At 43.9% G+C, this 251866-nt stretch overlaps 4 protein-coding genes and 1 long non-coding RNA gene across 23 annotated transcripts in view; 1 reads left to right on the forward strand and 4 right to left on the reverse strand.

The window, feature by feature from the left end:
* LOC106561621 (spermatid perinuclear RNA-binding protein) overlaps nt 1-24392 on the forward strand; it is a 123390-nt gene extending 98998 nt beyond the window's left edge. For 9 of the 12 annotated variants that reach the window (XM_014125805.2, XM_014125775.2, XM_045688338.1 and 6 more), the window contains 8 exons: nt 4192-4381; nt 5717-5925; nt 6988-7134; nt 7360-7494; nt 8859-9008; nt 9230-9371; nt 9536-9583; nt 16165-24392. In XM_014125805.2, coding sequence (XP_013981280.2) covers nt 4192-4381; nt 5717-5925; nt 6988-7134; nt 7360-7494; nt 8859-9008; nt 9230-9371; nt 9536-9583; nt 16165-16259 — 1116 coding nt within the window. In that variant the 3' untranslated portion in view covers nt 16260-24392. Of the gene's footprint in view, nt 1-4191; nt 4382-5716; nt 5926-6987; nt 7135-7359; nt 7495-8858; nt 9009-9229; nt 9372-9535; nt 9584-12193; nt 13336-16164 lie in introns of those variants that run through there. The other 3 variants (XM_014125757.2, XM_014125763.2, XM_014125765.2) reach the window with 3 other exon arrangements.
* A 3685-nt stretch (nt 24393-28077) lies between these two features.
* On the reverse strand, nt 28078-174918 carry rabgap1 (RAB GTPase activating protein 1). Of its 5 annotated transcripts, none has more exons than XM_014125812.2 (26): nt 174775-174918; nt 143696-143903; nt 141696-141725; nt 140451-140727; nt 139999-140212; nt 138263-138437; nt 132113-132270; nt 129969-130079; nt 129266-129435; nt 128618-128787; nt 127099-127258; nt 126023-126116; nt 117570-117720; nt 73327-73440; nt 72305-72379; nt 70817-70942; nt 70365-70508; nt 66220-66261; nt 65812-65940; nt 44734-44826; nt 44038-44148; nt 43741-43845; nt 43000-43083; nt 35495-35566; nt 30539-30736; nt 28078-30266 (listed from the first exon to the last, which is right to left on the reverse strand). In XM_014125812.2, the coding sequence occupies exons 2-26, from the start codon at nt 143849-143851 to the stop codon at nt 30144-30146; spliced, it is 3282 nt and encodes a 1093-aa protein (XP_013981287.1). In that variant the 5' UTR covers nt 143852-143903; nt 174775-174918; the 3' UTR covers nt 28078-30143. The 5 variants fall into 5 exon arrangements, with proteins under 5 accessions (XP_013981287.1, XP_045544304.1, XP_013981291.1 ...); XM_045688348.1 differs by lacking the exon at nt 174775-174918 and adding an exon at nt 144383-144402; XM_014125816.2 differs by lacking the exon at nt 141696-141725.
* On the reverse strand, nt 77113-83368 carry LOC106561678 (probable G-protein coupled receptor 21). Its single transcript, XM_045688356.1, has one exon. It carries the CDS (start codon nt 82371-82373, stop codon nt 81282-81284), a length of 1092 nt encoding a protein of 363 aa, XP_045544312.1. The 5' UTR covers nt 82374-83368; the 3' UTR covers nt 77113-81281.
* A 14592-nt stretch (nt 174919-189510) lies between the features above and the next one.
* On the reverse strand, nt 189511-212830 carry rc3h2 (ring finger and CCCH-type domains 2). 4 transcript variants are annotated; one of them, XM_014125889.2, is made up of 19 exons: nt 212406-212830; nt 206015-206337; nt 205523-205640; nt 204118-204351; nt 203505-203680; nt 201663-201863; nt 201176-201308; nt 200738-200856; nt 200419-200531; nt 199813-200091; nt 199324-199544; nt 198590-198996; nt 198070-198207; nt 197404-197562; nt 195454-195670; nt 194738-194822; nt 193862-194060; nt 193358-193482; nt 189511-193030 (listed from the first exon to the last, which is right to left on the reverse strand). In XM_014125889.2, exons 2-19 carry the CDS (start codon nt 206243-206245, stop codon nt 192892-192894), a joined length of 3294 nt encoding a protein of 1097 aa, XP_013981364.1. In that variant the 5' UTR covers nt 206246-206337; nt 212406-212830; the 3' UTR covers nt 189511-192891. The 4 variants fall into 4 exon arrangements, with proteins under 4 accessions (XP_013981364.1, XP_013981352.1, XP_013981362.1 ...); XM_014125877.2 differs by having other exon boundaries at nt 199813-200097; XM_014125887.2 differs by lacking the exon at nt 212406-212830 and adding an exon at nt 208500-208745 and having other exon boundaries at nt 199813-200097.
* A 13679-nt stretch (nt 212831-226509) lies between these two features.
* LOC106562809 (uncharacterized) lies at nt 226510-230892 on the reverse strand. Its single transcript, XR_001319106.2, has 3 exons — nt 230512-230892; nt 228838-229132; nt 226510-228723 (listed from the first exon to the last, which is right to left on the reverse strand). It is a non-coding gene; the product is annotated as an uncharacterized lncRNA (long non-coding RNA).
* Nucleotides 230893-251866: the final 20974 nt, after the last annotated feature.

The following is a 251866-nucleotide window of genomic DNA, read 5'->3' on the forward strand; positions in this document are numbered from 1 at the left end:
TATTTTTTTAGCAAGCTAGCTTCATACTTTCTTCTGACATGCCGAAAATGCAGCCTTTTTTAAATTTAATTTGACACTTCGCGGCCACCAGAGTTTGACATGTGACTACAGTTTGCATTGAATTCTGGGTCATATCAACTCCACAAGTGACCAAAGTTGTTCACTCGCTCCCTCGAGCTAAATCGAGGGCAGAGGGGGAAACGTTAGTAAATTGGACCTCCACTAAAGATGGCAATCAAACTGCATCCGGTTTCGATGGCGATTCCCCTGAGGGAAAGTGACTAGGGAAACGGCTGAGGGGCTAAAAATAACGTGTTTGGACTGCAGCCCATGTTAGCTACCTGAAGTAGCTAAGAGAAAACATTCAATGTAGCCTAAGATTATAGGGTCCCCTAGGGAACACTTGTCAACAATTTGGTTCCTACCCTGTCACAATAACTCCTTCCTGGCATTTTCATTCATTGTCATGTCAAACAACACTGTATTTGAAAGTGCCCACTATTATATTCTAACTATAGAATTAGATTAATCATTCAATTTCCATGATTCCAACAGTTCACGCAAGTGTTTTTCTCTAAATCGCAAGTCAAATCGCAATTGCAACATTTGGTTAAAAATAAGGCCTAGATTGTTTTCCTATATCGTGTAGCCCTATGTGGCAGTGTGGAAATGATCTCAAATGAGTGCAGCAAATGCAGAAATTGATGAAAATGCTGAAAAATATTTTTGGTTGAAGTTGAAATGAACAGTATAAAACAATCAGAATGGAGAAAAACTCATTGAAATCACTTGGCATGTATGTGTTGCCACACACTACTCATGAAGCAAATGTAGAACTTCTATTATTAAAAAACATAAAATACCGTTAAATACCGTCATACCGTCATTTTGTTTTATTAAATACTGCGATATGATATTTTGGCCATATCACCCAGCCCTACAACAAAATCTCTTTCATAGTTAGTTTTGCATACTAAGTCTTGCATAGTTCGTTTTGTTTCTGTATGTTGCATTGAAAGTGACTAATATTTTGTTGATTCGATCACAATTCCCACAGTGAAGGGAAACGTTGATAGTGTTAACTAACGGGGAAAACTCTGTGAAAGTTCAATCTTGTGCTTCTCTGCTCAGGCTAATATTTCTTCTGCGCAGCAGTTTAGAGGGAACATTAGTACTGGGTAGTCTCAGAGCAGAACTCCATACGGTCCATGGTGTGAGTGTTTAGTGTGATCAGCCGGGGGCTCCAGCCAGTCTTATCTCATCTATAGCCTGGAGATTACACTCCTGTCAGACAGGGGAAACCCTCTTTAAGATGCTCTTCTCTGCGCTTCACACACACACACACACACACACACACACACACACACACACACACACACCCCCCCTCATCAATCCAACACCTTGGGCCCCCACCGAAGAGCTGCACCTTGATGATGAGCGTGGGAAACCACTGCCATGGCGACCCATGAATCCTGCCTCAGTACCCCTGGGACGGGTGTGTGTGTGTGTGTGTGTGTGTTGAAATGTTTTTACTGTTCGAGTACTCACAAATGTTTTTTTTCTTGAGTACTTGAGTACAAAACATATACTGAACAAAATAGAAATGCAACACAACTGATTGGCTCAAACGCATTAAGAGGGAAAGAAATTCCACAAATGTACTTTTAACAAGGCACACGTGTTCATTTAAATGCATTCTAGGTGACTACCTCTTGAAGCTGGTTGAGAGAATGCCAAGAGTGTGCAATGCTGTCATCAAGGCAAAGGGTGTCTACTTTGTTTAACACTTTTTTGGTTCCTACATGATTCCATATGTGATTTTATAGTTTTAATGTCTTCACTGTTATTCTACAATGTAGAAAATAGTAAAAAGAAAGAAAAACCCTTGAATGAGAAGGTGTGTCCAACCTTTTGACTGATACTGTGTGTGTATATATATATATATATATTTATATATTTGTTATTTTAATGTGAAAAAAATGTGCTTTTCTTTCAAAAACAAGGACATTTCTAAGTGACCCCAAACGTTTGAACGGTAGTGTACCTTATTTACATAATTATTCAGACCCTTTGCTGTGAGACTCGAAATTGAGCTCAGGTGCAATGATCATCCTTGAGATGTTTCTACAACTTGGAGTTCACCTCTGGTAATTTCAATTGATTGGACAGGATTTGGAAAGGCACACACACCTGTCTATATAAGGTCCCACAGTTGACAGTGCACGAGGTCGAAGGAATCCGTAGAGCTCCGAAACCTGGCACCATCCCTACAGTGAAGCATGGTGGTGGCAAATTCATACAACCAGTAAGCCTAGGCTACATCAAAAAACTTTAAAAGGCAATGAGGCTGATGCAACAGATCAAAATGTTGATAAACTATTATTTCTTCACATTATAAGCACAGCAATGTGCTTCAATAGGCCAGTTGAGAAATAAAAATGGTAGCTATTTTTAATCGTGGCCTTTAAAACCGTTTTTAACATACAACTGCATTTTGTTTGTGGAGCTGTTGTCACAGCGGTCGATGAAAGGGTACCAAGGCGCAGCGTGTAGAGTGCTCATTCTTACTTTATTTGATGAGAACACTTAAACAAAATAACAAAATGACAGCCAACAGTTCCGTAAGGTACTCAGACAAAACGGAAAACAACTACCCACAAACCCCAAAGGAAAACAGGCTGCCTAAGTATGGCTTCCAATCAGAGATAACAAAAGACACCTGCCTCTGATTGGAAACCATACCCGGCCAAAACATGAAAAACAAAATAGAAACAGAAAACCCAAAATACATACAAAACAAACCCCCCCGCCACGCCCTGACCATACTACTATGGCAAATGACCTCTTTCACTGTTCAGGACGTGACAGCTGTATTTCCATCAATTAATTGGCAAAAAAGCATTATTTTGCAATGGGATTTTTACTTTTTTTTTAAAGCGAATTGACTGGCGGGAATTTTACTCATCAGCTTTAAAAAAAAAATGTATCGGGAAAAAAACAGCTATTACCTGCTAACAGAAACCCTGGTGTGTGTGTGTGTGTGTGCTCCACTAAGCCGGGTTAGGAATAGAGCGGGGCTGCATGTCTGAGTGGATCGTCCTGCCCTCTCCTTTGTAGGAAGGTGAAATGGCAATGGAATGTCAATGTGGCTAATTGTATTGTAGTAGATACATGGCTAGATAGGAGAGAGATAGAGAGAGGCTCTGGGAATGAGATGAAGCAACGCTGCATATGAATATCTGAGCATTTCCTGAGCGCCTCTGATATATTTGCATTCGGAAATTGACTGTGGAGTTTCATGTGTTATTGTCACATTCACAAGTACAGTGAAATGCCTTTCTTGCAAGCTCCTTCCCAAAAATACAGTAATCAATATCAGAAGTTCTATATAAAAAAAAAGTAAAGTAGGAAAACCAGTGCTGCTTCTACTTTAATTTATCTCAGTGAGGGATAGTTGGTGCCAGCCTGTCAATCACAATACAGGCCTATCTCTGTCCATACATAGTCATACTGTACATAGTGATCCATGAAGGCCCAGTGCCTTCTCTATGCCACTCATCTTAGCCAAAGAAAAGTGCAGCTCTAATCATCCGCTTGTATTGTTTACCTGGGATTAGTACTGGAGCCACTGTTGCTAAGCAACATCTGTGACTCTTGGGTGAGTGTGATGGAAGATGTTGCTGAATAGGCTCTTGAACATAAAAACAAACAAAAGTAAAACCAGTTGATTCCTGTAAATGGGATCAATGAACCACAGAGATTAGATCTGTTTGTTTTGTTAGTTGTTTCTCTTTCTGTTTTCTGTTTTTCTCCTCTCATTGTTAATCACTGGACTGTAGAGGGGCTTAGACAGATGAGCCGAGACAAGGCTCAAACCCCCCATCGCCGGGGGGGGGGGATTGTGTGATCCGGAGTCAGCGGCTCTGCCACTAGACCAGACTCCATCGTGTATCTGTCCCTTTCCGTCCACACCTGTGTGTCTTTCTGTCTCTTCCTCTCCTCTTTCTCTCCTCACCTGTCTGTGTGCTTGGTTAGTTGTCTCTTTCTGTTTTCATCTGTCCTGTCTGTCCCTTTCCGTCCACACCTGTCTGCCATTTCTGTCTCTTCCTCTCCTCTTTTCCTCCGCTGTCTGTCGTGCCTGGGTTTCTTTCTCTCCTCAACCTCTCTGCTGTGTGTGTCTCTCTGTTCCAGCACGCCCTGAGACTGATGGCGTTCGGTCACATCTACAAGGTGCTGGAGATGGACCCTCTCCCCTCTAGTAAACCCTCCCAGAAGTACCCATGGTCAGACAAGGAGGGCTCAGGGCTGAAGAGGCCCTACGAGGATGGGCCCACGGACGACAAAGACCTCATCAAGAAGATGAAGAGGAACCTGAGGAAAGGTCAGCCCCGCCTCCCTGACACCTAACCTCTTAACCCTGCTCTGTTATGTGACCTGGGAGAAGTTCCCTCCCTGGGTCATGTGATGAGATAAAAAGTAACAATAAGAAATAAACGTAATTGTCCACGGAAATATGACTTGGACATATAGGGCCAGTAGTTTCTCTAGTTTGTTACTTGTAACATAGCTCGTTTTTTTTGTTTTTACTGGTCAGCTCACTTGGTCAGCAGAACCCTCTGGCCCTTTATAAGTCAAGTCTATCAAAGCTTCATGGGCCTGATGATAACAGCTGTCTAGACTTTCTAGAAGGCCAGACACATTCTCTTATAGAGGAAATGCTTGAGTCCTGGAGAGAATGAGGCACTCATTTCCTTCTGTTCTGACCAACACCATATGACTGGACTGCAGGGGTTCTCTCTCTGTCTATAAAAGACATGACACCTACATCAAACCCTCCTTTCCTAGCCTGACCCAGGATCTGTTTGTCCTGTAAAGCCAACTCCTATGGTCATTGTCATTACCAAACATTTCCATAGGTGTTGGCTACACAGCACAAACAGATCTGGGAACAGGCTGTCGTTTCCCTACCTCTATCTCTAGTTCTCTCCTCCTTCCTCTCTCAAGGCAGATACACACAACACAACCCACTGGGAAATCAATGTTATTGATTTCTAATGTTTCTCAAAGCCATCCAGCTGTTCCCTTTCCTGTCCTCCCCATTAGAGGAAAAGTAATTGGTTAGAAAGAAGCAGATTTAGCAATTTGTTTTTTAAGGAGGAATCCGGAATAGAATAATGCACATAGCCTGAACGTGAAGCTGTTGCATGAGGAGGCTACAGCTAGCTAGCGTAGCTCCTCAGAACGGTTTTTGTTTTTTCAAGGAAATAGTTGGTGGTTGGAGTGCTACTTAGGCTCCGCAGTTAGAATCGGGCAGAAAGGAAGCTCTTTGGAAGCAAGGGTGCCGTTTGTACAACTCAAACACACAATCGAAATCTTCAAGGCATCTCTTCACATATTCTGTCAAAAAGTCTTCATTATAACACCATGCAGCGGTCTAAGGCACTGCATCTCAGTGCTAGAGGTGTCACTACAGACCCTGGTTCGAACCCGGGCTGTATCACAACCGGCCGTGATCGGGAGTCCCATAGGGCGGCGCTCAATTGGCTCAGCGTCGGGTTAGGAGAGGGTTTGGCCCGGGGTAGGCCGTCATTGTAAATAAGAATTTGTTCTTAACTGACTTTCCTATTTAAATAAAGGTTAAAAAAAATATCCATTGATTTGACCACTGTTATTTTGTTAACCCTCTCTCCGGTATCTCTATCTCTTTCCTCCCTAGTCCTCGACAGCAAAGCAATAGACACCAACCAACCAATGAATGCTCTGATGCGTCTGAATCAGATACGTCCAGGTCTGCAGTACAAGCTGCTGTCCCAGTCCGGCCCGGTCCACGCTCCTGTCTTCACCATGTCTGTAGACCTAGACAGCACCGTCTACGAAGCCTCAGGCTCCTCCAAGAAGACCGCCAAGCTGCATGTCGCTGTCAAGGTAACAGAGTTTGACCAATATTGGCCTGGTCAATGAGAGAAGGGGTGGATAAATGTTGGGAAGGTGTGAAAATAGTCGTTTGGGGTTAGGAAAGGGCAAGTACCCCTGGAGAGAGTTCTACAACTTACTGTAAAATGTGTGAAAATGGTGCTGGTAGTGTTACAGTAGCAACAGCACGGGGGCATTAGTGTTTGTAAACAGGGTCAGAGTCTAGACAGACATAATATTATTGTCAGCTAGAGTAGTCCAGACAGGGAGCTGTTATTTTGTGCTAGAGGAGTGAGTGATTCATGAGTAGAGCAGTGAGGAGAGGAGAGAGTGCTTGTGAGTGAGAGTGAGTGATTCGGACAGAGCTGTTGTGCGATGAGTAGAGCAGTGAGGAGAGGAGAGAGTGCTTGTGAGTGAGAGGAGTGAGAGGAGTGAGGACAGAGCGTGAGGACATGCAGTCAGTCAGTGTTGTGTTTTCGGGCTCCAGCTGCGGTCAGACTGGGATGCCCTGTCCCCTGCCCCCCCTCCTGGCTGCTGTGGAGCGCCCAAATCTGGGTAATCCCAAAGTCGTTGTTAACAAAGAGGCTCTCCCAAGCATAGAGCTGGGATTGTCCTCTAACCTCCTCAGATTGCCATAAAAGGCCCCGATGCTGCTCTGCTTTGGTGCCCCGGGGATGCGCGTACATGTGTGTGTACTTGCATGTGCGTGTTTGTGTGTGTGTGTGTAAGCACTAGCACCAATTTGGGTCAGACACAAAGAAAGCTCCTGTTCCGTCCACACAGAGAAAGGTACCGGTCCACTTACTACAGAGCCCCAAAGGTTCTGTGTGCTGCCGGTGAATTAGCCGCGAGGGAACCAGGTTCATTATAATACAGGAAACAGAAGAAGTGTGTTGGAGTTCAAACTCAGTCACTCAGAACCGGTCCAGAACCCCAAAACCCACAGTAGTGCCGTTAGGAAATGCCGCTGACAGACGCTACCTTTGAACAGGCATTAGAATGGAGGAAGAAATCAGAAATGGTTTGATATTGGATTTGTGTCTCTCCCTCTCTTCTCTCCTCGCCTCTCTCTAGGTTCTGCAGGCGATGGGTTACCCCACAGGGTTCGATGCGGACCTGGACTGCAGTGCAGACGAGAAGTCGGACGGAGAGGGGAAGAGCGAATCATCTACACACTCAAGCAATAACACAGCACACTCAGACAACTCAAATACACTGGAGGTGCAGTACAGACCCACGCGCGCACTCATGAACACACAAACAAACCAGGGTTGGAGTCAGTTCTGAATTGAGTTGCGAATTAGTATTTTATTTCAATTCTTGAATTGGCATTTCATTTGAGTTGTCCACACCACACACGAAGCAGAATTTGAATTGAATTTAAATGAAAGGAAGTTTCATTCAATGATCTGTAATCTGATTTCTGTTCTGCTCCCGTGTTTTCAGGTCCGAACTCAGGGTCCTATTCTGACGGCCAGTGGTAAGAACCCCGTCATGGAGCTGAATGAGAAGCGCAGGGGTCTGAAGTATGAGCTCATATCAGAGAGCGGGGGCAGCCACGACAAACGCTTCGTCATGGAGGTGAGGCCTACACCATGCATATCTCCATTGGAACAGTAGATTAGGCGCGCACACACACACACACACACACACACACACACACACACACACACACACACACACACACACACACACACACACACACACACACACACACACACTGACTCGCAATGGACTTCGATGCAACTCAATGGACCAAGGTTGGTGCACACTGACTGGAAAGCTCATCTGACACACTACATCACTCCATCAGTCTCCCCCAGAACAGTACCGTGTCGTCCTATTCGTTCATCCCACCAGGGCCGTTGGCCGTGTCGTCCTATCCGTTCATCCCACCAGGGCCGTTGGCCGTGTCGTCCTATCCATTCATCCCACCAGGGCCGTTGGCCGTGTCGTCCTATCCATTCATCCCACCAGGGCCGTTGGCCGTGTCGTCCTATCCATTCATCCCACCAGGGCCGTTGGCCGTGTCGTCCTATCCATTCATCCCACCAGGGCCGTTGGCCGTGTCGTCCTATCCATTCATCCCACCAGGGCCGTTGGCCGTGTTGTTTTCTGTCACGCCTCAGCCACTCACTGATAGATTCACATCGATGTGAGCAGGTCAAGTCTGTCACACTTGACATGTAGTGGTGGGTCGGAGCTATTCATGTGTTGCACGTTTCGTGACAATATTGTTTTTGAATGTTGGTTTTAGGACTGATGCCCAGCTGAACATTCTACTCAATGCAGTCTCAATGGGTGCTGATGAAGATTTTGTCTAAAGTGTATTTCTGTGGCTTGAAAACACGATGACACATCAAAAGGAGGAAAATCATTAGTAGGACAAGCTTTTGTCATCATTGTGATATCTCTAGATTGACTTTCACTGTAACTTTAGCTAGCTAGCTAAGATTGAGGGGAGAGCACCAAAAAATTTTTATAGCTAGCATTACTAGCTATTTTTGACAAACTTTGCTAGCTCTTGGCAACATTGCCTCTCTAAAGTAAACTTGACGACATTCTAACGATGACAAAGTTGTTCTGTACTAATTATTTGTCTACTTTGCCAATGTCATCGTATTTCCCGTATTTCCCTGTAGTGGAAATCGGACTAAAAAGTCATTAGCCCCCGTTCAGAAATATCTGGCATTAACCATCAGTCAGATATCAATATGCTGCGCTGTCTGTAGAACGGTGATAGTAATGGCAACGATGCGATCGAGTGACGGATGTGCAACCCATGAATAAGATCCTCTGGCTGGTCGGCAGTATGAATATAATACCTCCAGACATACAGGATATCCTTATCAAGCCACTCAACAGATATCAATGCATTCTTACTTAAGTGTGTGTGTGTGTGTGTGTGTGTGTGTGTGTGTGTGTGTGTGTGTGTCTCTCTCCAGGTGGAGGTGGATAGTCAGAAGTTCCGCGGGGCGGGGCCTAATAAGAAGGTAGCGAAGGCTTCGGCTGCGTTGGCTGCTCTAGAGAAACTCTTCTCTGGTCCCAACGCCGCTGCCAACAACAAGAAGAAGAAGATCATCCCACAACATGCCGTGTGTTACCAATACTGTCTCCTCTGATCAGCTATCAGTACATTCTGTTGCCCGGGAGTCTGAGTCTTCTGTTAGCAATATCAATCCTCTTTTAGAAGAAAGTCTGATCAATTATCAGGACTTCCTCTCGTCCTTTCACAACCTGATACAGAGTCTCATCAACTATCCGCACCGCCTGTTTGATCAGTCGTCAATACTCTACTGTCTCTGTGTCTGTGTAGACTAAAGGAGCCCTAGCTGCAGCAGCTGCAGCCTCAGCAGTAGCAGCCCAGGTGGCCAGAGGGAGAGGTAGAGCGGCAGCCCTAACCAGAGGAGCCTTCGTCAGCGCTGCCGCACCAGGATACACACAGATACCAGGTACATGTAAGTATGTAAAAGTGTGGGGGTGTTTTGTGTGCCTGTCCTGTCCGTTTCCCTGACAAAACTCTAGTCGTTTATAGGTTGAGTGCATGCATGCATTTATATTAGCAGTATGTCCAGTTACCCAACGATCCTAACAGTCCACGTGGCTTTAACATGTCTGACAGGCTTCGGGACTCCATATGGATACAGCGCTGCAGCCGCCCCAGCCTACGGTAAGTCATCGCTCTCTCAGAGGATAAAGAGTTAACACCTGCCCTACCTTACTATTCCTCCCTGCTGTTGGAGAGGCCCTTCTGGAAAACGATAGTGCCATTGAATCAGAGTTACACGTAGTGGTCGAAATTGAAACGTAAGAAATTGGTTCAATCTAAAAAGCTAAAGAAAGTCAAACTGGAACGGATCATAACCTTTTGGTTCTTACTGTGGTTGGAGCAAGCCTTGCTGAGCTTCTTCGCCCGCCTGAGTGTCCAGACTGCTGCTCGTTCTGCCCGCCCCTCCGTCAGTCTGTCTATCCGTCAGTCTGCCTGCTCCCCCTTCCTGACTCTCTGGACATCTCTCTCCTCTCCTTATTGTAGCCATGCTATATCTCTTCCCACAGCTACGCTAACAGATACGCCATTCAAAGCAGCCCAGGCAGGCAGGGACCAATGCCGCCAACACACACAGGGACAGGCTATATGGGTTATACACACACACACACACACACACACACACACACACACACACACACACACACACACACACACACACACACACACACACACACACACACACACTCTCACCACCTTCCAGCCCAAACTATTTCAGACCCCTACTATATCTTTCTAAACATGCAGCTAAACATTCACAGTGTGACTGTTTAATTCAGTGAGAACATAGCGTGGCTTCCCCACTTTTCCTCTGGCTAGACTGGCAGGTCGGTCGTCTGTGGCCTTCTCAGTCTCTGCCAGACAGCAGGTAGAGTTGTCTTAGAGCTCTGGAAGGTTTGAGATTCTACCATAGTCTACATAACTAGATCAAATTCAGGATGCTCTGCTCTGCTCTCGCACAATCAGCGTAACTCAATACAGCACCGAGCGCTTTGAGGTCAGCAACACTCAAGATGCTCAATCACACAACCACTTTGTCTTACAGATTTATACACTCACAAATCCAAGCATAAATACGCACTCAAAAAACGTACGATCTTGTTTGCAAATGTATACACACTCAGTCTCTCTCTGCCTCTCTCTATTGCTCTTGCTCTTGCTCTTTTCCTTCCTTCCTTCCTTCCTTCCTTCCTTCCTTCCTTCCTTCCTTCCTTCCTTCCTTCCTTCCTTCCTTCCTTCCTTCCTTCCTTCCTTCCTTCCTTCCTTCCTTCCTTCCTCTCTCTTTCTCTCTCTCTCTCCATCTCTTCATCACACACACCCTAAACTGAAAACAGACTGGTCCTTGTGCGTTGTGTGGCATTGGGAGCCCATTCTCTCCATCACAGAGAGAGTAGCCTGTTTCTGGGGGCTTTGAACGAGTCTTATGTGCAGGGGGAGACTGTTCTGGCTACAGGGCTGGGCAGGCACAACACGTTCTAGAAGTAGACCCCAGAGAGCCTAGCACTGGGACCTGTATTCTCCAAGAGTCTCAGAGTAGGATACAGGATCAGTTTGACTAAGACTATATGGACAGGAGGCACCTGATCCTAGATCAGTACTCCTACTCTGAGATGCTTTTTGAATACGGACCTTGGTGTTGAGTGCTGTAGCCTGGTCCCAGATCTTTTTGTGCTGTCTTGCCACCTCCTGTGGTCTTTGTGACAATAGGAGTTGGCAAGACAACACGATCAGATCTGGTCCCAGGCTAGTAGTGTTGTTTGCTTAGCTAACCCCAGTGGCCCTGCCTGGGTCTCTGCCTGGTACATAAAGAGTGTTGCTTTTAGTGCCTACCACCCAGTCATGTCATGTGGCACTATCATGGTATTTGGCTGTTGTGAGATCAGATTACATGTCGTGTCCAGTCCCCTCCAGTGCTTCTGAGATGATGTTGCATGCTGGTTAATCCTCCTCAACTACAGTCATCTCTCTCTTTATCTATCGTTCTGTCTGACGCTCACTGCTGTGTGGCGCTCAGCCTCCTGTTGCTGCTTTGGGATTTCTGTATGGGTTCAAGACCGTGAGAAACACACGAAACAACACACACACTCAAGGACACACCACTATGACCTCTTGTCTATCTATGATCGCAGCCACAAACCACACAAACCTCAGCCCAGACCACAAGAATATCCACTCCATTATACAGTACCTGTAAACAATTAGACAAAGAAACAAACCAGCCAACCAACCATAGCCTTGCATTGTACACCACCATTGACTTTGGCCTTCCTTCCTTCCTTCCTTCCTTCCTTCCTTCCTTCCTTCCTTCCTTCCTTCCTTCCTTCCTTCCTTCCTTCCTTCCTTCCTTCCTTCCTTCCTTCCTTCCTTCCTTCCTTCCTTCCTTCCTTCCTTCCTTCCTTCCTTCCTTCCCTCACTCACTCACTCACTCACTCACTTCGTCTTTAACAATCGTCCCTCTCTCTGGGTTCTACTGTAGCTCTGCACACAGGGACTATCTAGGCCTAGACTATAGAACTAGAATGAATGGAACAAACCCTCTGTTCTCACAATAGCATTTGGACTGATGAACTCATTGGTGCACACAAAATGTCTAACCTGGAATTCTAATCATTCTAGTTCTGTGGCCTAGACTCTAGGCACAGTAGAAGATCATGACACAGGACAGAAGCGTGCATTTTTGTTTTGCCCTGTCGTGGACTCATGTGGAGTGCTCTTTTCATGTCTCCTCTCTAGGTTTCTCCCCCAAGAGAATGCTTCTGTTGCCTGTCATGAAAATGCCTGCCTACCCCATCCCCCACTACTCCTTCTTTTAGCACAGGGACACCAAAACACCCCACCTTATTTTTTTAGAAGGGAATCTGAGTCTTTTTGTTTTTTTTCAACATATCGAGGGGGGAACTGAACTAAAGGACTTCAGCATGATTTGTCATTTAATATTTCTTTTTTACTGTTTCCAACTTTTACTGATTAAAAAAACCTGCAGGTTTAAGTTCTTAAAAAAAAGGAAAAACTTGAAGGATTTGTACTGTGAATTGTTGCATCATTCTTTTGAGTCTAAATTACAGTACAGTGCTTTCGGAAAGTATTCAGATCCCTTGACTTTTTCCGCACTTTGTTACGTTACAGCCTTATTCTAAAATTGATTAAATATTTTTTTCCCTCTCATCAATCTACAATAAAAAGCGAAAACAGGCCAGTCATTTCTTTTGCAAATCTTTTACAAAAATAAAACAGAAATACCTTATTTACATACGTTTTCAGACCCTTTGCTATGAGACTCGAAATGGAGCTCAGATGCATCGTGTTTCCATTCATAATCCTTGAGATGTTTCTACAACTTGATTGGAGTACAACTGTGGTAAATTCAATTGATTGGACATGATTTGGAAAGGCACACACCTGTCTATATAAAGTCTCTCAGTTGACAGTGCATGTCAGTGCAAAAACCAAGCCATGAGGTCGAAGGAATTCTCTATAGAGCTCTGAGACAGGATTGTGTTGAGGCACAGATCTGGGGAAGGGGTACCAAAACATTTATGCAGCATTGAAGGGCCCCAAGAAACAGTGGCCTCCATCATTCTTAAATGTAAGAAGTTTGAAACCACCAAGACTCTTCCTGAGCAATCGAAATGGAGGTGGAAGAACCCAATGGTCACTCTGACAGAGCTCTAGAGTTCCTCTATGGAGACAACCATCTCTGCAGCACTCCACAAATCAGGCCTTTATGGTAGAGTGGCCAGACATAAGCCACTCCTCTGTAAAAGGCATGTGACAGCCCGCTTGGAGTTTGCCAAAAGGCACCTAAAGACTCTCAGACCATCGGAAACAAGATTCTCTGGTCTAATGAAACCAAGATTGAACTCTTTTCCCTGAATGCCAATCGTCACGTCTGGAGGAAACCTGGCACCATCCCAACGGTGAAGCATGGTGGTGGTAGCATCATGCTGTGGGGATGTTTTTCAGCGACAGGGACTGGGAGACTAGGTGGGATCGAGGGAAAGATGAACAGAGCAAAGTACAGAGAGATCCTTGATGAAAACCTGCTCCAGAGCGCTCGGGACCTCAGACTGGGGCGAAGGTTCACCTTCCAACAGGACAACAACCCTAAGCACACAGCCAAGATAACGCAGGAGTGGCTTCGACGCAAGTCTCTGAATGTCCTTGAGTGGCCCAGCCAGAGCCCGGACTTGAACCCGATCGAACATCTCTGGAGAGACCTGAAAATAGCTATGCGTGTCCACTCCCCATCCAACCTGACAGAGCTTGAGAGGATCTGCAGAAAAGAATGGGAGTAACTCCCCAAATTCAGGTGTGCCAAGCTTGTAGCGTAATACCCAAGAAGACTCGAGGCTGTAAATGTCTGCCAAAGCTGCTTCAACAAAATACTGAGTAAAGGGTCTTATGTAAATGTCAAGTTGTAGGAACATCTCAAGGATGATCAATGGAAACAGGATGCACCTGAGCTCAATTTCGAGTCTCATAGCAAACGGTCTGAATAATTACTTAAGTAATGTATTTTTGTTCTTTATTTTTAATACATTTGCAAAAAATTCTAAAAACCTGTTTTTGCTTTGTCATCATGCTGTATTGTGTGTAGATTGATGAGGGGGAAAAAAATCTATTTTTTGAATAAGCCTGTAACGTAAACGAAATGTGGAAAAAGTCAAGGGGGTCTGAATACTTTCCGAATGCACTGTATATCAGCCTTTTTTTGTTATTTGTTGTTCTTGTTCTTCTGTAGGAAGGATTTAGGCCCTGCAATTTGACATAGACAACACATTCTCTGTAAACCTGAGCTGTGTGAAGGATGTATAGGAATAATAATGAAACTATTTGTGGACAAATAAAACCTTTATCTTCTACAACAAGCTGAGCACTGCCTGGTGTCGTAACTGAAACGAGGTACAGTAACAGTACAGTATAGTCTAATGACCCTACTGCACTGTAGCACCCTCTGTTTGGCTTACATAGCGGCTAGAGAAGCTATTTGAAGCTATTTCCTGATGTGAACAGGAAGTTGCATGGCCTTGACAGGAAACGGGAAATGCTGTTGTTATGAATAGGAAGTAGAGTGTAGTGTAGGGGAACATGGTGGTGGTGTACCAGAGGCTATACAGTAATAGTCCAGTTTGCAGAGCTAGTACAGTAGCAATAGCAGTAAATAACATTCATATTAGATGTTCTAATAAATAGAAGCTCAAACCCACTGCTGTCACTTCATTCCATTTCAATTCAGTCAATTCAGGGAAAATGTTCATTTCATTTCAGTTTAAGTCCTGAACTTGCTGAATTGAAATGGAATTGACCTCGACCCTGGTCATGCTTGCAGCGATGTCCTGATGGTATCACTTGTCTTGTCCTGCGTATATATGCACATGTACTGCACCCTGAGTCTGACCCCTCACAACCCTCACTCACTCACTCATTGCACATTTGGTTCCCGACCCCAACCCGTGACCTCCATCCACAGTTCGCACAGCAATCTGATATGGCTGCTTAGTTGGCTGGTTCCCCCCCCCCCGAGTTCTATCGAATACACCTACAGCACAGAACACATGGAAACACAGAAACACAGCTACACTCTGGAGAATCGAAAGCAGCAACAAGGGACCCTATCCAACCCATGGAGATTGTCTACCTAATTTTCCTGGTTCATTTCTGTGGTTGTTTGGTTTTATGTTATTATTGGTTTTACTGGTGAGTGTGTCAGTGTGACTCAGCAGTCCACTCAGTCCTCTCCCATGGGGCCAGCACAAAGCACAAGCTACCTCTGTCACAACGCTGCCATGGCATGATTACCTTACCTTCCTGCTCTATTTAGCCTGATGGCTCACTGCACAACTGTCCACATACTGTTCTGTACGAACAGTGAGGTCCAAGTTGGAATTCAGTGACCATATTATTATTCTCTTTCATCTATATTTTTTACCCTAAAAGATATTTTCTGTTAAACCATAAAAGTTCTATTATATTTACTCCTAAACATATCTTATATGGAGATATCTGGGTCAATCAGAGGTGGTTGTGTGTCTGTGCTGGCCCGTGGCTGGGAGGACGTGGTCACCATCGCCATCGAGAGAAAAGCCCCCTGGGATACCGTACACTTAGGACAGCCGTCTCCATGGTTACCGCTATGAGGCGCAGCCATAGGCCAGAGGTCCCAGTGTCCTGTCCCATGGTTGGTTGAGCAGGGGAGACCTACCTCGGTGATAGCCAGGGGAAGCCCATAATGTGCCTGATCCCAAACCCTCTCCCTCCCTTCCGATCCCATGGGCTCTCCCTCTCTCTTCGCGATGGCATTGTACTATACTCTCTCCAAAATCACAACATTTGATTTGATTTGTCAGAGTTATGTACTAACCACGTTTGTGTCTTAAAAAAAAAAAACTTTAAAGTTTATACGTCTTATCACATATCTCTGCTGTCGTATCTGAAATAAATGAGCTTCAAAGTTTTATTTTTTATTTTCAATAGTTTCCTTATCCTTTAAAGTTTTGGTTGGATTGATTTTGTCGGAAAGTGGTAACCATTGCAACTTAAGTTGTTGATGTCTTTATTAACCTGATCCGCCGCAGTGCAATGAAAACCCCACGTACAGTACAGCCAGACAGAGCAGAGATAGCAACCTATGGAGAGAGGAAGTCATGCTGCCTCCTACAGGGTCCCACAGTAATTATCTCTCTCTGCTCTTCTCCTCACTGTAGGTGGTCTTTTCATTGACAATCCTTTTTACCAGCCTCGGACCATCGCACCATTTATTATTCATTTGGGTCCTCAAGATCTCTTCTCTGACTTCTAGAACCATCAGGTTGTGTGGCTTCTAAACTGTCGTACCTACAGTCCCGCTAAGGAGCTTGACCTTTGACCCAGCAGGCTGTCTGTCCGTCTCCCACCGTACGGTACAGAGCCAGCGAGCGGTCAAACCGAACTCCTCTCACTCTGTTCTGTCTCCTTACTACCCAAATCAAAGGAAACAAACCTAAAAAAAAAAGCAATACTTGATTTGACTTTTTTGACTCTCAGCTGCATCAAAACTGAAGGCTGAGTACCTTGGTCTTTTGGTCTCTTTCTTATATAGCAATACTACACCTGAACTTTTTGGCTTCAAGCTTACTTGAGATGATGACGTGAATGTTCAATTGAGTCTTACCCAAACACAGCATTGCAATATGTCATTTCAATTGTATATTCACTGTGTGTATGTGTGGCTATACCATGGAATATATGCATATATGTGTATGGTATGTGTTTCTAGAAATATATATTACATGTGCTGAAACTATTTAGGATGTACGTGTGTGTAAATATGATATACTTATTGTTGGTATAAATTATTTTAGAATTACAAAGTGAAATGTAATTATAATCCCACAATATAGCTTTCTTCTTCTTCCAGTTTTATATACACTAAGCAATTTACTCTACTCTAGTGCTAGGACAATGCAATATGAAACTTGTTTCTTAATTAACCTGTGCTAATAGACTAGTGTAGTGATGCTTCCTTTTCTTTTACCCCGATGTCTTCTCATCTGAGCCTTTCTGGACATGCTCAAGTCTCTCTGGTCTACGGCTCGCTAGCACAGCCCTGGTCAGTCGAGATTCGCTCGCTCACTCAACCTAGCAACCCTACCGCCCTCTCTGACACACACACACACACACACACACACTTCCTATGTGACAGCACACATTACTTTCCTGTTGACTTCCGGTCAGAAAGCACACTTCTCTACTCAGTGGAACATTTCTCATTGCTCCACTGCTAACAGGCGTACACCAGTGGGGGTTGCTGGGGGGGCATAATAATGGCTGGAACGGCGCGAACGGAATGGCGTCAAACACATGGAAACCATGTGTTCGATGTATTTGATACCGATTCCTCTCCAGTCCTTACCCCAAGCCCATCCTCCCCAATTAAGGGGCCACCAACCTCCTGTGGCGTACACCCTGTACTGTACTGCTGTATCGGTACTCTACGTGCATACACGCTATTTTTATAATAACCTGGGGGTCTGTTGGACAACTAGAGTATTCGAACACTGAAACCTCCTCACAGGACTACATTACTCAGAGGACCAGCCACAGTCCTCTCTCTCTCTCTGGCCTACAGCATAACGTGGGACCAAAAGCACAGTTCACAGGTTTGTTAGCTTGTAGAGGTGGTGGGTGGCCCTGTGACTGCACCACCACCTGTTCGCCCCCCCCCCCCCATGCACACATCTGTCGCCCCTCCGTCGCTCCACTGCTGCACGAAGGGCTTAGTTCACAATCCCGTTTGCACAACTGTTGTACAATGTGCAGGCAAACTCATGAAAATTGTATTTTGTATCACAACCAATGTGTCAAATATATTATGCATCAGTTGCACAAACCGAGCGTGAACTAAGTAAAAGCATGCTACTCGGACAGTCCAACACACAGGGCTTACTGCTGCATCTGTCAACACAGTCACAGACCAACCAGCCTCATCACCATGGAACAGTCCAACACACAGGGCTTACTGCTGCATCTGTCAACACAGTCGCAGACCAACCAGCCTCATCACCATGGAACAGTCCAACACACAGGGCTTACTGCTGCATCTGTCAACACAGTCGCAGACCAACCAGCCTCATCACCATGGAACACTCATGAATAGCTACATCTAATTAAATGGATAGTCCAACATTATACACATTATAGCTCTACTGTAGAAAGACAGACAGGACCCAGTCGTTTCATAACCCCCACTTTACCCTCTCTAGTATACCTATTTATATACGATATAGTATAATATACTACATATAGCATACAGTATGCTATATCTAACTGATAAGGTGAAACCATAGTAAGCTGTAGTTGGTATTATATGAGTTTGTGTGTGGTTAAATTAGTGTATGGTGGTAAAGTAAACTACAGTGCCTAGCAAGATTACCAACCCAGCATCAAGGCCATTTTATCTGGTCTTGAATAAGTGGACATCCAATATCAGGATGAGTCACTACAACCGTCCTGTATCCAGATGGATGGATCACAAAGTACAGGATAAGATAAGGTTAATGAATGTTTTTTTTTTAAAGCTTATTTATATGAAAGCTGCTAAGAATGTTAAATCAACCCCAAAATCAACATTTTGCTAGTACATTCTGCAATATCACTTTTGTGTTTTTCAAATAGATGCGCTAGGCTGATACAAACATATCCATAACTTCGTGATCTGACAACTGGCACAATACACATCCAAAAAGGGAATGATCATATTTGAATGTCCCAAAAGATTGAAGCATAGCTTTAATAGCACTGATTGGGTGGGTCAAATCTTTTCACCAACATACGGTATTGTATGTATTTATGTATGTAGCTTCAGTTGGTGAGAGCTTCTGATGTTTTGTCCTCATCACTTTTTGGGATGTTTAACACGACAGCCTTTTTTTTTTTAAACAACTGCAGTCAGAAGGAAACGGCTGAAATATTACAGGAAGTACATGAAATGCTTTGATTCTTCTTTATCTTCATGGTAGTTTGATCTTCAGTGTTTTTGTCATTTTAAATGTTGTTCTTTCTATTTCATTTTTTAAATAATGGGGGAACGCTATTGAGCCTCAGTGTAACTTTCAAGACGAATAACTTATAGGATTTAAATCCTGGTGGGGCCATACTTGTGAACTTTTTCTCAGTCTCAAAATGCACATCAGCCAATTAAAATGCTTGAGGTACACTGACTATACCAAACCTTAGGAACACCTTCCTAATATTGAGTTGCACGACTTCAGTTCGTCAGGACATGGATTCTATAAGGTGTCGAAATTGTTCCACAAGGATGCTGGCCTATGTTAACTCCAATGTTTCCCACAGTTGTGTCAGGTTGGCTGGATGTCCTTTGGGTGGTGGACGATTCTTGATACACACGGGAAACTGCTGAGCGTGAAAAACCCAGCAGTGTTGCAGTTCTTGACACAAACCGGTGCGTCTGGTACCTACAACTATACCCCATTCAAAGGCACTTAAATATTTAGTCTTGCCCATTCACCCTCTGAATGGCACACATACACAATCAATGACTCATTTGTCTCGAGGCTTAAAAATCATTTTTTAACCTGTCTCCTCCCCTTCACCTACACTGCTTGAAGTGGATTTAACAAGTGACATCAATAAGGGATCACAGTTTTCACCTGGATTCACCTGGTCAGTCTGTCATGGAAAGAGCAGGTGTTCTTAATGTTTTGTACACTTGTGTAGTTGTAAGTGATCAAACACTACACATTAGCTGTTCCCATAACATAACCTGGCACATTTAGCCCTATTCTAACCTTCATGTGACAGTGATTACTTCCTGTAACAAATTCTGCGTCATACTATCAAAGCTCTTAGACTTAATATCCACCAACCAATGGCATTTCTTAAAATGTGTCAATTTGGCCACCAGAAGGATATTTTCAACCTCCAAATTCAAGGTTTACTTTTGTTCTGCTTGGTGTGTCTCAAGTGTAGAGCGCCAATTGCATGATGCACCCTTGACTAGGCTACTAGCGTTAGACAAACAGTCCAAAGAGCTGTTGGACTTGTCAAATAGCTGTCGACGACGACTAATGTGAGATTCAAACCCTTGCCACAATCTGCAACATTTACAAGGAGTTGTGGAGTCTACACAGAGAGCTATCTGACCAGTCACTCAAAACACACATTATCTTAGTTGCTTTGATTATCACAACATGCCGTTTTACTTCCGTTAAGGACGCTTTCGTGAACAAGTGTTGGATCACGTCCAACCACGTCAACGATTTTAACTGGCTGATACGGAATTTGAACCGGTGTTATGATACTGATGCTTTGTCGCCACAGACGGTTTGTTTCCGTTTACATTTACATTTTACATTTAAGTCATTTAGCAGACGCTCTTATCCAGAGCGACTTACAAATTGGTGCATTCACCTTATAATATCCAGTGGAACAACCACTTTACAATAGTGCATCTAAATCTTTTAAGGGGGGGGTAGAAGGATTACTTTATCCTATCCCAGGTATTCCTTAAAGAGGTGGGGTTTCAGGTGTCTCCGGAAGGTGGTGATTGACTCCGCTGTCCTGGCGTCGTGAGGGAGCTTGTTCCACCATTGGGGTGCCAGAGCAGCGAACAGTTTTGACTGGGCTGAGCGGGAACTGTGCTTCCTCAGAGGTAGGGAGGCGAGCAGGCCAGAGGTGGATGAACGCAGTGCCCTTGTTTGGGTGTAGGGCCTGATCAGAGCCTGAAAAGAGAAAGGTCTAGATGGAGTAGACCTAGAGTGGTCGAGTCGGGGACAACCGTTGTTGACAACTGTAGCATTGTAGTTAAACCTAACTCTTTTCTTAACTTCATTCTCCTAGCCTGCTGCGTTAGTTATCCTAAAAAAACAAATCATCAGTATCACCAGATGGGACATAATGACGGCTAGCTGTGCAGGTTAGCAGAGGATTAAGTCTGCCAGGTTATCTGATAAGAACAGCTAAAGTTTAGCGTTTGATCAGTTGGCTGATGTGCAGTTTGAGATGGAGAAAAAGTTTAAACTTTTAAAACTTTTTCTGATGTTCGCAAGTATGGCCCCGGTAAGTCTAACTGATATCATGGGTAAGCTGTTGTTGAGAGTTATACACATTTGAAGTAGAGAACATTTAAAAGTCTGAACATCAAATAAAATATAAAACTTAACTAAACTATCTCCACATATTTGTTACTGTGGTTTATAATCTAGTTGTCAAACACACAATTCCCTTACAGATCTGAAGTGTTCAGGTGTACCAGTATTTGAAATCTTCCTGTGGTGGTATATCTTCTCCTGTAACTAGACCTAAAGACCTTTCTCTTCAGGAAGTCTTTCTGTTGATAATTGTGCTCCTTGGGTGTCCTTGTAGCATCAGCTGTGTTCTTTGTCTAGTTGTGTCTATTTTTACTTTTTGTTATTATTATTATAATGAAAAGCGCTTTACAAATGTAATTTGTTATTAATGAATCACTCCGATTGATTACATGATAGACAATCACTCCTATTGATTAGTCTTCTGGTACAAGTCTCTCATTGAGAATGTGTATAACAATAACCCACGCAGAGTAACACTCAAACCAAAGTCACTCCTATTGATTAGTCTTCTGGTACAAGTCTCTCATTGAGAATGTGTATAACAATAACCCACGCAGAGTAACACTCAAACCAAAGTCACTCCTATTGATTAGTCTTCTGGTACAAGTCTCTCATTGAGAATGTGTATAACAATAACCCATGCAGAGTAACACTCAAACCAAAGCTTCACATGGAAATGAAAAACCCCGCAGGGATAGTCCATCCCAGAACCAATGGGATATTCCAATTGGTGTTCTTGGATGAGAGGGTTTAGTCCCATGACTGCGTGAACACCATATGGTACAAGCATCACTTGTGGTGGTGCTGCCAGGCTGGGCTGGCTTGGAGAGGCTCCCCTATCCCATCGCTCGGAGCAGCCAGCCAGCAAGCAGCAGAGCTGAGAGTCTTAATTGAAGTAGAATCTTTTTTTTTGTATCTCAGTCTTTGTTTTCTTACCTTTTTGAGAATTAATGTGTTTGTCTTCTGAATTCAAATTCAGGCTTTACAGACGGAAAGCCTGTGGCCTGTGGCAAAAAAACTACCCCTTCAATACAACATGCTCTCTCCGAGGGCTGTGTGTTGTGTTGAGACATGCTAAGGCCAGATGGCTCACATAAATAATAGGCTACTGGACATCATCCTTCACTGAGCGTTGGTTGGCTTTTAATTTCCCCCTGGATTCTTCCCAGGCTAATGATCCATGCCTCTGCTCCCTAAGGTGGGCCAGAGTGTAGAACACCTCACTGCTTATCAGGAGCATACACTGGGTTCAAATACTATTTGACCTAATTTCAAATACTTAAACTGAGCTTAATTATTCTATTGCTCCCGGCAAGCTCAATCGCAAAAGTGCAAACCCAGCCCATCTGGCACTCCAGACAGGCTAAAGCAAACATTACAAATATTTAAAAGATTTCAAATAGTATTTGAACCCATGTCTGGCTGGTAGTGTAGTGGAGAGAGCAGATTGCCTCACTTAGTGCTTCTCAATGGGCAGATTGCTGTATTTCCTATAATATATTAGATCTCGGCGATGAGAAGACCAGGCAGAATATATAATAGATTGAAATATATTGCCATAATGACGATGCCTTTGAGTTAGGACATTAAGGAAAATGGTTAAGTGGCTTGGTTGTTGATGAATAACGATTGTGTTCTTTTGAATTATATATTGTTTGATTTGTGTGATGGATTGTGGTAATATAACCTCGTCCCTACCGACTTCCCCTGAACTGTCCCTGATAGGTCCTCCTCCTTGACATAGGAAATGGGATACAACAAGCACAAAACCACATTAGCAATATTCCACCGAATCCTACTCAGGGCCCCCCGGACAAACACACACACACACACGCCGGAGTTATTCCAGCCCACCTCAAAATACCCATCCTCATCATCGTTGTCACGCACACCCACAGTACAGTAATAAAACACAAGGTAAGACGGGGGTTCCTATGGGGCTCTACCACCCCAGCTCAACGATTGTATTTAGTGCAAGCCACAAGCTTTTACTGAAGATATACTACAGGAACGGAGCCATTTGTTACAGAGGAATGACTTCCACCCCCCATAACCATGTACCTTGGTGCTTAACAATGGGCTGTAGCTGTGTATATAGTTATTTTAAGTTGTTTACTTATTTTATACGTGGAAACTTCTACAGCTCTAATGTTTTACTGAGAGAGAGAAGGGGACTTGTGTGAGAGACTGGGGACTCGATTAAATCCCTATCGCTGAAGTTCAGCGCTATAGCGCGATTGACATATTAACGGGAACGTTCCCATGTTCGTGGAGACTGCATGCACCGCTGCATATGCCGCCTCAATCGGAAATTACCTTTACATTTTGATCTCGCTATAGCGCTGAACTTGTATGATACGGATCGACTCGAGCTCTGAACAATTTGAAAACTGGGAATTCAATTTGCGAGCCTACAGCAGCTCTGGAATAGGAGTCCGATCTGGTTACGCCCAGCGAGAGCGAGGTTCGCGAAATTTTATCACTGAACTGAACGTTTTCTTCGCCTGTCTGTGCTCTAAGTAGCTGCAGCACATAGTTCAGGGTTAAGTCGGTCACAGTATGGGAGATTGTCTGTCACAAGTGGAATGCCGATCACTTGTTACAAGCTCGCTCTCGAGGATCTCGGCCCATCAATGTTGTCCAATATCCTGACTGTCGATCGAAGCTTTTTGGTTTTGAATGTACACCGTTGTTATTGAGTAGAATGTATATCCATAGCAGAGCTACAGTACTTGCATTTTTGTAGAGACACATATATAAACAGAATATATATGATAAACATGTATACATCTATAAATCTTTTTTAAACTACTTGTGTGAGTCATTTGGGCACTTCCTGCCTGGTTTGTGTTTACATTTTTATTTATTATTCTCTTATTTATAACGTTTTTTGAGCTTGGCGTCTTCTGAGTGATGGACTCCTCCCCTCATCTTTCTGTAAATAGAATCTTCCATTTAAGTTGTATTATTTTGACTACGGAGTTATATTTGTGCCAGTAAAATCAAGTAAAGGTTTTAGCATTTTATTGGCACAAAAGTAACTCCATAGAAAGCAGTCCAACTTGTCGGGAGTTGTGCCTCTCGCACATTTTACGATCATGTGGCATAAAAATAAATGATCAATTTGAATTATAAAGTTACTATCAACAAGGTAATCTAATGCGAAGTAATGATTGTGCACAAACCTCTGAGCGAGCGGCGCTTCATTCGAAATGACAGCAGTAGATGTTTTTCTAGCTGTGGTATTAAATTATTAGTAGCAAAATCACCATGGTGATATGTACTTTGTCACTGTATTTGCCATAATTTATGCTTGACAAAATAATAAAAAGTACTGAATCTTCTTTAAAGCGTCAATCTCCTTTTCTGTTACCATGAAGTAAATGCAGACAAAAAAAAATGTATTTGCTGTGTGGTGTAGTATTTTAATATCCTTGTCTCTTTTCCCTCAGAAGCAGAGATGTATTTTTTTCCAGCTAATTTGATGGAAGTCATGATAGTGGGGACTGAAAAGTATATTATAAGAGGGTATAAAAGTCTGTATATAAGGCTGAGTAGAAAGGAGGGCTAGCTGGGCTTTTTAATCAGAAGTAGAGATTTAATATCTTACAGCTAGTTCGATGCAAGTCACGATTAAAGAGTCCAAAGAAACGGCTGAAGAATAGACTTGGGCTCGCTTGTCTTTTCTCTCAGACGGAGAGATTGAATCTCGTCTCAGAGTTAGTTTGACACAAGTAATAATAGTGGGGACTGAAGAAAAAGTGTGATGTACACAGAGTGTACAAAACATTAAGAACATCTGCTCTTTCCATGACAAACTGCCAGGTAGGTGAAAGCTATGATCCCTTATTGATGTCACTTGTTAAATCCACTTCAATCAGTGTAGATGAAGGGGAGGAGACAGGTTAAAGAAGGATTTTTAAGGCTTGACACAATTGAACGGGGTATGGTAGTCGGTGCCGTGCGCATTGGTTTGAGTGTGTCAATAACTGCAAAGCTGCTGGGCTTTTCCACACTCAACAGTTTCCTATGTGTTTCAAGAATGGTCCACTATCCAAAGCACATCCAGCCAACTTGACACAGCTGTGGGAAGCATTGGAGTCAACATGGGCCAGCACGTCCCTGTGGAACTCTTTCGACACCTTGTAGAGTCCAAGCGCAGACGAATTGAGGCTGTTCTGAGGGCAAAAGGGGCTACAAATCAATATTAAGGTGCTCCTAATGTTTTGTACACCCGGTGTCTATAAGCTCCAGGGGTAGTTTAGCAAAACATCTTCAATTAAAAGACAAACGCCGCACACTGCTTCTCATGCCAGCAGGTGATTTCATTATAACAACATTTCTCCGAGTATGATAGTGGGGACCAATTTAAAAGGTTGAATAATAAACTAGGGGGTAATTGAGCAAAACAGCTGTCAATCATGTGCAGAGCAGCATAGCTGCTGATTGAGTCAACTGTATTGGCTGACATCTCTAATATCTCCCATATTCAACATTAATGGAGACTGTAAACGATTACATGAACTGGGTTCAAATGCTATTTGAAACCTTTCAAATGCGTTTAGTGTTTGCTTTAGTCTGCTTAAGAGTGCCAGACATGCAGGTGTTTGTACTCTTCTGACTATTTGATTAGTTCCATTGAACCAGGCATGATTAATCAAGCCCAGCTAAAGTATTTGAACTGATTTCAAATTGGTGTGCTGTCCATGTTGAAATGAGTTTGTTAGCTGCTGCACTGTGGAGGCAGGAGACCATCAAAATACCTATACCTCCCTCTCCAGTATGGATGTACTGTGGGAGACCAGAGCCAAGTTGTTTAATAGAGACACCGTCTCTCCATCTGGGAAAGTAATCAGGATTAGTGGGAGGGCCTCGGTAGCAGCGCACACACACAGCAGCTCCATGATTGGGCCCAGGATGCTCCTATTTTAGACTGGAGACGACCAACTGGGCAGTGACACCTCTCCCTGTGTCAGTGGAGTGGGTGGATGGGTCTGCAACGAAGGGTGGGGATGAAGGGAGAGTGGGGGGTCACTCTGAGGCCAAACCTGTGTGAACCCGTCTGGGCGTCCTGGTCCCCCTCGACTCCTAAATCACAGAGCGATGCTGCCTCAGTGCCTGCCTGCAACTTAACCCCATAAACATTCCGCCCATACTCTGCTCTCTGCTGCCAGGTGGTAGGCTATATTTTTTGTAAGGTAAGTAGGGATTGGGGGAAAGGAGGGGGGTGTCTGTTTGATTGCATAATGCTGACGCTCGTTACTCCCTGCCGGTAACAGGTTTCCCACGCCTCACCACAAGCAGACACCTCAGCTCGGTGATAACTTTATGGGGGCCCCAAAGTTATAAACACTTAAATGATATAAAAAAGCTGTCACAATCCATACACGCTGTATATTTAAAATCAGGGACAACTGAGGGGTGTAAATGTTGCATGTTTAAAAATAGCGCCTTCATTACTGAAGACAAAATAACACAAAGAAAACAATCCAATGTCTTCTGGGACTAGAAAAAGAAACTGCAATTAGGGGATTTCTACTGCCAGCACTGCCTAGGAGTTAGGCAGCTTATCAGGGTTATGAGTTTACTGACAACGGAGACTGTTTTTAGAACAACAGAACCCAATTACGCAGAATAACATAAAAATAGCGGGAGCTTCTCATATTACAATCGTCTGAGATTCCCTCCCCCCAAAACAAAGATTTTCTCAGGAGATTATTTTATATTAAGGTTGAGAATGTTTTGTTTAATTTGACAGAGAAATATAAATCGCCTTTTGATACAGTGTGCTTTGTAATATTATTCGGTTATTCAATACATGAGACGACGAGAGCCTCAAAAGGCATTTGTGGGTAAACAGGCAGGCAGAGGAACACATCCTTTTCACACTCCTCCCAAACCCCACTGTCACCACACCTGTGCAGTTAGATCACAGAGAAAGAAACCCCATCACTGCACAATATCATTACAGAGGGGCTACTCCTACCTGGTTACCATGGTACCTGTCTATCGCTCTAGTCCAGAGGTGTCAAACATACGGCCCACTACGGGGTCCAATCCGGCCTGCTGTGATTTGAGAAGAACAAAAACAACTCAATATACTTTAAAAAGACTAAAACCAAATCGAAACTGTGTAGAAATGATAATGGACTTACATTCCTAAAGTTTCTTGACTGTGTCCAGCTGCTAATGATCACCGAAATGAAAGCTAGACAGTCAGGAAGCACCGGAGAATTCCAAGAGCTATGGATAGAGGACCATTTTTTGCAACATTTTGACAGCGAGGAAATATGACATATTTCCAGTGCAGCTCTCCGGACCTCGTTGATGACTGAATGCTAAATGGGGCTAAATGAGTTTGACAACCCTGCTCTCGTCCCTTCACGGTCTTTTCTCCCAAGCGGAATAAAAAGAGGTGGGATGGAAGGATGAAGAGCGGGAGGGATAAGTGCCACTGGGCCCCTGAGCAATGGCCCTTATTAATCACCAGAGAGAGACGAGGGAGAGAGAGAGAGAGCGGGTTATTTTAAATGTTTTTATTTAACCTTTAACTATATAAAGAAGAGGGAGAGAGAAGGATCCTTCTGAAAAGAGGACAAGAGAGACCTGGACGTATTAAAGGGGTTTCAAGGTATTTTCAGTGGAGCAGGAGAGTAGGGGGCTGCATCCCAAATGGCACCCTATTCCCCTTATAGGGCACTACTTTTGACCAGAGTGGGCCCTGGTCAAAAACAGTGAACTGTATAGGGAATAGGGTGCCATTTGGGACCCAGCCCCAGGAGTTGTCCCAGGCAGACAGACAGGTGAGACATCAGATCGCTCTGCTTCGTCATGACCAGAGGTAACATGGCAACGGGAATCTGATACTCATTCTATTGATCATTGAGCAGGATAGAGACCCTATAATGACTTGAATTATATTCAGCCAACATGCAGGGAGAAGAAGAGGAGAAACAGTCAGGGCTATAAAGTGTATGACCCATCCATACATTCGGAGGAGCATAAAAATGAAACGAACAACAAACAGGCCTGTGTTCATAGCTTTATATTGAAATGCAGAATAATGCAAGCTACACCAGTACAATGTTCCACACGTTCAGTAATGTTGGATGAAAGAAGGTACATTTTGGCATGTTATGGATGAGACAGAAGTTTTGCCTGACATTTAAAGCGAAGGGAGCTTTGAGCAAAAAAACAAACATTATGATCTTCATTAATCTGTAACACAGTCTGTAATTATTGTAGGCAACATGATTAATTAGTACAGTTACAGCGGAGAGTAGAAGTACAAAAGAATAAACAAAAAGTCATCATCAGAATGCTTTTTATGTACAACCCAGTGCCTTACGGAGCCTCTTTGTTCTCAGTACATTGCACAGACCTTACTTCTTCCACTGACATCAACACAGACTTAAGCACACTTAGCCGGATCCCATACGTTATAAATATGAATATTAAGGTGCAAAGACCGTTCCTCCCACCACAAACCCACACACAGACTGTCAGTAGAGAGTAGGACCTTCCCCAATATGGACACAGAGCTCTACCAGGGAGCGTTCAGATAATATATTTCTATGTAGAGCAAACATGTAAAACAAGGAATCATGTCTGCTCTGTTCATGACATCCCGCAACGTGCCCCAGAACGCCAGCTTGACCTCCAACGACCCCTGACCTTTGATGAGCCCCAACAGTTATGTCTCTGTCTGACTCAGTCTCCCACATAAGAGTGCACACATAAGCACACAGCCTGTGACAGACGACCAGGTGACATGCATGTGCCATTTGGCCATTTCTCTCCCTTTCAGGAGTGTAGGTAGGTAGGTGGCTGGCTGTGATGTGTGTATGTCTACATTGGGAGAGTGGAGTCAGAGTGTGCATAGGTAGGTGCCTGTAACGTCTGTGTGTGTTTATGTCTATGTCGGGAGAGTGGGGTCACTGACTAGGTCTGGGGGGGTGTCATGGAGCTAAAATAACACGGCATAAAACATAACCTCGACCGATGAGGTCATGAGGGGTCATCTAGGAACCCCAGAGGAGCAGCTGGTCTCAAGAGTGGAGGAGTGATGAGCTGCGTCCAACATGTGCCATTTCAGACACAGCCGTGGAGGGAGGACTGTATGGGGTGGGGTCTGAGCCAAGGGAGGGCCACACCCATATCTCTGTATCTGCAGCTCCAGCCTCGGAGCTCCCATGCTTTGAGCCCAGCCTGTCCCGGCCCAGAAAGCGCATTGTGAGGACTGCGTCAGGACCACCAGGACATCGCCCACTAGTGGCCTCCGTCTGCTACTGCACCACCGACTGGACAGACCCAGGCTGTTGCTAATATATCTACTGTTATGCTGTACATTATGTTCACCTTAACCCTTCACATCAAGGCTTCGTCAATAAGATCGTCTTCCTCCTCATATAGCTCCAACCTCGGCACACTATACGGCACCCTACTTTTCATACACTAAACTCACACTCCGAGCTTCACAGGTTCACCACACACTCAAAACCATCGTCAGTCATACAAACATGCACACACTCACATTCGGCTTAAATGTTCACCCACACTAACACACGCATACATATACTCTGGTGTGCTCAGTCTTCACGGATACACATCTATACATAAGCATGTTCATAATCATACATATATAGAAAAGAAAGGTATCGTAGAACGGAAATGAGAAAAAGGAAGAGGGTGTTGGTTAGCACTCGTAGTACTTAGATTACAGTTGGAGTTGTTTGTGCAAGCAGTCTAGAGAGGTCAGTAAAATGGATTGTATTTCCCAGGTCTGGATTGGAAGGACAGTTCAGGTAGCTCTCTAGAAATCTCCTTCCTTACCTGTTAAATATCAGTAGTATAAAGACTAACGTTGAAACCTCTCTTTTCTTTTTTTTAATTAAGTACATTGTTTCGTTTGGGGCAGTGGTACCTTTGAGCTTTAGTCCTTTTTTTAAAACCCCCGTCGTGTCACGGCGAGGTTTGGTTTGCTCCAGTCCAGTGAGTGGGGTGGTACCTCTGACTAGGAGAAGGAGGGAGGAGGCCGGGAGGGGGACAGGGGGAGGTTCGGGAGCAGGACTGTGGTCGAGGAGGAGTGTCTCAAGTTAGGTGGTCTCCTTGCCCTGTGCTCCCGTCGCGGTCTTGATGGAGGTTAAGGTTCTGTTGAACCAGGTCTTCTTAGCAGCCTGGACCTCGTTGAGAGCCAGACCCAGGGTGTGCTCCAAGTCCTGCGGGGGGGGGGGGGGGGGGGGGAGAAAACATAAAGGAAAGAGGTTAGGCAATGGGCTGGAGCTGCAGGGCTAGCCTGGTGTAAGGAAACAGGAGATTAAAACTAGAATGAATGAAAACGTATATTGCCTCAAATTGAAATCATGAATTGTTAGGATTTAAATGAACTGATCGAGGATCTCAGCTGAGTTTAGTCTATGTGGGTAGCTACAGTGTGGATGACTACAATTTAAGCAGAAGTTTTGGGGTCATATTGAAGTGAGCCTAGTACCTGTATCTTGCACTCCGCCTCCACCAGCTGTAGTTTGGTCTGGGCCAGTTCCAGCTCCATCTCTCTGAGCTGGTTCTTCAGAGCCTCCTTCTCCTCGTCCGTCTCCTCCTCACTGCCCTCCTTCATCTTCCTCACTGCCTTCAGACGACCCTCCTTGCTGAACAGGATGGAGCACTTTTCACAGCCTTCGACTTTCAGCTGTAGGGGAGAGACCACATAGAGCGGGTCACGGGTTAAAACATGGCTACATCACAGAGGCAAGTCACTTCCCCCAGCCTTCTACCTTCACCTGTACAGGAGAGAGACCAGGACACCGGTTATACCAGGCAGGCACAGCTTACACCACTAGACTTCTAATCCTATCCCTTCAGACAAACCTCTTTGTTCAACAAGATACTGCACTTCTCCCAGCCTTTTACCTTCAACTGGAGTGAGAGAGACCCAGACACAGGTTAAACCAGGTCACATGTTATACCACAACAATACACCACGCAAATCGCAGCATCTAAGAGCAGGCACAGTTTACAAAACTACATCACTGGGGCTACCTCACTTTCCAGCTAGCTCACACAGGTATCTCCCTCCCATTCCACCTGTCATTTTCCCCCAGTGTGTGGTGTGTTGTCTGAGTAAGTACAGGCAGCTGCAACAGTAATGAGCAATGTGGCTGTGAGGAAGGTAGCAGATTGATAAGAGGTGGCAGGCTGAGGGTCTCTCTGAGGGTCTCTCCTTTACGGGAGATATAGTCCTCAGCCGTTTCAAGAGCCCTCTCATCCTCCTCCTCACCCCACCTCCATCACCTCGCCTAGTCTGGAAATGAGAAGCTGTATACCAACTCCATGATCATCCAATATCACAATCCAGAGTCCTAAGGTACAGGGAGACAGAGAAGTGGGCTATTCTGTCTGTGTTATCAAAAGGGAATTGAACCCAGTCCCTTTGAAATACACGCATATACAGTACCAGTCAAAAGTTGGGACACACCGACTCATTCAAGGGTTTTCTTTATTTTTACTATTTTCTACATTGTAGAATAATAGTGAAGACATCAAAACTGTGAAATAACACATATGGAATCAAGTATTAAACAAAAAAAGTGTTAAACAAATCAAAATATATTTTATATTCGAGATTCTTCAAAGTAGCCTTTTATTTTTAATTTAATTTTTATTTAACCAGGCAAGTCATTTAGGAATAAATGATTATTTACAATGACGGCCTACACCGGCCAAACCCGGACGACGCTGGGCCAATTGTGCGTGGCCCTATGGGACCCCCAATCACGGCCGGTTGTGATACAGCCTGGATTCAAAACCAGGGTGTCTGTAGCGACGCCTCTTGCACTAAGATGCAGTGCCTTAGGCTGCTGCGCCACTCGGGAGCCTTGATGACAGCTTTGCACACTCTTGGCATTCTCTCAACCAGCTTCATGAGGTATCCTCCTGGAATGCATTTCAATTAACAGGTGTGCCTTGTTAAAAGTTCATTTGTGGAATTTCTTTCCTTCTTAATGTGTTTGAGCCAATCAGTTGTGTTGTGACAAGGTAGGGGTGGTATACAGAAGATAGCCCTATTTGGTAAAAGACCAAGTCCATAATATGGCAAGAACTGCTCAAATAAGCAGAGAGAAACAACAGTCCATTACTTTAAGACATGAAGGTCAGTCAAACCCGGAAAATTTCAAGAACTTTGAAAGTTTCTTCAAGTGCAATCGCAAAAACCAAGCACTATGATGAAACTGGCTCTCATGAGGACCACCACAGGAAAGGAAGACCCAGAGTTACCTCTGCAGCAGAGGATAAGTTCATTAGTTAACTGCACCTCAGATTGCAGCCCAAATAAATGTATCACAGAGTTCAAGTAACAGACACATCTCAACATCAGCTGTTCAGAGGAGACTGCATGAATCAGGCCTTCATGGATGAATTGCTGCAAAGAAACCACTACTAAATCAAATCTTATTGGTCACATACACATATCTAGCAGATGTTATTGCGGGTGTAGTGAAATGCTTGTGTTCCTAGCTCCAACAGTTCAGTAGTATCTAACAATTCACAACAACACACACAAATCTAAAGTAAAAGAATGGAATTAAGAAATATATAAATATTTGGACGAGCAATGTCGAAGTGGCATTGGCTAAAATACAGTAGAATAGAATACAGTATATACATATGAAATGAGTAAAGCAGTACAGTATGTAAACATTATTAAAGTGACTAGTGTTCCATTATTAAAGTGACCAGTGATTCCATGTCTATGTAAATAGGGCAGCAGCCTCTAAGGTGCAGGGTTGAGTAACCGGGTGGTAGCTGGCTAGTGATGGCTATTTAACAGTCTGATGGCCTTGAGATAGAAGCTGTTTTTCAGTCTCTCGGTTCCAGCTTTGATGCACCTGTACTGACCTCGCCTTCTGGATGATAGTGGGGTGACAGGCCATGGCTCGGGTGGATGACGTTCTTTTCGTGAGGGCCTTAGGGGCCAAGCTGAATTTCTTCAGCCTCCTGAAGTTGAAGAGGCGCTGCTGCGCCTTCTTCACCACACTGTCTGTGTGGGTGGACCATTTCAGATTTTCAGTGATGTGTACGCCGAGGAACTTGAAGCTTTTCACCTTCTCTACTACGGTCCCGTCGATGTGTATAGGGGCGTACTCTCTCTGCTGTCTCCTGAAGTCCAACGATCAACTCCTTTTTTTGTTGACGTTGAGGGAGAGGCTATTGTGAAGTGAGTGCTACGGGGCGATAGTCAATGAGTTCAGTTACCTTTGCTTTCATGGGTACAGGAGCAATGGTGGACATCTTGAAGTAAGTGGGGACAGCAGACTGGGATAGGGAGAGATTGAATATGTCCGTAAACATTCCAGCCAGATGGTCTGCGCATGCTCTGAGGACGCAGCTAGGGATGCCGTCTGGGCCGGCAGCCTTGCGAGGGTTAACACGTCGGCCACGGAGAACGAGAGCCCACAGTCCTTGGGAGCGGGCCGCATCGGTGACACTGTGTTATGCTCAAAGCGGACGAAAAAGGTGTTTAGCTTGTCCGGAAGCAAGACGTCGGTGTTCGTGATGTGGCTGGTTTTCCCTTTGCAATCCGTGATTGTCTGTAGATCCTGCCACATACGTCTCATGTCTGAGCCGCTGAATTGCGACTTCACTTTGTCTCTGTACCTGACGTTTTGCCTGTTTGATTGCCTTATGGAGGGATTAACTATACTGTTTGTATTCAACCATATTCCCAGTCACCTTGCTATGGTTAAATGCGGTGGTTCGCACTTTCATTTTTGCACAAATGCTGTCTATCAATGGTTTCTGGTTTGGATAGGTTTTAATAGTCACAGTGGGAACAACATCCCCTATACACTTCCTGGTGAACTCAGTCACTGTGTCCGTGTATATATCAATGTTATTCTCAGAGGCTACCCGGAACATATCCCAGTCCGGGTGATCAAAACAATCTTGAAGCATGGATTCCAATTGGTCAGACAGGCGTTGAATAGGCCTTAGCACAAGTACTTCCTGTTTCAGTTTCTGCCTATAGGAAGGGAGGAGCAAAATGGAGTGGTGATCTGATTTGCCGAAGGGAGGGCGGGGGAGGGCCTTGTAGGCATTCCGGAAGGGGGAGTAGCAGTGATCAAGTGTTTTTTGCAGCACAAGTACTACAGTTAATGTGTTGATCGAACTTTGGTAACGTTTTCCTCAAATTTGCTTTGTTAAAATCCCCAGCTACAATAAATGCGGCCTCAGGATATGTGGTTTCCAGTTTGCACAAAATCCAGTGTAGCTCCTTGAGGGCCGTTGTGGTATCGGCTTGAGAGGGAATATACACGGCTGTGACTACAACCGAAGAGAATTCTCTTGGGAGGTAATATGGTCGGCATTTGATTGTGAGGTATTCCAGGTCGGGTGGACAAAAGGACTTGAGTTTATTTACGTTATCACAATCACACCATGAGTATTTAATAATGAAACATACACCACCGCCTTTCCTCTTCCCGGAGAGTTCTTTATTCTTCTCTGCGCGATGTACTGAGAACCCAGCTGGCTATATGGACGGAGACAGTATATCCGGAGAGAGCCATGATTCTGTGAAACAGAGTATGTTACAGTCCCTGATGTCTCTCTGGAAGGAGATCCTCATCCTGAGCACTTCCACTTTATTGTCCAGAGACTGAATATTAGCGAGTAATATACTCGGAAGTGGTGGATGGTGTGCACGCCTCCTGAGTCGGACTAGAAGTCCACTCCGAATACCTCTTCTCCGGCGGTGGCGTCTTGGAGCAGCCTCTGGGATAAGTTCAATTGCCCTGGGGGGTACGAACAAAGGATCCAATTTGGGAAAGTCATATTCCTGGTCGTAATGCTGGTGAGTTACCGCCGCTCTGATATACAAAAGTTATTTCCGGCTGTATGTAATAACACAAAAAAAAGCATTCCACGTGAAGCTGGTTGACAGAGTGCCAAGAGTGTGCAAAGCTGTCATCAAGGCAAAGGGTGGCTACTTTGAAGAATCTAAAATCTAAAATAATCTTGATTTGTTTAACACTTTTTTGGTTACTACATGATTCCATATGTGTTATTTCATAGTTTTGATGTCTTCACTATTATTCTATAATGTAGAAAATAGTGAAATAAAGAAAAACCCTTGAATGAGTAGGTGTGTCCAAACTTTTGACTGGTACTATATATACATATACAGGTTTTGGAGAGGTGCGGGGGCTGTCATACATGGTCTCTCTTGTAAAATACATTTTATCTCAATGAGACTAACCTGTATACATAAAGACAGAATAAATTTAGCAGCTAATGTTAACTTGCTAAGCGGAAGGAAAATAAATGAAAAATGAGAACTACACACTCGCACAGCCACACAAAGAAAGCGTGCACATTTGAAAACAGCACTATGTCACGTGATTGAGCAGTCTGTCATGTGATTGTGCGATGTCCTGTGACATGGTCTCACCCGGATCTTCTCCAGCTCTCCCTTGTTGGCTGTCTGCTGTTTCTCCAGACGCTCACTGAGCTGGGAGCAGATCTACAGGGGTCAACAAAGAGGTCAAAGGTCAAGAGGTTAGAACACAGGGTGAATCTCAAACACCTTTCCATGAATCCTCCCTCATCTGTATGTGAGTGTAATCCCAGGAAGGCTGTGGCTCTATCCTCTTACAGTTAAGTGTATTAACTCGACTCAACTACACAACACAACTCCTGTCATTAGAGGATTACCTAACCATCCGGCCAGCCCTACTCTGCACCGGGGGAGTATTCGCTTGGCACCACACGGAAGAAAACTGACTGAAGCAGGGAGGGACTACCTGAACTTGTCTAATAAGAAACAACTCATTGTCCATTGGAAAATGTCTGGCTACGGTGTGCCCTTATGAATACAACCCACCCCATGCGTCCACCTTACCGCAGGGAGGTGGACGCAGTGAGATCGATGGGAAATGAACCATCCTAACTGGAACATTTGATCAATCTGATCACCCTTTCACCCAAGAAATCCCATCTATCCCACTCCGCCCTTCCTGTCACCGTGGCAACACTACACACATCTTAATTTAGAGAAAGCCTGATTCATCGCCACGACTATGGTTAAAATAGGTTGCCGGAGCGATTAGGCAACACTAAAAACAGAAATTCATTACCATGCATAAGCTGCTGTAATTAACAAACAATGTGTTATTAATGATCCCAATCAGAGAGACTAGAGACAGAGACGCGGTGTCTCAGTCACTTATAGTTTAGTGGTTATTTGGAGGGCAGGGTTTTTAGCTCTGGGATTATTAAGGCTTTGTTGTGGGCAGGTTATAAATGGTTTAGATCATTAAGGCAAGACCCTTGCCTACGCCAGACAGACTAGCTAACTACCCTGCCAACTAGGGTTTTTCAGGCTTTGGTCCAGCTCAGTACGGACACACCCAATGCAACGTATGAAGGGCTTCAATTATGGAATCAGGTGTGTTAGTACTGGGCTAGAACAAAAGCCTGCACATCTTCCCCTGCTCTACTTGTTCCCAACCTGCTAGAGCACAATTGTTTTGTTACAGTCTAATGCTGTGTAAAATGCTTAAGTTGAATAATACCACAGTTGTCCAGTACCCTCTTTACATACAGCACGGATGAAGTGATATATTACTGGCTCTTTATTTGTAGGGCACTAAAAACCTAGCCAGGGGGAAATGTAGCTTCCTCTGTTCAGGCTTTAAAGATCTTATCACTCCTCTATCATAGGCTGTGAGAACTGTTCTTGTTTGTACAATTCTTCTAAGAAAGTGGAGCCAATTACCTCGTCTCTTTTGTAAGCGTACCTCCCCCTACGAGAGGTAAACAGCTCTTTGTGAAGAATAAGTATATAAAGACTGTGTGACTTGTAAATAATCCAGCTCCTCCCTGGTATATCCGGAGAGTTAAATTCCTTGCAATTGCTTGAATAAACATTTCAAAACTGGAAAATGAGCTCTGCCTGATCCTTGGAACGAGTTTTTCCTCAACACACCTGTCTGTCTCAGTCTGTCAGCCTGCTATTCCTGATGTGTGTGATCTCCAGCCTGCTGCTGGTCCCAGATCAGTTCACAGGAACCTACTACCACACTCTACCATACATCACACTGTTAGGAGGCCTATTAAAAACAGCCTCAGCACCGCAATGGGGACCAGAGAGAAACTATTTTTAAAGAACCACATCTCCTCACCGTTTTTCTGCTTTCTGATCCAAAGAGATGCTTTCAACTGGCACATCGCAGCCAGCGGAGCTGCTACTGTCAATTTGATCATTTTCTGTCATTTTCTATTTCCTAGTCATATTTTTAGATTCCTGTCAAAAGGTAGCTACATCTGCTTTTAAAATAGTGAGACTATTTCTGTTGGACCTCAGTACCTTTTATGCCCTCAATGTTGTGTAATCTAGCTTTGGTTATGTCAACTGAAGTTTGTGTTGAGGAATTAAACACATGGATAGGATGAGTTTTACTCAACGATTTATATATCAACTAGAGGACTGTGTTGAAGCCACCGTGCAGCCATTTTGGCACTCCCCTCCATCATTGTAAAACATATTTTGGAAGGTATAGAAATGCATTTATTAATGTCTATATTAGTTTTTGCCACATGTATTCTATTACATATACCTTACATACTTTTAAATTATATTATGTGAGCTAAGCATAAACATTTAAAATGTATAAACATTTTCCTTAAATAGTATCAGCAATTCAAGGTTTACATACAGTGGGGAGAACAAGTATTTGATACACTGCCAATTTTGCAGGTTTTCCTACTTACAAAGCATGTAGAGGTCTGTAATTTTTATCATAGGTACACTTCAACTGTGAGAGACGGAATCTAAAACAAAAATCCAGAAAATCACATTGTATGATTTTTAAGTAATTCATTTGCATTTTATTGCATGACATAAGTATTTGATCACCTACCAACCAGTAAGAATTCCGGCTCTCACAGACCTGTTAGTTTTTCTTTAAGAAGCCCTCCTGTTCTCCACTCATTACCTGTATTAACTGCACCTGTTTGAACTCGTTACCTGTATAAAAGACACCTGTCCACACACTCAATCAAACAGACTCCAACCTCTCCACAATGGCCAAGACCAGAGAGCTGTGTAAGGACATCAGGGATAAAATTGTAGACCTGCACAAGGCTGGGATGGGCTACAGGACAATAGGCAAGCAGCTTGGTGAGAAGGCAACAACTATTGGTGCAATTATTAGAAAATGGAAGAAGTTCAAGATGACGGTCAATCACCCTCGGTCTGGGGCTCTCAAGCATCTCAAGGTCCTGGAGTGGCCTAGCCAGTCTCCAGACCTGAACCCAATAGAAAATCTTTGGAGGGAGCTGAAAGTCCATATTGCCCAGCGACAGCCCCGAAACCTGAAGGATCTGGAGACGGTCTGTATGGAGGAGTGAGCCAAAATCCCTGCTGCAGTGTGTACAAACCTGGTCAAGAACTACAGGAAACGAATGATCTCTGTAATTGCAAACAAAGGTTTCTGTACCAAATATTAAGTTCTGCTTTTCTGATGTATCAAATACTTATGTCATGCAATAAAATGCAAATGAATTACTTAAAAATCATACAATGTGATTTTGTAGATTTTTGTTTTAGATTCTGTCTCACAGTTGAAGTGTACCTATGATAAAAAATTACAGACCTCTACATGCTTTGTAAGTAGGAAAACCTGCAAAATCAGCAGTGTATCAAATACTTGTTCTCCCCACTGTAGGTCTTCTGACTAAGATGAAGATCAGATCAAATTCTATGACTAATTTATGCAGAAATCCAATTAATTCCAAAGGGTTGACATATTTTTTCTTGCCACTGGTTTTACTGATTACAAAATAAACTGTGGATAAGTGGATAACAGAAGGGGACTGCTCAACTCAGTCTAGGTCCACCAAATGTTTTCAATCAGAGCATCTAGATAAGAGATCAACCTGCCAACCAGTGTGAGAGAGTGCAGTACCTTGGCTAGCATCAAGGCAAACCTGAAGAAAAAAAATCCTCGGAATTGTTGGACACACATTTGTTAACATCCCTGTTAGTGAGCATTTCTCTTTTGCCAAGATAATCCATCCTCCTTACATGTGTGGCATATCAATAAGCTGATTAAACCACATAATCATTACACAGATGTACCTTGTGCTGGGGACAATAAAAAAGCCACTCTAAAATGTGCAGTTTTGTCACACAACACAATGCCACAAATGTTTTAATTTTGTATTTTATTTATCTGTTATTTTACCAGGTAAGTTGACTAAGAACACATTCTCATTTACAGCAACGACCTGGGGAATAGTTACAGGGGAGAGGAGGGGGATGAATGAGCCAATTGTAAACTGGGGATTATTAGGTGACCGTGATGGTTTGAGGGCCAGATTGGGAATTTAGCCAGGACATCAGGGTTAACACCCCTACTCTTACGATAAGTGCCATGGGATCTTTAATGACCTCAGAGTCAGGACACCCGTTTAACGTCCCATCCGAAAGACGGCACTCTACACAGGGCAGCAATCACTGCCCTGGGGCATTGGGATATTTTTTTAGACCAGAGGAAAGAGTGCCTCCTACTGGCCCTCCAACACCAAATGTCTCAAGTTTTGTGGGACCGTGAAATTTGCATGCTGACTGCCAGAATGTCCACCAGAGGTGTTGCCAGAAAATTGAATTTGAATTTCTTTACCATAAGCCACCTCCAACATCGCTTTAGAGAATTTGGCAGTACGGCCAACCGGCTTCACAACCGCAGACCTCGTGTATGGCATTGTGTTGGTGAGCGGTTTGCTGATGTCAACGTTGTGAACAGAGTGCCCCATGGTGATGTGTAAGACAGCGTGTTCACACAGCCATTGAAGAAGAGTGGGATAACAATCCACTGGCAACAATCAACAGCCTGATCAACTCTATGGGAAGGAGATGTGTCGTGCAGCTTGAGTCAAATGGTGGTTACACCAGATACTGACTGGTTTTCTGATCCACTCTCATACCTTTTTTTAAGGAATCTGTGACCAACAGATGCATATGTGCATTCCCAGTCATGTAAAATCTATAGATTAGGGCCTAATTTCTTTATTTAAATTGACTGATTTCCTTATATGAACTGTAACTTAGTAAAATTGTTGAAATTGTTGCGATTATATTTTTGTTCAATATATATATATATATTAATAGTGTGTTATATTGTATTGATGTATTAATGTTTGTTTTCTGCCCAGATGAAAATTTGCTATCTAGTTAAATCAGGTGCAATGGCATGTTTTAAATGGTCCCTGACAAATAAAGTAATAAATAGGATGTTGCCATCAGAGGAGAGAATACAGAATGCGGAGAATACAGAATGGGGAGAATAAAACCTGCGTATTTCTGTCAGGATCTAGGATCAATGGAGACACAAGTTTTTAAATCCTGTATCTCTTGACACATTCATGAAAATAGTCATGGCCTCTAAACCGTCAAGCTGCATACTGGACCCCATATTCCAACTAAACTACGGAAAGACCTACTTCCTGTGCTTGGCCCTCCCATGTTGAACATAATAAACGGCTCCCTATCCACCGGATGAGTACCAAACTCACTAAAAGGTGGTAGTAATAAAGCCTCTCTTGAAAAAGCCAAACCTTGACCCGTAGAATTTTAAAAACTAAAATCGGCCAATATTGAATCTCCCATTCCTCTCAAGAATTTTAGAAAAAGCTGTTGCGCAGCAACTCACTGCCTTCCTGAAGAGAAATAATGTATACGAAATGCTTCAGTCTGGTTTTAGACCCCATCATAGCACTGAGACTGCCCTCGTGATGTGGAAAATGAACTTTTAATGGCGTCAGACCAAGGCTCTGCATCTGTCCTCGTGCTCCTAGACCTTAATGCTGCTTTTGACGCCATCGATCACCACATTATTTTGGAGAGATTAGAAACCCTAATTGGTCTACACGGACAAGTTCTTATCTGTTGGGAAGATATCAGTTCGTCTCTGTGGATAGTTTGTCCTCTGACAAATCAATTGTACGTTTCGGTGTTCGTCAAGTTTCTGTTTTAGGACCACTATTGTTTTCACTATATATTCTACCTCATGGTGATGTCTTTCAGAAACACAATGTCAACTTTCAATGCTATGGGGACGACACACAACTACACATGTCGATGAAACATGTTGAAGCACCAAAATTGCCTACCCTGGAAAGCCTGTGTTTCAGACATAAGGAAGTGGATGGCGGCAAATGTTTTACTTTTAAACTCGGACAAAACAGAGATGCTAGTTCTAGGTCCCAAGAAACGAATTCATCTGACAATTAATCTTGATGGTTGTAGAGTCGTCTCAAATAAAACTGTGAAAGATCTCGGCGTTGCTCTGGACCCTGATCTCTCTTTTGACAAACATATCAATAATATTTCAAGGACAGCTTTTTCCCATCTTCGTAACATTGTAAAAATATGAAACTTTTCAAAAATGATGCAGAGAAGCTAATCCATGATTTTGTCACTTCTAGATTAGACCACTGCAATGCTGTACTCTCCAGCTACCCGGATAAAGCACTAAAAAAACTTCAGTTAGTGCTAAACACAGCTGCTAGAGTCTTGACTAGAACCAAAACAATTTATCATATGTGCTAGCCTCTCTACACTGGCTTCCTGTTAAGGCTAGGCCTGATTACTGCTAACCTAGAAAGCATTACATGGGCTTGCTCCTACACATCTCTCCGATGTGGTCCTGCCGTACATATCTACACATACGCTACAGTCACAAGACGCAGGCCTCCTTATTGTCCCTGGAATTTCTAAGCAAACACCTGATGGCAGGGCTTTCTCCTATAGAGCTCCATTTTTATGGAATGGTCTGCCTATCCATGTAAAAGATGCAGACTCGGTCTCGACCTTTAAGTCTTTACTGATGACACATCTCTTCAGTAGGTCCTTTGATTGAGTGTAGTCTGGCCCAGGGGTGCAAAGGTGAATGGCAAGGCACTGGAATGACAGATCGATAAACCGCCCTTGCTGTCTCTGCCTGGCCGGCTCCCCTCTCTCCACTGGGATTCTCTGCCTCTGACCCTATTACGGGTGCTGAGTCAATGGCTTACTAGTGCTCTTCCATGCCGTCCCTAGGAGGGGTGCATCACGTGACCTTCCTGTCCGGTTTTGTGCCCCCTCGGGCTCGTACGGTGGAGATCTTCGTGGGCTATTCTCAGCCTTGTCTCAGGATAGTAAGTTGGTGGTCTGTTGATATCCCTCTAGTGGTGTGGGGGGCTGTGCTTTGGCAAAGCGGGTGCGGTTATATCCTGCCTGGTTGGCCCTATCCGGGGGTATCGAATGGGGCCACAGTGTCCCCTGACCCACCCGTCTCAGCCTCCAGTATCTATGGTGCAATAGTCTATGTGCCGGGGGATAGGGTCAGTCTGTTATATCTGGTGTAATTGTCCTGTCTTATCTGGTGTCCTGTGTGAATTTAAGTACGCTCTCTCTAATATTCACTCTCTCCCTCCCCTCCCGGAGGACCTGAGCCCGAAGATCATGCCTCAGGACTACCTGGCCTGATGACTCCTGGCTGTCCCCAGTCCACCTGGTCGTGCTGCTGCTCCAGTTTCAACTGCTCTGCCTGCGGCTATGGAACTCTGACCTGTTCACCGGACGAACTACCTTGTTCCAGACCTGCTGTTTTCGACTCTCTCTCTCTACCGCACCTGCTGTCTCGACCTCTGAATGCTTGGCTACTCCTGAGGTACTGACCCGTTGCACCCTCTACAACCACTGTGATTATTATTTGACCCTGCTGGTCATCTATGAACATCTTGAAGAACGATCTGGCCTTATTGGCCATGTAACACCAGGCTGGGTTTCTGCATAGCACTTTGGGACATCTGCTGATGTAAAAACGGCTTTATAAATACATTTGAATGAAATTTGATTAAATACATCATGGGGGGAATACAGAATGGAGAGAATACAATAGTCAACCGTACCTGTTTGTACTCTCCTATGATGGAACCGTTCTTCTTTATCTCAGACTCTGATTTGTCCAGCTCCCGTCTACACATCTCTTTCAGCTGTAGACAGACAGGCACAACGCACGTCAACGTGATTTCACATGCATAATGAATAACTTCACCTCTAACCTAAAATATAAGGAGTTCATCTCAGTCAGGACAGGAGTCAACTGTCCCTGGGCCTGTAAAGTGCGTACAGTAGTGACACACTCAAGGAGTAGTACACACACACACACACACACACGCTCAAGGAGTAGGAAAGATGTAGTCATCAAGAGGACAACAGCTAAGGACAGTAGCAACGGCAGATGCCCCCTGAGACCGTTGTACACGTAAGTGAGAAATACAGTAGGCCCTGTGCTAGACGATAAGTCATGTCCTTGGAACACAGACCACGGCCACATTACATGGGGGAGCCCACCATCCCACTGTCTTAAAGAGATGGACAAAAAGAGAGAAATAATACTGCTTTCCCACCAAGGTGCATGAACAGAAAAGCAATTTGATGATGGAAAAAATATTCAGCAACAATCCGGAGGACGATGGTAGTTTACTTCAAAATAATGAGTTATCGATCAATCCAACACATTCAATTCCATTGTCAGTGAACTTCTATTGTCCTTCCAAGACAGCAATATTATTTTCAGACAGAGACAGCCAGCCAGATGAACAGACAAACGGACGAAGAGACAAAGAGAGCCAGCCAGCCAGACAGACCTGCGCAGACTCCTCCTCTAGTCGCCTCTTCTCGTCCTCCGAATCCACCAGTTTCTGTTTGGTCATCAACAGCTCCTTGTTCAGAGCGTCTGCTTTCTCCTCAGCCTGAGGGACAGTTGCACACATGGATACAGTGACAAGGTCAACTGACAATAGCTAATACCAAATGACAACAACAAACCTATCAGAGTAAAAATGGACTTGACAGCTAAATGGGTTTTGGACACACACATGCACGCCCACATTTACATACTCGCACAAGTCTAAGAAAGGGAATTCTGGGACGACGTGTCTTACGTTGTCCAGGTCTTTGCGCAGGAGGATCTTGCTGCTGACCAGTTCATGGGCCAAGTCATCATTCTCCTGCTCCAGACGCATGTTAGCCTCCTGGAGACGACGGTTCTCCCTCTACAGGATCGAAGGAAAGGACAGAGGAGGAGAGGAGGAGTGAGTGGGTGAGGGAGAGAGTGAGATAAGGAGAAAGGAAAGAGGAGTGCGTGAGTGGAAAGAGTAGAGAATAGTGAGAGAGAGAGAGAGAGAGAGAGAGAGAGAGAGAGAGAGAGAGAAGCCTGTTGCCGGGCTGCACTATTGAATATCCTCCGATCTTCTTCCTGTTTCTCTCAACTCGTGACATATATAATGTTTAACTATGCTTGTAAATAACAACCTTTGAGAATAAGCCTTGATTAAAAATTGACCTGGCCGCAGTACACAAATTCCCCTCCAGACATTCCTGGCATTACAACTACGTAATGGATAATGAGGCTGTGCACAAGTAGATGTTTGTGTGCGCAGTCCACTTAAGAGACTAACTCAACTCCTTCACTCCAATGTTGTGTGACTCTACTGATAGCTACTTTGATGAAAAATGTACTTTCTGTGCCTGTGATATGTGGCTGTCCCACCCAGCGATCTTCAGATGAATGCACTAACTGTAACTCGCTCTGGATAAGAGCGTCTGCTAAATGACTCAAATGGAAACATGTATAGTACCTCGTATCTCTCAATGGGAGCTTCCTGCTGCTCCTGCTGCTCTCTCATGGTGTGGTACTCCTTCTCATACTTCTTCAGCTTCTTCTGACTGATCTGTAGAGACAGGGACAGGCAGACGCACTGTTACTGGACAACATCTACAGTAGGTCTACAGTACACAACAAGGAGGTAAGGGTGAGGGCATTGGGAGTGTTGCGAGGTCTCCCCATAGCCTGTTGTGTATTCCATTTGCACAACAGCATGTGAAATTTATTGTTAATCAGTGTTGCTTCCTAAGTGGACAGTTTGATAACACAGAAGTGTGATTGACCTGGAGTTACATTGTGTTGTTTAAGTGTTCCCTTTATTTTTTTGAGCAGTGTAGTTGATTTGATTAAAGCACACAAGATGTGTCTATAATATGGAAAAATACATGTCAAAAAAGGACCAAAGAGAGAACAGATGACTCTCTGTCGATAATAACTAAATAGGAATTTACTGATAAAACAAACCTGCATATTTGTCAAGAACGACTTACTCGTTGGTTATGCTGCATGTACAGCACTTCAATAATAACCATGAACAACCTGTCTGTGTGATTATCAACAGCTCTTTCAAAGCCCTGCCTTTCACTTCCCTCCACTGCTGCCCTTGTACAAAGAGCAGCAGTTTCTCAAAGCACACTCAGCATGTTGCAATCAGCATGTAGGGGCATAAATCTTGTATGCTCTTTCTCCAGCAGGCAGCTCGTTGTAAATGAGGTCTATTTAGCCGGCTGCGGTTTCTTCCGGCTACGACCCACAGTACAGAACCGGGTCTGTTGTGGAGGAGCAGGTCCATAATGGTCCCAGTGATGACTGCAGATTCAGCTATTCAGGATAAACTGGCTTCACTACACTACTGACACACCTGCTATGTTTTGAGGGCTTAGTAACTACTGGTTACGTTCTAGAACAGCACGGCCTACATGAGTTTGAATGCTAGCCTTTTGTATATTAAAGTGAGAGTGAGTGAGTGTGTGAGTGAGAGAGAGAGCGTACATGCATACGTTGCACAGTGAGGTTGAGCCAGACCAGACACAGTGTGAGAAAGTTAGAGTGTTGAGGGCAGGAAGTGCCCTATCTAGTCAGAGCCCCAATCTGTCCGAGTCTGACAGCTGTTGTCAGAGCAACCATCCGAGCAGAAGAGAAACACTGGATCGTTGTACTGACAACACATCTCTGCTGACTGAACAACAAAGGAACAGAACTGTACTCACCGGGGTCACTGACACACCCTATGACATGATGAGAGTATTGTCACTTACTCGATTCGACACAGCAGCCCCAGAAATGTCCATTAGGCTATTTTTACAGAATTGTGCAGATAAAATAACTGCGTGCACACGAGGGTGTCCGTCAGTTTCTTTGCGCATGTGATCATTATACAAAGCTTGACGGAAATTAGCATACTGTACCACATACACATGAACAACTTAAAGGGCCAAACAGCAGTTGAAACAACAGTGTAGTCCCCGTCACTGTTTTGGTAAAAACGCAGAGGGATTGGGCTGGAGATAAGCAATCACTCTCAAATTCATAGACAAAGCTATGAATGCAGGGACTGACCAAAATTATAGTTTTAACCATGTTTTGAGGCTATACGGTGTTTGTTTATGTTTGCTTTGTTCACAAACACTGGAGTAAAACAATCTTATATTATGTGTTCCGATGGGCTACGTCAGTTAAACTAAGCTCATGATGCATTTACAGGTTATATTCTTCAATAATCATTAATTTATAAGTCCAAAAATGGATGTAACAACCGCTGATTGCCCCTTTAAAAGGCCAAAAAATGTCAACCTACGCAGTCAGTGAGTGAGAAAGCATTATGACCCCGGTGTGCCCTCTCTCCTCCGCTGTGTGTGTGTGTGCATGTTTGAGGCTGTGTGTGTGTGTGTGTGTGTGTGTTTCACTGTGTATGCACTATGCAAAGTATGTGTGTGGGTGTGTACTGCCTGTAAACAGTGGCTGTGCTAAATACTGAGTGTGGTCACTATAGTAATAGGCCTCTCCCTCTTACTCAAGCCACAGCAGATCACTGGAAGAAAACAGCTGGTTTAGCTTGAGCTATGCAAACTCCCTCAAGCCTAAAGAATGGAATAATAGCACAGTCATATCTGTCTACCTGCTTCTGTAAAGTGGTTTGTACAGAGAAAAGTGTTGGGCAGAGCAGGGTGGTTTAGGCTGGTAGAGTGGGAGAGGAGAGGTCCCTGATCATGCCACCAGGCTCTGGGCTGAACTCTGACAGAATTTGTGACACCCTGAGGGAGGGTGTGAGGGAGGGTGGGTGGGTCTGGCTGTCTCTCTCACCAGGAGGACCTTGCCTGCTCCTTTTAGCCCTTAAGATCCTAATCCTGCTCTACGACTAACTTTCAGATGACCAGCCCTGGGTGACCAGACCTGTCAAAAAGGTCAGAGGTCATAGAGTGCATGACCTTAAGCCTGACCCCATGCCCTACCTTATAAAATATGTGACAAGAGAGGTTGACCTGTTCTAAAGCCTGTCTGAATCAGCGTACAAGGACGCAGGTAATCTCCGACTTAGTGTACTGTAGGTGTTACGTAATGCAGTTTAGGATAAGCCAACCACTTTTGAGAAAAATGTTTTTAGATACAAATACATATGTAAAGGGATCAAAATCAATCTTCTTAAGCATAGACCAGAGTTACCTTCTAGGTCAGGACAGAGCACAGGTATGTCGTTTAGGATTAGCCGATACTTCTGATAATTATTTCTGATGTTTTTAGATGCAGTCCGTTTCCAAATATTTCAATACATATCCATATAGGATGTAAAATACTTGTGACTTTCTTAAGTCAGGAGAGAGCTCAGGCCATAAGGTTATGAAGGTGTTCTGTAGCTGTCAGTTTCTATTACAGCTCAACACTGCCTCTGACTGGTTATTTGAAATGCCAGAGGAGGTGTGGTATATTGTTCTTAAACACTACGCAATGCGGAGTGTCTAGACACAGCCCTTAGCCATTGTATATTGGACATAAACCACAAAGCCCAGAGGTGCCTTATTGCTATTATAAACTGGTTACCAACGCAAACGATTGGTTAAAACCGCATTCCAGCCGGTGTCTATTCCACGTTTCCGCCAGCTAAATCTATGACGTTAAAATGGCTATTTACTCTGCTTCATCTGACGGTGCAATCCACTGTCTCATCAGCCCAGCCAGGCAATTTATAAACTTGATCTCCACTATAAAAAGCATTTAGACATTATCTCCCCCATTCTTTCAGACTAATATTTAGTTTTCAACAGCAGAGATTTGTATAAACCTAGATGTCTGTCTCCATTGGTTCAATATTCAGATTCGATCTCCAGCTGTCCCATAGTAATGAACGTGTCGGAATGAGACAGACAGACAGGCAGTTTCACTCAGCCAGGCGAAATCATGAATCAGCATCATTTATAATGATATATACAAAGAACTATCAATAGAAAACAGGTCAAATGAAAGGAAATGCAGCTAGTTCAGTTCGAAGTGATTGTGTTGGCCGTGTTGTTGGCTAGCTCTTCTGAAGAACAGCGTCCTGACGAGAGAGCACATTTTCTACCCCAGGCGAAATCGTGCGTCATTAGCTCATTGTTATGGATGTATTCAAATAAATGTCACTAGAAAACACCTTAAACAAACGCAAATGCAGCTACTCTGCTGTTATTCTGGCTACAATGTTTGACGTGATCTGTGATGTGCTGTGGCTTTTGTAAGAGGGAGAGAGATCTAATACTATAGTGACGTCATTTCCGGTCACAACTTGTGGACTGGTTTACGTGCTGCTGTGCAGTTTGTTGCTAATGTTACTTTGCTACCTGCCAACTTTACGGTTTTTACTTTTTAATTACCGTTTTATATTTAAATGTTTTCCCTGACTCTACTTTTTTCATTCAACTTTTTCTCCCCGGACGCTTTATCTGGACGTGGTTCTATAGGATCCTCCACCAGCCGAAGCTAAGTAGTAACATTAACATTATGCCTTCTAATTCGCTGTACTCATAATATACAAGAGAACGATCGCCTTATGGTGAGGATATCCGTGCTGCAAGCCCAGCTTCAGACGCAATTGTTAGGCAAGGGTAATTTAAGTGTAGGAAAGAATGAAACAGCGTCTGTGCCACCAATAAGTACAGATAGTAGTATAAATCCCCTTGCACAGTCCCCGCAGCCGGACAATTTTCTCATGGCTTCTGGAAGAAATTCTGTAGGAATGCTCAACCGGTGTCGCTCATTCAGCCGACAGAAACTTTCAACCGGTACTCCCCATTAAGCAACGAGTCAGAGTCAGAGCTTTCTCTGGTCTCTCCTCCACCCGTTACCGGGTCTGAGACGCCGAAGCCTCCCACCATTGGCTCTGACAAATTGAAAACCCTAGTCATTGGCGACTCTATTACCCGCAGTATTAGACTTAAAAAGAATCATCCAGCGATCATACACTGTTTACCAGGGAGCAGGACTACCAACGTTAAGGCTAATCTGAAGATGGTGCTGGCTAAGGCTAATACTGGCGAGTGTAGAGAGTAAAGGGATATTGTTATCCACGTCGGCACCAATGATGTTAGGACGAAACAGTCAGAGGTCACCAAGTGCAACATAGCTTCAGCGTGTAAATCAGCTAGAAAGATGTGTCGGCATCGAGTAATTGTCTCTGGCCCCCTCCCAGTTAGGGATAGTGATGAGCTCTACAGCAGAGTCTCAAAACTCAATCGCTGGTTGAGTTGTGATAAATTGGCCCTCTTTCTGGGACTCACCCACAAACAGGACCAAGCCTGTCCTGCTGAGGATTGACAGACTCAATCCTAGCTGGAGGGGTGCTCTCATCTTATTTATGAACATAGACAGGGCTCTAATTGCTCTAGCTACACAATGAGATAGGGTGCAGGCCAGGCAGCGGGCTGTTAGCAAGCCTGCCAGCTTAGTGGAGTCTGCCACTAGCACAGTCAGTATAGTCAGCTTAGCTATCCCCATTGAGACCGTGTCTATACCTCGATCTAGGTTGAGCAAAACTAAACATGGAGGTGTTTGCCTTAGCAATCTCACTAGAATAAAGACCACCTCCATTCCTGCCATTATTGAAAGAGATTGTGATATCTCACATCTCAAAATGGGGCTACTTAATGTTAGATCCCTCACTTCCAAGGCAGTTATAGTCAACTATTCACTGATCATAATCTTGATGTGATTGGCCAGACTGAAACATGGCTTAAGCCTGATGAATTTACTGTGTTAAATGAAGCCTCTCCTCCTGGTTACACTAGTGACCATATCCCCCAGGCATCCCGCAAAGGCGGAGGTGTTGCTAACATTTATGATACCAAATTTCAATTTACAAAAGAAAGTAATGACTGCGTTTTCGTCTTTTGAGCATCTAGTCATGAAATCTATGCAGCCTACTCAATCACTTTTTACAGAATGCTGTATACGACCTCCTGGGCCATATACAGCATTTCTCACTGAGTTCCCTGAATTCCTATCGGACCAGGGAAAAAAACCCTGGATCATTGTTATTCTAACTTCCGCGACGCATATAAGGCCCTCCCCCACCCTCCCTTCGGAAAAGATGACCACGACTCCATTTTGTTGCTCCCAGCCTATAGACAGAAACTAAAACAGGAAGCTCCCGCCCCCAGGTCTGTTCAACGCTGGTCCGACCAATCGGATTCCACGCTTCAAGATTGCTTCGATCACGTGGACTGGGATATGTTCCGCATTGCGTCGAACAACAACATTGACGAATACGCTGATTCGGTGTGCGAGTTCATTAACAAGTGCATCGGTGATGTTGTACCCACAGCGTCTATTAAAACATTCCCCAACCAGAAACCGTGGATTGATGGCAGCATTCACGCAAAACTGAACGCGCGAACCACTGCTTTTAATCAGGGCAAGGTGACTGGAAACATGACCGAATACAAACAGTGTAGCTCTTCCCTCCGCAAGGCAATCAAACAAGCTAAGCGTCAGTATAAAGACAAAGTGGAGTCGCAATTCAACGGCTCAGACACGAGAGGTATGTGGCAGGGTCTACAGTCAATCACGGACTACAAAAGAAAAACCAGCCCCGTCGCGGATCACGATGCCTTGCTCCCAGACAGACCGAACAACTTTTTTGCTCGCTTTGAGGACAATACAGTGCCACTGACACGGCCCGCTACCAAAACCTGCGGGCTCTCCTTCACTGTAGCCAACATGATTAAAACATTTAAACGTGTTAACCCTCGCAAGGCTGCAGGCCCAGACGGCATCCCCGGCCGCGCATTCAGAGCATGCGCAGACCAGCTGGCTGGTGTGTTTACAGACATATTCAATCAATCCTTATCCCAGTCTGCTGTCCCCACATGCTTCAAGAGGGCCACCATTGTTCCTGTTCCCAAGAAAGCTAAGCTAACTGAGCTAAATGACTACCGCCCTGTAGCACTCACTTCCGTCATCATGAAGTGCTTTGAGAGACTAGTCAAGGACCATATCACCTCCACCCTACCTGACACCCTAGACCCACTCCAATTTGCTTACCGCCACAATAGGTCTACAGATGACGCAATCACCATCACACTGCCCTAACCCATCTGGACAACAGGAATACCTATGTAAGAATGCTGTTCATCGATTACAGCTCAGCATTTAACACCATAGTACCCTCCAAACTTGTCATTAAGCTCGAGACACTGGGTCTCGACCCCGCCCTGTGCAACTGGGTCCTGGACTTCCTTACGGGCCGCCCCAAGGTGGTGAGGGTAGGTAACAACATCTCCACCCCGCTGATCCTCAACACTGGGTCCCCACAAGGGTGCATTCTCAGCCCTCTACTGTACTCCCTGTTCACCCATGACTGCGTGGCCATGCACGCCTCCAACTCAATCATCAAGTTTGCAGACGACACTACAGTGGTAGGCTTGATTACCAACAACTACGAGACGGCCTACAGGGAGGAGGTGAGGGCCCTCGAAGTGTGGTGTCAGGAAAATAACCTCGCACTCAATGTCGACAAAACAAAAGAGATGATCGTGGACTTCAGGAAACAGCAGAGGGAGCAGCCCCCTATCTACATTGACGGGACAGTAGTGGAGAGGATGGAGAGTTTTAAGTTCCTCGGCGTACACATCACGGACAAACTGAAATGGTCCACCCACACAGACAGTGTGGTGAAGAAGGCGCAGCAGCGCCTCTTCTAGAGGTCGACCGATTAATCGGAATGGCCGATTAATTAGGGCCGATTTCAAGTTTTCATAACAATCGGTATTTTTGGCCACCGATTTGGCCGATTTCTTCTTTTTTTTTACCTTTATTTAACTAGGCAAGTCAGTTAAGAACACTTTCTTATTTTCAATGATGGCCTAGGAACGGTGGGTTAACTGCCTTGTTCAGGGGCAGAACGACAGATTTTTACCTTGTCAGCTCGGGGATTCAATCTTGCAACCTTACGGTTAACTAGTCCAACGCTCTAACCACCTGCTTTACATTGCACTCCACGAGGAGCCTGCCTGTTACGCGAATGCAGTAAGAAGCCAAGGTAAGTTGCTAGCTAGCATTAAACTTATCTTATAAAAAACAATCAATCATAATCACTAGTTAACTACACATGGTTGATGATATTACTAGTCTATCTAGCCTGTCCTGCGTTGCATATAATCGCTTAGGTACACGTTGCACCAACCATAAACATCAATGCCTTTCTTAAAATCAATACACAAGTATATATTTTTAAACCTACATATTTAGTTAATATTGCCTGCTAACATGAATTTCTTTTAACTAGGGAAAATGTGTCACTTCTCTTGCAAATAGAGTCAGGGTATATGCAGCAGTTTGGGCCGCCTGGCTCGTTGCGAACTGTGAAGACTATTTCTTCCTAACAAAGACAGCCGACTTCGCCAAATGGGCGATGATTTAACAAAAGCGCATTTGCGAAAAAAGCACAATCGTTGCACGACTGTACCTAACCATAAACATCAATGCCTTTCTTAAAGTCAATACACAGAAGTATATATTTTTAAACCTGCATATTTAGCTAAAAAAAATCCACGTTAGCAGGCAATATTAACCAGGTGAAATTGTGTAATTTTGCATTCATTGGACGCAGAGTCAGGGTATATGCAACAGTTTGGGCCGCCTGGCTCGTTGCGAACTAATTTGCCAGAATTTTACGTAATTATGACATAACACTGAAGGTTGTGCAATGTAACAGGAATATTTAGACTTAGGGATGCCACCCGTTAGATAAAATACGGAACGGCTCCGTATTTCACTGAAAGGAAAAACGTTTTGTTTTCGAGATGATAGTTTCCGGATTCGACCATATTAATGACCTAAGGCTCGTATTTCTGTGTGTTATTATGTTATAATTAAGTCTATGATTTGATAGAGCAGTCTGACTGAGCGATGGTAGGCAGCAGCAGGCTCATAAGCATTCATTCAAACAGCACTTTCGTGCGTTTGCCAGCAGCCCTTCGCAATGCATTGTGCTGTTTATGACTTCAAGCCTGTCAACTCCCAAGATTAGGCTGGTGTAACCGATGTGAAATGGCTAGCTAGTTAGCCGGGTGCGCGCTAATAGAGTTTCAAACGTCACTCGCTCTGAGACTTGGAATAGTTGTTCCCCTTGCTCTGCATGGGTAACGCTGCTTCGAGGATGGCTGTTGTCGATGTGTTCCTGGTTCGAGCCCAGGTAGGAGCAAGGAGAGGGTCGGAAGCTATACTGTTACACTGGCAATACTAAAGTGCCTATAAGAACATTCAATAGCCAAAGGTATATCAAATACAAATCGTATAGAGAGAAATAGTCCTATAATTCCTATAATAACTACAACCTAAAACTTCTTACCTGGGAATATTGAAGACTCATGTTAAAAGGAACCACCAGCTTTCATATGTTCCCATGTTCTGAGCAAGGCACTTAAACGTTAGCTTTCTTACATGGCACATATTGCACTTTTACTTTCTTCTCCAACACTTTGTTTTGCATTATTTAAACCAAATTGAACATGTTTCATTATTTATTTGAGGCTAAATTGATTTTATTGATGTATTATATTAAGTTAAAATAAGTGTTCATTCAGTATTGTTGTAATTGTCATTATTACAAATAAATATATATATTTTTTTTTTTTGATTAAATCGGCCGATTAATCGGTAGCGGCTTTTTGGGGGCCTCCAATAATCGGCATCGGCGTTGAAAAATCATAATCGGTCGACCTCTAGCCTCTTCAACCTCAGGAGGCTGAAGAAATTCGGCTTGTCACCAAAAACACTCAAACTTTTACAGATGCACAATCGAGAGCATCCTGTCGGGCTGTATCACCGCCTGGTACGGCAGCTGCTCCGCCCATAACCGGAAGGCTCTCCAGACTCAACTCCACCCACTGACAACTCCACCCACTTTAATAATGGTAAAATTGATGTAATCAATTTATCACTAGCCACTTTATATTATATAATGTTTACTTACCCTACATTACTCATCTCTGATGTATATACTGTACGCTATACCATCTACTGCATCTTGCCATCTGATGTAATTAAATGTATCACTAGCCACTTTAAACAATGTCACTTCATATAATGTGTTCATACCCTGCATTGCTCATCTCATATGTATATACTGTACTCTATACCATCTACTGCATCTTGCCTATGCCGTTCGGCCATCACTCATTTATATATTTTTATGTACATATTCGTATTCATTCCTTTACACTTGTGTGTGTATAAGGTAGTTGTTGTGAAATTGTTAGGTTATATTACTTGTTAGATATTACTGCATGGTCGGAACTAGAAGCACAAGCATTTCAGTACACTTGCATTAACACCTGCTAACCATGTGTATGTGACAAATACATTTGATTTGATTTGACCTTGTAGTCATGGCAGATAATATTCACATTTTTGGTGACATTAATATTCACATGGAAAAGTCCACAGACCCACTCTAAAAGGCTTTTGGAGCCATCATCGACTCAGTGGGATTTGTCCAACATGTCTCCGGACCTCTAAACCTTCAAGCTGCATACTGGACCCTATTCCAACTAAACTACTGAAAGAGCTGCTTTCTGTGCTTGGCCCTCACATGTTGAACATAATAAACGGCTCTCTATCCACCGGATGTGTACCAAACTCACTAAAAGTGGCAGTAATAAAGCCTCTCTTGAAAAAGCCAAACCTTGACCAAGAAAATATAAAAAACTATAGGCCAATTCGGAATCTCCCATTCCTTTGAATTTTTTTTCAAAAAAGCTGTTGCGCAGCAACTCACTGCCTTCCTGAAGACAAACAATGTATATGAAATGCTTCAGTCTGGTTTTAGACCCCACCATAGCACTGAGACTGCACTCGTGAAGGTGGTAAAACATTTTAATGAGGTCAGACCAAGGCTCTGCATCTGTCCTCGTGTTCCTAGACCTTAGTGCTGCTTTTGATACCATCGATCACCACTTTCTTTTGGAGAGATTGGAAACCCAAATTGGTCAACACGGACAAGTTCTGGCCTGGTTTAGATCTTATCTGTCGGAAAGATATCATTTTGTCTCTGTGAATGGTTTGTCCTCTGACAAATCAATTGTACATTTCGGTGTTCCTCAAGGTTCCGTTTTAGAACCACTATTGTTTTCACTATATATTTTACCTCTTAGTGATGTCATTCGGAAACATAATAACTTTCACTGCTATGCAGACGATACACAGCTGTACATTTCGATGAAACATGGTGAAGCCCCATAATGGCCCTCCCTGGAAGCCTGTGTTTCAGACATAAGGAAGTGGATGGCGGCAGATTTTTACTTTTAAACTCAGACAAAACTGAGATGCTAGTTCTAGGTCCCAAGAAACAAAGAGATCTTCTGTTGGATCTCACCATTAATATTGATCGTTGTACAGTCGTCTCAAATAAAACTGAAGGACCTCGGCGTTACTCTGGACCCTGATCTCTCTTTTGACAAACATATCAAGACTGTTTCAAGGACAGCTTTTTACACCATCTACGTAACATTGCAAAAATTATGCAGAAAAATGTATCCATGCTTTTGTCACTTCTAGATTAGACTACTGCAATGCTCTACTTTCCGGCTACCCAGAAAAGCACTAAAACTTCAGTTAGTGCTTAACACGTCTGCTAGAATCTTGACTAGAACCGCCAAATGTGATCATATTACTCCAGTGCTAGCCTCGGCTGCTGGCTTCCTGTTAAGGCTAGGGCTGATTTCAAGGTTTTACTACTAACCTACAAAGCATTACATGGGCTTGCTCCTACCTATCTTTCCAATTTGGTCCTGCCGTACATATCTACACATATGCTATGGTCACAAGACGCAGGCCTCCTTATTGTCCCTGGAATCTCTAAGCAAACACCTGACGGCTGGGCTTTCTCCTATAGAGCTCAATTTTTATGGAATGGTCTGCCTATCCATGTGAGAGACGCAGACTCGGTCTCGACCTTTAAGTCTTTACTGAAGACTCATCTCTTCAGTAGGTCCTATGCTTGAGTGTAGAAAGGCACTGGAGCAACAAATCGCCCTTGCTGTCTCTGCCTGACTGGCTCCCCTCTCTCCACTGGGATTCTCTCCCTCTAACCCTATTACGGGGGCTGAGTCACTGGCTTACTGGTGCTCTTCCGTGCCGTCCCTAGGACGGGTGTGTCACTTGAGTGGATTGAGTCACTGACGTGATCTTCCTGTCCGGGTTGGCGCCCCCCTTGAGTTCGTGCCGTGGGGGAGATCTTCGTAGGCTATACTCGGCCTTGCCTCAGAGTAAGGTTGAAGATATCCCTCTCGTGGTGTGGGGGCTGTGCTTTGGCAAAGTGGGTGGGGTTATATCCTGCCATGTAGGCCCTGTTCGGGGGTATCATCTGTTATATCTGGAGTATTTCTCCTGTCTTATCCGGTGTCCTGGTGAATTTAAGTATGCTCCCTCTAATTCTCTCTTTCGCTTGGAGGACCTGAGCCCTAGGACCATGCATCAGGACTACCTGGCCTGATGACTCCTCACTGTCCCCAGTCCACCTGGTCGTGCTGATGCTCCAGATTCAACGGTTCTGCCTGCAGCTATGGAACCCTGACTTGTTCACTGAACGTTCTACCTTGTCCCGGACCTGCTGTTTTCAACTCTCTCGCTCTCTCTCTCTCTACCGCACCTGCTGTCTCTAACTCTGAATGATCGGCTATGAAAAGCCAACTGACATTTACTCTTGAGGTGCTGACCTGTTGCACCCTCTACAACAACTGTGCTTATTATTATTTGACACTGCTGATCATCTATGAACGTTTGAACATCTTGGCCATGTACTGTTATAATCTCCACCCAGCACAGCCAGAAGAGGACTGGCCACCCCTCAGAGCCTGGTTCCTCTCTAGGTTTCTTCCTCGGTTCCTGCCTTTCTAGGGAGTTTTTCCTAGCCACAGTGCTTCTACATCTGTATTGCTTTCTTTTTGGGGTTTTAGGCTGGGTTTCTGTATAGCACTTTGTGACATCGACTGATGTAAAAAGGGCTTTATAAATACATTTGATTGATTGACTTAAGTTAGCCGTACATGGCCAGCTAGCAAGCAAAGGATAAGAAAGTTGCCAGCCAGTATGGCAATGGAACATTTAGAACGAATGACTGGGTCGCGTCCATTGATACAGAACAAAAAGACTGAACGACTCGGTCTCTGGCAAACAAACCGATAGAACGAACGACCAGCCGGCTTGGGTTGCAACCATAGATTTGAGTCGGGGCTATATCTTGTGGAAGGATGAAATAGTATGAATAAATGTATCAAAATAAAGTTCATAAAAATATGTAAATCATTATTTGAATATGTTGGTAAGCCGGTGTATAAAAGTGATAATGCCCTTGAAACCGGTGTTTGGAAGATATACTGCTCAAAAAAATAAAGGGAACACTTAAACAACACATCCTAGATCTGAATGAATGAAATAATCTTATTAAATACTTTTTTCTTTACATAGTTGAATGTGCTGACAACAAAATCACACAAAAATAATCAATGGAAATCCAATTTATCAACCCATGGAGGTCAGGATTTGGAGTCACACTCAAAATAAAAGTGGAAAACCACACTACAGGCTGATCCAACTTTGATGTAATGTCCTTAAAACAAGTCAAAATGAGGCTCAGTAGTGTGTGTGGCCTCCACGTGCCTGTATGAACTCCCTACAATGCCTGGGCATGCTCCTGATGAGGTGGCGGATGGTCTCCTGAGGGATCTCCTCCCAGACCTGGACTAAAGCATCCGCCAACTCCTGGACAATCTGTGGTGCAACGTGGCGTTGGTGGATGGAGCGAGACATGATGTCCCAGATGTGCTCAATTGGATTCAGGTCTGGGGAACAGGTGAGCCAGTCCATAGCATCAATGCCTTCCTCTTGCAGGAACTGCTGACACACTCCAGCCACATGAGGTCTAGCATTGTCTTGTATTAGGAGGAACCCAGGGCCAACTGCACCAGCATATGGTCTCACAAGGGGTCTGCGGATCTCATCTCGAAACCTGATGGCAGTCAAGCTACCTCTGGCGAGCACATGGAGGGCTATGCGGCCCCCCAAAGAAATGCCACCCCACACCATGACTGACCCACCGCCAAACCGGTCATGCTGGAGGATGTTGCAGGCAGCAGAACGTTCTCCACGGCGTCTCCAGACTCTGTCACGTCTGTCACGTGCTCAGTGTGAACCTGCTTTCATCTGTGAAGAGCACAGGGCGCCAGTGGCGAATTTGCCAATCTTGGTGTTCTCTGGCAAATGCCAAACGTCCTGCACGGTGTTGGGCTGTAAGCACAACCCCTACCTGTGGATGTCGGGCCCTCATACCACCCTCATGGAGTCCGTTTGAGCAGACACATGCACATTTGTGGCCTGCTGGAGGTAATTTTGCAGGGCTCTGGCAGTGCTTCTCCTGCTCCTCCTTGCACAAAGGCGGAGGTAGCGGTCCTGCTGCTGGGTTGTTGCCCTCCTACGGCCTCCTCCACATCTCCTGATGTACTGGCCTGTCTCCTGGTAGCGCCTCCATGCTCTGGACACTACACTGACAGACACAGCAAACCTTCTTGCCACAGCTCGCATTGATGTGCCATCCTGGATGAGCTGCACTACCTGAACCACTTGTGTGGGTTGTAGACTCCGTCTCATGCTACCACTAGAGTGAAAGCACCGCCAGCATTCAAAAGTGACCAAAACATCAGCCAGGAAGCATAGGAACTGAGAAGTGGTCTGTGGTCCCCACCTGCAGAACCACTCCTTTATTGGGGGTGTCTTGCTAATTGCCTATAATTTCCACCTGTTGTCTATTCCATTTGCACAACAGCATGTGAAATTTATTGTCAATCAGTGTTGCTTCCTAAGTGGACAGTTTGATTTCACAGAAGTGTGATTGACTTGGAGTTACATTGTGTTGTTTAAGTGTTCCCTTTATTTTTTTGAGCAGTGTATATACACAGTACCAGTCAAAAGTTTGGACACACCTACTCATTCAAGGGTTTTTCTTTATTTTTAATATTCTCTACATTGTAGAATAGTAGTGAAGACATCAACATTATGAAATAACACACATGGAATCATTTAGTAAGAAAAAAAAGTTACATATTTTTTGTTTGACATTCTTCTTCTTCAGCTCTTTGCCTTGATGACAGCTTTGCACACTCTTGGCATTCTCTCAATCAGCTTCACCTGGAATGCTTTTCCAACAGTCTTGAAGAAGTTCCTACATATGCTGAGCACTTGTTGGCTGCTTTTCCTTCACTCTGCGGTCCAACTCATCCCAAACCATCTCAATTGGGTTGAAGACTGGTGATTGTGGAGGCCAGGTCAACTGATGCAGCACTCCATCACTCTCCTTCTTGGTCAAATTGCCCTTACACAGCCTGGAGGTGTGTTGGGTCATTGTCCTGTTGAAAAACAAATGATAGTCCCACTAAGACCAAACCAGATGGGATGGCGTATCGCTGCAGAATGCTGAAGTAGCCATGCTGGTTAAGTGTGCCTTGAATTCTAAATAAATCACAGTGTCACCCACAAAGCACCCCCACACCATATCACACTTCCTCCCCCATACTTCACGGTGTGAACCACACATTCGGAGATCATCCGTTCACTTACTCTGCGTCTCACAAAGACATGGCGGTTGGAACCAAAAATCTCACATTTGGACTCATCAGACCAAAGGACAGATTTCCACCGGTCTAATGTCCATTGCTCATGTTTCTTGGCCAAAACAAGTCTCTTCATCTTATTGGTGTCCTTTAGTAGTGATTTCTTTGCAGTAAATCGACCATGAAGGCCTGATTCACGCAGTCTCTGAACAGTTGATGTTGAGATGTGTCTGTTACTTGAACTCTGTGAAGCATTTATTTGGGCTGCAATCTGAGGTGCAGTTAACTCTAATGAACTTATCCTCTGCAGCAGAAGTAACTCTGGGTCTTCCTTTCGTGTGGCGGTCTTCATGAGAGCCAGTTTCATCATCGTGCTTGATGGTTTTTGCGACTGCACTTGAAGAAACTTTTTAAAGTTCTTGACATTTTCAGGATTGAATGACCTTGATGTCTTAAAGTAATGACGGACTGTCGTTTCTCTTCGCTTATTTGAGCTGTTCTTGCCATAATGTGGACTTGGTGTTTTACCAAATAGGGCCATCTTCTGTATACCACCCCTACCTTGTCACAACACAATTGATTGGCTCAAACGGATTAATGTAAGAAATTCCACAAATTAACTTTTAACAAGGCACACGTGTTAATTGAAATGCATTTCAGGTGACTACTTCATGAAGCTGGTTGACAGAATGGCAAGTGTGCAAAGCTGTCATCAAGGCAAAGGGTAGCTACTTTGAAGAATCTAAAATATATTTAGATTTGTTTAACACTTTTTTGGTTACTACTTGATGTATTATTTCATAATTTTGATATATTCACTATTATTCTACTATGTAGAAAATAATAAAAAATTAAGAAAAACCCCTTGAATGAGCAGGTGTGTCAAAGCTTTTGTCTGGTACTGTATTCCACGGCTTTCAGCCAATCATCATTCAGGGCTCGAACCACCCAGTTTATAATTTGATTTTCATTATAACAAGCTAATAGGAGGACTGATGGTTTGGTTAGCTAAGCTAGAAAGTATGTTTGTCTGGTTACCAAGGCAACTACTGTAGCTATCTAGCTAGTAAACCTGCTAGCTACTTCAGTGGATGTTATCACATTTCTACCGCAAATTAATACATTTCTAGCGGCAAATTTGTGAAATTATCGCCGGGATAATCAGGATAATGTTAAGCTGATGGATGAAACGTCCAGGAAGCCTACTGTGTGACTGTGATTCAGCACTGTGTTGGGGATAATCAACTTAGTGCTACTACGCTATGCATAGCGGCGCACACCTTCCACGGCGTGCATTATTTTCCATAGAACGCATAGTCCCTCGTTGCTGATCCCTTACATAGTGCTGAATCACAGTCATGCAGTACTGTAGGCTTCCTGGTCCTTCCATTCATCAGCTTAAAATGATCTTTATTGGAGTATAACAAATGCTCCATTACAATAAAGCCCCAATTTAATAGAGGTAATCAATAACTTGCCAGTAGAAAGGAAAGCCACGTTTGCATCCTGTTAACTTCATACAGCTTTTCTTTAGCTTGTGAAGGAGACTAAATTGCATCTGAACTCTCTTACGGTTTAGGTGATTCTACTACATTAATCTGCCTCCCTTATCAACACACAAACTGAAGACAAAACAAAGCAACAGCAAACATCAAACTACCACTTGCACTAATAAAATCCTGTGATTTTGTATAGTGTTTATAAACAGTGTAATTGTGGGCATTTTACAGTGACTATTGCCTACCGTTTATGCATTCTAATGCCGACGCGCTTCCTGTGGTCACTTTTTTTTTTTTTTAAATGTTCATGACAAACACTCAAAAGAATGTAAAACGTTGCCAATTACGCAAAATTGCTGGGATCCAGCTCTTTTCAATAATTGCCACCAAAACGTTAGTATTTTCCCGATATTTAATTTAGGAATGTTGCACCGTGCAGCAACCAGCTGAGTGACGAGTTGTGAGTTCTTGCCACCGACAGTTGACATTCAGCTGATAAACGACATAGGCCTAGCTCATGAACAGCTTCGGGAATTAGTCCAATTTTTAAACAATTATAGACTATAGGCCTAGACTACTGAAAAGCGTTATTAAAATATTCAAGTGACTTGTGAAGGCTAAATAATGTTAATATGTCTTGACAAGCAAGAATTGATGGGCTTCTCGCCTCGGCTGAGACGTGTCTGGTGTGAGTATCCAGGACATAGCCTACTCAGGCGAGGCTCACTCGAGAACATTCTTGCCTCCGCTTGGAAACAGCTGGTTGATAACATGTGTGAAGCGTCAGACGTCGGGATGATTGTGAAGGATTAAATAAATACAAGTATATCTTTTTTGTACTGGGCCAAGCGGCCATATGAAAGCTTGATTAACTGTCCCGGTGAGCTCAGCAGATGTTGCCTGGCCAGCGGGCATCTCTGAATGTCGAGTCAATATGGCGACCGGGAGTATTAGGTCGAAAAGAAAACGCGAAAGCGAATCAGCTAATTGGACAGATTTGCTGCCACTCAAGACCGGTTTGCGTGGCTGATTGGGCTGCACACGAGTCGATAAACCTGTGTTGGGCCGAAAATCTCCCCCCTGGCAGAACCCCCCCCCCTTCTAATTTCCTTAATTTTGTGACTAGAGTTAAATACTTTCTGTGGCCCACATCAGAGTCAAATACTTTCTATAGAACAAATTTCACATCAGGATAGACAACCGAAATTAATCATTAATGTATGCGTGTTATATTAAATATAGAGGAGGGAGTCAAATGTTGGCAAGCAATAAACATTTCAGAACAACTATAGCTGAATTATTATCCTTACACTTTCAAAAATGCTAGTCGAATAAGACATGGGAGAGATGACGAATTTTGGCAAAGAGATTTATTTCTAGACTAATACAAAATACAGTAGCGGATTTAGGTACGGGCGAAAGGGGCAGCATCTTGCCGCCCCCGGGTGCGGACGCTGAAGTTGGGGTTCGCCCAGGGTGCCATACAAGTTAGAACCGCCACATACACTTGAAACAAATAGCCAAACTGAAAACTGCAGACAAAAATGCTTTCTGCTACTAAGATCAGTGAAATGTAGGCTAGACTGACAACGGAGTGAATAGCAGAAATCTCAACTGGCAAACAAGTCGCAGCAATGAAAAATATGAGGGGAGGGGGGAGATTTTCGGCACACCGGCAACCAGTGCACCGCTGTTGTTTCGACGTGCCTGCTGGCAACTGAGATGTAGCCGGCGGTAGCTCATTTTTTCCCTTCCTCCCATGATTTTATTTCAAGTAGTATAGCAGCCAGCCTACACAATAAAACTAATATTTCTAACCATATAGATGTCACCTTGATACAAACCGCCTACTCAATGGGGAGAGTACGAATGGCAACAACACCGGGAGACATTGCCTTGCGCTCCCGCTTGCTGAAGAACTACATTTACATTACATTTTAGTCATTTAGCAGACGCTCTTATCCAGAGCGACTTACACAACGGCGTGGGAAGTATAGCTACCTAGTAGTCAATATCAGGGTGACAGTCAAAGTAATCAAACGCATATAACGTATTATGTAACAGTACACACATCATGGTAGCTCAAATGTACGGTAGTCGCGTGGTAAGAAACGGAAGAAAAAAAACACAGCTCCAAAACCTTCTAACCTATCCACCTCATTTTCGAACTGGACGTTCTACAGTCCTACACCTGTCAATCAACTGATCAACGCATCCTATAAATTAATAAGGTGGTAACACGAGACCATTCATGAGGTCTCTAAAGCACTGGTTCAGACCATTCAGTGCTTTCAGGGTGTGTTCATTGTCATAGTGACAACTGCAAACAATACTTCAATGTACATGTAGGCCTAATGAAAAAGAATATAGTAACTTGTATTTAAATGTAGCAATTCAACAACAACCACCGTTTAGCCTGTGCATATCTTACAGCATGTCATTGCCTAATTGCTCAAGTGGTTTCCAAGTGATTTCCATGTTTCTTATGGTTTTAAATGACTTTTTCATTGTGCTCATCTCTGTATGTCCTGTGCAACTATTTGCAATGCATCGGTAACAATGTTATCATAATCGGCCAAAAGCGATCACACCAATGCACTTTCTCTCCTTAACTTTCACCGGCATTAATTTGCTATGCTGTAGGCCTGTTTAACATTCAGCGATTAGCAAGAGCAAGTCTGCTTCTTTCACCAAATAGGCTAGTAGGCCTAGAATATAACATGATCAAAATAAATGTCCTATAGCTTTTGTAGCCTATAGCTTTTCCTGGTATTACACAAGAAGAGGAACGGCCAACTGCGGAGAGCCTTGCATAGCCTATAGCCTGTTGCGCACGGGAACAGCTGGAAAAGAGGCTAGTGATGTGTAGCTGAAGTAAGAACCTAAATATTCGCTAGATATTGGGCCATTCATTTGCTAAATATTAGGGCTATAGGCTAAATATTTACTTGTCAAAGTGCAAGAAAATAAGTTAAAGAGATTATGAAATGGCAGATCTGTGGTGCGTTCCTCCAGGCTGGCACTCTGTGGTCCCCGGGCACGCTCCGCTATTGATTAGGCCTAGGCCTGCATTTTTAGACAAGAACATTATTATACCTGGGCTCCAACAACACAGTGCAATGAGGAATGTATTATTGTTATCAAGTGAATACACAATTATTGTCCATAGGTTGTAAAATGCAGTAATGTGCTTCTACACCGGCATTGCTTGCTGTTTGGGGTTTTAGGCTGGGTTTCTGTACAGCACTTTGAGATATCAGCTGATGTAAGAAGGGCTATATAAATACATTTGATTTGATGTAGGCTCATTTGAATAACCGCTCACATGTCCTGTTTTGTTCAATGCTGAAACAACGGTTTTGAGAGGCCAACAGTGCAGAGGTCAGGTACATAATTGCAAAACAGACCAATGAAGACAGACAGGCTCGAGATATAGCCTAAATTAGAAGGTTATGCATATTAGCCCATAATTCATAAGCTCAATGTTAGGCTTAATACTGCAGTGAATATATCCAGTCAATTTACGCAGCATAAAATGAAACAGTTGATTAGATAACGAAATCATAAGTAGCTTACACTGTGCTCTCCTGAGGCTGTGCTGAGTGGGCTTCCTCCTAGTCCCCGGGTACGCAGCTCGAAAAGTCACCCTATTGATTACGTTTTTTAGGGACAACAAATGTATCCTACCTAGGCTTCAACAACACAATGTAATGAAGAATGTAATTACTGTTTTCAAGTGAGTACAAAACTCTTGTCTAGGCTGAAAACTGCAGAGTATAACCACTCAAAAAGCCTGTGCATATTCATTTAGAAATAACTGCATCTGATTTGGAAACCATTTGGATCAATTATGCTTTTGTCTCTCGGCAATTTAGCCTAAAAGGTCAAGGCACATTAGCAGGATAGTAATATGGTGTATTTTGTCATGATGTATAAGTTAACAGAAACATGCTAATGCAGGGATTTCTAGTGGCGCGCATATGAATGATGATAATGAGCGAGCATAGAGGAAGTTGTATGCCGTTTCCGCGTTTGGCTTCAGTGTTTTGAAAGCGTTCGAAAGTGAGGTGGATGGCAGAGCATATTCGACATACCCACTCCTTCTCACACATCTACTCGCCCATATTTAAGTCACCATATAGGGATGCAGCTACGCCCTTCTCGTCTCTAGCTAATCCACTCGCTGTACTCCATGTCATGTGTCAGACAAAAAACTCCACCTGCTGGAGAAGACAGATTTTGGGCAGAGTTATCCCTCTCGAGTTTTCACTCTCCCTCTCTTCCTCTCTGGTGTGACTCACAAATTTCGATTTCATCATGGGGGACAATTAAGTGACTGAATTAACCATAGGAAATTCAAACTAAGGAGAAAACGACATGGTGGAGTTAGCCAGGGTAACTTCAACACGGCGGAATTAGTGTCCATGGACAGCTAGTTTGGATACGCAGGATTTTAGGCAGTGAATAATGCAGTACCTTCATGCTGCAGGCCAGTTCCATAAGTTTCTTAGCGTTCTCCTCTGAGCGGTAGCGTTTGGGAACCGGGACTCGGAAGAACTTGAGCGCCCCCTCAAAGTCAGTCGCCAGCAGGTCTTCTCTCGAAGTCTGGAAGAGGAGAGGAGGGACACGGTGAGACAGAGAGAGACTTTTCCAGCCTTGGGCCCAGACAAGAACCCCCTCACAGGAAAACCCTCTATAACATTACTGCTGCCAAGAGCTCAGTAGGAACGGTGTGAGAAGAACGGTGTGTGTTTGTATGTGATTAGAATGAAATCGAAGCCTTGGCTCCATGTCGAAGCTTGCGGTGCGCCGCTGTGGTAACACGGCCTCGTGACTGGCGGTTTGTGTGCGTGTGTGTATGTTTCCACAGAGGCCGCAACTCACCTTCAGGAGAGCCAGAGCCACATTGAAGATCACACTGATGCCCTGAGCGAGACAGAAGAGAAAATAAAGACTGAGTTACTGAACAGAGTAGAAGTAAGCGGGGAGAGGAAAGGCACGTGGGAGACTAGAAAGAAACAGAGGGAGAGAGTTGGTAGAGAGACAGAAAGTAGAGGAAGGTGAGAGTAGAAAGATAGTGGGAGAGGGTTAGGGGTAGACAGAGAAAGGGGGATTGAGTCCAGAAAGAGAGAAAGGAAGTGGGGGTAGAAAGACAGAATTAGAAGGGTAAATGGAGGAAGAGGGCCAGATGGGACAAGTACAGTACAATACCTCACAGAGTAGCAGGTCTATGTGGAACATGCAGGGTTAGGAAGAGGGGTTAGGGAGAGGGGTGAGGGTTAGGGTTAGGGAGGGGGATGAGGGTTAGAGGTTAGGGAGAGGGGTCAGGGAGAGGGTTGAGGGAGAGAGGTGAGGGTGAGGGTTAGGGGTCAGGGTGGGGGTTAGGGAGAGGGTTGAGGGAGAGAGGTGAGAGTTAGGGAGAGAGGTGAGGGTTAGGGAGGGGGTTAGGGGTCAGGGTGGGTGTTAGGGAGAGGGGTGAGGGTTAGAGGTTAGGGAGAGGGGTCAGGGAGAGTGTTGAGGGAGAGAGGTGAGGGGTGAGGGTTAGGGTTAGGGAGGGGGATGAGAGTTAGAGGTTAGGGAGAGGGGTCAGGGGTCAGGGTGGGTGTTAGGGAGAGGGGTGAGGGTTAGAGGCCAGAATTAGGGAGAGGGTTGAGGGAGAGAGGTGAGGTTTAGAGAGAGGAGTGACGGTTAGGGAGAGGGGTGAGGGTTAGGGAGAGATGTGAGGGTTAGGGAGAGATGTGAGGTTTAGGGAGGGGGGTAGGGTCAGGGGTCAGGGTTAGGGAGAGGGTTAGGGAGAGGCCCGAGGGTTAGTGAGAGGGGTGAGGGTTAGGGAGGGGGGTAGGGTCAGGGGTCAGGGTTAGTGAGAGGGGCGAGGGTTAGGGAGAGATGTGAGGGTTAGAGGTCAGGGTTAGGGAGAGGGTTAGGGGTAAGGTTACGGGAGATCCGTGAGGGTTAGGGAGAGGGGCGAGGGTTAGTGAGAGAGGTGAGGGTTAGGGAGGGGTGAGGGTTAGGGGTCAGGGTGGGGGTTAGGGAGAGGTTTGAGGGGGAGAGGTGAGGGTTAGGGAGAGGCATGAGGGTTAGGGAGAGAGGTGAGGGTTATGGAAGGGGGTGAGGGTTAGGGAAGGGGGTGAGGGTTATGGAGAGGGGTGAGGGTTATGGAGAGGGGTTAGGGAGAAGGGTGAGGGTTATGGAAGGGGGTGAGGGTTATGGAAGGGGTGAGGGTTATGGAGAGGGGTTAGGGAGAAGGGTGAAGGTTATGGAGAGGGGTGAGGGTTATGGAGAGGGGTTAGGGAGAAGGGTGAGGGTTATGGAGAGGGGTGAGGGTTAGGGAGAGGGGTGAGGGTTAGGGAGAGAGGTGATGGTTAGGGAGGGAGGTGATGGTTAGGGAGAGGGGTGAGAGAGGGGTTAGGGAGAGGGGTTAAGGAGAAAGGTGAGGGTTAGGGAGAGGGGCTAGGGAGAGAGGTAAGGGGTTAGGGAGAGAGGTGAGGGGTTAGGGAGAGAGGTGAGGGGTTAGGGAGAGAGGTGAGGGGTTAGGGAGAGAGGTGAGGGGTTAGGGAGAGAGGTGAGGAGTTAGGGGTTCGGAAGAGGGGTTAGGGAGAGAGGTTAGGGAGAGGGGTTAAGGAGAAGGGAGAGGGGTTAGGGAGAGAGGTGAGGGGTTAGGGAGAGAGGTGAGGGGTTAGGGAGAGAGGTGAGGGAGAGGGGTTAAGGAGAAGGGAGAGGGGTTAGGGAGAGAGGTGAGGGGTTAGGGAGAGAGGTGAGGGGTTAGGGAGAGAGGTGAGGAGTTAGGGGTTCGGAAGAGGGGTTAGGGAGAGAGGTTAGGGAGAGGGGTTAGGGAGAGAGGTAAGGGGTTAGGGAGAGAGGTGAGGAGTTAGGGGTTCGGAAGAGGGGTTAGGGAGAGAGGTTAGGGAGAGGGGTTAAGGAGAGAGGTAAGGGGTTAGGGAGAGAGGTGAGGGGTTAGGGAGAGAGGTGAGGGGTTAGGGGTTCGGAAGAGGGGTTAGGGTTAGGGAGAGAGGTGAGGGGTTAGGGAGAGAGGTGAAGGGTTAGGGAGAGAGGTGAGGGGTTAGGGAGAGAGGTGAGGGGTTAGGGAGAGAGGTGAGGGTTAGGGAGAGAGGTGAGAGGTTAGGGAGAGAGGTGAGGGTTAGGGAGAGAGGTGAGGGGTTAGGGAGAGAGGTGAGGGTTAGGGCTTCGGAAGAGGGGTTAGGGAGAGAGGTAAGGGGTTAGGGAGAGAGGTGAGGGGTTAGGGCTTCGGAAGAGGGGTTAGGGAGAGAGGTGAGGGGTTAGGGAGAGAGGTGAGGGTTAGGGGTTCGGAAGAGGGGTTAGGGAGAGAGGTTAGGGAGAGGGGTTAAGGAGAAGGGAGAGGGGTTAGGGAGAGAGGTAAGGGGTTAGGGAGAGAGGTGAGGGGTTAGGGAGAGAGGTGAGGGGTTAGGGAGAGAGGTGAGGGGTTAGGGAGAGAGGTGAGGGGTTAGGGAGAGAGGTGAGGGTTAGGGAGAGAGGTGAGAGGTTAGGGAGAGAGGTGAGGGTTAGGGAGAGAGGTGAGGGGTTAGGGAGAGAGGTGAGGGTTAGGGCTTCGGAAGAGGGGTTAGGGAGAGAGGTAAGGGGTTAGGGAGAGAGGTGAGGGTTAGGGGTTCGGAAGAGGGGTTAGGGAGAGAGGTTAGGGAGAGGGGTTAGGGTTAGGGAGAGAGGTGAGGGTTAGGGAGAGAGGTGAGGGTTAGGGGTTAGGGAGAGAGGTTAGGGGTTAGGGAGAGAGGTGAGGGGTTAGGGAGAGAGGTTAGGGAGAGAGGTTAGGGAGAGAGATGAGGGTTAGAGGTTAGGGAGAGAGATGAGGGTTAGGGGTTAGGGAGAGAGGTTAGGGAGAGAGATTAGGGAGAGGGTTGGGGGGGGGTGAGGGTTTGTAGTTGTATTTATTATGGATCCCCATTAGTTCCAGCCAAGGCAGCAGCTACTCTTCCTGGGATCCAGCAAAATGAAGGCAGTTTATACAATTTAAAAACATAACAATACATTAACAGATTTCACAACACACTGTGTACCCTCAGGCCCCTACTCCACCACTACCACATATCTACAGTACTAAATCCATGTGTATGTGTGTGTATAGTGCGCATGTTATCGTGTGTGTATGCATGTGTCTGTGCCTTTGTGTTGCTTCACAGTCCTTGCTTTTCCATCTAGTATATTTTTATCCGTTCTTCCATTAAAGAACACCCTCTGTGTTCTGTTAGACAGGTAACTCTTTATCCACAATACAGCAGGGGGTGTAAAGCCATAACACATACGTTTTTCCAGCAGCAGACTATGATTAACAATGTCAAAAGCCGCACTGAAGTCTAACAAAGCAGCCCCCACAATCTTTTCATCATCAATTTCTCTAAGCCAATCATCAGTCATTTGTGTAAGTGCTGTGCTTGTTGAATGTTCTTCCCTATAAGCATGCTGAACGTTTGTCGTCAATTTGTTTACTGTAAAATAGCATTGTATCTGGTCAAACACAATTCTTTCAAAAAGTTTACTAAGGGTTGGTAACAGGCTGATTGGTCAGCTATTTGAGCCAGTAAAAGGGGACTTTACTTTTCTTGTGTAGCGGAATGACTTTTCCTTCCCCAGGTCTGAGGGCACACACTCTCTAGTAGGCTTAAATTGAAGATGTGGCAATATCATCCCTATTACCCTCAGAAATTGTCCATCCAAGTTGTCAGACCCCGGTGGCTTGTCATTGATTGACAACAATCATTTTAGGGCGGGGGGGTGTTAGGGAGGTGGTTGAGGGTTATGGAGGGGGGGGTTAGGGGGAGAGGTGAGTGTTAGGGAGAGGGGTGAGGGTTAGGGGTGAGGGAGAGGAGTGAGGGTGATGAAGAAGAGTGAGGGTTAGGGAGAGAGGGGTGAGGGTTAGGGAGAGGGGTTAGGGAGAGGGGAATGAGGGTTAGGGAGGAGAGGGGCTAGGGCTGAGGTTTATGGATGGGGGTTAGGGAGGGGAGCAAGGGTTAGGGAGAGAGTTGAGTGTATCGGGCTAGAGGGAGATAGATAGATACCTCACAGAGAAGCAGGTCTATGATGTGGAACACCATGTAGAGGGGGAACTTGGCTGTGAAGAGCGTGAGGAACCACTGAGAGGCGTACATATGAGCCTCCAGACCCACGTTCAAGAAGTGGTTATACAAGTCTGGGATGTACTCCTATTAGAGACAGAGAAAGAAAGAAACCGTTACCCAAAAGTAAGCATCAACAGCAGAAGTGTACACAGAGAGAGGGAGACAGCAGAACAATTCCTACAGTAACAGTAGGTAGAGAAACACACAGAGAGTATCACACATTTCTTACATTTAGTCACTTATCCAGAGCGACTTACAGTATTGAGTGGATAAATGTTTTACTTTAGCCCGTACTGGTCCCCCGTGGGAATCGAACCCACAACTCGCCATTCTCCACCAACTGAGCAACACGGGACCAGCATGCACGCACGCACGCACGCACGTCATCTCACCTGCATGAGTCGCTCCAGCTGGAAGAACTTGCAGTGTAGATCCTCAAAGTTCTGCTTGAAGAGCTCCCTGAGTCCATAGTCAAACATGATCTTGACCAGGACACTAAAGGCCTGCTCCTCAGGCATCTAGACAGGGGTACAGAGAGAGAGAGAACATACATCAGAAATCACAAGCACACACTGTACGGGACCCACTGGTTGATGCTTATTTATAAAACCCTCTTAGGCCTCACTCCCCCCTATTTTGGGTTCCCGAGTGGCGCAGCGGTCTAACGCACTGCATCTCAGTGTTAGAGGCGTCACTACAGACCCTGGTTCGATTCCAGGCTGTATCACAACCGGCCGTGATTGGGAGTCCCATAGGGCGGCCGTCATTGTAAATAAGAAGGTGTTCTTAACTGACTTGCCTAGTTAAAAAAAGTTGTAAAAAATCGGAGATAACTAGAGTACGTACTGTAGCCCTCATCCTCCACATACAAAACCCGTTCTGCCAGTCACATTCTGTTAAAGGTCCCCAAAGCGCACACATACCTGGGTTGCTCCTCTTTTCAGTTCGCTCCAGCTAGCGACTGGAACGAGCTGCAACAAACACTCAAACTGGACAGTTCTCAATCTCTTCATTCAAAGACTCAATCATGGACACTCTTACTGACAGTTGTGGCTGCTTCGCGTGATGTATTGTTGTCTCTACCTTCTTGCTGCTGTTGTCTGTGCCCAATGATGTGTGTACCCTGTGCTGCTGCCATGTTGTGTTGCTGCCATGTTGTTGTCATGTGTTGCTGCCATGCTGTGCTGTCATGTGTTGCTGCCATGCTGTGTTGTCATGTGTTGCTGCCATTCTATGTTGTCGTCTGAGGTCTCTCTTTATGTAGTGTTGGGGTGTCTCTTCTTGTGATGTCTGTTTTGTCCTATATAAAAAAATATATATATCCCCCGTCCATGCAGGAGGCCTTTTGCCTTTTGGTAGGCCGTCATTGTGAGTAAGAATTTGTTCTTAACTGACTTGCCTAGTTAAATAAAGGTTAAATAAAATAAACACTGGGCTGGGACATATCTGCATCAATGTTTACTGTCCTACACATCTATCTAAATGGAACAGTACTTAAACAATGCATCAGATCTGATTTCATATATCAAAAACCTTTCGTTTAGGTTAAAAAGGAGAAGCATCTCTTGATGTCTGACTTGTTCACCATAGACCATCTAGGTACTAAGCCTGAAAGTTAATGTATCCCTGAAATAATAACAGAACAGTGCAGTTCACTGTCTATCCACTAGGTGTCAGTGTTTTAAATCAGAGAGAGCTATGGCACTGTGATGGCTGAGAGGGAGGGATGAGACACCTGCCCTGAACCTCCTCCAGCCTAGAGCACTCCATCACAGAACTGAGACTGTGAGGAGAGAGGGAAGGAGAGAGAGAGAGCGAACGAGAGACAGAGAGCGTGTCAAGATCAGCTCCCAGCTCTGCTGTTGTCATGTGTAACTCACGTGCAGGAGCAGCACAGCAGCCAGGAAAGACTGTCCCTGGCAGTAGCCAATCTCCTCATCATACACCGAGTAGGCCTGGGGAGGAGAGAGGAACAAACGCGCAACGTTAGAGACAGGAACCAGAGACGAGATGTTAGTGCCATTGTAAAGTACATTCTCTGTATTATAATAAAATAATAATAACATGGTAATTTATCAGTTGCTTTTATCCAAAGCCGCACGTCGTACAGAACCGTCAACATTGACAGTGACATATTAAGATGCAGAAATAAAAACCCACTGAGCCATTGGATCCACTTCAACTCTCCGGAGAATTACCATTGGTCGTGACGGATGACATAATAAACTCCCTGAACTCTAAATGGAGATCGAGAGAGAGGGAGGTCTGAGCAGTAGCCTTCTAAGCTACTCTGTAAACCCTGTTATAATGATGAGCTGTCTGGCTGAAACAGTCAATGCTGAAACACAGTGGTACAACGGATATGGATCAAACGTACAGGGAGAACAGACACACACACACACACACACACACACACACACTTTCTAACAGTCACAGAGAAGTGAGAGTGAACCCAGTCAACCATACAGAAACACTGCTGCTTGGTCAATGTTCAATGATGGATCGAGACCACCTGGCCAGTAGAGAAGACTCGAACCAAAACATTGACTCAGTTTAATCATTTTGGGAACCGGGGCCTCAGTTGATCACTTTGAAATTGTTAGCCCCATTGACCCACTTCCGTAATTAGTATCTGAATCAAAAACCTAACTTTTCCCGTCAATAATAATACAGTCTCGATGGTGCTTACTGCTCAGCCAAGCATTGGCGGTAAGCTATAGGTATTTTGGCTCCAGTTTTAGTTTTTCTTCGCTTCTTATTCCAACCAATCTTTGAGCAGTTGTGGGACAGTCCCTCCTAGTAATGTGTTGTAATGGAATTTTTACGATTCTGAAGCGCGACCATTTTCCCCTTGGGGATAATTCATCTTTCTTCTTCTCCTACTGCTCCCTCCTCTCCTCACCTTGCAGATCTTGTAGAGTGAGTCTTGGCCGTCTCCTCCAGTGTCCTTGAAATAGTCGTGAGCTGGAAAAGTCCTGTTAATGTCTCTGGTTATGGCACTGTCCTGGGGAGACTCCTGGGAGGGTCAGACAAGAGAAAAAGGAGAAAAAGAGGGAACGAGAGAAAGGAAACGGTCAGTGAAGTCCATAAAGTTACATTTAGATTGGCTGTTCCACTGGAGTTTGAACTTCCCCAATTAACCACTGACTCTGTACATAAAGTCCAGTAAGCGCCTAAGGAATCCAACCAGCTGAAGAGTAAGGAAGCAAACAGTACAAAATCCTCCACATCACAATACCAGACCAGTCAACAGACCTTTCTGCTCTGGCTCCACCAGGGGACAGTGTTCTATAGTAAATGCAGCCTCTCAGTCGGTCTCTCTGGGAGAGGAGAGGGGGGATGGGAGGGGAGAGGCAGAGGCAGAGGGGAGAGGAAAGGCCCCTGAACACAGCATACACTGGAGCCCGGAATAAAGGGGCCTGGATCCCTTGATAAAGATGAGCAAAAAATACTATAAAATAAATAACACAAATACTGAGCTATATTGAACGCAACAAAAAAAAACTAACAAAAAAATGCGATATATTTTATACTAATACAATTGCTCAGAGAAAGAGATTTTGCTTAACAAATAATAAAAAAGGGATAAAGATCAAAATAATAGGATTCCCTATTTTCAATCAATACTCCAGCACCCCCCTTTGACAAGATAACTCCACTGAGCCTTTGTCTCAAATGTTTTATTAGATTGAAGAACACATTAGGAGGGATCTTAGACCATTCCTCCATACAGAATCTTTCCAGATCCTTCATATCCTTCGTCCGCTCTTACGGACTGCCCTCTTCAATTCAAACCACAGGTTTTCAAATGGGGTTCAAGTACAAAGACTTGATTTTGTGGTCAATTAATTATTTCTTGGAAGATTTTGATGTGTGCTTGGGGTTGTCTTGCTGGGAGATTCACTTGCAGCCAAGTTTCGCCCAATGGTCTCCCAGCCCGCTTTTGATGTTTCATCGCCCCCTATCGTGTTCAGTTAAGAGGTAACATGAGAAGGAATCACAAAGTACCTAATATGTATTCTGTACCATTGACTGGCACGCTCAGCCTGTCTCTCGGGGTCTCTCCAGTGACTAACGTGCTGTCTCGAGGACAGTGCATTGTTTTTTTTGTGCAGGAAGGTTTGGCTGCCGCAGTGGCACAAAGAGCTAAATAACTTTTAAGAACAGTGTTGCTCCCGGACAAATCTATTTACAGAGGAAAAGTGAATGCAAATAACTTTATTGAAAGTATGTTTGATAGAAATACTATGATGTGAAGAAGAAGGGAAAAAAAGAGATGAAATGACACAGACAGGGGTGTGAATGGATCCCATCCTCTCAGCTCAGCTCTGGTTACCAGCCGTCCTCCATGTTACTGTGCTCGCCATACAGTAACACATGTACTACACGTCAGATGGCAAACGGTCTTATTACGACAGCCAGAGTGGAACCAAGGCGGCATTGAAACGTTTCCCCCGGGGATCCCTATTCTGACGCGGCGCCACACGCAATGGAATTACTGTAATTACAGTACACACACGTATGCACAGGAGTACACGCCACACACGGACGCACGCACACAAACGGACAGACACACAGACAGACAACTCCGCAGCGCCCTTTTCAAATATGAATTACCCTCGGGTTCCATTATTGATGCTCTGTTTATCTGGAACAGAACAGCATTTAAATAATGCACATAGTCACAGTTACTGGCATCCACACACAGCTACACAGTCTCAGTCAGTCACTGAGCTGAGCCAGTTAGCCAGTGACTTAGGGGCAGATTCAGCACTAGATTTCTGGACCAGTATGGCGGACAGTATTTACACAATAACGGTGAGAGTCACTGGCACAGAGGAAATGATTCAGCACTAGCTTCAGTACCAGGTACCAGTTACCAGCACCAGTACTACGGCTGGATGTCTGGTCACCAACAGACCAATTTTAGTTATCGTCCTGAAGTGTGGCAGTGTGCGCCCTCGTTTACTCCTCTTCAAGGATTTAAAAGCATCGGTATAAGAAATGTGGTACACCAGGGGTCTCCAACCTTTTCTAGCATGAGAGCTACTTTTAAATGATGAAAAATGTTGTGAGCTACTGTTTTTTTAACCTTTCAAATAGACACTATGTATTTCCCCAAATTCAGTTTTCTTGATAATTTTTTCCCGTTTTTATTTTTTTCTACCGAATTACAATTATTCATAGAGAAACAATGACATTTGATGTTCTGAGTCCATGTCAATGCTGAAATCACATCAGAAGACCTTTTTTTTTTTAGGACATTTTGTTGTTGTTGGTCTAACTAGTCATCGCAGACATAGCCCTAGGAAGTAGGGCTGCTGATAAATATCTCTATTTTTTTTACATATATAATCTCCCCCCCTCATAAAATCAGCGAATTATGCCTTTATTACTCATGTACACCAACTTTGCAACAACTGGACCCAACCGACCAACTCCCTCTCTCCTTCCATCCTAATCTCCATCAAGCTTTCTGTTCCTACTTCCATAGAGGAAGACTGAAACCAAAAGAAAGCAAGCAGGAGAAGAATGGACGGAAGAAAAGAAGAATAAACAAAGACCTAAGTGGTGGACGGACCTCTCCTCTCCTTCCAGCCATTGCGCCACACCCTAGGGGTAGTAGGGGGTGGCTAACACCTGTGTCCCAAATGGCACCCTATTCCCTATATTGGGCACTACTTTTGACCAGAGCCCTATGGGGTCAAAAGGAGTGCACTATATAAGGATATAGGGATGTAGCGCTGGACTGAGGCCTGTGAGCCATTGGTCTCCATCACTGATAAGGATCCATGTTTATGTTCTGAAGGGTTCTCTCGGGCTCCGAGATACTTTAAAAAGCCCAGTGACATTACACCAATTAGCCCCTGTCCATCTAGAGCCTTCGCGTGAGTGGGGAGAGAAAAAAAACAGTGTTTGGTGATGCTCGTTGTTAGTGATGGAGAGAGAGACGGTGTGTGTGTGTGTGTGTGTGTGTGTGTGTGTGTGTGTGTGTGTGTGTGTGTGTGTGTGTGTGTGTGTGTGTGACTTCTGCAGGAAGCACTTTAACCTGTTCCTCCATTGTTTACAGCTCAGGTTTATTCTGACCCAACACAATGGCATTTTGTTTTTCTTACTTAGGGCTGATTATGAGACCTGGAGTGGGGCGATGAAAGCCCTACTCCAGGAAGTATGGTGGGAGTGAGAGAAAGGCCCTGTGTGGGGGAGCAACCTGCCCTCCCACATACAGCCACCCTCAGCCCTGAATACAGAGCCAGGCTGGGCAGAGGTGTCTGTATAGGGTGTGGCAATGTTCCTTTCCTCTGTACGGCCGGCTAGCTCCTCTGGCTCCAGCTAACAGGCTAGCCAACAGGCTAGCAGTCTATCGGCTCCAGGCAGGGAGCTAAGAATAACCCACATATGGAAGAAGTTCTTCTTCAGATGAACTTTGCCTGATTTCACAAATAATGTACAGGACCTGAAAGACTGAAGATGTGGTGAAAGCTGATCCCTGGTACTCCATTTGTGGTAACGATAAGTCGATAGCATACACAAACATGTGTCCATCATGTGCAGGTATGCATTTGTGGTAACACTGACACACACACACGCCCATATAGTGTACAAGCACATCTCAGTGAGCCCACAAGCACGCACACATCCACGTTTTCTCAAAGCACAAAGCAAGAATAACAAGCAGGAAGTGTGATTCCTTTAGATAAGATCACATTTATTTGCTCAGTGCAGAATAATACACCAGAATAGAAATATCTCCAGACAACTCTACAACATGACATCATTACAAGGCTCACGGCACTGAGTTAGTTAACTAGCCTTAAATAACACGGAGAACATGATTATGTTTAAGCCTCAACAACATTCAGTTTACCCAGCATTTGCGATGAATAATCTAAACATTGAATAGAATTCAACCAATGTTAAACATTACATTTGAAAAAAGTCAAATTTTCAACCATGTTTTGGGACATTTCCAGCCAAACGGCCTTCTTGTTAATGTGTCCATTCTCCTCTTAATCTGATAAAGAGCTGAGCCACTTAAAACAGTCGGGTCATGAGCTAGCCATTAAGAGAGCCTGGCCTGACAATTTAGAGCATTAAGAAAATACATATGAGAAAATTCAATAAGGACATGTTGGATAACAGAAGGGAAAACAGTGTGTGTGTGTGTGTGTGTGTGTGCACCCTGTGTGCGTGGGTGTGTTGTCCTCTAGTAAAGCTTGGGCCACAAAACTGTCACAGATTTGGCATGGACGTTTCCAGCATCATATCAGGTCTCACAACGTCCTAATATGGCACTGTCGAGAGCAGGTCATCGTGGGAGTTTGGGTCCCCGGGATCACTAGCCCTAGCACTTTGATGTTTTCCCACAGGAAAAAGAAAAGGACTTGCCGTGGTTCTTTGGCATTGAAATGTCCCAAAAATGTACATCAGCAAAATAGCAAAGCAAGAAACCTTTCCCCCAGTTATGCCCCTTTCTAAAGTACCGTCAACTGACTGCTGGATTGAATGGATTGAACTAACTGACACCTAGATGGAGATACTGTCAAATGTTGAACTCATATCTTCCTCAAAAGAAGAACACCTGAATTCTCTTTAAAATACACAACAATATTAGTAAATCTATTAACCTGAAAGCATGGAAAATGGTATATAAATGTTAAGGAATTGTTTAAGAAGTAGAAATCCACCTCATCGGAATACTAAGTGGTCAGTATCTGAAGAAATAAGAGCCTGTTTGAAAGTACAATAGTAGGAAACCCAATCAATATTTGGCATACTTCCGTGGGCAAATATTTGTTTTGAGAGAACTGAGCTGCCTGTCAGTATCCAACACACACAAAAAAAGACCCAAACATTTACAAAAAAACCTATGCATTCGCACATCAAACATAGTAGCATACAAAGCACCCACACACACACACATCCATCCCCAAAGGGCAGAAGAGTCACGGAGAAAGTCATGTGAAAGTAATAAAGTGGTGAACAACGTGTGATGACTCTGGCAGAAACACTATTATTACCAGAATATCACTAACAGTCCAGGAACATCACATGGTCAATAGAGAGAAACAGATCTATTGTTTCACTAACCGGTGGTAAAATGTTGAGAAAAAAAATGATTTAAAAAAAAAATGCATTGATTGTGTGTGTGTGTGATAGGCCTACGTGTTGTCATTCTTCAATAAAACAGACAAAATGGAGGAACAATGAACGTATTGCACTGTGCCCTTTGACTGAGCGAAGACAGTCTCCAAAAGTGTTTGTCGTTTGACAATATTTGAATTGTGAGCTTTCTTATTCAAATCACCTAATCAAATATATACAGTAGGCAAAACATGCATAAGACTATGTACAAATTTGAAATGTAACATGGACCTTTAGCCTACATAAAGATGAACAGCACTGTATTCATTGCAGAGGCAGCCTAACAATACAGTAGTCCAACTCAATGTCTGTCCATACCGTCATCACTGCAAAATTCCTAACATGAAAACTTCCATTTAAAAAAGATCACCCTAAATGACACGTTATTTCTCTCTACATCTCTCATTCCGTCTCGTTCTTTTTGAAATATATAACATCTAAAACACACATTCAACTTTGGTCAACTAAGAAAATAAAGCTACTAATTATATTGTATATTTGCTCCCAAATGGAGGAGTAGGCTACCATAAAAAGAGAGAGAAAAGTTTCAAGAGGCCAAAGCCTGTGAAAGGTCTAATAAATATCTAGTAACATTGGACCAAAAACAGTTGAACATTGAGATCTTCATTTCTATCTGTTTCATTGTACTGTATAGTAATGCAGCCCTACAGGTTCTTGTGTTACAGGTTACATCCCGAATGGCACCCTATTCCCTATCTAGTACACTACTTTTGACCAGAACCCTATTGGTCCTGGTCAAAAGTAGTGCTCTAGTACACTACTTTTGACCAGAGCCCTATTGGTCCTGGTCAAAAGTAGTGCACTATATAGTGAATAGGGAGCCAATTGGGATGTAACCTGTAACACAAGTACCTGTAGGGCTGCATTACTATACAGACAATACTTTACGACACTTGGCCAGGGACAGATGTTCCTCAGCTAACAGCAGCTCACAGCTTTCTCAACATTCACTGTTATTAACCCATGGCCAAACTATAACGGCGTCACGTCACCGTTAACGCGAGTCGCAATTTAACAACTCACGATGATCTATGAGACATGCTATACAACATGAAAAAGCAGCACGTCCGCGAAGCGGGGATCGCTTGAGTCTATTTTCCACGACAGGGAGAGCATTGCAGACGTCGATGCACAGAAACAAGCAGATACGATCAAAGATAAATTCACAAATAATAACAAAAAATTCATCGTGGACACATTAAAGGGTTTGCTATCGTATTTTAGGCTGGTATTAATTTTTTTTTACTTCCAACTTGACGCAATTGTTGTCGCCTAACCACCAAAGTAAATGATTCTCATCATTCTCCTTTGTTGTTATGGCGCAACAAGCAACCTGGCCTCAGAGAAAGACGTGTAATACTGTACGTCCCCGAAGATATATTCGTCTGCTATTGTACGACGAATAATACTATAGACCATATCCTATAATCATATGATATTGTAAAACCGCAATTGCATTCATAATGTAACGTAATATATCATACTAAAAGAAGTGTCACAGATTTATGTACAGAATAATACGAATTGCCCTGAGACCACGTTGCGTAATCAGATAATTGGAATTGAAAATTTGACATCGGAAATAAAAATCAGAGGTGGATGTTCACTCAGTCATCAGAAAAATCTTAGATAATTAAGACAGTAAAGGTCACTAATCAGGCCAACTGTATTGGCTTGTTAACACCGGATGCAACAGACAAAGGGGCAACGCTTTGGAGATGATAAACTACTCTGAAACTTAAACAATCAACTTTCAAATCAATCTTCTGCTTTGACACAGCGACCACATTCTCCTCATAAGTGAACTGGAACGTACTGTCTGCAATGTACTTTGGTTAGAGTCAGACAGGCTCTGATGATAAGGAAGCTTGTTGAAACAAAAGTCCTGGTGTTTAAACCTCTAAACAAAATGGTCCTCTCTTTCTTTGCCCGTACCTCTGCTTCAGAACAGCCCAGATATAAATTAATTATGAAGTACTTGCTTCTCTTCAGTCTGAGCTTGCTGCACCCTTCAGAGCACAATATTGTAAATATTCTGTTTCCGTGTTTAAATAAAAACCACAAGGGAAAACATTTAAATAAGTTATTGAAAGCTCCTCTTAGCTCAGTATTAAAGTGTTTTTCAGTTTTTTAAATTATGTGAGTACTTTGTTGCATTTAATACACTGTAGTCATCGCACAAATACACATTGTTTCACAAACTGCTAGGAAGATACACAGTCTCAAACATATTTTTCCCATAAGAACTTGTGTTCTTACAGTTTGTGTTTTTGGCAAGTACTGTCAGAAGGGAGGTGTTCAATCAATTAACACTCCATCAACGTCAAAACGCTGAAACAACGTAGCCATAGCTCTGTCATCCGTAACTGGAGTCAAAGGTTAGGGTACTGTAATTCCACATCCTTATTCTGACTCTCACTCCCCCTCCATGTTCTACCTCTCTCATGGCAGAGGCTGGGCTGTACTTCCCATGCGGGGCTCAAAGCGCTCAGGTCCTGGAGCCGATCCTGTCAGAGCCAGCTGTGGCCAGGAACGCAACCATCCAACAAACATCCAACTGTCTGGAAACAACCATAGCAACACACTTCCTGTGAAGCCTGTTCCCCTTAGCTCAGCATCAACATGGGACACACTTAGTGCTTTAGCAACACAACACACTGACTCAACCGTCACACGGGTCTCTGGGAGGTCCTACACATGGCATGTGGAGCGTGTGCAGACTGGCCCCTGTCCGTGCCCCGGCCCAGGGCCAAAAGGATTCTTACTGTCCACACGCTGCACGCAGAATGAACATAGACGTTTTAAACCCTTCCGGAAGGCACTGTTGGTTAGACTATAGATCAGACAGTTACAGAAGCTGTTGCTGATAGCCAGCCAGGTGGTGAGGAATGAGGCGACTGGGTGACGGTAGATTCCAGCGCTCTCCAACAGGAAGTACAGGATGTAGGGAAGCCAGAGGAGATAGAAAACGCTGGTGATGCGAAATAGCACCATGGCGTAGCGTTTGTCCGTGCACGCCGGCGCGTGCTGCGGCTGGCCGTCCTGTCCCAGAGAGCTCTCCTGTGGGCTGAAGCGGGCGCGGCGCTCGCTGATCTCCTTCGTGTGTTGCCGGCAGATACGGAAGATGTTGGCGTAGGTGAAGCAGACCGTCATGGCGGCCGGCACGTAGAGCAGCGCCACGATGAACGACGTGAAGAGCGGCTTTGTCCCCCACTCCATGGCACACCACTCCACCACGTCGCCGTGGTAGCCAGGCTTCCCCCAGCCGAAGAAGGAGGGCAGGAAGACGAGGGCGGAGTAGAGCCAGATGAGGAGGATGCACACGCGGATCCGGCACGGTGTCACCAGTGTAGCATACGACAGCGGACGCGTTATCGCCATGTAGCGGTCCACGCTAACGCACGCCAGTGACGCCATGGAAACGCTCTTCAACACGGAAACCATGTAACCAAACACCTTACAGGTGAGCTCTTCATCCAGGCCTTTCAGGTGGTGGAGGAGGGAGAGGGAAGGGATGAGGCAGCTGACCCCAACTAACAAGTCTGCGTAGGCCATGGTCTGGATGAAGGCGCTGGTGGTGTGGTGGTGGAGCAGTGGAGCACAGTGGAAGACAAATATCACCACCAGGTTGCCAGAGATGATGAGAACTGTGAGGAGCAAGATGATGGCCACCTCTAAAAGACAGGTGTTGAAGATCTGGGAGTAGCCCATGTCTAGGAGGCAGAACGGAGAGCCGCTCTGGTTCAGGAGCTCAAGGTCCAGCAGGTCCAAGGAAGAGTTCATCTTGCAGCCAGTGAGCCTTCTGAAAGCCCCTGGTCTGAAACCAGATCCAGAGACAGAGGACTGGAACTTGGCTGGGGATGGTCAATGGCTGGTCCAAGTCCTAGCTCAGCAGCAGACCAGGTTGGTGCCCCAAAGAGAGGAGCTGTGTTCCCTCTGCCATGTCAGCAGCAATGTGAGGACTAACCCTTGCCCACGATCAGGGACTAGGGAGTCTCCCAGGGCACCCCTCACTGCACAGACACAGAGGAGTCACACAGAGAAGGACACAGATAGCAGAGGACAAATACTCTGGCAGGCTCTCATCCTACTTCTCGTTCTCTCCTCAGAAAAGACAGCCAACACATGCAGCGCTGTGTGCCTGCTGCATGAAGAGCAGGGGGAAAATATATATAAAAAGGTCAAACAAGTTTCATCATCTTTGCTTACTATAATACCGGTTTGTCTCATAGAAACGCAGTCACATGTTCCCCAATATCTCAGGAGAATGTTGTGTCCTCTCCTTCAGTCTTTTCCTCCAAACACGGACAGCTCAGACGAATAGTGTCCAAAGAGTCGAAACCACCCGCTCTGCTAATGTCCTCAGGAACTTCAGCATAAACGAGAAAAGCAAGGAAATTCACATCCACTCTTCTCACTCAGGCTCTCCCGGTCTCTCTCACGCCGGGAACAGAGAGTATAAATGTTAAATGTAAATGATTGAGGATGAAGGAGTAGCCTCAAGCAGGTGATTGGCATTTTAAACAGAGTCCAGGTCTCCTCAGAGAGGCAGCAGCAGCATATGGTGGAAATGAGAGAGCAGGAGCAGGCATACCGATGCAGAAACCCAGTCTCTCTATCTCGAGTGGAGTTGATTCAGCCTTGTTTCTCTCGCTCTGTCTCTCTCTCCTTTGCTCTCTATCTCGCGGTCTCTGTCTCCGTGAGTGAGTGAGTGAGAGACCGTCTCCTTCTCTCTGACTCCGTCTCACTCCGCCCATCCCCGTCTCACTCACTCCGTCCGTCCGTCCCACTCCGCCCGTCCCCGTCTCGCTCGCTCCGTCTCGCTCGCTCGCTCCGTCTCGCTCGCTCGCTTTCTCTCTCTCGCATCTCACTCGTTCGCTCACTCTCTCGGTCTCACTCTCTCGGTCTCGCTCGCTCACTCTCTCCGTCTCACTCTCTCGGTCTCGCTCGCTCACTCTCTCCGTCTCACTCTCTCGGTCTCGCTCGCTCACTCTCTCCGTCTCACTCTCTCGGTCTCGCTCGCTCACTCTCTCCGTCTCACTCTCTCGGTCTCGCTCGCTCACTCTCTCGGTCTCGCTCGCTCACTCTCTCGGTCTCGCTCCGTCTCACTCTCTCGGTCTCACTCGCTCACTCGCTCCGTCTCACTCTCTCGGTCTCACTCGCTCACTCGCTCCGTCTCACTCTCTCGGTCTCACTCGCTCTCTCGCTCCCTCGGTCTCACTCTCTCGGTCTCACTCGCTCACTCGCTCCCTCGGTCTCACTCTCTCGGTCTCACTCGCTCCGTCTCACTCTCTCGGTCTCACTCGCTCACTCGCTCCGTCTCACTCTCTCGGTCTCACTCGCTCACTCGCTCCGTCTCACTCTCTCGGTCTCACTCGCTCACTCGCTCCGTCTCACTCTCTCGGTCTCACTCGCTCACTCGCTCCGTCTCACTCTCTCGGTCTCACTCGCTCACTCGCTCCCTCGGTCTCACTCTCTCGGTCTCACTCGCTCACTCGCTCCCTCGGTCTCACTCTCTCGGTCTCACTCGCTCCGTCTCACTCTCTCGGTCTCACTCGCTCACTCGCTCCGTCTCACTCTCTCGGTCTCACTCGCTCACTCGCTCCGTCTCACTCTCTCGGTCTCACTCGCTCACTCGCTCCGTCTCACTCTCTCGGTCTCACTCGCTCACTCGCTCCCTCGGTCTCACTCTCTCGGTCTCACTCGCTCACTCGCTCCCTCGGTCTCACTCTCTCGGTCTCACTCGCTCCGTCTCACTCTCTCGGTCTCACTCGCTCACTCGCTCCGTCTCACTCTCTCGGTCTCACTCGCTCACTCGCTCAGTCTCACTCTCTCAGTCTCACTCGCTCAGTCTCACTCTCTCAGTCTCACTCGCTCAGTCTCACTCTCTCAGTCTCACTCGCTCAGTCTCACTCGCTCAGTCTCACTCGCTCAGTCTCACTCGCTCAGTCTCACTCGCTCAGTCTCACTCTCTCAGTCTCACTCTCTCAGTCTCACTCTCTCAGTCTCACTCGCTCAGTCTCACTCGCTCAGTCTCACTCGCTCAGTCTCACTCGCTCAGTCTCACTCTCTCAGTCTCACTCTCTCAGTCTCACTCGCTCAGTCTCACTCGCTCAGTCTCACTCGCTCAGTCTCACTCGCTCAGTCTCACTCTCTCAGTCTCACTCGCTCAGTCTCACTCTCTCAGTCTCACTCGCTCAGTCTCACTCTCTCAGTCTCACTCGCTCAGTCTCACTCGCTCAGTCTCACTCTCTCAGTCTCACTAGCTCACTCGCTCAGTCTCTCTCGGTCGGTCGGTCGCTCTCTCTCTCTCTCTGGGGCTCGCTCTCTCTCTCTCTCTGGGGCTCGCTCTCTCTCTCTGGGGCTCGCTCTCTCTCTCTCTCTGGGGCTCGCTCTCTCTCTCTCTCTGGGGCTCTCTCTCTCTCTCTGGGGCTCTCTCTCTCTCTCTGGGGCTCTCTCTCTCTCTCTGGGGCTCTCTCTCTCTCTCTGGCTCTCTCTCTCTCTCTCTCTCTCTCTCTCTCTCTCTCTCTCTCTCTCTCTCTCTCTCTCTCTCTCTCTCTCTCTCTCTCTGCAGCAGGCAGGGCAGAGCCAGTCCTCCCCCTGTTCTAACGCCAGCCAGTAAGCAGCTGCAGGAGCGCAAGTCTCCCTTGTCCCTCCCATGACAGGCTGGCTGGCTGCACAGAGCATACCCCGACCACCACTCCACTATCTCACTCCCACGCACACTCTCGCTCTCTTTCCTTGAACTCACACACCTCTCTCTCATATACACACACATATCATTATTTAACACTCACTTATCCCTACAGACCTAGTAAGTGCATTATGCTCATACCAGTCTGTGTTAAAAATGCCGAAAACGCCAATTTCTCTCTCTATTTTTTTCAGACACATTCAGGCTGTATACCAAAAGTATGTGGACACCTGCTCGTCAAACTTCTCATTACAAAATCATGGGCAGTAATATGGAGTTGGTCCTCCTTTGCTGCTATAACAGCCTCCACTCTTCTGGGAAGGCTTTTCACTAGATGTTGGAACATTGCTGCAGGGACTTGCTTCCATTCAGCCACAAGAGCATTAGTGAGGTCTGGCACTGATGTTGGGAGATTAGGCCTGGCTCGCAGTCGGCATTCCAATTCATCCCAAAGGTGTTCAATGGGGTTGAGGTCAGGGCTGTGTGCAGGCCAGTCAAGTTCTTCCACACCAATCTAGACAAACCATTTCTGTATGGACCTCGCTTTTTTCACGGGGGCATTGTCATGATGAAACAGGAAAAGGCTTTCCCCAAACTCTTGCCACAAACTTGGAAGCACGGAATTGTCTAGAACATCATTGTATGCTGTAGCGTTAAGATCTACCCTCAATGGAACTAAGGGGACTAGCCTGAACCATTAAAAACAGCCCCAGACCATTATTCCTCCTTCACCAAACTTTACAGTTGGCACTATGCATTGGGGCAGGTAGCGTTCTCCTGGCATCCGCAAACCCAGATTCGTCTGTTGGACTGCCAGATGGTGAAGCATGATTTATCACTCCAGAGAACGCGTTTCCACTGTTCCAGAGTCCATTGGTGGCGAGCTTCACACCACAAGGCTTGAGTACAGCTGCTCGGGCATGGAAACCCATTTCATGAAGCTCCCGACAAACAGTTATTGTGCTGACATTGCTTCCAGAGGCAGTTTGGCAGCTCTAGCAGGGCTGAAACTTGATGAACTACTTTGTTGGAAAGGTGGCATCCTATGACGGTGCCATGTCGAAAGTCACTGAATTTGTTCTTAACTGACTTGCCTAGTTAAATAAAGGTAAAATAAAACTGAGCTTTTCAGTAAGGCCATTCTACTGCCAATGTTTGTCACATGGCTGTGTGCTCGATTTTATACAACTGTCAACAACGGGTGTGGCTGAAATAGCCAAATTCACTAATCTGAAGTGTCCACATACTTTTGTATATATAATGTACAGTTGAAGTCGGAAGTTTACATACACTTAGGTTGGAGTCATTAAAACTCATTTTTCATCCACTCCACAAATTTCTTGTTAACAAACTATAGTTTTGGCAAGTCGGTTAGAACATCTACTTTGTGCATGACAAAAGTAATTTTTCCAACAATTGTTTACAGACAGATCATTTCATTTATAATTCACTGCATCACAATTCCAGTGGGTCAGAAGTTTACATACCCTTAGTTGACTGTGCCTTTAAACAGCTTGGAAAATTCAAGAAAATTATGTCATGGCTTTACAAGCTTCTGATAAGAATTAGGCTATCATTTGAGTCAATTGGAGGTGTACCTTCAAACTCAGTGCCTCTTTGCTTGACATCATGAAAAATCAAAAGAAATCAGCCAAGACCTCAGAAAGAAAATTGGAGACCTCCACAAGTCTGGTTCATCCTTGGGAGCAATTTCCAAAAGCCTGAAGGTACCACATTCATCTGTACAAACAATAGTACGCAAGTATAACACCATGGGACCACGCAGCAGTCATACCGCTCAGGAAGGAGATGCGTTCTGTCTCCTAGAGATGAACGTACTTTGGTGTGAAAAGTGAAATTAAAACCCAGAAAAACAGCAAAGGACCTTGTGAAGATGCTGGGGGAAACAGGGACAAAAGTATCTATATCCACAGTAAAACGAGTCATATCGACATAACCTGAAAGGCCGCTCAGTAAGGAAGAAGCCATTGCTCCAAAACCGCCATAAAAAAGCCAGACTATGGTTTGCAACTGCACATGGGGACAAAGATCGTACTTTTTAGAGAAATGTCCTCTGGTCTGATGAAACAAAAATAGAACTGTTTGGCCATAATGACCATCGTTATGTTTGGAGGAAAAAGGGGGAGGCTTGCAAGCCGAAGAACACCATCCCAACTGTGAAGCACGGGGGTGGCAGCATCATGTTGTGGGGGTGCTTTGCAGCAGGAGGGACTGGTGCACTGCACAAAATAGATGGCACGTGAGGATGGAAAATGATGTGGATATATTGAAGCAACATCTCAAGACACCAGTCAGGAAGTTAAAGCTTGGTCGCAAATGGGTCTTCCAAATGGACAATGACCCCAAGCATACTTCCAAAATTGTGGCAAAATGGCTTAAGGACAACAAAGCCAAGGTATTGGAGTGGCCATCACAAAGCCCTGACCTCAATCCTATAGAAAATGTGTGGGCAGAACTGAAAAAGTGTGTGCGAGCAAGGAGGCCTACCAACCTGACTCAGTTACACCAGCTCTGTCAGGAAGAATGGGCCAAAATTCACCCAACTTATTGTGGGAAGCTTGAGGAAGGCTACCCGAAATGTTTGACCCAAGTTAAACAATTTAAAGGCAATGCCAAATACTAATTGAGTGTATGTAAACTTCTGACCCACTGGGAATGTGATGAAAGAAATAAAATCTGAACTAAATCATTCTCTCTACTATTATTCTGACATTTCACATTCTTAAAATAAAGTGGTGATCCTAACTGAACTAAGACAGGGAATTCTTACTAGGATTAAATGTCAGGAATTGTGAAAAACTGAGTTTAAATGTATTTGGCTAAGGTGTATGTAAACTTCCGACTTCAACTGTATATACCCAAATTTGACTTCTATAGGGTTTTGATAAGATATGTTGCTGTCTAGAGCCCTAGAGATTTTAATATTGGGTTATTTGTGCACTCCTATAACGCTAGTAGTGTAAACCAAAAAAAGTACAATGCCCTCACTCTTCCTCTCTTAAATGCCAGGGTAAGAGTTTCAGTTTCTTTTTTATTCAATAAATTAAGTTTACGGAAATTCTGATCGCAATTGTGCCTCATTGTTTTACCCACTTTGTTCCTCACTAGCACAACACTTAGATTCACATATTCACATTATTAGCATAGAGTTGAACTGACATCAGTGGATGTTATCTGTGCCTTGCGTCCTCTGGTCCGACTGAGTTGTTGCTGCACCAAATAAATACTCGTGGTTTTTGGAGCCTGGCCATCTGTACTGTTCTACTCATTTCCTTCCCAGCAGCCATGACAGGGCATTGCTATCACAAACTGTGGGAGATTCGGACTTCTGATCGGAGATCATAACGAGCCAAGACAAGAACAGGGCATTGGGAGGACACTGTATTTTTGTCCATCTTGTAAAGGAAATTTGTCTTCTCTAAACTTCAACCCCAGACACCACAGAAACACTCAAATGACACATTTTTTTCAGTCATTGAATGTCTTCCAGGTAAAGGGAAGGCTAGCACCTCCGTCTAACATGAAGCATGAATGTGAATAAAACAATAGCACTTTGGCAGATAAGACCATACTTCCACAGTTACATGATTAAGAATGGCTTTTATAATTTGTATAAAATATAGCTAATGTCCCTCAGGGCACTCACTGTGCAAGATGAGTTTACATTTTCGCATTCCTCCTCAAGGCCCTTCATTGTAGTGAGTGTGTGTGTGTGTGTGTCTGTGCAGCTTACATGCGTGTGCGTCGTCTCTTATGCACCTGCTCCTCATTAGGCTGCCAGATCACCAGATGCTGTTCCTTCATTTAGCTTCTTCTCTGAGGACTGCAGTGTGTCTGAACTGAAGACGCTCAGCACGCTCTGTTTTGCTCCCTGCTTTCACTGTCTGGCTAAAGTAAAGACTTCAATCCTCGCATGAAAACTATGAATGAGGATGAAAGCCTCGTCTTTGGTCATACTGAAGGAGCGTGACTGAAATGTTGCCTATACTGGTCTGTCCCACAATAACTGGCTGCATTGTCTTTAGAGTTTAAACTTTCTCCCCTACCATCTGACTGTCAGACCAGTGTCTGCCTGTCTGTTTGCCTGACTGTCCATCTGTCTGCCTTTCTGTCTGCCTTTCTGTCTGCCCGTCAGTCAGTCCATCTCTACCGCAGTGTCTTTCAGTCTCTCCAGAGACTGACATTAAGATGTGAAAGGCACTTGCCAATCGGGCAAGTTATTTTGTATTTTTGGGTTGCCCGAATATTATGATCACTTGCACAAAAATGTAAACTAGCTATTTACATGCAGAAATACCATATACAGTATTGTTTTATTTTAACTTAAACAATGTGAAGGAACCAGACAGATCAGTTTTAGGAATTCCTTGCAGTGTGGTTGATTTGCCTGCCCGATGAGGCAACCTCAGAGCAGGCTCAACTTGCATGACTTCTCTGTTCACTTTCCCCAGGAAATAGCACAACCCTTAATGTATTTTTTTGTTGTTGTTATCAAATCAAATCACATTTTTTTGGGTCGTATACAAATATTTAGCAGATGTTATTGTGGGTGTAGCAAAAATGCTTGTGTTCCTAGCTCCAACAGTGCAGTAATATCTAAAAATACACAACATAACACACAAATCTAAAAAGAATGGAATTAATAAATATAGAAATATTAGGACGAGCAATGTCGGTGTCCGAAGTATAAACATATACTGTATATATGTGATGAGATGTATAGACAATATGGGCAGTATATGGGAAGAATAGTATATGTACAGCAATAGTTAAATAGAATAGGCCTTGACTAGAATACAGTGTCTACTGAACATAAATATAAACACAAGATGAAACAATTTCAAAGATTTTAATGAGCTCCAGTTCAAATAAGGAAATTGGTCAATTGAAATAAATTCCTTAGACCCTAATCTATGGATTTCACATGACTGGGAATACAGATATGCATCTGTTGGTCACAGATAACTTGAAAAAAACAAATAGTGGCATGGATCAGAAAAGCAGTCAGTTTCTGGTGTGACCATTTGCCTCTTGCAGCGCAACACATTTCCTTCACATAGAGTTGATCAGGCTGTTGATTGTGGCCTGTGGAATGTTGTTCCGCCCCTCTTAATGGCTGTGCGAAGTTTCTGGATATTGGTGGGAACTGGAACACACTGTCGTACACATCGATCCAGAGCATTCCAGAAATGCTCATTGGGTGACATGTCAGGTGAGTATGCAGGCCATGGAAGAACTGGGACATTTTCAGCTTCCAGGAATAGTGTACAGATCATTGCGACATGGGGCCGTGCATTATCATGCTGAAACATGAGGTGATGGCAGTGGATGAATGACACAACAATGGGCCTCAGGACCTCGTCACAGTATATCGGTGCATTCAAATTGCCAACAATAAAATGCAATTGGTGTTCGTGATGCGTAGCTTATGCCTGCCCATAACCCCAACACAACCATGGGGTACTTTGTCCACAACGTTGACATCAGCAAACCGCTCGTCCACACGGCGCCATACACGTGGTCTGTGGTTGTGAGGTTGGTTGGACGCACTGCAAAATTCCCTAAAATGACGTTGGAGGCAGCTTATGGTAGAGAAATTAACATAAAATTCTCTGACAACAGCTCTGGTGGACATTCCTACAGTCAGCATGCCAATTGCACGCTCTCACAAAACTTGAGACATCTGTGGCATTGTGTTGTGAAACAAAACTGCACATTTTAGTGGCCTTTTGTCTCCAGCACAAGGTGCACCTCTGTAATGATCACGCTGTTTAATCAGCTGCTTGATATGCCACACCTGCCAGGTGGATGGATTATCTTGGCAAAGGAGAAATGTTCACTAACAGGGATGTAAACGAATGTGTGCCCAACATTTTTGATAAGTAAGTCTGTGTATGGAACATTTCTGGGATCTTTTATTTCAGCTCATGTAACCAACGGTTATTTACACACACACACACACACACACACACACACACACACACACACACTAAACAAAAATGTAAACGCAATGCAAATGTTGCATTTATATTTTTGTTCAGTGTGTGTGTGTGTGTGTGTGTGTGTGTGTATATGTATATATATATATATATATATATATATATATATATATATATATATATATATATATATATATATATATATATATAAACTTTTGAACGGTTATATATATATATTTACATTACATTTAAGTCATTTAGCAGACGCTCTTATCCAGAGCGACTTACAAATTAGTGCATTCACCTTATGATATCCAGTGGAACAACCACTTTACAATAGTGCATCTAAATCTTTTAAGGGGGGGAGTTAGAAGGATTACTTTATCCTATCCTAGGTATTCCTTAAAGAGGTGGGGTTTCAGGTGTCTCCGGAAGGTGGTGATTGACTCCGCTGTCCTGGCGTCGTGAGGGAGCTTGTTCCACCATTGGGGTGCCAGAGCAGCGAACAGTTTTGACTGGGCTGAGCGGGAACTGTGCTTCCTCAGAGGTAGGGGGGCCAGCAGTCCAGAGGTGGATGAACGCAGTGCCCTTGTCTGGGTGTAGGGCCTGATCATCACATATATATATAACCGTTCAAAAGTTTGGAGTCACAAAAAAATGTCCTTGTTTTTGAAAGAAAAGCACATTTTTTGCCCATTAAAATAACATCAAATTGATCAGAAATACAGTGTAGGCATTGTTAATGTTGTAAATGACTATTGTAGCTGGAAACGGATGATTTTGAATGGAATCTCTACAGTTAAGTCGGAAGTTTACATACACTTAAGTTGGAGTCATTAAAACTCTTTTTTCAACCACTCCATACATTTCTTGTTAACAAACTATAGTTTTGGCAAGTCGGTTAGGACATCTACTTTGTGCATGACACAAGTAATTTTTCCAACAATTGTTTACAGACAGATTATTTCATTTAAAATTCACTGTATCACAATTCCAGTGGGTCAGAAGTTTACATACACTAAGTGGACTGTGCCATTATCTTGAAAAATTTCAGAAAACTATGTCATGGCTTTAGAAGCTTCTGATAGGCTAATTGACATAATTTGAGTCAATTAGAGGTGTACCTGTGGATGTATTTCAAGGCCTACCTTCAAACTCAGTGCCTCTTGGGAAAATCTGGCATTCCAGGCAGAGTTCCTCTGTCCAGTGTCTGTGTTCTTTTGTCCATTTTAATATTTTATTTTTATTGGCCAGTCTGAGATATGGCTTTTTCTTTGCAACTCTGCCTAGAAGGCCAGCATCCCGGAGTCGTCTCTTCACTGTTGACGTTGAGACTGGTGTTTTGCGGGTACTATTTAATGAAGCTGCCAGTTGAGGACTTCTGAGGCATCTGTTTCTCAAACTAGACACTAATGTACTTGTCCTCTTGCTCAGTTGTGCACCGGGGCCTCCCACTCCTCTTTTATTCTGGTTAGAGACAGTTTGCGCTGTTCTGTGAAGGAGTAGTAGTACACAGCGTTGTATAAGATCTTCAGTTTCTTGGAAATTTCTTGCATGGAATAGCCTTCATTTCTTAGAACAAGAATAGACTGACAAGTTTCAGAAGAAAGTCCTTTGTTTCTGGCCATTTTGAGCATGTAATCGAGCCCACAAATGCTGATGCTCCAGATACTCAACTAGTCTAAAGAAGACCAATTTTATTGCTTCTTAAAATCAGCACAACATTTTTCAACTGTGCTAACATAATTGCAAAAGGGTTTTCTAATGATCAATTAGCCTTTTAAAATGATAAACTGGATTAGCTAACACAACGTGCCATTGGAACACAGGAGTGATGGTTGCTGATAATGGGCCTCTGTACGCCTACGTAGATACTCCATTCAAAATCAGCCGTTTCCAGCTACAATAGTCATTTACAACATTAACAATGTCTACACTGTATTTCTGCTCAATTTTATATTATTTTTAATGGACAAAAAAATGTACTTTTCTTTTAAAAGCAAGGAAATTTCTAAGTGACCCCAAACTTTTGAACAGTAGTATATATATATATATATATATATATATATATATATATATATATATATATATATATATATTTTATTTATTTATTTATTTTATATATTTATTTATTTAATACACACACACACACACACACACACACTACCAGTCAAAAGTTGGAACACATCTACTCATTCAAGGGTTTTTCTTTGTTTTTACTATTTTCTACATTGCAGAATAATAGTGAAGACATCAAAACTATGAAATAACACATATGGAATCATGTAGTAACCAAAAAAGTGTTAAACAAATCAAAAAATATGTTATATCTGAGATTGTTCAAAGTAGCCACCCTTTCCCTTGATGAAAGCCTTGCACACCCTTGGCATTGTCTGAACCATGTTCATTAGGTAGTCACCAGGAATGTATTTCAATTAACAGGTGCGCCTTCTCAAAAGTTCATTTGTGGAATTTCTTTCCTTCTTAATGCGTTTGAGCCAATCAGTTGTGTTGTGACAAGGTAGGGGTGGTATACAGAAGACAGCCCTATTTGGTAAAATACCAAGTCCATATTATGGCAAGAACAGCTCAAATAAGCAAAGAGAAACGAGAGTCCATCATTACATTAAGACATGAAGGTCAGTCAATACGGAACATTTCAGGAACTTTGGAAGTTTCTTCAAGTGCCGTCGCAAAAACCATCAAGCGCTATGATGAAACTGGCTCTCATGAGGACTGCCACAGGAAAGGAAGATCCAGAGTTACCTCTGCTGCAGAGGATAAGTTAATTAGAGTTACCAGCCTCAGAAATCTGTAATTAACTGCACCTCAGATTACAGCCCAAATAAATGCTTCACAGAGTTCAAGTAACAGACACATCTCAACATCAACTGTTCAGAGTAGACTGCATGAATCAGGCCTTCATGGTCAAATTGCTGCAAAGAAACCACTACTAAAGGACACCAACAAGAAGAAGAGACTTATTTAGAATTCATTGCACACTTAACCAGCATGGCTATCACAGCGATACGCCATCCCATCTGGTTCGCACTTAGTGGGACTATAATTTGTTTTTCAACAGGACAATGACCCAAAATACAACTCCCAGCTGTGTAAGGGCTATTTGACCAAGAAGGAGAGTGATGGAGTGCCGCATCAGATCACCTGGCCACCACAATCACCTGACCTCAACCCAATTGAGATAGTTTGGGAACAGTTGGACCACAGAGTGAAGGAAAAGCAGCCAACAAGTGCTCAGCACATGTGGGAAATCCTTCAAGACTGTTGGAAAAGCATTCCAGGTGACTACCTCATGAACCTAGGTGAGAGAATGCCAAGAGTGTGCAAAGCTGTCATCAAGGCAAAGGGTGGCTACTTTGAAGAAAACAAATATATTTTGATTTGTTTAAAACTTTATTGGTTAATACATAATTCCACATGTCACAAACCGGCTAAAATCGGTCTTATGTAGCAAAATTTGAAATTGCGTTTTTTTTTTTTTACATTGGATAAAAGTAGAGACTCAGAGCTACAAAATTGTATATCATACGCTACAGTTGAGGAACAATGGGAAAGTAATTTTGCTTTGAAAGTTTATCAACTTTTGAGAAAATGGCTTTTAAATGTTTTGGTAGTACTATTGGAGAGACGTTCTTTGTCTACACCCAAGCTAACTTGCTAGCTACTTCCTGTCATCTAAGTGAGAAAGAACAGCTCACTGAACATTACTCGCCCTAGCAGAGCTGGTTAGGCTGTTATGTTATCCAGAGTGTTGGTGACTGCAACTGTGTTATCAGATTGTCCGTTCGTAAAATCAGAGCGTTTCACGTTCAGAGCGCACACCGGACGCTCTGGCTGATTAGTGGTTGATCCCAACGTTCTGACCTTACAACAGCAGTCAAGCACCCAAGCTAACTGGCTAACATCGGCTAGCTTGCTAGCTACTTCCATACACATAATGAGAGAACACCCCACTCTGACCATTTTACTGGCCCTAGCAGAGCTGGTTAGGCTGTTTTCATGTTATCTAGAGCATTGGTGACTGTAACTGTGCTGCTGGCAACAATTTAATTACGCTTTTTTTTGCCAATGTTTACTGACACCGGCCATATTCAACAGGTGTTGAGCGTTTGTAAATTCATCAGTTATTCTGCGCTCTCTGGCACACTCAAACGGGAGTGTTCTGAAATCGGAGTAGATGGCCAGACTGAAATTATGAACGCACCCAAAATGGTTACTTGCATAGTGGAGTATTTTGTTAAGACATGTAGCTAGCTAGCTCTGCAGGTAGCTAACCAACAAGGTTCATTGTTAGCTAGCTAACATTAGGCTATAGCTATCTAAGCAAATCGCACTGAGATACAAATAATAAGGTCATACACATAACGTTAGCTAGTGAGCCAACCTATTAAACAATTAACCATAATCACAACTCATGATGTTACTATCCTGCAATAATATGCAGGTAGCTAACCAACCAGGTTCAATGTTAGCTAGCTAACATTAGGCTATAGCTAGCCAAGCAAATGGCTCTTTCTGTCAAAATTAGAAACATGTCATATCTGAAAATGTAGCTAGCTAGACTATCTTACCCGTATACATCATTCATGGTTGGACGCATCTCCTGTCAGATGCCATGGTTGCCCTTAGTTTGAAGATGTAATCTGGAGACAGGTGTTCTCAATCTCCTTAGCTATCATTCGCAAATTTCACTGATTTCAAAACTCAGTTCTGCAGAAAGTGGAGAGCACCACCTATGCAGTTTTAATACACAATACATTTTTTTTAAAGCAGCACTAGACAGGATTACCTAGACATACTGACCAGCTCAAATATGCTATATGGCAGACCAATCCCAACCCATCTCTCGGCATGTCCAGCCCACTCATTATCTCAGCAAATCATGGCTTGCGGGAAGGCTGCTGTCTTTTTCTGTGGCTAAACCAACTAGGCTTGTAATTTAAAAATTGTATTCGTATTTCCAGATGGCATACAAGTTTGTTATTAAGGCACATGAAAGTTCATTTTGAGTTAAAAAAAAATGTTTTACGTTCAAACGGCTGTCCTGTGAAGTAGTGACCCGCGACATACGCCTAGTTTCCTGAAACGGATCACATATGTGTTATTTCATCATTTTGATGTCTTCACTATTATTCTACAATGTAGAAAATAGTCAAAAATAAAGAAAAACCCTTGAATGAGTAGTCTGTAAGTCTGGATATCGGTTTGCCTGTCTGGATGTGTGCCTATCCTTTCGGGTCTGGCTGTCTGTCTGCCCGTCCATCAGTCTGTCTCTACTGCAGTGCCCGTCTGTCTGTGTTTGTCTGTGTGTGTGTATCTACTGCAGTGTCTGTCCGTCGTGCTCTGGATGACTCTGTTAGTTCTGCAGTCTCAGGCCTTGTGGCAGAGAGATGGATGTAGCGTGATGGAGCCCGAAGACACACAAACACACTCTCTCTATCACACTCACACCACCCTGCTGCACCTTCAGAGTCAGACACGCACCTTTCCCCTGTGCTTTGCTCTAGACACATTCCCTCAGCGTACATGCACCTGCTCAGCCTGCCACGCCAGGGGTTAGAAACAGAGGCATCTGAAAGCAGGGGAGCCGACAAGACAACACTGGGCTCATCCATTATGAGAGATGAAGGGGGAAGGGAGAGAAAGACAGAGAGAGAAAGACAGAGGGAGAGGAGGACAGCGACAGTGAACTGCTCCTGATTCTCTCCTCTGGCTGGTGATGGGAGGAGGGAAAGGAGGGATGAAGGAAGAGAGGAAAGAGGGAAGGACGATGCCACAGCTGCACACAGGTTTAGCTCTTAGCTCTATCCAATTAGCCTGTCGAAGCACAAGGCGACACTGGCACCGAGGCACACCTGGCTAGCGCTAGCTAGGTAAAGATAGCACAATCAGCTAGTGTAGTCTACTGACCTAGTCAGCTCATTTTAAACTTGCAGCAACCTGCCCAGCTAGGTTCCTCCTGAGCATGTTGAAAACCAATCAAACCAATGCAATATCAACAGTGACACAGTCAACTTTGACATGATGAACTATCTTTGTAAGATAATAACTGTAACATACAACAACAACAACATACACAACCCTACGGGCAACAAGCCTCCTGAATTTTTCAAGACAAGTCAAGACAAGACTGATCATTAGCGGTGTCAGAATGATGCTTCATGTACTCCCATGTAGTGTTGTTTTGCGTACGAGTGGGGGAAGGGGGGCATTATCTTATTGTCATGTTTTGCTGACGTTCAAAAAAAGAACGATGCTTCAGGATAGTAATTCTGTGTTATGGTGGGCCTGGGGCAAACACACAGACCGACTGGCGAGACCAGACTGGAGAGACCACAGGTCATTGTGGGAGCGTTTGTTTTCCCTCACAGCATGGGGTAAGGTACCGTGCCTGGGGCTGGGCATCAGTAGACCAGCAGCAGCCCCGTGTCTGAGCTCTATGGTCTCTGTTTATGGACAGAATGACTGGGGCACATCTGGAGGCAGTATGGCTATACTGGCTGGGTGGGTTGGGTGTGGGGTGGGGGTGGGGGGGGGGGTCTTGTGTGAGTGTTCAGCCGCCAGCAGCCGGTCACAGAACGTGTAAAGACGGACAACGCCGCTAGTAGAATCCCTCTCAGCCCACTTTAATCACGGAGACCCTAATAAATGACATCATCACATAAGCATATGGACAGCACCAGACATTAGGATGAGGAGGTGGAAGAAGAAGAAGAGGCTGACAGAAGGTCCCAGTAACAGTTTAAGGCATGAGCAAGACATTTGGGCTGAACAAATTTGAAAGTAACATAGAATTAGCCCGAGTCTGTTCTTGTTGGAGGATATATTTTTTTTTGCTGTTTCAAAGATAATTTCCTGCAATTCTACCCATTTTTGGCATGGGGCAGAGGGAAAGTATTGCAGTTTTTAAAGCCAATTTCCTGTAATTCTACACATTTTTACATGTCTTATATTAGTCTAACTTCCCTATCTAGCTAACATGGGATAGTAGTTGATCATCTGGACATTTCTGACAGGTTATAATTAATTTACAGCATTTCACTCACTCACACAATAAAAAATTGTTAAAGTTGCCCAATTAGCGGGAGGGATGTGGGGCAACTTCCTGTCATGAGCGGTGCTCAAGTTCAGAATGGAGGTCAGTCAAAACCCATAAAACGCTGTGAAGCGCAGAGCCTGAGCTTTGATGTCATTTATAGCATGTTACTGTACAGCCATTGCGTTCCAATTTAGGCGCTTATCAGTGCCCAAATCTGCCATTTTCAACCTGTATATGGGTATGAGTGTAAAGGGTTAAACTTAATCAGATACTTATACCAAAACCTCTGTGGATAGTACTCCGGATTAGCTGAAAAGGCTTGATAATACCCACAATCTATAATAACTTAAAAACAGCAATAGACTATATTATGTTATATGTTCTGTCAGGGTATTACTTTAGGATTGTCTGGAAAGATATATTTTGTACCCACAATGAAAAACTTGAGCTCTTAGTACCACCTGGTAACGGAGGCTAAAACTTTAAATAGAATGCGGGTCAGATACTGTGGTATTTCCTGTTGCCAATGCCATTGAATGAAGTACAATGGTGAAGTGCAGCAGAGAGACAGACAATGTTTTTTGACACGTGATATTTAGACTCAAGACATAGACAAACCTACACAAAAGTTCACATTAGGTTAACTTTGCCGGTTATAGAGCGACTGTCGAGAGAGGCTACTAGAAACCAAAAATTCAATAAGAATTCAATTCATGGTCGTGACCTGGTAGAGTAGGGTTCGTCAACTAGGCCACATTGTTTCTGAGCTAGTAGTCAGTCGGGCCAGAACATAATTAGCTTATAATATTAGCACAATTAATAGGCATACATTACAAATTGAACAACATTATTAACCCATCTAATTAGTACATCATCATTTCAATGACAATAACATAGTATTCAGATCGAAAATTATCATAAAATCCCCAATGTCTCTATTCAGTTATTATTTTTGTCTATTTCTTTGTGAGTTGATTGGTGGGGGGAAAAAACGATCTACAGTACGTCAACATTAGTTCAGAACAATTAACTTGCAAGCAAGAGAAAAATCACTCTCAAAAAGTATCAAAAGAAAGGTGGATAAAGAAAATCGAAGTTTCAAGGATGGACAGAGATATGCGTTCATCTTACAATCTTTCTCCAATGCCAAGCCAGTGTGTATTATTCGCAACAGAGGCTCGTCGCAGAAAAAAATGAAGCGTTTAACTGCTAGCTACACACACACGGCAGCAGAATCCTCCTTCGTGGCCTGACCCGACAACAGAAAGTTGTCGGGTCAGGCCACGTCACAAGTGCCTCCCTAAAAGTGTATTGGGTTCTAACCAAACACACAACATGCCGTTCACAGACGTGGGGTATTTAAAAAGTGCATGGTGACAGTTTGAGGAATTGGCTACTGACAAGTCTATTGATAGCATAATTGAGTCTGTCAAACAGGTGTCCCTGTCAGCGTCAACAGCCGGCTGCCGCGTCCATGCACTGGCGGATGATGTGCATAGGATTGTTCTGGAGGCGCTCAATCAGATTGAGCATTTTGCTCTGGCTATTGATGAGAGAACTGACAACACCGATGTCGCACAGTTGTGTGTGTGTACGTCCATTCTTTTGATGGAAATGAATTTAAAGAAGAGCCGCTGGCACTGATTCCCCTCGAAGGACACACCCCCGGGGACATCATATTCGCGAAGCTGGAAGAATTGTTTACCCAGCATGGCCTTTCATTCGAAAAAGTAAACATTGTGGTCACGACAGGGTTCCTGCTTATGGTGGGCAGACACAGGGGCCTGGTCAGCAGGTTGAAGGAATTCGCCCCCCAAATGAATGGCTTGTATTGTCTCATTCATCAGCGTGTGCTGTGAGCCAGACTAAACGGTGAGCTAAAAGATGTAATGGATAAACTAATGCGCATAATCAACTTTGTCAGGGGGACATCAAGCACCCAAAACCGTCGTTTTTTGCAAGCTTTATCAGAGGCCACCCACGATTATCTCCTGCTTCCCAACAACTTGAGCTGCCTGACTAAAGGAAAAGCACTGGAGTGGTTCTGTGAGCTGCATGACGAGGTTGTGGATTTTCTCCAAAAAAGCTAAATGACGGCAGCAGCTGACCACCTTCGTATTCTGGAAATTGAGAAATTATTTTCCAATGTTGCTTTTTTGGCTGACATATTCTGTCACTTAAATGGGTTAAATCTGCGGTTACACGGAAGAGGGAAAACAGTAATGGATATGGTGGAAAAACTTGAGGCCTTTACTAGGAAACTTGAGTTGTTTGATTTGGACTTGGTCATCTGGAAGGCTACTGCACTTTAGCACACTAAAGAAATGACAGGGAGAGGGACCAAGCCGCAGCTTTGTCACAAAGGTTATGGAAGATTTCATCCAGCAGCTGAGAGACGACTTCTCCACCAGATCTGAAGACTACAGCATGCCCAAGGATATTGTTGCGTTTTCACGTGATCCTCTCAACAGTCCACCCAGGTGGAGAATTCTCCCCCCTTGCTAGGAAAACGACACCATTGCTGGATGAGGCCGCAATTCAAACTGAGCTGATAGAATTCCAAACACTGAGCCAAATCAGCGAAGCGCTCAGGAGTGCCGAGTCACTGTGTGCGTTTCGGGTGGCATGCTCAGAGGATTACAGACCAATAAAGAAACTTGCATTGTATATGCTAACAATGTTTGGATCAACTCACATCTGTGAGTCCTCCTTTTCCTCTATGAACGCAATCAAGACTCACGACAGAAACCGGCTTTCAATCGAGGACTGCCTGAACATCAAAATCACCCGACACCCACATGATCATGTACGAGGGGAAATGCAACTTTTTTATATTGAGTAGGTAACTTAGTAGCCTATATAATCGCATTTAGTAAATACTATCATTATTGTGAGTGCTTATCCAACGCTATTTACAGTGCATTCGGAAAGTATTCAGACCCCTTGACTTTTCCACAATTTGTTACGTTACAGCCTCATTCTAAAAATGATTCAATTCTTTTTTTCCATTCATCAATCTACACACAATACTCCATAATGACAGAGCAAAAACAGACTTTTGAAATGTATAAAAAAAAAACACCAAAAAATTAAATATTACATTTACACTACCATTCAAAAGTTTGGGGTCACTTAGAAATGTCCTTGTTTTTGAAAGAAAAGCACATTTTTTGGTCCATTAAAATAACATCAAATTGATCGGAAATACAGTGTAGACATTGTTAATGTTGTAAATGACTATTGCAGCTGGAAACGGCAGATTTTGAATGGAATATCTACACAGGCGTACAGACGCCCATTAACAGCAACCATCACTCCTGTAATCCAATGGCATGTTGTGTTAGCTAATTCAAGTTTATAATTTTAAAGGGCTAATTAATCATTAGAAAACTCTTTTGCAATTATGTTAGCACAGCTGAAAACTGTTGTCCTGATTAAAGAAGCAATAAAACTGTCCTTCTTTAGACTCATTGAGTAACTGGAGCATCAGCATTTGTGGGTTTGATTACAGGCTAAAAATGGCCAGAAACAAAGAACTTTCTTCTAAAACTCATCAGTCTATTCCTGTTCTGAGAAATGAAGGCTATTCCATGCAATAAATTGCCAAGAAACTGAAGATCTGATACAATGTTCCCTTCACAAAACAGCACAAACTGGCTCTAACCAGAATAGAAAGAGGAGTGGGAGGCCCCGGTGCACAACTGAGCAAGAGGACAAGTACATTAGAGTGTGTAGTTTTAGAAACAGACACCTCACAAGTCCTCAACTGGCAGCTTCATTAAATAGTACCCGCAAAACACCAGTCTCAACGTCAACAGTGAAGAGGCGACTCCGGGATGCTGGCATTGTGTTTTTTATTTTGAATAAATGTGCAAACATTTATGTAGGATGCTACATTTCTGTCCAGTTGTCATTGTAAGTGGGCCTAATTAAAATATGTCACTGCTATTATGCCACATTTTGTTCTTGTGAAAGACGCTGTAAAGCCACATAACTTAACTGTCTGAGGTCGGCTATTTTATAAAGGCCAAGGCTCGGAAGAAAGAGTCCAATTAAGCCCTCTTGTTGTTTGTAAAGTCAAATTAAAATTAAGATTATTGTTTGAAATGAATTGCTCGACTTGTGTCGTTCTTCTCCATCTGTTGCTGTGCGCCAGTACCAGGCGCTGTTCACCTATTAATTACGCCGCGGTTGCAGCTTTACGTTTCGGCACCACAAAATGGTTCGATGCCTGCTTTATTAGTTGACTGTCTCCTGCATTCTCTCTCCTCATGAATTAAATTAAAATATAACTTTTGCATTATTTAGGTGGGGTTACTGCCTTCTTGGGACATTGCATTTGGGATTTTTTGCATTGCGGGTCCGAGATTTTTGTTTTCCTATAAAAAAATATATATATATATTCAGAATTAATTTGGGGGGCCAAATAATATTGCTGCGGGCCGCCAGTTGGGGAACCCTTGGGAAAGCCTATAAAAAATCCTGGCATAGCGTCTATCATTGAATAGCTTCTACTATTGACCTTTTGGTCATATGAATGACCAGTTCAAACATCTCTGAGTTGACCTATGGAATAAGTTGGCCAACAGGAGTTGCAGGCCAGGTTTCATTTACCAACCGCCCTTCAAGAAAGTAATGAAAAACCTTACAAAAGGTTAAATTCATAGTAGTGACCTGGCATGGCCTCCATATTAGGATCTCAGATGACCAGTGGACAGTTGACCCCATGTGACTGACCAGTTCACAGTTCATCCAACAGCTGACAGTTACAACATTTAGCATATGGAAGTGCCTTCATCAGTGACTCTAAGGCTTTATTTTCTGTGTTCTGCTGCTAACTAACACTGTCTGTCGCGGCTCTCCTCTGTGACTGCCTGGTGCTCTGCCTTCACTCTTATATGAGAGAGAAAGAGAAGACAGAGACACAATTAGACCCAATAGCATAGCCTTGCTATTGAGAAAGGCTGCTGTAGGCAGACCTGGCTCTCAAGAGAAGACAGGCTATGTGCACACGGCCCACAAAATGAGGTGGAAACTGAGCTGCACTTCCTAACCTCCTGTCAATGTATATTAGAGACACATATTTCCCTCAGATTACACAGATCCAAAAAAGAATTCGAAAACAAATCCAATTTTGATAAACTCCCACATCTATTGTCTGTCATCACAGCAGTAAGATTTGTGACCTGTTGCCACAAGAAAAGGGCAACCAGTGAAGAACAAACACCACTGTAAATACAACCCATATGTATGCTTATTTATTTTCCCTTTTGTACTTTAACTATTTGTACATCGTTACAACACTGTATATATACACATACCATGATATTTGTAATGTCTTTATTCTTTTGGAACTTCTGTGAGTGTAATGTTTACTGTTAATTTTTATTGTTTATTTCACTTTTGTATATTATCTACTTCACTTGCTTTGGCAATGTTAACATATGTTTCCCATGCCCATAAAGCCCCTTGAATTGACTTGAGAGGAGGGAAGACAGAGACAGAGAGAAGGGAGGAGAGAGAGGGGGGGAGGAGAGAGAGAGAGAGAGGAAGGCGGAGGAGAGTGAGAGAGAGAAAAAGAGGAGAGAGGGGGGTGAGGCGAGGGAGGGAGGTTGGAGGAGAGCGAGAGAGGGGGTGAGGAGAGGGACGGGGTGGAGAGAGAGGGGGGTGAGGAGTGTGTGAGAGAGGGAGAGAGCGAAAAAGAGGGAACAGGGAAGTATGTGGGCCATGCCGCCGATGCCGGTCACTTATGACATGATTAGTCCATACTTACAGTTACAGACGAACAAGACTCTCTGCTTGGTACAGTACACTGAGGTCACAGAGTAGGCTTTATCAAATGGGGTCAATGTATGGGTTTAAATGCACAAGGAGGGGGACAAAGACAAGACGATTGGAAAGGGGCAGGCCAGGCAGCAGTACAATGACAGCACAGGTCAGGACCTCCTGTCCAGAGCTATGGGTCCATACAAGGACAAGTAAACAAAGAGAGAGGAGAGAACAGGCTGAACACACAGGGACATAGATGGATGTAATGTGCCACTTACAGACACCACAAAGATGTACAATCAGTGCAAAGAAAGGCAACATAACGATAAGGGTTCTCATTTAGTTACAGTATAACAGGGTTTTGGTTAATAGTCACTCAGTAGCCACTAGACTTACAACACCCCCAAAATCAAATCCTTGTGGATTCCATACGCATTAACTAACTTCAAACAAATTCTAATTATTAGTAGTATCTCTATGCTGAGAATAGTTTATTCTAAAATAAAGTAGTCTTTCTTGATATGTTACCACCACACATTCAGGAGTGGGGAACTCCACACATTCCAAGGCCATGATCAAATAAAGTTTGGTTTATAAAACAAAATAGAAAAAAGGTTGCGTTTACGATTCCAACGTCTCCTCAGTGAGTAGTGTAGTGACCTGGTTGAATTTGCGAGAGAACGTCTAGCCTAACGTCTCGCATCTGGAATCATCAGGCACAAGCAGTCCTACTTCGAGGCTAAATAAAGCATCAATTGTCTCAGCGGTTCGTCCGTCCGTCTCTCGTGTGTGTGTGTGTGTGTGTGTGTGTGTGTGTGTGTGTGTGTGTGTGTGTGTGTGTGTGTGTGTGTATGTGAGAGAGAGAGAAAGAGTGTGCGAGTGTGTGTGTGGCGTGCTCCACAAACCTCCACTGTCTGACAGAACATAAATCTATCTAGAGCACCCACCCCGGTAAAGGGAAGTCTACTCTTTCTCTTATCCCCGATCAATATCACACCATCATCATCATCTCACTACGATGGACAGGAGGATACGGTGGCCATATATACTCTTACCAACAATACTGGGCTAGTGATGTCTTAAGACAATGGACGCTTTTCGTACAAAGGCTATTATCAAATGGGCTTGTTAAAGTGTTGGTGGTGACTGAACAGAAAATAGCCGCACATACACTAATCTCTCACGGAGAGACTGCAAATGACTAAATTACGCAAGATTTTAGTTCTGGGTTAACCGAGACAACACACACAACTCCTGCAGCGGCATGTGATGGAGTTTATTTGAGGATAAGGACAGGAACGGGAACGGGGGCGTATGCAAGGGAGATGGGGACAGACAGCAACGGGAACAGGAGTGCAGGGAGGGTGGGTAACATCTTGTTGCCACCTGGGACCCTGGCGTGGGCGCCGCGGGATGTTGACTTTACATAATGGCAGTTGACATGGCTGAGGCCAGGAAAAACACTGCGTGCCCCGCGCCAAACCAATAAACAAACTGCAGGGTAAACTAAGTCACCACAGCTTAACAGTTAACACAGTAACTAGCTGTGTGGTCAACAAACATCTTACTGCAAATGTATGTGATGCTTAGCATTTTGTTTTTTGTACTGAAAAGTACTGTTGGCTGCTGTGTGGACTGGACACTTAAGACAGTAAGTAGAATTAGAATCTCTGTTAGAGTTTGTGTATAATGGTCTCATGTCCTTTTAAGATCCATTGTCATTGGTCAAGGTGAATTTAAAAATGTGAATGTTCAATCATCATCATCAAAGGACAGACGCCGCTGGAGGGGAAGGTGAGCTGAAGTTTTAGTCAGATTAATGACTCGCTAATGTACCGTCTCTGGATAATAAACTTTGAAAGCTCAGAGTGAGGATTTCCTACCAGAGAGATACGAGATACTAACGTAATCTGCCTTAGAGAGTTGGTTGTCGGGAGTAGTGCTTGATCAGGCTATGCAGCCCACAGGGTTCTCCATACATCGCGCGGACATGGTAAAAGCGCTTTGCGGGGAAAAACAAAGGCGGACGACTACGTTTTATGATCAACAACTCCTGGTGTGATTAAAGGAATGTACAAACCCTTAATAGGTTCTGTTCACCTGACCTAAAATACCTCATGATCAAATCCCGACCCCATTATCTACAAAGAGAATTCACAGCTGTTTGTAGCATGGATGTGTAAAAAATCTCCCGAAATTCCACCAACACATCTCTTGACTCACCTGCGGGAGAAATACTTCAAACCATTGTTATTCTCTATTCCGAGACGGGAAAAAAAGTATTCTTCGACCCCCCCCTTCGGCAAATCTGACCACTCCTCCATTCTGCTCCTCTCCGCCTATAGGCAGAAATTAAAACAGGAAGCACCTGTGGTAGGGTCTGTTCAACACTGGTTTGACCAATTGGAATCCATGCTACAGACCACCTATGACCTCCACAACACAATCAAAGAAGCAAAAAGACAGTACAGAGAAAGCGGAGTCTCAATTCAACGGCTCAGATATGAGACGCATGTGGCAGGGAATTCAGACAATCACGGATTGTAAAGGGAAAACCAGCCACGCCAAAGACAGACACCTCACTGCCAGACGAGCTAAAAACTTTTTTCAACCGCTTCGAGGAAAACAGAGCCGCCGACATTGGCCCCCGCTGCTCACGAGGACTGCGGGTTCCTGATCTTTGTGCCGATGTGAGTAGGACCTTCAAGCGTGTTAACCCTGGCAAGGATGCCAGAACCATTTTCAACCTTTCACTATCCAGTCTTTCGTCCCCACTTGCTTCAAGATGGCCACCATAATTCCTGTACCCAAGCAAGCCAAGATAACTGAACAAAAATTACCAAATTGCTGCAAAGAAACCACTACTAAAGGACACCAATAAGAAGAAGAGACTTGCTTGGGCCAAGAAACCCGAGCAATGGACATTAGACCAGTGGAAATCTGGCCATTGGTCTGATGAGTCCAGATTTTAGATTTTTTGTTCCAACCATTTGTCTTTGTGAGACGCAGAGTGATGAATGGATGATATCCGCACATGTGGTTCCCACTGTAAAGGATGGAGGAGGTGGCACTGTCAGTGATGTATTTAGAATTCAAGGTACACTTAACCAGCATGGCTACCATATCATTCTGCAGCAATACGCCATCCCATCTGGTTTGCGCTTAGTGGGACTATCATTTGTTTTTCAACAGGACAACGACCCAACACACCTCCAGGCTGGTTTACTACATGATTCCATATGTGTTATTTCATCGTTTTGATGTCTTCACTATTATTCTATAATGTAGAAAATAGTAACTTTGACTTTTTTTGCGCAGAAAACTTGCTGGGCCAAATAAAACCACAATACAACCAGTCACTACAAAAATAGAGACATCCTTCCTAACTCAGTTGCCGGAGAGGAAGGAAACTGCTTAGGGATTTCACCATGAGGCCAATGGTGACTTTAAAACAGAGTAGGGTTCCCCAACTGGCTGCTCGCGGGCTGATTTTGGCCATCCAAAAGTGTAATTACAGTTTTTCTCAATTGCTAAAACCCATTGGCTGAACAAAGTTCCCAGTTGCTAATTATGCAGTCTGTTGTCAATACCTTAAACCATTTCACATGGTAAAACACAATTTGCAGATCTCACTTAGACTTTTCAGCAAAACTCTAAACACATTCTCATTCTCAAAACCCATTCTGCACTCTAATGCACATGTCATCCATACTGGTAAACACAAGTGGCAACAATCAAATACAAATAGAGAACACATGTCATTGATTGAACAAAACCACTCAAAATTGATTTAACCTGTTTCAAATGATGCGACACAACCAATATAAGCCAGTCCAAAGAGCAAACAGGTTGTTGAAGGTGGGAAGGAGAAAGTCTGAGAATGGATAGAAGAAACAATGTGAGAGGACGAGGACGAGTGCCTATGCGAGGTGGGCGACGAGGAGGAAGAGGAAGAGGAGGGCAAGAAAGAGGAAGAGGAGGACGAAGAGGAAGACAAAGAGTGGAAATATCTGATAAAATTTGAGCAACAGTTATAGACCATGTTCTTGTCCATGGACTGACAATGAGGGAAGCAGGACTTAGAGTGCAACCCAATTTGAGCCGATTTTCTGTGTCCACCATAGTAAGGACATTCAGAGAAGAGGTAAAGTATACTACTGTATTTTTGTAATTGCAAATTTACTGTACTACACTATATGCAGCTGTTTCAATAGACATTTGTAAAGTTAATCACTGTATGTATTGTACTGCATGAATATGTTTTGTAACTGCACAACTACTTTTTGTATAATTGCAAGGCTGCCACATGCAGGTGGAAGGACAGCTATATCCACTCGGGAGCAAGAGGCCGTTATAGTTGGCATGGTCTTTCAAGATAATGAAATACGACTCAGAGAAATCCAGGAACGAGTGATACAAGACAACACACACTTCCAGGGAATCGACAGTGTGAGCATTTCCACAATTGACCGTGTCCTCCATCGTAACAGGATGCGAATGAAACAAGTATACAGAGTACCTTTTGAGCGCAACTCACCAAGGGTGAAAGAACTGCGAGCTCAGTATGTGCAAGTAAGTGTACATTCAGAAACATTTACTGTAATCCAGATTGTCTACAGTACTAACACATACTATGTGAATGACATTACTCTTCAGTACATACAATGTATGTGAATCAGAAGTGCATACAGTAGGCCTAATTGTACTCTACAGTATAGCACTGTCTCTGTACAACTTACAAAATCCTACATACAGTATATTGTATTTCTACACAGACAATATTTGACTTGGCATCCTTGGACAGACCCCATGAGTTCATCTTTGTCGATGAAGCAGGCTTCAATCTAACAAAGAGGAGAAGGAGAAGCCGAAACATGATTGGACAGCGGGCCATTGTTGAAGTCCCTGGTCAACGAGGTGGCAATGTCACAATCTGTGCTGCTATCAGCAACCATGGTGTTCTACATCACCATGTTACACTCGGGCCATATAACACCCAGCACCTTCTAACATTTATTGCCAATCTAAGATATATTTTATTTGAGCAGCAGGTTCAAGAGCAGCAGGGTCAAGAGCTAAATGAGAATCCCATTCCCGCCTATGTGATAGTGTGGATCAATGTCAGTTTCCACCGAGCTGCTCAGGTAAGGGAATGGTTTAACATCAATGGGCAGTTTATGAACTTGTACCTCCCTCCATACTCGCCTTTCCTGAATCCGATTGAGGAGTTTTTCTCCTCTTGGAGATGGACAGTGTATGATAGACAACCCTACACCAGAGTAAATCTGCTGCAAGCCATGGATTTAGCCTGTGGTGATATAGGTGAGGAATCATGTCAGGGCTGGATACGGCACACAAGAGACTTCTTCCCCCGTTGCCTCAGGCGGGACAATATTGCTTGTGATGTCGACAAAGTGCTCTTACCTGACCCAGCCCAAAGACAAGAAGAAGCACATTGATCACATGTTTACTCCTTTGATTTTTGCCCCTTTTAGTATTGTATACTGTAGTACAGTGCATTGTAAGCTGTATACTGTACAATGGACAAATTGTATGGCCCTGAACATTGTGGTTTCCATTTTTTAACAGTACTGACTGCTCAATAGATTTTGACTGGTTCATATCAACAAAGAACAATAATTACAGTATCACAGAGACAAAGGACAAGTTTGTGAGATGCAGGGTACAGTACTGTAAAAATAGGGGTACAAGGAGGAGGAAGAACAAAAAACAAAATTGCAAAGAGCAAAGCAGAGTAGTAATTTCTGATCAATTTTGAGCTACTATGATAGAACATGTTTTCGTTCATCAAAAGACAATGACGGAAAAATATGCATTTTTTTTTAGATAAAAAATGTACTTCTCCCTGAGAATTGTATGTTTTGAACAATGTGTTTTCTATTTTTCGGTGTATTGTTTACTGACTGCTTGAGAGTGTATATCATTTTGATCACTTTGTTTATGATTTGAGAGCAGTGTTTGATTTTGAACACAGGTAAAACTGTTTTGAGGCGAATGTTTCATTTTGCGAGAGGAGTCAGAGGTTATGTAAATAGTGCTCGAAGATTAGGTTTTGTGTTTAATGTTTTCAGGAAATGGAGCAAGATTTCAGAAATTGTGAAAAACTGTAACAACTTCACCATGCTCAAAGGAATATTCAATGTCTGTTTATTTATTTTTTACCCATATACCAATAAGTACCATTCTTTGCAAGGCTTTGGAGAACCTCCCTCGTCTTTGTGGTAAATCTTTGTTTGAAATTCACTGCTTGACTGAGGGACTTTAAAGTCATTCAAAAATCATGTTAAACACCATTATTGCACACAGTCCATGCAATTCATTATGTGTTTTTACTCAATAACTTATTTAGGCTTGCCATAAGATACAGGTTGAATAGTTATTGACTCAAGACATTTCAGCTTTTCATTTTTATTAAATTGTAAACATTTCTAAAAACATGAATCCACTTTGAAATTATGGGGTATTGTGTGTAGGCCAGTGACGCAAAATCTTAATTTAACCCATTTTAAATTCAGGCTGTAACAACAAAATGTGGAAAAAGTCAATTGGTCTAAATACTTTCTGATGGCACTGTATGTGTGAATGTTGTTAAACGACTACAGCTCAGCTTTTAACACCACAGTGCCTTCCAAGCGTGTCACTAAGCTCGGGGCCTTAACTCCTCGCTGTGCAACTCGATCCTAGATTTCCTGTCGAGCCGACCCCAGGTGGTGAGGGTAGGCAACAACACCTCCGACACACTGATCCTCAAGACGGGGGGGGACCCTAGGGGTGTGTGCTCAGCCCCCTCCTGTACTCCCTCTTCACCCATGACTGCGTGGCGAAACACGGCTCCAACTCAATCATCAAGTTTGTTGATGATACGACAGAAGGCCTGATTATTAACAATGACGAGACAGCCCACAGTGAGAGAATAGAGCCCTGGCAGTGGTGCCGGAAAATAACCTCTCCCTCACGTCAACCAGGAGCTTATCGTAGACTACAGGAGACAGCAGAGAGAGCCCGCCCCCATCCACGGGGGCCGCAGTGGAAAGGGTCAAAAGCTTCAAGTTCCTCTGCGTGCACATCACTGAGGACCTAAAATGGTCTCGCCACAGTCATTGTGGTGAAGAAGGCGGAACAGCAGGGAAAGGAAAAGGGGATACCTAGTCAGTTGCACAACTGAATGCATTCAACCGAAATGTGTTCCCCGTATTTAACCCAACCTCACAAACTTCTACAGATGCACCATTGAGAGCATTTTGTCGGGCTGCATCGACGCCTGGTACGGCAACCCAACGCATCACCGGGGGCACGCTGCCTGCCCTCCAGGACATCTACAGCACCCGGTGTCACAGGAAGGCCAAGATGAAGATCATTAAGGACTTCAGGCACCCGAGCCACAGACTGTTCGCTCAGATACTGTCCGACAGACGGAGACAGTACAAGTGCATCAGAGCTAAGACAGAGACAAAAAAAAGATGCGTATTTTATCAGGCCATCAGACTGTTGAACAGCCATCACAAGTGTTTTCGATTAGCACCACTTTTCCACTTCATATTAACTAGGCTACTTTTCATATAAAAGTTTCAATTCGCTAGTCTGTCGAGCCGTCTCCTGCTAGAATGGAAGATATGCATCTTCTAGCGATCTATTGATAGGCTAGGCGCCTTGTAGTCATAAAGCGAGCAATGACAGGGAAACAGCAGAGAGGAAAAGGCAAATCGAGAGGTTTCACTCTTGCCAAAATATGTCCAAAATAAGCCCAATGCATTTTTATGGGCTTACTGTGGATCTAAGCTTGTAGCCTGCCTTCCCACCCTTGGGACGACTCCCATTGTTAGGGCGGAGGCATGAGCATCTCGTCATTATAGAATGGGTAATTACAATAAACTGGTCTTAAATACATCTGAAACCAAAGGCATTGTATTTGGTTCAAAAAATGATCTTTGACCTAAACCTCAACTGGAGCTGTCCGTAAAGGGTGTGACCGTTGAACAAGATGAAGAAGCTGAACTCCTAGGAATAACATTGGATGGTCAATTATCATGGTCAAGTCATGTTGACAAAGTTGTTGTGACGATAGGGGAGAGGTATGTCTGTTATACTAAGATGTTCTGCGCTTGACAAGAAGATCAACTGTACTAGTTGTTCAGGCTTTGATCTTGTCCCATCTTGATTACTGCCCTGTAATATGGTCAGGCGCAGCAAAGAAAGACCTGGCAAAGCTGCAGCTGGCTCAAAATCAAGCAGCTCACCTTGCCCTTCACTGCACACACAGAACTATCAACGACATGCATGATAGTCTGATGGTTGAGGAGAAATTGACTACTTCTCTTCTAGTCTTTTGAAGAAACATTTGTGAGTTGAAAATGTCTAACCACTTGTATAATCTATTAGCACACACTTCAAAACAGACATAGATACCCCACCAGACACGCCACCATGGGTTTCTTTACGGTACCCAAACCAAAAACAGATTTAATGTGGCGCTAGTTATGTATAGAGCCATTTCATCATGGTTACTCAGGCAGAAAGTCTAGCTTTAAAAAACAGATATAAAAAAACATATTGTATCACAGTACCTCTACTCTTTCTAAAGATCTAATTTAACCGTACTATTTATAAGAATATGTATATATGAACAGTGTGTAAATAGTATTTTTGTTGTCACCTAGCGTCTTTCCTATATATAACCTATTTGTTATGTTGTTCTTTTCTATTACTGTTCTGTACTTTGTCATGTATTTATTTGGACCCCATGAAGAGTGGCTGCTGCATGTGCAGTAGCTTATGGGGATCGTAACAGCATGTGAGCAGAGCTGGAGCGAGGAGCGGAACGTGCCCAATTTGTGCCCAATTTGACTGGAGCGAGATTCCCAAAGGATGGAGCCTCTGTCTTTTTGCCCGCTCCATTTTCACTCCAGTAGCGCTCACTTCACCAGCTCAGGGCATGCCCCGGCCCAGCATGCATTTGTAGTCTACTTGTGTGCTGCTATAGCCCCTTGCTTTAGCTACTCTCATGGAGTTCGCAAAATATTTTCAGAAAGAAACTGATAAAAACACACAGGTGCTAAATCAAGGTGACTTACAAAGATGAGAACTAAGAGCAAGAGAGGGAGTGCGGTGATGTAGTGTCCACAACTAAAGAATCACTGTGGAATGTGAAAAGACACGTATCCCAAAAGCATGATTGTGTACTTGCACATGCTAAAAGAAACAAGAAATCTGATCTCTTAACAGTTTCTTTAATGTATGTTATATTATCTATACAATAGGCCATCATTGATCTTGGCCCAATAGGCCTGGTATATTCCAACTTCCAAGGAGCTTTCCGTTTTGATTGGTTTATTTTTCCTAAAATCCTTTATGCCTACATATAGAAAGAAATCTACAACTCTGCATCCCTGCCCAGCCTGGCAAGAATGGCCAAAAGGGTGTTTATCATCCCCAGTGGCTCTGCAAGCGTGGAGAGGATATCCCCCACTGCTGGCCTGCTCTCCACGCACCATCACAACCATCGCATAGGGCTGAAGCCACAGACTCTGACCAAACTCGTGTTTCCCGAAGGCACTGTAGACTGAGCCTAATAAGGCATTTGTTTTTTAATTTGTATTTAATTCTAAATAAGTCACAGCCTATATGCACAATGTATAAACTATAATGATTTAATACAACTAAATGTTGTTTAAATGCTGAGCACTTAATGCCCCTAACTCCTTACCAGCCTGGTGTGTCGCACTCGCAAATGCGTCACAATGTATTTATTTGTAGTATATAGACTTGAAATAATTGAAATAACGTAGCCGAAATAATTCCTTTCGTTCCATCTTAGGCTCCCTGGCTGGCTCCTGACCTATTTAGAGTGTTTATATGCTGTTTAATACCATGCTTAATATCCGTGTTTAATATGTAGCCTATTTGAAATGATGAGAGCCTCTTACAGTCACCTTTTCACGTTTATGAAATACTTTTCATTCAAATCATATGGTTTGGTATCAATACTTCAAAACCAAATGGTAGGTCCAGGTAGTCCCAAAACAATTGATGGGTGTTGGTTAAATTGTGATATTAATGAATGGAGCGAATTTGGAGCGTCAGTTTTTTTTTTCTTCTGTGAGCGCAGAGCAGTTTTTAATGGACACCGGAGCATTCCTATCGCTCAACTCCGCTCACACACTGGATCCTAATAAACTAAACTACTACAGTATGAGTAAACCCCTAATGAGGGGCTGACCAGCAGTCACATGACCTAGAAATCACATTAAGAAGAAATAGGACATTGAAGAATTAGGGGGAAAGGACATAATTACGTTAAAACGGCTGTTAAGTATCAGAGAACGTCACAGTGGGAGATATGTAAGTGAGCCTTCATCTTCCACTTAAGACACTTTATCATCTTAGATGATTTAAGATAGGTTTCTTTTTGATTCCTTCATCTGCCCATATGTGTAATGTGAGGACACAAAATGGTCAACCATTTCTATGGTTTACAGGCGGTCTTCAGGCAATCATTCAATCAGTCAAACTGATGTATAAAGCCCTTTTTTTACATCAGCAGTCACAAAATGACTCTACAGTAAGTGGGTCAAAAAATCCATATAGCGATAAAATGCCTGAATTGATACGATAACAATAAATAGAACAAGACGTTTATAACAATGTGTACCAGTGTTTTTTCTTCTTCTATTCTTTAAACTAGAGAACGACAAGGCCGACTCGATCGGCTTTGCCTCGCTGTATCCAATCATGGCAGTAGGATCAAGTTACAACCCAGCCATTTCTTGACAGATAAACTAACCAATTGAGTTGTTTCGAATTGTGTCCTTGCAACGGAGTGGTTTAGAGATTTTTTTTAATTAATTATCACGAAAATGACTAAAAATACTAGTTTGATAAGCATCCGTGATAACAAATCGTGATGTTACATTGGAGCGATTTGCATTGAATAGATAGTTCTTTTATATTCTCAAACTAAACAGCAGTGCCTATATGATGTCCTTCCATACAGGCGTGACATGCTGGAGTGATGCTTCTATGTAAACGTTGTTGATTAGTAGGCTAATAAGTTCCAAATGGATTGTTTATCATTTGTAGATAAACAATAGACTGATCAGCCAAAACAAGCTCAATAACCCAATGCATGCACACTCTCCTATTGAATATGCATTCACCTGTATTACATTTTACATTGCATTTTAGTCATTTAGCAGACGCTCTTATCCAGAGCGACTTACAGTAGTGAATGCATACATTTCATGCATTTTTTTATTATTATTATTATTATTATTATTGAAAAAAAATTGTGAATAGGCCTAGGCTACATCTTGATTTACCCAGTTTATTAAGAGATTTACCATTCAAATTCAATTATTACCATTGTGTTATGTATTTAGATTGGTAAAAACAAAGTCAAATGAATTGTTTGATAAAAAAAATGATTGCATTATCTCTGGGAAATTTATCAAAATGTTCAAATTTAATGATTTTGAATATACGCCTAAAATATCAGCCTTCGGCCTCCTTGACCCCCAAAAATCGGCATTGGCTCTAAAAAACAAAATCCATATTGGTCGTTCTCTACTTTAAACTACTACCACGAGTTTGATGGTTAAAGCGATCAATTGTCCCATTAACAATAACCCATATTAGCAAACTTATTTCATTTTAAACTTCACATTTCTCTAGTATAGGCTACTTATCATAATGAACGATATAAGCAATATGGCTGCGGTAAGTATAGTTGGTTTATCGTCCCAGCTCTTTTAACCTCCCTGTGGAATATCACGCAGGTGACAGGAATGGAGCTATGACAACAATCCTACGGTATCAAGCATCAGCAGTTATACCACATTATCATTGTACACAAGCTATATTCCACCAGTAGTCTATTGAATATGATGAATAGTCACCTATCGAGCTCGTGAGAATGGCCCTGTCGAGCATGTGAGAATGACCCTGTCGAGCTTGTGAGAATGACCCTATCGAGCTCGTGAGAATGGCCCTGTCGAGCATGTGAGAATGACCCTATCGAGCTCGTGAGAATGGCCCTGTCGAGCTTGTGAGAATGACCCTATCGAGCTCGTGAGAATGGCCCTGTCGAGCATGTGAGAATGACCCTGTCGAGCTTGTGAGAATGACCCTGTCGAGCTTGTGAGAATGACCCTGTCGAGCTTGTGAGAATGACCCTGTTGAACTTGTGATCGAGTCACATGACTTAGATGATTTAGAGCTGGTCGTCCAACATTTGTAACTTGTAAAACAAAATCTGTTTACCGTTTCCACAAAATTAAATTCAGATGTCCAAATTGAATTCCTTTTGGGAAAAAAAAGAGGTCAAAACATTGACCGATTCTGTTTTAAATTACATTTGTGACATTTTTTATAACAGTTCTACTTTCAATTCTATCGTATCAAACACATGGTGGAAAATCTAGAGATCTCTTCAATAAATAAAACATTAAAAGAGAAAATCAAAGCAATCTGGCATACAATTGGATCAAAACGTTTTTGGGCAGGGGGGGGGGGGTCATCAGGTCCACAGGGCTGTGGCCTTGGTTGTACAGGCCTGAAATATTATGGACATGGTTAAACAAGGCATGGTGGCGCCATGGCGACCACAGAGCTGAGCATCCCTGTTTGATGTGATTTGATAGAAAAGCAGCTATCACTTCCCCGGCCTCCGGCCTCCTGCCTCTCTTCTCACACCACCTCAACATCGGTAACACAGACTATGATGCTCATACACACAGGCACACCCTTGTGCGCACACCCACACGCATGGGAACGCATACTCTCTCTCTCTGACAATACATAGTCTCTCAAACAAAACACTTTTTTTTTATACTCTCCTCCACCGAGAAGATTCCAGTGTCACCACCCAGCACCTCTTAGACAGGCCTATCAAGGCCTCCGATCTACAGACCCATGTTCCCAACGCTGTGGGAACATTTTCAATAACACTCTGGACACTTCTGTGCCCAAGTTACAATAATGATGTAAAACATGTTGAAATGTAAATACACAGGTTCACGACAAAGGTTTCCCCGAGTCATCCACATGAGTCAGTTACATAAAATCCCATTGCCACTGAGTGTTTTGAGATCGACGAAATTGCATGGCAGTCGTAATGAGCAGAGTCACTGATCTACAAATCGCCAGGTTTGAAACCCAAATAACTTATCGTGATCAAGTTTAGTGATTCTGTGCCTCACCCTGCTCAAACTGAACAACTCAAACAATCAGTAAGCTATGCCATTAACCTCAGGTTAGGTAAGAGGTCAGGGGTCACAATGTGAATGGGGTCAGGCAGAGGGGAAGCGAGAGGGTCCACTCCTGTCAAAATCTGTCCATTCGGAAATACAGCGATAAGAAGACCTTCCTTCCTGCCTTTGGGACAACGACTCCCATTGTTAGGACGGAGACAAGACCATCTCGTCATTATAGACACAGTATCTCTGGGTCAGGTTAGGTAAGAGCTCAGTGGTCAGGCCTACCTTGGTGATGAGGGTGCGGTACTCCTCTACCTGGTGGTCGTTGTTATGGCAACCGGCCAGGAGCTGCCATACCTCTCCCCTGAGGGCCTCTGGTACGCCACTACGTACCAACGCCGGGAGCTGCTTGGGACGCACCGACAGGTTCAGGTGCCTGGGGACAGAGGGAGGGAGAGAGACAGGTTATCATAACAATCAGAATTATGTAACAGGTGTAGGGTGAAGTTGCCCCTAGACGCTAATCTTGGATCAGTTTAGCATTTTTCCCACTAATGCCGCATTTCCAACAAAGATTTACCCCAGTTTTTTTTACGCAAAAGGCTAAGACTTTTCTGTTTCCCTCTACGCGGGCCGGCACCTGTGCCTCACTGGACCATGGCGCCTGCGGACCTGCTCGAATTTGAAGCCAAGGCAAGGCCCTTTGTACTTTTCAGCTGGTATTTACTGTAACAAGGGCTAACTGTGAACGACTTGTGGTGAGCAGACTTGTAAAGAGTCCTTCTCACAAAGCAACAGTCTTGAGTGGCGCAGAGGTTGTTGATTCTGCTTGCCACAAGTCTTTAGTGTTAGTGAAACACTAACACTAGAGCTTACATTGACATAAAACACTGGCAGCCCACTGGTGTGGGGATAAAGGCATCAGCATGCTTTAGTTGATGGTGCCTAGCCGAAACCAAACGAGTATGTTCGCATAATCCCTTAAAAGACCTTCGCTTGAAAAATAGTACTGCAATAGTACTGTTTGTCCATTTTGAGACACCGTAGGCAATACTCACTTTCTCAAAATAGTCAGAATTAATCTAATATAACTCAAGAAAAATGTATAAAAAAATAATATATATATATATATATATATATATATATATGCTTTTGCAGAGGAAATCTTAGTGGCACAATTTTACATCTAACTAAGACATTTGGTGCAGTATTTCTCAATTAATAAATGTGCATGAAAACAAGTCCTCTCATTGAATGATAGAGTCTACGACAACAAAGGCATAGACTTCGGCTTGCCTCGAGAAAAAGATTTAGTTTCCCCGAACAGCCAAAACGTCACAAAATGTTGTCACAATATATATTCACAAATTCTTCCAAACTGTTTCGGCTGGGAAGCATGCGTATGCCTTAAAGGCGTCAGCATGCTTTAGTTCGTTCGGCTAGGCCGGCTATTCCCAAACTGTGGTACGCGCAATTCCGTCTGGGGTACGCCAAATAAAAATGCGATTCACATTTTCAAACAGTCCATTTAGATCTTCCAACGGGGCTATACATTTGGGTGATGTTTTTTTCTCGCATGAGTAGCCTCGTTTTACAGCCAAAAATAAAGTTAAACCATCTAGTGTTCAGCGAAATAACAACACAATGTCAAATACAGGAAGCCTAGTCAAATAATTAATATCCAATCACATTAACCGTTACTGTCTCGCAGGAATTCCACTAACGTTTGCTCGAAAACCAGGACAACAGGAGAGGATATTTTTTAAGTACTGGACAGGTTTGTGACATCAAATGGACTTTGGTGGTCAAGATGTGTTGGTATCTGTAATGATGGCGTAAAAGCCATGACATGGAGACATAGTGGAGTGGTAACACGCGTGCAAGCAGTTGCTCCCGACACCACTTGGGTACACTGCAGCATCCACCAAGAGGCTCTTGCTGCCAAGGGAATGCCTGACAGCTTGAAAGATGTTTTGGACACTACAGTGAAAATGGTTAACTTTGTTAAAGCAAGGCCCCTGAACTCTCGTGTATTTTCTGCATTATGCAATGATATTTCACCTTTATTTAACCAGGTAGGCAAGTTGAGAACAAGTTCTCATTTACAATTGTGATATGGGCAGCGACCATGTAACTCTTTTACAACATACAGAAGTGCGCTGGTTATCAAGGGGCAAAGTATTGACACGCTTTTTTAAATTGAGAGTCGAGCTTAAAGTTCTCTTTACTGACCATCATTTTCACTTGTCTGACCGCTCGCACAATGACAAGTTTCTCACATGACTGGCCTATCTGGGTGATGTTTTTTCTCGCCTGAATGATCTGAATCTAGGATTACAGAGACTCTCCGCAACTATATTCAATGTGCGGCACAAAATTGAGGCGATGATTAAGAAGTTGGAGCTCTTCTCTGTCTGCATTAACAAGGACAACACAGGTCTTTCCCTCATTGTATGATTGTTTTGTGTGCAAATGAACTGAAGCTTACGGACAACGTCAAATGTGATATAGCGAAGCACCTGAGTGAGCTGGGTGCGCAATTACGCAGGTACTTTCTCAAAACGGTCGACACAAACACTTGATTCGTTATCCCTTTCATGCCCTGCCTCCAGTCCACTTACCAATATCTGAAGAAGAGAGCCTCATCGAAATTGCAACAAGCGGTTCTGTGAAAACTGAATTTAATCAGAAGCCACTGCCAGATTTCTGGATTGGGCTGCGCTCAGAGTATCCTGCCTTGTCAAATCGCGCTGTTAAGACACTGATTCCCTTTGTAACCAAATACCTATGTGACAGTGGATTCTCGGCCCTCACTAGCATGAAAACTAAATACAGGCACAGACTGTGTGTGGAAAATGATGTAAAACTAAGACTCTCCAATACAACCCAACATTGCAGAGTTATGTGCATCCTTTCAAGCACACCCTTCTCATTAACCTGTGGTGAGTTATTCACAATTTGATGAACAAATAAGCAAAGAGCAAAATTATTGATTAAGAGCTCTTTGTCACTTCCCACGAGCCGGGTTGTGACAAAAACTCACACTCATTCTTATGTTTTAATAAATGTATCGTATAGTGTGTGTGTGGCAGGCTTACAATGATGGCAAAAAACAACATTTGAGAGTGCGCTGACCCTGGTGCTAGAGGGGGTACGCAGCTGGAATGTTGGAAGGGGTACGCGACTATAAAAAGTTTGGGAACCACTGGGCTAGCTGAAACCGAACAAGGGTGCTCTCACACTCCCTTAAAAGACCTTCGCTTGAAAAACGAGAAAAAAGCTGCAATAGTACTATTTGTCTATTTTGAGACGCCATAGCCAGTATACACTCAGTAAAAATAGTCAGAATTAATATAAGATTAATCAAGAAATCTGTCATAAATTTGGACGTTTTTGCAGAGATCTTAGTTGCACAATTTTACATAAAACTAAGATGTTTGGTGCAGTATTTCTTTTTTTATGAAAACGAGTCGTCTCTCGTTGAATAACAACGACTTTCTTGAAGAATCCCTACTGTTGACCAATCACCGACGAAGGAGTGTAGATTTCAGCTACCGACTTCGGCTTGCCTCTAGAAAAAAATGTGTGTGCCCGAAGTCCAAAACAAACAAAAACGTCACAAAATGTCAGCATAACATACAGTACCAGTCAAAGGTTTGGACACACCTACTCATTCAAGGGTTTACTTTATTTTTTACTATTTTCTACATTGTAGAATAATAGTGAAGACGTTTTTCTGAAATAACACATATGGAATCATGTCTTAACCAGAAAAGTGTTAAACAAATCAAAATATATTTTATATTTGAGATTCTTCAAAGTAACCACCCTGATGACAGCTTTGCACACTCAGGGCATTATGGGGTATTGGGTGTACATGGGTGAATGTTGTATTTATTTATTCAATTTCAAATTCAGGCTGTAACACAACAAAATGTGGAATACGTGAAGGGGTATTAATACTTTCTAAGGCACTGTATATACAGACCCACAAGTTCTGTGTCTCTTATGTACTATATCCAGCTGAAATGATCAGGAGGTCGGGGATCATGAGGGTGTAGTTGTCGTATCTGATGGGCAGAGGAGAGAGAGATGTGTGTCCTGAGGAGCCAGATAGAGAAGGGAGAGAGGGCGAGAGAGAGAAAGGTGAGGCTCTCTCTGATCAGGACAGACCGAGAGATAGAGCCTACCCCTGGCTCTTGCCAGAGGCCTCGGCAGCGGGCGGGGATTACAGTCACAATGTCAGGCAATGATCAGGTTCCACACCACACACCCCTAAGAAGGCTAAGAACATTCCAGATTAATCGCCCCCCACTCTCATTCAGTTGATTCGTTTTATTGTTTATTTGTCCCGAGGTACTTCGTTGGTTATGCATTGCAACGTGGCATTTATTTTCTGCTCAGATAAAACAGTTGAAACAAGACAGGGTGTACTTTGAGTGTGATGTAAGTGAAACCAGCTTCTGGTCCTCAGGGGGTTGGCCATACAAAAAAAGTCTCCCACTGACTCCCAGAGCCCTGCATCAAGTCGCACAACACACCACAGTGCCATTTGCATTACATAATTTATTTACTATTCTTTGCCAGTTAGAATGAAAGCAGTTTTCTTAAACATAGCCATTTTATTTCAGTCAGCAGAGCCATTTTGAAGAGACACCATAAAGCACACTTTCAGACACTTACAAAATTTGGGTTGTTATTACAAAGTATTTAGTAATGTTCTACACAGTTTTAGTGTAATTTTACGATTTCACTAATATAAACGGTTTAGTGATGAGCCAAACTGGATATTGCTTCTCTGTAAGGTTTTAAGCAGGATCCCTGAGATGACTAATACAGGAAATGATGGACAGTCATTTTCAGTGATCTACAGTTGAAGTTGGAAGTTTTTCACAATTCCTGACATTTAATCAGGGTAAAAAATCCCTGTCTTAGGTCAATTAGGATCACCACTTTATTTTAAGAATGTGAAATGTCAGAATAATAGTAGAGAGAATGATTTAGTTCAGCTTTTATTTCTTTCATCACATTCACAGTGGGTCACAAGTTTACATACACTCAATTAGTATTTGGTAGCATTGCCTTTAAATTGTTTAACTTGGGTCAAACGTTTCAGGTAGCCTTCCACAAGCTTCCCACAATAAGTTGGGTGAATTTTGGCCCATTCCTCCTGACAGAGCTGGTGTAACTGAGTCAGGTTGGTAGGCTTCCTTGCTCGCACACACTTTTTCAGTTCTGCCCACAAATTTTCTATAGGATTGAGGTCAGGGCTTTGTGATGGCCACTCCAATACCTTGACTTTGTTGTCCTTAAGCCATTTTGCCACAACTTTGGAAGTATGCTTGGGGTCATTGTCCATTTGGAAGACCCATTTGCGACCAAGCTTTAACTTCCAGACTGATGTCTTGAAATGTTGCTTCAATATATCCACATAATTGTCCTCCCTCATGATGCCATCTATTTTGTGAAGTGCACCAGTCCCTCCTGTAGCAAAGTACCCCCCCCCCCCCCACAACATGATGCTGCCACCCCCGTGCTTCATGGTTGGGATGGTGTTCTTAGGCTTGCAAGCCTCCCCCTTTTTACTCCAAAAATAACGATGGTCATTATGGACAAACATAATGTTGTTTCATCAGACCAGAGGACATTTCTCCAAAAAGTACGATCTTTGTCCCCATGTGCAGTTGCAAACCGTAGTCTGGCTTTTTTATGGCGGTTTTGGAGCAGTGGCTTCTTCCTTGCTGAGCGGCCTTTCAGGTTATGTCGATATAGGACTAGTTTTACTGTGGATATAGATACTTTTGTACCGGTTTCCTCCAGCATCTTCACAAGGTCCTTTGCTGTTGTTCTGGGATTGATTTGCACTTTTCGCATCAAAGTACGGGGTAACCTTACCACACGATAGCTACTAAGGCCTTTTCTCACTTTGTCTTTCCTTGATTACTCACATCCTATCGCAACTGTATTGGAGGAGAGGTCCCTCCCCTGTTACCTTCTTCTCCAATGGGAAATGATACTATTAGAAATTGGAAAAGCACTCACATATCAGAGGTACTGTAATACTGGCAAGATCAGTGTGTTGGTTTTTTATTTTTCATTAGACAATTAATGAGGCTAACCATGTTGAAGGATTCCAGATTTTACTTCTACAGCAACTGTATATGCTGTCATGAAATGGATTAGAGCAAGCCCTTTTAATGAAAGTAGGCCTTAAGGATGACATGCACAGGAGAGAGACATTATTAGCAAATATCACTATCATGAGAGTGTACAGAAAGGAATATTTTAAGGTTGATTTTATTTCATTTCAAAATACATGTTGCTTGAAATCAAGTTGCAATTGGTTTGTGGCATGTTATGTAATTAATATACAGTTCACCATTATCACCACAAAGTGACAGCACTAGCATTTGCATTATAATCTAGATTTACTACATGTAACAAACCACTAGCTAGGTCTCGTAACGTCGATGATACATCCCTAGCACAAGCTAGTGGTTCATTAAAACTACAGTAAAATCAAATCACAAAATCAAATTGTATTGGTTGCATACACAGTTAGCAGATGTTATTGCGGGATGTAGCAAAATGCTTGTCTTCTTAGTATGTTTCTTGATTGAAACTAAGAGGTCAATACACCTGGATGAAATATAGTTGTGTTTTGGAGGAAGCAGACGAAGAGCTAGGAGAGACAGATTGGTGAGGGGGGAAGCGAGAGGTTGATAGCTAGCTAACTTTTGATGTAAACAATGTGGCCATCAAACATTGGACTCGTATGCTAGCTACATTTAGTTTCATTCTATTGTTGGCTGTCATGAGATTAATTAATTTATCTCGCTGGCTAACAAGGTAAGGTTATTTGGTTATTTGCTGTGCTAGCCAAAGATACAGGCTGAGAGACTAGGATTCCGTTCTGATTTGCATGGCAATTTCATAATAAATGTTGTGTTCTTCTAACAGTTGCTAAGACGAAACTCAGCCGTTATTGTTGCAAATTATATTATTTTGGATGTAGCCGTCAGGCTAGCTAGCATTCTAACTAGATATAGTAACTATGTTATGATTAGCATAGCTAGTTAGCATCTACATAAAAAATGTTTTGATTGTATTTGCAGTTGATTGGCGACAATGCCATGAACATGCAGCATGACATTCAGACAAGCATTCTAATATATTTACAACCAAAAAGTAATGTGAAATCCACTCATAACTTATGATAAGCAATATATTTAGACTAAGCTTTGTCTGGGCTTGATAGCCAGCTAGCTAAGATAACTGCAGGCTAACTAGGCGAAGCATTGCATCATGGGAGACGAAATGTACCCTGGGAATCATAGTATGCTATAGACGAGGGCAATACAGCAGCTTTAAAATGGAATTGTGCAGTATGATTAACAAAACTATAAAACATCAAAATGTTTATAGAATCTTACACTATTGCATATATACTAACAGCATAATAATTGGTTATAAAGTGGCGGAATTGTCCTTTAACAGCAAAGCATTAAAGGATTTGTGAGGCAAAAAAAACACCTTGTATGTGCTGTATTAGACATAGAAGAAAGCTAAATGTGCTCCCTCCCTCTTCCCTCCCTCCGGTCTGAAGTCTGGGTTGAAGGGAACAGAGCGAAAGGGGAACTACAGATGTGACCGTCACGTCACAGCAGAAGACAGAAGATACTGAGCGTCTCTAATTAAATTTCTGGACTTTTTAATTCAATTCATCACACGGTTTTGATTAAGAACAAGAAAGAGTAAGGGGAGCAGGAAATAATCTTAATTAGGTGGTTATCCGGATGTTACAACACACACATACACCTCTTTCTTTTCCTTGCCACTTCCAGAGATTAAAATATCTACATCATTTCCCACCACCCATGAATGAGTTCTCAAATTAGGAGTGTGTGTGTGTGTGGATATAAGTGTGTGTGGATTTTGAGTGTGTGTGTGTCCATCCTTAGTATAAACTATAGGAACTCCATATGTATGAAGTATAAGTCTATATTTTACAAGCACAAGGTGTTAGTGTGCTTAGTGTGCTTTTCTTATCATCGTGATTACCACAAAAATGTTCTGTCAAAGAAAGATTATGAAGAATCAGACCACAGTACATTATAAAAGACTGCTGACCTACAAGGAACATTGTAAAGAAGGCCGTAATTTGGGTCGTACCTCAGCTAGAGGGCCACTCTATCACTCTGCCAGCAGTAAGTCCCCTCATCTCTCTCCCTGACATGCCTCCCTCCATGCCTACGGTGACTGATAAACAGGAAAATCAAAAGCCCACCACCACATCAATCTTTCTCCTGGCAGCCTGGCCAGCCAGGCAGGGAGCTCAGCTCTAAAGACTCACTGGCATCTTCAGGCACACTAAGTAAACGGCAGCTCAGTGGTAGCTGCTTTCTCAGTACAGATCGTTCACTGAGCAAAGAGCCTGCTGCCTGGTGGTGCCAGACTGGTACAGCTGGTGGTAAGGTCTTGTAAGGTGAAATAAAGTTCAAAATCACCTCCTCTTTAACCTTCCGTTTGTTTATGGTTTTCATTTTCTATAACACCACTGAATGTTGAGCTAAATTAAGATGAGAAGTACAAAATACATTGGATGATTTACACGAAGGCAAGGTATGATATTCCTGATACAAACTGATCAACCTGCAGTAAAGTGGGTATGTAAGGTTGAGAGGGAGCAGAGTCATGTAAAGTATGATCAGTGAGATGAGATCTCCTCCCGGACTCACCATTTGGACAGCAGGTCTCCCCAGGTCTCCAGGATCTTCTCAGCACACTCCTTTGACACGTCTCCTGAGCCACTCAGCAACGGCTCGTCATTGTCTGACAGAATAGAATATAAAACCACTTTATTGTCCACCTTGCAAAAATAAACATGACCTCTGCGCCAGAGACAGAGGGTGTGTCCCAAATGGCACCCTATTCCCGGGACAGTGCACTACTTCTGATCAGGGCTGTGGTCAAACACAGTGCACTTTATAGGGAATAGGGTGGCATTTGGGATGAACAGAGACTTGAAGGGTTGACATACCAACTACCTGGGCTAGAGTACATAAACATACTGTACGTATAGCGACTTACTAGACTGGTAAAAAACACAATCAGCCATGCCGAGACTAAACTACGGCACATAACAGGCTGGCTAAACAGGAGACAAACAGAGTGGTGTGTGTGTGTGTGTGGGGGGGGTACTGACATTGAGACAGACAAATAGACCTAGCTGTCACACATCAAGAATGGCATAATACATACTGTACAGGGAGAGGAATAAGGCACAAACAGACTTGGGGAGGCTACTACCCAATCCCAAACCGACCATATCGTGTTCACTAGGGCACGTTGTAGCAAAAATGTTTTGTTACCAAAAAATGGTAATCCGTTTTTTGGGGGGGGGATTTGAGAGGATTGGATAGGCAGAATTTCTGCCTTACTGCATACACCTGTCTAATCCTCTCAGAAGTCAACAAGTGCCCAGGGGGTAGGGGAAATGAACAGTACATAGACCAGGGGTAGAGGCTAGGGGTTCATTTGGGATGGCACTATAGAGACAGGAGGGCAACAAGGACTATCCTTTATTCTTACTACCACAGATTTAGCAGATAGCAGTTTTTTTAAGGATACACTTGCAATGATTGTGATATGTGGTTGTTTTACCTACTTTAGTAAGTCACTCTGGTGAATAAGGGTGTGTACTCAATGACTCAAATGTAAATGTAGGGGAAGAGAGCTCTTCTGACCTCAATCGGACTTCCTGGTTAAATTACGGTTAAATACAATGTAAAATTTGGGTTGCTCAGACAGTCACCTTCCTCCTCATCATCCTCGGGAGGCGATGGCACCATGGAGCCGTGGGAGGAAGCCTGCAGGATGTTGGGGCTGGCTGTCGTTTTCTTCCTCTCCCTCTCTGACTCACTCTCCAGGCTCAGCACCTCATACAGGGTATCGTTGTTACTCTTACGCTCCATCTGGAGGAAGCAGGGTATAGAGTCACATACACACTTCCTGTCATGGATCATAAAGCATTGGATTCGTGTCGTTGATACTGTTACGCTACATCTAGGAAGGGAGGAAAGGAATGGTGTTACATACAGGGTCAAGACAATAGGTGACCACATTGACTAGCAGTTACATTGTTAAAGAAACTAAAAAAGAGCCCTCTCACAATTCATGTTGGGTTAACACAAATTAAGTCTAGACTAAAAAGTATGTTCAGTGTTGGTTCTCCATTGAGATTTTCAGGGAAACCGGGAGATGCCCATAATGTTTAAGTGTTTGGTCTTCCATGGTGTCTGTCTCACCTGTCTGAGTTTCAGCTAGGAGGTATCACCTGTCTGAGTTTCAGGTAGAATGTCTGTCTCACCTGTCTGAGCTGCAGATAGAAGGTCTGCCTCACCTGTCTGAGTTTCAGCTAGGAGGTCTCACCTGTCTGAGTTTCAGGTAGAATGTCTGTCTCGCCTGTCTGAGCTGTAGGTAGAAGGTCTGTCTCACCTGTCTGAGCTGCAGGTAGAAGGTCTGTCTCACCTGTCTGAGCTGCAGGTAGAAGGTCTGTCTCACCTGTCTGAGCTGCAGGTAGAAGGTCTGTCTCACCTGTCTGAGCTGCAGGTAGAAGGTCTGTCTCACCTGTCTGAGTTTCAGGTAGAAGGTCTGTCTCACCTGTGAGTTTCAGGTAGAATGTCTGTCTCACCTGTCTGAGTTTCAGGTAGAATGTCTGTCTCACCTGTCTGAGTTTCAGGTAGAAGGTCTGTCTCACCTGTCTGAGTTTCAGCTAGAAGATCTCACCTGTCTGAGTTTCAGGTAGAATGTCTGTCTCACCTGTCTGAGCTGCAGGTAGAAGGTCTGTCTCACCTGTCTGAGTTGCAGGTAGAATGTCTGTCTCACCTGTCTGAGTTTCAGGTAGAAGGTCTGTCTCACCTGTCTGAGTTTCAGCTAGAAGGTCTCACCTGTCTGAGTTTCAGGTAGAATGTCTGTCTCACCTGTCTGAGCTGCAGGTAGAAGGTCTGTCTCACCTGTCTGAGTTTCAGCTAGAAGGTCTGTCTCACCTGTCTGAGTTTCAGCTAGAAGGTCTCCCCTGTCTGAGTTTCAGCCAGAAGGTTTCACCTGTCTGAGTTTCAGGTAGAATATCTGTCTCACCTGCCTGAGCTGCAGGTAGAAGGTCTGTCTCACCTGTCTGAGTTTCAGCTAGGAGGTCTCACCTGTCTGAGTTTCAGGTAGAATGTCTGTCTCACCTGTCTGAGTTTCAGGTGGAAGGTCTGTCTCACCTGTCTGAGTTTCAGGTAGAATGTCTGTCTCACCTGTCTGAGTTTCAGGTAGAATGTCTGTCTCACCTGTCTGAGTTTCAGGTAGTAGGTCTCGGTGTAGTTGCGTTTGCTGAAGGGCCAGAATAGCCTCTCGTTGGGTGAGCAGACTCTGACCCTGGTCTCCAGAAGGAAACGAACAGGCTCCTCCACCTCAGTGATCACCAGGTCTACCGCCGTCGTCATGTACATGAACTTATCTGTTGGACATGACCCATAACCGCCATTAATATAACCGTTATAGCTGTGGTCATGTACATTTACAGGACAAATATAAGCACCCACCTAATTAGTGTTATACATGAACTTATCTGTTGAACATAACCCATAACTTTAATTAACTTTCATTAATAAATCCTTACAGCGGTGGTCATGTAAATTGACACAACACTCTTCAATTTAACCGTTCAAGTTGTGGACCTGTACAATAACTTATCTGGAACACAAACATCCTCAATATAACAGTTGCTGTGGTCATAGATATGAATTTGTAACAGGAACAGTGGTTAGCTATGTAAATGACATCAGCCAGACAGCCACGGTCTGGCTATGAACCATCTGGGGGCATCATCCTTAGAGTCCTGATCATACACAGACAGGAAGAATACCATGTTAACGTGGCACTACATAACAACCTGTGGACATATCATTGCATGTTGGCCGTCTGGCCTGCTGTACCTTTGGGCGTCTCCTCGTTAACAGCCTGGAACTGGGGCGTGTTGGGATTCCAGCTCCCTGTGATGATGTAGGACTTCCCATCGGAGGACTTCCCCATCGACTCCAGGTCAAGCAGGTGCATGTCACTGTTCTTCACGTTCTTTCCTGGACTCAGCAGGAGGCCGAAGCACCTGGAACACACACACACCGAGCAGGCGTTCACAGACACACAGAGACACACGTCATAAGAGTGGAACAAGGTGGAAGGCATCAGACCAGACGTCCCCCCCCAAGTATCAGGCTAGGTATATACTTGACTGACCAGAGCATGGAATAACAGAGGATAACAGAGCTCTCCAATCCGGGCCCAGTATAGGAACAGTAAAATAACAAAAAGCAATGGAACTGAGGTTCAAGTGAAGGTAAGTCAAAACAACATTATTAACCGCAGAGAATTAGCAGGCTCAGAACAGAAACATCCATCTCGTTCTCATGGCCCGACTGAGACACTTAAGCTCGGAAACAGACGGACATTAAACAGTGCTTGTTTATCAATTAGAACTGAATTACAGCTTGTTAAGAATAGCTGAGAGACGTCCTGACTGAGAAGTCTCCGTGGTGGTGGGACTAAGGGTCCCAGTTAGATACCATCTGTGCACCGTACACTGTGTCACGTCTGCGCAGCCTCTGTACCCGTGTGTGTGTTTGCGTGCGTGCACGTTACCTCTCTATGGCCAGCTCCTTATTAGACGTCTGTTGAACGTAGATGACGATCTTCTTGTCCATTCCCGGTCGCAGCTTGAAGCTGTTCTTGTCTTTGTCTTTCGCCACAGCACTGGAAAAATAGAAACATAGAATTGCCCTGAGACTTATACAGTAATACCATATCGATGGAGATAATAAACCACTCTTCGCATTTGTTTACGCAGTTCATTGATCTAATGGGATGATGCAAGCACTGAGAATTTTTGTGTTTTGAATAGTAACGTTTTGAATGTCTGCTGAAATAGCAGTCAACCTAATGAAAGCATACTCTTTTTTTCCCAAACGCAAATGCTCCTTCCAAAAATATTTCACAAATTACTAATAATTTATACATAGCATACACTCAAGGCACTTCGAGCATGCTGTTAGATACACCACACTGGAGTTATGAGATCATAAATAAATGCAAAATAAAAACTGTGGCATGCGGCTTAAGAGCCACTCTTCCCGTGTGGCTCAGTTGGTAGAGCATGGCACTTGCAATGCCAGGGTTGTGGGTTCAATTTCCACGGGGGACTAGTACGGAGAAAAAAAAAAGGTATGAAATGTATGCTTTAGGCGCTCTGGATAAAAACATCTACTAAATGAAAAAATATATAATAAATTATTATAAAAAAAAAGGGAAATACACGCCTAACGAAAACCGAAATTAGGTAATAAACACTATATAAGGGGATGGAGACTGAACAGTATGATGGTCCAAGTTGCTAAAAAATTACATTTTCAAGACTTCGCAACCACGACACTAGTCTTATCTTTACAATATTTGCTGTGTACTGTAGATTATACCAATCTGTTCTGGAATTCCTGGAGTTAACATCCTAATGACTTGCCTATTAGGCCCTACTAGCGTGTGAATGCTGCGCTTAGATCTCAACATTCCATAAATAAGCAGCCCATGGCTTAATGAGGAGGAAATATGCCCATCTAAAAATAAGCAATGGCTTTTTATGTTTTTTAAACAACCAGTGTAGTATTTGGCCATTTGAGAGTCACGGGAAGTGGCTTGTTTGGTGGGAATTGGAAACCATCCCTATTAAAGTCTGAGGAGGAGGATCTGTTCTTTCCTTGCCTCCTCTCCTTAAATCACTCGGATCAGAAAGAACTGATGAGCTTCCACCATATTGTTTTCACCTGTTAAGTCTTTTCCAATAATTGCACATGAAGGGGAGGACACAAGAACAGGACAGATGTTTAAGCAGTTGAGACTAAGCCTTAGAGAAACAGCCATGAGTGAGACACTAAAGTTCTCTGTCATCTAAAATAAAACGCAACACAGAGCTGATGATAATGGGTCCTCTCTGCCTCTGCTGAAGCGCATGATCGCTCGCTTGGTTTCCATGCGGACATGTCCAGAGTCGCCCTACGTGAGAGTCAGTGACTAATCTGAGGACCCCAACGTCCTCTCTGTCTGATGAGCAGAAAAGGGCTGTCTAATCTCCGGCACCGCGATGGATTCCTAGGAGGACGTGTCTGTTTGTCGGCGTCGGCCCGGGCCAGTGGCAGTCCGCTTGTGGATAAGCTTCTGTGGAGGAGAAGAAGCTGTTCTGCTGCTCAGGATGATAAATTAGAGGAAACACGTGTCTACAATTCATTTCAATGCTAAAAAATAAAGATACCTGTAGCTATTTATGCTATTTCCTTCTGCACTGAAGGGGCATCACGCTTTCTGAGAGTGAGATTGAATGCAAGTAGAGCGAATTCAGTTAATGTGTGTTTTGAGAGGGGAAAAGAGCCCTTTCAAATAGGCAACAAATAGACTTGAGGATGAGGCCGGGTGATGTTCGAACATGTACTATACTTTGAGAGCGGTAAAGAGATCATCTGAATATATAACAAATTTAGAGAGAGGACATTAATAAGCACACAGTAGAGAAAGCATGTTCGAACAAGGCTGTAATGTACCATGTATAAACGTGCAACAAATAGACAATGCAGATGTTGATGATAGCTCCAGTGTACAGTTTGATAACATTGATGTTCTAACATGGTTATACCATGCAGTTCATGACGGACCCCTAATGTACCACACCTAGAGATGGAGGAAGATGGCTGTTGTGGACAGATCGACAACGTGAGTCACGTGTTTGCAATGCACCGTACCTAAAGGTCCCTTTCCCATCATCCTCCTTGATCTCCAGACTGACGGTGAAGGTGAAGACGTCGCTGTCTGGAGTCAGGGGCGTAGCCAAGCCCGAGAGGAGCGTCTTCTTGGTGGACCGCCGAAAGGCCGTGGCGAAGCTGTACAGTATCCTGCTGACCTGTGGCGTTTAAACACACACACCAGAGGATAAACAAGAGCATGCACACACGTAGAGACACACACATGGTTTGAAGATCAGCGTACATACACACACACACAGAGAGAGACAGACACACACACACACCAAGGGATTGAAAATCAGAGACACACACATACTCGCAGCACTAGAGTCCTAGAAAGCTTTTCAGTTATTGGACGACATGATACAGTACAATTGTAGATAGGACTCTGTTTACAGCGTGTGAGCTGAGCCGAATTCTCTCTCTCGCTCTCTCTTTCGTTAGGTGATCATCTAGGCCTTAGCGCATCGCTGCACTGTAGATAAAACGAATGACTGTTACACTGGTTGAGTCATCTGCATCCACACAGTTTGGCTTCTCTTCTTACAATACGCGTCATCCCCAGACTCAGCTCATAGTTGAGCGGTGAAAACATTTCTAGGAGATCGCAGTGTCACACACGCGTACGCACACACGGACACACACACACTTCTAGGAGGCCGCGGTGTGTCTCACACAAACCCCTGTGTCCCTTACGGAGAGCCACGTCACAGTGGGGTGTGTGTGGAGGGCTATAAAGCGTGAATAAATATTTTGCTGTGCAACCAGGAGTTCTATTTTGGGAGCAGAGTGCGCATGGGAAATAAATCTCCCAGATCATAATTGTTGTAATGTTGTGTACACACACACACACACACACACACACACACACACACACACACACACACACACACACACACACACACACACGGTCAAACGTTTTAGAACACCTACTCATTCCAGGGTTTTTCTTAATTTTTAATATTTTCTACATTGTAGAATAATAGTGAAGACATCAAAACTTTGAAATAACACATATGGAATCATGTTGTAACCAAAAAAGTGTTAAACAAATCAAAATATATTTCATATTTGAGATTCTTCAAAATAGCCACACTTTGCCTTGACAGCTTTGCACACCATTGGCATTCTCTCAACCAGCTTCATGAGGTAGTCACCTGGAATGCATTCCAATTATTAACAGGTGTGCTTGTTAAAAGTTCATTTGTGGAATTTCTTTCCTTCTTAATGCGTTTCAGCCAATCAGTTGTGTTGTGACAAGGTAGAGGTTGTATACAGAAGATAGCCCTATTTGGTAAAAGACCAAGTCCATATTACGGCAAGAACAGCTCAAATAAGCAAAGAGAAACGACAGTCCATCATTACTTTAGGACATGAAGTTCAGTCAATACGGAAACATTTCAAGAACTTTAAAAGTTTCTTCAAGTGCAGTCGCAAAAACCATCAAGCGCTATGATGAAACTGGCTCTCATGAGGACCGCCACAGGAAAGGAAGATCCAGAGTTACCTCTGCTGCAGAGGATAAGTTCATTAGAGTTACCAGCCTCAGAAATCTGTAATTAACTGCACCTCAGATTACAGCCCAAATAAATGCTTCACAGAGTTCAAGTAACAGACACATCTCAACACATCTCAAAAGTTTCAAAAGTTTCTTCAAGTGCAGTCGCAAAAACTATCAAGCGCTATGATGAAACTGTCTCTCATGAGGACCGCCACAGTAAAGGAAGCAATGGACATTATACCGGTGGAAATCTGTCCTTTGGTCAAACTTGAGATTTTTGGTTCCAACCGCCGTGTCTTTGTGAGACGCAGAATAGGTGAACGGATGATCTCCGCATGTGTGGTTCCCACCGTGAAGCAAGGAGGTGGTGTCAGTGATTTATTTAAAAATCAAGGCACACTTCACTTAACCAGCATGACTACCACAGTATTCTGCAGTGATACGCCATCCCATCTGGTTTGCGCTTAGTGGGACTATCATTTGTTTTTCAACAGGACAATGACCCAACACACCTCCAGGCTGTGTAAGGGCAATTTGACCAAGAAGGAGAGTGATGGAGTGCTACATCAGATGACCTGGCCTCCACAATCACCAGTCTTCAACCCAATTGAGATGGTTTGGGATGAGTTAGACCGCAGAGTGAAGGAAAAGCAGCCAACAAGTGCTCAGCATATGTAGGAACTCCTTCAAGATGGTTGGAAATGCATTCCAGGTGAAGCCGGTGGAGAGAATGCCAAGAGTGTGAAAAGCTGTCATCAAGGGAAAGGGTGGCTACTTTGAAGAATCTAAAATATATTTTGATTTGCTCAACACTTTTTTGGTTACTACATGATTCCATTTGAGTTATTTCATAGTTTTGATGTCTTCACTATTATTATACAATGTAGAAAATAGTAAAAATAAAGAAAAACCTCTTTGACTGGTATTGTATAGGTTTTTTCCTTCATTATTTTCCCCTAACCCTACCTCTCCTCATTGGAGTAAAATAATGGACAATAATACCTATACATACTACATTTTACATTAGTTCTCTTTTTCTTTTCTTTTTTTTACCCATCAGCTATACTCACCCCCTCCCATCCATCTCTAAAAACAATCCAGTCTTGACTTCTACTTGCCATATGTTTTTCAACTCTGCGGTTTCACAAGAGTTCTACAACTTTCTATTCTTATAGTTTCCACAGATTCTAAATGAAAGATGAACACCTTTACTAAAAATATTACTATATTATTGATCAACTGACCATGGCTTTTCAAGTCACCCAGCAGTGCTATTTACAAAGATAGCTTTAAGTAAATGTTATGATTTTTTCAGCCATTTCTGAACCTGCGACCAAAAACAAGCTACATACAAGTGAGCTAATGATTCGGTCTCCTCGCAGCAAAATCTGCAGAGCTGGGATGTTTGTATCTCCCATATACCTAACATTCTATTGGTTGCAAGAATTTTGCATAATAATTTTAAAAAGCTCTATGTTTTGAATCCAGTGTTTTGTGTATCAGTTCATAAACCCTGTGCCATGGAATCGGCACATCAAAAATCTCTTCAACTATTTTGCAAACTGTCAATTTTTTGGAACTGATATACTTTTTTATTTATCACATATTTATCTTTTACCAATTATGGTCTTTAGTACAGGGCCGGCAAAGAAGTTCCTTACCATCTCCCCCTTCCACTTGCCTCCTCCATTTCTGCGGTAATGATGCAATCAGCTGGTTGTAATTTTGGATAGAGCAGATATTTCTATATATTTTTGTTATCTGCATGTGTGACATAACTTCCTCAGTTCTGTTTATGATATCATTAACAAAGTATATACCGTTTTTTTTATTTTTTTATTAGCAGTATATTTGAGATTAACCATAATATTTGTTGTAATATTTGTTCTGTCTTTTCTGGTGGATTAAACTGAAATTGTTTTAATTATATTTTGGAGATAATTTCATTTTCAAATAACCGAAAGTGAGTGGTTGTAATCTGAAAAGGGGCAATTGTTGTAACGCCCTGGCCATAGAGAGGGGTTTTTTGTTCTTTATTTTGGTTAGGCCAGGGTGTTACATTGGGTGGGCGTTCTATGTTCCTTTCTCTATGTTTTTGTATTTCTTTGTTTTGGGCCGTGTGTGGCTCCCAATCAGGCACAGCTGAAGCTCGTTGTTGCTGATTGGGAGTCACACATAAGGAGCATGTTTTTCCTTTGGGTTTTGTGGGTAATTGTTTCTGTTTTGAGTATTTTCCTAACAGGACTGTTTGCTGTCGTTTTTGTTCATTTTTGTAGTGTTCTCTTGTTTTTTTAATTAAAATTCTAATGATGAACACATCCTCTGCTGCACCTTGGTCCCCTCTTCCAGACAGCCGTTACAATTGTTTAACATAGGGTGAGCCATTCTTATTAATCTGTTGGAGAACCAGTTCGGATTTGCAGTGCATTCGGAAAGTATTCAGACAGCTTAACATTTTGTTACAGCCTAATTCTAAAATGTATAAAATAGATTTTTTTTCCTCATCAATCTACACACAATACCCCACAATGACAAAGCAAAAACAGATTTTTAGAAATGTTTGCAAATTTACATACGTATTCAGACCCTTTACCCAGTACTTTGTTCAAGCATATTTGGCAGCGATTACAGCCTTGAGTCATCTTGAGACTTGTCCCGAAGCCACTCCTGCATTGCCTTGGCTGTGTGCTTACGGTCGTTGTCCTGTTGGAAGGTGAACCTTCGCCCCAGTCTGAGGTCCTGAGCACTCTGGAGCTGGTTTTCTAGGATCTCTCTTGTATTTTACTCCGTTCATCTTCTCCTCGATCTGATTGGTGGAGTGCTGCAGAGATGGTGGTCCTTCTAGAAAGTTCTCCCATCGCCACAGAAGAACTCTGGAGCTCTGTCAGAGTGACCATTGGGTTCTTGGTCACCTCCCTGACCAAGGCCCTTCTCCCCCGATTGCTCAGTTTGGTTGGGCGGCCAGCTCTAGTAAGAGTCTTGATGGTTCCAAACTTCTTCCATTTAGGAATTATGGAGGCCACTGTGTTCTTGGGGACATGCAATGCTGCAGAAACGTTTTGGTACCCTTCCCCAGATCTGTGCCTCGACACAATCCTGTCTCGGAGCTCTACAGACAATTCCTTTGACCACATATTTATCTTCCTATAGCCTCAAATTCAGCTCTGGACTTTGAAGAAGTCAGTTTCATTGCATTATTTAATTGTTCCCTTCTAATCAGGGACTGATTTAGACCTGAGACACTAGGTGGGTGCAATGAATTATCAGGTAGAACAGAAAACCAGCAGGCTCCAGGCTTGGAGGGTAAGAGTTGAATACCCCTGCTATAACGGATCGCCGGGACTACATTTTACGTCCATAAACCACGTCGTGGGCCGTTCTACTTGCGCATCCTTAACCATTTGTTTACACTTTGTTCAGTCACATTACCTCATTGCCTAGCTGGCTAACATGGTAACTTTACCTGTAGATCCAAATATTTGGAGGCACAGAAAAAAACCCGGATTGCTTCTTCAGGAGACCAATGAGCATAGCAATGAATGAATGACAGACCTCATGCATGTCATCATCACAAACCTGACGTTTTTAAAGAGAAAATAGTGCCTTTACACAATGTAGAAAGCTATTCCACAAACGACTTAGCAATTCCAATGACAGGTATTCATATGACCGCTAACTTTTATAATAAACTAATGTCTTTACATCGTTACATATTCGTTTCTAGACATAGAACATGAGCTTCAAAAGTAGTCAATACAGGCTGTAACTCAAACAATAAAAACAATTGTGCTTTCTAAATGTCATGGGGTGCTCCTAAAGTTGGGAGCACCAGTGGTAGCAATGAAAAATGTTCCTTCAGAGCAGTGTGTGCATGCGTTTGTGTGTGTCAGGGGAGGGAGGAGGTCCAGCCACCAGGCAGACATGGGGTGGTCTGTGTTCTGGGCTGTCTGGAAGAGACATCTTTCTCCAAGGAAGGAAAAGGGAAAATCAGGTCACTGCACACTGAGGGAGACTAAGCAGAGTAAGGAAGACCAGCTCTCTGTCTGGCTGTGTCCCAAACAGCACCCTACTCCATATAGTGCCCTACTTTTAATAGGGTGCCATTTGGAATGCAAACTCTGTTATACACTATTATATAGGCCGAGCCAGTTCAGGCAGAGCGGAGTACAGGAGTACAGCAGAACAACAGGCTAAGGCTGACTGACTAACTGCAGGCTAGACATGAGATATAAACACATGGGCATTGGGTACATCAGTGTCTGTTCAGAGAGTGCAGCCCAGAGGGCCAGGATAGCGGGGTAAACAGCTCACACAGGAAGAGATATTTCACCTCAACATGAATGTTTGGGCATTGTGTGTGGGCAGCACGGTAGAGTTCTGCTGTGTTGTCAGAATGGAAGGGAGGCTCTGGTACTGTGTGATAAATGGTAGGAGCTCTGGCTCTCACCATCTGCACTGCTGTCAAATGTGGATGGAACTGTAGTGCGGTGATTGAAGACCCAGGCAGCACGGAGCTAAACAAAAGTCACAGGAATTGGAGTATGTGTGTGTGTGTGTGTGTGTGTGTGTGTGTGTGTGTGTGTGTGTGTGTGTGTGTGTGTGTGTGTGTGTGTGTGTGTGTGTGTGTGTGTGTGTGTGTGTGACCTCACCGCCTCTTGGATCTCACAACGGAAGACATGGATGCGGAAGATCTCTGCGTTGTAATGGCTCTCTGTGAAGGCGAAGCAGTCACTCTCTGGCGTGCTGTCGTGACCCCGCACACAGAACAGGATCTTGTAGATGGGGTAGCTGGCTATCTCTGTGCTTGTCTGGGGGTCCAGCAACCTGCAGAAAAAGAGTCAGGTCATATTATGGTTAAAGGGTAGCAAAGAAAACAATGCACAAGGTAAGATAGAGAAAATGGAGGTATTCAAACAGCGCATCTCACAAAAAGCACTCCCACTCTTTTGTTTGTGTTTGTTTGTGTAAAAAGGTCAAGAACAGTCAAAATCATGTTTTTCATGAAATTGGATGATATTTGGATGAAATCAGATCAAAGTATGATGACCAAAGTATGAAAAAATGACTGTGGCTTCTACAAATTGGTACCCTATCCCATGTCAAACACGTGGATTCAGGAGGCGGGATTATTATATGGATAGGGTGACATCACCATCTCATTTTAATACACCAATGGTAACATGATATTCTCTTACCTAATTTAAATAAGTACCGCCTTGTAACCAACATCGGAGAAGGTGCGTTTGCAGAGGGGAATGGTTTATATAGCTAGATAGCTAACCTACTAGCATTTTACTGTAGGGTGTCAGCAAGTGTACACAATGTATCTATGGAAAAGATACTTATATGTCTCCCCTTTCATCTGTGTCTGGTGTTAGCTAGCTACTGGCTAGCTAGGTCTTCATCTGTGTCTGGTGTTAGCTAGCTACTGGCTAGCTAGGTCTTCATCTGTGTCTGGTGTTAGCTAGCTACTGGCTAGATAGGTCTTCATCTGTGTCTGGTGTTAGCTAGCTACTGGCTAGATAGGTCTTCATCTGTGTCTGGTGTTAGCTAGCTACTGGCTAGATAGGTCTTCATCTGTGTCTGGTGTTAGCTAGCTACTGGCTAGATAGGTCTTCATCTGTGTCTGGTGTTAGCTAGCTACTGGCTAGATAGGTCTTCATCTGTGTCTGGTGTTAGCTAGTTACTGGCTAGCCAGGTCTTCATCTGTGTCTGGTGTTAGCTAGTTACTGGCTAGCCAGGTCTTCATCTGTGTCTGGTGTTAGCTAGTTACTGGCTAGATAGGTCTTCATCTGTGTCTGGTGTTAGCTAGTTACTGGCTAGCCAGGTCTTCATCTGTGTCTGGTGTTAGCTAGTTACTGGCTAGCCAGGTCTTTCGGCCGGCATGGAACAAAAGGGGGGTGGGGAAGGGTCGTTTAAAACTCTGAAGCAGATGTCATGTCAACAAATCCGTCAGTGCTGCTGTGAACTGCATCACAACAGACATGCCAAACGGGAGATGTATCATTTTTTGAACATCACTGATGCAATTTCAATGTTGTTGGAGTTGCTTTGTGTATCACCAAATGAGCTTGATATGATTTTACTGCAACACTGCTTACTACATTCAGGTTTCTTGACATAGGCGTTTCAAAGACCTGTCAGTCAAGGCGAGCTCATGAATATAAGCTCCCCGCCCACTCAGCCTGTATTCTCAAACTTCCTGGTTGCGAGAGAAAAATTACTTTTTCATTTAACATTTCTACCCCCCCCCCCCAAAAAAAACTATTCCCATGCTATTTTACATGGGAATCAGAATAACTACTCGGGAGCTTTATGAGCCACAAACACACGCACACAAATCTCTGGGGTTGGTTTGTCAGTTTGTTTGTTAAGCAATCCTGACCTGACTGTGCCCTCTGAGACGCCAGGCACAGACAGGGTGACGTCCAGGGGTAGCTGGCACTGCCCTCTGAGGATGGTCATCATACGGAGCGCTTCCACCTCACTGCGGGGAGCGTTGACCGAGGCACAGCCCAGGTAGGTCAGCTTATTGAAGACCACACTGTCCTCGTCTGGGATGGGCGTACTGGGGCTGCACTCCGATGACGACTCATCCCCTGTGGATGTCAAAGGTCATACAGAGAGGGTCTAGTGAGGGGGAGAGACAGCAGATCAAAGCGTAGCCCCTACCCCATAGGACATTGGATATATGAAAGTGATATTTCTGCTCAGGCAATCAGAAGACAAGATTAAGCTATAACCATAGTTCTTACATCTACCCAATCCTTTCAGATCTAGAGAAGTTCCTAGGGTGTAGGGTCCAGAAGTTGATTTGGTATTCTTGCTCTGACTCACCGCGGTAAGATCGTTCATTCAGCTCACTCTCCTGCGCTGCAGATTGGACGGGTAGCACCATCTCAACTTTGGGCGGGGTGCTGAGGGGGTCAGGGCACGGTTGGGGCTCGGGTGGTGCTGCCATGGCGGGGGACAAAACATGGTCTACCCCGCCCGCTTGGTCCATGCCGCCACCACTGGGGACGCCCCCACCCAGCACCTGCTCAGCTACAGAGGGGTCCATCAGAACATCCTCCAGCTCCTTCTGCAACTGCTGCTCACTGCCGTTCCCCACAATCTGTTGTCACACACACACACACACACACACACACACACGGACGGATGGATAGGCACACACACACACACACACACACACACACACACACACACACACCGACGGTCGGACAATCACACGGACACACACACAGTCAGACACACAGGCATTCACACACAGACACACAAGGAATCCCAAAGCCCACACACACACACACACAGACGAGCATACGGTCAAAATACAAGGTTCATTATTCAGGCTACCTAAGAAAACAGTTCATCAATCAACCTCAGTAACTTTTTCCTCGCCAACTACCGGAATGGCTAGGTTGAAAATGTTATACTGATCTTGAGATTCTCTCCAAGTGATTGACAAGGAAATTGAGAGGGAAAAGCGACGTCTTCAACAGAGATAGCACTTGAAGTACTAAGTGATTAGATTAGTATGTGAATTTACCATTGTGAATGAATTAGATCACCACAGGAGGGTTAACAAGTGTCTAGAAACCGACCACTGGTCTGTTTGCTTACAAATTGTAGCCTATCTAAGAGAAAGCACATTCTCACTACAGGCGCCAAGTTCATTGAGCTGACAGATGCTAAGCAAAGGCGGACCATACAGGGGGAGGCAATAAACTGCAAAGCAAACTAGTGAAGACTGCAAAGCACTGTTCCCCAGCCTCCAGCAGTAGCCTAACACTACACCACAACATACAGTGGCAAACAAGGGGCGTATTGAGCTGAGGAGGGGTGGGTGGGTGGCAGACTGGGAGTCTGGCCGTAAAGCCTCAAATACAGAACTAGAACAAGAACTTGCACCAAAACAACTGAGCTAGCTATGTCACCACAAGACAAGCTAGGTGGCCATCAAATCATTCAACAGCCAATCGGAAACACTTAAGAGCACCACAGAACAGATAGTGTCACCACAGAATCACAGCACAGAGAGGGAGATGATGAGACAGAGAGAGAGAGAGTGAGATAGAAACTGACCTTAAAGCTGACCCCTTCCTCAGAAATCACCTGCGTAATAAACAACACATTTAGACACGCTGTGCTACTCCCCTCTTCAGCTACCTTGTGTGGGCTTGGGGAGAAGTGCGTGTATGAATAGCCAAGAAAGTAATTTCGTATTTCTGATCAATTCTAATTATGGTTGTTAATGTATATTGGGGTGATGTGTACAGTTTTTTGTTAGGCTAGTCTAAACATCGTCTTCTACCTCAACTTAAGGCAATTCAGTGGCTTAACTTGTTGGGTAAAGTAATTTCAGCAGTCCACTATCACCACCTGCTGGTGTCTTTTGAGCACTACCTCATCAGAAGGAAGTACAGTGTGGGTGGGTCTATGTCCAGAGGCACCAAATAAAGTACAACATTGATGGGTAAACTGACTATATATATATATATATATATCTTTGTTATGGTTTTTTTCATGTTTAATTTTCACATTAGCGGACAAATACACAGAAGAATGACTTGAGACTGAAGGAACATACAATCTACAGTCTAATAACCTGTACAGCAAGAGTGTTTGTTAGCATGATCAAAAGAGGGGGAGAGAAAAAAAACGGAGAAAAAGAGAGACAGAGAGGGGGGGAGATGAAATACTTATTGGACAATAATTCCCCCACCCAGCCCGCAGGCAGCTGAGCACATCAGGGTGAATAGTATGGTTGGGAATTGCCAGGGACTCACTCTACGATATTATCACGATACTTAGGTGTCGATACGGTATGTATTGCGATTCCCACAATTCTATATGTATCGTGATTCGATAATATGATTTTATTGCGATTCGATGTTCCAAACATATTGCTCAGCAATATGTACAGCAGAGAGACAAGAGAGAACCATGGGAAAATGAGTTCTGATCAGTCATGGAAATAAAACTGCTGAAAACAAATTGGCTCCCTAGTTAAAAAGAAGATGGACAACAAGCTACGAAATAAAAAACGACTAGAGTTTTGGTGCAGGTACAGCCAACTAGCACAAAAATAATACTGCGATATTGTCAAAAACGATACATCGTCAAAAGTAATATCCTGATATGTAACCGGATCGATCCCCCCCCCCCCCCATCAATAATGAATGGCCCAGATAGAGGAGTGGAGTGAGAGCCTGACTGTCTGCCCGTGTAACCTGACCCCCCCCCTATAAGAGACACAGGATGACTGGTTTAAACAAAGCTCAATCCTCCTGACAGGCTACAGCATATTCGTGATTATTTACAGTAGTACATTATTGGCTTCCTCTCCTCTTAATGGAGAGACTGCGCTGTATTGACACTGTGAATATAGGCTGGTGAATATGTAAGCTAGTTTTCCCTTAGACAGTTGCTCATGGGACACAGACCCACATGAACGGTATACCCGCAACATGACAAACGGGAGGGCAAATCTTCAAGGTAGGTCTTCGAGGTAGCCTAGCAGTTGGTAATGGAGAAGTTAAAAAAAGAGCAAAGCATGGAATGGGTTTCTTAGACGATTAGTTACAGTATGTGAGTGATTGCCTTGGAAGGGGGATGACACCAGATTGATTCCCTGGTCATTTAACATCAGTGGTGAGAGAAGGTAGACGTGCCTGCTGCTAGTATGATGATGCTCCACTGATGCGGTTACCTTCCCATGACCCCACTGACTGAGGCCGTGGGATTCAGGTGAGTCGACTATGAAGAAACCGAGCCTATCAAGAGTTTCACACGCCTGTCCCAATTCGCTCCCTATTCCTTCCCCTTGGCTTTAACCCTTTCTTTGTTTGCACTTTGCCGATCTGCGAGGGGTAGGACTAGCCTAAGCAATATGGTGGAAGGAACTTCCATCACCAACATTGCTCACAACCTTAAACCTACCCAAGCAATTTAGATCCGCAGTGCAAACATCATATGGTTAGGGGCTTAGGGCCAAGGTGAAGGGGAAGGGAGAGAGTGAATTGGGAACTCACCAGATGTCAGAGTTCCATTTGCTCAGCCAGGCACTCTTTCTTTCTTCTTACCTTCAGTCCTGTCTTTTCGTCATCGCTACCGTTATTAGTGGAGGAGCCTGGGGTGTCGTCCCCCAGCCGAGACACCAGCACAAAGTCCTCACTGTTCAGGGTGGACACTGAGTCGGACGACACGCTAATTTTCCCCACCGAGGCCTTGTCATCCATGACAGCTAAACCAAGCCAGGCTCATGAATGGAGGGGGAATGAGTAAAATCACCTAGAAAAGGAAAAACAAAAATAAATGTCATGATGAAATGAGGCCGAGCATTTTTTACTTAACGCGTAGTAGTCTCAAGAAAAATGATAGGGGCATTATCTGGGAAAGTATCAAGGACTCCTACAGGGAGGCTCGGTTGAGCGTGTGCAGTTACAACCAACCACCAGAGGGAGGAACCACTGAGCTAGTTCTGTTGACAGAGAAAAGGGGAAAGAGTTTTTGAGAGAGCAGAGTGAGAATAGAATAGAGTGAGAATAGAATAGAGTGAGAATAGAATGGGAATAGGATAGAGTGGGAATAGAATAGAGTGAGAATAGAATAGAATGAGAAGAGAGATGTAAAATAAGAAAAATCCCATCCATATTTTGCATTGGAAGTTGTGTCTTATTAATTTCAGTAACAGAGAATCTAAAGCGTATCATCTGCAAAGTAAGAGAATGCAAGGTAAAGCCATGGTGATGCAAAATCAAATGTCATACAATACAAAGTCTTTGGATGTGTGGATGGATATGAGGGAGCTGAGCTGTCAGAAACATCTCCACCCATCACTCTGGTGTTTTTCATGGAGAATACACCTCCAGTAGGTACTCCATCATCTCCATGGCAATATGCAAACAAGAAACTAAATCAGCCTATTATAGGCCTACAGTACACACACTGACTGTTGTTTGCCTCCATCTCAACGCAGCTCTGATCTACATCCTTGTCATGGATCCCCTGGAGCAGTTCACATGATCCCACAAGATCCCTCTGACGCCCATCACAACTGGGCTGCACGACTAGGCAATGTGACTGTAATATAGTTTAACCAATACAAATCTTCACTTTACTGAGCAGTAGGAAATTATTTCCCCAAATATGTTCAAAACCGGGCTTATTTACAGTCTAATTTCTAAGAAAAAAACCTGTCAGTTTCTCTTCCCAGCTCCCCAGTGAACTGAACCACCATTTTGATTCCTCGGAGTCTAGTAGCTAGCTACACTTACAGGAAGAGAACAGAGGGAAACAGAGCGGAGAAAGAGAAGGGAGGTGACAATGTGTGTAACAGGAAGAAAAGTGCAACATAAGGTTTTGGCAGAGGATCAAGAACCGTACAGGAAGCTATTTTTGGATCCTTCCCCTTCCCAACAATGAAGAAATAAGAGGAACAGACATGGGAGCAGCTCACACAAAGGCAATGGCTAGGTACTTTACAGTATGTCAATAACACACTCACGAAACCAGGGGAAAAAATACCATTATTTGGCCAATTTTTACATAATTTAATCCATAGAATAGTTTTTGGAGGAAGGATTGTTGACATATATTTGACATTTTGTATCAAAGTACAATTGAGAAATAATTAATAAAAGTTAGCATATTTATTACATTTTGGCCGTACCCAGGCCTCCTTTAAGACTACATTATGTTTAATCTGTAGGTGCTACAAAGCAAAAATAGGTGTTATATGTAGCTTTACTGCTTGCTCTGTTGATTTCAATAAAAAAAAAAAAAAAATACATTAATGAATATTGGCAAATATACACACTAATATTGAAAATATACCATTTTTAATTTGGCTACTTTTTCAATATATTGTTGAACATAATATACTCTAGGGGCATATCAAAGATCGATAGTGGGATCTCAGCTTGTTTTAAAATTATGGCAATTTTTTCCAGAGAAATTGGTATAGTAGGCAACGTAACCAATCACAGCCCTACTTTACTTGCATCATTGCACATCCTGAAAATCACCAGCAGAGGGTGACCATTTTGAATCCATTTTCACATTCACTCTGTTGGTAATGCTTACAAATTGGATCATAACTCAAAAAGTAGCAGAGATCCCACTCTGGAACTTTGATATGCCCGTAGAGTAAATGGGGTCCTATAAAATTCGCACTGCGGAGAACGCGAACGGAATCCTGGAATCCAGACATTAAAACAGAGTTCAACAATATACATTTTTTTTTTATTGAACTTATTAGAACATTCATTCATTTGCCGAAGATTATCATGAGACATGAACAAAATCAGTGATTAGTATTTCCTTTAACTTCTCTGTCGAGACAACAGCACATGAACGCTAGAGCTTTGTGTAGCCATTAGCGATGAAGCTAATGTAATGACGACCGCCTTCTGGGAAAAAGGATTTCCCAAATTGTTTTTGCCTATGACTGCCTGGCAGAATGATATCATGATATTATTCGCATCAATCCAGTGGCCATTTGTTTTGCAAACTGCAATCACATGAGCGCTACAGAAACATTAATAACCAATGGTCAATTGCTTGTGCACACTTGAATTAAAGGGTAACTGCACCAACATTTTTTCCAAGAGCTCAAAAGTGGTTTCCTGATGTGGTTGAAGCACTGTGGACTTACAACATCCCTTTTTTTTTCTATTTAGAAAAATTGGGATTTGAGAGTGAAAGACCCCCCAAAAAACAGGGAAAACAGAAACCTGGAAAAACATAACTGAGAAAAATGAATTTGAGAAAAAACTGAATCAGGCAAACAATAAAACAGATTTTATAAAACAGATATAAAATGTTCAACAATCTATTTAAACATTAGACAAATAAAAAATATATACAGTATCAGTCAAAAGTTTGGACACACCTACTCATTCCAAGGTTTTTCTTTATTTTTACTATTTTCTACATTGTAGAATAATAGTGAAGACATCAAAACTTTGAAGTAACACATATGGAATCATGTTGTAACCAAAAGTGTTAAACAAATCAAAATATATTTAATATTTGAGATTCTTCTAAGTAGCCACCCTTTGCCTTGATGAAAGCCTTGCACACCCTTGGCATTCTCTGAACCAGCTTCATGAGGTAGTCACCTGGAATGCATCGGTATACAGAAGATAGCCCTATTTGATAAAAGACCAAGTCCATATTATGGCAAAAACAGCTCAAATAAGCAAAGAGAAACAACAGCCATCATTACATTAATACATGAAGGTCAGTCAATGCGGGAAAATAAGAACTTTCAAAGTTTCTTCAAGTGCAGTCACAAAATCCATCAAGCACTATGATGAAACTGGCTCTCATGAGGACCGTCAAAAGAAAGGAAGACCCAGAGTTACCTCTGCTGCAGAGGCTAAGTTCATTAGAGTTACCAGCCTCAGAAATTGCAGCCCAAATAAATGCTTAGACACATTTCAGACACATTTCAACATCAACTGCTCATAGGAGACTGCGTGAATCAGGCCTTCAAGGTAAAATTGCTGTAAAGAAACCACTACTAAAGGACACCAATAAGAAGAAGAGACTTGATTGGGCCAAGAAACACAAGCAATGGACATTAAACTGGTGGAAATCTGTCCTTTGGTCTGATGAGTTCCAACCGCCATGTCTTTGTGAGATCCAGAGTAGGTGAATGGATGATCTCCGCATGTGTGGTTCCCCCCGTGAAGCACGGAGGGGGTGGTGTGGGGTGCTTTGCTGGTGACACTGTCTGATTTATTTAGAATTCAAGGCACACTTAACCAGCATGGCTACCACAGCATTCTGCAGCGATATGCCATTCCATCTGGTTTGCGCTTAGTGGGACTATCATTTGTTTATCAACAGGACAATGACCCAACACACCTCTGGCCTGTGTAAGGGCTATTTGACCAAGGAGAGTGATGAGTGCTGCATCAGATGACCTGGCCTCCACAATCACCTGACCTCAACCCAAATGAGGTGGTTTGAAATGCAAAGTAGCCAACAAGTGCTCAGTATGTGGGAACTCCTTCAAGACTGTTGAAAAAGCATTCCAGGTGAAGCTGGTTGAGAGAATGCCACGAGTGTGCAAAGCTGTCATCAAGGCAAAGGGTGGCTACTTTGAAAAATCTAAAATATATATTTTTTGGGGTTACTACATGATTCCGTGCGTTATTTCATAGTTTTGATGTCTTCACTATACATTTTTATATTTTAAATAGTTATGTTAAAAACATTATTTAGTTAAATACCCGACATATTACAGAGCAAGCGGTAAAGCTTCAAATGACAATTTTAAAGGGAGGCCTGGATAAGGCCAAATGTCATAAAAATGCCAACTTTGATTAATTATTTCTCAATTATGATTTTAGATACAAATGTCAAATATATGTCAACAATCCTTCCTCTAAATGACCATTCTATAGATCAAATGTCATGAAAATCCCCAAAATCATTACATTTTTTCCCCCCCGGGTTTTGTGGGGCATCTCAATTCAATTTCAATTCAATTTAAGGGGCTATATTGAAATGGGAAACATATGTTTACATTACCAAAGCAAGTGAAATAGATAATAAACAAAAGTGAAAAACAAAAAATGTACAATAAACATTACACTCACAAAAGTTCCAAAAGAATAAAGACATTTCAAATCATACAGTGTTGTAATGATGTGCAAATAGTTCATAGAATAGTATGCTGAATGGTGTTGCCCTTTTCTTGTGGCAACAGATCACAAATCTTGCTGCTGTGATGGCACGCTGTGGTATTTCACCCAGTAGATATGGGAGTTTATCAAAATTGGATTTGTTTTCAAATTCTTTGTGGGTCTGTGTAATCTGAGGGAAATATGCGTCTCTAATATGGTCATACATTGGGCAGGAGGTTAGGAAGTGCAGCTCAGTTTCTACCTCATTTTGTGGGCAGTGTGCACATAGCCTGTCTTCACTTGAGAGCCGGGTCTGCCTTCAGCAGCCTTTCTCAATAGCAAGGCTATGCTCACTGAGTCTGTACATAGTCAAAGCTTTCCTTAAGTTTGGGTCAGTCACAGTGGTCAGGTATTCTGCCATTGTGTACTGTTTAGGGCCAAATAGCATTCTAGTTTGCTCCGTTTTTTTGTAAATCCTTTCCAATGTGTCAAGTAATTATCTTTTTGTTTTCTCATGACTTGGTTGGGTACAATTGTGTTGTTGTCCTGGGGCTCTGTGGGGTCTGTTTGTGTTTGTGAACAGGGCCCCAGGACCAGCTTGCTTAGGGGGCTCTCTCCAGATTCATTTCTCTATAGGTGATGGCTTTGTTATGGAAGGTTTGGGAATCACTTCCTTTTAGGTGGTTGTAGAATTTAACGTCTCTTTTCTGGATTTTGATCATTAGCGGGTATCGGCCTAATTCTGCTCTGTATGCATTATTTGGTGTTTTACGGAGGATATGTTTGCAGAATTCTGCATGCAAAGTATCAATTTGGTGTTTGTTCCATTTTGTGAATTCTTGGTTGGTGAGGGAACCCCAGACCTCACAACCCTGAAGAGCAATGGGTTCTATAACTGATTTAAGTACAATTCAGGCCATTCACTCTGCAAACTGCAGACTACACATTCATAATCAACACAAAATGTGAACATTGGGTTAAAGAAAACGGACCTATTTAGTCTCAAACATTTCAATTCACTTTTCAATTTCTGTGGGCTTCTGGACTATGTGAAACAGAAAAGCCATGATGATGCCATCCTCCATGGTGTCCTTTTTTAGCTTTTGTTGCAGAAACAGCTGAGTAGAGTGAGACGGGTTTTGTGTCTGTGAAGGATGACATGACAATGATCAAAGAGCTTTTTACCCATAAGAGAAATGCAGTAGTCGTGTGGGTCTAATTACTATCTGACCTCGGGGTGGGTGGTTGGATATGGAGGCTAGGGAGCTGTGTTGCCTGCCATATATTGCTGTTAAACTGCTGCTATGCTGACTCTAACTAAAAACCTAGGTCTAAATTCCAGGGAGGGACATCATTCAACTCATTGGATTCAGCGGGTGACTACTAATAAATGCATGTATGGCATTTTAAAATACATTTACATTTTTGCCTAATTCCATTTAGTTTTTTACCCAAATTCCATTTTCTCCGTTTTGTTTTTCCAAGTTTCAGATTTTTTAGTTTTTTAGGTTCACTCTCAAAATCACACCTTTTTCTTTTTAAATAGAAAAATACAACAAAATTGGAGGTTCTTAAATTGTCAAGAATGCTTAAACCACATCAGGAGACCACTTTTGAGGTCTGGGAAAAATGTTAGAAATCAACATTTTTGGCTGTAGATACACTTTAGGTTTTAGGGAAAGCCTTTCCATCTGCCATAATGTATACACTGGATTCTTGACAGCTTACTCTAAAATATCTACTGCTAGACATATCATTCTTAGTTGATCTTGTGGAAATTCTCTGTGTACATACTGTTTGTACAGATTGCATTTGATTACTCTTGGGCAAATAATATATTTTCTAATAAGTTCAAAACATTTAGTTGATTTCCTACTAAGTTCAGTACATTTTTGAATATTGTTGAATTCTGTTTTAATGTCTGGATTCCTTGATTCCATCCATATCGCGGATTCTATAGGGCACTACATGAGAGCAGAGCAGGGTTCTCCCCAAAGAATGTGGACTGGCTGTGCTACTATGTAATAAAAGTAAAAAATATATATATTTCGTTTTTTTTGTTATCAGCAGCTAAGTTTCCATCCAAATGACAACAAATTTTCATGAAAATATGGATATTTTCCCACAGTGGTGTGTTTCCACCAAATGGACATGTTGGGGAAAGAAATCAATGCGTGATGACGTAGTGCACACAAAAAGTACTTTCTCACTTAAGTTTTCATGTACTGAATAAAAATGTGTTTCCATCGCATTTTCAACTTGATTGTTAGGTCCCAAAAATTGTTGTGTTAAATAGCAAATGTGCCTACTCTGATTTTAGCAGGTGCGCTCTAGCCAACAACAGCTCAAAAATACAGTGTGGGATTATTAAAGGTTTTATTTGCCAAATGGCAGTCAAGCATCGACCATCAAGTCACCAGAATAAGATCCTCAATATTTTTTTGGAAAGGAGCATCAAGCTCATCACTGAGCACTTTCACCACCCTGTGAAGTTCCTCATAACTTATTTCATCTGGAGTCTAATAAACTGCATGGTTTCCTGAGCTGTAGTGGGAGGACCACACAACATATCATGCGATTCCATGTTTACAGTGGATCTTTCCCTTTCAACACGATTCGATACGGATCTAGATACAGTGCCTTCAGAAAGTATTCACACCTCTTGACTTTTTCCACATTTTGTTGTGTTACAAAGTCGGATTAAAATGGATTTAATCGTATTTCTGTTTGTCAACAATCTACACAAAATACTCTGTAATGTCAAAAAATAAGTATTCAACCTCAATACGTTAGAATTGCCTTAGGCTGCGATCACAGCTGTGAGTCTTTCTGGGTAATTCTCTAAGAGTTTTCTACACCTGGATTGTGCAACATTTGCCCATTATTCTTTACAAAATCTGGCAAATTGGTTGTTGATCATTGCTAGACAACCATTTTCAGGTCTTGCATAGATTTTCAAGCAGATTTAAGTTAAAACTGTAACTCGGCCACTCAGGAACACTGTTTTCTTGGTAAGCAACTCCAGTGTAGATTTGACCATGATTTAAGTTATTGTCCTGCTGAAAGGTGAATTAATCTCCCAGTGTCTGGTGGAAAGCAGACTGAACCAGGTTTTCCACTACGATTTTACCTGTGCTAAGCTCCATTCCATTTATTTTTTATCCTGAAAATCTCCCTAGTCCTTAATGACTACAAGCATACCCATAACATGATGCAGCCACCACTATGCTTGAAAATATGGAGTGGTACTCAGTAATGTGCTGTATTGAATTTGCCCCAAACATAACACTTTGTATTCAGGACAAAAAGTTAATTGATTTGCCACAATGTTTGCAGTATTACTTTAGTGGCTTGTTGCAAACAGGGTCCATGTTTTGGAATATTTGTATTCTGTACAGGCTTCCTTCTTTTCACTCTGTCAATAAGGTTAGTATTGTGGAATAACTACAATGTTGTTGATCCATCCTCAGTTGTTTCCTACTCACAGCCATTACACTCTGTAACTGTTTAAAGTCACCATTGGCCTCATGATGAATTCTCTGAGCAGTTTCCTTCCTATCCAGCTACTGAGTTATGAAGGATGCCTGTATCTTCGTAGTGACTGGTTGTATTGATACACCATCCAAAGTGTAATTAATAACTTCACCATGCTCAAAGGGATATTCAATGTCTGCCCCCCCACCCCCCACCAACACCTCTTAGCGAGGCATTGGAAAACCTCCCTGGTCTTTGTGGTTGAATATGTGTTTGAAATTCATTGCTTGACTGAGGGACTTGCATGGACCACATACACTGTGCAATAATTGAGTTTAACCGATAATTGTGTGTGTGGGGTATAGAGATGAGGTAGTCATTAAAAAATCCTGTTAAACACTATTATTGCACATAGAGTGAGTCCATGCAACTGATTGTGACTTGTTAAGCACATTTTTACTCTTGAACTTATTTAGGCTTGCCATAACAAAGGGGTTAATTAATATACTTATTGACTCAAGACATTCAGCTTTTCATGTTTTATTACATTTGTAAACATTATTCCACTTTGACATAATGTGGGAAAAAATCTCAATTTGATCCATTATAAATTCAGGCTGTAACACAAGAAAATGTGGAAAAAGTCAAGGGGTGTGAATACTTCCTGAAGGCACTGAGCTCCAATACAATACAGGAAAGATACATTTTAGTTTGAAACTATTGCAATTCAGTTTGATTGAGAAATCTACCGGACCCATATGCATTGGGTGCATATAACCCACTAGGGTGTCCACCCACTGTTCTCAGAATGACATAAATAAGATTTAGATTATGGTAATGCATCTTAGCAGAACATGCAACTCATGTAATGAAGCAGCCAATAAAACGTCATTTTGAAACATTTGCTAAAATGCAATTAGTGACAAAACACCATTCTAAACAGTGCACCTGATAGCGATTCCATATGTGACAGAGATGAACATCTCTGTTAGAAACATAGAAAGAGGGGGAATCTAAAGATCCAACAACTAGGATGGGTTGATAATATGACTAGGATTGTGCCTTTGGCTTCTGGACAACGAAATAAAGTTGATATGAAAACCAATAGAACAGGAGAGAAATGGGTCCAATAGGGAAGTAAATGGGAATACATTTACGTAAATTATCCTAATTTCTCCTGTCTATACAGAACTAAATTAAATCATTCAAAATAATTCACCAGAAAGCATGACTTAACCACAGAGGAATCGAGGATCATTATCTTCTTGAAAATAAGAAGAAGCCAGCAAGTTGGGCAGCGCGGGTGGCAATAGGCCTAGCTGATTATTGTGTTGCGGCTGTCAATGAAAGCATCTCAATTACGTGTGAAGATAACGTGTCATGGGTATAGTTTAAAGTGTTGAGACGAGAAGAAGGGGAGGGGTGTGTGGTGAAGATATAGGCGAGCCTCTCTCCAGAATGGCTCGACTGTCTCCCGCAAAATGCTTGCACATGCATTGTTTTCATTGTGTGATTTGTTTGCCATTTTTATTTTTATTCCCCATTACATATGTCATCAGGTTTTCATCAAGGACCTCTCTGTACTTTGCTACATTCATCTTTCCCTCAAATCTTGACTAGGGATGCACAATATATCGCTGAACATATCGGAATGTCTAGTTTAACGCCCCGATGTTTCCAAACCGATGTCAAAGCTGACGTGAATACCTATAGAACGTAGGTACATGACGTAATGACGCCACATAAAATGTAGCACTACACGTGCAACACAGCATTCCTAACCTAGCCCACAACGTCTGCTATGTGGATCGAGCAGTCAACAAGTCAAGCAGTCATTTGAAAGAGTAAGAACATTTCAGAGAGACAACTCGAAAGCGAAATCCATTAAAGCCAAGATAATGGAATTCAATGCCCATGACAATCAACCATTCTCTGTCGTGAGTGATGTTGGCTTTTACGTGAAATGTTACATACGCAGCTGGACAAGATGGAAACGGATACAGTGACAGTGTGCACCGAGGAAGAGAGGCCACGGACAGACAGAGCTGAAACTTCACTGCTTGACATGTATGATGAAATCCTGGTTGAGAATGAAACGACTGAACAAATTAACAACGAAACAGCACAGCAAGTAAGTGAAAGAAATAGGTTTTGATTATGTTTTACTGGTAATGGGGACATAATTAAATGCCAACAAAATAACTGTTTGGTTAGTGTGGTGTGTGTAACCTTTATTTAAGTAGGCAAGTCAGTTAAGAACAAATTCTTATTTACAATGATAGCCTACCCTGGCAAAACCCGGACGACGCTGGGCCAATTGTGCACCGGACTATGGGACTCCCAATCACGGCCGGGTGTGTGTTAAGGGATTTATATGTTTGAATGTAATGATTAAATAATTCTACCCTGAAACTTAACTATTAGGGATATGGTCTATATAGCATGTAGAAGGAGTAACTAAAGGGTTAGGCATAAGTCTGACGAGGTTGGACTAGGATAAGAGAGGAATGTGTGTCTGTGTGTTAATGTAAACACCAAGAACTGTTAAACTGTGGTTGACCTGCCCTAGCTTGAACTCTGAGGGTTTATGATATGAGAGGGAGGACCCCTCAAGGTTTCACTAATCTCAGAGGAATGAAACTGTCGGCTGGGTAATGATCTACAATATTAAGAGATCTGGGGCCTTAATGTTTGTGTGTATGTGTGTGCGTAAGTAAAAATGATGTCTCTGTACAATGGACTTCAGAACGTTCTCGTGAATAAACATTCTGCCTCTTGTAAGCTGGGACTTGTAAGCTGGGACTCATTCAACCAGAATCTTACCAATTCCGTGTTGCAGACTGAGTACTTTAATTGAAGTTAACGTTGAGAACATAATTCTCCTAACAGTGTGATACAGCCTGGATTCGAACCAGGGACTGTAGTGACTCCTCTTGCACTGAGATGCAGTGCCTTAGACCACTGCGTCCATGTGTGGGAGTTAACTATTTAACTGTACTAGAATGCTTAAAAGGCCGCTAAAAACTTCTATACCGGTTATCGGTATCGTTTTTTTAGTAAGGAAAATATTGCCTATCAGTATTGGCCAAAAATGTCATATATACTACACTCAAATCAAATAAAATTGTATGTACCTCACCTTACGGTGAAATGCTTACCTACAAGTCCTTAACCAACAATACCTAAAATACCAAGAAAAATACAAAAAAAAAAGAAGGAAAAAAAAGAAATAAAAGTAACAAATAATTAAAAAGCAGCAATAAATAACAATAGCGAGGCTATATACAGGGGGTACCGGTACAGAGTCAATGTGCGGGGGCACCAGTTAGTCGAAGTAATTGAGGTAATATGTACATGTCGGAAGAGTTATTAAAGTGACTATGCATAGATAATAAACAGAGAGTAGAAGCAGCGTAAAAGGGTGGGGGTGGGGGGGGCAATGCAAATAGTCTGGGTAGCCATTTGATTAGATGTTCAGGAGTCTTATGGCTTGGGCGCTCCGGTACTGCTTGCCATGCGGTAGCAGAGAGAACAGTCTATGACTAGGGTGGCTGGAGTCTTTAACCATTTTTAGGGCCTTCCTCTGACACCACCTGGTATAGATGTCCTGGATGGCAGGAAGCTTGGCCCCAGTGATGTACTGGGCGGTACGCACTACCCTCTGTAGTGCCTTGCGGTCGGAGGCCAAGCAGTTGCCATACCAGGCAGTGATGCAACCAGTCAGGATGCTCTCAATGGTGCAGCTGTAGAACCTTTTGAGGATCTGAGGACCCATGCCAAATCTTTTCAGTCTCCTGAGAGGGATTAGGTTTTGTCGTGCCCACTCACGACAGTCATGGTGTTAGTTTGTTGGTGATGTGGACACCAAGGAACTGGAAACTCGCAACCTACAGCCCCGTCGATGAGAATGGGGGCGTGCTCAGTCCTCCTTTTCCTGTAGTCCACAATCATCTCCTTTGTATTGATCATGTTGAGGGAGAGGTTGTTGCCCTGGCACCACACGGCCAGGTCTCTGACCTCCTCCCTATAGGCTGTCTCGTCGTTGATCAGGCCTACCATTATTGTGTCATCAGCAAACTTAATGATGGTGTTGGAGTCGTGCCTGGCCATGCAGTCATGAGTGAACAGGGAGTACAGGAGAGGACTGTCAGGAAGTTAAAGCTTGGTCTCAAATGGGTCTTTCAAATGGACAATGACCCCAAGCATACTTCCAAAGTTGTGGCAAAATGGCTTAAGGACAACAAAGTCAAGGTATTGGAGTAGCCATCACAAAGCCCTGACCTCAATCCTATAGAAAACGTGGGCAGAACTAAAAAAGCATGTGCGAGCAAGGAGGCCTACAAACCTGACTCAGTTACACCAGCTCTGTCAGGAAGAATGGGCCAAAATTCACCCAACTTACTGTGGGAAGCTTGTGGAAGGTTACCCGAAATGTTTGACCCAAGTTAAACAATTTAAAAGGCAATGCTACCAAATACTAATTGAGTGTATGTAAACTTCTGACCCACTGGGAATGTGATGAAAGAAATAAAAGCTGAACTAAATCATTCTCTCTACTATTATTCTGACATTTCACATTCTTAAAATAAAGTGGTGATCCTAACTGACCTAAAACAGGGAATTTTTACTAGGATTAAATGTCAGGAATTGTGAAAAACTGAATTTAAATGTATTTGGCTAAAGTGTATGTAAACTTCCGACTTCAACTGTAGCTGTCACCCTAGGGAAACAAAGCAAATTTAGAACTTTTATAATTCAAAAACATAAAATAAATCAATTTGAAAAATACATAATCACCCAGCCCTAATATAGACCGATAAGCATGACAATCAAATGTAGTTACATCGACTGGTATTTACATCAATAAATAAAAGGCATTATTTTGTAATGGATTTTTTTCTCCCAGTCATTTGATTTGAGCCATAAAGGAGACTACGCACCTACCACCCAACTACTATGATCAGATTATGGGGGGGGGCAATGTTGCCTGTTTTTTTGTTCCTCCACTTTGATTCTGAAATCTTGTCATTTTTGCAGATTAAGTTTGAGATAGTAATGTATAAATATTTATTGTTTACAAACTAGCTATGACATAGCCAATGAATATATAGCACAACTTTGGATTTCAACCCGTCCCAAAATCAAATGGTTTAGACCGTTTGGAAGTTTTAATGAGTTCATTTCATAACGTGGAAAGCAGGATGAGAAAATTATCAACTTTACCCTGTATATCAAAAATAAAAATGGCCATACACACTAATTGTTAAATACAAAACTAGCAAAACTATTGCTGATGGTGAACCAGAAATATAAAAATAAAATCTAAAGCCCCATTCAGCAGGTAGCCTTTTCTGCTATAGACTGCAGGAAATGGCAGTTACAGGTGTTCAAAATTGCACCTTCTTAAAAAATAGACACTGAACGGCATTGCCTTCACGTGCACAATGAACAGACTCGGTGAGATGTGCGCATCATTATTTTCAAGTCACACACACACACACACACATAGATAGAACTTCAAAACACACACATGGGATGGTTAGACAGTCACACGCATGAACGTACAATCAGACAAAAACACACACGGAATACACTGACTGAAACCGAAAATAATGTGCACTGACTCATTCACACAAGACGCTATTTCCAGTGGCGACACGTCATTCAGGGCAGGTGGCGCAGAGCCCCACGTATTTTGAGACCCACATTTCATTTTGAGAACCACCCTTTTTTTTACATGTTATTTTGGCATTAATACGTGTCACATATCAGTTTGCAAACAATGTAAAACTTGTATTTTTTTAGCATTGTGTTAATAAACTCATATCTCCCTCACTAGCTTTAAGCACCAGCTGTCAGAGCAGCTCACAGATCACTGCACACAGCCCATCTGTAAACAGCCCATCCAACTACCTCATCACCATATTGTTGTTTATTTTGCTCCTTTGCACCCCAGTACCGCTGCTTGCACACTCATCTTCTGCACATCTATCACTCCAGTGTTTAATTTGCCGTGCTGTAATAATTTCGCTACTATGGCCTATTTATTGCCTCACCTCCCTTATCCTACCTCATTTTCACACACTGTATATAGACTTTCTCTATTGTATTATTGACTGTATGTTTTGGTTATTCCATGTGTGGTGAGGTCCAACACCAGCTGACAGAGGGCTCGTTTCTGGGCTCAGCTCTTGGGTTTGAAGTGCTTTAAATTGCAGACTTGAATTTGGACTTGAATTTAGATGTAGCCAAAATGTTCGTTATCTTTTCTGTATTTTCATTACTACTGGAAAGCGGCCCAATTCTGCCCTACATGCATTAGTTGGTGTATTTCTCTGGACTTGTAGAATTTTCTGACAGATTTCTGCATGTAGGGTGTCCCACATTTTAAAGTCCAGTTTATTGAGTGGCCCCCAAAACCTCACTTCCGTAAAGAGCTATTGGTAGGATTACACTGTCAAATATTTTGGTCCAAATTCTAATTGGCATGTTGATATTGAATAATTTCATTTTTATTGCATACAATGCTGTGCTGGCTTTTTCTTTGAGGGCATTCACTGCTCTGCGGGCTTTTACTTTGAGGGCATTCACACATATACGTTTCCCGATATATGGTCAGACAAAGGTGTGTAATGTCATTTTTAGTGTGTTGAATTATGGTGTTGTTCAGGGTGAATTTATATGTGTTTCTGACATATGCTTTTTTTTATTATTTACTGGCAGGGCCCAATTATGGCAATATCGCTCTAGAATGTTAAGGTTCTGTTGAAGACCTTTGGTTGGTGACAGAAGTACCAAGTCATCAGCATATAGCAGGTATTTTACCTCTGTGTCAAATAGTGTGAGTCCTGGCGCTGGAGAATGGTCCAACATGTCTGCTAATTCATTTATATAAATGTTGAAAAGATTTGGACTCAAACTTCAGCCTTGTCTCACACCTCGACGTTGTGAAAGGAATTCTGTTCTGCTATGAGCAAGCAAAGATTTTGCCCGCTTTCTTTTTGCTGGACGTGTTTATTAATTAGTGTGTGTAAGGTGTATATATGGGCTCTCTCCCTCTCTCTGGGGCTCTCTCTCTGGGGCTCTCTCTCTGGGGCTCTCTCTCTGGGGCTCTCTCTCTGGGGCTCTCTCTCTGGGGCTCTCTCTCTGGGGCTCTCTCGCTCTCTCTCTCTGGCTCACTCGCTCGCTCTCTCTCTCTTGGGCACTCTCTCTCTCTCTCTCTGGGGAACTCGCTCGCTCTCTCTCTCTCTGGGGAACTCGCTCGCTCGCTCTCTCTCTCTGGGGGCACTCGCGCTCTCTCTCTCTCTCTCTCTCTCTCTGGCACTCGCTCGCTCTCTCTCTCTCTCTCTCTCTGGGGCGCTCGCTCTCTCTCTCTCTCTCTCTGGGGCACTCGCTCGCTCTCTCTCTCTCTGGGGCACTCGCTCTCTCTCTCTCTGGGGCGCTAACTCGCTCACTCTCTCTCTGGGGCGCTAACTCGCTCACTCTCTCCCTCTGGGGCACTCTCTCTCTCTGGGGCGCTAACTCGCTCGCTCTCTCCCTCTGGGGCACTCGCTCGCTCTCTCTCTCTGGGGCTCTCTCTCTCTCTCTGGGGCACTCTCTCTCTCTCTGGGGCACTCTCGCTCGCTCTCTCTCTCTGGGGCTCTCTCGCTCGCTCTCTCTCTCTCTGGGGCTCTCTCGCTCGCTCTCTCTCTCTGGGGCTCTCTCGCTCGCTCTCTCTCTCTCTGGGGCTCTCTCGCTCGCTCTCTCTCTCTCTCTGGGGCTCTCTCGCTCGCTCTCTCTCGCTCTCTCTCTCTCTCTGGGGCTCTCTCTCTCTCTCTCTGGGGCTCTCTCTCTCTCTCTGGGGCCCTCTCTCTCTCTCTCTCTGGGGCTCTCTCTCCCTCTCTCTCTCTCTGGGGCTCTCTCTCCCTCTCTCTCTCTGGGGCTCTCTCTCTCTCTCTCTCTGGGGCTCTCTCTCTCTCTCTCTCTCTCTCTGGGGCTCTCTCTCTCTCTCTTGGGGCTCTCTCTCTCTCTCTCTGGGGCTCTCTCTCTCTCTCTCTGGGGCTCTCTCTCGCTCTCTCTGGGGCTCTCTCTCGCTCTCTCTGGGGCTCTCTCTCGCTCTCTCCCTCTCTCTCTCTCTCTCTCTGGGGCTCTCTCTCTCTCTCTGGGGCTCTCTCTCTCTCTCTGGGGCTCTCTCTCTCTCTCTGGGGCTCTCTCTCTCTCTGGGGCTCTCTCTCTCTCTCGGGCTCTCTCTCTCTCGGGCTCTCTCTCTCTCGGGCTCTCTCTCTCTCGGGCTCTCTCTCTCTCTGTGGCACTCGCTCGCTCTCTCTCTCTCGCTCGCTCTCTCTCGCTCTCTCTCTGGGGCTCTCTCTGGGGCTCTCTCTCTGGGGCTCTCTCTCTCTCTCTCTCTCTGGGGCTCTCTCTCTCTCTCTCTCTCTCTGGGGCTCTCTCTCTCTCTCTCTCTTTGGGGCTCTCTCTCTCTCTCTCTCTCGGCCTCTCTCTCGGGCTCTCTCTCGGGCTCTCTCTCGGGCTCTCTCTCTCTCTCTGGGGCTCTCTCTCTCTCTCTGGGGCTCTCTCTCTCTCTCGGGCTCTCTCTCGGGCTCTCTCTCTCTCTCTCTCTGGGGCTCTCTCTCTCTCTCTCTCTGGGGCTCTCTCTCTCTCTCTCTCTCTCTGGGGCTCTCTCTCTCTCTCTGGGGCTCTCTCTCTCTCTCGGGCTCTCTCTCTCGGGCTCTCTCTCTCTCTCTCGGGGCTCTCTCTCTCTCTGGGGCTCTCTCTCTCTCTCTCTGGGGCTCTCTCTCTCGGGCTCTCTCTCTCTCTCTCTGGGGCTCTCTCTCTCTCTCTGGGGCTCTCTCTCGCTCTCTCTCTGGGGCTCTCTCTCTCTCTCGGGCTCTCTCTCGGCCTCTCTCTCGGGCTCTCTCTCTCTCTCTCTGGGGCTCTCTCTCTCTCTCTCTCTGGGTCTCTCTCTCTCTCTGGGGCTCTCTCTCGGCCTCTCTCTCGGGCTCTCTCTCTCTCTCTCTGGGGCTCTCTCTCTCTCTCTGGGGCTCTCTCTCTCTCTCTGGGGCTCTCTCTCTCTCTCTGGGGCTCTCTCTCTCTCTCGGGCTCTCTCTCGGCCTCTCTCTCGGGCCTCTCTCTCTCTCTGGGGCTCTCTCTCTCTCTCTCTCTGGGTCTCTCTCTCTCTCTGGGGCTCTCTCTCGGCCTCTCTCTCGGGCTCTCTCTCGGGCTCTCTCTCGGGCTCTCTCTCGGGCTCTCTCTCTCTCTCTCTGGGCTCTCTCTCTCTCTCTGGGGCTCTCTCTCTCTCTCTGGGGCTCTCTCTCTCTCGGGCTCTCTCTCGGCCTCTCTCTCGGGCTCTCTCTCTCTCTCTCTCTGGGGCTCTCTCTCTCTCTCTCTCTCTCTGGGTCTCTCTCTCTCTCTGGGGCTCTCTCTCGGCCTCTCTCTCTCTCTCTCTCTGGGCTCTCTCTCTCTCTCTGGGGCTCTCTCTCTCTCTCTCTCGGGGCTCTCTCTCTCTCTCTCTGGGCTCTCGCTCGCTCGCTCTCTCTCTCTCTCGGGCTCTCGCTCGCTCGCTCTCTCTCTCTCTCTGGGGCGCTCGCTCGCTCTCTCTCTCTCTCTCTCTGGGGCGCTCGCTCGCTCTCTCTCTCTCTCTCTCTGGGGCGCTCTCTCTCTCTCTCTCTCTGGGGCGCTCTCTCTCTCTCTCTCTCTCTCTCTCTCTCTCTCTCTCTCTCTCTCTCTCTCTCTCTCTCTCTCTCTCTCTCTCTCTCTCTCTCTCTCTCTCTCTCTCTCTCTCTCTCTCTCTCTCTCTCTCTCTCTCTCTCTCTCTCTCGGGGCGCTCGCTCTCTCTCTCTCTGGGCGCTCGCTCGCTCTCTCTCTCTCTCTGGGCGCTCGCTCGCTCTCTCTCTCTGGGGCGCTCGCTCGCTCTCTCTCTCTCTGGGGCGCTCGCTCTCTCTCTCGGGGCGCTCGCTCGCTCTCTCTCTCTCTGGGGGCGCTCGCTCGCTCTCTCTGGGGCGCTCGCTCGCTCTCTCTGGGGCGCTCGCTCGCTCTCTCTCTCTCTCTCTCTCTGGGCGCTCGCTCTCTCTCTCTCTCTGGGGCGCTCGCTCGCTCTCTCTCTCTCTCTCTCTGGGGCGCTCGCTCGCTCTCTCTCTCTCTCTCTCTGGGGCGCTCGCTCGCTCTCTCGCTCTCTCTCTCTCTGGGCGCTCGCTCGCTCTCTCTGTGCGCTCGCTCGCTCTCTCTCTCTCTGGGGCGCTCGCTCGCTCTCTCTCTCTCTCTCTCTGGGGCGCTCGCTCGCTCTCTCTCTCTCTCTCTCTGGGGCGCTCGCTCGCTCTCTCTCTCTCTCTCTGGGCGCTCGCTCGCTCTCTCTCTCTCTCTCTCTCTCTGGGGCGCTCGCTCTCTCTCTCTCTCTCTGGGGCGCTCGCTCGCTCTCTCTCTCTCTCTCTCTCTGGGGCGCTCGCTCGCTCTCTCTCTCCTCTCTCTCTCTGGGGCGCTCGCTCGCTCTCTCTCTCTCTCTCTGGGGCGCTCGCTCGCTCTCTCTCTCTCTCTCTCTGGGGCGCTCGCTCGCTCTCTCGCTCTCTCTCTGCGCTCGCTCGCTCTCTCTCTGTGCGCTCGCTCGCTCTCTCTCTCTCTGTGCGCTCGCTCGCTCTCTCTCTCTCTCTCTCTGGGGCGCTCGCTCGCTCTCTCTCTCTCTCTCTCGCTCGCTCGCTCTCTCTCTCTCTCTCTGGGCGCTCGCTCGCTCTCTCTCTCTCTCTCTCTCTGGGGCGCTCGCTCGCTCTCTCTCTCTCTCTCTGGGGCGCTCGCTCGCTCTCTCTCTCTCTCTCTCGGGCGCTCGCTCTCTCTCTCTCTCTCTCTCTCTGGGCGCTCGCTCGCTCTCTCTCTCTCTCTCTCTGGGGCGCTCGCTCGCTCTCTCTCTCTCTCTCTGGGGCGCTCGCTCGCTCTCTCTCTCTCTCTGGGGCGCTCGCTCGCTCTCTCTCTCTCTGGGGCGCTCGCTCGCTCTCTCTCTCTCTGGGGCGCTCGCTCGCTCTCTCTCTCTCTGGGGCGCTCGCTCGCTCTCTCTCTCTCTCTGGGGCGCTCGCTCGCTCTCTCTCTCTCGGGCGCTCGCTCGCTCTCTCTCTCTCTCGGGGCGCTCGCTCGCTCTCTCTCTCTCTCTGGGGCGCTCGCTCGCTCTCTCTCTCTCTCTGGGGCGCTCGCTCGCTCTCTCTCTCTCTCTCTGGGGCGCTCGCTCGCTCTCTCTCTCTCTCTCTGGGCGCTCGCTCGCTCTCTCTCTCTCTCTGTGCGCTCGCTCGCTCTCTCTCTCTCTCTCTGGGGCGCTCGCTCGCTCTCTCTCTTCTCTGGGCGCTCGCTCGCTCTCTCTCTCTCTCTGGGGCGCTCGCTCGCTCTCTCTCTCTCTCTGGGGCGCTCGCTCGCTCTCTCTCTCTCTCTGGGGCGCTCGCTCGCTCTCTCTCTCTCTCTGGGGCGCTCGCTCGCTCTCTCTCTCTCTCTGGGGCGCTCGCTCTCTCTCTCTGGGGCGCTCGCTCGCTCTCTCAAATTTTTCAAATTCAGCTGCTTTATTGGCATGAAAAACACTGTGTCAATATTGCCAAAGCAACAATGTATACAATATACATTGTAATAAAATTATAAACAATAACAAATAATAATATAAAATGGCAGTAAATAATAATACTAAATTAAATACAAAAATAAGAACAGTAACATGGTAACAGTAAATAGTAGAATGTAATGTAATAAATATAAAAATATAAATCTGGAAAAGGAAACTATAACTAACTTATAACTAAATAACGGTCATCTTCAATATTACATCAGTACTACAACTACTATCATCATTACCACTACTACTATCACCCCCACCATCACCACCCATACCACTACTACTACAACTACTACCACCACCACCACCACCACCATCACTAAACTGCTATCATTACCATTACCACCATCACTAAACTGCTATCATTACCATTACCACCACCATCACTAAACTGCTATCATTACCATTACTACCCATACCACTACTACTACTACCACCATCACTAAACTGCTATCATTACCATTACTACACATACCACTACTACTACCACCACCATCACTAAACTGCTATCATTACCATTACTACCCATACCACTACTACTACCACCACCATCACTAAACTGCTATCATTACCATTACTACACATACCACTACTACTACCACCACCATCACTAAACTGCTATCATTACCATTACTACACATACCACTACTACTACCACCACCATCACTAAACTGCTATCATTACCATTACTACCCATACCACTACTACTACCACCACCATCACTAAACTGCTATCATTACCATTACCACCCATACCACTACTACTACCACCACCATCACTAAACTGCTATCATTACCATTACTACCCATACCACTACTACTACCACCACCATCACTAAACTGTTATCATTACCATTACTACACATACCACTACTACTACCACCACCATCACTAAACTGCTATCATTACCATTACTACCCATACCACTACTACTACCACCACCATCACTAAACTGCTATCATTACCATTACCACCCATACCACTACTACTACCACCACCACCATCACTAAACTGCTATCATTACCATTACCACCACCATCACTAAACTGCTATCATTACCATTACCACCACCATCACTAAACTGCTATCATTACCATTACTACACATACCACTACTACTACCACCACCATCACTAAACTGCTATCATTACCATTACTACACATACCACTACTACTACCACCACCACCATCACTAAACTGCTATCATTACCATTACTACACATACCACTACTACTACCACCACCATCACTAAACTGCTATCATTACCATTACTACACATACCACTACTACTACCACCACCATCACTAAACTGCTATCATTACCATTACTACCCATACCACTACTACTACCACCACCATCACTAAACTGCTATCATTACCATTACTACCCATACCACTACTACTACCACCACCATCACTAAACTGCTATCATTACCATTACCACCCATACCACTACTACTACCACCACCATCACTAAACTGCTATCATTACCATTACTACCCATACCACTACTACTACCACCACCATCACTAAACTGCTATCATTACCATTACCACCCATACCACTACTACTACCACCACCACCATCACTAAACTGCTATCATTACCATTACCACCACCATCACTAAACTGCTATCATTACCATTACTACCCATACCACTACTACTACCACCACCATCACTAAACTGCTATCATTACCATTACCACCACCATCACTAAACTGCTATCATTACCATTACTACACATACCACTACTACTACCACCACCATCACTAAACTGCTATCATTACCATTACTACACATACCACTACTACTACCACCACCATCACTAAACTGCTATCATTACCATTACTACACATACCACTACTACTACCACCACCATCACTAAACTGCTATCATTACCATTACTACACATACCACTACTACTACCACCACCATCACTAAACTGTTATCATTACCATTACTACACATACCACTACTACTACCACCACCATCACTAAACTGCTATCATTACCATTACTACCCATACCACTACTACTACCACCACCATCACTAAACTGCTATCATTACCATTACTACACATACCACTACTACTACCACCACCATCACTAAACTGCTATCATTACCATTACTACACATACCACTACTACTACCACCACCATCACTAAACTGCTATCATTACCATTACTACACATACCACTACTACTACCAACACCATCACTAAACTGCTATCATTACCATTACTACACATACCACTACTACTACCACCACCACCATCACTAAACTGCTATCATTACCATTACTACCCATACCACTACTACTACCACCACCATCACTAAACTGCTATCATTACCATTACTACCCATACCACTACTACTACCACCACCATCACTAAACTGCTATCATTACCATTACTACACATACCACTACTACTACCACCACCATCACTAAACTGCTATCATTACCATTACTACACATACCACTACTACTACCACCACCACCATCACTAAACTGCTATCATTACCATTACTACACATACCACTACTACTACCACCACCATCACTAAACTGCTATCATTACCATTACTACCCATACCACTACTACTACCACCACCATCACTAAACTGCTATCATTACCATTACTACACATACCACTACTACTACCACCACCATCACTAAACTGCTATCATTACCATTACTACACATACCACTACTACTACCACCACCATCACTAAACTGCTATCATTACCATTACTACACATACCACTACTACTACCACCACCACCATCACTAAACTGCTATCATTACCATTACTACACATACCACTACTACTACCACCACCACCATCACTAAACTGCTATCATTACCATTACTACCCATACCACTACTACTACCACCACCATCACTAAACTGCTATCATTACCATTACTACACATACCACTACTACTACCACCACCATCACTAAACTGCTATCATTACCATTACCACCCATACCACTACTACTACTACCACCATCACTAAACTGCTATCATTACCATTACTACACATACCACTACTACTACCACCACCATCACTAAACTGCTATCATTACCATTACTACCCATACCACTACTACTACCACCACCATCACTAAACTGCTATCATTACCATTACTACACATACCACTACTACTACCACCACCATCACTAAACTGCTATCATTACCATTACTACACATACCACTACTACTACCACCACCATCACTAAACTGCTATCATTACCATTACTACACATACCACTACTACTACCACCACCATCACTAAACTGCTATCATTACCATTACTACACATACCACTACTACTACCACCACCATCACTAAACTGCTATCATTACCATTACTACCCATACCACTACTACTACCACCACCATCACTAAACTGCTATCATTACCATTACTACACATACCACTACTAATACCACCACCATCACTAAACTGCTATCATTACCATTACCACCCATACCACTACTACTACCACCACCACCATCACTAAACTGCTATCATTACCATTACCACCCATACCACTACTACTACCACCACCACCATCACTAAACTGCTATCATTACCATTCCCACTCATACCACCACCATCACTAAACTGCTATCATTACCACCCATACCACTACTACTACTACTACTACTACTACTAAACTGCTATCATTACCATTACTACCCATACTACTACTACTACCACTAAACTGCTATCATTACCATTACCACCCATACCACTACTATTTGGAATGATAAACAACAATAATAATAGTAATAACGATAATAGTAATAATAAGTAAGTTACTGCTTACTATGCAGATGTTATTATTCAGTGTCCCTCAGGCTATGGCAGGCAAATACATATTTGGCTGCAAGAGGAGCCATTGCTCCTTCGCCCATGAGTATTTTTTGTTTTTCCTCTGGGTTTAATAAATTCAAATTGTGAATAAATGTAGTCATTTCTGTGAATAATGAATCTCTTTGTGAGGAATATTTATCACAGTAAAGGAGAAAGTGCATCTCTGTCTCTCCCTCCCCTGTCGTACATTGACCACATACACGCTCCTCTTTGGGTAGCCATGTCTTTTATGTCTGCCGGTTTCTATTGCCAATCGGTGGTCACTCAGCCTGTACTTGGTAAGGATCTGTCTCTGCTTCGTATCTCTGACAGAGTAGAGATAATCAGCCAATTCATATTCTCTGTTTAGGGTCAGATAGCAATTTAGTCGGCTTTGGGATTTTGTTTCGTTTTTCCAATGTTGTAAATATGAGTCCTTTGATTGGTTCATGATTTTGTTTACTGGAATTCTTTCTTTTGAAGCAGTGCTGGTGTCAGCTTGGTTGGTGAGGTCCAACACCAGCTGACAGAGGGCTCGTTTCTGGGCTCAGCTTTAAATTTGGACTTGAATTTAGATGTAGCCAAAATTGTAATGATCTTTTCATTACTAGTGGAAAGTGGCCCAATTCTGCCCTACATGCATTAGTTGGTGTATTATTATTTTTTTTTCCTCTCTCGCCCTCTCTCAAACTGGACAAACAAGAAAGACTGAAATACAAGCTGCTTATGTTTCCTCCCTCCCTCCATTTCTCCCTCCATCTCTCTCCAACGCATGTATAGGAAGAAATCAAATGGGGTGATGCTAAGTCTGACTGCTGAGCTAACGCTATAACCCTATCTTCTGTCCTGCCTAGCTAGCTGTCATGTCAGCTAGGTGTCACCATAACAACACCACCTACTTATCTCTTCAGAGGGACCATCTTGACATTTGGAGATGTTCCACATCTTGACAAAAATGTGGTAAGGCTGGGCTGTTAATAAAGCCTCTCATACAACGGTCATCAGTCAGACTATTGGAGGAGTTAGGCTAGGGTTTACTCGATACAATTGCCAGACAAGGTTGGTTACTTGGGTTCGGCTCGTTACTCAGCTGCCACAGCCTTTCAGTGGTGGTCAGCTATGTCTTCAGTCCTGGCACTGCAGGGGGCCTCTTAAGCCTTGATCACACCGACAGCATCATTGAGCAAAATAGTACGCAGCATCATTTGGATATGTGTGCAACAAAAGTTCAACATTCTCCTTCTGCTACCACTTCTGTCAAGCCGTCTATGCATACAGTCTGATGCATACGTTCGATAAATCCAACGTATGCAACACACAGAACGCACTGTAACTGCCTCTGCAACACATTGCTGTAAGGCAATGAATGTACTTCTTTCTGGTGTACCAAAATGCAATGTCGGTGTGATCGAGGAGTTGACTCTCTCCCTCTTTCACTCTCACTCACCTCTCTAGCTGAACTGGCTGCTTTAAGGCCGGCCAGACCAAGCCAGGCCAGCTGAGCTATCCTCTACTCTCAGTGCATCTCATCTCACCTCACCTCACAAGGGAGAGGAAGGCCGTGAGTATGAATACTCAGGCTTGCAACACATAAGCTAGCTTCAACCAAATTCGCTGCAGTGATTTCAAATGGCAGATACAGAGGGGGGGTTACAGAGTTGAGCTTGGGACAGTCGAATCACGAGTGGCGATGCACAAGAGAGGAGAGAGAGAGAGACGAGAAAGGAAAGAGAGAAACGGCGACAGTCACTGAATCACATTGTGCGGTTGATGATAACCATCTTACTCAGAAGAAGGCACTCTGTCACAGCCACAAGCTTACAGTGGCTCGGGGTGTTTAATGGATATTCATGAAGAGATCTTACAAAGTTCCCTATCATAACCTACTAAAACAGTATTATGTGGAAGATATACGGTATCCTGCCCTTTTACTACACAGAACAAAATGATAAAACGCAACATGTAGTGTTTGTCCCATGTTTCATATGTTGAAATAAAAAGACCCCAGAATTTTCCCATAGGCACAAAAAGCTTATTACTCTCAAATTATGAAGGAGCGTGCAATTGGCATGCTGAGTGTAGGAATGTCCACCAGAGCTGTTGCTAGAGAATTGAATGTTCATTTCTCTATCATAAACCACCTCCAACGTCGTGCCCTTGCCCAGTCTAGTGAAATCCATAGATAAGGGCCTCATGTATTTATTTCAATTGACTTATTTCCTTATATGAACTGTAACTGCATGTTGCGTTTATATTTTTGTTCAGTGCATTCGGAAAGTATTCAGACCCCTTTACTTTTTCCACATTTTGTTACATTACAGCTTTATTCTAAAATGTATACAATTATTTTTGTACCTCAATCGACACACAATACCCCATAATGACAAAGCAAAAACAGGTTTATATATTTGAGAATTTATTAAAAACATTAAACATCATTTTCACATAAGTATTCAGACCCCTCACTCAGTACTTTGTTGAAGCACCTTTGGCAGCGATTATAACCTTGAGTATTACACAGCAAGCTTGGCACACCTGTATTTTGGGACTTTCTCCCATTCTTCTCTGCAGATCCTCTCAAGCTCTGTCAGGTTGGATGGGGAACGTCACTGCACAGCTACTTTCAGGTCTCTCCAGAGATGTTCGATCAGGTTCAAGTCTGAGCTCTGACTGGGCCACTCAAGGACATTCAGAGACTTGTCCTGAAGCCACTCCTGGGCTGTCTTGACTGTGTGCTTAGGGTTGTTGTCCTGTTGGAAGGTGAACCTTCGCCCCAGTCTGAGGTCCTGACCACTCTGGAGCAAGTTTTCAATAAGGATTTGTCTGTACTTGGATTCGTTCATATTTCCCTCGATCCTGACTAGTCTCCCAGTCCCTGCCACTGAAAAACATCCCCACAGCATGATGCTGCCACCAACATGCATCACCGTAGGGATGGTGCCAGATTTCCTCCAGATGTGACACTTGACATTCAGGCCAAAGAGTTCAATCTTGGTTTCATCAGACCAAAGAATATTGTTTCTCATGGTCTGAGAGTCTTTAGGTACCTTTTGGCAAACTCCAAGTGGGCTGTCATGTGCCTTTTACTGAGGAGAGGCTTCCATCTGGCCACTCTACCATAAAGGCCGACTGGTGGAGTGCTGCAGAGATGGGAGAACCTTCCAGAAGGACAACCATCTCCACAGAGAAACTCTGGAGCTCTGTCAGAGTAACCGTCGGGTTCTTGGTCTCCTCCCTGACCAAGACCCCTCTCCCCTGATTGCTCAATTTGGCTGGGCAGCCAGCTTCTGAAGAGTCTTGGTAGTTCCAAATGTTAAATTTAAGAATGATGCAGGCCACTGTGTTCTTGGGGACCTTGGGGGTCCACTGGGGAACACTGACCAACACTTTGGTTCCTACCCTGTCACAATAACCCCTTCGTGGCTTTTTTTTTTTTTTTTTGGTACCCTTCCCCAGATCTGTGCCTCGACACAATCCTGTGTCGGAGCTCAACGGACAATTCCTTTGACCTCATGGCTTGGTTTTTGTTCTGACATGCACCGTCAACTGTGGGACCTTATATAGACAGGTGTGTGCCTTTCCAAATCACGTCCAATCAATTGAACTTACCACAGGTGGACTCCAATCAAGTTGTAGAAACATCAAGGATGATCAGTGGTAACAGGATGCATCTGAGCTCAATTTCGAGTCTCATAGCAAAGGGTATGAATACTTAAATAAATAAATAAGGAATTTCTGGTTTTTATTTTTAATACATTTGCAAACATTTCTTAAAACCTGTTTTCGCTTTGTCATTATGGGTTATTGTGTGTAGATTGATGAGAAAAAAAATGTTGGGAAAGGGAAAGGGGGGATATCTAGTCAGTTGTACAACTGAATGCCTTCAACTGAAATGTGTCGTCCGCATTTAACCCAACCACTCTGAATCAGAGAGGTGCGGGGGGCTGCCTTAATCGACATCCACGTCTTCAGCGCCTGGGAATCAAAGGGTCTGAATACATTCTGAATGCAACGTACGTATATGTGACCGACCACCACGATTCGGTTTTATGTAGCAAAAAAAAAATAAACACTTTATCTAGTTCTTGGCCTATATTCTAATATGACTTTGGTGCAGGTTATGTTGTTCTTCACAATACTGTCTCTGGTAAACACAGACTATAATATAAATTAAATCAAAGTTTCACATGCACAGAATACAGAAGGTGTAAACGGTACAGTGAAAATGTTACTTGCATGTGCATAGTAGCAATATCAAAAATAGAAAGCATACAGATAAAAATATTGTATCATTATTAGATGATGCTTACCCAGAGACACTTGTCTAAATTGATGGGTCATGTGAAAGAAATGCTAAAAGCACCTCACAGTCACATCTAGCTGAGTGGATGGGTCACTATTGTCTAGACATGTACACATGTTCATGAAATATAATAGATGGCCGTAATCACCCCCAGACACACCTGGCTAAGTTGATGGGTCATGTAATCATCTAGCGAAGTGGAATATTTTGTTTAGACATGTAGCTAGCTAGCTAGTTATCTAAATGAATCACAACCCCAACCCATACTACTAGCAATACAAACTGATTGTCATTGCTAGCCACCATGTATGAAATTCTGTGGTATGAATCAGCAGGTAGCTAAAGCTAACCAACTAAATTCAATGTTAGCTAGCTAGCTAACAGTAGGCTATAACTAGCAATGCAAATGGCTTTCTGACATGCAAGAAATATTAATGCACAGATCACACAACATTCGCTAGCTAACACTACGCTTTAACTTGCAATGAAAACGACTTCCTTGATTGAAACAATACGGTATTCAAAGTGCCCACTATATTCCAACTTTTGATTGAACAGTATAAACAAACAATCAGAATGGAAAAAGACCCATTAAAATCACTTATAATGTGTTGCCACCCTAGGATCAGGCGCAACTCATGAAGCATTTTTAGAACTTTTATTATTCAAAAACGTAAAATACCATTAAACACTGTCAAAAATGTGAAAAATACTGCGATATGATATTTTGATCATTACATTTACATTTTAGTCATTTAGCAGACGCTCTTATTATTATTTTTTTATTTTTTTTCCTCGATCATATCGCCCAGCCCTTGAGGATGATTGAAAAAAATGCATGCTCAATCACAGTTGTAGCCTAATTGTTGGCCTGGTGTATAGCCTTTCCTTGCAATTTTTTTTTGTTGCATATTACCATCAATCAATCAACACATATGTCCACACTGACACTCCCTAACTGAAAGTCTTGCTAGGCTACTTCAGGGATACAGTAATAGTCCACAAACTAGTAACGCGTCTCCTCTGCATAGAAAACATGACAGGTGTCTTGCATCAGACAGGTATAGTGGTCATTCCATGTCATTTCAGCAGGTCATGTCACCCACCATCTCAGATTGTTCTGAAATCGTTTCTGCAGTTAAAAACAGACAAGATTAGCATTCCTGAAACATTATTTTGTTGAAATATAGTTTGATCTCTAGGAAATTAAGCTAATTGATTGCAAAATGTTGTGATCCATTTTATAAACACAAGAGACCAGCAAAATGGATAAAAGGGTGTGGTGGCAGTAGCAGGAACAGCGGCAGCTGGTAAAGAATGCAAGCGACTTCAATGGCTAATTTCTCTGAACATGGTAAAGGAATATCACCAGATTCTCAGGGAGTACATTATAAAGGTTGAAGAAGCAATACTCCAAGCAGAAGCTCCATACTACTTGTCAGACATAGAGAACTGATACTGTATACTGGTTGTTGGGGTGGGATTGCTGTCTTGAGGTGGGATTGCTATGGGTGGCTATTGATAATTTTATTGTATTTCTTATGTCTTTCTCATTAGGAAGAATGACGGACCAAATTGAATGCTAGGTACTATATTTATTGAAGATTATATGAATCCTATCAATTAAAAAGGGCCAATTTTGGTATAGAGGCTTAATTTCACAGAGATCTAATTATATTTAAACAAAATCATGCTTCAGGAAGGCTAATCTTAACTGTTTCTAACTACAGAAACAATTTCAGAACAATCTGAGATGGTGGGTAACAAAATCCTCTTTATATGTGCTTTTCAAGGTGGAATGAGGAGACATCCTCCAGAACAACTGACTATTTTGTTTAGTAATAGGTTAGCTCTGAACACCACTTGTGAAAGTTCTCATGGGGCAAGTGCAAGCCATATCCTGCCTGACTCCTGTCCAGGACATGGCTGTCAATAGCACACAAGCTAGATGCTACTGCCAGGCTGACTGGCTGAAATAATGCAACAACAGCAAGGCCTATACCTGGAGTTGCACACCTTTCAAGGTTACGTGGGATGAGCTAGCTGCACAATGGAAAATTGCAGAAATTCTGTAGCCTGGCACAGAATTCAAAACACCTGCACACAGTCAACAACAACTCCAACAAACACTGATCATAGATAACTGTAGGCCAGGGAACTTTCCCTTACTGTGAGCACCTGTAGGTTTTTATGCAAATATTTGAATATGGCTCAGGAGGAGGGTGTGACTGGTACAGTTGTTTTTGTCGACTGCTGCCTGTATTTCAGGTGAGTTAACAAACTTCAACTGGCCTGGGCTCCGTTACCATGACAACCGCTACTCATAATCACCAAGGGAGAAAGGGCTTCTCTATGGAACGCCAATTGGGTCTTTGCGTGTCAAAAAAGACACACGTCCAAACGGCGTTCCATACTTCTTTCAAATTAAAGGCACCAGAGAAATGCGGCACGTGTTAATGTTGAGGATGAATTAATATCCATTTGGTTAAATTCCATAGCCGTCGTTAGTCAGTTTTACCATAGCTAACTGACGTTACCTGGCTGTCAGGGTCAACTAGCTGTCCCTGACATGTCATCTAGCGTTACGGGTAACGTTATAACAGTAACATATAGGCTGTGGTAATTTACCCCGACGTCATGTGTCCTGTAAATCATCAGGGGGCCACTAACTAGCTGGCTAACTAGTCATCTGCCAATACAGATTATGGAATATTACAACTACCGAACCCAGCAACTACTGTTAGTTAGCTAGCGAATTTAGCAGTCCCTGTCATTTGCAATTAACGCCAACGTAAGGTTACGATAGAGCGGTAGTTGTTTCTGCAAACAAATGCATTTCCAGTTAACACACGGTTGAGTACAATAAACTGTATCTGGCTGGGACCGGGTAGAGCTAACTAGCTCGCTAATGTTAGATTACTACTGTAGTTAGACACCGAGAAAAGCAAACAGCGAAAGCACTATCTCGTTGCGTTACACCCGCTAGCCTAGCTAGCTACATAACTCTGCTTTCTCCTGCCAACTTCGTGATGCCCTTAGTTTATGCAGAAATGTTAATTTGCCATAACATTAGTTGGAGGAACACTAGCTATATGTCTGGCTAACTAGCTAACGTTGTCTAGTTTGGACATAAAACCGTCAGCAAAACTGCTCGGCCTTCAAAGTGATGCACAAACCTTGAACGTTCGGCAGCCCACTGAGCTAATGTTGGCTTAGTTACAGTAGCCAGCTATTTAACAACACTTCAAATATCTCCAGGCTAAAAGTGTCCTGTTCAGAGGAGACACTCAGCTTATTTATTTAACACAGACATGCATATAAGTGTCGAATATCTTACCTGGTTCGACAACTGTGTTTTATTCCAAAGACGGTTATCATAACATTGCGCTAGCTAGCTAGCTACATCTGCAACAGCATTTAGGGCTGTAAACACAACGCAAACCCCACTGCGTTGGCGCATGCGCAGTACAACACACCTCCTTCGTTTGTGTCAGGAAAAGCATTGCCTGGGACATATCTGGTTATTGTCATCCAGACCAGTATTACATTTCAAAGTGTCTTTGCAAAATAATAAAACAAGGCTATATGTGAAAATTAAGAGACAATGTCGGATAAAAATTGAATGAAGTGTCAAATAAGTGACAGATAAACATATTCTGCATAGGATTCAGTCATCAAGTTTCAAGTTTGTATTAGTTGTATGAACAGGATACATGGTGTATATATACACCGTCCAACGAAATGCTTACTTGCAGGTTTCTTCTCGACCATGCATCAACAATAAGAAATAATACAACAACAAAAAATAATACAAACATAAAGTTAATGGTTCAGTAGAATATAATAAATATATTTGCATAAGTATAAAACAGGAAGGCAAAATTATAGTCAAATAAAATAACATTGTATTAGTCACATGCTTCGTAAACAAGAGATATGAACACATGCCTCGTAAACAACAGTGAAATGCTTACTTACGGCCCTATCCCAGCAATGCAGAGAGAAAGAAAATAGAGAAATAAGAGAAAAGTGAAACGCATAATAATAAAATGAATAATAGATATGTGTAATGATAACTTGGTTATATACAAGAGGTACCAATACCGAGTCGATGTGCAGGGGTACGAGGTAATTGAGGTATGTATGTAGGAATAAAGTGACAAATAGTAAACACTAACAGTAAGTTAACTATTTAACTAACTATTTAGCAGTCTTATGGCTTGGGGGTTTAAGCTGTTCAGGGTCCTGTTGGTTCCAGACTTGGTGCATTGGTACCGCTTGCCGTGCGGTAGCAGAGAAAACAGTCTATAACTTGGGTGGCTGGAGTCTTTGACCATTTTTAGGGCCTTCCTCTGACACCGCCTGGTATAGAGGTCCTGGATGGCAGGGAGCTCAGCCTCAGTGATGTACTAGGCCATAGGCACTACCCTCTGCAGCACATTGCGGTCGAATGCCAAGCAGTTGCCATACCAAGTGGTTATGCAGCCAGTCAAGATGCTCTAAATAGTGCAGCTGTAGAACTTTTTGGAGATCTCAGGGCCCATGCCAAATCTTTTCAGCCTTCTAAGGGGGAAGAGGCTTTGTCGTGCCTTCTTCACGACTGTGTTGGTGTGATTGGGCCATGACAAACACACCTAAATAATATAGGACTTCCAATCAAAGGCAACACCACACAGCTGCCTTCAATTGGAAGTCCACCCCAATTAACTCAGCATAGAAACAGATTACCTAGACTAAACATAGAATTACATAAACAAGGAACAGTGCCCAAAAACCCCGGAATACATAAATCAAATGCCCTTTTTAGAAAAACCACCACCCCGAACCACATAAACCAAATACCCTCTGCCACGTCCTGACCAAACTACAATAACAATTAATCCTTATACTGGCCAGGAGGTGACACTATGTTTAATTGTTACTTAATTGTAACAATTAAGTCATTAGGATTTGGGGCAGCACGGAAGTAGTTGTTTAACGAGTTACAGTCTCCCGAATTAAACTCTAGAAGTTATATAGTTATATAAGTTATATATCGATAACAGTTACTTATTAATCATTACCTCATATCAGTCTCGTAATCTGAACGGTCGCAAACTTCTTGGATCAGCAAAAACCCCAGCCTTGAGCATTATTCAGTACTGCACAAATTGGTTTAATTCTTTATTTACATTTACATTTAAGTCATTTAGCAGACGCTCTTATCCAGAGCGACTTACAAATTGGTGCATTCACCTTATGATATCCAGTGGAACAACCACTTTACAATAGTGCATCTAGATCTTTTAAGGAGGGGGGGGTTAGAAGGATTACTTTATCCTATCCTAGGTATTCCTTAAAGAGGTGGGGTTTCAGGTGTCTCCGGAGGGTGGTGATTGACTCCGCTGTCCTGGCGTCGTGAGGGAGCTTGTTCCACCATTGGGGTGCCAGAGCAGCGAACAGTTTTGACTGGGCTGAGCGGGAACTGTGCTTCCTCAGAGGTAGGGAGGCGAGCAGGCCAGAGGTGGATGAACGCAGTGCCCTTGTTTGGGTGTAGGGCCTGATCAGAGCCTGAAGGTACGGAGGTGCCGTTCCCCTCACAGCACCGTAGGCAAGCACCATGGTCTTGTAGCGGATGCGAGCTTCAACTGGAAGCCAGTGGAGAGAGCGGAGGAGCGGGGTGACGTGAGAGAACTTGGGAAGGTTGAACACCAGACGGGCTGCGGCGTTCTGGATGAGTTGTAGGGGTTTAATGGCACAGGCAGGGAGCCCAGCCAACAGCGAGTTGCAGTAATCCAGACGGAAGATGACAAGTGCCTGGATTAGGACCTGCGCCGCTTCCTGTGTGAGGCAGGGTTGTACTCTACGAATGTTGTAGAGCATGAACCTACAGGATCGGGTCACCGCCTTGATGTTAGTGGAGAACGACAGGGTGTTGTCCAGGGTCACGCCAAGGTTCTTAGCACTCTGGGAGGAGGACACAATGGAGTTGTCAACCGTGATGGCGAGATCATGGAACGGGCAGTCCTTCCCCGGGAGGAAGAGCAGCTCCGTCTTGCCGAGGTTCAGCTTGAGGTGGTGATCCGTCAGCCACACTAATATGTCAGCCAGACATGCAGAGATGCGATTCGCCACCTGGTTATCAGAAGGGGGAAAGGAGAAGATTAATTGTGTGTCGTCTGCATAGCAATGATAGGAGAGACCATGTGAGGATATGACAGAGCCAAGTGACTTGGTGTATAGCGAGAATAGGAGAGGGCCTAGAACAGAGCCCTGGGGGACACCAGTGGTGAGAGCACGTGGTGCGGAGACAGATTCTCGCCACGCCACCTGGTAGGAGCGACCTGTCAGGTAGGATGCAATCCAAGCGTGGGCCGCGCCGGAGATGCCCAACTCGGAGAGGGTGGAGAGGAGGATCTGATGGTTCACAGTATCAAAGGCAGCCGATAGGTCTAGAAGGATGAGAGCAGAGGAGAGAGAGTTAGCTTTAGCAGTGCGGAGCGCCTCCGTGACACAGAGAAGAGCAGTCTCAGTTGAATGACCAGTCTTGAAACCTGACTGATTTGGATCAAGAAGGTCATTCTGAGAGAGATAGCAGGAGAGCTGGCCAAGGACGGCACGTTCAAGAGTTTTGGAGAGAAAAGAAAGAAGGGATACTGGTCTGTAGTTGTTGACATCGGAGGGATCGAGTGTAGGTTTTTTCAGAAGGGGTGCAACTCTCGCTCTCTTGAAGACGGAAGGGACGTAGCCAGCGGTCAAGGATGAGTTGATGAGCGAGGTGAGGTAAGGGAGAAGGTCTCCGGAAATGGTCTGGAGAAGAGAGGAGGGGATAGGGTCAAGCGTGCAGGTTGTTGGGCGGCCAGCCGTCACAAGACGCGAGATTTCATCTGGAGAGAGAGGGGAGAAAGAGGTCAAAGCACAGGCTGGGCAGTGTGAGCAGGACCAGCGGTGTCGTTTGACTTAGCAAACGAGGATCGGATGTCGTCGACCTTCTTTTCAAAATGGTTGACAAAGTCATCCGCAGAGAGGGAGGAGGGGGGGGGGAGGATTCAGGAGGGAGGAGAAGGTGGCAAAGAGCTTCCTAGGGTTAGAGGCAGATGCTTGGAATTTAGAGTGGTAGAAAGTGTCTTTAGCAGCAGAGACAGAAGAGGAAAATGTAGAGAGGAGGGAGTGAAAAGATGCCAGATCCGCAGGGAGGCGAGTTTTCCTCCATTTCCGCTCGGCTGCCCGGAGCCCTGTTCTGTGAGCTCGCAATTAGTCGTCGAGCCACGGAGCAGGAGGGGAGGACCGAGCCGGCCTGGAGGATAGGGGACATAGAGAGTCAAAGGATGCAGAAAGGGAGGAGAGGAGGGTTGAGGAGGCAGAATCAGGAGATAGGTTGGAGAAGGTTTGAGCAGAAGGAAGAGATGATAGGATGGAAGAGGAGAGCGTAGCGGGGGAGAGAGAGCGAAGGTTGGGACGGCGCAATACCATCCGAGTAGGGGCAGAGTGAGAAGTGTTGGATGAGAGCGAGAGGGAAAAGGATACAAGGTAGTGGTCGGAGACTTGGAGGGGAGTTGCAATGAGATTAGTGGAAGAACAGCATCTAGTAAAGATGAGGTCAAGCGTATTGCCTGCCTTGTGAGTAGGGGGGAAGGTGAGAGGGTGAGGTCAAAAGAGGAGAGGAGTGGAAAGAAGGAGGCAGAGAGGAATGAGTGAAAGGTAGACGTGGGGAGGTTAAAGTCACCCAGAACTGTGAGAGGTGAGCCATCCTCAGGAAAGGAACTTATCAAGGCGTCAAGCTCATTGATGAACTCTCCAAGGGAACCTGGAGGGCGATAAATGATAAGGATGTTAAGCTTGAAAGGGCTGGTAACTGTGACAGCATGGAATTCAAAGGAGGCGATAGACAGATGGGTCAGGGGAGAAAGAGAGAATGTCCACTTGGGAGAGATGAGGATCCCAGTGCCACCACCCCGCTGACCAGAAGCTCTCGGGGTGTGCGAGAACACGTGGGCAGACGAGGAGAGAGCAGTAGGAGTAGCAGTGTTAACTGTGGTAATCCATGTTTCCGTCAGCGCCAAGAAGTCGAGGGACTGGAGGGTAGCATAGGCTGAGATGAACTCTGCCTTGTTGGCCGCAGACCGGCAGTTCCAGAGGCTGCCGGAGACCTGGAACTCCACGTGGGTCGTGCGCGCTGGGACCACCAGGTTAGAGTGGCAGCGGCCACGCGGTGTGAAGCGTTTGTATGGCCTGTGCAGAGGGGAGAGAACAGGGATAGACAGACACATAGTTGACAGGCTACAGAAGAGGCTACGCTAATGCAAAGGATATTGGAATGACAAGTGGACTACACGCCTCGAATGTTCAGAAAATTAAGCTTACGTTGCAAAAACCTTATTGACTAAAATGATTAAAATGATACAGTACTGATGGCTGGTGAAGTAGGCTAGCTAGCAGTGGCTGCGTTGTTGACTTTGTTTGAAAGTGTAGCTGGCTAGGTAACCTCGATAGTTTCAGTACTACACCTTATCATGATACAAAGGCAACTATTTAGCTAGCTAACATAACACTAATCAAGACGTTCCTTTGTAATATATTTAGTTTCTACAATGCTGCTCGTCGGGTAATAGTTGGCTAGGTTTGGAAATGGCGTCGCGGGGGACGAAAATAGCTGGCCAGCTAACCTCGATAATTACTCTAAACTACACAATTATCAAGCTATGACAAACTATGACAAAGACAACTTATTGACTAAAATGACTAAAATGATACAGTACTGTTGGCTGGTAAAGTAGGCTAGCTAGCAGTGGCTGCGTTGTTGACTTTGTTTGAAAGTGTAGCTGGCTAGGTAACCTCGATAGTTTCAGTGCTACACCTTATCATGATACAAAGGCAACTATGTAGCTAGCTAACACTAGCTAACCTGGCTAGCTAACCTCGATAATTACTCTAAACTACACAATTATCTTAGATACAAAGACAGCAAAGACAACTATGTAGCTAGCTAACACTACACTAATCAAATCGTTCCGTTGTAATGTATTAGTTTCTACAGTGCTGCTAGTCGGTATTTACTAGCTAACTAAATAATAACACAGAATACACATACACACTTATATGAGACAAACGTCCCTAGTGGACTGACAAGATATGATGGCTTGTTACACATACGGAAAGGGGGTGGGGAAAAGAGAGAGATAGAGAAAAAGGGACACTTATCATTAAGACATTCTAGGACTGTCCTCACATTAATCATATACCTTGCACACGAACCGCCGCCCATTTGGAATAAGAAGTAATAAATGTATTTATGTGTTGAATGCCATTCACCGTTTCCCTGATGGAACTAGCCCTCCCTCGGAAGAATATTGGTTTGGTGAGCCTTTCCTGTGGGCCACTTGTACATGCTCTGATTGTCCACCAAAGGTCACAATGTCCTTCTTCTTAGTTGTCCAGTCACCAGTGGTGTCTTTGTTCAGAACTTGTTCTTAGCTTGTGTGGACAGTCAGAGTTTGAACCACTTTACACGCACAGCTGCAGCCTGGTAATGTTTGGGTCTAGTCTGGTGAGTTTATCTTCTTCACCTCATGTTGAGGTTAAATTATAACCATTTCAAACATGTGGACCACAGTCTCACATCTTTCTGGTCTGATGTTAACCTGTTTGGGATAGGGGGCAGTATTTTCACGGCCGGATAAAAAAACGTACATTTAATCTGGTTACTACTCCTGCCCAGAAACTAGAATATGCATATAATTAGTGGATTTGGATAGAAAACACTCTAAAGTTTCTAAAACTGTTTGAATGGTGTCTGTGAGTATAACAGAACTCATATGGCAGGCCAAAACCTGAGAAGATTCCATACAGGAAGTACCCTGTCTGACAATTTGTTCTCCTTCTAGGGCATCTCTATCAAAAATACAGCATCTCTGCTGTAACGTGACATTTTCTAAGGCTTCCATTGGCTCTCAGAAGGCGCCAGAAAGTGGAATGACGTCTCTGCAATCTCTGGCCGAAAAAAAAAAAGGAGTTTTTGTGAGTGGTCAGGCAGGGAACAATGACAATGGAGTGCGCGTGCACGAGACGACTCCATGTTTTTCTTTCAGTCTATGAATGAATATAATGTCGCCCGGTTGGAATATTATCGCTATTTTACGAGAAAAATAGCATAAAAATTGAATTTAAACAGCGTTTGACATGCTTCGAAGTACGGTAATGGAATATTTTGACATTTTTTGTCACGAAATGCACCCGCGCGTCACCCTTCGGATACTGACATGAATGCACGAACAAAATGGAGCTATTTGGATATAACTATGGATTATTTCGAACCAAAACAACATTTGTTGTTGAAGTAGAAGTCCTGGGAGTGCATTTTGACGAAGAACAGCAAAGGTAATCCAATTTTTCTTATAGTAAATCTGAGTTTGGTGAGCACCAAACTTGCTGGTGTCAAATTAGCTAGCCTGTGATGGCCGAGCTATCTACTCAGAATATTGCAAAATTTGCTTTCCCCGAAAAGTTATTTTATAATCTGACACCGCGATTGCATAAAGGAGTTCTGTATCTATAATTCTTAAAATAATTGTTATGTTTTTTGTAAACGTTTATCATGAGTAATTTAGTAAATTCACCGGAAGTTTGCGGTGGGTATGCTAGTTCTGAACATCACATGCTAATGTAAAAAGCTGTTTTTTGATATAAATATGAACTTGATTGAACAAAACATGCATGTATTGTATAACATAATGTCCTAGGAGTGTCATCTGATGAAGATCATCAAAGGTTAGTGCTGCATTTAGCTGTGGTTTTGGTTTTTGTGACATATATGCTTGCTTTGAAAATGGCTGTGTGATTTATTTTTGGCAGGGTACTCTGCTGACATAATCTAGTGTTTTGCTTTCGCTGTAAAGCCTTTTTGAAATCGGACAATGTGGTTAGATTAACGAGAGTCTTGTCTTTAAAATGGTGTAAAATAGTCATATGTTTGAGAAATTGAAGTTATAGCATTTTTAAGGTATTTGTATTTCGCGCCACGCTCTACCATTGGATATTGGTGAGGCGTCCCTAACAGGTTAATTTCTCTTCCAAGCCTTTATGCAATCTGCGTAAAATGGGTGTTCATCATCCTGACGCCATCTCTGAGCTCCCTCTGGGCATACTTACTAGTGCAAAGTATCATCAAAACTATGATCTCGTTAGAAAACTAAAATCACATTCCTATCTTTAACAAAAATACTTTCATCATTTTTCATGCATCCTATACAGCATATTGGATGTGAACTTGACAGATAACGTGTGTATACTTTTTAAGTTACATTACATGATTGATACCATTTTTATACCATTTTTAATGACATCACAAAATAGACATTAGTTTTCCATAGACCATCTCTCATCATTCCTCACATTCGGATGTTAGAAATATTGTTCCAGTGTTCACTTTTTGGACATTAGAGTTTTGGGCGGGCAAAAGTATTTGGAGACAAAGGGACATTCCTTTACTTGATACTAAAGAGCAAGAGAGAGAGTCTCAGCTGCATAAAATGTACGACCGGGTGTGAGGTGTAGAAATGCAGCGTATCCCCCCCCCTTCCCTCTTCCGTGGGTGAGAGAGGGCCTGGTTATTTGTCAACCATTGCCAAGCTAATCTGAGCCCTTGGATCCTCACGTGTAGTCATGACACTATATGGGCAACCAATTCATATCTTAAATATACAGTACCAGTCAAAAGTTTGGACACACCTACTCATTCTAGGGTTTTTCTTAATTTTTACTATTTTCTACATTGTAGAATAATAGTGAAGACATCAAAACTTTGGAAGAATATATTTAATATTTTAGATTTGTCAAAGTAGCCACCCTTTGCCTTGATGACAGCGTTGCACACTCTTGGCATTCTCTCAATCAGCTTCACCTGGAATGCTTTCCAACAGTCTTGAAGGAGTTCCCACATATGCTGAGCACTTGTTGACTGCTTTTCCTTCACCCTGCGGTCCAACTCATCCCAAACCATCTCAATTGGTTTGAGGTCAGGTGATTGTGGAGGCCAGGTCATCTGATGCAGCACTTCATCACTCTCCTTCTTGGTCAAATAGCCCTTACACAGCCTGGAGGTGTGTTGGGTCATTGTCCTGTTGAAAAACAAATGATAGTCCCACTAAGCGCAAATCAGATGGGATGGCGTATCGCTGCAGAATGCTGTGGTAGCCATGCTGGTTAAGTGTGCCTTTCCTTGCCAAATATATCACAGACAATGTCACCAGAAAAGCACCCCCACACCATCACACCTCCTCCTCCATGCTTCACGGTGGGAACCACACATGCGGAGATCATCCATTCACATACTCTGCGTCTCACAAGACACAGCGGTTGCAACCAAAAATCTCAAAATTGAACTCATCAGCGCAAAGGACAGATTTCCAAAGGTCTAATGTCCATTGCTTGGCCCAAGGAAGTCTCTTCTTATTATTGGTGTCCTTTAGTAGTGTCTTTGCAGCTATTCGACCATGAAAGCCTGATTCACGCAGTCTCCTCTGAACAGTTGATGTTGAGATGCGTCTGTTACTTGAACTCTGTGAAGCATTTATTTGGGCTGCAATATCTGAGGCTGGTAACTCAAATGAACTTATCCTCTGCAGCAGAGGTAACTCTGGATCTTCCTTTCCTATGGCAGGCCTCATGAGGGCCAGTTTCATCATAGCGCTTGATGGTTTATGCGACTGCGCTTGAAGAAACTTCCAAAGTTCTTGAAATTTTTCGTATTGACTGACCTTCATGTTTTAAAGTAATGATGGACTGTAGTTTCTCTTTTCTTATTTGAGCTGTTCTTGCCATAATATGGACTTGGTCTTTATAAGGCTATCTTCTGTATACCACCCCTACCTTGTCACAACACAACTGATTGTCCCAAGCGCATTAAGAAGGAAAGAAATTCCACAAATGAACTTTGAACAAGGCACACCTGTTAATTGAAATGCATTCGAGGTGACTACCTCATGAAGCTGGTTGAGAGAATGCCAATAGTGTGCAAGCTGTCATCAAGACAAAGGGTGGCTACTTTGAGGAATCTCAATTATAAAATATGTTTTGATTTGTTTAACACTTTTTTGGTTACTACATGATTCCATGTGATATTTCATAGATTTGATGTCTTCACTATTATTCTACAATGTAGAACATAGTAAAATAATGAAAAATCCTGGAATGAGTAGGTGTGTCCAAACTTTTGACTGGTATTGTGTATGCCGCTAACAGAGATGCTCCTGCCTTCATGTCGAAAATGATATCCTTGTTCAATGAGCATTGCGTTTCCTTTAGAGTGCTTGCTGGAGATTTGAATTGTACCCTCAACTCAACTCTGGACAAATCATCTCAAGTCCCCACCACAAACTCTAGATCTGCAAAGATGTTGAACTCTTTTACTAAAGAGATGGGACTGATTGTCACGACTTCCACCGAAGGTGGTTCCTCTCCTTTTTCGGGCGGTGCTCGGCGGTCGGCGTCGCCGGCCTACTAGTCATCACCGAACCATTTTTCCTTTTCTGTTGGTTTTGTCTTTGATTCATTCACACCTTGTTTTCATTTGCTTTAATTTCTGTGTGTATATTTACCCCTGTTTCCCCGCTTAGGTTTGTCCGGGATTATTTTCATGTTGCTCGTGGAGGTTTTTTCCTCAGTTTATTCACGTGTGTACCGTGTGTTAAGTATAGTAGGAGCGTTGTTTTCCTCCTTCCGTGAGTAACTGTGTGTTCCATTGTCTCGGGCATTTATGGACCTTGTACCTGTACTGTTTTGGGACTTGCCTATTAAAGACGCTACATTGACATCTCTTCTCTCCTGCCCTTGACTCCTTAGCTACCTTCAGTACGATTACTCAACACTGATAGATATCTGGAGAGAGACTAATAGCTCATCTATGGACTATACATACTACTCCAATGTCCATAACACCTACTCTCATATAGATTACATTTTTATCCCAAAGGTTTTCATAAATTCTGCCACTTGTACAATCGGACCCATAGCACTTTCAGATCACACCTTTGTCCACCTCCGCTTTGCCTCTGTAAAACATCCAAACTAAACTTGGACTATACTCGGGAGATAACATTTTTTAGTTTTCTTTGCTAAACAGAAATACCATGAGTATAGCAATAGGCCTAGCAGATTGCTTGCTTAACCATTAAAAAAACAGCAGTCAGAGCGTACAATCATGGCCATCCAAACAGCAGATGACAAGGTCACATAAGATCCAAATAAGATACATTTTTCTATTCATATTTTTTACAGCAAATTATATACTTCTGAGAGAAAACATAGGGTGCAGAACTCCATTCCTTTCTAGGGGGAATCTCGCCACCAAAGCTATCAGAGTCCGACTAAGAAGATCTCAACTCCCCCTTCACTCCTGAGGAGTTCCTCGAGGAAATTATGTCAATGCCTCCTAACAAGTCCCCAGGCCCAGATGGATTTCACAGAGAGTTCTACAAAGCTTTTTGGCCCCAGCTTAGCCCTATTATCATATCAATGCTGGATGATTTTTGCAAAAACAGAGCTCAGACTCTATGTACACAGCCCGCATTACAGTGTTGCTCAAAAAATACCCTCTATCCTGCTCGTCCTTCCGGCCCATAAGCTTGTTGGAATTTCGACTTTGGCGACCAAATTGCTCGCCAAAAGACTAAACACTCTTCTTCCCGAAAATAAACAAAGCGGACCAAACTGGATTTATTAGAGACAGGTACTCTTCTGATAACATTCGCCGTCTTTTTTATATTTTTGATCACGTAAAGGCACAGAAGACCCCTGTCCCGCTGGTTTCACTGGATGCTGAGAAGATGTTCGACAGGATGGAGTGGAGCTTTCTGTTCTCAGTTCAATATGGGCCCAAACTTTATTAAGTGGATTAGGTCCCTATATTCTCACCCAAATGCCATGGTGACTACTAACAGTCTGAATTCTGACAGATTCCCTTTGGGACGTGGCACAAGACAAGGATGCTCGCTGGCCACCCTGCTCTATTTGTTGGGGGCGGAGCCTTTGACGGAGTTGATAAAGAGCAATCCAAGTATTGTGAGTGTTTCTCTAGGTGGCCTTCAGCACAAAATGTCGCTCTACAGGGATGATGTCTTGCTCTACATATCCAACCCTGAGAAATCCATCCCTCCCATTTTAGACACAATTGCTCAGTACGGCAAGTTTTCAGGATATAAGACATATTTTAACAAATCCATTGTTTGCCCTCTCCATCTTACACTCACCAGCTCTATGAAGACACTGTCCGTTCCAATGGAAGACACAGGTGTTTCAATACCTTGGGTTCTTTGTAACACCAGATCTGAATTGCCTTTTCAAGGAAAATGATCTCCCACTCCTGGATCGAATCAAGAATGATCTCCGAACCTGGATCTCCCTCCCAATTAGCTTAATAGGAAGAATGAATGTTATTCGTATGAACGTCCTCCCTAGATTGAACTATTTATTTCAGATGCTCCCATGCTATCTCCCAGTTTCTTTTTTTCAAAACAACCAACCAAAGCATCACCAAATGTATATGGAGCAGTTAAAAAAACCTAGGATCAAGTTCTCCACTCTATCGAGAACTAAATCTAAGGGGGGTCTTGCCCTTCCCTGGCTTCAATTCTACTACTGGTTTGTCCAAATCCGCAATATGCTAACATGGATCACAAACAGACAAGACTCAATGTGGATTCAGATAGATGGCCAATCCTGTGGTTCATTGCCCCCAAGCTCAATTATATTTATTAATAACTTTAGTGAAGTGGGTAACATAGCCAAAACTTTTGTGATTTACAACATCCTACTAGCATGGAAGGACTGTAAGAAATACCTTGGCATTTCCTCCCCTCACTCGCCCATAGTATGCAACCCAGACATGCCAAAAGCCCTGAGTCGTGCTAACTTTAATGTTTGGCATACACTAGGGATCAGGACCTTTTCAGATCTGTTTCATCAGAACACAACTACACTGAAATCCTTTCAAGAGCTCTGCAGTGAATTCAATGTGCCAAGATACATTTTTTTTAAAATATATCTTCAAATTAGACATGTAATTTCCTTCTTCACTTCCAAGGTTTAGAATGAATCTGAATGAAGTTGAGACCCTTCTTGCTACAGCACAATTCATTAAAAGCAAAATCTCCTACATCCATAGACTCCTTTCTGAGAATATGTGATCCTTCTTTACTCCTTTGAAAATAATCTTGGAAAAGGACCTTAATCTGACTATCAGTGATGAGTTATGGGTGGATGTTTGCGACAGGGTATACTGCTCCTCTACCAATGTAAAAATGAATCTAATTACACATTTTTGTACAAATTGTATTACACCGCAGTGAGACTCCATAGAATTAATACAGACATTTCTCCTGATTGTATATGTGCATGTATTTGGAGTTGTAGAGAGATTATCAGATTTTGGCAATCTATACATTCTGTTGCACAGAACATACTATATGTACAGTTTGATATGACCCTGTGTCTCTATCTTCTTAATGCCCAGCAGGACTTTGTTCTTGATCCAGACAGAGAAAATGTGTTTATGACTGTCACATACCTTGCTAAGAAATGTATTCTCCTACTGTGGGCTTCTAATTCTTCTCCTACATTTAAAATGTGTATTGCCCAGGTTTGATAGACTCTGATCTCCACTACTCAACTATATTTCAAATTGGACAGAGTGAATGGGGTGATTTGGGAAATGAGTGTATATACATGTTGTGTAAGGTACTGTAAATTCTTTGCTCGTTGTCTCAGCTAAAGCTGGAAGTAGCTAACATGATCACAGATAGTGCTGCTGCAAATGTGTTGTTTGTTTTGTTTTATATTTTATTATATTATTTATGGCTGCCACATCTGTGAATGTGGAATGTGTTTTGTTTGTTGATTTGAAAAACAAGAAATCTTAATAAAACTTTCAATTTAAAAAAAATACAGGTACAAAAAAAAGCTAAAATACAGGTGTGTGTGTGCGTGCGTGTGTGTGTGTGTGTGTGTGTCTGTGTGGGTGTGTGTATGTGTGCTAAAGTGTGGAGAATCAGAGCAGGTGGTCAGTCCAGTTCAAGTGTTCAGCAGTCTGATTCCTTGTAGATAGAAACTGTCTTTGACCCTGTTGGTATCAGACCTCAAGCTCCGATACGTCTGCACGACGGTAAGGGAGTGAACAGCTCTCGGCTGGGGCGTATGGGGTCCTTGACGATGCAGCGGGCCTTCCTCAGGCACCGTTTTGAGTAGATATTCTGGATGTGGGAGCATGGTGATGTACTGGGCCATCTTCACCTGAATTTCTTCAGCCGCCTAAGAAAGTAGAGACACTGTTGCGCCCACTTGACAAGAGTGGTGGGGTTGTCATAGTAGTGAACCTGCCCTGAAAATTTGCTAAAGATCAGGGTTTCACCAGAAAAGGTGGATGATGAACATATGGTTCCTGTGGAACTCCCCATTGGTCCCGTAACCCTGAGAAAATGTCAGAATCAAAATGCAGGTTTTATCATGACACAGGATAAGACTTGGGTACAGGACGACAGGCAGGCTCGAGGTTAGGGCAGGCAGAATGGTATGGCAGGCGGGCTCAGTGTCAGGGCAGGCAGAAAAAGTCGGAACTGGGAGGACTAGAAAGCAGGGACGAGAAAAACAAGAGTACAGAGAAACAAGCTGGTAGGCTTGACGAGACAAGACGAACTGGCAACAGATAAATACTTGGGAAGATGGGCGACACCTGGAGGGGGGTGGAGGCAAGCACAAAGACAGGTGAAACAGATCTGGGTGTGACAGGTTTTGCAACACCAAAATGTCAAAGCTCGTTTCATCATGTTCCTGGACTAAAGAGTGTGAAATGTTAGGTCAGAAAAGTTTATATCTACCTCTGACATATTCTGTTTAACTAGAGCTGAAGGGAAAGTGAGTAGGATAGGTATTAGGTAACTGCAGCACATGAAACTGAATAGTAACAGCCCACTATATTTAGACATGGTGTATATCACTATATGGCTCTGGTCACAGCCCACCAAAGAACGCAAGATGGAGACACGGTGTCATTCACACTTGCACTTGATGTTGATCCCAAATCAGTTGAAACAGGACACAGTCACATTATTAGTTTGGTTTTTCATTTATTTTAGCATGCAATGTTTCAGGTACTGAAATCTCCCTCTGATTTCACAGGTAATACTGATTCATCCAAATAGTATCAGAGTATTCTGCTTGGCCACGCTGTCAGTGAAAGAGCAAACAGGAAACAAAGAGAATCAACAAGTCAGGCAGTTGGCTGGTCACATCTGAACACATACTGTATGTACAGCAGATCAAACTAAACCCTGCCTTGCAATGCCATTAGATAAGCGAAAGAAAACCTTTCACAAAGTGATATTTCAAATGAAATAAATGGAATACATATTATTCATGTACGTGGACATTTTTAGGTTGTCTCAAGAGTTCCCTCTTTCTGAACATTTATTTGTCCCTCTATAACAATATTTATTGAAATATCTGATTACATATTGTTGTAAATGAGCAGTAAGTCCATCTAACGATGGTGCCACCTGTAGAAAATAATGATGGATGTGTGTACCATCTTTAATTTCATTTCAATTTCAATTGAACAATAGATTTGCAAAGAAAATGTCTAATACAGACATAAATATTCAAAAATCAGTTCCATCATAGTTGTACAATTAACAAATAGGCAAATGTTTCCGGCTTACATTAGACCATTCTCTGCTAACTTTGTTAACTATTCAGCAAATTTTCAAAATTCTACTGAAGCAAAAATTACTACATCCAGAGAAAAATACTACAACACAACCAATGATGGTAGTAAGTAAGTAATAATAATAAATTGATCATAATCAATAATAAAGCATTTCAAAAGCGGCAAACAGTAAAATGCTGCAGGCAGACTACAATACTTGGCGTGGCCACACAGTGGGCATGTGAAGAACACTTACAGCGCTGGGTGTGTTGTATCACAACTACAGAATCATTCCTCCTTCGCCATAACAACAAGAGGGACTAGCATGCATGACCTGGGGGTGTAGGGTTACACTGGCTGAATAGTGGGTAGTAAGAACATCTGGCAGTGATGGGGTGGGAAGTGTGGTGCGATCAGATCCTTACACCAGTGCTTCATTAGACAGGCACTGGAACACACAGGGGATTCATTCTATCTACATAACTCCCAATAATGTTCTTATTGTACCCAACCCCTTCCCACCAGGGTTATAATACAAATATTGGTATTGAATAAAAACAAAGAAAATAAACATCATAGCAAAATGATAAATCACTCCTTGAACACATTTATGTGGTGAAAAGTTACATTAAACAAGATTATTAATGTAAATACTTGCGCTCATCACCCATAATATTCAGTGCTGAAGATGCGATCAGATCAGTAGCTTAGCAATAGAACTCCTCCCTGAGGGCTGCAGAGACTGGGCTCTAGTACTCCCTGCTGGAACAAACCTGAACTACAGGAGGCAGAGCAGCCTATAATCACAACACTATACTACCCTTCAGCTTGACCAGTTCTAAACCTTAAGAGACGCCGCTGCCATGTCTCCTTTAGGGCCAGACCTCCTATGTGTGCCCCACCAAAGGGCCCTGTTGAGACAATTATGAACTCAAGTGATTGATTGTACATAATATGGCACTAAGAAGACTTGAGTCAAAGTCTTATACAGGAAAAGGGAACAAACAACAGAAATATATTAGGCGAGTAATGCTTACAGTAGGCTTACAAAGTATTGACCATCGACAGTCCTTGTGAGAGAGGGAATATACTGTATGTCTGTAGGGAAGTCCTTAAGGGTCAGGAAGCACTGGTCAAGTTGTGTCTCACTCACTAGGCCTGTCTGCCTCCTTTCAGACCGTAACAAAATAAACCCTATTATAAATAGGAGACTTTTCCTAAGTGCTGTAACACTTAGTGTCACCCGAATCTCTTCACCCCTACAGGCAGGAGAAGACAGCAAACAGAATGTTCAGTGCACAAAACTGCAGTAAAATAACACTGACCCTTTTTAGGCCAATGCATGAACAATTATAGCGATCACAAAACGACGACGGACTGTATCGGTTTGACCTTTTGACCAGCAGGAAAAACCCTGATCGAAACACGAACATAGAGACAGACTGATGAATTGGTTTCATTTCTTTAAAAAATAAAAAAACCACAACCAAAACAGAACAGAGATCCTGATACAAAATATTTCAACCACAACCAAAACAGAACAGAGATCCTGATACAAAATATTTCGACTAAACAACTTCACGGAAGTTAGCAATGCTTCAAAGAAAACAAAAAGGAAACACATTTTGTAAAAAGATAGAACAGAGACAAAACAAAGACAGCATGAAGGAACACTAGATTCACCTGGTGATTTGCTGATCCTCTGTTTATAGTAAAACCAGGTTATGAGTTTCATGCACAGAACTAAAAAGAGCTGATATGTCATGAGATTCCAGGGCACAGATAAATGTCTGTATGATGTATTATTTCATATACAGTACAGTAGATAAGTACGATTCAATCACTGGATGCAGCTGCTCAGACTATAGCAATAAATGACGGTGGCATCTGTCGATCATATTTAGGATTGTTGATACATGTTGGACTTCTTGGTGTTTTCCATGAATTAACCCGATGGCTAGGCCTAAATATAAGGGGATATTTTACAAACAGCTAAAAAAGAAAGGCCACAATTGTGCACACGTGTGACTGCGGTGACATCGGTGAGATGTCTGACTGATCGTCATCATCTTGAATCTCGTCTATGAAATGCTTGAGACCAACAAATGACACTGCACACAGGGTAACACAGTCTTCTTCCTGTTTCCTTTTTTAAAAACATCTTTCATGACCTAAAAACCCTGTTCAATTAGCACTATCCTTTTGAAAGTAAAGACTTGGAATTTTCGACATGCAAATATCATTCCTATGACTACAGATACATAGTATTGTACTGTTATTGTTATCATCCAATATCAACAGATACTGATAGCCTTCACACCCAATAGTGCCCGAGCACCTTCGTCACCTTGTAAACATTGTAGAACTAATGAATAGAAGACTATTGGATGCCATATGAAGCATTTTAAACACCATCATCACCATCCCTGAAGGCAGTGGAGAGCGAGCAGGTCACACAAACAAACATATGATCAAAACCAAGAACAAAAAAAAATAAACAAGAAACCAATTGATTGAAAACCCTGCCGTGTGAGAAAAGAGGAAATACCATGGAGCCTATTGGTGTTTGTGTCTAAACCAGAAGTCTCTCTTTGTCACGTTCGAAAACGACACTACCTGTCGTCTAAAGGAGCATACTGTACAGCATGTATCCTTTTTACTAGTGATATTGGGGGGGGGTGAGACCTGATCGGTGTCTGATGATACAGGCCTGTACGACCCTATGATGTTACTGTGACAGCAGCTGTAGGAGCTTTGTAGCGGTGGGGTGTCTCTGCCCTCTCAACTGCCGTTGAGGAGCATCTCAGGGCCTGTGTTGGGGCGAGGGCCCATGTCCCCAAGCCTTGGAGGGCCGGTTCTCATCATCAGCTTCCCCACACTGAGGCCTCCTGAGCCCAGACCGCCAGGGGAGAGAGACTTCCTGGAACACAGAGGTACAGAGATGGGCTCCGATCAGTTAACAAGAAATAGAAGAGATCAGAGAAGCTGCAGTACGGGAGCACATGTTATTTTTAGGTCAAGTTTTCTCACCCAAGTGTACGTGATGTGTGTATGACCACGTTATGACCACGCTTGCCAAAAATAATTGCCCCTTGGGGATAAATAAAGTTTATTGAATTGAATTGATTGTCCTAGATGAGGTAAGGACCACATCAATATTCAGCCTTGCTACTGGCGTGATTAGTGTTTACTTGTCTTGTGTTGCCAGACACTGGTTGAGGCGAGGATAGTTGTTGACCCAGCTCACCTGAAGGCCATCTTCTTCAGCAGGTGAGCCTCCATCTTGTCAGCGGACTGCTTGTCTGTCTGGCTCCTCTGGGGTTCACTGCTGGGAGGGGTGAGGAGGTGGGGGTCCCTTAGCTCAAGGGACTCCTAGGACATCCAGATAAGAAGTCAGTCAGATGTAATAGAAAAACAGTCACACAGAGATGACATCACTCAAGCCCATGCTGTACCATTGCACCACATTACAGTTCCCACACAGATCCTCCCTTAGGAGGACAGAGACAAATTATGAATCAATCAATCAATCAATCAATCAATCAATCAATGAGACACATTAAGAGGACATTGGCTGCGTTTACACAGGCAGCCCAATTCTGTCAGTTCTTTGTCTCTTGACCAATGCGATCAGCTCTGAAAAAGATCTGATGTGAAAATATATGATGTGATTGGTCAAAAGACCAATTAGTGGAAAAAAGATCAGAACTGGAATGCCTGTGTAAACACAGCCATAACGACTTCACTGTACCTCAGATTGTTGACTGTTGTCCTGCAGGTCAATGTCCTCCATGTCTAGTACAGACAGCTCCAGCTCAATGTCTCTGTCCGGTTCGCTCTCTGTCGTGTCCGTACAGTAGTCAGTCTGCAGCAGGTCTCCTGCACCAGTCTTCTCTCCACTGCTGAAGGACCGCTCACGGGCGGAAAGCTCACACACTCCCAGCTGGTCACTGTGGACACACAGGAAATAATCTACAATATCTTCACTGTATGTGCTGCTTCAGATATTCAAAGTGACAGTAAAACAGTACCTTTACACTGTAATGTTATTTCATGTGCATTCTGAGTGAAATGATGTAAATAGCTGAGGTACTGACAGTAAAGAGAGAGACTTGTGGAGTACAGAGGACTAGATTCCCCACTCCAATCATAAACACAGAGACTGTAAGTCAGAGTCAGAACGTGAACAGGCAGCAAACAAGCAGAGAGCTTAGAGAACCGCTCTATTTATAGTCTAAGGAGAGAGAAAAGGAACCGACTGCAGCACAATGAGAGGAGGAGAGGAGAGGAGGAGGAGGAGAGGGTTGAAAACAACACCTCCTACACAGTCACGGCGAGCAAGCGAACGCTCCGCTGCAAACATACAGGAGGACATCGAAGTAAAACGAACCCCCCAAAAAATACAGAAATAAAAGAAAACAGGACAATGCCTTTGTTTAGGGGAAAGAGAGAAAGGGGGTGATGAGTATAGTACAGTAAAGTATAGTATGGTACAGAGTCTATACTGTAGTACAGTAAAGTATAGTATGGTACAGAGTCTATACTGTAGTACAGTAAAGTATAGTATAGTACAGAGTCTATACTGTAGTACAGTAAAGTATAGTATGGTACAGAGTCTATACTGTACCTCTCTAGGAAACTAGAGTGGCTGGATGAGTCAGACCCACGGGAGCTCCACCTGTAGTCACCGTGACCGATGTGCGGACCATAATCTGGAATATAAACAAGCGTAGATTTAGAATAATAACAGTGAACAACCTATAACAATGTATTTCCTTGCACTTCACACTATGCTGAAGTGAATACATGGGAGCACTGACTGCAGTGAACCGGGCTCCACTGAGCCTGCAGAGAGCCTGGGTGCATTCAGGGCCTGGAGATGAAAGACAACTTTCATTTATATTCACACTTTAATCCCTCCACATGTTAACACGTTTCTGCTCTGTGCTAGCATAGCAGCCGGTCCGAGCGAGCTCTGCACCTCTTTGGAATCGAATATATTTATTTCTAAACAGAATGTTCCACATTCATTACATTAAATTACAAATGAATAATAATTCAAAATGATTGACGGTTTTAACATGGCATAACTTTCTTAATTCATAACTACTGCTGTCATGTCAGTCCAGGTGTCGGTTTCACCAAGTACACACCATCAGAGTGATTACAAGTCAAATGGTATAACAGAATTGACAAGAAGTCAACATTAGGGGCAAAATATTACTTCTACATGTTAGAACCCTTTTGCCCCGCTGTAACCGAAAGGTTTGAACCCAAGTTTCCTGTTAATACAGTGTATTAACCTGCTAAGCTAAAGCCTAGCCACCACTATCCCCTCCTCACCTCTGAAGTTGATGGGGGTGGTGCTGTTGCTTCCCTGGCAGGCTGTGGCCTGGACGGGATCAGTGGTGTGGTACCCTGTACGGGAGGCGCGGGAGATAGCCCCCCATTTAGAGATGATGGGTCCCTCTCCAAATGGGATGATGGGATCCTCGTCTTTCAGACGACGGTACGGCTCAAACGTGTGTAGCCACCGCTTCCTTTCACCATTATCTACTTCCTGGAAGATACAGCATTTTATATAGTGAAGTCATTGGAAGTTGCACTAGTGTCATTACATAAGAACATACATATTCATGATTTCTCTCAACGTTTAGGTTGAGATTTCTATTTGATTACTTTTCCAAGCCATACTTCAATGTAGAGACAATGAGTCATCATGATGTACAGTACCCAATCAAATGTGTTTGTCGTGTTATGTTCCTTAGGGCATATTAATATAAGTCGGAGTTGATATATAGTATTGTTTCTAAGAGGGTGTGTAGATGATATATGAGTTGATATATAGTATTGTTTCTAAGAGGGTGTGTGGTTGATATATGAGTTGATATATAGTTGTGTTTCTAAGAGGGTGTGTAGATGATATATGAGTTGATATATAGTTGTGTTTCTAAGAGGGTGTGTGGTTGATATATGAGTTGATATATAGTTGTGTTTCTAAGAGGGTGTGTGGTTGATATATGAGTTGATATATAGTTGTGTTTCTAAGAGGGTGTGTGGTTGATATATGAGTTGATATATAGTATTGTTTCTAAGAGGGTGTGTGGTTGATATATAGTTGTGTTTCTAAGAGGGTGTGTGGTTGATATATGAGTTGATATATAGTTGTGTTTCTAAGAGGGTATGTGGTTGATATATAGTTGTGTTTCTAAGAGGGTGTGTGGTTGATATATGAGTTGATATATAGTTGCGTTTCTAAGAGGGTGTGTGGTTGATATATGAGTTGATATATAGTATTGTTTCTAAGAGGGTGTGTGGTTGATATATGAGTTGATATATATTATTGTTTCTAAGAGGGTGTGTGGTTGATATATGAGTTGATATATAGTATTGTTTCTAAGAGGGTGTGTGGTTGATATATGAGTTGATATATAGTTGTGTTTCTAAGAGGGTGTGTGGTTGATATATGAGTTGAAATATAGTTGTGTTTCTAAGAGGGTGTGTGGTTGATATATGAGTTGATATATAGTTGTGTTTCTAAGAGGGTGTGTAGATGATATATGAGTTGATATATATTTGTGTTTCTAAGAGGGTGTGTGGTTGATATGAGTTGATATATAGTATTGTTTCTAAGAGGGTGTGTGGTTGATATATGAGTTGATATATAGTTGTGTTTCTAAGAGGAGGTGTGGTTGATATATGAGTTGATATATAGTTGTGTTTCTAAGAGGGTGTGTGGTTGATATATGAGTTGATATATAGTATTGTTTCTAAGAGGGTGTGTGGTTGATATATAGTTGTGTTTCTAAGAGGGTGTTTGGTTGATATATGAGTTGATATATAGTTGTGTTTCTAAGAGGGTGTGTGGTTGATATATGAGTTGATATATAGTTGTGTTTCTAAGAGGGTGTGTGGTTGATATATAGTTGTGTTTCTAAGAGGGTGTTTGGTTGATATATGAGTTGATATATAGTTGTGTTTCTAAGAGGGTGTGTGGTTGATATATGAGTTGATATATAGTTGTGTTTCTAAGAGGAGGTGTGGTTGATATATGAGTTGATATATAGTTGTGTTTCTAAGAGGGTGTGTGGTTGATATATGAGTTGATATATAGTTGTGTTTCTAAGAGGGTGTGTGGTTGATATATGAGTTGATATATAGTTGTGTTTCTAAGAGGGTGTGTGGTTGATATATGAGTTGATATATAGTTGTGTTTCTAAGAGGAGGTGTGGTTGATATATGAGTTGATATATGTTTTGTTTTTTACAAGCGTGTGTGTGTGGGTAGACTCACTGAGTGTTCGGAGCAGGAGTGAGCTGAGGCGTTGTGATGCTCTGCTTCAAAGGGGCTGATGCAGGTACTAATGGTTCCACAGGACCAGGGAGAGTAGTGGGCCAGACGCTCCTCACCACGGTACTTACAGTTTATACACTGATCACCTCCACTGTCATGCTGATAGAGAGGAGGGGAGGAGAGAGAGAGAGAAAGAGAGAGAGAGAGAGAGAGAGAGAGAGAGAGAGAGAGAGAGAGAAAGAAAATAAGGAGGAATGGAAAGGAGGAGAGAAAGTCACAAAATGAAGTGAAAGGTTGAAACTGTTTTTGATTAATATCCCTGCTTTTGTCTCCCTCAGAGGACTCCCACAAACATAATGTGACTATCTATGCTTTAGCTACCAGTTGCCCAGCAACAGTCACACTCTAAAATAGCTTTGTATTCAACACATATTTTGGGTCAGGATCAAAGCCCACACAAACAACACATAGAGGACTGTATATGTGAGCATTTCTAGACCTTCATTTCATGGGGCATAGGAGTGGATAAAACTGATTACAGTATTCCATTTACACTTGTTCTATGCACAAACTGTCATTCTATGTCTCTCTCTCTCTCTCTCTCTCTCTCTCTCGTGTTCATAATGTATGCATTAACACACTCTGCGTACGTGCCGGCCTACGTACCTCTGCACCAAAGTCTACGGTGAAGACGGGGGAGGACTGGGAGGGCCTGTTCATGTTGTCGTGGTGATGGTGTGCCCATTGCTCCTGTTTCCGCTTGAACAGATCCTCGTATCCAAGAGGAACACGCCCATAAGAGTCCTGGAGAGTGAGAGAAAGTGAGAGAGAGAGAGCGAGAAAGAGAGAGAAAAAAAGAGAGAAAAAGAGAGAGGAAAAGAGAGAGGGGGAGAGAAGGAAAGAGGTAAAGAGAGAGGGTTAGGATTGGGTGAAAGTTCCCCCCCATGTACAATAAACATCTACGACAACATTAATCATAGCCTTCAAAAGTCGATTGAATAGGAGGAAGAGGGGAGGAGGAGGAGGGCAACGAGGAGGGGAAGCGGAGGAGGTGGAAGAGAAGATGTGGGTGAGAATGAGTTTGCTGAGCTGAGTGGGAGGAGAGGCAGGAGGACAGGGGAAAGACATGACAAAGCCAGTCGTGTTAAGGAGCGCGCATGCGGAGGCGGCTATACTGCACCCGTACCCTGTGCAGCGCTGCTCTGTGCTCCCCCGCCGAGCAGTAGGGACTGTCCAGGGAGGCATATCTCTCTCGGAGGGGGGGCTGGTACACAGAGGAGTGCAGCACCTCGGGAGGCAGGGAGTTACTCCTGGCGTCCTCGCGGTGGTACAGCTGGGGTCTCCACATACGCCGACTGTCATACAGGGGAGCATAGCCACCATGGGCCGGGGCCAGGGGCCCGTACTGGGGGGCCGGCGGGGGGCCGTAGGGAGAAGGACCTGCTCGCTCCCGTGGTGGGGGGAAGGAGGGGTGCTGCTCGGAGTACGGAGGGGCCATGGAAGGCGGCAGAGAGGACTCGAGGACGTGGCTGGAACGCAGGAAGCGGGTCATGCAGGGTTTGTGGTGGTGCATTGTAGAGGTGTAGTAGTTACCTAGAGGAGCAGGGAGGGGGAGAGGACATCAGTGAGTCTAGAAAAGGCTGTTTCAAACAGTATTTCAATGATGAAAGAGTACACAAAAAGGCCCAGGAACAAATGAAAGGTTGAGTCACTTCTATGTTGCGTTCATTAAAAAGCAATAATAAAAGGGTTGGATAGAGTGAAAGAGTGTTCAGAGTGAATAGAATGGCAATGCAAATGAGCAGTTTAGCTAATTCCGGCACTATTACCAGGCAGTAACAGAGTTACCTCTGCTATTGTCTCTGTTAATGAAATTATATAAACACTGTCTCTGAAATGTGGTGCCATGGCTCTGCTCACTGGCTGGCTGGTAGGGTTGTGTGTCGTAGGGAGGTCGGGAGTCCTGGTAGTACAGTTCAGAGGACTGAGGCTGGTGGGGAGGAGGCTGGTGAGGGGGTCCTCTCATTAGGAAGTGCCCTTGTTTGGGATGACCAGAGCCACACTCTACCCTAGACCCCGGACCATGGGGAGAAGGAGCTGAGGAGTGGTTTACAGGCGTCTTTGGAGGAGAAACAGACTTCCTGATAGAGAGAGAGAGAGAGAGAGAGAGAGAGAGAGAGAGAGAGATGTCAGACTAGAAATACAACAGGTCTCGCTAAATCCAGATGACACATTAAAGCCAGCGGAAACATTCCACTTTCAGCTTGAACGCTACTCGTTCAGTGACGAGTCATCATCATGAATAACAATACACAGTAGGTGAAAGTAGGTGAAACCACAGTCAGTAGGTGAAACCACAGTCGGTAGGTGAAGCCACAGTCAGTAAGTGAAAGTATTCAAGTGTCTTACTGTTCCATAGAGCCAGATGAGGAGCGGCTGGAGCCTGTGAGTCCGTTGGATCCGTTATCAACAGACCTCTCCCTCTTCATCTCCTCCATCATGTTGCCTCCCCTGGGGATGAGCTGGGGGTGTGTGGAGCCCTCTGTTAGGGACCCCGACCCCACCTTGTCTGAGCCCTTCAGTCCCCCAGCGCAGGCCTCCTCTCCTGAGTCGCCCCCCTCACTACCCATACTCCCCTGGGCTAGGGGGAAGGGCCGGCCCACGCCACTGATCTTCTTGTTTCTCATTCTGTACCTTGAAGTGGGGGGGGAGTGAGTGAAAAAGAGAGAGAGCGAGCGAGAGCAAGAGAGAGGGAGAGAGAAAGAGGGAGAGAAAGAGGGAGCAAGAGAGAGGGAGAGAGAAAGAAAGAGAGAGAGAAAGAGGGAGAGAGAGCGAGAGAGAGGGAGAGAGAAAGAGGGAGAGAAAGAGGGAGAGAGAGAGAGAGAGAGAGAGTGAGAGAGAGAAAAAAAAGAGTGTCGTTCATTTAAACACTAGTTCACAGGAAAGCCTTGACAAGAACAGAGAGGTCTATGTCTCATCGTATGCAAATGAGCATGGCGGTGTTCTCCCTCTCACTTCTCTAGCTCGTCCTGTGTGTGTGCGAAGGTGCAGTTGGATCCTCGAGGACAGCCACCCTGCTGCCGGAGGTCTCGACACATACTGGTCTTATACTTGCTGTTGGGCTGCGGCTGCATGGGGAGGGGACAGACCAAAACAGACAGCATGTCACTCACAACAGTAAACCAGTGAGTTAGTCAAATGCACCGTGGTATTATTCAACGGGCGTATTCTGTTTGCGTATTCCACAGGTGTTATTACATTAAAGGGAGGCGTGTGTGTGTGTGTTTGTGTGTGTGTGTGTGTGTGTGCGTGCGCGGGCTGTCAGCTCCCGTACCTGTGGTGTCTCGTGGCTCTTCTTACTGAAGTTCTGAATAAACTCCACCAGACCATCGACCATCACCTTCACCGCCAGCATCACGCTCTCCAGCTCGTCCCACGATGGAGACGCTGCGTCTACACACAACACCGAGGTCAGACATCAACACCCTCATCTAGTTGTTTTCGAGAACAATACTGGGTGGTCATAGTGTCTGCAGCATCTAAACAAACCCACAAAACACATGTACAGCAGACGTACAGTACGCGCCTGTCTCACATCAACAAGTCAAGAGAGTCACAGTACAACACATCAATAATGTATTACCATATTACCTCTTCTGTCCAGTACTATCATTTATGATGGTCTAAACCTGAAGTCAGCTGCCTGGGGGAAGCTGCTGGGTTCCCTAGGGGCCCTGACCTCCAAGTTGTAGCTTGATCGTACTGTATCTACCTGGGTTGTGGTCGATGTTGGCCAGTAGCTCCAGGTGTGGTCTGAGGCTGTTCAGGTTAGCAGGGTCTCCTGTTCTCTGTAGAACTATAGTCAGCTCCTGGACACTCTTAGCAAAGGACTCTGGGGACTGGAGCTGGGGGAGTGACCACCAACCCGAAAGAGAGAGAGACAAAGGGATGCATAGGGATGTATACAGCACACGTACGGCCATTTAGAGTAGCTTACAGTGAGAAAGCAAGTGCGGTATGTCAAAGTAATGCAGCATATGGCGGTAAAACGTTGGGATGACAGAGATGGTTGCCTTGCCAACCACTGACTGAATGAGGTATTAGTGAGCACATGAGTCAGGAAGCTGTCCAGTGCCTCATCAACTATTGATCTGGAATCTCATACGTGACGAACGGAGGGCTGTGCAGTACTGTAGCGATGATTGACTGGTTAGTACGATGAGCGAAGTGATAGGGTGATGAGGACGCAGGGAGCATACCTTATCGATGATAGACTGCATGTGTGACTTGTGGATGAGGTCTCCGTAGAGCAGGGAGGACCACTGCTCAGGGGAGATACGGAGCCCCGCCTCCATGGCGATGTGTACGATCTGGGCGTCGTGCTCGCGGCGCAGCGCCTCGTAGGTACGGAACTCCTCCTTGAGCTGCATCAGCGACGAGTCCTCGTCACGCTTGGTCACCTGGGAGGGGGAGGGACGGGGAGGGGGAGGGATGGAGGAGAGGAGTGGAGAGGAGAGGGGGAGAGACGGGGAGGGGGAGGGATGGAGGAGAGGAGTGGAGAGGAGAGGGGGAGGTCATACAATTACGAGACTGTGATATTGCTAAGAGAAAAACATCCAGCCAGCCTAGATGTCACTGCGTCCCTCTCATTTGACTGGCAGACATTTGCGTGGTGTCCTCAGACTCGAAACTCAAAACTCAGATCAGGTGTGAGAAACAGAGTTCCCCCCACTCAGAATCTGCCCTATGAGTAATCATCATAAGACACCAGAAATCAAAAAGTGTGTGAATAAATGTGTGTGTATCTCTATCTTAGGACCTTTGCCGCTAAAACAGACCTGTGTCTGTCTATCTGACTGTCTGTGTCTGTCTGTGTCTATCTGACTGTCTGTCTGTCTGTCTGCCTGCCTGTCTGTCTGTATGACTGTCTGAGACTGTCTGAGACTGTCTGTCTGTCTGTCTGTCTGTCTGTCTGTCTGTCTGTCTGTCTGTCTGTCTGTCTGTCTGTCTGTCTGTCTGTCTGTCTGTCTGACTGTCTGAGTCTGTCTGTCTGTGTCTGTCTGACTGTCTGTGTCTGTATGTCTGTCTGTCTGACTGTCTGTGTCTGTCTGTATGACTGTCTGTGTCTGCCTGTTTGTCTGCCTGTCTGTGTCTGACTGTCTGTCTGTCTGTTTGCCTGCCTGCCTGTCTGTCTGCCTGTCTGTGTCTTTTTGACTGTCTATGTGTCTGTCTGACTTTCTGTCTGTGTCTGTCTGACTGTCTGTGTCTGCCTGTCTGTCTGCCTGTCTGTGTCTGTCTGTCTGTGTCTGTATGACTGTCTGTCTGTGTCTGTCTGTCTGTCTTTCTGTATGACTGTCTGTGTCTGTCTGTCTGTCTGTCTGTCTGTCTGTCTGTCTGTCTGTCTGTCTGTCTGTCTGTCTGTCTGTCACACACACACACACACACACACACACACACACACACACACACACACACACACACACACACACACACACACACACACACACACACACACACACACAGACACTTCCTTGTCACCAGCAGACTGTTTCATTCCATCACTTGGAGTTTTCTGATATTTATTGAGTATGTAGAGGACCATTTTGAGTTGTATGTGTTTCCATTCTCAGCTAATTTGCCACAATTGGCTATACACATCTAAACCAAAGATCAGATTTTTAAATCTCCGGGAGAGATTCAGCAACACCATCTGTGCACATGGTAAGTGACACTCAGAAGCTTTCTCCACTGCTGGGCATCATAAGCGCCAGGGGGCAGAAGATGGCAGAGTCGCTCTTCCGTAAGAGTGGTTCATTAATCAAATGGGATTGGTGGTACAGCATAGTGTGTATTGATATCTATAGCAGTGTTGTAAGTAAGATAAAGTGATCATTTTAGAGCACTTTGGTGAAACCGCTGAATCAGTGTCCTTTCTATTACCCCTATATTGTGTGTGCGTGGGTGTGTATCTGTGTGTGTGTGTGTGTGTGTGTGTGTGCACATGCGTGCGTGCGTGCGTGAGTGCATCATACGTGCTTTTGAAAGCAAACATTGCCCACAATGTACAACATAATATAAAATACAATACAAATATGTCTTACCTTAAAGCAGGAGGCTCTGTAGAGCAGCTGGACCACGTGTCCGATGGAGGTCTTGGAGGCCTGGGGGAACCTAGCTTCCAGTTTCTGGACCACAAACAGCACCAGTACCTTCCTGGACAAAGCTGAGCCGTCCTCTAGGGCCAGCAACACCAGCTTTAGAGCGTCCTCCTGCATCGCTGGATGACGATACAGACAGCTTTCATTATACACAAAGGACGTAGTACTGTAGTACTTGAACGCAAGAGATCTGCTAGTACACACTAAGTACATAACGCCTGATACATCAGCCTAACGTCACTACAGTAAAACGGGATGGGGAGATTAGAATCCTGAAGGCCAGGGTGGGAGTTCTACAGGTGTTTCATTGGTGTCTTCAGACTTGAAACTCAAAACTCAGATCAGGTGTGAGAAACAGAGTTCCCCCCACTCAGAATCTGCCCTATGAGTAATCATCATAAGACGCCAGTCTCTATGAGGTTCAACAGCCCATAGCAAACCTTATGGCTATCACTTATTCACAAAACACATCAGTTCATCATGTGATTGACAGGTGTATTATCCTATCATCATCAGTTGGTATGATTGACAGGTGTGTTATCCAGTCACCACCCACCAGGCCCCAGGAACTGGCATCCTCGTGCCCTGACGGCGGCCCACAGGTTGGCAGAGAGCTGCTGTGGGTTCTGGTGCTGCAGGATGAGCTCTGTGACGGTACGTTCCCCTAGCGACCGGCCAGCCCGCACCGCACGTACCCGCCCCTCCTCTTCCACCAGCTGGCAGTTGACCAGTGTCACCAGCTTCCTCTGCATGGGTCGACTGAGCGCGCTCGGACTGAGGGTCACCACACCTGCATGGTGGAGAGAGGGGAGGTCAAAGGTCAGAAGACAGGTCCTGCACACACTGAAATACTAGCCTGGTCCTTGATCTGTTTGTGTTGCCTTGCCAATCAATCAATCAAATGTATTTATAAAGCCCGTTTTACGTCAGCCAATGTCACAAAGTGCTATACAGAAACCCAAACAGATCTGGGACCAGGTTACTTAAATACTACCACAGAGACAGCTCACTGCCACACTCAGTTATTGTTTACCACAGCGACAGGTTAATTATAGTCTAAAACGAGTCTGTATGGGGACGGAGAAACTGTACGTTGCCGCCCCGCAACAGAAAAACACTATATTTCTGTAGTAAATTTCTCATAGGAGACCAGAGTGATGAAAACAGTGTCTTAAAACACTTTATTACAGTGAGTCTATAAAAAAGCAGGGCCGGATGACCTCAGTAACCTCTCTATTTCTGTGATCATCACAAAAACAGTTGACAGAGCTGCTGAGCAGTTTAACTGCACCTCTCAACTCGTCACAGAGAGCTTTCCAGGTGAATTACACCCAATAAACAGACCACTTCGGCATGACAATTGGCTTTTAAAAGCACTCAAGGGTTCCTGCCCGTCACACACATCGCTTTATGGGTCCTAGGAGAGGGATTTCCCATCCTCCGTCTTGCAATAATTGCTACAGATAATCTAGTCTACAATATGCTGTATATCTGTGAATGAGACGTAATCAAGTATATGCTGAATATGAATTGACATGCAGGGGAACCAAGGGACAAAGTGGTGGTGGATAAAGTGATATTATTAGTTTAACGTTTAAAAAAATAAAAACATTTGGCCAATTAACTGTTTTCTTGTCTAATCTAATCTTGTCATCTAATTCAATGATTCCTATGAAACTACTGTAACTGAAACTACTTCCACACTTATTACATTTCCTTTTGATATAATGTGCGGCTTCTGATTTTGTGTTGGTGTGGGGGGCCCAGGTTCCATATCGCCTTACAGAGTGGATAGGTTTCCGGGCTGAAGCCCTGAGTGTCGCTGCTTTTACATGCTCTGACGCAAACGTTCCTACCACATTAAACTCAGACCCTGAGAATAACAGGAAATGCTGTGTTCCTCTACACACACACACGCACACGCACACGCACACACACACTTATCAACACAGCTCTGGTACCTTTTCCTCCACTGATGGGTTTGAGATAGAGAGCCAGCTCTTCCACACACACCCTGCACACCTCATAGTGCTCTACCTCCACAGCACTGCTCAGAGTCACAGGCTGGGACTCCAAGACCTGGGAACATACCACAAACACAACAACAAGTCATCATCATTATCATTGTCGTCATTGTTGTTATCGTCACTCACTAGCGGTTCTGGGGGGGGGGGGGGGCAGTGCCCCTGTGACAACAATTTTGGACCCCCTTGTGGCCCCCCTAAATGTGGAGTATGAAATAATTTTTACATAACAAATTTCTGCTATCTTTCTTTTTTTACATCCGTTATTAATGTAACTGGCCCCTCTAACAGTACAACTGGCCCCAGCTTGGCCCCCCCCAGTTGAAATGGTCTAGAACCGCCACTGGTCAATATCATCATTATTGTCATCATTGTTATCATCATCATCAGAAGAAGAACAGCAGCAACAACAACACGTGCTGTACCCACCTGAGCTCCCACCAGCTGTAGCAGGGCACAGTTGACGGGCAGGAGGTCAATGTCAGTGCTGATGGCTGTCTGGTCGAAGGGGCAGGCCTTGCGATGCAGCTTGTGCAGACAGGTCTTACACACGGTGTGCGAGCAGCCCAGACTGATGGGCTTGTGGCCATTGCTGTCAAACTCATTGTAGCAGATGGGGCAGGAGAGGAACTCTGTCCATTGGGCTGCCTGCACTGGCATCCTGCTGCCTGTCCTGCCTGCTGTCACCTCTGGAGGGTGGTGTCTCACTCAGGGGGATCGCATGCCACCACACCCCGACAGCTCAATGACAACTGGTAGAGAAGAAGAAAGAAAGTAGGTTAGAGTGCAGGTCAGCAGCAGACCGGTCATCGCCAGAGAGACCTTGCACTCCGTGTATTCTCCATTGAGCAAGATTTTTTAGTCCTGCACTAGGCTTTCAATCTGTGTCTGGGAAACTGGCCTGTCATGTTTTTGTCTTTTATTGCCTTCCAAAAACCACAGGTGCAAACTGCTCGGGTGAAATGCGCGATAAATCTGGCACCCAGTGGCGAAAGACGCCTTAGCTGTTTCACAACCAGAATCTTGGAAGAGAAAGGAGAGCGGTGGGCGGCAGTCTCTCCATGCTTTCTTTCTTTCCCCTCCCTTCTATCCCCCTGCCTGTGAACAAACACCCCTCTCCTCCACTACCCGCTACCATTTGTAAGGGAGGTGGTTTACTGAACCACGCTCGCATGAGTTACCTTGTCCCGAGACCTGAAGACTGCGTTAACTCCCTGGTCTAATGCATAGGTTTTAGCTCGGTGGGCTAACACAGTCTTAGGGAAAACGGGAGACCCGAGATTTGAACCCCAGTTGGTAAAACACCCTTAACCCCACCCTTTTTCCCCCCCCAGCCCCACCCTCTCGCTGATGCCCTCCCTGCCAGTCCATCATGCCTCCTCCTGGGTTAGGGTGGAGAGGCCTTCTTTGGCTGGCTACTGACCCTGGAGGTGACCTGCCCTGGCATTGTCCTATCAGTCTTATTTATACACCGACTGAGTACAAGGTCAGATTTACACACCCTCTCTCTCTCTCTCTCTCTCTCTCTCTCTCTCTGCACGCCATCACAGAGCACAGGATTATAAATACTCTGAGTGAAATTCAAGACAGCAACAGGATGGTCACAGAGGGAGACACAGAGATAGAGATAGAACATGCGCATACTGCCAGTTGGTTGAGGATAATCACGACAGGTGATGATTTGTATTTTTATTCGGATCCCCATTAGCCGTTGAAGAAGCAGCAGCTATTCTTCCTGGGGTCCACACAACGACAAACAATAACACCCTGAACAAAGAACAACATGACCCGCAAGAAGAAGAAAGAGAAAAGAAAGAGAAATAAATAAATGAATCATACTAAGAACAACGTGAGGGTGTGGGTGTGTGTGTAGAGTGTGTGGGTGTGTTTGTCTCTTCACAGTCCACTTTGTTCCTTGAGGTGTTGTTTTCTCTTTTTTTTGTTAAACTGATTTTATTGCTTGCCTGAGTTACCTGAGGTGGAAGAGAATTCCATGAATAAAGTCAGTGCTCTTTACCTTACTGTGCATCACCAAGCCTCTGTTCTCGACTTGGGGACAGTAAAGAGACCCCTGATTGAGTGTCTTGTAGGGTTTGTATGGATATTTTTTTAGATGTACTTTAACTGGCTGAAGAGACAATTTGGTACTTTCAGCACGTCAATACTTCTTACAAAGACCAGCAATGATGCAGTCAATCTCTCCTGATGATCTGGCCAATAAGCAAGTCTGCAAGCTTTTAGACCAGTGGTCTTCAAATCTTACCCTGGTTTTCTGTTCTACCTGATAATTAATTCCACCCACCTGATTTCCCAGGTCTAAATCAGTCCCAGATTAGAGGGAAATCATTCAACTGTACTATATCCAAGCAGCAGCAGCACCACGACTTAACTTCCCTGCATGCAACAGCTGCATCGACAGACAGACAGGCAGCTGCTAGTTGGAACCAACTGCACCATCATACCCACCCCTCACCCCATTCATGGCATGAAGAAGTTGCATCAGGCTGGCTTAGAGCTGGCTCTACCAGGGTAACCTGTATGGTCTTCTTGCTGTCTTGCAAAAAGACTATACAGGTTATGCAACAGAAGAATGCACTGCTGTTCACAATCAATCATTGTGCAGACAGAGGGAGTCACCATGGATATTGACCCTGAAGGACAGGTTCTGTGAGGAAAGTTTTCAATTCAAAACTGAAACGTTGCATAAATGACACGCTTGGCTACAATTCTATCTAGGCTACTAAAATATCAAGCTCTTCAAGCATCTAAATAGGATAAACACTTGGACAGTTTTGCATTGATATACTCTGCAGAATAAAACGCAAGTAACTTATTCAAGTAAATAAAACCACTTGGTTTAAGTGTGCAAGTTATGATTGCGCATTCAATTACTTTTTTCCGCAAAATTACGCACCATCCAAGCGTCCAAGGGAGCGATGTGTCCACATTGCCTCTGCCGCGTGGACAGCTCCGTGCTGATCTTGCGTGTCATGTTTCCGCGAGGGCGCTGATCCTGAATATTAACGCCACGAGCTTCACGCAACAGTTGAGCTCGGTCACTGGCTCACGGACCAAAGTGAAAATGCATGTGACAACAAAACGTGTAAAGGCTACGGGGGAAGTTTTTTTTGCCCTTAAATTAGTTGCGGTGAAGTCACTGGGCGGGTAACCATAAATATCATTTGAACCACAGTGAGTGAGTCAGTGTCACGTTGAAACCACCTGTTCCTGACTGTAAACTATAGAGACATCCTGTTTTTCGTGGTGCCCCATCATGTTAACCGCCTCCTTGTGATATACAGTCTCATATAATGGGTAATCCCCCCCCCCCCCCAAAGTCTTCCACAAAAAGATACAATGTAACATTTAGCTGTACACATTTGTCTCTACACATTTGGCCCCTCACATTTGTCTCTCCTCACACATATGCCCCAGTCAGTCCTCGCATGCTGCCTGTAGAGTTCTATGTTGGCTCTTGAAATGTACCCAGCATGCCTCAAGAGAACAGCATGTGTTCTATAATCTAAAGGACTGCCTGTTATTCTAAATGGACATCATGCAGTCCGCTGATGGACAGGCCCTCATGTTAGCCAGCTGGTTGGTCCCCACCCCTACTCCTCTGCCGCCCTCTAAGAACCTGAACCCTTGGAATGCTAGGAGCAGTGAAGACATGTGCGATTTGAAGGTTGATCCTGACGGACTGGTGCTTAAGATTACAGCATCACGACCCCAGAGCTAGAACAACCTGTTCTAGACCAGTGGTTCTCAACCTTTTTCCGGTTACTGTACCACCAACTGAATTCTGCTCTGCCCGGAGTACCCCTGAAGTAACCCCTCGTGCATTTTACCAATAAGCCTATATTCTCATGAGTCTTCTCAAGTACCCCCTGTGGATAGGCCAAGTACCCCTGTGGACAGGCCAGGTACCTCCTGTGGATAGGCCAGGTACCCCTGTGGATATGCCAGGTACCCCCTGTGGACATGCCAGGAACCCCCTGTGGACAGGCCAAGTACCCCCTGTGGACAGGCCAGGTACCCCCTGTGGACAGGCCAGGTACCCCTGTGGATAGGCCAGGTACCCCCTGTGGATAGGCCAGGTACCCGCTGTGGACAGGCCAGGTACCCGTCGTGGACAGGCCAAGTACCCCTGTGGATAGGCCAGGTACCCCCTGTGGATAGGCCAGGTACCCCCTGTGGACAGGCCAGGTACCCCCTGTGGACAGGCCAAGTACCCCCTGTGGACAGACCAGGAACCCCCTGTGGACAGGCCAGGTACCTGTCGTGGACAGGCCAAGTACCCCTGTGGATAGGCCAGGTACCCCTGTGGATAGGCCAGGTACCCCCTGTGGACAGGCCAGGTACCCCCTGTGGATAGGCCAGGTACCCCCTGTGGATAGGCCAAGTACCCCTGTGGATAGGCCAGGTACCCCTGTGGACAGGCCAGGTACCCCCTGTGGATAGGCCAAGTACCCCTGTGGATAGGCCAAGTACCCAAAGGAGTCCTAGTACACCTGGTTGGGAACAACTGTTCTAGACAGTGGTGGAAAAAGTACTCAACAGTCATACTTGAGTAAAAGTAAAGATACCTTAATAGAAAATGACTCAAGTAAAAGTAAGTCACCCAGTAAAATACTCCATGAGTAAGTCTAAAAGTATTTGGTTAAAAAAATTATAAATAATTTCAAAATCCTGATATTAAGAAAACTAGCACCATTTTCTTGTTTTTTAAATTTACCGAAAGCCAGGGGCACACACCAACACTCAGACATCATTTACAAACAAAGCATTTGTGTTTAGTGAGTCCTCCAGATCAGAGGCAGTAGGGATAACAAGGGATGTTCTCTGTTTAGTGAGTCCTCCAGATCAGAGGCAGTAGGGATGACCAGGGATGTTCTCTGTTTAGTGAGTCCTCCAGTTCAGAGACAGTAGGGATGACCAGGGATGTTCTCTGTTTAGTGAGTGAATTTGACTATTTTCCTGTCCTGCTAAGCATTCAAAATGTAACAAGTACTTTTGGGTGTCAAGGAAAATGTAAGGAGTAAAAAGTACAATATTTTCTTAAGGAATGTAAAAAGTAGTCAAAAATAGAAATAGTAAAGTACTCCCCAAAAAATGACTTAAGTAGTACGTTAAAGTATTGTTACTTAAATACTTTACACCACTGGTTCTAGACTGTGCGCGCGCGCGCGAATGCCTGTGTGTTTTGAAGGGGGCTATTCTCTTGTAAAGAGGACAGCTGGGCTTGTCCTGCACAAGTAAACCATGCTGTTCCAGACATGGCCTTAGGACACCAGTCTCCCCATCACTCTACCAACCAGGCCCTCAGAGTACAGTACAATACAGTACATTTCAACCGGTGACAGGGCTGAGATTTCACACAAACATCTCTGTGGAGGGCAATGAAATATAGAATACGGAATACTGCGAGTGCGCTTCAATAAAACGAGTCACTGTCATTAACGTCTGTTTGAGTCATGAAACAAGACGGCCACAAACCTAATCCCTATTCAATCCCTACCCCCTTAATGAGTTCAACACTATATTCCCCTGGATGATATAGCTTGGTCTTTGCTCTGAACAAGTCATCAGAGAAATAGAATCAATCAAGGTCTTTTCAAAACAAAGTGTTTGTAGAAAAAACAACAACAAGCACGTCTAGTATCTATCCTGTTGCCTAGTCACTTTATCCATACCTACCTATATGTACATATCTACCTCAATTACTCATACCGCTGCACATTGCCTTAGTACTGGTGCTCCCTGTATATAGCCATGATTTTTTTACTCTTCGCTGTTATTTGTTATTCACTGTGTATTTATTCCTCATGCCACTATTTCCATTTTTTTTATATCTTTAACTCCGCGTGTTAGCATTTCACTGTTAGTCTACCCCTGCTGTTTACAAAGCAAGTGACAAATAACGTTGGATTTTATTTGACGTTGTTTCCTCTTCCTGTGTTAAAAAATAACAACACTGTTTATTTCCTACTGTTGTTTATCAGTTTGGATTTCTATTCAGTCATTATTTCACAACTTCATTGGGAGAGGGACTTTCAAACATATTCCATATCTCAGGGTTAATATAAGTATTATATTAAATTAACCATTTGAAATGATCATCTTAAAAATAAGACAACTGCAGTACTCTATAAACACAACTAGAAGTGCAACTTTACAATTGTCGGTCTAGTGATAGTTGGCCTGGGGCACATTATAGGCTGTACATCAGGATGTATTTACTTTGATTTCAAAAGGCCTTTTGTGTATTCATTCTGGCATAGATAGGCTACGTTGGCAGTGGGTGGCACTGGCACATGTCACTCCTGAGAGATCAAACTGTACACGGAAGTAGGTGCCACAGTAATTCTCAGAGCATGCATTTTGTTATGCAACTTCATTGAACAGCCTCTTTGTGTAACAGTGTCTAACATTATCTGTTACACTGATGCCGCTGTGCAAAGGAGCCTAATGTAATAATAGGCTAGGTCTAATGGCAATTTTGACAATGCCAATTTTGAAGACAAATTATTTTTAGTAGGTTTCCATTCCTGACTGTATATAGGCCTATATGCAAAAAATATATATTGAAATAGACCTATCATGATGAAATCGTGCATGGCTCCTAAATGCAGTAATGGTACCCCATAATAAATGATCTGCCTGCAGATATTAAGTACGAAGGTGAACAGTTGCCAACTACTATAACTGTGTATGGACTCGACCATCATCAGGTGCCACAAACTGTTTGGCAGCATGCAACACCTCTAAAAATCATAATTGGGACAACAAGCTGAAAGTCGCGCCTCTCGCTGTCACTTACCTTAGGCACTGTAACGGAGTACTATAATAATCATATTTTTATCGTCCAAGAGAGCAAACGGAAAAGATCTTCATCAGTTGCAATGGAACCACAGCAATCAAACCAATAATATAGTCCCCGTATTTAAAACATCATTTCAGCACATCAATTTACTGCTATTTGCTCCAATTTCTCTATTCATTCCCATCCTATGCGACATGTTCGCTCAAAGGTACGCTACCTCGGTTTGACAACTGGGTATAACGATCGCGTAGCCTACTGTATCACTCCGCTTCCAGTTTTTGAACTGCGTGCCTTGGGCAGGCGCGTCTTGATCAACAGGAGAGTGTTTTGTGGTAAAACGAGCTGTACAAAATAATATATATTCCAATTTCACCTCGAATCCTTGTTTATAATGGTTGTGCGTATGTGGTACTATTTTCATGTTATGGGCAAGGATAAAGACGTAAAGGGGCAAAGCCGGAACAAGCCGCTTTTCGAGGCGTGGGCTGCATCGTTTTTAAAGAGACAGAGGATGCGATAAGACCGCTAGACGCAATGCTCCATGCATGTTTTGGCCCTATAATGGCAACCCCCTATCGAATTGACTGTCTCAGTGTCTCCACTTGCTTAAGTTTTAATCTCATTTGTCTAATAGTATAATCTAATGCAAGATAAGCCACTTAACTTGAAGAGAAAGAAAAAGTGCAGTGTATCCAGAATGTTGTAGCATTCTGTAATACATCCGCTATTAAGCTACTGTGTAATAACAGAATAGAATAATGAATAGAATAATGAATCTACCTGTAACAACCCTAATGAGCATCTTGAGTGAGTTAGCTCTTACTGGGATCTAGGCTTTGGCACTGATTGTAGTAATGCTGTAGAAATGGCAGAAACGTGGTTCAGAGGATGGAGAACGGAAGGCCCGATGCTCCCCTCTCCTCCATTCCTCATTCATAATGAAAGGGTCTTAAACAGCACTTTACACATACACACACACACACACACACGACCACACGCTACTCCCTTTTACAGTCACCCTGTGTCCCTCTCTGAGGGGACCCTGAGGATGAGAGAAGTGTTGGGTTGCACTGAGCTGAGTGTGTTGGACATTTCTGGAGCAAAGGGATAAAAGAGAAAGAGAAGAGAGTGATTGAGAGAGAGAAAGAAGGGAGGGGAGAGGGAGAGAAAGAGCAAGAAACCCTCTCAGACATGCTGATGAATCCACTCATATAGTATTCATGCTCAGTGAGGCACACAGATGCCGTCGGACCATATACTGTAACTGGGGCATATAATGACTTTCTCCCTCACTCTCTATATCTTACTCACGCAGAACACATAGCCTACATACCAACACACAAAGACACCAACGTATTATAGAGCAGTCACTTACACATATATAAATATTGATTCATACATTCCATTCCATTCCTACGCTCACAAACATTAATCCAGGATTATGTGTCTTGGAGGTTCCCTTTGTCTACATGTAAGGCTTCATTCCAAGTGAAATGTCAGAAAGAAATTCCCATCATCCAAATACTGCAGGTGCCACCTTGTGGCCATCTATAAAAGTCTACAACACAATATGCAGTCAAAACCACTACGGACTACAAAAGAACTGCTGATTTAAACAGACACACATTTAATCAATGAGACATTACGCAATATTCATATAGACAGGTAACGGCATATTGGTAAACTGACCTAACGTGTGCAAAGTCTGATTTGTCAACCAGCATAAGAATATATTATTATGTGGTTCGCAAGTCAAGTAGTAAAACGAAAACCAAATCCAAAACAGGGTAGGCAACAACATCTCCACCACGCTGACCCTCAACACGGCCCCCCCTTGGCAGTGTGGTGCCATGACAACAACCTCTCCCTCAGCGTCAGTTAGACAAAGGAGGTGATCGTGGGCTGTGGTTGAGCGGGTTGAGAGCTTCAAGTTCCTTGGCATCGACATCACTAAGGACATAACATGGTCTACATACACCCGCACAGTCGTGAAGAGGGCATGACAGCATCTCTCCCCTCTCGGAGGTTGAAAAGATTTGGCATGGGCCCTCGTATCCTCAAAAAGTTATCCAGCTTCACCATCAAGAGCATCTTGACTGGCTGCATCACCGCTTGGTATGGCAAATGCACCACCCTCGACCGAAAAGCGCTATCGAGGGTGGTGCGGACAGCCTAGTACATCACTGGGGCAAAACTCCCTGCCATCCAGGACTTCTATATCAGGCGGTGTCGAGGAAGGGCTGAAAAATCGACAAATACTCCAACAATTCAATCCATAAACTGTTCACTCTGCTAAACAGGTCCGGAACATCGGCTGTTGGACCAACAGGCTCATAGACAGCTTCTACCCCCAAGCCATAAGACTGTTAAATAGTTAATTAATGGTTACCCGGACTACCTGCACTGACTCTATGCACATTCACAATACTATACACTGAGTGTATAAAAATTAGGAACACCTTCATAATTTTGTGTTGCACCCCCTTTCGCCATCCGAACAGCCTCAAATCGTCGGGGTACGGGCTCTACAAGGTGTCGAAAGCATTCCACTGGGATGCTGGCCCATGTTGACTCCAATGCTTCCCACATTTGTGCCAAGTTGGCTGAATGTTCTTTGGGTGTTGGACCATTCTTGATACACACGGAAAACTGTTGAGCATGAAAAACCCAGCATCGTTGCGGTTCTTGACACAAACCGGTGCACCTGGCACATACCACCATACCCCGTTAAAAGGCACATAAATATTTGTCTTGCCCATTCACCTTCTGAATGGCACACATACACAATCCAAGTCTCAATTGAGAGCCAGACCCTGTCCCCCGGTGCGAACACCGGGGTCTCACTGCAGTGACGGTCCGTGCTGGTCTTTTGGTGCAGTGCGGCCTGCTGGAGGTGACCATGGGCAGCTTCCCAGGTCTCCTCCGCGTGTCTGAACCAATCGTCCACCGCAGGAGCCTCGGTCTGACTCTGATGCCGCAGTACCAGAACCGGCTGGTACCCCAATACATACTGAAAGGGGGAGAGGTTAGTGGAGGAGTGGCGGAGTGAGTTCTGCGCCATCTCTGCCCAGGGCACGAACGCCACCCACTCCCCCGGCCGGTCCTGGCAATAGGACCGCAGAAACCTACCCACATCCTGCTTCACTCTCTCCACCTGCCCATTACTCTCGGGGTGGAAACCCGAGGTGAGGCTGATCGAGACCCCCAAACGTTCCATGAACGCCCTCCTAACTCTCGAAGTGAACTGGGGATCTCGATCAGACACTATATCCTCTGGCACCCCGTAGTGCCGGAAGACGTGTGCAAACAGGGCCTCCGCAGTTTGTAGGGCCGTAGGGAGACCGGGCAGAGGGAGGAGACGACAGGACTTAGAGAAACGATCCACAACGACCAGGATCGTGGTGTTTCCCTGTGAGGGAGGAAGATCCGTTAGAAAATCCACCGACAGGTGTAACCAAAGCCGTTGTGGAACGGGTAAGGGATGTAGCTTACCTCTGGGCAAGTGTCTAGGAGCCTTACACTGGGCGCACACCGAGCAGGAGGAAACATAAACCCTCACGTCCCGAGCCAAGGTGGACCACCAGTACTTCCCAGTCAGACAGCGCACCGTCCGACCGATCCCCGGATGACCAGAGGAGGGTGATGTGTGGGCCCAATAGATCAACTGGTCACGGACAGCAGACGGAACGTACTGACGCCCGACGGGACACTGGAGTGGAGCGGGCTCTGTACGCAACACCTGCTCAATGTCCGCGTCCAGCTCCCACACGACCGGCGCTACCAGGCAGGAGGCCGGGAGAATGGGAGTCTGATCCATGGGCCGCTGCTCTGTGTCATACAGCCGGGACAGTGCGTCTGCCTTCACATTCTGGGAACCTGGTCTGTAAGACAGGGTAAACACAAAACGGGTAAAGAACATGGCCCACCTTGCCTGACGAGGATTCAGTCTCCTAGCTGCCCGGATGTACTCCAGATTGCGGTGGTCAGTCCAGATGAGGAAAGGGTGTTTAGCCCCCTCAAGCCAATGTCTCCACGCCTTCAAAGCCTTGACCACAGCCAAAAGCTCCCGGTCCCCCACATCATAGTTCCGCTCCGCCGGGCTGAACTTCTTCGAGAAGAAAGCACAGGGGCAGAGCTTCAGTGGCGTGCCCGAGCACTGAGAGAGCATGGCTCCAATCCCAGCCTCGGACGTGTCCACCTCCACTATGAATGCCAAAGAGGGATCCGGATGGGCCAGCACAGGAGCCGAGGTAAACAGAGCTCTCAGGTGCCCAAAAGCCCTGTCCGCCTCAACCGACCACTGCAGACGTACAGGACCCCCTTCAGCAGTGAGGTAATGTGAGCAGCCACCTGGCCAAAACCCCGGATAAATCTCCGGTAGTAATTGGCAAACCCTAAAAATCGCTGCACCTCCTTTACCGTGGTGGGAGTCGGCCAATTACGCACGGCTGCTATGCGGTCACTCTCCATCTCCACCCCTGATGTGGAAATGCGATACCCTAGGAAGGAGAGGGCCTGCTGAAAGAACAGGCATTTCTCAGCCTTGACGTACAGGTCATGCTCCAACAGTCATCCAAGTACCTTGCGCACCAAGGACACATGCTCGGCACGTGTAGCGGAGTATATCAGAATGTCATCAATATACACCACTACACCCTGCCTGTGCAGGTCCCTGAAAATCTCATCTACAAAGGCCGGGAAGACTGATGGAGCATTCATCAACCCGTACGGCATGACGAGATACTCATAATGCCCTGAGGTGGGACTAAACGCCGTCTTCCACTCGTCTCCCTCCCGGATACGCACCAGATTGTACGCACTCCTGAGATCCAGTTTAGTGAAGAAGCACGCCCCGTGTATTGACTCAATTGCCGTGGCGATAAGAGGTAGCGGGTAACTGTACTTCACCGTGATTTGATTGAGACCTCTATAGTCAATGCACGTGCGCAGACCTCCATCCTTCTTCTTCACAAAAAAGAAACTCGAGGAGCCGGGTGAAGTGGAGGACCGAATGTACCCCTGACACAGGGATTCGGAAGACATATGTCTCCATAGCCACCGTCTCCGCTTGCGACAGGGGATACATGTGACTCCTGGGAAGTGCAGTGTTTACCAGGAGATTTATCGCACAATCCCCCCGTCAATGGGGGGGTAATTGAGTCGCCTTCTTTTTACAGAAGGCGAGAGCCAAATCGGCATATTCTGGGGGAATGCGCACGGTGGAGACCTGGTCTGGACTTTCCACCGTGGTAGCACCAACGGAAACCCCTACACACCTCCCCGAGCACTCTCGCGACCACCCCGTGAGAGCCCTCTGTTGCCAGGAAATGGTGGGGTTATGACGAGCCAACCAGGGAAGGCCTAGTACCATGGGAAACGCAGGAGAGTCAATGAGAAAGAGACTGATTCTCTCCTCGTAACCCCCCTGCGTCTCAGGGAGATGGTGGCTTCCCTGATTAGTCCGGATCGTAATGGTCGACTATCCAGAGCGTGAACCGGGAAAGGTCTATCTACAGGAATAATGGGGATCCCTAAACTAAGAGCTAACGCTCTGTCGATATAATTCCCAGCTGTGCCTGAATCAACGAACGCGTTATGCTGGGAATGCAGGGAGAACTCAGGGAAACAAACAGGTACAAACAGGTGGACAACAGAGGACTCTGGATGAGAGTGGTGCAGACTCACCTGGAGTGATGCCAGAGTGCCCTGACTGCTGCCTCGACGCCCAGAGGGACCAACCCGGCACCGACCGGCAGTGTGCCCTCTGCGGCCACAGATGGTGCACGTGAAGGCCCCTCCTCCAGCCTCCCTACACGCAGCCCCTCTCAACTCCATGGGCACCAGAGCGGGAGTGCTGGGAGATGGTTCCGACAGAGCCCCCTCAGGACGTCCATGGATGTCCAGCAGGTTATCCAACCGGATGGACAGATCCACCAGTTGGTCAAAGGTGATGGTGGCATCCCTGCAGGCCAACTCCCGTCGGACATCCTCACGCAGGCTGCATCGATAGTGGTCGATGAGGGCCCTGTCGTTCCATCTTGCTCCGGCGGCCAAGGTCCGGAACTCCAGCGCAAAATCCTGTGCGCTCCTCATCCTCTGCCTCAAATGGAAGAGTCGTTCCCCCGCCGCTCTACCTTTGGGCAGATGGTCAAAGACGGCCCGGAAGCAGCGGGTGAACTCCTCGAAGTGGTCCAACGCCGCGTCTTCCTCTCCCCACACGGCGTTTGCTCACTCCAGAGCTCTCCCTGAGAGGCATGAGACGAGGGCGGATACTCTCTCCCTTCCTGAGGGAGCTGGGTGAACGGTGGCCAGGTATAGGTCCAGTTGTAAAAGGAACCCCTGGCACTGTGCGGCCGTCCCATCATACTCCCTGGGAAGGGAGAGACGCATCCCACTGGAGCTGGATCCGGACGGGACGGGTAGAGGTAACCCCGGTTGCACTGGTCGAGGCGCTGGAGAGACTTCCTGTCTCTCCCAGCGGTCCATGGTCTGGACAACGCGATCCATCATGGCACCGAGATGATGTAGCATTGCCGCGAGTTCCTGGACGCGCTCCTCGACTCCTCTGACCGGGGTACAAGCTCCTGCTAACTCCGTGGTAGGTGAACATTTCGGTCAGGTGTGTGCATACTGGTAGCAAAGTCAGGTGCAGGAGAGCAGAGATTTGTGAACAGGCGCACAATTTATTGAGGCAAAAGGGCAAAACGTGCAAAACAGTCACAAGAATTATGTTTAACAATAAACTTCTTCGTGAAATACCCCGGAAAAAACAAACCAGTCTGGCGCGTCAACAAATAACACGTAACACAAACAATCTTTCACAAAGACATGATGGGGAACAGAGGAATAAATACATGTAGATTGATTGGGGATTGAAAACCAGGTGTGCAGGGAACAAGACAAAACAAATGGATACATGAAAAATGGAGCAGTGATGGCTAGAAAGCCGGTGACGTCGACCGCTGAACGCCACCCGAACAAGGAGAGGAGCCGACTTCGGCGGAAGTCGTGACACATGGAAAGAGCAGGTGTTCCTAATGTTTTGTACACTCAATGTATATAGGCCTACTGTATATTATAGGCTACAGTAGGCTACTAAATAAACTTTCCAGAGGCACACGGACTCACCGAATGATGAAGATGAAGCCATAGGCTACTCACCAGTGATGGCCGATGCACTCCTTGTGGCAATAGCCTACATGGGGCGGCAGGTAGCCTAGTGGTTAGAGTGTTGGACTAGTAACCAGAGTGTTGGACTAGTAACCAGAAGGTTGCTAGATTGAATCCCCGAGCTGACAAGGAAAACAATCTGTTGTTCTGCCCCTGAACAAAGCAGTTAAGCCACTGTTCCTAGGTTCCTAGGTTGTTGTAAACATGGTCCCGTGTTGCTCAGTTGGTAGAGCATGGTGTTTGCAACGCCAGGGTTGTGGGTTCGATTCCCACGGGGGACCAGTACGGGAAAAAAGTCGCTCTGGATAAGAGTGTCTGCTAAATGTAAGATTTCTTTCTTAACTGATTTGCCTCGTTAAATAAAAGTAACATTTTTTTTTGCCTATCTCAAGATAAGCTACTTTGAAAAACAATGCTACTGTTCGCTCAAGATTGGGAGTTGCTGAGAAAAAATGGTTTCCATTGGTTCTACAGACAGATTAGCAATCTCTTTTCAGCATGAGGCATTTGCTTTCTAAACTGTTTTATTTACATTGAAAAATAACGTGCTAATTGAGAGGAGGAAGTTGTTTTTAACCGCCATCCTCTTGCGTGGTCATGCTGGAATGGCACGTGGTATTTGTCTAAGTGTATGCTTTTATTAAACACATTATTTCCTCTTGCCAAGCATTTAGTTTGCAACAGCACAGGTTTGTATGAACCTTGCCGTCTGCCACTCAGACCTCGGCAACAATGTTGCAAATTATGAATTTGATCTTCCCCCTGCCATAGAGAGCTAACGGTGTCGGACGTCAGCTAGCCATTTTCATGACCAGGCAAAATCATGCAGCCACATCAGTAATATGGATATAAATATCAATGCAAAAAAGCAAAAACAAATTCAAATGAAATGTTAGCTGTCATTTCAGAGTTTGATGTGAATAGGTTAGCTTTTGTTAGCTGTTGTTTTCTAAAATACCCATTACACTGAAATAGTGATAGAAGCCTCAAGGTTCTTTGTCTTCACTGGGTACACTGAACAAAAACATAAATTCAACATGCAACAATTTCAAAGATTTTACTGAATTACAGTTCATATAAGGAAATCAGTCAATTGAAATAAATAAATTAGGTCCTAATCTATGGATTTCACATGACTGGGAATACAGATATGCATCTGTTGGTCACAGATACCTTGAGAAAAAAGATAGGGGCGTGGATCAGAAAGCCAGTCAGTATCTGGTATGATCACCATTTGCCTCATGCAGTGTGACAAATCTCCTTCGCATAGAGGTGATCAGGCTGTTGATTGTGGCCTGTCAATATTTTCCCACTCCTCTTCAATGTCTGTGCAAAGTGGCTGGATATTGGCGGGAACTGGGACATGCTGTCGTACACGTCGATCGAGAGCATCCCAAACATGCTGGTGATGGTGGCGGATGAATGGCACAACAATGGGCCTCAGGATCTCGTCACGGTATCTCTGTGCATTCAAATTGCCATTGAGAAAATGCAATTGTGTTTGTTGTCCGTAGCTTATGCCTGCTCATACCATAACCCCACCGCCACCATGGGGCACTCTGTTCACAACTTTGACATCAACAAACCTCTCACCCACACGACGCCATGTCTGCCATCTGCCCGGTACAGTTGAAACTGGGATTCATCCGCGAAGCGCACACTTCTCAAAGGTGAGCATTTTCCCACTGAAGTCAGTTACAACGCCGAACTGCAGTCCGGTCAAGACCCTGGTGAGGACAACGAGTACGCAGATGAGCTTCCCTGAGATGGTTTCTGACAGTTTGTGCAGAAATTCTTTGGTTATGCGAACACACATTTTCATCAGCTGTCCAGGTGGCTGGTCTCAGACGATAGCGCAGGAGAAAAAGTCGGATGTGGAGGTCCTGGGCTGGCGTGGTTACACGTGGTCTGCGGTTGTGAGGCCGGTTGGACGTACTGCCAATTTCTCTAAAACAATGTTGGAGCTTATGGTAGAGAAATGAACATTCAATTCTCTGGCAACAGCTCTGGTGGACATTCCTTTAGTCAGCATGCCAATTTCAAGCACCCCCAAAACTAGAGACATCTGTGGCATTGTGTTGTGTGACAAAACTGCACATTTCATAGTGGCCTTTTATTGTCCCCAGCACAAGGTGCACCTGTGTAATGATCATGCTGTTTAATCCGCTTCTTGTTATGCCACACCTGTCCGGTGGATAGATTATCTTGGCAAATGACAAATGCTCACTAACATGGATGTAAACAAAGTTGTGCACACAATTTGAGAGAAATTATATTTTTGTGTTTTTCGAACATTCCTGGGATCTTTTATTGCAGCTCATGAAACATTGGACCAACACTTTACATGTTGAGATCATATTTTTTTTAAGGTTTTTTAATCCGTCCCAGTTGGATAACTATCGTCCCATATCTAAACTGTCTGCACTGGCAAAAGTTTGGGAAAAACTGGTGAACTCACAGTTCAAAGACTTTCTTTATACTCAGTTTCACTGTATCTCAATTCCAGTCGCTTTTTTAGAGCCAAGCATAGTATAATTACTGCTGTAAGTAAGGTTGTAGGTGATATTGTAGATGCTCAGTACAAGAAAAATCACTGTATTTTACTTTTTATTGACTTATCGAAGGCCTTCGACAGTGTTGACCATGCCCTGCTGTTGTATAGACTAAAAAAGGTTGGTTTATGTGTTGATGCATTGGATTGGTTCCAAAACTACCTTTTTGACAGAACACAGTGTGTAGCACAGGAGGGTATGAAATCTGAGTTTCGAAGGCCTCCAAAAGGAGTTCCCCAGGGCTCAATATTAGGTCCGATCCTTTTTACACTGTATATAAATTATATAGGGAAGACTGTTGACTCTGCAAATCTCCATCTGTATGCTGATGACACAATTATTTATTCTAATATTGAGAAGGCTTTTCAGGACTTACAGTTGGCCTTTGATGTTATTCAAAGGCAGCTTTTCCAATTGAAGCTTGTGCTTAATGAAAGGAAAAGTTTATGGTTTTCTCTTCCCTGAAAGTTAACAGATGGAGTCACTTGCAGACTTTAACTATAACAAGCCAGCAAATTGATAGGGTCACCTCCTATAAGTATCTTGGGATTTGGTTAGATGAAAAGTTGAATTTTAAACAGCACATTGATACCTTGACCAAGAAACTGAAGTTGAAATTGGGTTTCTATTACGGGAACTAATCTTGCTTTCAATATTAGTCAGAAAATATCTTGTTCAAAGCCCTTTTTAATCAGTGCTGGATTATGGTGATATTGTCTATATGCAGGCCTCAGCAAGTACCTTGAAAACTCTGGACACAGTGTATCATGGTGCTTTAAGATTCATTACCAATGCTAGATCCCTTATCCATCACTGTGATTTGTATGCTATGGTGCAATGGACCTCTCTTTCCACCAGGAGGCTAAAGCACTGGTACACTTTTGTGTACAAAGCATTGATGGGACAACTACCTTTGTATCTCTGTTCTTTACTGACCAAATCAGTCTCTCAATATGGTCTTCGTTCACAGTCGCTGCTGTCCTTGTCTGTTCCTAAGGCTAGAACTGAGATGGGGAAACAATATTTTTCACACAATGCCCCTTCATCCTGGAACATGCTTTAGAAGATTTTAAAGTTAGAGGAGTTAGTGTCTTTGCCTGTTTTTAAGACTCTGATCGACAAGACTGTTTGTGACAACTGAAGTTGTTTCTAAGCTTCAATTGTATCTTTAACTTGTGACACTTTGTCTTTTGTGTGTATTCTGTATTTTTCTGTAATGTTTTATGGACACGCTGCTATTTCCCTGTTTTGCCTTCTTGCCAGGTCGCCCTCGCAAAAGAGGTTTCTAACCTAAATGGGTTATACCCGGTAAAATAATGGTAAAATAAAAAATATAAAAAATATAGAACCCCAAAGAACGTTTTTTCTAAGAGTAAACAGGCATCCAAAATGAGTACAGGCACAGCACATATTTGAGTCCAAGTCAAGCACTGGAATATGATGAAATTACTAAAGCTGTAAGAGTAACAGTTTTATTATTTATCAGCTGTCACATAAAGGTTTCACCACTAGAGAGCAGTCTACACATACTGTACAAGAAAGACATCTGAGGCAAGCCACTGATCAACTGTCTGCTGACATAGGCAAGTTCAACATTGTAGCCGACTTTAAAGGCAAGGCGAGACTGACTAATCTACAAATCAACATGCAACATACATAACTGCTCATTATTATTTGTAGATCAGACAGTCGGTCACAATTTACCCATGATACATCACGGTTTTGATGCTATCGACCACGGCCAATGTCTGCCATCACAAGAAGAGAGAGAGAGACACACACACTGACCCAGCTAACAATTCTAGGGAGAGCGAAAGTTTTTGTAATGTTACCCCTGTTTGAGTGTCCAGTTTTCCATTAGTTAGGGGAACATTCTATCTATGTTAGCAAAAACTTTCTGAGAACCTTTTAGCATTTTTGAACATTCCCTTAATGTAAAACAGAACATACCCAGAACATGGTTGCCATGTTCTCAGAATATACAATATTCATTTTCTAGACACGTTCTAGAAATGCTCCCCCAAAAAATATAGTTCCATTAAACATCACGACTTGTTACTGTTACCAAGCCAATCAAGGCCCTGACTGATCCAGTCATAGCTTTCTGTCTGTTGGTAAGGTTAGTGATACTCACACACTGGTTTTAACCTAGTGTACAGTGTGTTCAACATACATATTTGACATACATGATAACATTGCGCATGTTCATTTATACAGTATTTATTTTTCAACAGTCTACACCTGGGATTTCAACTCATAACCTCTTGGTTCACGGTACACCGATCTTCCTGCCACACCACCATGTCTGTGTCAAGTACTGGTTAATGAACATCAATATCCCAGTCCTTTCACTGCTTGCGTGACTGAGAAGTATGACGTGTAGTTCAGTGCTGTTTAACCAAATGTAGGTGATTCCATTATAAATGAACATAAAGAAAACAAAGGGGGGGGGGGGGGGATAATTAACTATCAGCCATCAAGTTAGCCCTCAACAGCTTCAACTACAGCCCCCAAACCTCTTTAGGTAATAACTGGATGGTCTTTTTCACCATCTAGATATCACCAAGATATTTGATTAAAAAAAAAAAATGTCCAACTTTGGCACAAGGTACATCTATAATGCTACTTTTGTGACAATAACCATATCAATCCTGTGATTGTTTTTATTTAACTTTTGGGGCAATATAATTTCTTTCATCATTTCATTCTTTACAGATAGCTGTCAATTACTAACCATTGAGTCAGATTCAACTTTGTCCTGAAAATGTAGTGCTCGAATACTTTTTATCATGGAATTATCAGAGGGTTTGATCATTGAAAACAAAGAACCCTGTGTGAATCAACTCAAGTTGAATGTATCATTTTGATGCTAAGAAATTATGAAAAAAATAAAAATACCTTTGGTGACCTCTGCCTGCCAAATCCTTCTGTAACAACATCACATTCTGAATCAACACCACATTCTGAACCAACGCCACATGTATCTATGATGACAACAGTTAACTGAGATAAGTCATGTCAGTGTATTGTTACAAGAAAAAAGCAATTACATCAACAATACACTGTAGTTTAACCTCTTATGGCTAGGGGGCAGTATTTTCACAGCTGGATAAAAAACGTACCCGATTTAATCTGGTTACTAATCCTACCCAGTAACTAGAATATGCATATACTTATTATATATGGATAGAAAACACCCTAAAGTTTCTAAAACTGTTTGAATGGTGTCTGTGAGTATAACAGAACTCAAATGGCAGGTCAAAACCTGAGAGATTCCTTTACAGGAAGTGGCCTGTATGACCATTTCTGGAACTTCTTTGCCATCTCTATCTTTTACAAAGGATCTCTGCTCTAACGTGACACTTCCTACGTCGTCCATAGGCGCTCAGAGCCCGGGAAAAACCTGAATGTCGTCATCCCAGCCCCAGGCTGAAACACATTATCGCCTTTCTCAAGTGGCCGATCAAGGGACTGTGGGCTTAGGCGCGTGACCTGGCCGCCCCCGTCTTTGTGATTTTTTCCTCTGTTTGCCGAAAAGGAGATTCCCGGTCGGAATATTATCGCTTTTCTACGAGAAAAATGGCATACAAATTGATTTTAAACAGCGGTTGACATGCTTCGAAGTACGGTAATGGAATATTTAGATTTTTTTTGTCACGAATTGCGCCATGCGCGCGACCCTTCTTTACCATTCGGATAGTGTCTGGGACGCACGAACAAAACGTCGCTATTCGGATATAACGATGGATTATTTTGGACCAACCCAACATTTGTTATTGAAGTGGCAGTCCTGGGAGTGCATTCTGACGAAGACAACAAAAGGTAATCAAACTTTTATAATAGTAAATCTGATATTGGTGAGTGCTAAACTTGCTGGGTGTCTAAATAGCTAGCCCGTGATGGCTGGGCTATGTACTTAGAATATTGCAAAATATGCTTTCACCAAAAAGCTATTTTAAAATCGGACATATCGAGTGCATAGAGGAGTTCTGTATCTATAATTCTTAAAATAATTGTTATGCTTTTTGTGAACGTTTATCGTGAGTAATTTAGTAAATTGTTAGCAAATTCCTCCGGAAGATTGCGGGGGGTATGCTAGTTCTGAACGTCACATGCTAATGTAAAAAACTGTTTTTTGATATAAATATGAACTTGATTGAACAAAACATGCATGTATTGTATAACATAATGTCCTAGGTGTGTCATCTGATGAAGATCATCAAAGGTTAGTGCTGCATTTAGCTGTCTTCTGGGTTTTTGTGACATTATATGCTAGCTTGAAAAATGGGTGTCTGATTATTTCTGGCTTGGTACTCTGCTGACATAATCTAATGTTTTGCTTTCGCTGTAAAGCCTTTTTGAAATCGGACAGTGTGGTTAGATAAAGGAGAGTCTTGTCTTTAAAATGCTGTGAAATAGTCATATGTTTGAAAAATTGAAGTTTTTGTATTTTTGAGGAATTTGTAATTCGCGCCACGCCTATCATTGGATATTGGAGCAGGTGTTCCGCTAGCGGAACGTCTAGATGTATTAACATAACAATATCAACCCTGTGTATGTCAAATTTAGGAATAAAAAGGTAGGAACTATGAACGCTTCAACTTCAGAGTAAAATTATGTCTAGCTGTCACTTTGAACCATGGATAAAATAAAGCATAAAGTATTGGATTAATAAAGGAATTAACAAGTGGCAGAAAGATGTACGGTGATGATTGGAGAATGAAAAATGTATAATTTTGGGCGGGAATCCAACAAGACAGTTGAAAACAACAATACCTAGAGTTTTTGCTGCTCTTCCCTCAGACTTATTTGCCTGTACGATTTTAAGACCAGACTTGGTGCCAGCCTCTTTTGAAAAATAAAGCCTTATAATAATAGAGCACGGGACAACCATCGTAATTAAAAGGTCAATGATGCTACTCCAGTTAAATCCTTCAACAATAAAACATTATTTAAAACACCTCCTGGGTACCTGTACATTTGCAGAGTCATTTACAATAGCAGCACTGTATACGATACAACACCACCAGGTAATAGATATACAACGCATAATTAAGTGATAAACCCTGAGATGCCGGTATTTGGAGGATATATTGGCACCGGTGTTAGGCCTGAGACGAAGTCGAGAGCCGACAAACCATGGTAATATATCCTCCAAACACCAACTTCGAGAGCATTATCACTTTTCTACAACGGGTTAATTTATTCATACTATTTCCTCCTTCCACAAGATATAGTCCCGACTCAAATCTATGGTTGCTTCCCAAGCCGGCTGGTCGTTCGTTCTATCGGTTTGGTTGCCAGAGACGCGCTCCAGTCGTTCAGTCTTTTGGACGAGACCCAGTCGTTTGTCATAAATGTCCCATAGCCATACTGGCTGGCAAGGTTCTTATCCCTTGCTTGCTAGCCAGCCAGCCAGCTACGATTAACTTAGTCACGTCAAACAGTGCAGCCAGAATAACAACAGTAGCTGCATTTGCATTTGTTTAAGCAGTTTTTTTGTGACATTTTCAGATACATCCATAACAATGAGCTAATGAGGTGTGATTTTGCCTGGCATAGAAAATGTACTAGCTGCACTTCATTTGACATTTCTTTGTATATATCCATAAAAATGATGGCAGCTGATTCATGATTTTGACTGGCTGAGAAACGCTGCCACGCTGCCTGCCTGTCTCGCCCTGCCTCCCGACACATTAATTACTATGGGACAGCTGGAGATCGAATTTGAATATTGAAACAATGTTGCAAACGTCGGAGAGACAGACAGCAAGGTTTATAGTTGAAAACTAAAGTGTAAAAGAAATGTGAGATAATGTCTACATGCTTTTTATAGTAGAGATCAAGTTTATAAATTGCCTGGCTGGGCTGATGAGACAGTTGATTCTGCTGCCAGATGGAATAGAGTAAATAGGCATTTTAATGTCATAGATTTAGCCAGTGATAACTTGTGGAATAGACACTGGTTGGAATGCGGTTTTAACCAATCAGCATTCAGGATTAGACCCACCAGTAGTATAATTCTTGATATTGTTATTTTAGAGTGGTACAACAAGGGATCACACACATCAACATAGCAGTCACTAGATATCAAGACCAAATTGCCCAAAGATGAAGAAAGAATTACATAACCAATGTAGAGAAAACATTCACAGGAATATTTCCCAAAAACTTAGGATGATTCCATTACTGCTACTGTCGCTACTGGTATCACAATCAGCCCCACCAGGGGATCTTCCACAGCCAGAGAAGGTGAGCAGGTTGGTGGAGTGATGAGCTGCTTGAAGTGAGAGATGGAGATGATCACCAGTATGTTAAAAAATACTGTAACTGCTGAAATCAATAAGAAGATGTACAGTGTTATGTAAATAGATGTCGATAGCAACACCTTTCAGCAAGAAGAGTTTAGGTTTTCAAAACAGTATTGAGCATCTTTGTGTTCGTCCATTTGTAATAAAGGGTAAAATGCTGCGGTCCTTCTCCTGCTTGGTCCTGTGCGTGACCCTGTCAGGTCAGCCTTCTGACAAACTCTGAGCTCTGCCTCTCTATTTATCCCTGAGTGATTAACAGACACTGCCGTCCTCAGACTCTCTCTGCACACACACACAACAAAAACATAAACATGTGAGCAAACCATTGAACAAACAACACATCATTTGTGAAACCATAATGTGAAGTATGATAGGATGTGATTTTGCTGTGCTCACCTAGCCTGTCCTTCAGCCTTACTGATAGCTGGTTTAAGGACCGATGCCGGGAAATGAGAAGCAGGTACGGCGAGTCAACAATTATTCAGGAACAGCGTCAGTACACGGGTAAACAACGACAAACGACAATTAATGCTGGAGCAGGGAACAGAGCGGGTAACCAGACAGATATATGGAAGGTAATGACAGAGGTGATTGAGTCCAGGTGAGTCCAGTAATCGCTGATGCGCGTGACGGGGGGGGGGGGGAAGGCTGGCGTGCGTAATGATGGCGGAAGTGCTCAATGCGGGGGAGCCTGCGCCAGGAGGGAAGAGCGGGAGCAGGAGTAACAGTTAGAGATGAGAAAAAAAAGTACATTTTCTCCAAGTCTGATCATTTGAATGGGGAAATAATTGTATGGATGATGTTTTGGTCACTCAAATGCAATTCTTTTGGTGATGTTAGTGCAAGGATGTTAGGAAGTGTTGTATTGCAAATATTTTGCAAATGTTTTCAATCTCGCAAACGCAAACTAATCATAAAACAGGGAGCAGCCTACACACAACAGCTGGCCGGACCAGCTAGTTTTCCTCTACTTCAGGGGCTCTTAAACTTTTTCAGCCTGGGACCCAAATTAAAAATTCTGGGTTTTCCTGGGACCCAAGCTTAGGAAAATATGCAACAATAAATAAATATCGGTACATTTCATTATGCCTAAAACAAATGCAATATAGACAAAAACAAATAACAATGACATTAAATATCCATATAAATATCTATTCATGTTTATTTTCCACCATTAAACACACTCTTACATATCTGTCTAGGTTGGAACTGTTGCTATTAAAATACAATAAATCCTTTTCATTCTGAATTGGAATAAACTGATTGATCACGTCACACAGATGTACAACAGAACAAACACACAGGCTCAGTTTTTGACAGTACAACCCTAAGTAACAGTACAGATGAAAAATGATCAGGCCTACTGTACATATTACTGTAGAAATTATTGTAGTAGACCAGAAAACAAACAAACAAACAAACAAACAAACACACACACACACACACACACACACACACACACAGTCCTAATGAGAGGTGTGTGGCTGGTTGAAGTTATCTACAAGCATGTATATTCTGGGCTCCGTTTTTGCAAGTGTAACACTGAGGTCATACTCAGCCTTCAAACTGTTTCTGTACTTGTTTTTTTTAAGTACGCCAGAGTTGAGAACCCTGACTCGCATAGGTGCCAGCCTGGACCAGAACATCTACTGCTTTCTCAGTCAGGTAGGAGACCGCTTCCAGCTGTAGATGAACAACCCAGAACGAGTGTGTTTGCCTCAAAAAGCATCTTGCTTCAATCAGTTTATTCCAGTTAAGAATAAAAAAATATGATTGTATTTTAACAGCAACAGTTCCAACCTAGACTAGTTTTAAACAATAATTTCTACAGTAAGATGTACAGTAGGCCTGATAAATTTTAATCTTCATCTGTAACGTTACTGTTACTAGGGTTGCACTATCAGTAGCTAGCTTGCTTTGGCGAATGTTAGCTATTAGCTGTGTACAAGGCCAGGGGATTGTTTGAAAGAGAAACTCACATCTACTACGATGAGAGTTAGGTAGTACTCACTTATTTATTTTTATCATCACCTGTTAGAAACGACAACAAAGCCTTGCTATCTGACTTACTTTTCCACTGTCGAAGCACTGTTTCCTGTAGCATTCTGCCCTGTTCTCAAATAACTCCCTGGGTTTACCATCATGCTGAGGATGTTTGGTCAGGACACGTCGTTTTAGTAATTCGTTCGTTTTGAGAGACTCGTTACTAAGCATTTCCCCGCACAAAACATATTGTGGTCGCTCCTCGTTATAAGTTTGTGTGAAAGAGAGAAAAACTAATCGCTGTATATGGGTTTCATGACAATTGAGTTCAGTCAGAACTTGTTGCTAGCATAAGTCCATTTTGATGACAGCGGTGATTGCGAGTGGGAATGACAAGTCAGCCGCAGACAGCGCGTCATCTGCTGCTGAACGACAGCGCCGCATCGAGTGTGTCGCGGAGTGATCTTTAAGAAAACTACAGAAAAAAGATCCGGTAAACCGCCAACACACAGGCATCTCCCTCTCACACTCGCGCTGCTGCCAAACTAAGCAGAGACCGCTGCTATGGGGGGTGATAAGGGACATATATAAGCCTGGGCAACCGTACCACCTGACATGACTTGATTACCATGACACTGCTTGACTCCTGCGTTATGTGTCTGACTGTCATGACATGATACCAACGCATTACTAACTTCTGCGTAACACCTGCATCGAGTGTTAATGAAAGTCATAATGTGCATAGTTTATATTTATATTAATTAACTCACCACCACCAATTAATTTTATTTTTCACAGACATCCACGGAACCACAACTGCAATATTTAAAACATTTTTAATTATTTTTTTAAACTTTATTTAACTGCAAGACTGAATAGGAGAAAAGACAAGCAACAAACAAAGAAGATAGGCTTTTGAAAAATAACTATTTTTCATAAAATTGTAGTTATCTTAGCAAGCAGAATTGTTTACCAGTTGCTAAGCAGTTGCTAGGGACTCTTTTGGAAGAAGCTAGCTAGCTAACGAAGAATAACAAAGAATATCTAGTTAACAGAAGAAAAGAAAGAGAAAATCAGGACAGAAGAAAAAGGATATCAAAGTGAAACAGTTCTCTAAAGACACAGGAGACAATAATACAAGAAACAACACTTCTGTAGCTTGTCAACTATGTGTCTGTCTATCCCTGTTCTCTCCTCTCTGCACAGGCCATACAAACGCTCCACACCGCGTGGCCGCTGCCACTCTAACCTGGTGGTCCCAGCGCGCACGACCCACGTGGAGTTCCAGGTCTCCGGCAGCCTCTGGAACTGCCGGTCTGCAGCCAACAAGGCTGAGTTCATCTCAGCCTATGCTACCCTCCAGTCCCTAGACTTCCTGGCGCTGACGGAAACATGGATTACCACAGATAACACTGCTACTCCTACTGCTCTCTCTTCGTCTGCCCACGTGTTCTCGCATACCCCGAGAGCATCTGGCCAGCGGGGTGGTGGCACTGGAATCCTCATCTCTCCCAAGTGGACATTCTCTCTTTCTCCCCTGACCCATCTGTCTATCTCCTCATTTGAATTCCATGCTGTCACAGTTACCAGCCCTTTCAAGCTTAACATCCTTATCATTTATCGCCCTCCAGGTTCCCTTGGAGAGTTCATCAATGAGCTTGACGCCTTGATAAGTTCCTTTCCTGAGGATGGCTCACCTCTCACAGTTCTGGGTGACTTTAACCTCCCCACGTCTACCTTTGACTCATTCCTCTCTGCCTCCTTCTTTCCACTCCTCTCCTCTTTTGACCTCACCCTCTCACCTTCCCCCCCTACTCACAAGGCAGGCAATACCCTTGACCTCATCTTTACTAGATGCTGTTCTTCCACTAATCTCATTGCAACTCCCCTCCAAATCTCCGACCAGTACCTTGTATCCTTTTCCCTCTTGCTCTCATCCAACACTTCTCACTCTGCCCCTACTCGGATGGTATTGCGCCGTCCCAACCCTCGCTCTCTCTCTCCCGCTACTCTCTCCTCTTCCATCCTATCATCTCTTCCCTCTGCTCAAACCTTCTTCAACCTATCTCCTGATTCTGCCTCCTCAACCCTCCTCTCCTCCCTTTCTGCATCCTTTGATTTTCTCTGTCCCCTATCCTCCAGGCCGGCTCGGTCCTCCCCTCCTGCTCCGTGGCTTCGACGACTCACTACGAGCTCACAGAACAAGGCTCCGGGCAGCCGAGCGGAAATGGAGGAAAACTCGCCTCCCTGCGGACCTGGCATCCTTTCACTCACTCCTCTCTACATTCTCCTCTTCTGTCTCTGCTGCTAAAGCCACTTTCTACCACTCTAAATTCCAAGCATCTGCCTCTAACCCTAGGGAAGCTCTTTGCTACCTTCTCCTCCCTCCTGAATCCTCCTCCCCCTCCCCCCCCCTCCTCCCTCTCTGCGGATGACTTCGTCAACCATTTTGAAAAGAAGGTTGACGATATCCGATCCTCGTTTGCTAAGTCAAACGACACCGCTGGTCCTGCTCACACTGCCCTACCCTGTGCTTTGACCTCTTTCTCCCCTCTCTCTCCAGATGAAATCTCGCGTCTTGTGACGGTCGGCCGCCCAACAACCTGCCCACTTGACCCTATCCCCTCCTCTCTTCTCCAGACCATTTCCGGAGACCTTCTCCCCTTCCTCACCTCGCTCATCAACTCATCCTTGACCGCTGGCTACGTCCCTTCCGTCTTCAAGAGAGCGAGAGTTGCACCCCTTCTGAAAAAACCTACACTCGATCCCTCCGATGTCAACAACTACAGACCAGTATCCCTTCTTTCTTTTCTCTCCAAAACTCTTGAACGTGCCGTCCTTGGCCAGCTCTCCTGCTATCTCTCTCAGAATGACCTTCTTGATCCTAATCAGTCAGGTTTCAAGACTGGGCATTCAACTGAGACTGCTCTTCTCTGTGTCACGGAGGCTCTCCGCACTGCTAAAGCTAACTCTCTCTCCTCTGCTCTCATCCTTCTAGACCTATCTGCTGCCTTTGATACTGTGAACCATCAGATCCTCCTCTCCACCCTCTCCGAGTTGGGCATCTCCGGCGTGGCCCACGCTTGGATTGCGTCCTACCTGACAGGTCGCTCCTACCAGGTGGCGTGGCGAGAATCTGTCTCCGCACCATGCGCTCTCACCACTGGTGTCCCCCAGGGCTCTGTTCTAGGCCCTCTCCTATTCTCGCTATACACCAAGTCACTTGGCTCTGTCATATCCTCACATGGTCTCTCCTATCATTGCTATGCAGACGACACACAATTAATCTTCTCCTTTCCCCCTTCTGATAACCAGGCGGCGAATCGCATCTCTGCATGTCTGTCAGACATATCAGTGTGGATGACGGATCACCAGCTCAAGCTGAACCTCGGCAAGACGGAGCTGCTCTTCCTCCCGGGGAAGGACTGCCCGTTCCATGATCTCGCCATCACGGTTGACAACTCCCTTGTGTCCTCCTCCCAGAGTGCTAAGAACCTTGGCGTGATCCTGGACAACACCCTGTCGTTCTCCACTAACATCAAGGCGGTGACCCGATCCTGTAGGTTCATGCTCTACAACATTCGCAGAGTACGACCCTGCCTCACACAGGAAGCGGCGCAGGTCCTAATCCAGGCACTTGTCATCTCCCGTCTGGATTACTGCAACTCGCTGTTGGCTGGGCTCCCTGCCTGTGCCATTAAACCCCTACAACTCATCCAGAACGCCGCAGCCCGTCTGGTGTTCAACCTTCCCAAGTTCTCTCACGTCACCCCGCTCCTCCGCTCTCTCCACTGGCTTCCAGTTGAAGCTCGCATCCGCTACAAGACCATGGTGATTGCCTACGGAGCTGTGAAGGGAACGGCACCTCCATACCTTCAGGCTCTGATCAGGCCCTACACCCAAACAAAGGCACTGCGTTCATCCACCACTGGCCTGCTGGCCCCCCTACCTCTGAGGAAGCACAGTTCCCGCTCAGCCCAGTCAAAACTGTTCGCTGCTCTGGCACCCCAATGGTGGAACAAGCTCCCTCACGACGCCAGGACAGCGGAGTCAATCACCACCTTCCAGAGACACCTGAAACCCCACCTCTTTAAGGAATACCTAGGATAGGATAAAGTAATCCTTCTAACCCCCCCCTTAAAAGATTTAGATGCACTATTGTAAAGTGGTTGTTCCACTGGATATCATAAGGTGAATGCACCATTTTGTAAGTCGCTCTGGATAAGAGCGTCTGCTAAATGACTTAAATGTAATGTAATGTAACTCGGAAGGCAGTTAAGAACAAATTCTTATTTACAAGGACGGCCTAGGAACAGTGGGTTAATTGCCTTGTTCAGGGGCAGAACGACCTTGTCAGCTCAGATGGATCATGTTACACTGAGATGGGCACAGGGGTATATGTTCAGTCATTTTTAGACTGGTGGCAAAGTAGTTGAACAGGAGAAGCGGATGTGGTTACTTGTGGAGGGAGAACAGTGGGTTGAGCACCTGCAGTGATCTGATTGGTTGCTCTGGCTCATCACATCTTGACTCAAAGAAAGAGATTTATAAATTAGTTCGACATTGCCATAGTTCAACAGCTGAAAAGCCGTCATTAACATACTCCCAGAGATAGCAATATATTCAGAATTCACTAAATGAAGTAGCCTACCCATCCCCATTTATAATTGTATTCATCAATGAAATAAATTATACTATAGCACATTCAATTACAATATTACCTTGTACAATAACGTAATCATTGAATTAAATAGCGTACCCATCCACATTTAATTGATCAATTAGATAAATAATACTAGCGTATACAGTTACATTGTTGTAGAATAGGCTACTACTGTATCCACACTATATTAGGATACCGTTGTGATATTGTCAGGCATGATTTTAGGTCTTCGATCGAAGTTGCATGTTGTACCTTGTTTCCCTTCTTCAGTGAAAACTAGTCATTTCATTTACAATTTAATGAATCCATTAAATAAATAATACTAGCACATCAAATTACATTATTGTACACTAGCCTACACCGCTATCGACACAGTAAAAAATATTGCCTACGTGCTTTCGACAATATGTTATCAACAACAACAAAACATATTTTCAAATAAACCGAATTTGCCTTAAGATAATCAGAAATACTTGTCTAACTTGCACCGTTATACAATTATTAGGAGACTAGATACACTGCTGCTACTGCTGCTACATTGACCCCCCCTCCATTTGTTTTGTACATTGCTGCTACTTGCTGTTTATTATCTATGCATAGTCACTTCACCCCTGCCTACATGTACAAATTACCTCAACTAACCTGTACCCCGCACACTGACTCGGTACCAGTACCCCCTGTATATAACCTCGTTATTGTTGTTATTGTGTTACTTTTAATAATTCATATTATTTTTTACTTTAGTTTATTTGGTAAATATTTTCTTAAACTCTTCTTGAACTGCACTGTTGGTTAAGGGCTTGTAAGTAAGCATTTCACGGTAAGGTCTACACTTGTTGTATTTGGCGCATGTGACAAATAAAGTTTGATTTGAAATAGCTAATCCTTGCTACCAATGTTCAAGTATTAATTTATTGAGGCAAGCAGATCAGAGATGTCAAGGTGGTACTCAAGCATATGCCATGTGTATATGTGACACACATATGTATGGTCATATTTTTTATGTTTTATTTTGCCTCCCGGGTATTTGCGTTTAATGTATGTATATATATATATATATATATATATATAATTATTTTTAAATACAGATCAACAATTTACATTCTTACATCAAAACATTACATCAAAACAGAACGCAGGTATTAAAGAGAAAATACTGGAATTTAAAAAAAATATATTAAAAAAATAAACAATTCTAGTGCGATTGTAATCACTGAAAAAAATCTTATTGTAATGATTTAGGAAAATGTTATTCTTGTTATTGTTTACTAGGGTTAATGTTTTAATTAAATAGTTAAATTCAATTAAAAAAAAGTGTAATTTTGGTATAGACTTTTGGAATTTCTGTTTGTGTATGAAGTATTTTTCAACAAGAATAAAAAAAAGCACAATAATTTCAGTGGTCTTGTTATCATTGCAATAGTAACATATTATATCTTTCATGTCAAAAACATAGGTAGTGTTCATAATGGTAAATAAGTATTTTGCAAGGTTTTCCCAAAATTCTGACACAAATCTACATTCAAAGAACAAATGATACAGATTCTCACCTTGTTTTTCACAGAAAACGCACAATATCATCAATAGCCACACATTTGGATATCATAGAGTTACATGGATATATCTTATGTAAAATTTTGAAGTGCACTTCCTTAACTTTGTTTGGTATACAATATTTGTAAGGCCTTAACCATGCATTTTTCCAGACAATGTCAGGAATAAGCATGTTCCAGAAAAACTTTCCTCTAGGTGTAAGTTGGTTTTGTGAATGAAGAATTTGTCTTATATATTTATTACAACAAGATCTCTCAAGTAAGCCCACACCTTCCAATCTGAGTTCTGGATCAACTTTGTGATCATTACCAAAACTAAGATGAGTTTTCATTAGTGTAGTTAGACCACTGGGAACAGCTTTGATCACAGAAATAAATTCTCTGAAAGGAATTGGAAACTTATAAATTGTTCATATGTGAGAATATTCCCCTTGTTGTTGAAAACATCAAGAACAAAGTCAATATTCCTCTCATGCCAGCTGGGGTAGAACAATGACTTATTCCTTAAAGTTATGTCTGAATTATTCCACAAAAGAGCTTTATGTGGGGAAAAATTGTGCAGGAAACATATTTTCCAGGCCATTAAAGCTTGTTGTTGAAACCTAGCCAATTTAGCAGGTAATCTTTCAGGAATAAAATTACATTTCAGTAAAAATTGAAGACCTCCCAACTTATTAAACACATTATTTGGAATGAAATACCATATTGAATCAGTATTGATCAAGCATCTTTTCAACCAGTTTATCTTGAAAGTGTTATTTATATCAACAAAATCCAAAACTTCTAGACCGCCTTCAGCTCTTTTGTTAGAAAGGACTGACTTTTTTAGTTTGTGAGACTTCTTTTTCCAGATAAAGTCAAGAAAGGTCTTATTGATCTCTTTACAAGTAGCAGGATTTACACATAACGATAATGATGGGTACACAAAACGAGACAGTCCCTCTGCCTTGGACAGAAGTACTCTCCCAATTATAGAAAGATCTCTTTGTAGCCAATTATTAAATATATTTTTGGTTCTCTTAATTTTAGGAGAGAAATTCAAATGTTGTCTGACTAAGTGGTTTTTTGACAGATGTATTCCTAAATATTTAACACAGTCCTTTACAGGAATATTTTCTATTTCTTTATCATCAGAGTCAAATAAACATAAGATTTCACATTTAGAAACATTCAGTTTTAATCCTGAAGCGATAGAAAATGCAGTTAAAGTATTAAGGGCATGGGTGACCTGGTCTTTGTCTCTTAAGAAAAGAGTAGTACCATCAGCCAGTTGGGAAATGTTTATGTCTTTGTTAGAAATGGTTAAGCCATACAAATTTGCATTATTCAGAATATCGAAAGATAGAAGTTCCACAACCAAAATGAATACAAATGGCAAGATTGGGCATCCCTGTCGTACACTTCTGTTGATACTGAATCTTTTGGAAGAATTAAGGTTTAGTAGCACAGAACTATTTATATCTTTGTAAAACATGAGAGTTACTTTAATAAAATGTTCACCAAATCTAAAAAGGTTAAGAGACCTAAAGAGAAATTCATGTTCAATTGTGTCAAAGGCTTTACAGAAGTCCAAAAATAGGACAACCGCATCTGAGTCAGTTGCATCTGAATAATCTATAAGGTCTAAGACTAAACGAATGTTAGAGCTTATGTGACGGCCCTTCATAAATCCTGTTTGAGTCTCATTTATAATGGTATCTATTCATTTCTTTAATCTTTTGGCATAAACCAGAGCAATCAATTTGTAATCAACATTTAATAAAGTAATTGGTCTCCAATTGTCAATGAGAGAAGGGTCTTTATCGGGCTTCGGAATCAATGAAATAAGGCCCTGTTTCATAGTGGAGACCATTTCACAATTTTTAATGCAATCTTGAAACATATTGAAAATCGGGTCTTCGAGTAACTCCCAAAACTGTCTATAGAATTCAACTGACAGGCCATCAGGGCCAGGTGATTTCCCCTTTTTCATTGAATTCAGAGTCTCTCTAATCTCTTCAATTGACACTGGTGAATCGCAAACTGAGTGGAAACAATCCTCAATTACAGGGACATAATTCTGAATGTGCCAAATGTAGCTTTCACAACCATCTTCCTGAAACTGAGAGCTGTAAAGGATTTCATAAAAGGAATTGACAAATGAAGATATTGTAATAGGATCTTTGCATAAAACATCGTTAATTTTGAGTGCAGTTATAGATGTTCTTTTGAAGTGCAAAAAAGTAACTAGTGTTTCTTTCCCCCTCTTCAATCCATTTTGCTCTTGATCTGACGAAAGCACCCTTTGCCAGATCCGTGTAAAGCTGTTCTAATTCTAGTTGTAAAGACTTGAACACAGACTCCTCTTCTTCAGATAGATTAGCTTTCTTTAGAAAACTGTCAAGTTTGCTCATCATCTCCTTTTCTCTGAGGTTCTTTAATTGCATCAGTTCTTTGGCGCGTTTAATGGCTACCACTCTGACCTTATATTTGAAAAATTCCCATCTACTTCCATGACCCAAGTCTTTCCTTGCAAAAATATCTTTAGCTAATGATTTGATGTTTTCAATGAAAGTAGTATCTTTAAGTGTGTTGTTTAATTTCCAATATCCTCGAGTACCTTCTGATTTTTTAGTGGCTTGTAAATTCAGAGAAATCAAGTGATGATCTGAAAAGGGAGCCAACTGATGATCTACATCTATAATAAATTGTAACAGAAAAGGGGAAATTAGGAATAAATCTATTCTAGATTTACATGACATAGTTTTGTTGGTCCAGGTATAACCCTTAGCATCCGGATTGAAATAACGCCAGGCATCCTCAACAAAGAGATCCTGGCATAATGTAATGATAATGTTACTATTTTGAGGGTTTTGACTCGTTCTAGGAGGAAAACGATCAGCAGATGCATCAGGTGTTTCATGAATGTATGTTCAGTGGGGAGAACAAGTATTAGATAACCTGCAAAATTGGCAGTGTTTCCTACTTACAAAGCATGTAGAGGTCTGTAATTTTTATCATAGGTACACTTCAACTGTGAGAGACGGAATCTAAAACAAAAATCCAGAAAATCACATTATCATTTTTAAGTAATTAATTTGCATTTTATTGCATGACATAAGTATTTGATACATCAGAAAAGCAGAACTTAATATTTGGTACAGAAACCTTTGTTTGCAATTACAGAGATCATACATTTCCTGTAGTTCTTGACCAGGTTTGCACACACTGCAGCAGGGATTTTGGCCCACTCCTCCATACAGACCTTCTCCAGATCCTTCAGGTTTTGGGGCTGTCGCTGGGCAATACGGACTTTCAGCTCCCTCCAAAGATTTTCTATTGGGTTCAGGTCTGGAGACTGGCTAGGCCACTCCAGGACCTTGAGATGTTTCTTATGGAGCCACTCCTTAGTTGCACTGGCTGTGTGTTTCGGGTCGTTGTCATGCTGGAAGACCCAGCCACGACCCATCTTCAATGCTCTTACTGAGGGAAGGAGGTTGTTGGCCAAGATCTCGCGATACATGGCCCCATCCATCCTCCCCTCAATACGGTGCAGTCGTCCTGTCCCGTTTGCAGAAAAGCATCCCCAAAGAATGTTTCCACATCCATGCTTCACGGTTGGGATGGTGTTCTTGGGGTTGTACTCATCCTTTTTCTTCCTCCAAACATGGCGAGTGGAGTTTAGACCAAAAAGCTCTATTTTTGTCTCATCAGACCACATCACCTTCTCCCATTCCTCCTCTGGATCATCCAGATGGTCATTGGCAAACTTCAGACGGGCCTGGCTTGAGCAGGGGGACCTTGCGTGCGCTGCAGGATTTTAATCCATGACGGCGTAGTGTGTTACTAATGGTTTTCTTTGAGACTGTGGTCCCAGCTCTCTTCAGGTCATTGACCAGGTCCTGCCGTGTTGTTTTAGATTCCGTCTCTCACAGTTGAAGTGTACCTATGATAAAAATTACAGGCCTCTACATGCTTTGTAAGTAGGAAAACCTGCAAAATCGGCAGTGTATCAAATACTTGTTCTCCCCACTGTATATAATTACTGCCGCTAAGGGAGCTGTGACGTCAATGAAGAGAGTTAGTGAGATCTTTAACATTTGTTCTTCATTATGGAGAATGACTAGTTCTGAAAACAAACATTTCTCTGTCTCATCATTTTACCCTATTAATTCAGGTATGTAAATGTGCAAAAGTGCAATATGACTCAAAATATTGAGGTAACATGGTTAATTACATAGTCCATGAGTTTGGTGATGTTTGAAGGCAGTTTTAACTGAGTGAAAAACTGGTTGGTATTTTCCCCATTGTAATTAAGTTGATGGAGTTATGCTAGGTTACTAATGATTTACATGAACGAGAAGGGATTTTACATGAACAAGTTTGGCGTCCAAACTTTCTGTACTTTTTTTTCTCCAATGTTTTAGATCCAATTTGTTTTATTTTCTATGAACAATGGCTCAGTTTACTTTAGGTAATATATGTAAATATGTGATGTCACTATAAAATGTGTTAGTGTTAATATTTGTACGAAAATGCCATTTAACAGTTCGCTAGCTTGATGCTTACCAAATTTAGCCTGGCTAAGCGCTATAGTAGTTAGCTCTAGCCTAGTTGGTTTTAGTCAATGTCAGCTAAATGTAATGGTTGTCGCATTGTTTCGCATAGGCGTCCAGTAATTTAGAGGTTTTTTTCGAAATTGACACTGATAGTGCAGTGAGTTATATATACTGCTCAAAAAAATAAAGGGAACACTTAAACAACACATCGTAGATCAGAATGAAATGAAATAATCTTATTAAATACTTTTTTCTTTACATAGTTGAATGTGCTGACAACAAAATCACACAAAAATAATCAATGGAAATCCAATTTATCAACCCATGGAGGTCTGGATTTGGAGTCACACTCAAAATTAAAGTGGAAAACCACACTACAGGCTGATCCAACTTTGATGTAATGTCCTTAAAACAAGTCAAAATGAGGCTCTGTAGTGTGTGTGGCCTCCACGTGCCTGTATGACCTCCCTTCAACGCCTGGGCATGCTCCTGATGAGGTGGCGGATGGTCTCCTGAGGGATCTCCTCCCAGACCTGGACTAAAGCATCCGCCAACTCCTGGACAGTCTGTGGTGCAATGTGGCGTTGGTGGATGGAGCGAGACATGATGTCCCAGATGTGCTCAATTGGATTCAGGTCTGGGGAACGGGCGGGCCAGTCCATAGCATCAATGCCTTCCTCTTGCAGGAACTGCTGACACACTCCAGCCACATGAGGTCTAGCATTGTCTTGCATTAGGAGGAACCCAGGGCCAACCGCACCAGCATATGGTCTCACAAGGGGTCTGAGGATCTCATCTCGGTACCTAATGGCAGTCAGGCTACCTCTGGCGAGCACATGGAGGGCTGTGCGGCCCCCCAATGAAATGCCACCCCACACCCTGACTGACCCACAGCCAAACCGGTCATGCTGGAGGATGTTGCAGGCAGAAGAACGTTCTCCACAGCGTCTCCAGACTCTGTCACGTCTGTCACATGTGCTCAGTGTGAACCTGCTTTCATCTGTGAAGAGCACAGGGCGCCAGTGGCGAATTTGCCAATCTTGGTGTTCTCTGGCAAATGCCAAACGTCCTGCACGGTGTTGGGCTGTAAGCACAACCCCCACCTGTGGACGTCGGGCCCTCATACCACCCTCATGGAGTCTGTTTCTGACCGTTTGAGCAGACACATGCACATTTGTGGCCTGCTGGAGGTCATTTTGCAGGGCTCTGGCAGTGCTTCTCCTGCTCCTCCTTGCACAAAGGCGGAGGTAGCAGTCCTGCTGCTGGGTTGTTGCCCTCCTACGGCCTCCTCCACGTCTCCTGATGTACTGGCCTGTCTCCTGGTAGCGCCTCCATGCTCTGGACACTACGCTGACAGACACAGCAAACATTCTTGCCACAGCTCGCATTGATGTGCCATCCTGGATGAGCTGCACTACCTAAGCCACTTGTGTGGGTTGTAGACTCCGTCTCATGCTACCACTAGAGTGAAAGCACCGCCAGCATTAAAAAATGACCAAAACATCAGCCAGGAAGCATAGGAACTGAGAAGTGATCTGTGGTCCCCACCTGCAGAACCACTCCTTTATTGGGGGTGTCTTGCTAATTGCCTATAATTTCCACCTGTTGTCTATTCCATTTGCACAACAGCATGTGAAATTTATTGTCAATCAGTGTTGCTTCCTAAGTGGACAGTTTGATTTCACAGAAGTGTGATTGACTTGGAGTTACATTGTGTTGTTTAAGTGTTCCCTTTATTTTTTTGAGCAGTGTATAATATGAATGTGTAGATGCATGGTGACTCCCCGTTTGGATGAACGGACTAACGGGTCTGCCATGGGCAAGTCCCTTGACGGGTACCAGGAATGGTGGAAGGACAATCTGAAGGTAATTATCTTTGCACACAAGTGCTGTCTAGGCCTCCAGAGTATTCACTCTATCGTCTGCTATATGGAGGGGAGCCGCAGCAGTTAACTGACGTAAACAATGCAATTGTATATAACATTATTGCACATACTGTAGTATAATTTTTTTTTGATTGACTTTGTGTTTTTCTTTTTCTGTTTTGTATAACGTACTTTGAGGTCACTGATACTCCACCTGATGTGGTGGAAGTTGTCGAACCAGATCAGAACGCCTTCGAAAGTCTGCCTTCAGACACGGACTGAGAAGGATGTGGAGGTTTTTGACCAGGTAAAAATTATTGTCCGCTGTTAATTCCAAGAGATATATAAGAGGTATTTGTAATAATATTAAATATGATTGCATTTATTTCTATTATCAATCAAGGTGAGACTGAACATGGACAGGGCGCATGAGAAAAAGGAGAGCCACTGCAGAATAAGCAAGGGGACCAAATGCTTCGACATCTGGGCGAATGGCTTGGCAGAAGGACGAAAGGAAGGTGAGACCCGGGAAAGCTTGGTGCTCTTTCGTTCCTTGCTGGGGTCAACATCCATTAAGGTCAACATAAAAAATCTCAGATGATAACTATTTGTATTTGCTGCCTTGTGGTGGGCGGCATCGCCATGCTGTCAGCAGTACCAACACTGGCCCAGGGGTTTTTCCAGACAGTCAATCTGAAGGCTAACCACTGGGTCACGGTAAGTAACCTCCGCTGCCAGGTAGGTACTGTTAAGGTGTATGACTCCAGTGGTCATGACACCACCCCAGAGTTTCTCTCACAACTCTTCTCTCTATCTTTTCCAGGGACCATCCCTTACCAACCCCAGTGACATCAAAAATTAGACAGGTGTCCTTTCTTTTCTGTCTGCCATTAACATTATTGCATGTCTAATCAAACATTTAAATTAAATCATTCAGTAACTGTATTTTTACATACCTGATAATAATTTAACATGTGTGTTTGCTTGTTTACATCTGTCTACCACTCTGTTACCTTTACTCTGCTCCAGTTCTCCAGGACCTAGGGGTTCTGCCTGACACCCAGACATGATATCCTCCATTACCTACCACCCTCCAACTTTTCACTACATCATCTACTGTTATTGTCAAGTTGTCATTATCTGCTAAGAAAGAGCAAGAAAACTATCATACTGGGCACATAATGTGAGCTGCACAGATTAGCTAAAAACACTAGCACTGCAAACACTCAGAACAAAGAGGGCAGCAGCACCCGGACTTTGCAGTTTTCTTCTTCGAGTCCACCTTCCAAGACTGACTACCTGTTGAAAAACAAGTCACAGGCAGAACCTCCCATCCACACAATACCCACCTCCTCTCTATTCCACACACCAGAATTCTGTATTTCAGTCTATGATTGCCATGTGAGCATACAAAAAAATCAGAAAGTAAATTGACACACATGTACCAAAGAAATATCAATGGTTATGTATTTAAATCTAAAATATTGCTAGATTGGTTTTCACAGCTGTTTCATAAGGTGTTTGTTATTGTAAACTGTAATGTATGCCTTTGTCATGACGTTGGCCTCTTTTGGTACAGGGAGGACAGTTGACCCCTCCCTTTTGCACACAATCCACCCTGTGTGTAAAGGGTCGTAAAAACTCTAAAATTCCAGGAGAGTCTCTAGCCACATGGCCCATCGAGAGACACAGGAAATTCTTCCAACTCATAGAATTGGAGAGCCAAGCGACATTTTGTGTTCTGGAGAAGGTATGGAAGATTGGTGAAGAATCCAGCTACGAACTGATCCGCTTGGTACCATTTTGTGATACTCAGAAGAGACAATATAGCCATATTACCATAAAACTGTTTATATAATAGACTCAGTTTAAGACTTGCCTCATATGGGTGTATGGAATGTATTAATAAGGATAAAGCTTTTGTAAGACATTGAGATGCTATGTACTGATGTAATGTGATAGAATTGTATTTCTGTAACCAAATCTAACTCAGTCATAGGCACGCCCCAGGGACACATACAGGACCAGGCGTCATTTGACCAGCCTGTTCGATGGGCACTATAAAACACTCCCTGATTTACATTTCTCCAGACCAGGCCTACACTCCGTTGGCACATAGGTTCTACCATCTAATTCCTCTACTGAAAGTGAACCATACCACGTGGTTAACTTTTAGACTATTGATACCGACAGAATAAGAACAAGTCTTTGATATTAATTATTAGTCTGCAGCTAAGTAAATTATATCATCGAACGCGAAGACCAACGAAACCACCATTCTATGACGACATTAATGAATGTCGCTCTGAAAGATCCATTCTAACCGAGAGAGAGAGAGAGAGAGAGAGAGAGAGAGAGAGAGAGAGAGAGAGAACGCGGACAAAACTCTCCAACAGAACCGAACTCTCCAACAAAGAACGACGACACACTGAGCGTAAATATATATATTGATTGCAATTGTTCCCGAATGAGTGAGCCTTCAATTGTTATCATTAATGAACTCTGTGTAAACTTCTCAGCTGACCATTTATGACCCATTGTTCAACAGGCCGACCAGCCTGTTTAGCCCACAAGGGCACATTCCGATACCAATCCTTTGTGACGATAATTACTGTTTGTATGTTTTTCTGTTAATTACTTAGTGTAGTAAATAAATGATTTTAAGACAATTGATGTATGGATGATTTTAGTAAAGACTGGGTTCGTGCAGATACAACAATTTACGACGTTTTGGAATGAGACTGGACTAGAGGTAAATACACCATTTGAACTAGAAGATAATCGACCTATACTATAATAGAATATAATATTATAGTACAGGAAAGTTATATTAGGAAAATTATAGCTTTGTAATCTGAATATTCTCCTTGGTGCCCCGATCTCCTAGTTAATTACAATTAAACGATTAATCAGTTTAATCGCGTGATAATAATTACAGGGAGCTAATTGATAAACATATCTTCCGTTTAATGGTAACCCAAAGACACGACACCTTTATGGTATTTGTTAGTTCAACATTATTAATTGTATCATAAGACATACAATAGATATATATTCAACCACAAGGTTGTACTAATGAGCTATGATTTAAAAAAAATCATAATTGAGGACAAAAATTATTTGTGTAGATAAGGGAATTCTTGTTTAAAATGAAAACATGCCAGCCAGACATGCCAGTGTATGAATCAAATGTATTTGCATATGAATGGAGTGGAAATTAGCTCACTTTGTGATCTGTAAGGTAAGTAACATAATGTGTGTGTGGGAGGCATTGAAACGATATTATGTTTACCATGATGCCTGTTTATTCATAAAAAGCAGAAGATGGTAAATAACATTAATCGCAATGGTTAGCCTATGCAAATTAATAGGAATACATTTAGCTTAATTGGTAATAAATATGACGTGGGGGAAAGTCGGAATCCTAGTCAGGCTTTTGTTTGTCAATTCCAGATTTAATATAGGTCTTCCTGTGTATCAAATCTGTAGGCAATTTTGGGCTAAATCAATGACAAACAGCTTACATGTTCTGGCTTCATCATGATCTGTGATCAAAACAGGCTGGAGTGTTTTCGGTTCCGTTTAGTCTAAGCATATACGTAAAAATGCAACTGCACTGAAATGAATAGCCTGATTCAATGGGATTCTCCTGAATAATACATTTCTTTATCTGTTAAGGTGTTTGGTTGATGCATAGACCCATACCGATTCTAACTTTTTGGCATTTTGCATTAGGCATAGCTCTACATTGCAGAGCATTTAATAATCCTGTGATATTTAGGCTATGCAAGACCTTCGATAGGCTAGTAGACTGAGGAAATAATCCTGGAGTTTATCATTGTTATAGCCTAGATCGCTTTATAAAATCTGTATCGTTGTTTTTCCTATGGCTAAGCAAACAAGTCGTAGCATATGCTTTTTGCACATCTCTATAACAAAGCCTATATCCTCACATACCCCCTCAATTTGAACCCTGCTTTTAACCATAAGACATCTCCACAGAAATGTATAGACAAAGGATTGCATGGTGACAGTGATTGTGTCTGTTAATCCGGTAAACTGGGAAGTGGGGGGAAAACGAGGTAAAATCATGACATAAGTGATTTTCAGGTCAGAGAAAGATGCCAGAGATTCCGAGTTGGATGACTGTTCAAAACAAAACAAAAATCCCAGTCTGAGCTCATTTATTTCAGAGTTCCCAGTTGTCTTGAAACGCACTGAAGTCGGAAGTCAGAGATTGCCGACTTCCGAGTTGTTTTGAATGCGCCACTAGAGACCTAGACTACCTCCAACAAAGAAAAGGAAAAGGGGATACCTAGTCAGTTGTACAACAATGTATTCAACTGAAATGTGTCTTCCACATTTAACCCTGCCTTGATCGAAATCCACGTATTCATCGCCTGGGGAACAGTGGGTTAACTGTCTTGCTGTCCCGCCCTGACCAGGTGAACTCGGGTATTTTGGTCAGGGTGTGTCATGTTGGGTATTTTTCCTTGGTTTGTTTTCTATGTTTGCGTTATAGCCTTGTGTTAGCTCTGTGGTTTATTTCTATGTTGGGTTCTGTCGATTCCCAATCAGAGACAGCTGTCGCTAGTTGTCTCTGATTGGGATCACATTTAAGTTCCTTTTTCCCCACGCTGTTTGTGGGGTGTTGCCTCTTTGTGTTTGAGCAAGTTAACGTATCGGCCTTGTCTTGGTTTTGTGTACGTGTTTATTTCAGTGTAAAGAATAAACATGTGTTCGCTCCCAGCTGCGTTTTGGTCCGCTTCCTCATCACCCGACGACAATCGTTACAGAACACCCCACCTAACCAGGACCAAGCAACGGGAGGATAAGGAGCGCGAGAGATGGGCTCGCGAGGGGAAGGAGTTCTGGACCTGGGAGGAGATCATGTCGGGGAAAGGACCCTGGCGAAAGGATTCCCAGGTCGAGGAGGTAATGCCAGCCGGTGGACGGAGTCGCAGGCGGCGGTCGAGGAGGCCCGGAAGACACCCCCAAGAAAATTGGGGGGGGCCTAATAGGGTGGTCCGGAAGGGCAGAGGGAGAGCCAAGACCACTGCTCTCGTGGGGGATGACGGCGGAGGAGGAGACGGAGATGAGGCGGTTGATTGAGGACCTGCTGAGGGAAGATCTGGAGGAGGAGCCATGGGATGCGGAGTTGCGCGCTGTGTCGCCAGTGCGCCCGCACAGCCCGGTGCGTCCGGTGGACATGCCCAGCACATGCCGTGCTAGGATGGGCATCCAGCCAGGACGAGTGGCTAAACCGGCTCCACGCTTCAGTTCACCAGTGCGTGTTCACAGTCCTGTCTGGCCCGTTCCTGTTCCCCGCACCAAGCCCGCGGTGCGTGTCCACAGTCCTGTCCGGCCCGTCCCTGTTCCCCGCACCAAGCCCACGGTGCGTGTCCACAGTCCTGTCCGGCCCGTTCCTGTTCCCCGCACCAAGCCCACGGTGCGTGTCCACAGTCCTGTCCGGCCCGTCCCTGCTCCCCGCACCAGGTAAGTGGTGCGTGTCCCCAGTCCTGTGCGGCACGTTCCTGTTCCCCGCACCAAGCCCACGGTGCATGTCCACAGTCCTGTCCGGCCCGTTCCTGTTCCCCGCACCAAGCCCACGGTGCGTGTCCACAGTCCTGTCCGGCCCGTCCCTGCTCCCCGCACCAAGTCAGTGGTGCGTGTCCCCAGTCCGGCCCGGCCCGTTCCTGCTCCCCGCACCAAGCCAGTGGTGCGTGTTCCCAGTCCGGCCCGGCACGTTCCTGCTGCCCGCACCAAGCCAGTGGTGCGTGTTCCCAGTCCGGCATGGCCCGTGTCCGGTCCACCGGTGCCCAATCCTGTTCCGGTCGACGGCTCCGCTCCGGAGCCTGAGCATGCCGCTCCACAGTGGTCCAGTCCGGGCCAGAGGGGTAGGGCTAAGGTGGAGGCGGGGAAAAGAACACGCCCGGGGCCAGAGCCTCCACCGAGGGTGAGGCGCCCACCCGGGTCCCCCCCCCCTAATAGACTTAAGTTTGGTGCGCCGGGAGTACGCACCGTTGGGGGGGGGGGGGGGGGGGGGTACTGTCACGCCCTGACCAGGTGAACTCGGGTATTTTGGTCAGGGTGTGTCATGTTGGGTATTTTTACCTGGTTTGTTTTCTATGTTTGCGTTATAGCCTTGTGTTAGCTCTGTGGTTTATTTCTATGTTGGGTTCTGTCGATTCCCAATCAGAGACAGCTGTCGCTAGTTGTCTCTGATTGGGATCACATTTAAGTTCCTTTTTCCCCCACGCTGTTTGTGGGGTGTTGCCTCTTTGTGTTTGAGCAAGTTAACGTATCGGCCTTGTCTTGGTTTTGTGTACGTGTTTATTTCAGTGTAAAGAATAAACATGTGTTCGCTCCCAGCTGCGTTTTGGTCCGCTTCCTCATCACCCGACGACGATCGTTACACTTGCTCGGGCAAAATGAAAAAAAAAGTTAATCTTGTCAGTTTTGGGATTCAATCTAGCAATCTTTCAGTTACTGGCCCAACGCTCTAACCACTAGGCTACCAAGAAGCCCTTGTGTTTGTACTGATGCGAGAAATAGGCATCTCTACACAGTAATGGTGGCTGCAATATCAACTAGCCTAATATTTTTTTGCATTGAGGTGATAGGTCTATTTTAGCAAAATCGACAAATGAAATTGATGAACTAAATAGACACTTAAACTAACATGTAACACATGCAGATGTTTTTAAGACGTTCATGGTAAGATCATTCATAATAAACTTACACGCAAACTGACACGTGACGTGTTAGTGACACGTTACGCGATGTGAACACCACGTGAACACTACGTCTATTTGATGTGTACGTGTCACGTGACGTGAAAGCATTGGCAGTTTGACGCCTTAGAAACAAACTTGTCTCCATTAACAGTCCATGTTAATTCATGGTGTTATTTTATGGCACTAGGAAGACGTTAGGTGACTTGGTGAGAGGTATCAGTAGCTTCACGAGGCTTAATTCTGGCATGAATCACCCCCCATATCTGCTAAGCAGAGAGCGCACTGAACAGGGAGTGCACTGAACAGAGCCCGCAGATGCACTTGGCCAAATCAATTCCAGTAATTAATGAAATAATTATACATTTACTCTGACACGTTGCGACCCACCGTGGGTCGCGACCCATACTTTAAAAAAGGCTGCTCTAGTGGATTTTATTCTTTCATCACTACTTATACCAGTGACGGTCAGTGCCGTTTATGTTGAGGGAGGATTCTTTTTTTGTTCATGAGCATGGCCTTATTTCTATTACAGCATGTTGGATGACTGTCATTCATATTCCATTCACCCAGTTCAATGTAACCTCGATAGGTTTAGGTAACTACATGATATTCAAATTTCCCTTATACCCATCATGAGCTTGCTCCAACCTAGCCCTTGAAAGAAAGTTTACAACGTAGGTGCACACAGGTTGAGAGAAAAATTTGGGATGACAGGCAGTGACATATGGACAGAGTGTGACACATTCAATACCGCCTTGCACACTCTTGCCTGTATTTAGCTTATCTAGGGTGTAAACAAGAGTTTCTATTGGACAAATTCAGGTATTTTTATCCCCGTTTCGTTTCCTTCCGTTTAAGAAAAGTTTTCAACAGAATGCACTCTCCTCCTCTCACCTTTTCCCCTTCATTTGTGGACTTCAATGAACAACACATCAGCTGTATATGACCAGGCGAAAAAACCTTTTCCAAGCCAAACCATGTCATAACTGCTACACACAGCCTACATTGTTGCCCCCATATTAGCTAAAGTAACATCCTAGTCAACATAGCTAATATAACTAATGTGTTAGTAAACCCGCTACAATCATGGAGTAAAATTACATTGTATAGTCAGTAAGCAGTTACACCTGAGGGCCCCAGTGTAGGGTGACCAGACGTCCCCGTTTTCCGGGGACAGTCCCCGTTTTTGGTGGCCTGTCCCCGGCTGGAGCTGTCCCCGGAAATGTCTCACCACAAACGTCTTTTCAAGCCAGGTAAGTTACAATCGTTTGAGATACTATCTAATGATGTTATAATGTCACAATTTATTATATAGATAGATGATCTGCTTTATAAGGTTTTAAATAGGTTATGCTAGATAACATTAGCTATGTCGACTAAGTTATCTAGCTAGGTTAGCTAGCTACTGTCATGGTAGCTAGGTTAAAAAACGTTCACATGTAAACATGCAGTGGACTGGCTATTTTGAAAATATGATTATATTAAATTAATGCACAATTAATTATGAGAATATTTACTTGTAGATTACCGTTTTAATGGTTTGGCATTATAATAAGTAGGGTGAAAATATATTTACAAATTTTCATGGATAACATTAGCATAATGTTTTCTGTTAGAGTGGAGGGGAGGAAGACTGGAAAGGAAGAAGAGTGAAAGAGATAGAGGAGGAAAGGTAAAGATATGATTACAGAGCCTGCCAATTTATTATTCCAAACAATGTTTTTGAGATCAAATGCAAAAATAAGGCAAGGAATGGGAATCTGTTAACCAAAGTATTTTATCTAATAGTGTACTATTTATTATTAAAGATTGGAGAGGAAGGAGAAGGAAAAATTAAGGGAGTAAAAAGAGTGAAGCGAGGAGAGTAGAAGAGTGAGGTGGAAAGGTAAAGAGAAGGAAAGGAAGAAAGAGCAGGAAGACAAGTGAAGAAAAGAGGAGAAAGATTGGAGGAGAAGAAAAAGTTAAGAGAGTAAGAGAGTGACACAAGGAGAGTGAAGAAGAGCAGACAGAGGAGGCACAATGGCTCTTTCCAAGAAACGGAAATGCCATTTTAATGACAACATGAGAGAATATCCATTTACACGCT

Source organism: Salmo salar, chromosome ssa01 (assembly GCF_905237065.1).
Source record: "Salmo salar chromosome ssa01, Ssal_v3.1, whole genome shotgun sequence".
Taxonomy (NCBI): Eukaryota; Metazoa; Chordata; class Actinopteri; order Salmoniformes; family Salmonidae; genus Salmo; species Salmo salar.

Coding starts and splice junctions, on each gene's coding strand:
- LOC106561678 (XM_045688356.1), bottom strand. CDS start 82,373: ATGAACTCTTCCTTGGACCTGCTGGACCTTGAGCTCCTGAACCAGAGC.
- rabgap1 (XM_014125812.2), bottom strand. CDS start 143,851: ATGGATGACAAGGCCTCGGTGGGGAAAATTAGCGTGTCGTCCGACTCA. Junction 73,441..117,569: donor ACCGCACCCTCATCACCAAG/GTAGGCCTGACC, acceptor TGACCCTCCCAG/GAGTCTCCCCAGGACAGTGC. Junction 30,737..35,494: donor GAGAGCTGGAGAAGATCCGG/GTGAGACCATGT, acceptor TCTCCCCTACAG/CTGAAAGTCGAAGGCTGTGA.
- rc3h2 (XM_014125877.2), bottom strand. CDS start 206,245: ATGCCAGTGCAGGCAGCCCAATGGACAGAGTTCCTCTCCTGCCCCATC. Junction 200,857..201,175: donor CAACATCGACCACAACCCAG/GTAGATACAGTA, acceptor TGTTGTGTGTAG/ACGCAGCGTCTCCATCGTGG. Junction 198,208..198,589: donor ACAGAGCAGCGCTGCACAGG/GTACGGGTGCAG, acceptor CTCACTCTCCAG/GACTCTTATGGGCGTGTTCC.